The sequence below is a fragment of the Protopterus annectens genome, chromosome 2.part1, assembly GCF_019279795.1.
Source record: "Protopterus annectens isolate FY-2018-M chromosome 2.part1, PAN1.0, whole genome shotgun sequence".
NCBI classification, from domain to species: Eukaryota; Metazoa; Chordata; order Ceratodontiformes; family Protopteridae; genus Protopterus; species Protopterus annectens.
In genome coordinates this window covers 1,925,516,340-1,925,787,755 of record NC_056729.1, presented here as the reverse complement: position 1 = coordinate 1,925,787,755, position 271,416 = coordinate 1,925,516,340, and the positions used below count along the sequence as shown (strand labels likewise).

The following is a 271,416-nucleotide window of genomic DNA, read 5'->3' as shown; positions in this document are numbered from 1 at the left end:
AACAGCAGAGGCCACCAAAGCAGACACGCAAACAACTACCACCTCAAAACACAACACCTGCAACACATAGACCTCATAGTCAGAGTGTCAAACAGTCACAGCCCTTGAGGCCAAACACAATGCCAGACACACTAGTCATTGGTGACTCCATAGTCAGACACACTGACGTCCCGCTCACCAGACTGAGTAAGGAGAAGGTCACAGTAAGCTGCTTGTCGGGTGCTAGAATCCGCCACATAACACATGCACTCAGGTCTCTCAACAGCAGGTACAAGTACGATTCAATCATTGTCCACGCTGGTGTTAATGACCTGAGACGTACCTCCTTGGACTACATGAAAAGAGACATAGAGGAGCTCTCTGATTATGTAGCCCAAGCAGGTATGACCCTGACCTTGAGCAGTATCCTACCTTCACCGAGAATGATGCCACAATACAGAGATAAGATGATCAGCTTTAACAATTGGCTTAAATTCTGGTGTCATTCAAAGGGGATCCAATGTCTGTCTGCCTGGGATGACATGCTGGACAAGCCACGCTGCTTCAAGGGACGGCTTGCACTTGTCACCCTGGGATTCGGATTCTGGCAAAGGCTCTTGCCACCCCATAGTGCCTTTTTTAGGCAAGGCTCAAATTCTAAACCTACCACCCTAGAACAAAACAAAGAAAAAAACTAAGGGTAATGCTGCTCAATGCCAGAAGTCTCAACCTCAAGATGCACGCACTCGAGGCCCTTCTCAGTATGGAGAACATCGATGTCTGTGCTGTGACAGAAACCTGGTTCAAGGCTCCTGAGAGCACCCCAGCACTATCAGGTTTTACCTCATATCATGCGTTCCGGCCCCAAAACCCGGACAACACCAAGAAGAAAGGAGGAGGGGTATCCATATTCATCAAGGACACCCACACCTCAAGATTGGTGGCATCGCACGATGCATCGGAAACCATCCAGGTGCAGTTAACCATAGGCAAGACTGCTCTGCAAATTGTAGCATGTTACAGGCCACCCTCGCAAACTCAGGAATCTCATATGGCCTTCCTGAAAACACTGGAGGGATAAATGTATCTCCAACCACCATCATACTAGGTGACTTCAACTACCCAAATATAGACTGGGAACACTACTCAAGCCCAAACACTCTAGCCCAAAAGTTCCTGGAATTCATAAACTCAAATGCCATGGAACAACTAGTCACCATCCCCACAAGAGGAGAGAACATACTTGATCTCATCATCACAAACATGGGAGCACAATGTTCAGTGCCAGAAGTATACCCCTCACTGGTGAGATCTGATCACAAACTAATCTCGCTGGAGGTCCTCATCCCCCCACCGAAATGAAAAAGACCACAGTAAAGAATTTCTCGAAGCCGACTTCACACTCCTAAAGACTAGTGTGGTCTCCTTTAAGGCCCCTGAGCCAGCGGTTAACATTACTCAAACCGCAGAATCACTGACAAATGCCTTCTACCAGCACCTGCAGGCTGCATGGATCAGGCAATCCCAAGCAAAACAAAGACTCTTTGTACCAAAGGCAAGCGTCCAGTTTGGTGGACCCCAGCCATAAACAAACTCTACAACAAAAGGAGAAAGCTACTACAAGATAGAGCAAAATCCTTAAAAGGTAAGACACCGCTGATCACTATAAGTAAAAAGCTGAGAGCTCTCATAAAATCATCCAAAGCTAATTTTGAGAGAAAAATAGCTAAGGACTCTAAAGACAACCATAAGGCATTCTTTAGCTATGTCAGAAACCTAGGAGGAAACTCCCAGATATGCTCAGAATTAGTTCATAATGATGTGAAGATTACTGATCCTACAGACATTGCCAACATACTGGCTGACAGGTTCAGTGCAAACTTCTCCCCCCCCCCCTAAAGGAGAGATATCTATACCAAATGATTGTAGCCCCCAAACATCTCTAACGCCCAGGTGAGAACTGCTCTCCAAGGCAAAGAACACAGCATCCATGGGACCTGATGGTGTCCCCGGCTGTGTGCTCCATGAACTCAACGAGGAATTAAATCCACAGTTAGGACAGCTGTTTAATCTTAGTCTCGCCTCGGATACGTACCCAGGAATGGCGCACAGCGACTGTGGTCCCACTCCACAAAGGCGGCGCTTCCACCGACCCTGGAAATTACCGCCCATTAGCTTGACAAGCCTTATCTGCAAAGCCATGGAGAGGATCATAATGGATCTCATAAATAAAGACATAGGGAATTTGCAGACTTTGGATTCAACCCAGTTTGGCTTTGTCAAAGGCAGATCATGCCTTCTAAACTTGGTCGACTTTTTGAAACAGTCACCAAGGCCATTGATGAGGAAAGGCAGTCCATACAGCCTACCTAGACCTGGCGAAGGCTTTCGATACAATACCCCACTCGGGTATCATTGAAAAACTCATCAACTTAAATGTAAACCCATACATTACAAGATGGGTTGCAAACTGGCTGGGCGACAGAACACACAGGGTCAGGGTTGCTGGTGCCATGTCAGACTCAAAGCCTGTCACAAGTGGTGTCCCACAGGGCTCAGTCCTGGGCCCACTCTTGTTTGGCATCTACTTTTCTGAAGTACAAGCAAACACAGGAGGGTTATGGCTGACAAAGTTTGCAGATGACTGCAAACTGGGTGCCGTGGTTGAAAACACATCCGACACAGATATCCTCCAGAAGGGTCTCACAGAAGCGGATAACTGGTGCCAGAGCCATGGCCTTAAGTTAAATGCCAAGAAATGCATAGTCATACCCTTCGGGAAAAATAAGGTCACCCCTAGCTACCAAATAGGTGGCAATCCCCTGAACACAGAAGAAGTTATTAGGGACCTAGGAACCCAGGTTGACAGTAGCCTTTCATTCGACAGTCATATTGCTAAAGTGGTTAGGAAGACCTTCTACATTGCCCACCTTATCATGAAGGTATTCACATCCAGATCAAGGGAAGTCATGGTCCTCCTATACTCATCAGTCATCAGACCAATGATTGAGTACAATGCCCCATTCGGAATGTACCTGACCCGACACTTGCAGCAGCTGGAGAGGCCACAAAAGTTCCTCACCAAAAGGATAAAGGGTCTCAAAAATCTGTCTTATGCTGCCCGACTGAAAGAACTCCAGTTATATTCAGTTGCGTACCGCTTGCTCAGAGGGGACCTATGCCTGACATACAAGGCAATGTCAAACCCAGACCTGATGAACATGCTTCATCTCAAAAATCTAGATCCCTCAGAGCCACAAGGCGGGAGACTTAAACCTAGACACGGTTATTAATAGGGCGTGCTGGAGGGATAGATTCATCACCCAAAGACTCCCTATGCTGTGGAACAAAATCCCGGTTTATGTGAGGCAAAGCACCTCACTGGCCTTGTTTAAGAGAAATCTTGACCAATGGATGGGAGATCGCAGATACACCCCAGGGGTTACCTCAGTGTCACTGCTAGACAGAGGCACAGCTAAATAATGGGCATAGTTTCTCCTACCTAAAGGGGAGGCGTAAGCCACAAAACTATGGGCTAGGCTTATAAATGCCCTCGGGCAGATAGCCTAGTATGAACCTATGAACCTATGAACCTATGAAAGAAATTAGACTGTTAAGAAAAATAGTGTGAATCTGTAAGCAATATGTTGAATTTAAACATGATAGAAGCACAGACTATAATATTTTGGTTGAAGATACTTTAAAAACTTTGGATCTAAGAAGTATTGAAAAAGAGCTATGTGGGTGGCTTGAAGGTCCAGAGGTTTATAGGTGTTTACTAGGCTAACAACCACAAGGGACTTTTTAAGCCTAGCCATACATCTTGATAAGCGTAGGCATGGGCCTGGGAGACGAACCATTTACAGGTACCTGTGCCAATTAGAGGCGTGCTGTGAGGGATGAAGGATATAAAAATAGTATGCAACTAAAGACACATTAAACATAATTAGTTTAAAAGCAATCTAGGTATCAAGTGTGAAAACAGTGACACTACAATTTGCTTTAGAGAGCACCCACAAAAGCAGGACCATAGACACAGTCCAGTTCACCTAAATGATTGATACAAAAAAAAAATTCCTAACATGAAGGAGCAAATGGTAGCAACTCCCAAATCTATCCTATCACATATGGACTCTTCTGTAGGTAGATAACTGGCTACCTAATGAAATGTCAGAACTCAAAGTGCTGAGTGCTGACTAGCCAAAAAAAAAAAAAAGGTGAAAACACAGGAGAAGAGTGTATCGTGAAAATTGCTCTTTTCCTTTAGACCTCTTTTTGCGGGGGGAGACCAAATTCCCCCTCTGCACCCGCACATTCAATAAACATATATATATATACTAACTCTGGGATAAGCAGACCTCATATGTTCATAGGTTCATAGGTAGGTACTAGGCTATCTGCCCGAGGGAATTTATAAGCCTAGCCAGAGTGTGTCGGCTTTCACCGCCCCATTGATTAATTAACTGAGCCTCTGTCAATCAGAGACAATGAAGTGATCCCAGGGGTGTATTTTCTGTTACCCATCCACTAATCAAGGTTTTTCTTGAAGAGTGTTAGTGACGGGCTCTTGGAGAAAAGAAAAAATGCTAAGGAATAGCATATCAGACTTAATATATACAAGTCCAATGTTTTAGTCATTCAGTCTCTGTATAAACACTTTTGGCTTTTCCTGGTTAGCGGTCTACTCAACGGATCACTGATCTGCTATAGTTTGGATAATCTCTAGCAGGTGCAAACATTTCAGATGGTTACCTGGACAAACTGATACTGCAGTCTTAACATGAAACATAAACTCACTGGTAGGTACAATATGTTTAATTCACGTAGCAGTGCACTCACAACCTGTGGCTGGCACGATCATCATGATGAGTGTCAGTTCATTACATTCTTAGTGAACTTTAGCCAGAGATTACAACATTACCAAATGATCAAAAAACTGAGTAATATTGATATCACCTACGTGGGCATGTAATTGCATCACGAGGGAAACACAGCCATCATGATGGTGATATGTTCCTCTTTTCCCACCCACATTGCAGCAATAAGTCTATCACAGTCCCAGAGTTGTCACCAGGACTTGTGCAGTAGGTGTCCTCCCAACAAATCTCCTCACCTGCCACCACAGAAGAGCTAGGCAGTCATAACTTCATCATTCCTTCTGCTGCTAATCAAACTCAGTATGTCCATTATATTACATTGTGTTATAGGAACTACCTGTAACAATGCCTTGAAAAGGAGTAAAGCCACACATTTCATCACTGTTTAGATGGAAGCAGCTTTTGTGCAAATATTACAGACACTCACTATAAACGAGAACTAACGAAAAATAGTAATGACAGTTTTGAGAAGTAACTGCCCTTCAGGAAGTAATATGAACAATTGTTATAGTAGCATTATTTATTGATTTATTGATATTTGTTGACCGGGAAACTCCACTGAGTTGAAAACTCATTTTCAGTGGAGACCCGAGGAGAAAAGTTCCAATTGCAAATTAAAAAGTATATAAGACAATATTATATATACAACAATGTCTAATTATTTCATACAAGTTATCAAAGAGTACAATACAATAAATGTAAAGTTTAATACATTTTAAAACAAATAAGATTTTCAACGTTAGTAACATAGACAAAGAGATAGTTATATAGTGTTCAGTTTTATACCTTTTGTCTTAAAAATTTATGGTGCATGTCCTGACCTTGACCCCTTGTGGGATTATGAGAAGAACAAAATGTAGAGTGATCAAATTCACAGGGGTAGAGGTATAACCTCAATTTGCTTGACAGAGCCTACACTCTGTGGTTTTGTAAGCAGGGACATATTGGCTCATTAAGGAGATAGTTTCTAAAGTGAGTTTAAAGTTTTTTTAAGGATTCAATTTGTGTAATGGGGGGGAAGGGTGTTCCATACTTTAGATATGGAGTACGAGAATAGGCTCTGTCCAGCCCAATTACTGGGTTTGGAGACTTTTAGGAGTTGTTTATTAGTGGATTGAAGGTTTTTGGTCAGGGTGTAGAATTTAAGAATAGAATGGAGAGAAGGGCATTTTTCTGTGTTATATATTAGTTTATGGGATAGTGCTAGTTGTGTATAGTGAAGGAAATGGAAAAATTCAAGCCATTTCACTTCCTTAATGGCTTGGAAGTGGTGAGTTTGATAAGATAGACCAGTGGCGAATTTAACAATTTTATAGTAACATGATTGCAATTTGTTGCTCATGGATGAATGTAAGTTAGTGAAAATAGGACAGCCATAGAGAAGAGATGGGATAAGAAGGGTATTTGCCAGTTTTATTTTTGTAGTTTTATCCATATATGATTTCTGTCTATAGAGTCGGCCTAGTTTAAAGTGTGTTTTTTATTGTGTTTAGAATATGTTGCTCAAAGGATAGTTTATCATCGATAGTAATACCTAATAATTTTGCTGATTTTACTACCTCAATTTTGTTCTGTTATGGCACAAAATTGTAAGACCGCATGAAGTCGGCTTACACGTATTACACCTGATGTTTCAAAATAAACTAGGAAATGATGATGAAGATGAAGAGAACATTGAATCACCAAAGAAAAATAATGGATTAATTCTCCTTCAATGTGTCCAAATGTCAGATGCCATTATTAAGGGAGATTTCTTTACACCTTTTACATGTAGAAGACAGTAACAATAGTATATTGTAAGAAATAATATGTTTAGTATAGCACATCTACATTCCAAGACTAGAATGATCTACAAACCCAAACCTTAGATCAAAAAAGTTCACACCACCTGTGGTGACTCTATATAGGTTCATAGGTTCATACTAGGCTATCTGCCCTAGGGCATTTATAAGCCTAGACAGAATGTGTTTGGCTTTCGCCACTCATTTTAAATTTATTTTGCAATGCCCTTTTTCGAGGGTAGTATACTGTGCCTCTGTCTAACAGTGACACAGAAGTGATACCTGGGGTAAACCTACGATCTCCCATCCACTCATCAAGATTCCTCTTGAAGAGAGTCAATGAGGGACTCTGCCTAACCTGGACTGGGATTTTATTCCAGAGTGAAGGGAGCCTCTGAGTTATGAATCTGTCCCTCCAGCATGTCCTATTTATTTCAATGCTGAAGTTCAAGTCTCTCGAGCACGTAGCTCGATGGGATTTGGATTTTCTGAGGTGCAGCATGTCCATTAATTCCGGGTTGCACATGGCTTTATACGTCAGGCACAGATTGCCTCTGAACAGGTGGTATGCCACTGAGTAGAGCTGGAGTTTCTTTAACCAGGCAGCATATGGCATCTGTTTGAGCCCTTTGATCCTCTTGGTGAGGTACTTTTGGGGTCTTTCCAGTTACTGCAGGTGTCTGGTAAGGTACATCCCAAAAGGGGCATTGTACTCAATTATGGGCCTGATGAGGGATGAGTAAAGAGGCACGATGACCTCCCTGATCTGGATGTGAATCCCTTCATGATTAGGTGGGCTATATAAAATATTTTTCTAACCACTTTGGCCACGTGGTTGTTAAATGAGAGATTGCTATCAACTTGGGTCCCCAGGTCCCTAATTACTTCTTCTGTACTTAATGGATTACCACCTGTGTGGTAATTTGTGGGCACTTTGTTTTTGCCAAATGGGATGACTATACACTTTTTGGCATTTAGCTTGAGGCCATGGCTCTGGCACCAGTTGTCTGTTTCTATGAGGCCCTTTTGGAGGATGCTTGTGTCGGCTGGAGAGTCGATTATGGCGCCCAGTTTGCAGTCATCTACGAACTTGGTCAGCCACAGTCCTTCCATGTTGGCCTGTACCTCCGAGAAATATATACCGAACAAGAGAGGTCACAGGACTGAGCCTTGTGGGACAACACTTGTAACTGGTTTAGAGTCTGACATGGCTCCAGCAATTCTAACCATGTGGGTTCTGTCCTTGAGCCAGTTTGCAATCCATCTAGTGACATAGGGGTTTATATTTAAGCTGGTGATCTTATCTATAATGCCCAAGTGGGGTATTGTATCGAAGGCTTTTGCGAGGTCCAGGTAGGCTGTGTGGACAACCTTCCCCTCGTCAATGGCCTTGGTGACTGTTTCAAAGAAATCAACCAGGTATAAGAGGCAGGATCTGCCCTTAACAAAGCCGAACTGGGTAGGATCCAGTGTCTGTAGGTCCCCAATATCTTTATTTATGAGGTCCATGATGATCCTTTCCATAGCTTTGCAGACCAAGCTAGTCAGGCTTATGGGGCGATAGTTTCAAGGATCCGTTGAGGCACCACCTTTATGGAGAGGGACCACTGTTGCTGTACGCCACTCTTTGGGCACATATCCTGTAGTAAGGCTGAGATTAAACAGTAGTTTTATATTTGGGTTTAGCTCGTCTTGGAGTTCATGTAGGATGCAGCCCGGGACACCGTCTGGTCCCATTGATGCTGTGTTTTTTGCTTTGGAGAGGGCGGCTCTTACCTGAGCATCTGAGATGTCAGAGGGGCAGCAGTCTGCTGGGATAGATATTTGCCCTTTTGGTGGGGAGGGGGGGAGAAGTTTGCGCTGAACCTGTCAGCTAGGATGTTGGCAATGTCTGTGGGTTCAGTGTATTTTTTGTCATTTTGGACTAATTCTGAGCATATCTGAGAATTACCACCCAGGTTCCTAACATAACTAAAGAAAGCCTTGTGATTATCCTTAGTGTCCTGTGCAATTTTTCTCTCAAAGCTGGCCTTAGACAATTTTATGAGTGCCCGTAGTTTTTTGCTAATACTGATCAGTGATGCCTTCCCTTTTTGGGATTTTGCTCTATCATTTAGTAGCTTCCTCCTTCTATTGTATAGTTTGTTTATGGCTTGGGTCCACCAGACAGGACGTCTGCCTTTGGAGGATTGGGTCTTGGTTTTATTTGGGATTGCATGATCCATGCATTCCTGAAGGTGTTCATAGAATGCATTTATAAAGATTCTGCGGTCTGGGCTGTATTTTCCACAGGCCCGGGGGCTTTGAAGGATTCCACCTCGGTTTTGAGGAGTGTGAAATTTGCTTTAGAGAAGTTTTTCACTGTGGTTTTCTGGGCAGGGGGTGGGGTCGGGATGTGAATATCTAGTAAGATTAGTTTATGGTCTGATCTAACCAGTGAGGGATACACTTCTGGTCTGGAGCATAGAGTCCCCATGTTGGTGATGATCAGGTCCAGTATGTTTTCCCCGCTTGTGGGAGTGGTAACAAGTTGTTCCATAGCATTGGAGTTTATAAATTCTAGAAACCTTTGGGCTAGGGTGTTGGAGCTAGAGTAATGCTCCCAGTCTGTTTGGGTAGTTGAAGTCGCCCAATATAATGGTGTTTGGAGAGAACTTCATATTTTCCAGTGTTCTCAGGAAGGCTGATTGGGGTTCCTGGGTTTGGGAGGGTGGTCTGTAGCAGGCTATAAAATGGAAGGCAGTTTTACCCACTGTTAGTTGCACATGGATAGTCTCTGATGCTTCGTGCTTTGCCACCAACCTGGAGGTGTGGGTATCTTTGATGAATATCGATACTCCCCCTCCTTTTGTGGTTTGGTCCAAGTTTTGGGGCAGAAAAGCATGGTATGAGGTATAACCTGGTAGTGCTGGGGTGCTCTCGGGAGCCCTGAACCAGGTTTCTGTTACTGCACAGATGTCGATGTTCTCCATGCTAAGGAGAGTTTTGAGTGTGTGCATCTTGAGGTTTAGAATTCTGGCGTTGAGTAGCATTACTCTTAGTTTCTTATCCCTTGTGATACCTATGGAGGTGGGTTTGTCTTTTGAGATTGTAAGTTTACCCCAGGGGTCACATCTGTGTCACTGCTAGACAGGGGCACAGTAAACTAATTCTATTATATAAGGGGACCTTCATTGTGTCACTACTAGACAGAGGCACAGTATTCTAAATTTATTCTGTACATTTTTGTACCATTTCATGGGGTGGCAAAAGACACATCACTATGGCTAGGCTTACAAATGCCCCAGTGCAGATAGCCTAGTACTAAACTATGAAACTATGAAACTATATATATATATATATATATATATATATATATATATATATATATATATATGTGTGTGTGTGTGTGTGTGTGTGTGTGTGTGTGTGTGTGTGTGTGTGTGTGTGTGTGTGTGTCAAGCGCGCATTAAGAGTGAATAGAGAAACATTATTTTAGATGAAATGCAAAATGACTCAAAATAACAAAAAGTAAAACATTTTTTTTTTTTCTGGGGAAAGCCCACCTGGTCCCTCAACACCCTCTTCTATTATATATACCAATTCCAAAATTGTACAAAAGTAGGATAAGGGCAGATTCCCTTAACCTAATGCACCACAGTCTCATACAAAATGCTATTAAGAAAAACTTAATTGAAAACAACATTCGCTCATATAAGTGTTCGCTCTTATTCACAACCTCAAAAAGCATTAGCTCACAAGAGTGTTCACTGTTTTGGTCTGCAACCACTTATATATGTAAATATCACAGCTTTGAGAAAGCTGGAGCTAAGTTTATAAACATTTTGCAGTTTAACACATGGGCAAAATTTATGTAGTATCTGCAGATTCACTGGCATTATCTAAACCAGATAAGTGGTAACATCAGTACTATCCATAGGAATTAATTAGAAGTTATACATAGGGATAAATATATTAGTGGAACTCTGAATGAGGAGGTCAAAGTTAGAATCAGACGGTCTGCAGCCAACTGGTACAGAGTGTCATGGCTAATGCATTACAGAAGAATGTCAAAGAAGCTGAAAAGTAAAATGTACATAACAGTGGCAAAGCTAGTACTGCTGTATTGCAGAGACACCTGGGCAATGAAAGCAGGATTGTTGCTTGAGGTGATGAAGATGAAGTGACTAAGATGCATAGTAGGATTTACACTGTAAAACAGATGAAGATGGTGCAGTGGTGCAGAGGTTTGCTTTTTTGCCTCACAGCAAGAGGTTCTCTGCTTCATTTATCAGCTGGGTTACCTTTTGTGTGGAGTCTGCATGTCCTCCCTGCATTTGTGTGGGTTTCCTCCGAGTGCTCCCATTTCATACCACATTACAAAGACATGCATCTGGAGCATTTATCCCCTGGCATCCACTGAAAATTCACTTGCTATAAGTCAGAACTTTCCAGTAAACAAATGTAAAATAAAATAATAAGAAATGCGGGCATAAGAATAAAAGCCATAGTAGCCCCAAATGGAGAGAAGGTCAAGGAGAACAAACTACAGTGGTTTGTCACATGTATAGGAAAGCAGAAAATAGTTTGGTAAACATCCAGAAGTTCACTGGAAAATCCAAATAAGGGCTCACAACACAAACAGTTGAAATAGTTTATTGGATAACGCTCACAAATTCATACGTTTTCGACACACCTCTTCTTCAGAATCTTTCAAGTATTCACCATAACTGGATTTCCTGAAAGTCACTCTTGTTCTTCTTTTGGCTTTTCCCATTTATGGGTCGCCACAGCAGAACTCCGGTCCTCTCATAATTAGCAGTAGATCTTTACGGTGCCAGCTCAACAAAATAGTTTGGTAAACAGATTTGTAAAAATGCTGGAATGAGGGCATGATGAGATAATGAGTTCTATCTAAAAGAAACATGGAGTTTTGGAGCGTTGGCATAATGACTGATGCATTTGCCTCACAGCCACATGGTACAAAGTTTGATTCTCACCCTTGAGAGAAATTGGCTAGACTTAAAATGAACCACGAGGGCAGTTAGCCTAGAATTCATGCAAGAGAAGGCTTGAGACAAGTAGGCATGTTTGTCAAAAAAGATAGGGTAGAGGCTGTGAATAGAGAGAGAGAGATGCGGAGAAGTGGCAACAGCTGAGGCAACAGCTCAACCCTGTGTAAAAAGTTGAAGCAAGGGGATTGTTGATGATGATAACAGTTTTTCTGCCCGTGTCAGTAACCATTAGGTCTCTCTCTTTCTGCTCACTCCCTTATCCTCTTTCTTTCCCCTGGGAGGTGAAGGCCCAGCATTCCATTCATTCTATGAGTGACAGGTAAGCAGCAGAAAATGGTGCCATCCTCCATTTTGTCATAAGATGCTGTGTTTTTATGTCCCTAAACCCAGACCACACACCCAGTTTATTGTACAATCAGCATCTATGAGGACCCATCAGTTGACCACACGTGATGTAACACCAGAGGCCAGCCCTGATTCCTTCAAAGCCTCTTGCAACCAACAGTCTCTCAAGACCTCCAGCCTCCACAAGGGAGATCACAGTGGAAGTTATTGCCTGAACATTAACACCATTACTTCCCTTGAAGACAGGTATGTGGCAGAACCATATCACTCCTCCATTCCCTTTGCCAGCACTAAAATATGCCTGAGACACTAGCTGCATTCCTGTCAGCCATGTTGTAGTCAGTTTTGTCCCTCTGAACCAGTAGAGTTGGCTATGCATCAGGCCTTTAAAACACATGCTAAGGGACATGCATTTAATCTGAGGTGTCAGAATGATCAAATAGGTAATGGACCTCATATTCCCTTTGGCTATCTACTTATCTTTTCTTTATGAATACGACTAGACTGTGATTTACCACCCTGACTGCGAAAGTTGTTTCAGTCTGTATAGGACTTTAACCTTTTCAATATGATAGTCTGAAATGTCTACTCTTATTGTTAATGCTATTGTATTTTTTTTGTAACTGTGCAGCCAGGAAATCTATTAGTCAGCCCTGGAAAAATCCCTCTGCCCCTAATTCTCAACAGTGTTGCCCCTTGTTGAGAAGGTCTACCATGCAGAATTTAAAATTGCAGTTTGGGAAAAGGTAAAGAATACAAGTTTGATCAGTACTGGGCTCCACATCTTGTATCTATCTATCTATCTATCTATCTATCTATCTATCTATCTATCTATCTATCTATCTATCTATCTATCTATCTATCTATCTGTCTATCTATCTATCTATCTATCTATCTATCTATCTATCTATCTGTCTATCTATCTATCTATCTATATCTATCTATCTATCTATCTATCTATCTATCTATCTATCTATCTATCTATCCTTTGTAGACTGAATTAATACCACTAGCCTTTTTGCCTTTTTTTGGGGGAGACTAGAGGTGGTATTTATTTTTCTAGGGACAATTTGAACAGGGAATCATCGAACATCCCCTAGTCTTTTTCATAGGTGCTGTGGTATGTTTTACATTCACCTGATCTACCACCATCTGCTATCATGCTAGGAGTCTAAACAAAAAACTCTAATCCCTAAAAGCTCTCTTTACCCTAGAGAATGCTGATATCCATGCAATTACTGAGACATGGTTTAAAGCTGCAGAGAGGACACCAATAGTGCAAGGTTATAATGCCTTCCACACATTTAGACCAGCAACTTCACAGGCAGGGACTAAAGGTGGAGGTGTCTCTAGTTACTTCAAAAATAAATATACTCGTGGGGTCAGCACCTAGATGGCCAACTGAGAGCAGTGAATTTTGAGAGCTCCATAAACTAGTATAATAATACAGGAAAATGTTATTATTTTCAAGTTTAAAACATCAGAAATCTAGAGATAAATTACTAGACTACATAAATATCAATTTTGGTGGAGATATACAAACATTTTCCTGTCAAGTAACTTGGAGATATATTGAGTCACTGAATATGAACAAACCAAGGAATTGTCATCCAGATGTTGCTTTGAAAAATGAACTGCAATTGATGACATCTGTCTTACAGGAACTATCTTTGAAGATGAATGGCTTTAATAATGCCTTAGAAAACCTCAAATTAAATTCTGAAAAACAGACTGATACTCTTAAGGAACTAGTACAGCAACACCATATAAAAATAACAAATATAGAGACTTCTTTAAATGACATTGAAGAGAGACTCAAAGAGGAAAAATTTCAAAAAGAATTTCTGCTTAAACAGAATAGATGGATGCGAAACAAAATAGATGACTTAGAAAACAGGGAAATGAGAAACTGCATAAGGATCTTTGGTCTGCCTGAAAACACTGAAGGAGAAGACATTATTTCATTCTTAACCTGGATTCTTGAATTTTTAGATGTGAAAGAGGGACTTTCATTTGGAATTGAAAGGGCGTATAGAACACTGAGGAAACCTGCTTCTAACTCATCAAATACTCCACCTAGATCCATAGTTATAAAATTTCTTTCATTTCTTGACAAGGAACTAATATTAAAATCTTCTTGGAGAAAATCACCCTTAAAATACAATCACAGCCTGATAAGGTTTGACAATGATTATTCTTCTAGAATACTAGAACAAAGGAAAAAAGTCTGGCCAATACAATGAGATGAGAACCTTTAATGACATAGAAGAAGCTACTATATTCATCTAAAGCAACAACATAGTGTCTACCCAAGAAGAAATAGAATGGATGGCCTCTACTCTTAAAATAATAAGATAAACAAATCCTTGGACTGATGCTAGAAAGAAGAAACAAAAAACTGACTACAAGATAGCTGTCCCAAAAAATAACTCTTACAACTACATCTCTCAAAGTATCAACTGATATGGTACAGCACTTGTCATCTGTTTTTATTTTTTTTAAAAGGAGGGTTTCTTAAACAACTGAGAAACAGTAATGATTTATTCAGAATGTTCAAACAGTCCAATACTTCTTCACAAACAAAGGTAGGCCAGGATGGGTTATTATTTACATTATATATAAGCGAAACAAAGCAACATATAATACAAACATAGACATTTATGTTCCCCTACTTGAACTCAATGAACACTTATCTTTTTCAATGATTTTACTTTTAATAATTTAAGTAATTAATTAACTAATTCAACAAGGTACCATTCATCAGAGTTTAGACTCAAATGTAACAAATTAACACTGTATATAACAACAGTAACAGGAGTGTTTTGAAAAAAAATGCTGTCATGGAGACTAATGCCTTTTTCAGTTAAAGTATGATTTAAAATGTCATGTATATCCTGGTTAAATAATAGTAGCAAGCTCTTACTGAAAATGTCATCATTATTCTGTCTAAACATAGTTGATATCAGTCATGACATTTATCACAGCTATGAGTGCTGTTTGATCAATCCTGACATGGTGTGTGTGTGGCTGCAGCTATGTCTGGCAGCTGTTGTATGTTGTTGTTTTAGTCATTGGGAAGCTGTGGGTTGCAGCTTGTGATCGAGGTTTGCTGATGCTTGTGTATTAGGAAGAGACATTTGGTGTTTTAGCCTGGATCCAGGGGAAGGGGGTGGATAAAACTGTGATTTGGGATATTTTGGCAGAGAATAGTTTGTTTATACATGTGCTGAGTGAGAGGTGGTAAGGCTAGAAGAATGTGTTATTTCTTGTTGTGGTGGCTTGTTGGGAGGTTTTTTTTTTTTTTTTATCTGTTTGCTGTCCGTTCTTTTCCTGGCTGCTGCCTCACTGAAAGGGAGGGAATTTAGGCTTGAAGATGCAGTGAAGTGAAGCTTTACTTCAGGTGCATCACGAGCCTCTGGTATGCAGTACACAGACACACTAACAGGAACAGATGCTCCCAGGTTGTTACGGTAACAAAGACAGAGTAACGATAATGCTCAATGGCTCTGAGGAGCCTCCAAGATGATTCTCAACAATGAAATTTTTGGTTTAAGCAATATATATATATATATATATATATATATATATATATATATATATATATGTATATATGGTTCTAGGTCATAACATCGACAACTAAAAAGATCGACACCGACTTCACTGAAACAAAAACATCGACACAGAAATAACCGACAGTGCAAATCACGGATATTTAACAGGTAAGCGGTTTAAATTTCGCTAATCATGCCTACCATGGTTTAGTAAGTGTAGCAGTGTTATGCATGTGTTACAATCATTGTACTACTTAGTCCCTATGGTAGGCATGATTAGCAAAATTTAAACCCCTTACCTGTTAAATATCCGAGATTTTTACTATCGGTTATTTCTGTGTCGTTGTTTTCGTTTCATAACCGACAGTACAAATCACAGATATTTAACAGGTAAGGGGTTTAAATTTCGCTAATCATGCCTACCATAGTTTAGTAAGTGTGGCGGTGTTATGCATGTGTTACAATCATTGCACTACTTAGTCCCTATGGTAGGCATGATTAGTGAAATGTAAACCGCTTACCTGTTAAATATCCGTGATTTGCACTGTCGGTTATTTCTGTGTCGATGTTTTCGTTTCGGTGAAGTCGGTGTCAATCTTTTTAGTTGTCGATGTTATGACCTAGAACCGTATATATATATATATATATATATATATATATATATATATATATATATATATATATAATAAAAGGGCTGTTTTAAACCACATGTACACGTATTTATGGTCTCCCAACATTTTGTTTAGCTCATTAAGTTGATCCTTGATAAAAAATAAAATAAATAAATAATAAGCGCAATTTTATATTTAAAATGTATTTTGGTCCAAACACATTAAGGACTTACATAAGAGTGGAAGTCTGAGTTATTGTGAAAGAATAAAAGTGCTTGGTCTTGTGCAGTACCCATTGCTGTGGTCTGGGAGCTGAGCTTGCTCGGACGTGTTGGGCATATGGGGATAGCTAATTCTAGGTGTGTTTGGCGTTGCCAGAAAGTGCTAGTGAGTCATCAGATGGAAAGGGAACTTATAATCATTAATCATAATAAGTGAATTTGTTGTTTATAACCTTTAATTTCACTCATATTATAATAAGAAATGACAGATATGAAAATCTTTATGTGTAGGAAATGGAGGAAGAGGGATGCACTGATAATTAAAATGCACTAAATTTCATTATTGTTCACATAAAACAAACTTGATGCTTTAAGAAAGTTAGCAGCAAACAAATTGATTTAAATGCTGACAAGCAATGAAATATAACTTCTGATATATCCAATAATATATATTGTATTATAAACATTAGGTGTAAATATTATTGCCATCTATTTATATTAAGTAATACGTTTTGAAAGACTTCATCAATAAGATCAATAAGGGTGAATATGTTAAATAACTGTGTACTATAATCTCTTACTGAGGTTTTATATATGATATATCCTACTTTAATATGATTGAATTGCTTGTCATCTATCTTTCATGTAAATATTAATTGTTTATGCAATACATTGATATTTATATTGTATTACAATTCTGTCTAATCTACAATAGTACTATATCTGTTCAAAATGACATAAATATTGCTTATTCCTATTACAAATATTCTCTGTGTGACAATTCAATTTATGGAGCTCAGATGTTCTGGATTCTCAAGGTATGAGTGATAATCTGATAAACTTAGGTTTATCCATCAGATTTGGAATGATTTTCATTCCATGGCTAGTGCAGATCTTAGTTTTGTTAATATTTACTAATTTAAATTTGTTATTTAACAAAAACATTTTTTGCATGCCTGACCAAAACATTACCTTATTGGTAAATCCTCAAAGTATAAAACTGATAATATCCTTTAAAAGCTCAATCATATACTTTATAGTTACCAGAGGAAAATGTGCAATGGTCACAATAAAATAAAAAACACATAGTCAAAATAACCAAGACAGATTTAACTTTATTATCTTTAAATACCAATGGCTTAAAAAATCCTAGAACGAGATCAAATCTACTGAAATATTTAAAACTGAAAAAAGCACAAATTGTCTTCCTTCAAGAAACTCATTTCAAAACAAATGACAATTGCAAATGGAATCCTAAGGAATATATGATATTGGTGCAATCCACTTATAAGACAAAGATAAAAGGGGTAACAATTTTATGGAAAACAAATGTGATTAACCCAGAAATCATTTATAAGAATGAAGATAAAGAAGACCTTTTGGCATTAGTAATAGTTAAACATAACAACAGAATATGGACCCTAGCCAATCTATACTGGTTCCCAGGCAATGGAACAGGAACTGTTAAAAAACATTTGGATTTCATTTCCAATAATTATAAAGGCAACTTCATATTAGGAGGAGATTTTCACTGTATATTTGATATTTCTGAAACGACAAATAAAAGACCGCTGTGTACAGCTGCTGTATCAAAAGCATTAAACTGGGTAGAATCATTTCATCTTGTAGATACTTTTGAATTTAAAGAAGATAAATCTTTGTTAGTTTCCCATCAAGATCACAGATCTGGTACCCAAACTGGAATAGATAAAATATTTGCTGCCCATGACTTACACTCTAAAATCATTAATTTCTCAATCACTCCCTATCCCTTTTTAGACCACAATTCATTGATACTAAAACTTCAAAATGGGTACAAACCATTAATCTTTAACTCCAGAATTCCAGCAAATATAACTAAAATTAAAGAGTTCAAACCATGGTTGTTATCTCAGTTCTTCTTAGATGCTAATTACACAACAGAGATAAATAAAATAATGATATGACACTCATTAAAAGCTTACATATATGGTAAAACCCTAACTTGGTATAAAAAAAATCAGAGAATGAGATTCTGAATTATTAGATATACAATCCAAACTTTTGTCAGTAAAAGCTGAAAAAAAATCAAAATCATTTGGAGATGAAAAAGAAAGTAGAAGTATTAAACAATAAATGCAACAAAATTCTAACACACACAACACTAGTTTAGCTTTAGAAAAACTAAAACTTAATACCTTGGCCACTTCTCCCAAATATCTTCATAATTTATCCACAAGAATCAAAATACAATCAAAAGCTAATAACATTAAAAGTATCTTCCATGAAAAGAAAGGAGAAAATGTCTCGGATATAGATGGCATTCTTGATGCCTACAGAAATCACTATATGGAACATTTCCAAAAAGAAAATATACATATTGATCAACTAAATCTAGATGAAAAATTTCTAATATAAAATAATACCAGAAAAATTAAAACTAGATCTGTAAGCACCCATATCCTACAAATAAATTACAGATAAAAAAAGATGGTAAAAATAATAAAGCTCCAGGTATAGATGGCATACTTGTGGAAATATATAAACTTTTTCCTTCAAATATACTATTCCTTTTCCATAAAACTCAATTAGAAATTCAGTCACAAGCTTTAATACCACCCTCTTGCAGATATTCCTTAATCACACCAATCCTAAAGGAAAACAAATCCCCAAATGTCTGTACCTCATATAGATCTTTATTATTGTTAAATAATGACTATAAGATATTCATGACAATATTAATTAACGAATGAAAATAGCACTATCCAAAACAATAAATTATGATCAAACTTTATTAAAATATCATAGACACAAACATGACAATAGTAAAATGATAATTTCTTTCATATATTATGTTAATAAAAAAAATAAATAAACACTCATAACTGGCTTAGATATAGAGAAAGCCTTTGATTCCCTAAATTGGGACTATTTATTCAAAATCCTAATGCTATTTTAATTTTCTGCATCCTTTGTTCATCTCCTAAAGAATACATATACAAATAAATTACTGTATGTCAAGTTAGGTCTTTTTACCTCTGAATCTATACAGATAACAAAAGGCACTAAACTAAAATGTCCCATGTCACCGATTCTATTTGCTCTGCCTATTGAAATATTGGCAGATTCAATTCATAACAATATAAAAATCAAAGTAATAGATGTTTATGAACAATACAATTCTAAATTAATGTTATTTGCTGATGACATATTACTAACATTATCTGATACAAAAGAGACACTAGAAGATTTAGATATATTAATTGACAAATTTCACATAACTTCAAGACTCCATTTCAATAAATCATTTTTTTTTAATTTTTAAATAAAAAAAGAACTGCTGACTAAGATGGATCACATCATAGGGAAACAATAATCTACGTTAAAATATCTAGGAAGTGAGTTATGCAATGATAATGAACTAGTCTTAAAAACCTACAATAATATCATCATTACAATTAAAATCTCTGTGGAAAAATGGAATAAAATAATATTAACATTTGAAGATAGACTACAGTTAATAAAAAATGGTTTTACTGCCCAAGATCCTATATATAGCCATAGCAATACAACTGTTACTAGAAAGGAATATACTTAAAAAAATAAATTCATGCCTAATAAAATTTTATGGTTTCTCAAAAGAAATAGAATAGCTTTAATGCATCATATCAGACCATGGAAACAGGGATAATTAAACTTTCCTGATATAGAAACATATATAAAAGCATCAATATCTAAACAATCTCAGATTGGATAAATCCAAATTACTCTGCAAATTGAAAATAATTACTAACTGTGATATCAATAAATGAATTTGATTTGCAAAAATATTTTAAATAACAGATAAAAACAATTTGCCATGGCACATATTATGTATTAGTATGCAATATAGCATAACTAAACCCACTAAAACTCGTATAATTCATTATTATATTGACTCGTTTAAGAAAAATATTAATGCAAATTTAGATTTAAAAGTCCGGTTTAATCTTATAACACCATTTATAGTCACAAAGTACTTTGCACATAAAATATATAGAGAAGTTATTCATTCCTGGGAACAGAAAGGATTTGTTTGTTGGCTCCAATGTATCAAAGAACTAAAAGTTCTAGATATGCAAGTAATAAAAACAACATACAGAATTCCACAACAGGACTGTCATATTTGCAAGATTTAAGTAGAATAATTAACAGTTCTTCATTTAAAGAAATACCTAAATTTATGAAATACATATATGAAATCATATATAATGACTTTGACATGAGAAACAGTATTTCAAAATTTTACAAAACATTGATAAACTATAAAACAACACCGAAAACCTCAAACTGGAAATATATAACAAAAAGGACGCTCAATACAGTTAATTGAAGATATTAAAACAAATATCTTATTATCGATAAAATATACATCCTTTACACAATACTGGAAAGTTTTTAATTGGAAATGCTTGTACAGAGCATTCTTAACCCTAGGCAGAATCAGTAAAATTAGTCCTTCCATAAAAGGAATATGTTGGCGATGTGAGCAAGAACACAATGCAGATTGGAACCACATTTTTTTTGATTATGTTAAAATTAAGCCATTTTGGAATGGTATTAATAATTTTCTACAAGCTTTATTTAATGAATCATTTTATTTAACTAAAGCTCTTATATTATTAAATGTGAACAAAGGTCCTCATTTGAATAGGTCAAATATGTATTTAGTATGGACTATACTTGCAATTTCAAGGAAGTGTATAAGAAGAAGATGGAATACAAACACAATACCAACTTTGGAAGACTTCTACAGCCTACTGAAGACCACAGCATTATTAGAAATTTAATTAAAGAACTAAGAACTTATCCAAAGCCATGTATCAACAACCCTTGGGGAAAAGTATTATCGTTGATTGACACTATACAATAATTGATCAGACACTCTGATAATGGATTGGACATATTTATAAAGTAAATGTATACATTAAGAGCTGTTATAGTGTCAGGCTAATGTAAATAGTGTACATAGTTATTTAAGATGTTATGGATAAATACTATGGAATTCATTCAAATGTATTTGAAAAATAAAACAAAATTTTTGAGAAAAACAATAAATATAATTCAAGGGTGGTCAAACAGGACAATGCATTTGAGCTGCACATGTTCAAATCACCATAGGTAAAATCCAATACCACTTCCTTGAAAGCTTTAGGTCCCCATCTATGACCCAGGAAACCCATACCATGTATTTAAATTTATTAGAAACATTAACCAGCCAACCCAATATCATTTTCCTGGGTGATTTTAATTACCTCACTATTAACTGGGAATCCTATACAACACCAAATGTACATAAACAGAGATTCCTGGATTTTGTAAACACAAACACCCTGGAACAGACAGCCAATACACCAACCAGGGGTGCAACCTTACTGAATCAGGTCCTCAGTAATATGAGAGACTGCTGCACACCCCCTACTTTAATGCCTTCCCTGGTAAGGTCAGATAAGAAAATGGTCTCCTTTAAAGTAGAATTAAAACCTGGACCCCCAGCTAAACTTGGAATATTCAGGAACTGTTCTAAGCTTAATCTCCTGCTATTAAGTGAGAACGTGGCAAAATGCAAGCCCCCATGAACCATGAGAACATTGTTTCCTATGCAGAACTGTTCGTAGAAACCCTGTACAATTATGTTAATAGTTGCATAGAGGCAGCTGTACCCACAAGGAAGAAGTACAGAACAAACTCAAAAAACAAATGAACCTGGTGGAATCACAAAATCAATAAGCTGTATTAACATAAGGAAGAAAATCATGGCAGAAATTAGGAGGTACAGCACATAGCAGGATAAAAGTACTCTCATCAAAGTAATAAAACACCTCACAGGACAAATAAGTCTACCAAAGCCAAATTTGAAGTAAGTTTGGCCTCCCAGGCCAAAGACAATCACAAAGCATTCTTTAGTTATGTCTGCAACCTCAAAGGCAATGCACAATTTTGTGCAGCACTCATTGTAAATGGAGCCACCTATACTGAGATTAATTTAGAGTTTTGCAGTGATTGACTGGCCCCAAAAGGTATTGGATAGATTAGACAGGAAAAAAAGAAGGATGATTCATACTCACCAAATGATGTATAAAAATCAGTGCATACAAGGAGGAGGGATGGTCCTCCTTGAAATTGATTACATGTATAGACCTGCAGTCATGGGACTCCACACATATCTACTGACCTCACAAGACCCAAACACAGTGAACATTTTGAAACATGAGGAGACCAAATCTAAGATGACTTCCCTACTTAGGCGAGCAGAAGCGTATTGACGTCAAGCAGGAATGGAAATCAAACCACAAGTAGATAAAACTCAGGCAGGAACTGAATGTGCCAAAAAACAAAAGAAATAATATAAGGTGAAGGACAAGATGAGAAGGCAAGAAATGTGGAAAATGCATAAATATAGTTGCATGTATAGAATACTTCTAGAAGAACCTCATGTTTATTGGGAACAAATGCAGGAATGGTTAAGAAGAGGAAAATTCAAACCAAGAGATAAAAGGATAATATTGGCAGCACAAGTCAATGAGCTACATATATGTTGGTCTACAAATTGCATTGAACATGTGGGAGAAATAGACAAATGTAGGTTTTGTAAAACAGAATTGGAAACAGTTGCACATCTTGTTGCTGGTTGCGACATACTAATGGCAAAAGGAGTGTATACTGAAAGGCATAACAATGTGGCAAGTCTGTTGTACTGGAGCTTGTGCAAACATTATTGTACTGAGGTGGCTGAAAAACAATGGAAACATGAGCCGCAAAGCATCATAGAAAATGATGAAGTTTATATCACAGGTGATCATCCATTGCCAACAGCTCAAAAGATAGATGCTAGAAAACCAGTTATAGTGGTCCAAGAATAGAAGACAAAAGTAGCATTGATCATTGAAATAGCCACACCCAGTGACTGCAGTATATTGCATAAAGAGAGACACAAAGTCATAAAATATCAGGATTTGCAGGCAGAAATGAGAGCAATGTGGAAGAAAGATACCCAGATAGTTCCAATAGTAGTAGAAGCAACGGGTCTTCTAGAAAATAATCTACAATCATATTTAGATATGCTACCAATACATGTAACTCCATATGAATTGCAAAAGGAATCATTACTGGGCACATTGTGGGTGCTGCGAAGAGCACTTTTGGCTGACATCAAAATTGAAACAATACTAACTTCATGAACTTTAATCATACTTTAACTTAGGAATGGGGTCCATTCCTGTCATGGTATTAGAAATCCAAAAGATTTGAAGAAATTAAAAAAAGGCAGAAGATATAGCAAACATCCTGGCTGATAAATTCAGCTCCAACTTTATCCCTCATTCCCCCTCAACCTTCCGTCAAGAAATATCATCAAATATAACTCCCCCTACTATCAGTAAGGAACAGGTCCTTAATGCTCTCTCTAAGACCAAGAACACTGCATCAAAGGTCCCAGACAATATCCCCGGATGCCTTCTAAACAGCATGAAACAACACTTATCAGGGCATCTGGAATTACTATTTAACTGTACCCTGCAAACAGGCTTCATGCTTAATGAATGGAGAAAGGCAACAGTCGTCCCTCTCCACAAAGTTAGGCTATCTACAGATCCTGGAAACTACATACCCATACGTCTCACTGGTCTTATATGTAAAGCCATGGAAAGAATTAAAATGGAGATGATCAACAGAGGTATAGTAAACCTCCAGACACTGGACCCAACCCATATTGGTTTTGTCAAATGCAGATCATGCCTACTCAGTATGGTGTATTTCTTTGAGAAGTTCACCAAAGCAATGGATAAGGGCAAAATTGTTCCCAGTGCCTAACTTGAAATGGCCAAGGCATTTTACACAATACCCTACTCAGGCATTGTTGACAAACTCAAGAGGTTAGGTATAAACCTGTATGTCACCCAGTGGATAGCTAATTCACTCACAGACAGAATCCAGAAAGTTAGAACTGGGGATTCCACCTCTACAAAGAGAGTAGTCATAAATGGAGTTCCTCAGAGATTAGTCCTTGGACCACTCCTTTTAGGCATTTACTTCTCAGAAGTCAAGACCAATGGCAGTGGTCTCTGGTTGACTAAATTTGTGGATGATTGCACATTAGGAGCTATCAATGAATGTCACACTGACACAAATGTTCTCCAGGAGGGGATGACACAGACAAACAACTGTAGTCAGAGCTATGGACTAAAACTAAATGCCAAGAAATACATAATAGTATCCATTGGGAAGTCATCCATCCTTGATAACTATCATATTGACAACACAACTCTTAGAGTTCATCCAGTAGTCAGGAACTTAGGGACAGACATAGATAGTAATCTAGCCTATGGCTATCATGTGTCTACAGTGGTGAGAAAATCATTCTATGTTGTACAACTTTTTAAACAAATGTATGGCATCTAAGTCCAAGGAAGTCATTGCTCCACTGCATTCATCAGCCCTATCATTGAGTACAATGCCCTCTTTGGTAAGTACCTAACCAGGCATATCCAACAATTGGAATGTCCACAAAGGTTCCTCACTAAAAGAATACAGGGTGTAAGTAAAATGTCCTACGCAGACCACCTCGTACCTGGCATACAGGGCATTGTCAGACCCACTCTGATGTACCTACTGCATATCCACAAAACAAACAGCACCAGAATTACCCATTCTAAAAACTTAAAACCTTGCCTGTAATATAAATAGAACCTGCTGGAGAGATAGGTATGTATCCCAAAGACTACCCTGTCTGTGGAACAGGCTCCCCAGCCATGTGAAGCAGAGTTCCTCCTTAACCCAATTCAAGTTCAACTTGGACAATTGGATGGGAAACTAGAAATTCATCCCTGATCTGGCACCTATGTCTCTAATGGACATGGATAACCTGTAAATGGTTCATCTCCAAGGCCCATGCTTACACTTATCAAAGGTATCAGAACTTGCCAGAGATTTGTGATGCAAGGCTAGGATTAAAAAGGCCCTTGTGGTCATTAGTCTAGTAAACACCTATGAACCAACTCAAGAAGATGGGACATTGGTTTAATGTCTCATCTGTCTATATTTCAGGGATCACCTTTTTATGTACAACCTTTTTTCCTTCATAATGATCTTTGAGTTCCTGAGATATAATGTAGTCATGAATTTCTGCACCTCATCTCATCTTTCCTTCAAAGTCACTCTACAGTACATTAGGGATATATCAGTTGAATTTATCTGTGTCACTTTGAGTTCTTTTCTGAAAGTTTTTAGCTGACCTTTGAGTCTTGAAATCTGTGGATAGTTTACTATCTCAAATACCTTACTATATCTTTACATAGGCACTAATGTGTCATGCACTATGTTGGATTTTGTGATGAATGCCATTCTTTTTATGATTTATAATTTATTATGCTGCACCATTTAGTAGCTCAACCCAGCTTCCTATACTCTTGACCCCTACATTTCTAACTCCCCATTGGTTGATTGCACAACCTTCAATTCAATTTAAACACCCCGAACATTTTAAGTTTCCTCCCACTTAGGCATCAAAGCACTGGTTAGCCATTCAGCCAACTGAAATCAATTAACACAGTTTTTGACCAATTAAATAAAACCTACTAAAAATCTTAATTCTCTGAATTTTCTTTTTGAATGTTAATGAACTTGTGTTTTGCAGACATTGTAAATGAAAGCTCAAAAATGAATAAGCTAGGTAACACAGCGCTCATCTGCCTGGTCATATGTGAGAGTGAAAGAAGTAAGCTTAAAAACCACATGGCCTGGTCTCTCAATGAATCATTGACTAAATGTTACTTTTGCATGAGTTTAATTTAGCATTTATTGTTTTATTTATTTATTTAATGTGGTGAACAAGCAACGTCAGCGTACTCCTAGAAGAATGGTATTCACACATTTCAACACTAAAAACCACTGGAACAGAAATAATTACAGGGTTGACACAGACAAGGTCATATCCTGTTTTATGGAAAAGTAAAAAAGTAATCACTGCTTTGGTTGTTTTAGCAGCATTTCCAGTATATATGATTGATTTTAATAGAGTTGTAGCGGCATACAATGAAAGCATTTTTTCTAACTTTAATGTCCAGCCTTAAGTTGCTGTAATTCACATGAATGTATTTTATGGAAAAGTAGGAAAGTGCTGCAGCAATCCTGCTGACCGTAGTGATTCTTGCAAGGGATCATTTTTTGACTTATCCCCACAGTTACCAGAGAGAGCCAGGAAGACCTGCAGAAATATGAATACAAGTAGATAATGAAGAGTCTAAACGTCTTCCAGAAAGATGTCACACCACAATAAACAAATGGAAGAGAATCACTATTGTCTTTTGTTTTATCTTTAATAAATTAAGTTCACAGTTGTCTTTTTCATAACACATTGCCACCCTCTTCAAATAGTTAATGAAATGTATGTGTATTTACTTTATTGTTTCTATTATGTATATATATTTTGTTATGGTTTGGTTCCGGTAATGAATATTGCACTACCATTATGTCTTCTTCAAGTATTAACATTTCTAATGTTTGCATGAATCAAATACAATGTATTAGACAGCTTGTTATTTCTAAGTACAGATTGTTACACCTCCCTGCAATACTTTAAGTAGATACAGCAAATGAATGTAATTATTATTGCACGCAGCTATTTTTCCTTTTGATAAATTAACATATTTTTGTTTTCACTCATCAGCTGTGTATTCCTGGCTTGGTCCCAAGAGTAGCAGCAGTGGTATCTAACAGGATCGTCAAAAATGATAAAAAGAGACAACAGCTTACTGACACAAACCAGTCCAACTTCATGCCAAAAATACTGAACTTTGTGGCAACTGTGCCAGAAGGCATATCAAAATGTTTTTCCAGGTCATATTTTCATATAAAGCTCATGCTTTATTTCTCTGAGTGACAAGTTCTTAATTATCTACTTATTTATTTATGTTGTTACTTCCAAAGTAGCAGCAAACGTCAAATATGACATGTAATGTTAAAATGTTCAACAGACATATTTTCACAAGAAATCCTTATATTTGGAAGATGCTAGGCTAACAGCAATGGAATGTATCAACATACAATCATTTTATCAAAATTTATGATACATGATGTAACGAGAAGGCAGAATGAGTGATGCATGGCAATACTTACTTGAAATGGGACTACAAAATACAGTGGAATCAAATATACCGAGATCTGCAATGTCTATTGATTAAAGACAAATATATATTCTTATGAACATGCCAACAGCTTGTTGAAAGACTATGGTGAGGAGATCTGTCCTCCGAAAGGAGAAATAAGAAAAAAGCAATAATTGTATTCCAATGAACTGTCAGTGTTTGTGTTAGGGGCATATGTTTCATTTCAAGATTATGGGGACTCACAGCATCCCCCCTATTCTGAGCTGCAATAGAATCAGATAAGAAACAGGGGTGTGGAGATGCAGCCTCCAATACAGTGGGTACAAGGATGAACACCCTCTACAACAACTTAGTCTAACAACAAGTTTCACAATGTTGTTTTATGTTGGCACTGCTGTTTAATTTTCAAAATGTCTAGACTTACAGTACCAGGTCTTTTGACAAGGAGGCAAATATTTATTTTAAACATAATAGGACAGTCAGCAAAACTGCTACTCCCAGCAGTACGAAAGGCTTTTATGAGGTAAAATGAGTGATAGACATCATAATGCATTCTTCAATTAGCATCCTACGTTCTCTGACTAGATGGCTGAGTGTCCTCTCCTGTTCTGTACAATGAGAACTGGCCAATAAGGAATGTGACTCCTCCTTCCACAGGTAAGCAATCATGAATGACAGGTTCCTTATTTCTGAGTAATACTGGTATATATACCAGAAACTTTTTACACAGAACAGATTTTGGTATCTCTCTCCTTACTGCAGGCAGATCCTGATAATCTCTTAGAACATTTTATCGACAGTGGGTAAGTAAAGTGACTACTCTGTGATTTGAATAAAATAATCACCTAACTATTTTACATTTGCTCTGAGCATAATATATAAATGAAAATTATTATTTCAAAGTAATTGCTAACCTGCTTGTTATGTGGTAGTACATTTCTTCAGGATTCCTTTGTACCCACTTTTCTTTAGCTTTCATCTTACTTTTACTGCATTTTCTGCAAAAGGAAAACTCTATGAGCTTTTCATTTAAGTGATAAAGTATATTACAGTATATAGGGCTTTCTTCTTATAGGTTCATAGGTAAGTACTTGGCTAGCTGGTCTTAGTAGGCACTTTAAACCTAGCCAATCACCCTTTCAAAGGTGAGACTCAAACCCTGAACCTTGTCGTCTGTGAGGAGAACACCTTAATCATTATGCCAATCCCCAACCATAAGTTAATTTTCCCAGCCAGCTAGCATTCCTGTCACAATGAACTTCAGACAAGTTTGTTGACTACATTATCAGCTCCTTTCACATCTGTGTGATGTATTTCAAATTCATACAGTAAACAACAGAGTCTTTGAAATGCAAGCATTATAATTTATAACTGATGTTCAAGTTTTAGATATGTTGCCAACCTAAAGCAGTTATGGTGAGAGTGGAGAGATATAGCAGTGGTCTGTGGTCAGCTGATCATTTAGGTAAAATTTCAGACATTCTGCAGGTTATTTTTGCACACGATGTTAAATAAACACAGATGAGATTTAGAGTATTTTCCTGAATTGTTCTGCATGATGAGATAGTTCCTAATGGAACATTGTAGTATGCTGTTTAAAGGTGTGTGATGAAGACCTAATAAAAGTCATACAACGTGGTGACATTCTGGGGTAAGAGGTTTATATGGTATCTACAGATACACATAATTGTCTGTGTACGTGTATGTGTGTTTTAGGGTCTATGTTTCTGATGTTGTTTGCATGCCCATGAGTCTTTGAGTGTATATGTGTATGTGCAAGCGTGTGTGTGTGTGTGTGTGTGTGTGTGTGTGTGTGTGTGTGTGTGTGTGTGCGTGTGTGCGTGTGTGTGTGTGTGTGTGTGTGTGTGTGTGTGTGTGTGTGTGTGTGTTTCTGTGCTTTTGCATTAGTGAAGAATTTTTTTCTTTTTTTATTTGCCAGAAAACATAGCTTTGTGTTAATTTAAGTTCTTGTGGAAGTGATCCCTAAATTAGTCTTATGTTCACAATTTCAGAGTGAACTGAGACAACATGTAGAATAGTTACATAACTGATCACTGATTGTTGAAATATATTGTGTTTCATTGACAGTAGATGATGCAGTTTCCACATTAATAGAATGTTTATGTACATGCATTTGTTAAGTGTTTTTAGGCATGTCTGTCTGCATGTGTGTATGTGAGTATACATGTTTGCAAGCATGTGTGTGTGTGTGTGTGTGTGTGTGTGTGTGTGTGTGTGTGTGTGTGTGTGTGTGTGTGTGTGTGTGCTTGCAAGTGTGTGTGTGTGTGTGTGTGTGTGTGTGTGTGTGTGTGTGTGTGTGTGTGTGTGTGTGTGTACGTGAGCACACGCATGTTTGCTCATTAGATCATGTATGCATGTGTCTGATTCAAATTCCATGTAGAACTCGGATTCCCTTGTAACATATATTCCTTTAATGTCATCACTTGACCTGCTTATCCCCTTTAAATACCACACTTTATTGTAATTCATAAATCAGTATACCTACTTATCATTACCCCACCAAATTACTATTCCTTCTCTAGAAAACACAGAATGAAAACAAAACGAAAACAAACTGAAGAAATAAATCCAAAAAGATGTCAAAACGGTTAAACCTTGTGTGAATGAGTACAGTTTTACCATCTTTTTGGATTTATTTCTACTATTCCAGCTCTACTTGCTGATCCACTCTAATACCTCACTCTGTTGTATTTTTTAAATTACTTTGACTTATCATATGCACCACTCGTCTATCTGTAAATTTATCAGTAACATGCTTGTACACTAATATTTGTGAATAGCAATACATATTTTATTATAAATGAAAAAAACACCCAAATATTAACTAAATAAGTAAAATTCCAAAGTCCAGGCGTCAGCAGAAAGGCAGGTAAACTAATGAAGCTGTTCAGCTAAAAAACATACATTTATTGAAATAACAGATAGTAAGGTAAGTGCTTTCACAAATAAAATTGCTTCCTCAGACCTCAGAGGTCTTACCTTACCTTATCCCCACGGGGACTGAGGGTAAAGATTCAGCCACTTGTTCCTCAGGTTGACCAGTTATTATTAGATGACTGGCTTGCAGTACAACAGCAAGCTTCAATGGGCTTTGTTAATGCTCTAGTTTCTTATTATGACAGACCTATACAAGAACAGGTTTCTAGTTTGGATGAGTTGAGTAAAGGGGTACAAGAATTTCAGACTCTTCCATGTTACAATGTCAGTCTGAACCAACTATGCAACGATGTGTTAGAGTTGGAAAATGTCTTTAAAGAGAAACAAATTAAAAAATTTCAGAGAGATGTTGATGATTTTGATAGGGGGAGACCCTTTGAAATATGTAAGAATGTCAAATTTGCTATCCCCAATCTTAGATCAGGGAATTTTAGGCCCAAAAGATCTAAATCCATTCTAAAGAAAAGAAATAGGGAGGAATATTACATCAGGTGATGATATCTCATCCAATACTGAGGGGGAGGAGGCTCACATGGACAGGTCACTGAGGTCTAAGAGAAACAATTTGGGAGATAACTTGGCCCGCCCTTTAGGCCTAGGTCCAGAAGAGGGGGGAGGAAGCATAAAGGTTCCGCCTGATTTAGAAGGAATGGTGAGGGTGAGGGATCAGGTGTAACTTTTTGTAATGTTTTTAATATCTCCTCTTTAAATCTGACGGATATGCAAATAAAAGTACTCAATAAAGGCCTTAGCTTTGTTCCCAGTTTTTTTGTGCCTGAACATCAATTTCTACAGGATATGGTACATTTCTGCTCTAAACTAAATTTACGCTTATTTTCAGGGTGAGTCAAATCAGACTGATAATAGATCTTTTAGAGTTCGGAAGTCCACGTGCAAGCCACCTATGTCTCCGGTTGTTTCTCTCTTTCAGGGTAATGTGCTCAAAGATTTACAGTGAAATATGGGTAAGGTTCACTTAAGTAGGGACAATGTTACTTGGGCAGAAAGAATTTGCATAGATGAGCTTAGATCAAACAAAGATATTGTTATTTCAGTGGCAGACAAGGGAGGAGCTATAGTTGTCCAAGATTGGACACAATATAATGATGTGGCAGAGAGACAACTTTTGGATCAAAAATACTATCACATAATGCCTATAAATCCCACAGCCAGATTTAAGGTTGAGATTGATGCCTTTTTGGATTTGGCAGTTGAAGAAGGTATTATTTCCAAGGAAATTGCCCATCACTTGAAAGTTGATCACCCTAAACAACAATGTTTATACCTGCTTCCTAAAATTCATAAGAATCTTGATAACCCCCCAGGTAGACCTATTGTTTCGGGGCAAGGCTCACTTACTGAACCCATTTCTGAATTTCTTACGTATTATTTGAAACCATTGCTACCATGCATTCGGGCCCGGATACAAGATACTACCCGATTTTGGGTATTGTATCAGATATGCAACTTGAACCTCACTGGTTATTGTGTACTCTCTATGTCACCTCCCTGTATACTAATATCCCCCATTGGGCGGGGTTGGCTTCCCTTCAATATTGGTTGGATAGGGCCAAATTATATAGACCAGGCTTTAATACTCTATTGGTCTGTTTGGCCTAACATGTTCTTACTAAGAATGTGTTTTATTTCCAAAAACAATGTGTATGGCAGATAGAGGGTACGACTATGGGGGTGTCTTTTGCCCCCATATATGCTGACCTGTTTATGGCTTACATAGAGGAGCAACTGATTTAGTCATAATATTTATTTGGTAGAAATTGATATCTGGAGACGATATCTTGATGACTGTTGGATGGTGTGGAGAGCGGATGCCTCTTATTTGGCAGAGTTTATTGAATACTTGAACCATAATATGTGGGGGGTTCAATTTAATGTAACATGGCACCAAAAGGAGATTACTTTTTTGGATGTCTTGGTTAAACGTACCCCCGATGATACCTTGGAGATGGACATTTTTTGCAAATTTCTGCAATATAATACTCTATTACATGCCTCCAGCTTCCACCCCCAGCATGTCATCAGGAATATCCCCAAGTCCCAATTTCTTAGGATCAGAAGGATCTGTTCAGACTCCTCTGTGTATAATCAATATAAGTGTGATCTTTCCAATCAATTTAGGAACCAGGGATACAGGGTTGGTGACATTTGTAGAGCTGGCCAGTTTGCGTCTCACCAGGATAGATCGGATTTGCTTGTATATAAGGGTGATCAACCCAACAGGAGTAATCAGGTTAGACTAATTACTACATATGGTAAAAACACATATTCCTTCATGAATATCATTTCTAGACATTGGGATATACTCCAAGGGGAAGACTCACTCATGGAATTTGTGGGTGATAGGTGTAATTATTCCTTTCATAAGGGCCAGTCATTAAGCTCTTTGTCCAACCATTATAAAGGGTGTCAGAATCAGGACAGGTCTTTTATCCAGAGAACTATGACGGGGGACAAACTGATGGGTTGTAATCGAGGTAGTCATTGTTGTAATTGTTCTAAGGTTTATGAAACTGGCAGTTTTACTAGCCAGAATACACCTTATGTGTTTGATATTACTTTTTTTGCTACCTGTAGCACCAATTGGGTGATATATCTGGCAAGTTGTACATGTCCAGCATTTTATGTTGGACAAACGTCTAGACCACTTAGATTGCGGATAAGTGAACATATGAGTGACATCAAGAACTGCAAACAAGCTAATGCACTGTATAAATATATTTGCAAACATAAAACTGGGTCATTTATATTTACAATTATTGACTGCATTTTATACAAAACACAGGATAAGGCAGGATTGCACGAGATACTTAATGTAAAAGAAAAGAAATGGATAGTCAAGTTCGGTGGATTACTTCCACCTGGCCCGAATGATTACTTTTAAAACCCTGTTCAATTCAACAATTGTTTAATTGGTAATTGATTCTTATATGTATATAAGGTTCTGTTGGAGGGAATTTTTGTCATATTGTTTTTGTTCACTGAGGAAGGCAGCAATGCCGAAACCGGTCTGATGTATTTGGTGAATATGATAATTTGGTGTATTTTTGAATACACCATGTATGAGTTATAATATATATTTTTCCACGCTGATTTGTGCTAAACAATATGAATGCCCACAATCTACACAAAATATTCCTTTATATTGCAGCTTTCATTAAAGAACCATATTCTATTTCTGTGACAGCAACATGTTGTGCAGAAAGCCATAACTGTGATAAAAACCTATAAGTAATTTACAGTAAATTTGTGAGAAAAGAGGAAGAGATTGTAGCCATAGAATAAACGAGTACAAAAAGAAAGCCTTCTAATTCAGAAAAGAAACTGAAAAGGCCAGCACAAGGTAAATTTGTGGTGTATAAAGACAAAGAACCATTTTTTAATATTAATAGTGATTTATTTATTCTTTTATGTTTTAGATACTGACTGGGTTTCCATTTTCAGAGGCAGCCAGGGAGAACATTTTTACAGTGATTTCAAAACAGAATACATGGACAGGTTACTATAGCCAAACAATTTGAATGTTTTTGAGCAGAAATGAGTATGGGTAGAACCCCCCCCCCCCCCCCAGTATACAGAAGAAAATAAAAATTCCACACAGACATTGTTTGGAGATCAGTATCAAATGCTAGATCCTAAGGCTGTTAGGTGGAGATCTTACCAATGAAACACCATGTTGCCCTTACTGTGGTATCTTTCACATGCAAAGTACAGCAGCTGCTGTTACCTATAGGCTTTGTTATGACTGATGTCAATTACACCACTGTGATAGCAGCCGTATCTAAGGTTAAGATTATTCCTGATATTCTCCAGGTAGCAGCTGTTAGTCAGGTGGTAATAAAGCAAACCTGAGAAAGCACTTTTGGACTAGATTGTTGTTTTCTGAGAGATCTTAGACTCAGAAGTGAACAGTCATTTCTGAGCAAGTAATGACTAAACAATATGGGTTCAAGGTTAGCTCAGGTATGGAGTTCAGCCAGTCAAAAGTGATGGTCTGTGCACATGTAGTTTAGGTCTGGGAAGCTGTAACAAGCATACTTCAAAATGTCATAGTAGAATATAGGTACAGTATACATAAAAGCTGCTTTTACAGAATCAATGGATGTTTATGTGAAACTAGCATTCAAATCAGGAAGGGGAAAACACTGGTGCTCAAATGAAGTAGCATCAGATGTCAGGAATAAAGCATATTCATTAAGGAGTCAAAAGGGAGCTAAGAAGTAAAAAGACTGATGTACCCAATAAAGCAGAAGGAAATGGGGAAGACAGCCAGAAGCACACAGACAGTATCCAGGAAGGGATAATTAGAAATTCAGATTTGACAAAACAATGAAAAATGAACCGAGTAAGACGAATGTGGATGTTCAGAAAAGGTTTATAAAAATTTATAGTCACAAAATGAACACTTTTTTCAGCATTTAAGAATGAAAAGAGGGGGTGATTAAGACATCTGACAGTAGACATTCCAGGAATAAACTTTTGATCCTAGTTCTTTCCAAGAAGAATAAGTATGAAAGAACTCAAATTATTAACGTGAAATACTGTAATGCAGTCCATCCTGATTAAATTCACCCTAGAATCATATAGTTTGGCACGTTGTCTGGGATAACTTTCATTGCCTTCATCCCACTAAGTGCTGGACAGGCTCCAGTTCCCCTGCAACCCTGAAATGGATCTAGTGGCCAATCAGAGAATAAATGAATAAAGGCATTCCTAAAGACCTTGGATGGAACAGGTTATATCATGAATTAATCTTTATAATGAATTATGGGAGAACTGCAGCATTTATGAAATTGTCATCCTTTCAGATGCATATCTTCTCCTGGAATAATGGACATCTCTGTTGAAGGAAAATATCTGTACATATTTGGAAACCTGTGGCATTAGATCCAATGCAGCAGATATTTACATTAAGATGTTCAATTTTCACAGATTATTATCAACCACTGCAGCACCCCTAAAGTATCATCCTCCCTGGTAAGACCCGACCATAAAGCTTTCACATTCGAAGTCAGCATCTCCCCTGACCCCCCTCTAGCTAGGTTGAAACAAAAAAACTTCTCCCAACCTGATTACAACCTCCTGAGGGATGGTATAAACAACTTCACAGCCCCCTCCTCCTCTGCTGGAACTGGCACCAATGTCCAAATCTACACCAAAGTACTATACAAGCACTTATATAGATGCATGGAATCAGGAATACCTGACAGGACAAAATCATCCTCCAGAAGGACATCCAAAACAAATAAACTATATAACAAAAGGAAAAAAATGCTGTCCAGGATGAAGAAGGAGCAGATGCCCAATTGGAAACAATCTCTCCTTAGCCTAAACAAGCAAATAAGAGTAGCAAAATCCTGTAAAACCAACTTCGAGTCCAAATTGGCCATATCTACTAGAGACAATCATAAGGCCTTTTTCACATATGTTCACAATCTAAAAGGAAACACCCATATCTGTTCAGAACTGGTGGTCAAGGACACCACATACACAAATGCTGTAGCTATAGCCAACCTACTGGCTGACAGATTCAATGAAAACTTCACCCCTCTGTCCCCCCATTGGTAAATCAGGACATCTCCAGTACCTGCCCCCTTCCCCTTATCTCTAGGGAACAGGTCATCACTGCCCTCTCGTAGGCAAAATATATAGCCTCCATGGGACCTGATAACATCCTAGCCTGCATCATACATCAACTCAGGCATGAACTTGCAGCACAATTAGGCACCCTAATCAACCAAAGCCTGAGTACTGCCATTGTCCCAGCCAAGTGGAGGACATCCACTGTCATCCCTTTACACAAAGGTGGAGCATCCTCCAATCTGGGAAATTATAGACCCATCAGCCTAACTATCCTGATCTGTAAGGCCATGGAACAGATTATCATGGACCTCATTAACAGGGCATTGGCAACCTCGAAATACTCGACCCCACACAGTTTGGCTTTGTCAAGGGGGAGATCATGTCTATTAAATCTGGTTGACGTCTTTGAGACAGTCACCAAAGCCATAGATGAGGGGAAGACAGTGCACACCATCTACCTAGACCTGGCCAAAGGCTTCAACACTATTCCCCACTCGGGCATAATAGACAAACTCTCTCAACTAGGCATCAACCCATATGTTATTAGATGGGTAGCAAACTGGCTCACTGACAGAACCTACCTAATCAAAATAGGGGAAGCTGCCTCAAGCAGTAGACCCGTAACAAGCGGCATATCCCAGGGATCAATCTTGGGGCCTCTGGTATTTGGAATATACTTCTCTGAGGTGCAAGCCAAAATCAGTAGACTATGGCTGTCCAGGTTTTAGATGACTGCAAACTAGGTGTGGTCATCAGTTCCACAAGTGTTGTGGACATACTCCAAGAGGGTCTCACCCAAACAAATGACTGGTGCCAGAAGCATGGCCTCAAGCTGAATGCCAAAAAAATGCATCATCCCCTTTGGGGGTGTGGCATCCCTACATATTATCCCATTAATAACAACATCCTAAGCACACAATTAGATGTGAGGGATTTGAGCACCCAGGTTGATAGCAACCTAACTTTTGACCCCCATATTGCTTATGTTGTAGGGAAAGTGGTCTACATGGCCCACCTCATAAGTAAGCGTATCTCAACCAGGGACAAGGAGGTCATAACATCCCTGTATTCTTCCCTTATAAGGCCAGTTATTAAATACAACACTTCTTTCAGCATTTACCTCGCAAAGCACATGCAGCAGCTGGAGAGACCACAGAGATTCCTCACCAGGAGAATCCAGATCCTCAAACATCTACCCTACACAGATAGGATAAAAAACCTGCCCCTTTACTCAGTTTAATACAGACTCCTCAGAGGTGATCTCTGTCTGGCTACAAGCAATCTTAGACCCGGCTTTGATGGGACTGCTGCATATCCGCAAGTCAATCTTCACTCGAGTAACTCACACACACAATCTCAACCTGGTCCCAGAGACTCCCCCATCAGTGGAATAGACTCTCTCTCCCCAGATCAGAGTACCTCATTATCCATTTTCAAGCACAGCCTGGATAACTGGATGGGAAACAGAAAATACACCCCTGGGATTCTGCCTGTGTCCCTGCTGGACAGGGGCCTTGGGTGCTGATTTGTCTAAACATGGGCTAAACTCTTCACTAGGTTTACAGTATAAGGGCCTCAGGACCAATTGCCTAGTAACTTCCTATAGGTTCATAGGTGTTTACTAGTCTAACGACCACAAGGGCCTTTTTAAGCCTAGTCATGCATCCCAAATCTCTGACAAGTTCTGATATGATACCCTTGATAAGTGTAAGCATGGGCCAGGCAGATAAGCCATTTACAGGTTACCTGTTTGCATCAGAAATATAGGTGCCAGAACAGGGATGAATTTCTGGTTTCTCATACAATTGTCCAAGTTGCACTAGAATTGGAGTAGGGAGGAACTCTGCTTCACATGGATGGGGAGCTTGTTCCATAGATGGGGTGGTCTCTGCAATACCTACCCATCTCTTCAACAGGTCCTATTTATATCACAGGCAAGGCTTAAGTCTTTAGAATGGGTAATTATTTTACTGTTTGTTTTGTGGATATGTAGGAGGTACATCAGAGTGGGGTCTTACAATGCCCTGTATGCCAAGCATAGATCTCCCCTCAATAGCATGTAGGAGACAGAATATAGGGATAGGGCCTTGAGGACATCTGTATAGGACATATTACTTATGCCTTGCATTATTTTAGTGAAAACCTCTGTGGACATTCCAGTTGTTGGATATGCCTGGTTATGTACATAGCAAAGGGGGCACTGTACTCAATGATAGGTCTGATGAATGCTGAATACAGTGGAACAATGACTTCCTTGGACATAGATGCCATACCTTTGTTTATAAGTTGCGCAACATAGACTGATTTCCTCACCACTGCAGACACATGATGATCAAAGGCTAGATTACTATCTATGTGTGTCCCTAAGTCCCTGACTACTGGGTGAACTTTAAGGGGTGTGTTGTCAATATGATAGTTACCAGGGATGGATGACTTCCCAAAGGATACTATTATGCATTTCTTGGCATTTAGTTTTAGTCCATGACTCTGACACCAGTTGTTTGTCTGTGTCACCCCCTCCTGGAGAACATTTGTGTCAGTGTGAGATTCAATGATAGCTCCTAATTTGCCAAGCAGGAACAGAAGGATGAACCGCTCAACAGTAAATGCATGCACCTACACAGGCCAAATTCAATAAAACCAATACTAGAGTTTATTGAAGAGAATAAAACAAATAATAAGCACTTTCGTCCTGACCATAGGTTCATAGGTTCATAGGTTCATAGGTTCATACTAGGCTATCTTCCCTAGGGCATTTACAAGCCTAGCCAGAGTGTGTTTGGCTTTCGCCACCTCTTGGAATGAGTTTACTGTGCCTCTGTCTAGCAGTGATACAGAAGTGACCCCCGGGGTGAACCTATGATCTCCCATCCACTCGTCAAGATTCCTCTTGAAGAGAGTCAGTGAGGGACTCTGCCTAACATGGACTTGGATTTTATTCCAGAGTGAAGGGAGCCTCTGGGTTATGAATCTGTCCCTCCAGCATGTCCTATTTATTTCTGTGCTGAGGTTCAATTCTCTCGATCGCATAGCTCTAAGGGATTTGGATTTTCTGAGGTGAAGCATGTCCATTAACTCCGGGTTGGACATGGCTTTGTACGTCAGGCATAGATCGCCTCTGAGTAGGCGGTATGCAACTGAGTAGAGCTGGAGTTTTTTTAGCCGAGCAGCATATGGCATTTGTTTGAGTCCCTTGATCCTCTTTGTGAGGTACTTTTGGGGTCTTTCTAGTTGCTGCAGTTGTCGGGTAAGGTACATCCCAAATGGGGCATTGTACTCAATTATGGGCCTGATGAGGGAACAGTACAGGGGCACAATGACCTCCCTTGATCTAGATGTGAATCCTTTCATGATAAGATGGGCTATATAGAAGGTCTTTCTAACCACTTTGGCAATGTGATTGTCAAAGGAGAGATTACAATCAACTTGGGTCCCTAGGTCCCTAATTACTTCTTCCATACTTAATGGATTACCACCTATGTGGTAATTTGTGGGCACTTTGTTTTTCCCAAAGGGTATGACTATATACTTTTTGCTGTTTAGTTTAAGGCCATGGCTCTGGCACCAGTTATCCATTTCTATGAGTCCCTTTTGGAGGATGCTTGTGTCAGCTGGAGAGTCAATTATGGTGCCCAGTTTGCAGTCATCTGTGAACTTGGTCAGCCACAGTCCTCCCGTGTTAGCCTGTACCTCAGAAAAATATATACTGAATAAGAGAGGTCCCAGGACTGAGCCCTGTGGGACATCACTTGTGACTGGTTTAGAGTCTGACATGGCTCCAGCAATTCTGACCATGTGGGTTCTGTCCTTGAGCCAGTTTGTAACCCATCTTATGACATAGGGGTTTATATTTAAGCTGGAGAGCTTGTCTATGATGACCGAGTGGTGTATTGTGTCAAAGGCTTTTGCGTGGTCCAGGTAGGCTGTGTGAACTACCTTACCCTCATCAATGGCCTTGGTGACTGTTTCAAAGAAGTCGACCAGGTTCAAGAGACAGGATCTGCCCTTAACAAAGCTGAATTGGGTAGGATCCAGTGTCTGTAGGTCCCCAATGTCTTTGTTTATGAGTTCCATAATGATCCATTCCATAGCTTTGCAGACCAGGCTAGTCAGGCTTATGGGGCGGTAGTTTTCAGGGTCCGTAGAAGCACCTCTTTTGTGGAGTGGGATCACTGTTGCTGTACGCCATTCTTTGGGTACATATCCTGTAGTAAGGCTGAGACTGAACAGCAGCCTTATGTGTGGGTTCAGTTCTTCTTGGAGTTCATGTAGCACACAACCCGGAACACCATCTGGTCCCATGATGACCACTTCAGAACTTCATCAGATAATAAATTTAATCACGCAATCTATTTATATAGTACAAAAAATGGGTAAAAAAGTCATTAACAGTTAGTAAATTGTTTAAACTGACACACCCCCCTTAAAGAAAAAGAAGTAAAAAGACTGTATTATATATGTAACATATAAAATCTGTATAAGATGGAATAAATAGATGTAGTATAAAAATATAGATACAATAGTGTTTAAAAATACATAAATAATCAATAAATAATTATTATTTAAAACATCTGCAAATTTAGTCAGCCAGAGACCACTGACATTTGGTCTTGACTTCTGAGAAGTAAATGCCAAAAATTAGCAATCCAAGGACTGATCCATAAGGGACTCGCCAATTCTAACTTCCTGGGTCCTGTCTTTAATCCAATTGGCTATCCACCGGGTGACATATGGGTTTGTACCTAACCTCTTGAATTTGTCAACAATGCCTTTGTGGGGTTTGTGTCAAATGTCTTGGCCTGGTCAAAGTAGGCAGTGTGAACAATTGTGCCCTCATCCATTGCTTTAGTGACCTTCTCAAAGAAGTCCACCAGGTTCAGTAGGCATGATCTGCCCTTGACAAAACCAAACTGAGTTGGGTCCAGTGTCTGGAGGTTTACTATATCTCTATTGATCATCTCCCATGATAATTACTTCCATGGCTTTACATATAAGACTAGTGAGTCTTATGGGTCTGTAATTTCCAGGGTCTGTAGATGGCCCACCTTTGTGCAGAGGAATGTTGTTGCCTTTCTCCATTCATGAGGCTCAAAGCCTGTTTGGCAGCTACAGTTAAATAGTAATTCCAGAGGCCCGATAAGTCATGTTTCATGCTATTTAGAAGGCATCCTGGGATATTGTCTGGGCCCACTGATGCAGTGTTCTTGGTCTTAGAGAGGGCATTAAGGACCTGTTCCCTAGTGATAGTAGGGGGAGTTATATTCAATGATATTTCCTGAGGGAAGGTTGAGGGGGAGAGGGGTAAAGTTAGACCTGGAATTATCAACCAGGAGGTTTGCTATATCTTCTGGTTCAGTATATGTGGCTCCATGTACAATGAGCTCTGCACACAATTGTCTATTGCCTTTGAGGCTGCAGACATAGCTAAAGAATGCTTTGTGGTTGTCCTTGTCCTGGGAGGCCAAACTTACCTCAAATTTGGCTTTGGTAGACTTTGTAAGTCCTCTGAGTTGTTTGTTTAATTTAATGAGTGCTTTTATCCTGCTGGGTGCTGCACCTCCTAATTTTTGCCATGATTTTCTTCCTCCTGTTATACATCCAACTGATTTTGTAATTCCACCAAGGTGGCTTGTTTTTTGAGTTAGTTCTGTACTTCTTCCTGGTGGGTACAGCTGCCTCTATGCAACTATTAACATGCTTGTACAAGGTTTCTGTGAACAGTTCTGCATAGGCAGAAGTGTTCTCAGGGTTTATAGGATCTTGAAATGTTGCCAGGTTTTCACTTATTAGCAGGAGGTTAGCCTTAGAATAGTTCCTGAAGATTCCCAGTTTAGCTAGGGAGTCCAGGTTTTATTTTTACTTCAAAGGAGACCATTTTCTGGTCTAACCTTACCAGGGAAGGCATTACAGTAGGGGGTGTGCAGTTCTCTCCCATGTTAGTGAGGACCAGATCCAGTATGGTTGCACCCCTGGTTGGTGTATTGACCATATGGTCCAGGGAGTTCGTTTTCACAAAATCCAGGAATTTCTGTGATCCTATGATCCTATGACCATGGTTATAGTGTAACTGACCTTACCTGTGTAAGATACATTCAGTATCTAAATGCATGCCTACATTGTGTCATAGTTATCAGGTTTAACCAGTTATTTTAATGCCTGGTGCCATCCTGTGATCTGATGTCTCCTCAACTTTAATTTGAAGAACAAAAAAAATGTTGATCTTACACATGGCAACTGTGTATAAGGTAAAAAATAGGGGTTATTTTATATCAAATATGATAAAATATTGCATTGTCAATTATTTCATAAAAAAGCAAAAGTCCATTTTCTAAGCACAGTAATGCTCTCTAAGTTATATGTTTTGAGTTGACTAATGGACCTTGCATGTGTGGGGAAGTCCTTTACCTATGGGGTTAGACTTAGTAACACCCCTGAGCAGTCTGTTATTTCTTCCTAATGTACACACTGTAAGGCATTATTGCTTGCTTGCCTGCCACTTTGTGAACTTGTACCATTATAGCCTGTTGCATTAGGTAAAGATATGCCTACCTGTGGACATTTTGCTTAACATAATTAATTTGGATTTTAATTAGACATTTTTTGATTCTGTATTCAAAGTTAGCAACTGGCTTGTCTGGTCCAAACGATCCTGAGTTTTTCTCTTTTCTTGCGGCGACAGTTAATAGGTCTGTAGATATAAAAGGGATGTCTTTTGCCATCTCTAAAAAATTTTGACATATTTCTTTGTTTACTGAAAAGTCTGAATACAATTTCTCTGCAAGCACTTTTGCTACACCATGTGGCTGGGAGATCAATTCATTGTTTACTGATAATATGCTAGAGTCACACTTCTTCCCTTTCAGTTTTTAAATAAAATGCATTATTATTGCTTTCAGTCTTTGAGATGAAGCATCATTCTTAGATCCAAAGATCTGATAAGCAGAGTGAGTAGTTTCTGGACTCTGTCGGTGCTTGTTTAAATTCCAAGGAACATATTTGCAATCCTTCGAATAGTGGTACCACAAGTGGGAATGGGAATAGTGTATACTAAATCAGAGTTGGAGATACATCATAATATTCTCTCCTTTCAGCGATACAGCAGTCTTGGAGTTAGCATTATAAGTAGCAGTAGTGGTAGCAAATTCACTGCCTTATTCAAATCACTATTGATTTTGGGGGTCGGAGGACATGCAGAATTAAGCTGCATGTCATTTAATCTAGACTTCTTTTATGACTATCATAATTTCAGAAACTTAAGTTGTACCTTTTGTTTTTGTTGTATACCTTTATATGTTTTTTTACATGATCTGTGTGTATTACTTGTGACTTACAAGTATGTGTACATGAATGTAATAGCTAGTAATATCTTAAAACTCATTAATTTTATCCCTGTTTGATAAGTAGCACCCTTTCCACTCATTCCTGTTATGAGGTACAAAACCCTCTATGATCATCTCTGTATCTAAAACAGCAAACCTCACAGCCACTAAACATAATCACCTTATTTATATCATCTGTACTATTCCCAGAGGACTGAAAAAGTCTTCTTACAATTTAATAAAAATCTTAATGTAAGCAACATACTGTGCCCCATTCAACATAATTTCTGAAAACACATTGTACTGTCACTACTCTGCCTAAATTTTCTGACACTATCTACCATACCAGTCCCAAAGAAACATCACACAGTGTCTATCAAACTACTCCCAAAGAAACATCACTGGTATAACATTCACTGACCCAGCAAAAGCTTTTGACTTAAGTTGGCATGTTAAGTAACTCACAACTTTAGCTAAGTACACTGTCAGTGGTGTTAAACAACAGCGTGACACCAAGAACATTAACGTGCACATACATGTGGTTATTCATATCCCAACATTGTTACATATGTCCTGAACTATTTTTTAGTGGCAAACCATTTTGTTTTTGACTCGTAAAGTTCTAACATGTTGTGTAGTGTACCTCTACAATTTCACATGCATATTTGCTTCCACATATTTCTGTGCATACTTAGGCAAAGGATTAAGACTATGAGCTGTTTATAAGCTGTGTAATGGAGTCTAGAGTTTGATTCCCTTTTCCTCCATTTGCCTACAAGCCATTTTATTAGACAATGTTCCCAAACCAATCAGTTTTCCACCATGGTCAGTAAATTCAAATAAAATAAATAGAGTAGGGTTCTTCTTACTTTCTCCTCTATACTTCTTCCTGCAGAAATGTCGCAATAATCTATACTAGGATATCTACTATTTTTGTTTTTTTTAAATATCTCTGATGTTCAAAATACAACTCATTTTTGTTTGACTCAGTTAATCTTTTGCTCTGATCAGCCCATCCTGACTCACTAATAATTTTCATGAACCTTTCCAAACACCTCATTCTTCATCAAGGAAAGTGAGACAGCAGCCTGTCTACAATAAACTAATCTAATCACAAACTGCTAGAAACACCAAGGAAAGTGTTAGAGCAAACGTAAGACTTTGTCATCCCCTCGTCTCATGGAAACATTACTGAAAGAGTCCATGTTTTCAAATAACTAGGCTGCCTCATTTAAACATGCATAAATAAGATAACCTACACATTACAGTGTCAAACGAAAATGATAAACACAGTTTAACATCCATTCCCTATGGATGCATGTATTAGTAAATCCAACATTTTCCATATTTATCACCTGTAATTTATTTAAAAAAAAAAACAACAGGAAAATTCCACAAAAAAAGCTGTTTCCATGTAGACAGAATAATGGTTAAGGTTAATACCTCACAAGTTGTAGGGTTTGAGTCTAACAACTGGTTGCTGGATAGGCTTCTAATAGCCTGTGCGCTAATAATTGCCGCATCTGTAGTTATTTGTTACCATTTTATACAAACTACTCGGTCTCACTCACTATCATTCTTCATTATCTTGATTTACTTGAAAAACCAACCTTGGAAAATGATGATGCTCATAAGTTCATAGGAGTTTACCAGGCTAGTGGCCCTACAGTCTTTACAAGCCTAGTCATGTTAATCTCAAGTATTCCCATTTGTTCTTTTTCAAGTAGTTTGCAGAAAAAAATTATGAACAGAGCGGGTCTGTGATCAACACTGGCTATCCCTGTACATGAGGGACATGGGTGCCACCCCAGGGGCAATTTTTTGGTCTCCCATCCAATTATCTAGGTCGTGTTTAAATAGGGTCAGTGAGGTGCACCATTTTACATAAATAGGGAGTCTATTCCAGAGAAGCCGCAATCTCTGGGAGACATAGCAGTCTCTCCGGCATGATCTGTTAATGTCAGAAGCTTATTACATCCTAGTGATGCCTCCAGGTGCATCTGCAGTTAACACCTACTGAAATCCCTAGGCATCAAATACTGTTTGTTCATATTTACATCAATAATTTCAAAACAATACTATGTACAAGGTTTTAAAAGGTTTCATCTTAAAGCTTACACAATAGCAAACTTAACTGCATTAATATTTGATCTCTGTTTAGTGCAGGTAAATAGACATTAACTGTTGTTTTTTATGATATTTATTTATATAGATATAATTTTCACGTTTTTCTAAATATCTCAACAACCAAGTAAAACAGACAGAACTCCTTAGCCTCATATGAAAGCTCTTAACTAGATGAATAAAATGCTGCTGACAGTATGTGTGCAACTTAAGTGGTTGCTAAGAAATTGTAAGTTGTTTACAAAATATTACAAATGTAATAGTTACTGTGTTTACTGTAACTTATAAAATGTGGTTTAAGACCTAGAACCTAAAGAATACTACCACAATAAAAATAGTCTGTGTTGAAGAGTTTGACATTTACACTTCTTTATTAACCACTATAATCCCAGAGATATGAACATTTGTTTGAAATATGAGGACTTAATTTGATTCTGTCAAAAGGCTTAGGCTCTGCCCATTGGAAGTGACAGTGCAAACTTCCTGAGCTCCTTTGGAGTGAATGAGTTAAGATTCCTAGAGCGAGTGGCTCTTGAGCCAATTTGACTGGTTGATGTGCAGCATTTCCATTAGGAGAGGGTTGGAAATTGCCCTATAGCCCAAGTGCAAGCCACCTCTCAGCAGCCTATGAGATATAGAGTAAAGTGACAGGGCTTTCAGCTTGTCCACATAGGTCATGGTTTGGAGTTCCTGTACTTTCTTGATGAGAAACCTCTGAGGTCTCTCCAGCTGCTTCAGGCATCTGATGAGGTACATGCAAAAGGATGCATTATACTTTATTAGTGGTCTGATGAGGGTCAAGTACTGTTGAGTTATAACATCCCTTGACCTGGATGCTATGCCCTTGCTTATGAGGTGTGCTATGTAAAAGGCTTTCCTTACCACTGTGGAAACTTGGTGGTCAAAGTTCAGATTGCTATCAACCTGTGTTCCCAAGTTTCACACCACCGCACTGGAATTCAGGAGTATTATGTCAATATTGTAATTTGTAGGAAATTCCATTTTATCAAAGGGAATAATAATGCAATTTTTTCATTTAGTTTTAGACCATGGCTTTGACACCAATCATTTGTTTGTGTTAGCCCTTTTTGTAATATGTCAACATTGTTGAGAAACTCAATGATTGCTCCCAGTTTGTAATCATCAGCAAACTTGGTGAACCAAAGACCATCTACTTTGGCCTGGACTTCTGAGTAATAGATGCCAAACAGTAAGGGGCTCAGCACAGACCCTGTGGTACTCCACTTGTGATGGGTCTACTGGTGGAGGTGGAGTCACCAATATTTACAGAGTGTGTTCTGTCTTTGAGTCAATTGGTTACCCATCTAGTAATGTAAGGGTTAATCCCTAGCTGGGAGAGTTTCTCAATGATGCCAGAGTGAGGAATTGTATAAAATGCCCTGGCAAGGTTGAGATAGGCTGTGTGCACTGTCTCACCTTGGTCCATGTCTTTGGTGACATTCTCAAAGAAGCCTACCAGTTTTAATAAGCATGATCTACCCTTAACAAAGCCAAACTGGGTTGAGTCCAGCATTTGGAGGTCACCTATAGCCTTGTTGATAAGGTCCATGATAATTCTTTCCCTGACCATGGAGAGGGTCAGTTGATGACCCCCCTTTGTGCAGGGGGATTACTGTTGCTGTTCTCGATTCTGCAGGAACATAACAAGTTCTCAAGCTATGATTAAAGAAAATGCCAAGGGAGTCTGCTAGGGCTTGTTTTACATTGTTTTGTAAAGAACGTGGGATATTATCTGGCCCCATTGAGGCCATGTTTTTGGCCTTGGCGAATGCACAGATGACTTGTTCTCTAGAGATACTAAGCAGATGACTGGTATCAGGTATGCTTTGGGATATGGGAGCTGGGGATGGGGGGGGGGGTGAAGGTTGCACAGAATTTGTCAGCTAGCAGGTTGGTGATATCTTCCATTATAGTATGAGTGATCCCTTCTACAACCAGTTCGGCACATAGCTAGGCAGTCCCATTTAGACTCTGGATGTAGTTAAAGAATGCCTTATGATTATCCTTGGCTAGGGATGCAATTTTAGTTTCATAACTTGCTTTAGAAGACTGTACAAGATTTATAATTTCTTGTTTAGGCTTAGGAGGGAACTCTTCCTCTGCAGAATGATATCTCTCTTACTTTTGGTCAAGAGTTTTTTCCTCTTGTTATGTAATTTGTTTATACCTGAAGTCCACCATGGTGGTTTGTTTTACAGGCACACCTGGTTATGATGCAGTCAGGTACAGCAGAGTTTACGCAATTGCTTAAGTGTTTGTACAGGCCATTTGCTTACACTTCTGCACAGTGATTATTGATGTCTGTGATGGCGGATGGTATGAAGCTTTTTATACCATCACTTAGTAAGCTGTAGTCAGCTTTGGCGAAGTTTTATTTACAATATTTGTTCATGTATGGGTGTCAGTTCCAGTAATTACTTCAAACAAGACCATGGTCTGACCTAACCAGCGAGGGTATCATGCATAGGGATGTACTGTGACCCCCCCCATGTTGGTAAGTACTATGTCCAGAACATTAGAGCCCCTAGATAGTACAAACTATCTGTTCCAAAGCATTTGTGTTAACAAAGTCTAGCAACAAAGATGTTCCACACTAGTTCAGTATAGTTCAGTTGTACACCCCCCAGCACCACCACCATCATTTAATCTCTGCTCCAAAATCCTTAACTGGACTCACCCTCTTGTACCCCTTACTTCAAAATAGTACAACCAATTACCAAATTTATCTTCCTTCAGGTGTAGTTTCAAAGAAAACTTATTTTTGTAGTTGGTTTTAATCTAGCTACACAATAACCAGGCAAACTTACCATACAATGCCATTGCACAGTAATTATAATACTCAAAGTATAGGTCCTGCCAGTAATTACTCTGCTGTTACTGTGTTCTCCACTTCTAATTAAAGTGAACATTTACAAACTGCAGTGAACTCACATCACTATTTGCAACTGCAGCCTAAATAATGCACTCACAGTGGATTATATTGACATTATTTTCTTTTTGTCCTGTCAGGTTTTGTTATGCCCTGCAGTGCATCTCTATAAAAATTTCATATATATTTATGTTTGCTTCTGTGGACCTCTTTCTACAAGTTGCTTGCATGACATTGTTTCTCTCTGCTCCACATAAAGTCAAGATACTTGATTGTACCACAATAAGTTATCATTGCATTGCTTTGATATGGTAATAGCTAAAATGGGTCCTTCTAGCCAAGTCTAATTACCAAAAAAAAAAAAAAAAAAAACATTTAATAGGTAGTTACTAGGTTTTAAGTGCAGAAGATCACTGAAGAGCCTAGGCTAATATCTGCATTTCACTGCCATTTAACTAACATGTTCAAGCTAATGGAGGAAGAGGGAATAAAACCTTGTACTAGTGGATGCAGCTGTTTAATAACTTGGAGTGTTAATCCTCTATGCTAACTGTCATATAGCAAATCAGAAATGCTGTCTGTTCTGTTATGGAATGACCTCACTTCTGTATGCTGCACATTTTATTAAACCAGCAAACTGAAGGTTTTACCTTTGGGCCTTTGGTGATATCCAGAAACCTTGGCATCTTTTGAAAATTTGAAGATTATTATCCTTTGATGATCATACCACCTCATAATGCATATATTCAAATATTTCAAGCACAGGCATTAATGCCCTTTTAGCTTGCCAATATACCAAAACACTTGTTCCCATAATAAGTGACCAGGCTGTTCTTAAAAATATCTAAACTTGTGCTTACTTTAATGTAATTTGGTAGTTTGTTCCATGCATCAGCTAATCAGTCAGAGAACCAATTAGTACACTTCACATTCCTATAGAATCATCTACATAGGTTGTCTGATGATTCTCTACTACTTTTTGATAACCCCAAACATTCCCAGAGGTAGTTGTCTCTAAATGACCTATATACCTGAATAAGATCTCCTCATAGATATCTATAAGAAACACTATACAAGTTCAGGTATTTTAGTCTTTCATAATAACTAAATTTTCACATCCATGGATGCCCTGAGTATATTTCTGCTGTACCCTGTCCAGTTTACTCATGCTTGTTTTCTTATAGGGTTTCCATATTGTAATTCCATACTGAAGTTTGAGTCTAGTGTAACTAACAAACAATGACTTCATCATTTTTCATTTCCTAAGAGTTATAAATCTTTTTATACAACCTATAACTATCATTAACCAATTGGTTGATATAGTTAAAATAACTCACAGCTGAATCTACCCATATGCCCAAGTCTTTAAATGAGTCTACACTTTCAATCACTGTGTGCTGTATTAAGTATTCACATTTCAGTTTATGTCTCCCAAATCTCATATGCGTAGTTTTTGATGTATTTATCAGCCTGTTATTCTCCTGTGCCAAATGGTCAACTTAGTCAAGTTATTTGGAAGGCATGCCTTATCTGTAACACATGTAATCAGTTTACCCAATTTCAGGTCATCTGCTTGTAGACTGTAGAACACCTCAAATGAAAAGGTTAGGTCTGAAAGATACAATCTAAACAATAAGGGGGTAGGGCAGAGCCCTTTGGGGCACCCTGACTGTAACCAAGGATTTCGCCTGCCCAGTTGCTGTACGGATACTTGCCACATCCTATTTGTAAGCCATTCAGCTATCCATCTTATCAAGAGTACATCAATCCCTAGTTTATTGATCAGTGTTTTGTGCATGACCCTGTCAAATGCTGAAGTTAAATATATATAAATTACATCAGAGCACAATCTTTCATTCATAGCTGTTATTATAGTGTTATAGAACATCATGTTACAGGTGGTAATAGATCTATTTTGATATGCATGCTGATATATGGTTTCAAGTCCCAACCAATCCAATTCTGACAATAATTTATCCAATATTACTTTCTCCATTATTTTCCACAATATGAAAGTAGACTTAAGAGTCTATATGACTCGATGTTTGTCCTACTCCCTTTTATCTTACCTCATTACAGTCAAGTATGCCTCCATGCATTTCTGCAGTTATCTCCTACAGCACATCTAGGCATCAAATATTGCTTGTTCATATTTGCATTAATAGTTCCAAAACCAAGCTACATACAAGGTATTTTACCTTGAAGCATATATGATGGCAAGCACAATTGTACTGATATTTGATCTCTGTCAATGAGTATTTGTTAAAACTGTAAGGTGATAACTTCAATTTTTAAAGTCTCAAGCCACATCCACTGGAAGTTAAAGGTACATACTCAAAAGAGCTGTACTGGAGGGAATGAGTTAAAGACAGCTTTAATAAGCGCATGGCTACAATCTTGAGGAATCTCCCCATATTTATATAACCTAGTGAATAATAAATATAATGTTACAGTAGGTTCTTGCTGAAGTGTTCTCAGGCCATTGTTACTAATTCAGTCTCCTCCCCGTGCTTGGTTTGGATCCAGTTTGCACAGTTACTTTTTGAATATAATCTAATTTGATTCCTGTATCTGGGGTTATCTTGATGTCACTAGGACAACTTATCACCCCTTTTGCAGAGCCAAACTGTTTTGCATAAGATTTTGTAAATGTATCTATAATCTGTTGTGTCTGAGAATAAATTTTAGAATCTGCACACAGTTTATCAATTTGTGTGTCTTTACTCCTTCCACATCTTATGTATCTATAAAAAGGTTTCCTATTATGCTCAATATCTTTATATAAATTTTCTTCAATTTTTTCTTGATCTTGTCTCACACTATACTTAATCTGTTTGTCCAGCTTGTTTATTTCAGTTTTCAAAGTTGTAGTTCAACTTCTCTTCCATTTCTTATATTTTTGTCTCTCACCTTAATCAGATATCTTATTCTTATGGAAATATATCCCCCTGTGTTGTATGCCTAGATCCTGATGTTAAACATTTTTTTGATTTTTTTTTACACTCAAACAATTTCTCTTTCAAAACTTTCCACATTCCCTCTGCAGTTTCTCCACTGAGCACCTCACTGCAGTTAGTTTTACATACTGAGTGTTTTGCTTGCATATAATCTATAATTAACCTTCTGTGCATTGGTTTAGATTTCAGTTTGGCAGCATTATCTATCAACAAATTAAACTTTATAAACCCCATGATCACTGCATATCACTGGTGGTAAAATATGACTTGAAGAAACAGCAATTTCTTTAGGAATACAAACACTGTCTAGTATGTTCCGTCCCCTGGTAGTTTTTTTTTTTACAATCTGAAGCAATTGTTGTTCCTGGATATATGTTGTGAATAATTTCCTTACTAATGTTGTTGAATCAATATTAGCCAAGTTTATTTCTGTTAAATGTAAGTCCTGAGCTAATATTATTCTTCCCTCCTGTGTTTCATGCAAGAAATGTATAAATTCTTCTAGGTCATCTGCATTTGACTTTGGTAGTCTATATATATATATTCAAGGGTTGTCTTTATTGTCACAGTTAAACAGTCTATAGTATTGGTGTTATTACTGAACATGTAATAGTCACAGGTCTCATAACTATCTTTAGTCCCTATCATAACAGCCCCACCTGATTTTTTGTTAGAATGTCTGTTACAGTAAAAACATGTATGCCCTGACAAAACTGGTTTCCAATCTTTGTTCTTTTTACAAACATTAACAACATCAGTCTTGTAAAAATGTATCAAATGTTTCAATAAAAAACTTTATTATTAATGCTCCTAGCAGTAACAGCCATCAGAGATGCATCAGATGTTGCTACCTGTGAACTGTTAAATTTTTGACATGGCAAAAATCCGGCCTAGTGTTTGTCAAAGATTGCAAAATATGTGCTGCGAAAAATCTCTTCCCTGATCTTGACAAATGCACGCCATTCTGTCTGAAGTACACATGTGCCCAAAACTAGGCTTGGATGCTCTACACATTTCCATTTTTTTAAAACAGGACATGTTTTTTCATTTAGATATTTACCCAAAAAATCCCTTCATTCACAGTGACTTAACTATCCTTTCTATAGGTGATATACAAGCTATACTATCTAAGAGGGCTGTCAGTTCCCTACTAAGAATCAGAGAATCCTTGCAGATGACATAATTTGTACCGACATGAATAAAAATGGATCTGTACTTCCTTATATTAAGGCATTCCAAGGCTTGTCTCACATCTCCTGGCAAGCATAACACTATTCAATGTTCATTATCTTCTCTGCAAATACAAGTATCAGTTCTTCTAATAATTGAATCCCCAATTACAATGATATCTGCTCTATCAATTGTTACAAAGGATAGATCTTCATCACCATTAGTCTGATTAATCCCACTGTTTTCATTGTGTATTAAATTCTCATCCAGCTGGTATTGTAAATCCACAGCTTGAGCCATGTAGTCAACATCTGTCTTTCTCTTCTTTTTTCTTACAGTAATGTTCTTCAATCCTTCCATGCTCAGTTTTGATTTCTTCCTTTTCACCTGCCCCTTGCATCTTTTGTCTACCTTCTCTTTTGGAAAAATGATGCCTTTTTCTGTAGACTGAAGGTTTTCTGATAGAAAAGTATTTTATTCCCTGTAACCTGTGTGTTGCAAAACAATGCAGTGTCCTTTTTAGTACGTATTCTCTTTCCTTTACAGACATTTATCAGTTTTGTTTTCTTCCTTGTATTTGTTGTGAACATCTTCCTTTCTTTCTTTTCTGTTTCCTTCTAAACAAACTGGATCCTCAGACTGCTGGTTACTTTCATCCAGAATTCCATAGTTGTCAGGGGCATTGTTTTGTTTCATAGGGGTTGAATGATCTTTCCAGACAATAGATCCATCATTTCCAAAATGTGTTCTATTTGTTCTTTGCCTAACATTAGTTATCTCAACTGTCCAGTCATTAATATATGATACATCAGTTCTCCAAGCCATGCCAGTTGCACAAGTGCAATCATCATCATTAAGTCGAGATTTGCTTCTAACAATGGTAAGCAAATAATCCAACTTTTGACACGAGGAACAAAGATCACCAGTGTTATCAACTGTTACCTTTACATATGCATAGCATTTATTACACCATACAAGATATTTCTGCATTAGCAAATCATTAATTGCTTACTCATTTAAGGAATCCATATTCAGCTTCAAACAAAAAAATATTGTAAAAGAAAAAATAATCAAAATCAGTAACCCCAGAATTCAAAACTTAAATCAACTTATATGACAAAAAATCACAAGAGCAATATACAACTAAATACTATAGTAAGTACGGTAAAGTTCTTCTAACCAGACAAGTTCTGCAAGCTAGACAAAAGCTGCAATTCTTTTACTCTCACTGTCGCTCACAGTCACACTTCTTTTTAACAATAAAGATCAATAACTCACAAACCAAGGTAGGATTTTTTTTAAATATGCTCAGGATAATCCACTAACAGGGAGCAAATACATTCCCCTTAGTATGCTCTCCAGGTATCTATAAAATAGCACTGTCCTAAGTTTCTATGGATACCAAAATAAGGATGAAACAAAAATAGCATAGTTCAGGGATCCTAGGAGGAACAACACAGTGACATTCCATTAGGAGATCTCTACCATAAAAGCATCTTTGATTATTATAATAATCAGCACTACAGAGCCACATAATAAATGTATCTCCAAATTATAATGATTTAGCTAAGCCAATTATTTCTGGTCATTTTTATTACAGCAACTAGTATCTTCATGCATTCACTTTGCTGTATTGTTGCAGTTATTCAAGAAACATTTTTACAACTTTATTAACTGTCTGTAAGCTGGTGTGAATTAGTTAATAAATGAAGGTGCACATGCATCTAATTTTATTGTAATCTGAAGTTAGATGACTGAAGTACATTGGTCCCTTTTCATACACAATCATGACAGGAAATGAAAGAGGGACTAGATTACAATGTTACAGAGGTCATGTAATAGTACATGTAGTCTGAAGTATACTGTTTAAAAGTAGTATAACTATCAGAATAGATTGTAATAGTTCATTTACAATTGCAACTGATTAGTAAGAATCAAAGAATGTGCTTACAGTTAATTTAAAGCATCAGAATTATACTGTAATGTTTAATTTGTCTTTTAGGATGAGGCTGGTCAGGATAAAAACATAAGTGTGAGGCGAGTGTTTTTGAATTTTGGTGAGAAGTAATCTATTCTGAATGTTGATATTTTTTCTTTATGATTTTTTTTCAACTTTATTTGACCATCAGGCTTCATGCTACTCATCTTGAGTACAAGTATGTGATACAACTGAATGGCTCATCATCCAAGCAGCTATTGCTGTTGTTTGTGCCCCTTGTATCCTGGTAGTGAGGTTATAGTAATTATGGCCCTAACTGCTCCGCTAGGTAGGGTACACATGACATGTATCATCTCTGGGGGGTGGCACTGAAATTTCCCCAGTTTGAGTGCAGACTTCCATATCCCTACAAATGAAGGCTACTACCAAGTAGTTGCTTGGTAAGCTGAACATCCACAATGTGTGCAACTGCCATAAAGGATAGTGACATGCCACAGACTCAGTGAAAATTTCCCTCAGGAGAGGCATCTTCCTTTTACCAGGTTCAACAAGCTACATAAGCTGCTAAGTGAATCCAGCTCATTTTGGATATAGCCAGGGCATTTTGTTGTTTAACTTCCACAGGACCAGCCTGATGGCCCCTTGACTTACACTCCCTCTGGCCCATTCATTCCACATTGAAGTGAGACAGATATCTCCACATTAAACACAAGGCTTACAGCTCATTCATTCTTGCCTGGGTAGTCTAGACAATCCACCCATTTCCCAGCAACAAGAATTTGGTGGTAGAGAAAAGGCCAACATGCTGGTCATGCAGACTAGCCTTCCTCTCCCTTAGTGGAGCACCCACCTTCCTTTGCAGTGACTTTCAAAGCTCTATTGCCACTGCCACCTACAATAGGAAGCATGATTCCTCATGTCGGTTCATCTATATGCATAAGCACAATTGCAGCACATGTGCTTAGAGGCTCATTCTGTCCTGTTGTAACACTAGTTTCTAAGGAGACACCCGAGTGTTATACAAGATTTGCCTTCCTTCCCCAGGATGGCTGAGCTAGCAGTAGTCACTCACTCTCTCCAGTCATCATCTAGCCATCTTACCCCTTAATCAAACTCAGGCTGCCTAGGCTATAGTGACAGCTTTTACCCACTATGTCCAAAATGTTGGATTGTTATCAGGGTTTTGTTCCACTTCACCACCATATCGGGAATTAATAGGCAAGTTTGGTCTGTGTTTTGAAGTGAGAAGATGCTCTAAGTCTTGGACCTCAGAGGAAAAAGGCCTTCAATAAGCTTGTCAATAGTGTAGAAAAATGCTAAGAGTGGACTTGGAAATAGCTAATGGATAAATGTTAATCTACAGGGTCCCTCTCAGTCTTCTACCTCCATTTGACCTGCCTGAAGATTCCCACCTTCCCTATTCCCAATTGTCCCATTTGATCCATTAGAGGTATTAGCCAGGTGTCCACAAGCTGAGTGAGAGCTCTGTGACCCATTTGTTTGTGCTCATGGAGTCTAATTAAGCTCTTTCATCCCCCTATGATGAGAATCAGGCAGTAGTGAGTGGGACAGCTTTAGGTTCATTGGAACAGCTAACACTCTCTTTTGTAGCCTTAGCCTCCTGTTGCATTTCTCTGAGTTCCAATAGCACAGCTGCATCTTTTGAAAGTGTGCATGATCAGGAACATGGCTTACCAGCTTGTGGTCATGCATCTGAAGGTGAATGCTCAATAAGCTCATAGTCTGTGGGTATAACACCTATAATCAAAGTGGTGATCAGACTTTCTTCTGACCAATAGGATGGGTGAGGCAGCAACTGTTCCCATTTTCCAAATCTGATCACTCAGGCACTCATGACGCTAAACAAATATGGATCAAGCCTAGACATCCTATACATCCAAAAGACAAGACAGAAGGGCAGTGAACAGAGCTACTTGGCTTGGGATCCATAGTCTACTACTCATGAGGAGGACAGACTTGAAATGGTGTGCAAATTGTGGTGAGGGAGAGGCTTCAGAAGGCAGTGAGGGATGTCATCAGGATTAGCAACAGACTGATGACAATCAGACTCCAGTTTAAAGATAGGACAAGATTCATAATCTCAGCCTAGGCTGCACAGAAGGGTTGTGACAGGGAGGAAAAGAGTGCATTTAGACAGCAGTTGAAGGACCTACCAAGTAAAGCAGGAACACATGAATTTGTTTTGAGAATGAGTAACTTGAGTGCACTTATCGGGACAAACAGAACAGGATGTAAGGACTGCCTGGGGTATACATGGGTGGAGCAACAGGAATAAAGGACAACCCATTCTAGATTCCTGTGTGGCAAATGGCTTTATGGTGGCCAACACATAATTTGGCAAGAAAGACAGTCACAAGATCACATGCAAGAATGGTCAACATGCATCTCAGGTAGACTTCCTGCTAGTAAAAAAATGGCATAGGGATAGAGTCAGTGATTGCAAATGCATTCCTAATGAAACTATCAACTTATAGCATACATCACTAGTTGCCAAAATCAGCTTCAAGCAGTGGTCAGAGATGGTGCTAATGTCACCAGAGACTAGGCTGAAGACTTGGAAGTAGACTGTACAGAAAGCTCAATGGTTCAAGGAATTACTCAGGGCTCTAGCACCTCAGAAAGAAGAGGAAATAGGTGGAGGTGAAAAAGAATGGGAGCTCCTCAAACAGCATGTGTGAGGACTATAGAACATATATGCAATCAAGCTAGGTACAGAAATAAAGTACTTAAGAAAAGCTGGAGGTGGAATGTAGAAGTCCAGGAAGTCATCAAAAGAAAGAGAGTATATCAAAAAATGGGGAAAAAGAAAAATAGACCAGGCTAGGAAAGAATATTTGCTGGCTAACAAAGAAGCTAAGTAAGGACTTGTAAAAGCAAAGAACAAGGCATAAGAGGCACTCTACCAGCTTCTGTTAAGTGACTCAGTAGATGACACCGGCTTCTTGAAAGTGACTCAGTACATGACACAAAGAAACTCTATCCAGTTGGAAGGCAAAGGCAAAATAGATAACGAAGGCAGTCAGATACCCTTTATAAGAGGTGCCAGCAACAACCCACTCACCAGTCCACTTGGCATCAAAGGCAGATGGAAGTAGTGCTTCCAGCAGGCTCAGATGAGGTCACAGCAGATGTGATTGAAATGTTGAGAAAGATAGGGGAGAAATGGCTTCTGAGGGTAGTCACAGCAGTATGGGGAGAAAGGTGTATCCCATTTGACTGGACAGCAGGCATGTTAGTGCCCGAATGCAAAACCAAAGGAATTGTCCACAACTATGGGCAGTACAAAGGTTATGAAACTCCTGTCACATTGCATGAAAGTCCTGAAGAGGGTGACTGATAAGCAGATATGCAGAGTAGTAGAAAGTAAGATGGGGGATGAGCAGTCTGAATTCAGATCAGGATGCAGCACAACAGACCCAATGTTTGCAGTGAGACAAATAGCTGAGAAGAAGCTTGAAATGAGGAAAGAATCCAATTAAGAATTCCTGGACATTGAAAAAGCATATGACAAGGCCCCTAGAAATCTGATTTGGGCAGTCCTGCAGTGATCTTCTTGTCCCATAAGCATTTGTAGAATTAGTGCAGGCTATTTACAAGGACCAGATACAAGGGCTTAAATATGAACAGTGTTCAGTCTCACAGAGGGATTCTCAGTGGGAGTGGGTGTGCATCAGGGTGCAGGTTTAAACCCATTGTTGCTCATTCTGATGACAGGACTACATTAGCAAACACATCAAAAAGGACAACTCAACAAAGTTGTTATATACAGACAATGTGTCATTACAAGCAGACACCAAGCAAGAGTTTTAGCAAAGGATATGGGAGAGGAATGCAAATCTAAAGGCACATGGGATGAAACTGGGTACAGATAAGACAGTGGTAATGGCATCTAATAGGGAAATCAGAAGAAAGTTAGAATTAAAACAGAACGGAAAATAGTGGAACAGGTTACCAGCTTCAAGTATCTGGGATGGGTGGTTGAGAAGAAGGGGAGTCTGAATGGGGAGGTCAAGGCTAGAATCAGAAGGGCTGTAACCAACTGGCACAGAGTGTCATGGGTAGTGTATGACAGAAGAATGCAACATAAACTTAAAAGAAAGATGTGCAAAACAGTGGTACAACTAATGCTACTGTATGGTACAGAAACCTTGACAGCAAAGGCAGGGCAGCTGAGGAAGCTAAAGGTGATTGAGATAAAGTACCTGAGCTGGGTGATAGGATGTATGCTGGGGGACAAATGAAGAAATAAGGGTATTGTGCAGCGGCACAAAGTTTAGGTTTAGGGAGGGGCAAAGGAGAGTTTTGGTTTAGGGAGTGATCATAGGCAGGAGGGGGGAGGAGATTTTAGGTTCATGCAGCAATACAGAGTTTAGGTTTAGGGGGAAGCAAAGGAGATTTCATGTTTAGGGAGTTATCATAGACAGGAGGGGATTTTAGTTTTAGGGAAGGATAGGGGAATTCAGTTTTAGGCACTGGGTAGGTGTTGTTAAGGTTAGGATCAGGGTTCTAGTAAGGATAGTTAACATTACTGGAGAAGAGTTACTGGAAGTTAGTGAGCTTGCAGAAATGAGCAGGTGGCAGCAAGGAAGTGTGTTTTGAGCAAATGTATCTCCAGCACAGGCAGTAAACCCATTATGTTTTATGTTTATTTATGTATTTTTAATGCATTTGTTATTTATTTACTTGTACTGCATTTGTGACCATATGAAGGCATAGCCTGGGTAAAAATATTCAGAACAGATACAGAAACATATAAAGTGTTAATGTAAGACAATGAAATACTCATCATCATCATTATGTTTGTTGGGGGAGATGCTGCCTTAGCTTTTCTCAAACAGGTTTTTTAAAGGAGTTGAGAGAGAGTAATGAAGAATGATACTGGACAGAAGAGATTTATTTCATAAAAATACTAAGCGCTATAATGTAAGTGGCCTCAATCAGATGCAGCTGCAACAAATAAATATAACATAACTAGATAAAATGCATCAAACTGCAGATGGAGAAATTAGCTGTCATACAGGTAAATGAGCTGGTTTAGGGAATCATTTCAACCATTCCCCATGTAGAAGGTAGACACATATGCATGAAGGTAGAGCAATATTTGCATATAGTAAGGAAGATACGGAATGACAGAGAAGAAAAAATGAGCATTTACTGAAGTAAAAGTTAGTTATCAATCACTATGGTCAATATCAACAGTTTTTATTGCAGTAAAAGCTAATAACCAATTGATCTATCAATGTCAGTCCAGTTATTTTTACTGTAGTAAAAGAAAGTAAGCAATTGATTTGATTAATGACAGCGCAGTTTTTTTACTGTAGTAAAATGTAGAAAGAAAAGTAATAAACAATTGATCTGATCCATATCAGCTCAATTATTTGAGATTTGCAAAGAGAAGACAACCTGCAAATCATGATAAATCATGATAAATGATAAGTTAGTCTTGCATGAACCAAATGGCCAAGAATAAATACATAGCACAATATCTTTATTCACTGCCTCAGAAACATTTGCATTTTCAAAATCAAAGACTTTTACCTTTCAATTGTATTTTTACAGAATAGCAGAAATGTGTGAACTACCCTTCTGCATCGTAATTTCATTGTCTTTTTTCTCTTCACAGTTTAAATTGTAACCTTTTAAAAAACGATGGAAAGGTAAGTGTTATTTATTGTTTCCATCTCAAATTCTGGTACTTATTTTAGGTTTTCACTTTCATGTTAAGTTGCAAGGTGCTGTTAACTCTAAATGCCAGAAGAACATTTTTTTTTATAATTGCTTCTTTATGTAATAGCAGCTGTAAGAGAAACTGTACTGTGTTAAATTCCTTAATTTGGAAAAAAAATAATGACTTTGTTTAAACATTTGCAAACTATGTATGTGTATAATCTTTTCCTGGTAGGCCATTAATTGAGTGAAGATAATGCCACAGATCAATCCTTCCTTCCTTTCTTTCTTCCTTCCTTTCTTTTCTTCCTTCCTTTCTTTCTTTCTTCTTTCTTTTCTTTCTTTCTTTCTTTCTTTCTTTCTTTCTTTCTTTCTTCCTTCCTTCCTTCCTTCCTTCATTTCTTCCTTCATTTCTTTCTTTCTGCCTTCCTTTCTTCCTCTTTCTTTCTTCCTTTTTTCTTTCTCTTTCTTCTTCCTTCCTTCCTTTCTTTCTTTTTTCTTTTTTATTTCTTTCTTTCTTTTTCTTTCTTCCTTCCTTCCTTCTTCTTTCTTTATTTCTCTTTCTTTCTTTCTTTCTCTTTCTGTCTTCCTTTCTTTTTCTTTCTTTCTCTTTCTTCCTTCCTTCCTTTCTTTTTTCCTTAATTTGTTTCTTTTTCTTTCTTTCTTCCTTCCTTTCTTCCTTCCTTTCTTTCTTCCTTAATTCGTTTCTTTTTTTTTCTTTCTTCCTTCCTTTCTTTTTTTCTTTCTGTCTTTCATAGGTTCAAAGGTGGGTACTAGGCTATCTGCCCAAAGGCATTTATAAGCCTAGCCAGAATGTGTTGGCTTTCGCCATCCCCTTAGATTAGTTCCCTGTGCCTCTGTCCAGCAGAGCCACTTAAGTGATCCCCGAGGTAAACTTTCTGTTTCCCATCCACTCGTCAAGGTTTCTTTTGAAGAGTGCTAGCGAGGAGCTCTGCCTAATGTAGATTGGGATCTTGTTCCAATGCATGGGAAGTCTCTGGGACAGGAATCTATCCCTCCAGCATGTCCTATTTATTGTTGTGGTAAGGTTTAGATCCCTAGAGCGTGTGGCTCAAAGGGATAAGGTTTTCTTTAGGTGGAGCATGTCCATCGATTCTGGGTTGGGCATGGCCTTGTATGTCAGGCAGAGATCACCTCTGAATAGGTGGTATGCAACCGATTACAACTGGAGTTTCTTCAGTCGAGCCGCATAGGGCATCTGTTTGAAGTCATTGATCCTCTTGGTGAGGTACTTCTGTGGTCTTTCCAGCTGTTGCAGGTGTCTTGTAAGGTACATCCCAAATGGGGCATTGTACTCTAAGATGGGTCTGATGAGTGATGAGTAGAGGGGAACAATGACCTCTTTTGATCTGGATGCAAACCTTTTTGTGATTAGGTGGGCCAAGTAGAAGGATTTTCTAACCACTTTGGCAATGTGATTATCAAAGGTGAGATTACTATCTACTTGAGTCCCCAGATCTCTTATTACATCTTCTGTATTTAGGGGACTGCCACCTATGTAGTAGTTTGTGGGTACTTTTTTTTTTTTCCAAAGGGGATGACTATGCACTTTTTGGCATTTAGCTTGAGGCCATGATTTTGACACCAGGTATCCATCTCAGTGAGACCTTGTGGAGGATGTCTGTGTCAGCCAGAGAGTCAATTATAGCCCCTAATTTACAGTCGTCTGCGAACTTGGTCAGCCATAGTCCTCCTGTGCTTGCCTGTACCTCTGAGAAGTATATGCTGAACAGGAAGGGTCCTAGGACTGAGCTCTGGGTAACACCACTTGTAACCAGTTTAGAGACGGACCTAGCTCCCACAACTGTCACCATGTGGGTTCTGTCTGTGAGCCAGTTGGCAACCCATCTTGTGATGTAGGGGTTTATGTTCAAGCTGGTGAGCTTGTCTATAATACCAGAATTGGGAATGGTTTTGAAGGCCTTAGCAAGGTCTAGGTAGGCTGTGTGTACCACCTTTCCCTCGTCTATAGCCTTGGTAACTGTCTCGAAGAAGTCCATCAGGTTTAGGAGGCATGATCTGCCCTTAACAAAGCCAAACTGAGTAGGGTTCAGTGTTTGGAGGTTCCCAATGTCTGAGTTCCATGACAATGCATTCCATAGCCTTGCAGACCAAGCTAGTCAGGCTTATAGGGTGATAGTTCCCAGGGTCTGTTGTGGCTCCATATTTGTGGAGTGGGATAACCATTGCTGTGTGCCACTCTATGGGTATGTAGCCTGTGGAGAGGCTGAGGTTGAACAGTATGTTTAGGTGAGGGGTTAATTCGTCTTTGAGCTCATGTAGGATGCAGCCTGGGACACTGTCTGGTCCCATTGATGTTGAGTTTTTGGCTTTGGAGAGGGCTGTTTTAACCTGAGTGAAGGATTTTCTAACCACTTTGGCAATGTGATTATCAAAGGTGAGATTTCAGGGACTCTACATTCTTCTGGTATGGTTATGGGTCCTTTTGGGGGTGAGATGGGAGTGAAGTTTGCACTGAACCTGTCTGCCAGGATGTTGGCAATATCAGTCAGTTCAGTGTATTTTGTGCCATTCTGCACTAACTCCACGCAGATTTGAGCATTGCCACTAAGATTCTTGACATAGCTAAAGAATGCCTTGTGGTTATCTTTGGAGTCCTTGGCAATTTTTCCAGCCTTGGATGATTTTATGAGGGATCGTAGTTTCTTGCGGATACTTATCAGGGATGTCTTCCCTTCTTGGGATTTTACTCTTTTCTGTACCTCCTTCTGTTGTATAGCTTGTTTATGGCAGGAGTCCACCAGACTGGTTTCCTTTTCTTGGAAGAGTGAGTCTTGGTTTTGCTTGGAATAGCATGATCCATGCATTCTTGTAGCTGCCCGTAGAATGCATTAGTAAAGGATTTTGCAGCTTAGACAGTGTTATCCTTCTGCATGTGGGCTTTGAAACTTTCTGGCTCGGTCTTAAGTAACATGAAGTTTGCTTTTGAAAAGTTTTTTATGGTGGCTTTCTTGTCTGGGGGAGGGGGCGGAATATGGATATCCAAAGTGATTTGTTTATGGTCAGATCTAACCAGCGAGGGGTTGACCTCTGGTGTGGAACACCAGTCGCCCATGTTGGTGATGACCAGGTCCAATATGTTGTCACCTCTGGTGGGAGTGTTGACCAGTTAAGCCAGGGCGTTTGAGTTTATAAATTCTAGGAAAAGTTGGGCAAGGGAGTTAGTACTTGAGTAGTTCTCCCAGTTAATGTTTGGGTAATTGAAATCACCCAATATTAGGGTGTTTGGTTGGACCTTTATGTTTCCCAGTGTTTCCAGAAATGCGGAATGGGGATCCTGGGACATATTGGGTGATCTGTAGTAAGCTACAATTTGAATTGCAGTTTTGCCCATTGTTAGTTGCATGTGGATGATCTCTGATGCATTGTGCTGCGCCACTAACCTGGAGGTGTGGGTATCCTTGATGAATATTGATACACCCCCACCTTTTGTATTTCGGTTTGGGTTCTGTGGCCAAAATGTATGGTATGAGTTGTAACCTGGTACTGCTGGTGTGCTCTCTGGAGCCTTAAACCAGGTTTCTGTTACTGCACATATATCAATTTTCTCCATACTGAGGAGTGCCTCGAGTGCATGCATTTTGAGGTTTGGACTTCTGCCATTGAGTAGTTTTTTGTTACTTGTGCTATTTACGGCGGTGGGTTTGTCTTTTGAGCCTTGCCTAAAAAGGCACTATGAGGGTGGCAAGAGCCTTGGCAAGTATTCGAAAGCCTAAAGGTGACAGGTGCAAGCCATCTCTAGCAAAACAGAGTGGCTTGTCAAGCATGTCATCCCAGGTGGACAGACACTGGATCCCCTTTTAATGACACCAGAAACTTACCAATTGCTGAAATTGAGAATTATTTCTTTATACCATGGCATCATCAGAGAGCTCTTCCATGTCTGTTTTCATGTAGCCCAGGGAGGTATGGCTCAGGTCATTCACACAATGACAGAGTCATATTTGTACTTTTTCTGGAGTGACCTGAGTGCTTGTGTTATGTGGCGGATCCTGGCACCTGACAGGTAGGTAACAGTAACCTTCGCCTTATTCAGCCTAGTGAGTGGGACGTCAGTGTGCCTGACTACAGAGTCACCTATTACTAGTATGTTGGGTATGTTATTTTGCCTTAAGGGCTGTGATTGCATGGCGCACTGGTTTTGTGAAGTATGTGTTTCATGGTTTGTGTTGGGGGGTGGATGTTGCTTGGATGTTGGCTTTGGAGGTCTCTGTTGGTTTTGCAGATTTTTATTTAGAGCCTCCGAGAATGTTTTTGAGTATTTATGTGTGTTTTTTGACGGTGCTAGTTTAATGGGTCTATGTAAGACTGGTGGTGTGATGCAAGTATTTCCCTTCTTCTCTTGACTGTCTGATCCAGTCTTGGGTTGAGAGAGCTTAGCCTCTAGTTTGGCTTTATAACTGCATCTCTCGCATGTATTAGTGTTTGGTGGTAGGAGGAGGGGGATGTCTGTGCACATGAGGCAGTTGTAACATTGCCTCAAAATGCTCAGATTCACCAGTTGGACTGGAGAGTACACCTGAAACTGCCCTTTGGACATGCCTAGATAGGTACAGTGAACTGTTTTACTGGATGGCTGGTAAGGTCGAATAGAGAGCCTTGTCCTTCTGTACGGTACAGGAGGGTTTAGTGCTAGGATTTTTAAGTGCTTGCTATAAGTTTTGAGCAAGTGCTGAGCTGAGAAATGAGAGGCTTGAGTGCTTAAGTTGAAAGTTTGTCTAGTTCCAGGGGAAAAAACTGAAGAGGAGACTTTGTGGAGCCGGGAATAGTTTTACCTTAGCTGACCGGTGCTGCCTGGCATGCAAAACCAAATGAAAGAGATAGAAATTAGCCCAAAATGGCCAATAAACTACTAATTTCTGGGCTGAAACCACTCCTCCAGGGACAGATAGGCTGCTCAAAGCTCCCCTCTCTCACAGGTGAACAGAGAAATTTCTTTCTATCCAAGTAAGGTATGGGTAAACACAGAGATTTGTAACACAGCTCTGAATTCAGCACTAACCTAAAAACTGGACTATACTAGCTTAGAAATGTGGGAAACAAGTATATATATATATATATATATATATTTTTTTTTCAGAAAATAAAGCAGATACACTAAAAAAAAACAGTTTAAAAGCACAGAAAAAAGGATAATTATTGTTATATATCACATATCAGAGTTGTAGTCAATGCCCCCAGTAATAAAGTAGGAAGAAACACAAATACAGTAAAAGTAGATGAATAAAGTGCAATATATATATATATATATATATATATATATATATATATATATATATATATATATATAAAACAATAGAAAACAAACAGACTGATTTAAACAAGTTACCCAATTAACCAGAAAAAAGCTCATAACTGAGCCCTGTTCCAGCAGTCTTCAATCAGACAAGTTCTAACTGCACACCTCTGCTTACTAGGATGCAGGGGAACCTTCTCCAAAAAAAGATGGCCTGGATCAGTGCCTCAAGTTATACAAACAAAACTAGATTCAGCAGGCCTGAATCTGGTCTATGCTACAGCAACAAGGTGCACCAATTTCAGAAAGAAACAGTTCAAATAAGCAGGCACAATAAGCCTGTGACCAGAAATTCCCAGCTCAGAAGGCAGAATCCAGCCACTCCCCCCACAAGAGTGCAGACCACAAACCTTTTTAATGTAGAATAACTGGCCTGAAGCCCAAGTGCTTAAGCCAGAACTAATACACTTTTTGAATAGCAGACACTGGGTCTTCAATCAGCAATTCCCAGCTTAGAAGGATGTAAGCTACCTGTCCTGCCATAACAGTACAGACCACAAACCTTCTTAATGTAAAACAGCCTGTATGAAACCCAAGTGCTTAAACCAAAAGACTTAGAATAACAGTCACAATTCAATCAGGCTACAACCAAACAGTAATAAATGCAGCAGAATAAATAAAAGTGAGTACTTTTAAGAAAAGCAAAATAGAGTAGGAGGAAACAAAACTACAGCAAAAGCAAATGAATAAAGTGCAAAACAGTTTTTTAAGTGCAACAAGAGAGGAAGGAAGAACCTAAGTGGGCTGGCCTTCTCAAATCTTCTCTCTGTATGAACACTAGACTCAGAATATGATCTCACTGTACTCAGTTAAGTGAGCAAATGTGATGGACTGCAGAGAGAGACACACAGCGCACTGTTCAGAAACACACAATTAGGAAACAGAAAAAAATGAAAATATAGTACTTTTAAAACTACGTTTGTACTTAACAAAATACTACAATTCACTACTGCAAGTTTCACTTAGCTTTAGCTTGCAATTCTTCCTTCCTTACTTACTTCCCTCCTTCCTTCCTTTCTTCCTTCCTTCCTACCTTCCTTCCTTCCTTCCTTTCTTTCTTTCTTTCTTTCTTTCTTTCTTGCTTTTTCTTTCTCTTTTTTTCTTTCATCCTTCCTTACTTTCTTTCTTTCTTTCTTCCTTTCTTTCTTTCTTTTTTCCTTTCTTTCTTTCCTCCTTCCTTTTTTCCTTTCTTTCTTTTTCACTATCTCTCTCTCTTTCTCTGGCTCTCACATTCAGAAATATTTTGTAAATCACAACGATACAGATTCTACCACCATTACTTTCCCTTTTTTATTATATTTATTTCTACATACTGTGTTATCTTTTTTATAACACCCTTTATATATAGTGTAGCACCTGGCTCTTATATTACTTTTCTTCAGTGAGAGAACAACGTCTGTGTGTTTTTCTGAATATTGTATTTTGTTATCTGAACATTGGCAGGTTAATTTAAGTTTGAGGATTTTCTTGCTAACAGTTGGATAGTTAAAGGTGTTGGTATGGCCCTCATTGTAAGTCAGTGTGAACCTAATCACATAAAAGTGCACTTTTGTATTTAGGATGATTTTGTTTTTGCCTTCTACATAATTGCTAATGTCAGCATTTGTACTTGCAAACTTTTTTTTATACAATGGACAGTCAACATTTTGATTGCTGTCATTTAAGATTTGTCTAATAATTTTGTGTTACATATTGTTTGTATAATAATGCTTTGGAAAGGATATACTCTTCCTAGTCTGACACTTTCTTAACTAATACCTTCTCTTTTTTGTTTTTATTAGCTATTTCTGCTTCTGGTGTATTTCTGTTCTAATTATTAGATCAATGATTGTGATTATTCCTCATTTAGTTCATCTCTGCACCTGGGAACCCAAAATCATATAATTTCATAGGAGTTTCCTTGGAAAATATGGATTTGGAAGAGTGATTAAACTCATCTGTTAATCACATATTTATTAAGCATTCTTGCATATCTAACAGAAACATACACAGATCACTAACGTAATCTGATCATTTTTATTTTCAAGAATGTTTAAATCGGCTCCCCTACAATTACTTGAAGTGAAATTCCTTGAGCATCATTAGCACAAGGAAAAAAAAAATGAAGAAAAGTAAAGTCAAAACACATACACCTGAAAGCTGTTTTCCAAAGAAAATCATAGCCAGTGCAATTTCTAATTGTACTCTACCAATGACTCACTTATTTTGGGAGATGTCTGCCTTCATTGAGTTGGTGGAAATGTGAAGTCGGTGCATATAATTTCAGAGGTATAGAAGCCCCATCCCCACCCCCACCCCCAGCAAAATACAATTACATTTTTCTTTTGCCCTTTTATGTTTGGCTATTTTTTTCATCCTTTCAGATTTTGGAATTTGTTCTATTTCAAGATGGATTTCTGGTAGTTTTATTTCTGGAACAGGAATTATACCTGCTTATGGGGCAGTGAAAATAATATAAGAATTGAAAAACTGTCTAAAGTATTAAAAATATTAAGCAATGCTACTTTTGAATCGATAAAATATGATTGCAGTCAAAATTATTTCTATGCCCAGTGTGATGCTGCAGTACCAGTCTTTGTCCTAGGAAAAGAAAGACATAAGTCATCTGTTTTTGATGAGCTATTTCCTGCCAGCATGAAAAGTGCTGGCATGGCTGGTGCCAGTACAGAAAGTTCTAGAATGGAACTTGGAACCTGTACCTAATATTGAAAAGCTTTTCAGAACTGGTTAAATGAGTCCCCTGTTAAAAACAGTTTTGTTTGAAAAAGCAAATCACTTCACAAATTTTTTGGATCTGTTTGGAAAAGCATAAGAATGGGAAATGCCCTGTACAAGAAAGCATCCATTTTCAAGTCCTTAAATGGTATGGACATTTGTTAATCTCCTTACTGACTAAATTATGCAATTGTTTAACCATTCAAAATTTTAGCAAATACCATACTCTGTGACTATGGTCTAGATAGACTTAATCAAGATGTAAGAAAAGTTAGGAGATAAAACAGGTAACTAATAACCTATTCCTGATGGTCTGATTTTCAGGTCCAAGTTGGTGGCTTCAGAAGAATGATTAGTCTTATAGATAAGGCTGCAAATTTAGTGATTAGACAAAATGAGAATTTCTATTCATCACTGTTGCTGTTAAAAGGTTTGTTTTAGCTGAATAGCAATGTAAACCTTTAGCAGAGTTTCCTGAAAGACAGTGGTGGGATTATTTTACTGACTTTTTCCCTTATAAATTATCAGATGTTTGGGTTTCCCTATACCTTTTCCTTGTTTATTGTTATGGGTTACCCCTTGTTTCATATACTCTGACCTCATATGTCAACTTTCCCCATTTGATTCTTACTTTTCCCTCTAATATGAATTAATATTTTATGAGATATTATACAGTAATCATTATAGTTAGTTACATATATTTACCTATATGAATTCTTTATTGCTATATCTTTTGCTAATTTATTATAGGTCTATAGGTGTATATTAATCCAATGACCACTGGAACCTTTAAAAGCCTAGCCATGCATTCCAAAATCCCACAAGTTTTTACGCATTAGAGGCTGTTTAATGGAATGTATGTCAGCTTGGGCATGAATTTACAGGCTGCATCTGTCACTTAAGAGATATAGGTATCAGACTAGGTGTGAAATTGCAATTTCCTATTCACTGGTTGAGGTTATACTTGAATTGGGTCAAGGAAAGACTGTGCTTAAAGACAACCTGTACCAGGGGAATACTCTGAGACATATATATATATATATATATATATATATATATATATATATATATATATATATATATATATATATACATACATACATAGGACATGTTGCTTATGCACTGTATGTATTTTGTGAGAACCTCTGTGGACATTTCAGTTGCTGCATGACTCTGGTCAGGTACATCCCAAAGGGGGCATTGTATTCGATGATGGGTCTGATAAAGGTTGAAAACAAGGGGATGATGATGTCTCTGGATCTGAATGCCAACCTCTTGCTATTAGTTGAGCAATTCAGAAGGTTTTCCTTACTACCTAGGACACGTTGGTCAAAGGCCAGGTTACTGTCTGAATATACTGACTACTGGGTCTACTATTAGGCATGTATTATCAATGAGGTAGCTTTCTGAGATGGCTTACTTCCCAAAAGGATTATTATGCATGTTTTGGCATTAGTTATTTGTCTTTGTTAGTCATTCCTGTGGTGTGTAACCAATACTCATTATGGTTTTAGACCTGCCCATAGCACAGCTGCCCTCCTAACTTTTACAGATAACATCAATAAATACAGGGATAGAAGGAAGCTGGTACCTTCCTTATTCCAAGACTTTTAAAAATCTTTTGACACGATGTGTCATAAAAAACACCTCCTACTACAACTGTGACAATAAGTGTCTCACAATCTATTCTTCCGTTGTATAATAATTACTTGTCAGAATGCTACCAGGCAGTCAGATAGAAGTTTAACCTTTTCCCTTAGCTAACCATGATTATAGGTGTACCATAAGCCTCTGTCCTTGATCCTCTTCTATTCAATATTTTTATAAGCAATCTTCATACTTCTGTACAACAAGCATCCTTTGTTGAGTATGCCATTGATTCTATCCTTATCTCCCTCTCAGACAAGCTAGAAAATTTAGAAAAGAATACACAACATGACTTTAACTCTATTGAAAACTGACTTTGGAACCACCAATTCCTTAATTCAAAGAAAATAAAATTTCCTTTTAGTTTTCCCCAAATTACTTAACCATGAGAAAAAAAAAACTTTAAGCTCACATCCCTAAAGAGTATTCCAGTTGAAGTAGTGCTATATGCAAAATGGCTGGGGTTACTATAGATAACAACTTCCTTGTCTCACTCTTGGCTGCTGTGTGTCCTGAGCTCCGGTGTTCTCACCTACTCTAGTCAACCTGCCTGTCCCGAATTAGGGTGTGGGAACCTGCCCTACCTGAAGACCTCAAAACAGTAGTTTAAAGTAAAACTCCTGCTGTCTCTTCCTAAGAAAGGAATAGAGGTTAACTTCTCCCTGAACTCTTCCCCTCAAGGATACAAGAAAGTATGTTATTTACTGTATGCTAATCTATCTGTTGTACATAATAGGTGTATATGTACCGTTCCCTGCCAGGATAACCAGCAGCCATACTCCTCTCTATGTCTTTACCTCCATCCCCTCCCTCTTGAAGCCTCTGTACTTGACTGCACTGTTTCCCTCCCTTACTACTAGTCCTCCTACCTCCCTCCAGGAGCTACCGTAGCAGTATAGTTTTTACCCACTGGATGGTACTCTTCTCTTGTTACTTTCCTTGTACATCCACCTACTGCTTCATATTAGAAACTTTCAGTGAATTAGTTTTTCCTTACTTTCTTTTTTTTTGTAGCCCCACTGTACCCCTTCTAACTCACCACCACAATTCACTTACCTACCCTCCTCCTCACACTTCTACATAAGTCTACTCCCACCTTTACTCTCCTCTGTCTTCACTTACCCTCAGTAGTCAGCATTTCACTGATTGTTTTCACTGAATTCTCTGTTTTCATCCTTCACCTGGTTCTTCTCGCTCCATTCGCCCTGTGGGTTCACTTCGCTCCCCTACCCCACCCCCAAATCTCACCCACCCCCAGTGTACCTGGCCTTATACCTCTCTAACCACTCCCATCTCCCCATGATCCAATCCCATCTTACATCTCATTAAAGATTTCCTATCTTACAATACTCTTCCTAATTAACTTTATACTCTTGCCTACTTACTCTTCACCCTTTACTTCTTCAGCACTATGCCTACTTATCCCATATCAACTCACCTTAAACCCCTACTACTACTCTTACTTCTGCCTTTCCTGTTCCTTCATTATATCCTAACTGCCTATGAACATCTTAGCTTCACTAACTTCCAGCTGTACACAAAAGATACTAACCCATCATCCCCGTCAGCTACTCTTAAACACATCAACATTACATCTGTAACTAATTACCTCCTCCCAAAGTATCATAGAGTTATCCACATTAGTTATAAACTCCACCAAGTCAAAAAAGCGCATAACATATTGAATCTTACTCTAATTTACAAACCAAGACTACACCTTCACCTCCTACTTGATGGTGACATTCATCCCAATCCTGGCCCATCCATCTTTAGACCAGCTAACCCAGAGGAACCCTCTCCCTCTCCCTTTCATACCCCTACTAGGCCTCCTAACTCCCTCTTCATATCTCATTTAAACATACGAAGTGTCAATAACAAAGTGACTCACCTTCATGCTCTACTGGATGAATATAACTTTGACATTCTCTGTCTATCTGAAACATGGTTAAAACCAACAACCCAAGACTATGAAATCACCCCTCCTGGGTATAGCATTATAAGAATGGATCGACCTAACAAAAAGGGTGGGGGAGTAGCCATATTATACAAAGCAGGCCTACAAGTTACACCACTTGATTTACACCCACCTTCTGATAGCAATGCTGAAGTTTTTAATACTAAGCTTCAGCTTAATATTAGTAAGGCCATCGACATTATATGCTCATATCTTCCTCCAGGTAATAACATCACCTCCTTTGAAAATATCCTTAGCTGGCTATCCACTAACTACCCACAAGAAATCATTCTCCTAGGCGATTTTAATACAGACTGGAATACCTGTAATTCCAATAACCCATCTAACCACATAAACCGTTATGGCTTCTCCCAAACTATCACTTCACCTACTCGTATCCATAAACCTAATAACAAAGAATCCACCCTAGATTGGATCCTTATAAATACTCTATCCACTTCATATATGACAGGTATCCTACCAGCAGACATTAGCGATCACTTTCTAACTTACATAATTCGACATAAGACCAATATTAACAGTCCCTCAACTTTTAAAACATCTCATTGCAATAAACATTTTAACCCAGAACACTTCCAGAATGAACTGAGTGTATGCAACCGGTCATCTTTAAAATACCTGCAACTAGATGAAACAGTGGCATACTTCAACTCTAAGTTCCTTGAAATCTTGGATTTCCATGCCCCTTTTTGTACTCGAAGGAGTAGTACCAAAACTGCACCTTGGCTTACAAAGGAAACTAAGCAAAATATTCTACTAAGAAACAAATTTTGGGCCAAATGGCGTACCTCTAAAACCCCATCAGATCAGCTAAAATTTAAACAACTTAGAAACTCAATTAAAACATCTATACTACTGGACAAAAAAAACTTCTTCTTTCAACTCCAACATTCCAACCAACAAAGTCCACAAAAATTCTGGTCAGGAATCAATAGACTACTACATCCCAGCAACTGTAAAACACCAACCCCCTCTGGAATCAGCACCAATATTCCCAAACTAATTGCTGATTCCTTCAATACCTTTTTCACTGAAGCTATCCAGTCACTTGTTAACTCTGTACCTCCTGTATCCTCTAATCTTTCTTCATCCTTAACGAACCCACCACCCACTTTCCAACTCCAACCTGTGCCTACATCCCTTATCTGTACTCTCCTTCAAAAACTTAAACCCTTTACCCCCTCTGCTGACCTCTTACCTGCTAAGTATCTTCAAATAGCAGCAACATTTATTGCTTATCCTATCTCTATCCTAATTAATAGAACCATCACTTAAGGCACCATCCCATCCATCTGGAAAATCTCACATATAATTCCCCTACACAAAGGTAGTAACTCAACTGAACTTTCTAACTACCGTCCAGTTGCCCTGCTCTCTCCCATAGCTAAAATCTTGGAAAAATGCATCCATCATCAACTGCTAGACCATCTCCTCCAAAATAACCTTTTAGCTAACTCGCAACATGGCTTTTGACCTTTCCACAGCACCACTACAGCCCTCTTATTATTCTCTGACCATATTAATAAGAACCGTAACCATAACACCCTGTCCTCTGCTATCTTCATAGATCTTTCAAAAGCATTTGATATGGTTAACCATCACCTTCTACTGAATATACTTAAGTCCCTTTCACTTGATAGTCATGCTCTACAGTGGTTTAAGTCCTACTTACACAACAGGCAACAGGCAGTACTCTGGGACAACACTCTATCTTCCCACCTTCCTGTCTCTCTTGGTGCACCCCAAGATTCTATTCTGGGCCCTCTTCTATTCTCTGTCTTTATAAATGATCTGTCTACTAGCATCCCACATGCTGTATCCATTCAATACGCAGATGACTCGATCTTAATCTCATCAGCTACTGAACCATGTGAACTACAGTCACTCACCCAAAATGTCTTTGAACTTGTTGAGGATTGTTTTTTACAGCGTTGCCTCCTCCTTAACCCCAAAAAGACTAAACTTCTACTGTTTACTCCCACACTCAAGTTCCCCCCACTTTACTTCACTATTAAATCTAAAAATAGTACAGTTATATCCTCTGACACTACCACTAAACTCTTGGGAGTGACAACTGACCACAGCCTTAACTTTGATACTCATATTAACACCACAATAAAATCAGTTAACCGAAAACTAGGCTCCCTCTATAGAATTAAACCTTTCCTTACTCCCATAGCAAGAACTTCTATTGCCCACACCCACCTCATCTCAACACTCTTTTATGCATCCCCTATATATACTAATCTATCAAAAAGCAATCTCAACAAACTGGCAATCTCCTACAACAACATTGCCAGATTTGCTACAAACTCCCTGTTAGATCCCACCACTGCCAAAATCTGAAACAACTGGGTTGGCTGGAACTATAAAACCAAATTCTACTTCACCAACTAACTATTACCCATAAAACCCTGCATCATCCAAGTAACACACCAATTATCAAAAGTGTAATCTGCCCATATAAAAATCTTACAAACCTATGCTCTTCAAACAAACTACTCATCTCTACTCAAAAATCTAACAATAAAGCAGGAGAATCCCTCTTCACTAACACTGTAGGCAAAAGCTGGAACCTACTTCCTGGTAAACGTACATCTATTTCTTCAACTTCACTATTTAAAAAGAAACTTAAATCATACCTTACAACCCACTGGCTATGTCCCTGTACTAACCCTGACTAAAGTATCTGTCACTGTTAGTCTTGCCCAACATCTTTTTTTTTTACATCTCTCTTTCTGCAACTTCAAGTCCACACCCATTTAAGCTGACTTACTGTAACTAGGAACAACTGAAATGGCCATCTTACTCTCTTATCAACAAGTTACTACCCTACAGCTAATTCTTCCAGTCCCATTTTAACTACTTTGTTCTCTTATTCTTGCTCATCACTTTGCTTTGGGTGTCTACCACATACTTCTAAATCCTTCTCCCTCTTCTCATAGTAAAAAAAAAAATGTTTTTGTTACCTTGGAACAAATGTTATCGTCTCACAAGATTCTTATAATTAATGTTTAATGTACTGTTTGTGTAAGTCTTTTATGTGGAGCTTTTCTCCCCAGGCCTCTGCTGAAAATGGGCATATATCCAGCTAGACTAGCCCGGTCAACAAATGTAAAATAAATAAATAAATAAATATGACCTCCACATTCAGAGAGATATAAAAAATCTCACAGAAAAGTAGGCATCAACTTTTAAGCAATTCATGAATATGGTGTCAGCAGTATCGCAATTGGAAATGAACACTATTAAAGGAAGAACTGAAGGAACTACATCATTATACGTAGCATGGCAAAAAGTAACTGAAATACTGGAGAATAATGACTGCAGCAGATTATAATCAGGAAACAATTGTATAGAAAGTCAATTATATGTCAACAATAGACACCCTTGTAAATACTTTATTTTGGTTTTAATGTTTGATATCTGTTTAAAGGTTTTAGCCTACCCTTTTAAATAATTTGTAAATACTTCATTGTCATAAATAACCTGCATTCATGTTTTCTTGTTTTTGGAAATAAATAAAAATATTTAAAAAAAAAAAAAAAGAAAGAAAAGTAGGCATGTTATATAAAGAAAAAAATCCTTACTGCAGCCACCAGTCACTCTTGCTGTTACATACGTACTCCTCTCTCTATTAATATGGTTCTCCCATCTTGAGTAATCTCCAAGCCACCCTAAAATCTAAAGTAAAACAGTGTTAGAGTGTTACAAAAACTAGCTAGATTTGCAGCTCATACAAGTCGCAGAACACATTACTGTTCCACACTAAAAACTCGAAATTGGCTAGAATTATACCACAAACTAAATTCTAACACATAAAATTATATTTAATCTCACTTCCTGCCCAGCTATAAGTACAATTATCCACCACTACCTCCCAAATCATCACCTCCAGTCAACTACCAAAATCTGCTGGACATCTATAATCCTTAAAAAGCTACAGTCAATGTCTTTATTCACTCTGTGTAGCAAAAGTCTGGAGTACGATCCCTGCACCAATCAGGAAAATACATAACATTCTTTTGTTTAAGCTGCAACTAAAGCAATTCCTCTCTGATTCCTGGCTATATACTTGTTGCTCTCCTGTATAAAATTTCAGTTCCTTCTTTTCTAATGCCTATTTCTACCCACTCTTTCCATTTCCTTGTTTTCATTTCACTTACTCTTAATCTTGCTTTTACTCATTATTTCTCCTGCCTCCCGTATCTGCTCCACTTATTACTTCTAACAAATACCTTTTCTCACATTTTCCTCAGTTCCTGCCCCTTTATTGGCCTCTCTTTAATTTTCCACTCTGACATTTGATTTATGAGCAAGAATTAAATTCAAACACTTGACAACTCATTTCAATGCTACATGATATTATATTTATCTTCTTTTAATGACAATACATTCAACATCTCTTATGTGTATTAATATTTGTAGTAATCTATGTATTTACAGTATATTATAAAATGATGTCAGTTTTCTTCTTTGTATATGCATTTTCTGCTCTTTTATTTTTGTTACATTTCTCCCAGTTGTCCACTGAAAACAGATAAAATTATCTAGTTGGCCTTTCTTGGTAAATAAATGTCAATAAATAAATAAATTGATCAGGCTTCTAATGACTGTCCTTAGTTTACAATCATCTGCAGACTTGATCAGCTAGATGCCCTAGATACTGGCCATGATTTCTGATAAGTAAATGCTGAAGAGGAGCGGACCCAGCACTGAATCCTGGCCAGTCTCTTTCTGGAAGTGACTACACAGTCTTAACTTCCTGGGTCCTATCTGAGAGCCAGCTGGTTATACAGCATGTAACATAAGGTTTATGCCTTATTCTGAGACTTTGTTTATAATGCATTACTGGTAAATTGTATTAAATGTCTTAGCCAGGTTAAGTTAGGTTGTATGCACCATTTGGCCCTTATCTATTGCCTTTCTGACCTTTTCAAACAAATCCACCAGGTCGACTACACATGATTAGCCCTTAACAAATCAAACTGGTTTGGATCTAGAATCTAAAGGTTTTCTATGTTGCCATTAATCAATCCCATGACAAGTCTTTCCATGGCTTTTCCTATGAGAGTGGTCAGACTCATTGGTCTCCAGGGTCCATTAATGGACCCTCCTTGTATAGAAGGATGACTGACAATGTCCTCCATTCATGTGGCACAAAGTCTGCCTAGAGGCTATGGTTAAATGGTGGCTTCACTGGTCTCAATAGATCATATTTAAGGCTATTTAGGAGGTATCCTGGGAAGTTATCAGAGCCCATCAAAGCGGTGTTCTAGGCCTTAGAGAGCACATCAGGGTCTTGCTCCCTAGTGTTAGTTGGGGGGGGTATGTATGATGGTCATTCATGGGGGGGGGTGGCTAGGTGTGGTAAAATCAGAGATTAATTTGTTGACCTGTAGATTAACTATATCTCTGGGTTTAATTATCTTGGCTCCATTTATAACTAGTTTTAACATTACTGGTGCTACCTTTGAGGTTTTGGACATAGTGAAAGAAAGCCTTGTGGTTGTTCTTGGCCTGGGAGGCTATATTTATCTTAAAATCAGATTTTTAAACTTTTTAGCCCTCTTAATTTTCTAGTTAGCTCAATGAGAGAGTTTTTATCCTTCTGGGCACTGCAATTCCAAATGTTTGCAATGACTTTTGTTTTTGTTGTACAATCTGTTTATGTTTAGATTCTGCCAGGGTAGTTTGTTTTTCAGTTTGTCTTTCACTTTCTTCTGGTAGGCAGAGCTATTAGGCTAGATCAGTTTATAAGTATGCTATACCCTTACTGTTCTAAACAAAAAGGAAGTGATCATATAGCCATAGAACACTGAATATAGACATGATAAAAAAGTTTGTGTAAATACATTCACATGCCAGAGTACTGGAGATTCAAAGGCAGACATTCCTTAAATAACTACAAACATGCTAACTGTTGCCATATCTAAAATTAAAAACTTGGTTTCCATGAAATCTGACATTATATGTACAATAAGAGACAGTACACCAGTTGAGTTTATCCAAACCAACACCAAGGGCCTACTTGTGCTACAAAGAGAGCAGTATAGGGTTTTAAGGGGTGATTTTTCCTTTTGAGTCCCAAAGTTTTCTCTGAAGAGGTAACAGCAGCACTTAATGAAGGGCTGACAATGCATGCTACTCATCTTGAGCTCACTAAGGCATTCATATACAATTCAATGTGGAAAGATTAGTGGAGCAATAGTAAAGCAACAGGATGCAACAAATCAAGGTGAGATTACCTGTGTACCTCAATGGACGTTACCAGTGCTTTGTACTAAGACAGCTTTTTTTTTTTTTTTTTTTTTTTTTTTTTAATTTGGCAATTAGTGCAGAGAATTGTGGCTCTGAGATGTCAATGATCTGCATCCTGTAGTTCAGAGACATCCTTGTTTTTAAATCAAATTTTAGCTCTGTCCTTTATAATCCCTCCTAAAACTGGTGACTTTTGAAGAAAAGGTGGTGACAATAATTAGAATTATAGGCTTTTTTACATCAGAAAATGTCTATTAATTCTCATTTTCATATTCTGATAGTAGTAATATTTTAAAATTATGTTTGTTGTGACCTATGCCCAAGCCAGTATTAGCCTAGTGTGTAACTCCAAGGAAATGATTTAACCAGACAATGCACTGGGACAATTGAAAAACTGGGCTAGGACTCCTAAATGGTTTCCTGGACTACGTACATAGTAAATAACTTTGACGCTATGAACCTATAATTGTTCCTCTCAGATATAAATATGAGAAACTGGCTATGAATAACCAAATATGCTGCTCACTGCAAATTGGGTAAAATAATTTCTTCAATAAATGATGCTGAAGCTTTCCAATATGATTTGCAAAAATAAGCATCTGATAAAGTACAATAAAACTGACTTTTAGTGTCAGTAAATGTAGCATTGTGAGACTTTGCAAAAAAAGAACATCAATTAACAGCAAAAAAACAAGCAGATCTAAGTACAGTTTGTTTCCACAGGCCATCAAATTCATAAATGGTTAACTCAGCTTATTAGGTTAGGGTACTCTTTTTTCCCAAGCCTCCAAGGATTCCACAGTATTGTTTACATATTGCTAATACTTGTTTCTTTCAGAGCTTATTTCAGTATCTCTTGCACTGAGTCTCACTTTGCACCCTGTATGCTTATGTGTATGTATATTTACTTTTTGTCTTGTGCTTAATAGTTGCATGTATAACATTTGTCTTGTTCTTAATAGTTGTATGTATGTCATTTATGTAATTCATACCTGGACAGTCACTGAAACCGGAGTCAAATTCCTTGTATGCGTGCATACTTGGCCAATAAATGTGGTTCTGATTCTAAATTACAATTGCAAATAAACAGGATTTCATATGCAGCTTTTAGCCGAGTAATTAAGTGCTTCTTTTCACAGTTATGGGTTCTGAGGTGCTTTGACTTATAAACAACCCTCTCTTTTCTGAGAAACTGCATTTTATCATACAATTACTTAAGAATGAATTTATACATTTCAAACATATTTTTCTTCCACATATTACGTGAAAGAACATATAATTTCCCTTTCACTTTGAGGACATCTTATAATGCAGTTTCACAGTCCAGCTCCTACTGCATCTTTTTACAAAACATAAATTTAGGTAACAAATGTGATAAAGGTTTGAAACAAGATAAGGAAGAAAAAAATACATCCCACTTCAAGGTTTCCTCTCCCTTGAGGACGTGACTTATTAGACTGATACCATGTTCTGGATTCATGATGTGTGCCATTTTACTGAAATGCATGATGTTGCAGGACAGCTCATTCTTCCAGCACACCCAAATGTTTTTTTTTTTTTTTTTTTTTTTTTATCATCCTACACATATCACAAAGTAATAACAGATGAAACCTTGTTTTGGTACCTCACCTACAAATATTACCCCTCATTAATGTAGAATCATTTTAGTATTCAGTCTTAAATGCATATTGTTTTTCATTCATGAATATTCATACCAAGGTTCTGTCTGCTTGTTATTGAATATTCATATGTTCTAACATTGCAAGGTGACCTCTGTCAATGTTTTCTCCATTTGTCCATTAGATTATGGACAGGTTGGGCAGGAGTGAATCCCATATAGTTTAATTTCCATGCATGCAGAAATCCTGATCTTTGTGTTGCAGACTAATGTCAGGTATCTCAAGAGCAGACTTTAAGACATTATTCACACTTCTGTGCTTTGTGTCTGTCTGGCTATTTCAAGGAACCTGGAGTAATAATCCACCTACGTCTTGCACTTTGCTTCTCCAAACTAAAACAAATATGGGTACACTCTGCTCCAGGCATATTCTGTTACTGTAAATGCCATTATCCTTCTTTGTCTGGTGTGGCATACACTGCAGATGCATACCTCTCAACCTGGAAACATCAAAAATCTGGACAAAGGCCCATGAAAAGTAGGTACAAATCTGTACACTGTTTAACATAAAATTTGCATACATAATTATGTACCTCCCACTCCAATGGAATTGTGGGATATCAACGTTCAAATGCAAACTGAATAATAGACAACCAAACTATGGCCTCAGAGACCCAGACCCTGTAGTAAATGGATGCGACACAGTATATACAGAACATGAGTATGAGTTCTCTAGTTCCTCAGGATGCATTTTATGCAATACAGCTAGATATACTAAAATAAGATCCATAATTAAAGCCTCCTGGTTAGGATGGGGGGATGGAATCTAGTATACTGCAATTGGTGTAAGACAAGGCAGTGTTGGGAGTTTACTATGCTGGGTAATGCTGATTCTGATTAGATGACGGACACTGTAACTATTACACTGGGTAGAGACTGGGGCCTGGTGAGTGCCATGCCGCCAAACCCACTTTAAGCAGCCATAATTTGGCCAGCTCAAAAAACAGCATTCTAAATAATGTCTAATGCAAGGGTTTTCTATTCATACAATAATCTATAAATTGCAGGATAAAATACACATTTTCTATATCAGTGCTATCAAATTGTGGCAACATAATGTCCATTGTTTAATTTAGTAGTTTCTGTCCACATCTTAACAGAATGGTGATGCATTCTGAAACTTTAATAAACTTCTCCATGGTATATATACAACATAATTTAAATGTAACATTTAGCCTGTCAGCCTGTGGATTAACATACTCAGAATCATGCCTTTGTTGTAAATACTGATGAGGTTTACTCAGGAGATGTATTTCATTAAACAGTCCTTGAATACAGTAAACCAGGACAAGAGAGGCTTTTAGCTCCACTTGCTTTACACAGATTTATACTTTTGAAATAATCATTTTTCATGTTATCCCAGGAAATTACCTTGAGAGATATTATTTCACATAACAAGGGAGGGCCTTTTCATGTGCAAACAAGCATCTACAGTACAAGTCCATTAAACATAATATTTTTGATTGTTTTGCTATTCAGTAGAAATAAACAGTAATAACTCTGTAAACCGAAAAGTCAAAGTGAACAAATCATAGCTACTTTTCATCTAAAGCATGGTTCCAATAATGCTGCTATTGGGATAGGAGAATTCAAATTAATAATGTAAGTTACTCAGAGGTACTCTGGTGAGAAATGCACTACAACAGGCATCTTTTTGTAAAACATAACAGCAAAACTGTCAAAGAGTGAGTGGCTTTTTGAAAAAAAACATCAAGAAGCCCTCCAGGCTTCTGCTTACATTACATAACTACAACATGACACAGCTTTCCTTCTTATGCACTTAATTGTCAGCAACTTAATCACTGATGGTCTCTAAGTGCTAATTAAACCAAAGAAAGTGGTATTACAGCTGGATCATTCTGGCACTGTTATAAACATAGTAATCAGTGTTTTAGAATACAGGGTAATTACCCCACAGAACAATAAAATGCCCCCATTAGATTTGTTAAATCAGATGCAACGGTATTGTTTACAAATACAATGACTGTAGATTAACTTTCTAATAATGAATCATCTCGAAAAGAGTAGAAAAATGACAGCAAATAATTCACAAACTAAAGCACTCTCATTTCAAATGCCCAATAAGCTGCTCAGTCAGTAAATAGGATCCATTCTTAATAGAAAAAGAAGCAATAAGCCAAATTACAAGCAGTGTACAAAACTAATTACTGATTTTCAGACTGGAATATTAAGCATGTCCACCTACTATTGCTATCTGGGTGCAAAGCTCCTTCTGATGCCATGCCTGTACCTGCCGTTAACAACATAAACAGTATTCTCTGGCCATTCTGTACTCTGGCATCACTCTTCCCTTGCAGTTTTGTTCCCATCTAACCGCCTTCATAAATTGTTCAGGGTCACGGAAGAAAACGTCCTCCTTAGCTGGAAATGCTCACACGTTACATTACCCTTGTGTGAGCCCAATTCAAACAGGCTGTTCATGGAGCTGATGTCATCATGCACGTGAAGCTGTCAGTTCAAAACGTGGAAGAAATAAATAATAAAAAAAATAAAATAAAATAAAGCCAGTAAAATTGGAAATTAAGGGGTGCCACTCGGGAATCATGGCACCCCATTATTTGGACCTCAAAACTGGTAAAAAATGAGAAATTCAGTACAGTTGAGAGGTATGTGCAGATGGCATGTCTCTATCATCTTGGTTTGTTTCAGGTGACTTCTCTACTCAATAATTTATATGTCTTGCTCTTTCTTTACACTTCAGCTATTAGTTTAGCTTCTGGTGTCATTCAAAGGGGGACACATATAACTGCCTAGGAGGAAATGGTAAGCAGTCCTGACTACTTTGCCAAGGATGGCTTGCACCACCAAGGCTTTCATATATTGGTTAAATCCTTGTCTACACCCTATACTGCCTTTCTTATGCAACATCAGTATTCTAATGCTTCTGACATAACAAAGCAGAATCCAGATAACATAAAGGTATTGCACATTGCTTGGAACTTTAACAGAAAATTTGACTCAATGTGGGCAATCTGAAGTGTGGGAAACATTGATGTATACATTACCATACAGACCCAGTTTGAGACACTGAGAGCACTCTATCGCTGCAGGGTTGCGATGCTTTCTACCCATTCAGACTCATCATTTTTGATGAAGACACCAAAGGAGGCATAGTATCCATATTCCTAAAAAATAATTTCACCTCCAGACTCATTAAAAAAAGATAATGACCTGGAATTCCTGTTCATCCAACATAGCTAACTACAGGACCGTCTATATTTCACCCTTAGCCCATATCTCCTCAATAACAATTAAGGAGACCCTACTCATTCATTAAGTCAAACAACATTCTTGAAGGAGACTTCAACTAACCCTGTATTAACTAGGAAGCTATGCCCAGACATAGTTATACTTCATTAATACAAACTCTCTGAATCAGTTAGTCTGTACTTCTAACTGGGGTGATAAACTCCTGAACTTAATCCTTACCAATAGGGAACTGCGTTGCTCCCCACCATTTGTCACTGCCTCCCTGGCAAAATTGTACCCCAAATCTGTCACGTTCACGATGAGACTGAAACAGTAGGCATCTTTCAATATATCTATAGCCAGAGATTGTCTAAGGCTACTCTACCAAGTCTGAGTGATGACCTGAGTAAGTTCAAAATCCCCTTCAAATCTAATGATGCCACTTTGTAAGTGGAAAGACTTGCTGCCAAATTCTCTGCAAATGTTAATAGCTGCATTCCCACATTGTTCCTTTCTGAAGTAAATATGCTGTAAAATGTAAGAATAAGTTCTTATTTGTGGAAACCATATGTAAACAGACTCAATAATAAAAGTAAAAATAAACTTAAATTTCAGGCTGCTAAACACACTCTTAATAAACTAAAGAGGGAACCTTGGATCCTGATCAAATCAACCAAGGCCAGATATGGGGTACAAAGCGGAACGTAGACAACGGATAATCACAAAGCTTCTTTAGTTGTGTTAGAGACCTCAGAAACAATGCCCAGCATGGCACAGAAATATTAGTAACTGATATCACATACCTGGACCCAAGAAACATAGCCAATCTACTGGAGGTCATCCTTAGCTCTAACTTCATTCATATCTTCCTACCTGTATTCCCGACCGCATACCCCCAATAATATCCCTTACAAATTTCCCAAGAACAAGTCCTCAAATCACCATCCAAGGCCAAGATCATTACTTATAAAGACTAAGTACATACCAGGCTGCCTAATAGTCAGCCTGAAACAGAACTCAGCAGCACCCCCTCCCCGGAGGTTATTCTATATCAGCCTCCAAACAGGGTTGATGCCAGTTGAATGGAAGACAGCAACAGTCATTGCCTTGCACAAAGATGGGGCATCACTAGGCTGCTGTGATTATATATGTAAAGTCTGACCAACCTTATCTGTAAGGCTATGGAAAGGAACATTATTGAATTGATAAATAATAACATAGACAGCATACAAACTCTTGAGTCAAGTCAATTCAGGTTCATCTACTTTAGATCCTGCCTACTTATATATAATTATCCAATGCATAGTGATAGAACTTTTCTATGGGCCCAAAGACCAAAACTGTACATTTGTTATTACTGAAATGTATGCTTTTCAGTGAAACCCAATTAGTTAAAACATTCCAGATATTTCTGAAGATAATAATGATGTACAGTGTTAGTAGCAATGCTACCAATTTTGTCATCATGAAAGTCAGGAAAGGAAACTATACCAGTTTGCTGTGGACTGTTAAGTTAAAGCAAAGATCCGTTAATGTTGACATCATCAGGGAATTCAATAAGCTAAACTCTATCAGAAGTTGGACATTCAGAAATAAATAATCAAAAGGTAATGGTCTTAGTACAAAACCCGTGGGATATTTTTACCCACTGTTTATAGCTGGAACATATATTTTATTACTATACTTTATCTACAATTTATCCGGCAATTTGTCATCCATGTAACTATATAGACAGCCATATAGGTCTTCCTCAGAATGTCAGCAAAAACTTCATGGGGAACAGAAATAAAAGACTTGGCTAAATCCAAATAAACTACATCCACAGCCAAGACTACATCCAGAAACTTACAACATATTCATAAATATTTATCAGATTTGATAGACATGATCTCTAAAATAAACCCATGCAAGAATATACTTCTATGTTGAAATCAAACATATGATGGAATGGCAAAAGCACATTGCACATTCAAAACATTTACCCAAATAAATGTGAGGCTAATTGGTCTATAGTTATCAGAAGTTAAATTTGGTTTACATTTCTGAACTGAGATTACACTTGCCTCTTTCCATATACTGGTTACATAGCCTTTGGCCAGTGATCTTTGAAACAGATTAGAAAATGCAAGAAAATAAGCTCTCAACATATCCTTCAAGAAATATCAGTCCAAGCCAGCAGTTACAACAGATGAGATGGTCTTGATTTTAAACAATTGTTCCTTTTTATCATATTTGTGCAGTAGGGTCAATTCTCAGTTAAGTCAGTGAAATGAGAAATTAAAGGGTTATGATCTTGCAAGTTTTAAAGAAGCCCTCTGCTAAAATGTTTGCCAAATCATGTGGCTCAGTGATGTAATTCAGACCATTTTTAAAGATATCTGTGATATTTCACCAAGCCCATTATTATGTAGATGTTTAAAAAGGGTATTATGGTTATCTTTTTATCTTTGACACACTGAATTCATAACTAGATCATGATTTACCGATAGGTTTTAAAAATGATTTTTAATCTGTTATATCTTCTGTTAATAGTTGAGGTTGTATAAGCCCTATAATATCACTGTCATTTTTTCTTTCTGCATTTCACCCTGGAAAGCTTACTGTTCTGCCAGGGAAGGTTACTTTTCCTGTCATCAGAAACCATGCCAGTAGGAATAAAATGTATAAAACTATTAATATAGTTATTAAATGTCAGCCATCTTTTTGTATTGACAGCCCCTCCATGCTAGAGTTGCAATGCTATGCAGCACTTATTGCTACAAAATCAGTTGATAAAACTTCCTAATTATCTTCTTTTCCTTATTTGATTTTGTAGTGTGTGCATGTGTGTGTGTGTGTGTGTGTGTGTGCGTGTGTGCATGTGTGCGTGTGTGCATGTGTGTGTGTGTGTGTGCGTGCATGTGTGTGCGTGTGTGTGTGTGCGTGTGTGTGTGTGCGTGTGTGTGCGTGCGTGTGTGTGCATAAGTGCCTGTGTGTGTGTGTGTGTGTGTGTGTGTGTATGTGTGTGTGCGTGCCTGAGTGTGTGTGTTTGTGTGTGTGTGCGTGCGTGCCTGAGTGCGTGTGTATGTTTGTGTGTTTGTGTGTGTGTGCGTGCGTGCATGTGTGCGTGTGTGTGCGTGCATGTGTGTGTGTGTGTGTGTGTGTGTGTGTGTGTGTGTGTGTGTGTGTGTGTGTGTGTGTGTGTGTGTGTGTGTGTGTGTGTGTGTGTGTGTGTGTGTGTGTGTGTGTGTGTGTGTGTGTGTATATTGTGTAATGCTGCATGAATGAAAGTGCTGGACAGGGTGACTGAGAAATGGGTATGCAGAGGAGTAGAAAGTAATATGAAGTGTTAGTAGTTCAGATTAAAATCAGGCTGCAGTAACACTGACCCAATGTTTGCTGTGAGACAGATACTGGAGAACAAATTGAGGAGGAGGATAGAGTCCAATCTGGCATTCCTGAATTTGGAGAAATCATAACAAAGAGTTTCACCTGCAAGGTGAGATTTTAGCTGATTGTAAGATACTGGAAGACTGTTACTATTTTGCACATTCTGTGGCAAAGCCTTCCAGACTATTGAAGGGGGTTGGGGTAGAGTAATTGTTAAGGTGTTTAAAATGGGCCACATGGGCAGCTATCCTAGCACTTAACTATGAATCTATGAACCTAAAAAGCCTTCAAGATTCTGTGAGCAACTTCACCTTAAAGATTCTTTGTTGCTTCTTAAAAGGTAAGTCGAATTTCTAATAAACAGACTGTTTTTAAGCAGCAGGTAATACCATTAAATCTTTACCTTGAAGATAAGGTTGCTAAGACAATATCCCTACCCTCCACTGGCATCCATTTAGTTTTGTGCAAAGTAACAAAGAGATGCTGATAATTACAACCCAGGACTATAAATCTTGGTATCTTTTTGTATGCAGTTTGTAGCATAGCTGCATTGTGTAGAGAATGGAGTGTTATAATAAACTATATTCAAGTTTCAATATCAGTACTTTGATTACAGTTGTCGTTTAGCTTCTAGGGATGAATAGTAAGTTATATTCTACATGAAACCTTCAGATGGTTCAAGTCTTTAGTAATTTACTATTCTGTATTTATTTTTATTTTATTTTTTATTTTGCATTTGTTTACCGGGAAAGTCTGACTGGACACAGGTCCATTTTCTGCGGAGGCCAGGGGATAAAAGCTCCAATATAAAACGATATATAAAGAAAAAATTCAGAACACAACAAAATAAAAATTCAGAACATAATAAATAGTTTGTAAGGATAAAAACATGCAATGTAGTAAAAAAGCTATCACCTTATGGTAATTGTTTATGGCAACAGGTAATGGTTGCTAAGAATATAATAAACAGTTCATAGGTTCATAGGTTCATAGGTTGGTACTAGGCTGTACAAGCCTAGCCATAACAATTCCCTGGATATTTCTACCTGCAATATTTACTTCCCTGGACCCCTGTCTAGCAGGGTGACTGAAGTGATCCCTGAGGTGAATTTCCTATCTCACATCCAACTGTCAAGGTTCATTTTGAAGAGGGCCAAGGAGGCTCTCTGCTTGACATGTATAGGCAGTCTGTTCCAGAGTATGGGGGGTCTCTGGGTCAGGAACCTATCCCTCCAGCATGCTTTTCTCAGTTCTTAGTATATGCAGTAAATATCAAAAACAGTAACATTCTTTGAGATATAATCAGAATAACAACCTTTACAGGGGAACTGATAACACATAACAGTATCCACATAACAATACATTAGCATATATTTAACCTGGCGAGTAACAAGAGCATAACCAGATGTATGTATAATGGGTTTTCAGGAGTTTTTTAAATTGTGTAGAAAAGCTATCAGATGTTAGGTGGCTAGGTAGTGTATTCCAGACTTTCGCAATAGTGCAACCAAAGAGAGATTTACTAGCATCATTCTTATATTTGATGATATTTAGGAGGTTCTGGTTACTAGATCTTAAGGTTCTAGTAGTAGTATAGGGTTGAATTAGATTCTGCAGTGTTGGGGTTTTATCAGGAAAGTGGTATAACTTGTGCACTATTGACAACTGACTGAGTAGCAGTAGTTGAGGCAGCTCAAGCTGGTTAAGCTACTTAAGGGATAGACGGTGATGGATCCTGTATGAGGCTTCTGTAGCGAACCTGGCAATCTTGTTATAATAAGATTCCAGCTTGTTTAAGCCAGCCTTGTGGAGATTAGTCAGAATTGGGGATGCATACAGGAGGATGGATAACAGATGTGTCCTCACTATTGTGATTTTGGTATCTCTAGTAAGAAATTGTTTTTTGTGAACTTTCTTAATGGTTTGTGCTATATGGATGTTGAACCTCAGGTTGTTGTCTATTTCTACACCTAACAGTTTAGTGTGTGCGGTTGGAGTGATAGAGTGATCTGGGTATTATCTTTGGAAGTGATGCTAAAATCATTGTTTAGAGGGGGGGACCTACATGGGCTGAAAAGAAGTGGTTTTGTTTTTTGAGTATTACGAATAAGTTTATCGTTAGTGAACCATATTTCTGCTAAAGTAAAGTTATTTTGCGTTAGGGTATGCAGTTCTTTTATTGTGCACATTCATAAAGGTTAGTATTTGGTCCATGGTAATGCTCATATATTGAGTAATGGCAGAAGGGATGGGAGTGTTATCTGGATTGATAATTAGCAGTGATGTCATACTAACATGATTTTTGCATGTGTCCCAAACATCATAACTGCTGATTTGTTAGTTTAATAGTCTGCCTCTGCAAACACAGTTCCAAAAATTGTGAGATACAGACACATTTACATTCTGTAGTACTGAACTAGAAACAGTAGCACATTTTGATATTTATAACCTCTTAAGGGATGGTATAAATAACTTCACTGCACCTCCCCCCTCAGATGGAACTGGCAACTACACAAATGCTTTATACAAACACTTGAAAAACTGCATTGACTCGTCTGTAACTGATAGGACCAAAACAAGCTCCTCAAAGAAGAGCAAACCAATCATCTGTTTGTGTAAGACACTCTTGTAGAATGTTTCCTAATACCAACCTATGAACCTATGAACCTATGAACCTCCCTGGTAGACAACTGCCATTAATAGGCTTTACAGTAAGAGGAAGAAATTGCTGTCTAAGAATAAGAAGGAGCGAGTCCTAAACTGGAAACACTCCCTCTTTAGCTTAAGCAAGCAAATAAGACTTCTTATGAAGTCCTCTAAAGCTAAGTATGAATCCAAATTAGCTTCCTCAACTAAGGACAACCATAACCATCGGATGGCACAGTGGTGCAGCAGTAGCATTGTTGCCTCACAGGAAGAGGTTCTCTGGTTCAATTCTTGGCTGGGATTTCTTTTGTGCAGAATCTGCATGTCCTCCCTTCTTTCATGTGGGTTTGCTGCAGTTTCCTCCCACATTACAAAGATATGCATTTGGAGTGTTTTTTCCCAGGCCTCCACTGAAAATTGGCTTTGTTCCAAGTCAGACTTTCCCAGTAAACAAATGTTAAATAAAATAAATAAAGCATTCTTTACTTATATACATAACCTTAAAGGTAAGGCCCAGGGATGTGCTGAACTGGTAGTTAATGATACCACATACAATGAGCCTGTGGACATTGCTAACCTGTTCATAGGTTCATAGGTTCATAGGTTGGTACTAGGCTATCAGCCCTAGTCTCTTATCACACTTTCTGTGTTTAGTGTACTGCCACCTATATGGTAAGAGTATCCACATCATTTGGGGACAACAGATTCTGTGAAAACTTCACTCCCCTGTCCCTACCATACTTACCCAAGACATCCATGCTGCCTGTCCTCTACCTTGTATCTGTAAAGAGCATTTCATGACTGCCCTCTCTAAGGTCAAAAACACAGAATCCATGGGACCTGATAACATCCCAGGCTGTGCCCTACATGGGCTCAAACAAGAATTAGCAATACCATTGGGTGCTGTTTTCAATAATAGTCTAAACACTGGTTTTATCCCAGCTGACTGGAAAAAGGCCACCGTTATCCCCTTGCACAAATGTGGTGCTTCCATTGACTCTGGAAACTATAGACATATTCGCCTGACTAGACTTATCTGCAAGGCCATGGAGAGAATCGTCATAGACTTTATCAACAAAGACATAGGTAATCTCCAAACACTCGACCCTACTCAATTTGGATTTGTTAAATGGAGATCATGTCTATTAAACCTGGTGGACTTCTTGAAGACAGTCACCAATGCTCTTGATGAGGGGAAATCTCTGCATACAGCCTACTTAGACTTAGCCAAGGCTTTTAACACTATCCTCCACTCAGGCATAATTGAGCAACTCACCCAGCTAGGTATCAACCCATATATCATTAGATACTTTGCTAACTATCTCACTGATAGAACTCATATAGTTGCTAACTATCTCACTGTTATAACTCATATAGTCAAAGCAGGAGATTCTAAATACAACAGCAGACCTGTAACCATGGTGTTCCACAGGGATCAGTCCTGGGACCGCTACTGTTTGGAATATATTTCTCCAAAGTACAAGCTAAAACTAAAAGTCTGTGGCTGACAAAATTTGCTGATGACTGCAAATTGGGAGTGGCCACAGAATCTCCAAACATTCTACAAGAGTGTCTTACACAAACAGATGATTGGTGCCAAAGTCATGGCCTTAAACTTAATGCAAAAAAATATATTCTCATCCCTTTCAGTAAGAGTAAGATTCCTGCTAACTACTACATCAATAATGACACCCTAAGTATGCACTCAGTGGTGAGAGGCCTGGGACACAGGTTGACAGCAACCTTACTTTTGATCATCATGTCTCCACAGAGGTGAGAAGGGCATTCTGTATTGCTCACCTCATAAGTAAGGGCATTGTCTCCAGAAAAAAAAGTTATAACCTCCCTGTACTCTTCCCTCATCAGGCTAATAATTGAGTAAAATGCCCCTTTTGGTATGTACCTTTCCATGCAACTGCAGCAATTGGAGAAACCACAAAGGTTCCTCACAAGGAAAATTCAAGGTCTTCGGCATCTATCCTATGAGGATCATATGAAATCACTGTCACTTAATTTTGCTAAATACAGACTTCTCAGAGGCAATCTCTGCATTGCATATAAGGCAATCTTTGACCCTATTTTATTGGAAATGCTGCATATCTGGAAGTCAAATGGTACACGGGTTACTCGTTCTAAAGGCCTTAACCTGGTATGCGACATAAACAGAACCTGCTGGAGGGAAAAAAATGTCTCCCAGAGGTTACCACACATTTGGAACAGACTCCCACTTCATGTCGAGCAGAGCACCTCATTGGCCTCTTCAAACACAGTCTGGATGATTGAATGGGTAACTGTAATTTCCCCACCTGGGTTCCACCTATGTCCCTCTTGGACAGAGTTGAGGTGTTGATCATGGAAATAAGGCTAAAACTTGGTTATGCTTTAAGGGCCCTTGGGTCATTAGCCTAGTAGCCTCCAATGATCCTATGATCCTATGGTTGAAAATAGTCATGGCTGAGGGTCTGTATACTGAAAGGCATGATACTGTGGCAAGACTATTGCTTTTTGGAATTGTGCAAATGTGTTCATGTTGATCAACTGACAAACTTTTCAGCAAATGCTGCAATATTTTCATTAAAAAGGAAAAAATTATTTTATTTAATTTCTGCTTAAATATTTAAAATTGTACTTATAGTGACCTGTGAGGTGAACATTTTTGTACTTGTCTGCTTTTTGTCCATGTCTTAGCCAAAAAATGTTATCTGTTTGCATTTTAAGTTTATTTTTGGACCTTAATCTTGTAGCTTCATTTGCACATGTGCAAAGATTGTGTATTACTGCAAGATTTTAGCATTGTTTATAGATTATACTGCACTTTTATTTCCATAAGTAGAATTACATGTAAAATGTAGCTGTTTATTTTTTTAATCCAGTCTGAGGCCACTTCGTCTTGTAAATTCATATACAGTTGAGGCAGAACGGTGATCTACTAACCGATTTGAACTACATTTAGTCATTTTAGAACATTTTTTTCTATAAACAGCATTACAGGCAAATGTCTGCATAGTCTGTTGCTTACATCTGTGGTGGGATTGCAGTAGTGGAAGTATTCTGAATTCTGCTCCAGGATTTGTGTTTCAGTAATTTGTACAGCTGTATATACCTGCTTAAAGTTGCATTTCAGTGCCTTTCTGTTTACCTTGTTATTTACTTTGCTACTGTTTTTCCTGTTTTCTTTGAGTGGGCCCCTGCTCCCACTGAAATTTTAAGCTAAACATTTCTGAAATTCTAATCACAGGACTAGAGCTCCAGTTTCAAATTTTTTTCCTCATCTTGATTTTTCCCAACCATCCTTTTGTGTTTTGGTTTAAAAAGCTTTGTCTCTGCTTTCAACCCCATTTCATAATCTGACTTCTAAAGTACCTCCCTCCCCTCTTTCATTGCTATTGTCTGTTGTGTAACCTATTTAAGTACTTTTCCACCCATTGTTTTCCATATATCCATAGTACTAAGTGCTCACGCTACAACCCAATATTGCAACTGAGTAAACCTCTCTTAATGCAAATTTCTCAAGGACATTTTCCTACAGTTCCCATCTGCTTTGTGCTCTCGACAGACTCTGAAGGGGTTTTGGGTTAATCCTACTCCATCATTAACAGATAAGATATTTATTTTATTGTTTTGCACCTCAGTTAAATGTTTTAAAGTGCTATCACATTACTTTACTTTTATATGTTGATTTTGCCTTTAATCATTTTAAAGGCCCTGATACTTAAAAGTCCATTGTCGGGGTAATTACTTTAAATTGTTTTGTTGTAGCGTTGCACTCACAAGCAATTTTTTGGTGTTTTTAAATCAAGAGCTTAGCAGTGTCCTGTACAGTTACAAACTACCAGAATGTAAATTTTATCTACAAAATTACCCTTAGAACTGAAACTTATTGTGGCTAAAACAAAACTATTGTGTGAAGACAAGCTTAGAACAGCTAGATTGCACATTAAACAGTACTACAATCAAATCTTAGCACAATCTAACCTTTTCTTGTGCCAAACCGCAAGGATCCCTCTGTATAACGCAGTCCAAAACCTACATTACCTCACCTAAACACAGGTCCCACTAACATGGATATGCACTTTCTAAATGTCTCCATAGCCTGCTTGATAGATATGGGTCCTGAGACAATGTAGCAATTGTCTCATGTTCACAGACAACCATTTAATCCTTGAAGAAACAAACCCAGTACATAAGTGATGCACATATGCATTTCCCTGGAGGCAAAAGTCTTGCATAAAAACAAGGTTGTCAAGAACAGACACACTACACACACATAGACTAACTTATGCTGAGGAAATAAAATGCAATCTTCCCAAATGTCAAAAAACTGCTTAGCCTAGGCTATAAACAGCAATGCCTATCTTCAGCAATCCATAAAACACTCATCAAAAGCAACACCAAACACCACACATATATATATCCAGTGGAGCCCTAAGTCATTGTTCATAGGTTCATAGGTTCATAGGTTGGTACTAGGCTATCGGCTCTAAGGCCTATGCAAGCCTAGCCATAACAATTCCCTGGATATTTCTAACCACAATATTTACTTGTCTGGGCCCCTGTCTAGCAGGGTGACTGACATGATCCCTGGGGTGAATTTCCTATCTCCCATCCAATCATCAAGGTTCCTTTTGAAGAGGGTCAATAAGGCGCTCTGCTTGACATGTATGGACAGTCTATTCCAGAGTATGGGGAGTCTCTGGGTCAGGAACCTATCCCTCCAGCATGTTTTGTTCATTGTGATGATAAGGTTTAGATCCCTGGAGCATGTGGCTCTGAGGGATTGGGATTTCTTTAAGTGGAGCATGTCCAACAGCTCAGGGTTTGACATGGCCTTGTATGTTAAGCAGAGATTGCCTCTGAGTAGACGATATGCCACAGAGTATAGCTGGAGTTTTTTTAGATGGTCAGCATATGGCATCTGCTTTAGGCCTGTGATTCTTTTAGTGAGGTATTTCTGTGGCCTTTCCAGCTGTTGCAGATGTCTTGTGAGGTACATACCAAACAGGGCATTATACTCTATAATGGGTCTAATGAGGGATGAGTACAGTGGGACAATGACCTCCTTTTTTCTAGATGAAAAGTCCTTAGTGATGAGGTGTGCCACATAGAAGGATTTCCTAACTGTTGTGGCGATGTGGTTATCGAAAGTGAGACCACTGTCCACCTGTGTCCCTAAGTCCCTCATCACACTTTTAATGTTTAGTGCCCTGCCACCTATGTGGTAATTCATGGGTACATGGTTTTTTCCAAAGGGGATAACTATACATTTCTTGACATTAAGCTTGAGCCCATGGCTCTGTCACCAGGCATCTGTTTCTGTAATGCCCTTTTGTAGAATATCCACATAATTTGGGGATTCAATAATGGCTCCCAGTTTGCAGTCATCTGCAAAATTTGTTAGCCAGAGTCCCTTAGTGTTGACCTGTACTTCAGAGAAGTAGATGCCAAACAAGAGTGGTCCCAGGACTGAACCCTTAGGTACTCCACTTGTCACTTGTCTGGAGCTGGATTTGGAGTCGGCTACTTTTACAGTCTGGGTTCTGTCAGTAAGCCAGTTGGCAACCCATCGAGTGACGTAGGGATTTATGCCCAGCTTATTAAGTTTATCTATGATTCCAGAGTTGGGGATGGTGTTGAAGGCCTTGGCAAGGTCCAGATAGGCTGTGTGGACCGCCTTACCCTCATCCACAGCTCTGGAGACTGATTCAAAGAAGTCAGTCAGATTCAGGAGACAAGATCTGCCCTTCACAAACCCAAACTGGGTGGGGTCCAGTGTTTGAAGGTTGCCAATGTCTTTGTTTATAAGTTCCATGATAATGCATTCTATGCCCTTGCAGATCAGGCTTGTCAGGCTGATGGGACGGTAGTTCCTGGGATCCAAGGCAGATCCTCCCTTGTGGAGTGGGATAACTGCAGCTGTGCGCCACTCACTGGGCACAAAGCCTGAGTTGAGGCTATGAATAAACATGACACTTAGGTGAGGTGCCAGTTCATTTTGTAGTTCATGTAATACACAACCTGGGTTGTTATCTGGTCCCATGGATGCTGTATTCTTAGCTTTGGAGAGTGTGGTTTCTACCTGTGTGGCCGTGATTATCGGAATTTGGCAATATTTTCGTATTGAGATGGGCCCTTTTGGGGGTGAGAGGGGGGTGAAGTTGGCACTAATTCGATCTGCCAGGATACTGGCAATATCCTTGGGATCAGCGTATTTAATGCCATTCTGTTGTAGTTCAGAGTAGATCTGAGCATTGCCATTTAGATTTTTGACATAACTATAGAATGCCTTGTGGTTGTCTTTGGAATCTTTGGCAATTTTATTTTCATAACTAGCTTTTGAGGATTTTATGAGGGATCTCAGCTTCTTACTGAGGCTGGTGAGGGAGTTTTTTGCATCCTGAGATTTTCCTCTTTTCTGCAACAGTTTCTTCCTTCTGTTGTATAGTTTGTTTATAGCAGGAGACCACCAAATTGGCTTCCTTTTTTTGGAGAAGAGCATCTTGGTTCTGTTTGGGATGGCACGATTCATGCACGAGTGGATGTGCTCATACAGTGCCTTAGTGTAGGATTCTGCAGTTGAACTTCCAGATCCCGTCTGCGTAGGTGTTGTGAAGTTTGTCCCTTCTGACTTCAGTAGCGTGAAGTTGGCTTTGGAGAAGTTTTTTAAGGAGGTTTCCTTACTGGGGGGTGGGATGTGGATGTCAAGGATGATTTGCTTATGGTCAGACCTGGCCAATGAGGGGGTGACCACTGGTGTGGAGCATCTATCTCCCATGTTGGTAATGACCAGGTCTAGGATATTGGAGCTCCTGGTGGGACAATGGATTAGTTGATCCAGGGCATTGGAATTTATGAATTCCAAGAACCGTTGGGAAAAGGAGTTGGTACCAGAGTAGTTTTCCCAATCAATGGCAGAGTAGTTGAAATCACCCAGTATTAGGGTGTTTGGTTGTAAGGCAAGCAAACACATTATCCAAGACTTTTGTCATAGGTAACTCCGTTGTACAACACATAGGTGCAACACTCACCACAGTTAACAAAAATAAGGTAACATTTACTTATTTATCTGGAGACAGTATCTGCCAAGTTACTCATGCACTCAAGTCACTGCACCACAGGTACCGGTATGATTTTATCAAACACCATGTGGGTGTTAATGACCTGAGATATACTTCCCTGGACTGTATGAATAGAGACGTTACTGATCTCCTTGAGTATGTACCACAGGTTGGTATGTGCCTTGCACTGAGCAGTATTTTACCTTCACCAAAAATAATGTCATGGCATGAATAAAAGGTAAGTGACTTCAATAATCGACTTAGTTTCTGGCATTTTTCCAGGGGGTTCAGTATTTGTCAACATGGGAGTACATGGTTAATAGATCACATTGCTTTGCAAAGAATGGTCTGCATCTGTCTACCCTAGGCTTTTGAATGTTGGCTAAGAATTTGTCAAACCCTTAGAGCCATTTTTAGGCAATGCTAAACAGACAAACTTACCGATATAGCAAATAAACCCAAAAGAAGCCTAAAGCTGTTACTGCTCAATGCTAGCAGCCTAAACAAGAAGCTTTGCACCCTACCAGCTCTCCTCACTCTGAAGAATATAGACATCTGTCCCTTTACGACGACATGGTTTAAATCCATGGACTATACTCCAGCAATGTAAGCCTCAGTGCCTTCCACACAGTTACACAATCAGCTGTACAGACAGGGATTGAAGCTGGAGGACTTTCTATCTATATTAGCAATAAGTATAACTCTGGGTTGGTTAAATATGACATTGCCCTAGAATTTATCCACAAGCTAATCACCATAGACAATGTCCCATTCTATATCCTAGCAAGTTATAGGTCTCTCTATATGTCCGTACAATTCCATTGCTCATACCAAGATGTAGACTGGAGACACTCACCATTAAAGAAATGACCTATTCATGGGAGACTTTAACTACCCCTGTATAGACTGGGAAACATGCAATGTCTCAAACTCTCAGGCACAATGATTACTGGTCTTTATTCATACAAATACCATTGATCAGATAGTGTACACACATAGATGTACAAACTTACTGGACCTGGTAATCACTGATCTGGCAGATTGCTGGACCCCTCCCAGTGTCACGTTATTGCTGATGAGATCGAACCACAAAGCCATCTCCTTTGAAACAAAAATCAATTTGGTAACCCCAGCAAACCCTGTAAAAGTTAGGAACTATTATAAAGCAAGCTACATCCTATTAAGTGACAGTTTGTAAAAATTCAGTGTCTCTCCCAACTCTGACTTCTTAGCAACGAGACCTTGCATGACCTTCTATATGGCTGTGTAGAGGCTGCTGTACCACCTAGAAGTAAGTCCAAAACAAACTCGAAAACCAAACCACACTTTTGGAATTCTAACCTTAATAGGGTATATAAAAAAAGGAAAACAATGCAAACCCCCTACCTAGACCTGGATAAGGTAATCAGTACAATACTCTGCTCAGGTACAGTTGGCAAACTCACTGAACTGGACATAAACCCTTAGAAAACTTCCCAGATTGCCAGCTGGCTAAAATACAGGACCTAGGAAGTTAGGATTGGTGATACCACCTCTACTAAGAGACTGGTCACAATTGGAGTACCTTTACATTAACAGCACTCACGGAACAACTTGAATTACAGGATCTCAGGCTCAAATGTGTTATACACATTTCGTAAAGACCTGATAAGAAAAGTTTGTATAAACACATTCACATGCCAGAGTACTACAGATAACAAGGACAGCCATTCCTTAAATAACTACAGACATGCTAACTGTTGCCACAACTAAAATTAAAAACTTGGTTTCCATGAGACCTGACATTAAATGGACAATAATGGATTGTACATTAGTTGAGTTTATCCAAAACACACCAAGGACCTATTTCTGCTAGAAAGGGAGCAGTGTAGTAACTCACAGACCATGTGTTACAGTCTAGTAGCAATTTGCAGCATGCATGAGGGCAGGCCTTGTTACAAGCAGGGACTTCCAATGTGTATGTTAGCTGTGCAGCTGTGATAATCTGCACAATGACTTTGCGGACTTCCAATGTGTATGTTAGCTGTGCAGCTGTGATAATCTGCACAGTGACTTTGGAAGGATTGCATGGTGCACTCTGATATTAGTTGCCCTTATTTGCAGTTCCTACATTGAGATTCTTTGTGAATGCATATTTATGTATGAAGTGTCACTTTATCCCCATATAGTTTTGCTATAGGGATATGTGAAGTGTGTTCCTACCTGCAGGCCTGTGACTTCTATCAGTGAAAAGCAGACATGTCATTTGAAATGCATTGTGTGGATAAAGAATGCATGGCTCACTCATTAATTGCTACCTTCACAATATTGTAACTTCACTGCTACATAAAACTGGATTTGAACCTAGGGCTGTGTGTGGCAAAATTTATTGTTTGCAAGGCATTTAACAGACTGCACTACTGAATCACTGCTACAACAGGTGTATTTGCAAGATATATGTGCACACATACAGGTTGTCACAAACATTTTCTACATCCATCAGTACGTGCATAGCTTTATATGGATGTATGTGTGCACTAGGTCCCAGCTGAACATGTATTTTGCCATTAATGCCTTGGGTGCCTTTCTACATATTGCTGATAAAAGGGCACATTTACCTGCTATCACAGGCCTCACTTACAGCCATTATTATGTTTTTAGCTTTCTAGTGATGTACTACTGCACCAGAGTCTAAGATACACTCCCAGTTTTCCATTAATTTGTAATCAGGTTTGCAAGGAGCGGAATGGTGCACAGCTCCTCTGAAACACACTTAATGACTGTAACTGGCAATTACTATGTTTTGTTTAAACCACCTGTTTTATTTAAGAGTTGTGTGGCCTGGCAGGTTAATGCAGTGGTATGCAGGTATGATGGTTTGAGGTTCAAAACATGGGACAACTGTTTACTTTATTACAAGTTTAAAACCACATATAGTTAATATAGCTCTATTTAACTGAGCTTAGCAGAGCTGCATGATGTGACGGGTTGTGCAGCAATGTGCTAAAATATAAAGAAAAGATACATGGAGAGATGGGAACATGGTGAACTGGGGTGTAAGGAGGGGGGGCAAACATAGTGGAAGGCAGGTAGGGATGTGCAGAAAGGGTATAGGGATGAACCATAGCTATCCATTTCTTCAACAGCAACAACTGTGCACTTTGAAAGAATTTGTACATGAGTTTGAACTCCCAACCTCAAAGAGAGAGGCGAAAACAATATATCTGCATTGTCAGGCCAATTGGACCCAAATTACATGTGTCCAGTGGACACGTGAGAAATGGAGAGCTATGTATGAGATGATATTTTTTTGTTGGACAGGTGCCCGTTTTTTAAGGTGAGAGTGGAATTTTGGGGAAGGGCATAGGTATGTGTGCGGTAGGTAAGTTGGCTAGGTGAGTATGCATTTCCAGACAGACAAGACAGCAGACAGGGAGGGTATGTGACAAATGAGGGTGGTGTACACCTTGGATACAGATGGTTTTGTGAAATCTTAGTCCCATGTGCCTCCCAAAGGCAGCAGCATGACATAAACTACCACCCATGGGACTGTCGTCACTGCTCCTTTATTGCCTTAGGGGCAGCAAGGCTGGAAGCTGGGCACTGGTGCAAGGCTGCCCCACCAGGTTGGCCAGCATTTCCTCAACTTGGCACAGGTGGCAGTCAACCCACAGTAAACTATCCTGTGCACCAAAACCAGCTGCACACCTCCTCCTCCACCACTGATCCCAGAGGGAGGCCTGTCCCTGTCCTGTGGGGCAGTGCTACCCAATGCCACATTTAGTGCAGGGGCAACAGAGGGGGTACCACAGCTCTAGGGCCCAGATGTGCTGGGACCCAGTGCCACAGTGGGATGAAGCAAGGTAGGGGGATCAACAGAAACAGGCCTTCCTTGATGTGCTGTGGTAAATGAGGTATAGCGATAAGTTAAGGTTACTAATAACCAAACCATTGTTAGTATTAACAGAATGGAATATCATTTTAAATTATCCAAATACATATTAATGGATATTATGTGTAACACAACAGTAAACAACATAACAGTCAGTATGCTAATAGCATGCCTGTAATAATTAAAGCATTAGGCCAACAAAACAGTTAGTTTAACAAAATATGTTAATAAAAACAACAACAATAAACCATGTTTCCAAAATATAGGTAGTTTAACAAAATATGCTATTTTTAATCATAATAATATATTACAATAATAAATAAATGAAGATAAGGGATGGTGAGTGAGAGAGAGAGAAATAATCCATTACTGACAATGCAGGCTATATCCCTGAAAACACTGATAATAAATATTCTACAGGAGTATAGTGTCAGTTTTGAGTACAGTGACTACAATTTTCCTATAGCTGATGTAGCACATACCTCTCAAGCTGTTAGCATGGGTCAGTATGGGCCAAGCAACAACCAATGCAGGTACACAACTACATAGAACACTGTTACATAATGTGAACTCCTATAACTACCAAGGTGTTCTGTAAATGAATTTGGTAATAGATTGCATTGCAGGTAATAATTTTTCTGGTAATCTTGTGACAGGTTAGGCAGTCTTAATTACATTATAAGAAATCATGACACTTGAGAGGCATGTATGTGTACAGTACATAAACTAGGCATCCATCATGCCTTAGTTGATAGGCATGGGATTAGATCCCAATAGTTGTGACTACAGGAGACATCTGCAAACAATGTAACATTGACTGCAGCAGCTTAGTACAGACATGCAAGGAATACAGCCATTCTGGGAATATGTACACAGATATATTTAGCTGTCAACAATGCTGATTAACACTTTATTGGTATAGATTCATAGGGGTGTGTGCTAGGCTAATAGCCATGGAGCCTTAACAAGCCTATCCAAAAAAAGTGCCCTGGCATTGTGCCACCCAATGTTAGTTCCCAGTGCTTCTATCCAGTAGAGCCACTGGAATGATCCCCAGAGTGAACTTTCTGTTACCTATCCACCCATCAAGATTTCTCTTGAAGAGAGCCAGTAAGGCACTCTGCATGACATTAATAGAAAGATTATTCCAGAGTATGGGCAGTCTCTGGGTGAAGAACCTGTCCCTCCAGCAAGTCTTGTTGATTGTAGTAATGAGGTTTAGCTCCCTGGAGCATGTGGTGTGGAGGGATTGGGATTTCTTTAGGTGTAGGATTTCCAGCAGGGCTGGGTTGGACATGGCTTTAAGTCAAACAGAGATTGCCTCTAAGTAGATGATAAGAGACAGAGAATAGCTGAAGTTTCTTGAGTCTGTCCATGTAGGACATGTGTTTAAGGCCTAGGATCCTCTTTGTGAGGTTCTTTTGTGGCCTCTCCAGCTGTTGCAGGTGTCTGATGAGGTACATGCCAAATGACATATTATACTCGATGATTGGTCTAATGAGGGATGAGTAGAGAGAGATGATGACCTCTTTCTTCCTGGATGCAAAACCCTTGGTTATGGCATGTTCCACATAGAAAGACTTTCTCACTACAGTGGCAAAGTGGTGATCGAAGGAGAGGTTGCTGTCAACCTGGGTGCCCAAATCTCTTATAACACCTTCATTGTTCAGTGGGCTCCCACTGATGTGGTAATTAGTGGGGACTGAGTTTTTACCAAAGGAAATAATAACACATTTTTGACATTAAGCTTAAGGCCATGGCTCCGACACCAGTCAATGGTCTCAGTGAGGCCTTTCTGTAGGATGTCTGCATCATGTGGGGAGTTAACAATGGCTCCCAGCTAGCAGTCATCTGTGAACTTGGTCAGCCAGAGTCCCTCTGTATTAGCCTGGACTTCTGAGTAGTAGATGCCAAACAAGAGAGGACCCAGGACTGATCCGTTTGGGACTCCACTAGTGACTGGTCAGCAGTCTGACTTGGAATTTGCTACTTTCACTCTGTGGCTTCTGTCAGTGAGCCAATTTGCAACCAACCTAGTGATATATAGGTCGATGGCTAGTTTGGTGAGTTTATCAATAATTACTGAGTGAGAAATGGTATCAAAGGCCTTGGCCAGATCGAGGTAGGCTGTGTGCACTGTCTTACCCTCATCTACAGCCTTGGTGACTGTGTCAAAGTAGTCAACCAGGTTAAGTAGGCAGGATCTCTCTTTAAAAAAAAAACTAATTGTGTGATGGTCTAGAGTTTGGAGATTACCTATATCCTTGTTAAGCAGGTCCATGATGATACACCCCATAGCTTTACATATCGTTAAGCTAATGAAGTGATAATTCCCAGGGTCTGTAGTCACTCCCCCATTATGGAGGGGGGTGACTGTAGCAGTGCACCATTCAGTAGGGACAAAGCCTGAGATGAGGCTGTTATTGAACAGGGCACGCAGATCTGGTGCCAGTTCATTATATAGCTCATATAGAACACAGCCAGAGATATTATTAGGTGCCATCAATGCTGCATTATTGGCCTTGGACAATGCAGCTTTTACCTGTTCTGCAGAAGTGTTGGGTACCTGGTATACTTCTGACATGTGATTGGCCCTTGGGGGGTGAGAGAGGTAAAGCTAGCACTGAATCTGTCAGCCAGTATCTTGGCAGTATCTGTTGGCTCAGTATAGGAGGTACCATTGTGCAGTAACTCAGAGCAAATCTGGGTATTGCCGTGGAGGTTCTTGATATAACTATAGAAGGATTTCTGGTTGTTTTTAGTGTCTGCCACAATTCTGCCATCATAGCTGGCTTTAGAGGATTTGATAAGGGTTTTCAACTTTTTGTTGAGATTAATAAGGGAGTTTTCCAGTCTTGGGACTTCACCTTTTTCTGCAACAGTTCATAGGTTCATAGGTAGGTAATAGGCTATTAGCCATAGGGCTTATATAAGCCTAGCCAAAAAGGTACCCTGGCTTTTGCCACCCAAGAAAATTATTTTCCTGTGCCCCTGTCGAGCAGAGCCACAGAAGTGATCCCTGGGGTGAATTTCCTATTTCCCATCCAATCATCAAGATTTTTCTTGAAGAGTGCTAATGAGGAGCTATGTTTGACATAGATAGGTAGTCTGTTCCAGAGTATGGGAAATTTCTGGGACAGGACTCCATCCCTGCAGCATATTCTGTTTATTGTGGTGGCAATGTTTAGGTCCCTATAGTGTGTAGCTTGGAGGGATTGGGATTTCTTTAAGTGGAGCATGTCCAACAGCTCTGGGTTTGACATAGCTTTGTACGTTAGGCAAAGGTCACCTCTGAGTAGGCGATATGTGACGGAGTAAAGCTAGAGTTTTTTGAGACGGTCTGCATAGGGCATCTGTTTGAGGCCAGTAATCCTCTTTGTGAGGTATTTCTGTGGCCTATCCAGTTGTTATAGATGTCTTGTGAGGTACATACCAAAAGGGGCGTTGTACTCTATAATGTGTCTAATGAGTGATGAGTAGAGGGGAACAATGACCTCTTTTCTTCTGGACGAGAAACCTTTTGTGATGAGGTGAGCCATGTAGAAGGATTTCCTGACTACTGTGGAGATGTGATTATCAAAGGAGAGACTACTGTCCACCTGTGTCCCAAGGTCTCTTATCACACTTTTGGCATTAAGTAGACTGCCACTTATGTGGCAGTTCATGGGTACAGAGTTTTTACCAAAGGGGATGACAATACACTTTTTGGCATTGATCTTCAGGCCATGGCTTTGACACCAGGCATCTGTCTCAGTGAGGCCCTTTTGTAGTATCTCCACATCATTAGGAGTTTTGATTATGGCTCCTAGTTTGCAGTCATCTGCAAACTTTGTTAGCCAAAGACCTTCTGTGTTAGCATGTACTTCAGAGAAGTAGATACCAAACAGGAGAGGACCCAGGACTGAACCCTGTGGTACTCCACTTGTCACTGGTCTGAAGTTGGATTTGGAGTCTGCTACATTCACAGTGTGGGTTCTGTCCATGAGCCAGTTGGCAACCTGTCTTGTGACATAGGGATTTATACCTAGTATAGTGAGCTTATCTATAATTCCAGAGTGGGGGATAGTGTTGAAAGCCTTGGCGAGATCTAGATAAGCTGTGTGAACCACCTTACCCTCATCTATGGCTTTGGTGACTGCTTCAAAGAAGTCAATCAGGTTTAAGAGACATTATCTGCCTTTTACAAACCCGAACTGGGTAGGGTCCAGAGTTTGGAGATTACCAATGTCTTTGTTTATGAGTTCCATGATGATACATTCCATGGCCTTGCAGACCAGGCTCGCCAGGCTAATGGGGTGGTAGTTCCCGGGGTTCGTCTTGGCTCCCAATTTGTGGAGTGGGATAACCATCATGGTGCGCAATTCAGTGGATACAAAGCCTGAGGTGAGGCTATGATTGAACATGGTACTTAGGTAGGGTGCCAGTTCATTCTGTAGTTCATGTAGAACACAATCTGGGATATTGTCAGGTCCCATGGATGCTGTGTTCTTGGCTTTAGAGAGTGTGTTTTTTACCTGTGCAGCTGTGATTACAGCAACTTTGTATTCTTTCAGTATAGAGATGGGCCCTCTAGGGGGTGAGAGGGGGGTAAAGTTGGCACTGAACCTATCTGCCAGAATGTTGGCAATATCAGTTGGTTCTGTATATTTAGTGCCATTGTGCTGCAACTCAGAGCAGATCTGAGTGTTGCCATTGAGATTTTTGACATAGCTATAGAATGCTTTGTGGTTGTCTTTAGAGTCAGTGGCAATTTTGTTTTCGTAACTAGCTTTGGAAGATTTTACGAGGGATCTCCGCTTCTTACTGAGGTTGACCAGGGAGTTCCTCCAGTCATGGGATTTTACTCTTTTTTGCAACAGTTTCTTCCTTCTGTTATAAAATTTATTGATGGCTGGGGACCGCTAGATGGGCTTCCTTTTTTTGGAGCAGAGCATCTTGGTTCTATTGGGTATGGCTAGTTCCATGCATTTATGTACATGTTCATGCAGTGCATTGGTGTATGATTCAGCATTCGTGCAGCTATTTTCCATTGGCATGGGTATCATGAAATTAGTCACCTCTGTTTTAGGAGCCCAAAGTCAGCTTTGGAGAAGCTTTTCAATGTGATTACCTGTGTGTGTGTGTGTGTGTGTGTGTGTGTGTGTGTGTGTGTGTGTGTGTGTGTGTGTGTGTGTGTGTGTGTGTGTGTGTGTGTGTGTGTGTGTGTGTGGGTGAAATGTAGATTTCCATGGTGATTAGTCTGGGGTCGGATCTAACCAGGAAGGAGTTGACTATTGGTGCAGTGCAATGGTTGCCCATGTTAGTGATAACCAGGTCGAGGATGTTAATAATTCTAGTGGGGGTCAGGATGAGCTGGACGAGGGCATTGGAATTAATGAATTCCAGGAAACGTTGGGCCAGTGCATTGGTGCATGAGTAGTTTTCCCAGTTGATGAAGTGGAAGTTGAAGTCTCCTAGTATGAGAGTATTAGGCTGGGACCTTGATACATACCAGGTTGTTTAGAAACATGGAGTAAGAGTCTACGGACATGGTTGGGATCCTATAGTAGGTTATGATCTGGAGCACCATCTTACCCAGTGTTAGTTTTACCTGAAGTATCTCAGATGCATTATGAAGGGGTACTAGTCTGGAGGTGTGAAGATCTTTGATGAATATGGACACACCACCACCTTTGGAGCTTCTGGCCATATTCTGGGGCTAAAAGGTGTGGAATGAGTTGTAGCCTGTAAGGGCAGGGGTGCTTTCTGCTGCTTTAAACCACATTTTGAGGAGGGCTTTGAGCGAGTGCATCTTGAGATTTAGACTTCAGCATGATCCTCAGATTGTATTTGTTTATAGTTGTTACAGTGGAAGTTTGGTCTTTGGAACACCACCTAAAAAGACAGTATAGGAGTGGCAAGAGCCTTAGCCAGTACCCTGAATCCTAGGGGTGACAGATGCAGGCCATCTCTGGCAAAGTATTGAGGTCTGACAGTCATGTTATCCCATGCAGACAGATACTGGATTCCCTAAAAATGACACCGGAAACTTAGCCAGTTGTTGAAGCCAATCATTTTCTGCTTATACTGTGGTATAATTCTGGGTGATGGTAGGATACTGCTCAGGGCTAGGGTCATACCTGCCTGGACCACATAATCCAAGAGCTCTTCCATGTCTCTTTTCATGTAGTCCAGGGAAGAGCATATTAGGTCATTTAGAACCACATGGACAATGACTGAGTCATACTTGTACTTGTTGTGGAGTGACCTGAATGCATGTGTTATGTGGCGGTATCCTGGCACCTAACAGGCAACTGACTGTTACCTTCTTCCTGTTCAACCTAGTGAGTGGACATCTGTGTGCCTCACTATTGAGTCTCTTATGATGAGCATACTGGGCAAAGTGTTTTGCCTTAAGGGCTTAGGTTGAGGGGCACACTGTGGAGGTGAACTGTGTGTCCTGTGGTTGGTGTTGTGTTGTGGTGGTTGAGTGTGCCTCTGCCTTGGAGGTCTCTGCTATTTGGGTAAATTTCTATTGAGAGCCTCCGCGAAGGTGAGTGTGTGTGCCTAGTGTTTCTATGTGTGAGCTGCGATGGTGGGTGTTCTGGTGGGCTATGTGTTCCATGTGGTCTGGTGCAAGTGTTGACCTTCTCCTCTTGACCAGCTAGTCCAGTCTTGGCTAGAGGGTGCACAGCTTCCAGTTTGGTGATATAAGTGCATCTCTCACATGTCTGAGTGTTGGGAGGTAAAAGGAGATGGTTATCTGTATACATGAGGCAGTTGCTGCACTGCCTCAGAATGCCAAAGTGCACCAGGTTAGCAGGAGTAAGCAGAGAAACTTGAACTTCAATCATGCTAGGAGGGGTGGTCATAACTAATAAGTACTGGTGCTGCTACTGTGTAGGAACAGCTAGTGCTGATAGCACCTAACTGTGCTACAATAACTGCAACAAAAGCCTGTTGAAATGCAAAGCGATTAAGCTAATTGAAGTGCAAGAAGAAAAAGAACAAGCAAGATCTAAGGGAAAAACTGAAGAGCAGACTTTCTGGCACTGGTAACAGTTTACCTCAGCTCAGTGCCACTGTGCGGAGCATAAACAAGTGCAAACCCATGCAAACACGGGCTTTTAAACCAGAAAGTTGAGAGGGATTGGTAAAACAGCCCAAACAGCCAATAAACTACAATTTCTGGGCCAGAAACCACTCCTATTGTAGATAGGCTACCTATTGCTTACCACTCTCACTTATAAGCTAGAAGGCTTCCTCCAATACAAAAAGGCCTTGAGGGACTCAGAAACTTACAAACAGTCCTGGATACAGCAAACCTGTATCTGGACTAGACTAGTTACAGGAAAGGTGGGAAACAAGCTTAGACCTTTTTTTTCAGAAAAACAGCTAAAATAGCAGTAAATACATTTCAAATGCTGTGCAAGCTATCACAATTGAGTGTGTAGCAATATGAAAGCAAATACAGTTTAAATAAATGCAATTAAGTTAAAACAACTAGGTTTGCTGGTATAAAAATATTCCCTTTTTGTAAATCCCTGCATATCATTGCTAGAATCTCTTTCTGTTCTGAGAGTACCTATTGCTTACCACTCCCACTGATAAGCTAGAATGCTTCCATCCAACACAGAAAGGCCTTGGCAGACTTACAAACAGTCCTGGATACAGCAAATCTGTATCTGGACTAGACTAGTTACAGGAAAGATGGGAAACAAGCTTAGGACCTTTTTTCAGAAAAACAGCAAAAAAAAAAAAAAAAAGCAGTAAATACAATTCAAATGCAATGCAAGCTAGCACACTTGAGTGTGTAGCAATATGAAAGCAAATACAGTTTAAATAAATGCAGTTAAGTTACAAATTACTATAAACAAGTGCAGCAAGCAGTAAATTAGGGAAAAAATCAAAATGGAGGCACTTAGATTATCTCTTTCTCTTTCCAGCAAGCCTTTAGACAATCAGATAACACAAAAGCTTAGACCAGTTTTACCAACATTAAGAAAACAACAGCAATAGGGTGGGAAAAAAAGGTTTCAGCACAGATCAGAATACAATGCCAGCAAATATATAAATAATTCAGTCAAGCAAAAATAAGACAGTGCAGAACTCTGAACAAAGTGCCAAAAATATACTTATCAGCTCTATATTTCTAGATTGTTTGAAAAGCATTCTCAGTCAGTATTAGCTGATTAGTGTCTGTGAAATGTTAGCACAATCATATCTGCTAATAACATGGGCTACCTCAACCATATATCATTTGTTCCTGGAGTGGGAGGAAATGAGAGCATTATGTGACTAAATTTGTTTTTCATTCTAGAACTATTACAGTGTTACACTTGAATGCAGTGACAGTAGAACAACATGCATGGAATACAGCCGTACTGCATTTATTAAAACAGATTTCTTTAGGAATCAACAATGCTGCTTAACTATTTATTGCCATTGCTGATAAACGTCAATGAAGTCTACACACAGTATCTGTCCATGGAGTGGGCTACCTAACCCATATGACTTTATTATATGGAGTAGGTGGAACAGAGAGCATTATGTGACTGATACTGGCCTGAAGACAGTGTTGCACTTGCTTGCAGCAACCTTACCATAGACAAGCAATGCATACAGCTCTACTGCAATAGTAATGACAACACAACCATTTTGCTTACTGATATTGGTACTGTTTATTGTTTATTGCAATACAGTCACTATTGCTCATTTATTGCACTATAGCTCTAATTGCCAATTTATTGCACTACAGTTTTTATTGTATGTGCTTTATTGCAGTTAATATTTTACTCTTTCTTGCTTATTGCACTACAGTTAGCAGAATAAATGCATACATACCACACTTAACGTGCAACCTGGCTAGGCACCCAGCATGGAACTCAACATTGCGAGCCCTCTCAGCTGCAACTGTTGGGAGAGAATCACACCATTATGCATACCAGTTTTGCAGACATTCATCTTGCATGTTGGTAAAACATTGGAAAACATACTTACATATTTCTGGGGCATTTCCAGTTCTAGCTTCTTGGACTCAGGTGTCCAAGGTTCCCCTCTTTCTCTTCTTCAGGTCATCATAATGGTGGTGGCACTGCTCACTGTATGGGGATATCAGTAACACTGGTGAGTTCCCTGGCCAACCAGTCACAGGCCTCTGCCTTACAGTCCGAGCCGTCAAAACTACCCTGCAGCAGCCTGGGTTCATGTTTTTTTACCAGGAGCCCAACAAGGACCGTGGACTCCTGAATACCCCATCTCTGTGCCTGAAAGCACACACTTTCACCAGCACCACCTGCTATATCCACAGTCGATTAGACTCCAAGGAATTATGCCAATTCCTCGCTTATTGAGCTTTAAATAAGCTGTTTTCCTGCCCTTACGTGTTATTGAGCTGCATTCAAAAATGTGCTGTGTTGCATAACCCAGCACAAACCAGCTAAGCAGAGCTAAGCAGGGTGAAGACTTGCACAGCCAAGGTTTTAGCTAAGCTTTGCATTGCTCAAACAAAATAGCCATTACATGCCATTAGGATGTTTAAGCAGAGTTCTGCACAGTGCAGCACTGCCATATTTCACAAATTGTTTTTAAAATTAAACATATATAATACATTAAATTACTCTACCCATTTAGCTACTCGGATATTATGAAAACTAGTATACCTTCACATATACTACTGTGCTACCTGCTACTGTTGCTGAGCACTATGGTGTGTCATGCAAATACACTTAAATAGACCCAGGCAGACATAATTAGTTACATTCAGTTTCTATCTTTAGATGTCTAGCAGCTATCGGGTATACCTGTATAGGCGCTGCTTGGCTCTGCAGTGCTCTGCATCACACCATACAAACAGTAATTAAAAATATATATATATATATATATATATATATATATATATATATATATATATAATATATATATATATATATATATATATATATATATATATATATATATATATATATATATATATATATATTAAAATACATAATTATGATAATTAATGACATCTGGTTTATATTTTTAGATGTCTGCCAGGTGTCAGCTGTCTATATGGGAGCACAGCTTTGTATTGCTGTGCTCCACACTGCGCTGCACAAACACATGCAAAGAAAAAAAAACAGAAATTACAATAACATATTACACATTTGAACCAATGCACAGCATTTAAACAGTAGTGGGGAGCGGTACAGGGCATCCAGAGCCATGGGTAGCCTCTACCCATCTCCCTACAATAATTCAATAACCCTGTTCCTATTCTTTCCTGTGGTAGTGCATCATCATTAATATGCATGGCGCTCGTCTGAGAGGAAACTGTGGCCATGTACATCGATACATTCCATGTAGGCTCTACAGGGTGCCTACACAGATTTTATTAAACCCTGAGGTATGTGATTTTAATTGTCTATTTAAATGCTGGAAATGTGGTTTGTACTTTATGCCTGAAGAAGCCTTTATGAAAGTGTATACTTCCATAATAAAAGAATGGTTTATTGTTTGAGCACTCTTGGCTCTGGTAAGCTCATATTATTTTATTTGTTACACAGAGAATTTACCATTCACATTCACATATTACTGTGATCTGTACAGAAAACAAATAAGATGTAATTTGCATAAAAACATGTAAATGATCCTGAACTTTGCAAATAGGTTTAATACTACCATATTAACTTGAAATTGCTTGAGTAAGGCAGCATATGAAACTGCATACTGTTTAAAGTAAGCAAAAATAATAGAAAAATTACATTTAAAAGAAATGCCAGTAAATGACTGGAGCTTCAAGAAAGTCAGAAGTCAAAAATATGTTTACGCATTTCGTTCACTTTTAATTCACCATGAACTTCTTCAGAATAGCCATTACAGACTCGATTACCATATAAATACCATTTTGATAAAGAACATGTGACCTTACCAACCAATACTAATTTATGAAAATTTTGTATATAAAAAAAATCCCTTATAATGAAAATGCCTTATAATAAAATACTTTGTCTATTAAGCAAAAAAATATTTATACAGAAATACTTTATAAAAATACTATATAAAAAGGCTAATTTCCACATTCACACTTTACAAGTACAAATTTATAATCTTTGTGCTTGTAAAAAGCACTTAATGTTAATAACATCATTTCACCACTTCGAGGTGATGGTTGGTCAGTGCTGTCAGATCAGTGTCTAAAGGATAAAATAAAAAGGACAGGAGCAAGACAATGAAGGGGTATATAATGTAGATATGCAGTCCCATAGATCAAGTAGTTCCAAAATCATAAAATCCAAACCAACACGATCAGGAATGTTGTATAAAACGAATTTATTGCAGGACAGGTTAGCGCTTTCGCTTAGTAGCTTCTTCGGACCTTAAAACGTGTCTAAAGGATCACTTGCATTAAGTAGCTCACAACATTTTGCACCAACTCACCATCCAGCTGTCATGATAGCCCTTCTTCAAACTCAATTGCACCATCACCTAGTCTATCTTTTAGGAGATATTTATGAAACATTTGAACTTAACATGCTAACTCAAGTGTGTCACTTCTGTTACTTTGAATTACACATTCACACACACACACACACACACACACACACACACACACACACACACACACACACACACACACACACACACACACACACATCAGTGTTTAATTCAAAGGGGATTAGGTTATTAAATAAAGTAAAAAAATAAGACAGGGGACTTGACACTTTTCAACTGTATGCATTTCATTCCTCTAATGGTTCTTCTTAAAACCATGTGGAACTCTGGCAAGAAAGCTGCATGTGATAATATAAGACTGCAGTGCTCAACACCATTAATAATCTATGTATTATCATTGTTACAGCTGCCAATTACCTAAAACTTAAAAGTCATTATACACAAGTATTCAGTGAAAATAAGAAAATTTAAGATGAAAATGAGTATCTTGGCAAGCAAAACACACATAGTGGCCACCTCCTCCTCAACACTACACAAATGATGATGTTTTTGTGTCTGAGGCCACAAGTTATTGTGTATTACAAAATGAAATAATATGCTATGCAGTACCTAACTGACAACATAGTTCAAATTCATCAAACATTGAGTAACATAAAGAAGAATATGATATATGATGATCAAGCAATCCCTAATAAAATCAAGACCCTTTCCACCAAAGGCAGGCGCCCGTTCTGGTGGACCCCAGCCATAAACAAACTCTACAATAAGAGGAGAAAGCTACTACATGACAGAGCAAAATCCCTAAAAGGGAAGGCATCTCTGATCAATACTAGCAAAAAACTACGATCACTCATAAAATCATCCAAGGCCAACTTTAAGAGAAAAATCGCTAATGACACAAAAGACAATCATAAAGCCTTCTTTAGCTATGTTAGAAACCTGGGTGGAAACTCCCAGATATGCTCAGAATTAGTCCAAAATGATAAAAAAATCACTGAACCCACAGACATTGCCAACATACTGGCAGACAGGTTCAGTGAAAATTTCTCCCCTCCCTCTCCCCCAAAAGGAGAAATATCTATCCCACCAGAGTTTAGCCTCCCAAACATCTCAGATGCCCAGGTGAGAGCTGCTCTCTCTAAAGCAAAAAACACAGCATCAATGGGACCGGACGGTGTCCCCGGCTGTGTGCTACACAAACTCAATGAGGAACTAAACCCACACATAAGGCTGCTGTTTAATCTTAGCCTTACTACAGGATACGTACCCAAAGAATGGCGTACGGCAACTGTGGTCCCACTCCACAAAGGCGGTGCTTCTACGGACCCTGGAAATTACCGCCCCATAAGCTTGACAAGCCTTGTCTGCAAAGCTATGGAGAGGATCCTAATGGAACTCATAAATAAAGACATTGGGGACCTACAGACACTGGATCCTACCCAATTTGGCTTTGTCAAGGGCAGATCCTGCCTCTTGAACTTGGTCGACTTTTTCGAAACAGTCACTAAGGCCATTGATGAGGGTAAGGCAGTTCACACAGCCTACCTTGACCTAGCAAAAGCGTTCGACACAATACCCCACTCGGGCATCATAGAAAAGCTCACCATGTCACAAGATGGGTTGCAAACTGGCTCAAGGACAGAACACACAGGGTTAGAGTTGCTGGTGCCATGTCAGACTCTAAGCCGATCACGAGCGGTGTCCCACAGGGCTCAGTCCTGGGCCCCCTCTTGTTCGGCATTTATTTTTCTGAAGTGCAGGCAAACATAGGGGGATTGTGGCTGACAAAATTTGCAGATGACTGCAAACTGGGCACCATAATTGACACTCCATCAGACACAGACATCCTCCAGAGAGGTCTCATAGAAATGGATAACTGGTGCCAGAGCCATGGCCTTAAGCTAAATGCCAAAAATGTATAGTCATACCCTTTGGGAAAAACAAGGTAACCTCTAATTACCACATAGGTGGTAATCCATTAAACATGGAAGAAGTTATCAGGGACCTGGGGACCCAAATTGACAGTAACCTCTCTTTTGACACTCACATTGCCAAAGTGGTTAGGAAGACCTTCTACATTGCCCACCTGATCATGAAGGGATTCACATCCAGATCAGGAGAGGTCATTGTACCCCTGTACTCTTCACTTATCAGACCAATGATTGAGTACAACGCCCCATTCGGAATGTACCTTACCCGACACCTGCAGCAGTTGGAAAGACCCCAAAAGTTCCTCACCAAAAGGATAAAGGGGCTCAAACATATGTCATACGATGCCCGACTGAAGAAACTCTAGCTCTATTCAGTCGCATACCATCTGCTCAGAGGTGATCTGTGCCTGACATACAAGGCCATGTCCAACCCGGAATTAATGGACATGCTCCACCTCAAAAAATCCAAATCCACCAGAGCCACGAGAGCAAGAGACTTAAACCTCAACACGGATATAAATAGGATGTGCTGGAGGGACAGATTCATCACCCAGAGACTCCCTACACTATGGAACAGAATCCCAATCCATGTGAGGCAGAGCCCCTCACTGACTCTGTTCAAGAGAAATCTTGACGAGTGGATGGAAGATCGTAGGTTTACCCCGGGAATCATCTCTGTATCACTGCTGGACAGAGGCACAGCAAACTAATGGGTATAGTATTCTCATCCTAAGGGGTGGTGAAAGCCACACACACTCTGGCTAGGCTTATAAATGCCCTAGGGCAGATAGCCTAGTATGAACCTATGAACCTATGAACATATATGCTTTCATTCAATTGCAAAGTGTGAATTCCTGTTAAATACTGAAGTAACAGTTTTCACTAATTGTACCACTTCAGGACATTCATTATGTTCATACTCGGGTACACCACTTCACTAGAATTTATTGTGCAAAACAGTTAAAATATGATTATTCCTTATATGATGCCTGATGACATCACTGAGCAGGACTCAGTGGCTACACAGGCATGACTTTATAAACAGTAATATGAGTACCTGTTCTGGAGTAACCTCCTCTCATCTTTATTATTTAATGATGAGAAGGAAACTAAAGATGTGCAGTGACAAAAGTCTAATCTGAGATGAGAAGGCATGTCAGATAAACAGTGACAGCTGCCTATGTACCACACATCATAGCCCACAGACAGCACTGTATGCATCGGTTCTACTATGTTTTTTTTTCACAAGAAAGGAAACACTAACCAAGGAAGCACTAACCTGAATGTCATGGCCCACAGTTCTAAACAAGACACCACCTCTTTACCTGCACAGACTTATGCCATGCATAAGCCTGCCACATGGGGTTCCTTACTACTGCTGCTGGCTGGTCACCATTAGTCATAATAGGACTGGAAATGGGAGCTGCAGTGACAGCGTGGATCACTTCACTACCAGACTGGCACATGATCATGTTATGTAGAATGCAATATGCAATAAATATTCTGCAATCAGTAGCTGTGTCATGCTGAAGGGAAACCCAGGACTCATCCAGGCAACTGAAGGGGCTCATCAGGAGACCAGAGATCCTCTCAATGACAATACAGGTCTAGGAAATGGCTGTGCTGTATTATCTTCTGCAGCTCCAGTTGAATTTCACACTGGTGTCATGACGCATGGGTCCATTGGATGAATCACCTGAAATTAAAAGAGAGAGAGAGAGAGACAAGATAGGAAAGGAGATAAACCAAAGAAATGTAGTTTAATAATCAGCAATAGATATACAGTAAACTGTCAGTTAACTGGTACCCATGGAAAGTGGTAGATGCCGGATAACTGTAGTTTCTGGTTGCTTGCTTATTATTAAAAATAGGCCTGACTAATACTGTACCCTATACTATTTGTTTGGTTTGACTTGTTCTCAGATTCAGGAGAGAGGGAATTTATTCCTATCTTTCTTCCTTTTTAAAACTCTAAAACTCTAAAAACATAAGGTATGTTTCTTCGGGGGGGGGGGGGGGACAGAAAGTGCAACACATGAAAATTGTACTGTATTTCTTTAATATTTTTTGCTGGTTGCTTGAGAGTGCTGGTTGCTTGAGTTCTTGTTAACTGAAAGCTTATTGTACCATGAATAACTACTTAAATAAAATAGAAAAAAAAGAGAAAAATAATTTCCACCTACCAACAGGATCACCGCTGGTCATCCCACCATGTAGGAAGAGGTGGTAGAGTGAACAAGTGTGTCAAATCTGGGAATGTTGTGCACTGCCATAATGCTGGGCAGAGACATTAGTGATACACCCCCCATGCATCACACACTACCTCGTATGTGATGAAATGGAAGCCCTTCATATTGCAGTAGCTCTCAACCTGTAGACTAGATGGTTACTAATTATAACATGGGTACAGTCTATCACACTGCATACCTTTGGGAAATGTGCCATTCCATAAAAGGCACACATAGTCCTGGCCTTGTCCAGGGGTTAACACTGGCAAATAGATGTACTGAACAAGATGTGCCTAGAGTACATCCAGGAATTTCCAAAGTATCCTCAAGACAGAAGCCTGTGAGATACTCATAGTGTCCTTATTCTGTCTCTAGAAGGTTTTCATGGCAAGTATAGTGAGGCTATGCATACCTTTGTAACCACATGAATAGGAAGAGCATGCATCTGCCAACTGTCCCTGTGGGGGGGCAGATATTCTCACTATGATACTTACACTCTCCCTGTCCACTTTGAAACTATCAAGTATACCTTGATTGTCAAAATTATACTGAGTTATTCTCTGCCTATATCTCTCCCTTCTTGACCATTGAGGACCTCTTGTCACAAGTGGTTTGGCTCAGACAAGACAAGCAGCTCCCATTAGAACATAGCAGGGTTAGCAGCAAGTGACAGCATCACTGTGTATTGCAAAGTAAATGGACTAGGTATGACTCCACCTTTTATATTAAATCTGCAGACAGCATGGACATGTGAAATCATTACTGTAAATCACAAATAGGCAGGAGGCCTCCTTAACATAAGCTGTTTTACATAATTTTTCATTACCATGTCATTATTGATTTAATTTGCTTATACCTGTCCATGAGCATCTCTCATTAATGTAAGTGGCCTCTATGAATCATGCTCTTGTTATGTTTATTCATGCACAGAACAGATTACTTTTATGCATTCACATAATTACTATGAATAATACACTAAAAAAATCAATAGGTGTCTAAAGTCTGTAAGAAATTATATATTTAGGAGATCAGTCACTATCTCGTTGAGCCATTCTACCCGTGTCATACCATTCTGTGTAGCAGATTTGAATTGTAAATGTCTGTATGGAACTCATCAAGTGTTATGTTAGGTTGACCATTACTTGTAAACAGTATAATGTAAACACTTAGCCTCACCTTTGTCCTTGGTCTTCCTTGAGTTCACGTTCATTTGGGCTATTAATTGCATGCTGCAGTCCCTTTATCACACTCATACTAATGATGCACAACTGCTTGCATCTTGCATTTACAGTGAGAGAAGCTGTTAGAAGTCCAAGCACATGCCATCTTCCTCAGTTTGAGACACTGTCTCTCATACAGCATTAGCAATAAACAGCATTATAAAATATTATGGATCTAATAAGAACAACTTTGGGAGCAAAGATGTGGAACTGCTGCTTCATTCATATATGCATTATAGATATTTTAATTTAATTTTCAAAGAATTATGAAAAGAAAGTACTGATTGATGTAATAATATTATTACAAATTAATATTCATGAGATGATTTGCATAAGCATTGTACAACAGAAATAATAATAATTTACATTCCTTCTATAACTGTACACAGTAAATGACATGTATGTTTTATGCTAGTAAATTAATATGAGTATGTATATAATTTCCATAAATAAAGGTGGAATTGTTTACTTTGTTTGTCCTTTATGTTAACATATCTATATATCTGGCTTATTTACTCAATCTGTTTCCTTTAAGCATATTTATTTTGTTTCTTTGTTTGCTTCCTTATTTTTATTTGTTCATCCTAGTAAGCAAACTGAGTTTAGCAATGACCATTTTCAGTGGAATCCTGGACAGAAAATCTCCATACATAAAGTAGAATGCTAAAAATAGACCAGTAAAATAAAATGGAAAATACAATCTGCATGCCATTAAATATGAAAAATAAAAAAATATCACAAAAGTGTAAGGTACAATAAGATCAAATTATACAATGATATTCTATTGCCTCGTTACAAGAGGGTGGTACATAGCAACATAATAAGAAAATAAATACAAAAGCGGATATCTGTTGAAGGCAAGACAATTGGGAATGCAGTTTCAGTCTCAAGTACATATTACTTATCGTTAAACTGTTGTCACTTCTTGTCTCTATTTAAAATTAAATTTAAAGGTCATGAATTAGAGCAGCTCATTTTCATGTCTTCTTTTTGGAAGAAGTAGTAGTGAGAGCTATTGTGGTCCAATTTTCTCTTTCAGAAGATATACTTAATGGTAAATATGTCCCGCCCATATACTCACAGTTTGGCATTTTATTATTTTGCACAGTGAAAACAGATTTCTCCAATGATTTGAAGATTTGTATTTCTGAAGAAAGAAATTATTTTAATCTTGCCAGAAAAAAATATATGTGTGTTATTGTAATTGTGCTTTTGTAATTTTAGCAACGTTCAAAAAGGGCTGCATTCATTACCTGTTTTAATGGTACAGTCATTGTCAGATGTTACAGTGTTTGCCTTCTGTATAAAGTAATCGGTGTCTTTAGTTGGTGTTCTGTCTTGTACAATCACATATTTGCAGCGGATATATAAAGTGTACACACCCATGTTAAAATGCCAGGTTTTTGTGATATAAAAGAGTGAGACCATAATAAATCATTTCAAAACTTTTCCCACCTTTGACATGACCTATAACTTGTTCAATTCAATTGAAAAACAAACAAATCTGTTAGGGGAAAAATATATAAAAAATAAAAAATGTACAATAAGCTGGTTGCATATGTGTGCACACCCATAAACTAATACTTTGTTGAAGCACCTTTTGATTTAATTACAGCATTCAGTCTTCTTGGGTAGGAGTCTATCAGCATTGCACATCTTGACTTGACAATATTTGCCCACTCTTCCTTGCAAAAGCACACCAAAACTGTCAGATTGTGAGGGCATTTCTTGTGCACAGCCCTCTTTAGGTCACCCTACAGATTTTTTATTGGATTTAGGTCTGTGCTCTGGCTGTGCCATTCAAAAACTTTAATTTTCTTCTGGTGAAGACATTTTTTTAGTTGATTTAGATGTATGCTTGGGGTCATTGTCATGTTAAAAGGTGACATTTCTCTTCATTTTCAGCTTTCTAGTAGATGTCAGAAGGTTTTGGGCCAAAGGTGACTGCTATTTGGAACTGTTCATAACTCCTTCCACCTTAATTAAAGCCCCAGTTCCAGCTGAAGAGATCTAACCCCAAAGCATGATACTGCCACCACAATACTTCACCATGGGGATGGTGTTCTTTTGCTGCTGCTAAGTGTAGTTTTTGTGCCAAATGTACCTTTTGGAATTGTGGCCAAAACGTTCAACCTTGGTCTCATCAGGCCAGAACACATTTTCCCACATACATTTGGGAGACTTGCTGTATTGTTTTGCAAATTTTAGGCAGACCTGGATGTTTTTCTGTGTAAGAAAATGCTTCCATCTTGCAACCTGGGTCCTTATATGATCAAAGTTTTAAACCTTCGAATCATTAAAGGTCTAACTTTAATGATTGAAGTTTAAAACTTCAAATCATATAACAGAGATCACCACAGAGTGCAGAAAGGGAAGATTTCCATTTACTGCACTGTAGTGTGATCTCAGAGTTGGTATATTCAGTTAGTAGCAGGGGGTGTGGGGGGGTGCAGGGGGCATTTTTTTTTCCTTTTTTTTCTTTTTTACTTTTTTTTTTTAATGTTTGAAGTTCCGAGATTTCGATCATTAAAGTCCGTGTTTTAATGATTTGAAGTTTTGGAACTTTGAACACATGATATAGACCCTTGCAACCCTACCCCATAGCCCAGATATATGAAGAATATGGGAGAATGTTGTCACATGTAGTACACAACCAGTACTTGCCAGAAATTCCTGCAACTCCTTCAGTGTTGCTGTAGGTCTCCTAGCAGCCACTCTAACCAGTTTTCATCTTGTCTTTTCATCAATTTTGGAGGGATGTCCAGTTCTTTGTAGCGTCACTGTTGTCCCGTATTTTCTTCATTTTTTGATGACTGTCTTCACTGTGTTTCATGTTATATCCAATGCTGTGGAAATTTTTTGTACCCTTTTCCTGATTGATACCTTTCAGCCATGAGATCCCTTTGATGCTTTGTAAGCTCTCTGTGAACCATGGCTTTTGCTGTAGCAGGCAACTGAGTAAATGTCACAAAAATCCTACTAGGACAACTGAACTTTATTTGGGGGTTAATCAGAGTCTCTTTAATTGATGGCAGGTGTGTACCCAAGAAGACTGAAAGCTGTAATTAAATCAAAAGTCCTTCAACAAAGTATTAGTTTAAGGGTGTGCACACTTATGCAACCAGATTATTGTACATTTTTTTGTAATTTTCTATATTTTTCCCTTAACAGATTTGTTTGTTTTTCAATTGAATTGTACAGGTTATAGCTCACATTAAAGGTGGGAAAAGTTTTGAAATGATTTATTGCAGTCTCATTGTTTTATATCACAAAAACCTGTAATTTTAACAGGGATCCAAGAGAATTAAACAAAGCACTTAAACATTCTCTACATCCTCATCATCTGATGCATACAGTAGCATTGAAGAGGCAGTCACTTTTATGCCGAATACCACTATTTTTTCAGTCTTAAATGCAAAACGTTCCCTTTGGCAAATGTTGCTGGATCGCAAATTATTAACCACTTTCCACACAACATGTGCTAGATACAGATTTTTGAGAATACCATTTGGGATAAAGTCTGCCAGTGAAGTATTTCAATGTGCAATGGAGCAAATTATTTTATGGTTATCCAAGTGTTATTATAATGGACAACATTATTTTTAGTGGTGAAGATGAACATGATAGAAATCCCATGAAAGTTCCTAACCATGCACGTGAAGTCAATCTTAAACTTAATCCTCAGAAATGTAAATTCAAACTGAAAGAAGTTACTTATGTGAGACATCTGTTTACCAATTCTGGCATACTACCAGATCTGTCTAAACAAACAACAGTTCCAGAGATACCAGTTCCAGAGAATGTCACATATTTACAGCGTTTTCTTGGTACGGTCAACTATTTAGGAAAGTTCATCCCAGACTTGAGTGAGCTTTCTGCACCAGTGTGATTTGACATGCAAAAATGTAAACTGGTCCTGGTTGGAACAACTCCAAAGAGCATTTGATATTCTGAGGAAGAAAATTGCAGGTCCACACACACTTGAGATATTATGATGTTCATAAACCTGTAACTCATTCTTGTGATGGTTCAATGTACGGCCTTGGTGCAGCATGTCTTCAGGAAGGCATACCAGTAGGTTATGTGCCCAGAACTTTAACCCAAACAGAGATGCAGTATACACAAATAGAAAAAAGATCTTTTGACGTAGTGTTTGCATGTTCACAGTTAAATGATTACATTTGTGGAAGACCTATTCAAATAGAGACTGATCACCAACCTCCAGTGACAATTTTAAAAAAGTCAATACATAAAGTCCTAGCATGTTTGCAACACATGATGTTAAAACTGCAAAAGTACAATTTCGATATTGTCTATACAAAAGGCAAATATTTATACTTTCCTGGTGCTTTGTAATGAGCACCCAGACAAATAACAGAACAGCATGAAAATGAGAAAGCAGACTTTGAAGTCATGGAAGTCAGAAATTTTTCATCATCACATCTTGATGAACTCAGAAATCACACAGCTTCAGATCGAATTCTCCAGATTCTGAAAACCGTTATTAGTCAAGGATTGCCAACACGACAAACCCCTTTACCATGAGACATACAACAGTATTTTCCTTACCGAGATGAGCTCATGAAGGAAGATAGAATCATCATGAAAGGTCCTAAAGTGGTAATTCCTAAAGCATTACAACAGGAATATATCAAAATTTTGCATCAGGGTTACCTGGGTACTGATTCAACGAAAAGAAGGGCATGAGAAAAAGTATTTTTGCCTTCTATGTCAAAAGATATAGAGAAGGAAACTCTAGCATGTTCAGTTTGCAAAAGCACCAACCTGTACCAACAAAAAGAACTACTTCAGCTAAACCAGATTCCTGCATTACCATGGTTGACAGTTGCTGATATTTTTGAATGGAACGGTCAGCATTACTTACTGTTAGTAGACTCTTATTCAAATGGTTTGAAATTGACCTTCAAAAAGAAAAATCCGTGGTATCCCTCAAATTCTCAGAAACAACAGTATGCAACCTATAATGGGTGAAGAACAAACCAAGCAGAAACTTTACAGTATGGAGGGTGTAAAGCTCACTCCTTGAAGTATGTTATGCACATAGTTCACTATTAAAAATCAAACTTACATAGAATAAAATGAACATCAGTATGTATTCCATTTTGAAATATTCTGTATGTGTTACAATCTTTGATCAGCATCATTCAGAGATGTGTCTATGTCCTCCGTTTTCCCTGGTTAACGGGTATCACATTTGATAGCTGGTGATACTGTGACCCAAAAGAAATATGAAGCTTTTAAAAATTATTTATTAAAGGCTGTACCTCTGTGATTAATAAAGTATTGTGCTTACATGCTCACACTATCAACTTTTAAAGGCTGCTTTGTATTAATGTTGATTAGTATGAAACTTCAAATTAAACTTCAAGTTGTTTTCAGACAGAAAATTATGTAAGATCCTAAATTCTCTTGCTATGTCTTCTTGTTTGGAACTGAATGAAGCACAATAATTAATAAAACAAAAGGTCTTAATGTGTTTGATTAGAAAACTCACAAATTTAGTAAGAAAGTTCATGTAAAAAGATAGTTTTGATTGTACTCCTACCAAAGCAGCCTATTGCCTCAAGGTTATTTTAAATTAAATATGATATAATGACTCTGCTTTTTTTCCTGTTAGGATAAATAAGAGTATATTTATGGAGCATTTCAAAAAGGGCACATGGACAAAGAATACATACATAGTCTCTGAACTGACCAGAAGGAATGGAGATGTAATTGCTGATCAGTTTACACTTCAAAATAGAATCCATGCTGAGAGTCAGTGTATCACTCGCTTAAAACAAACTATCTCTGTGGATGAAGTCGTTTCATTGACTTGGTACATATCATGGACACCTTGCAATGTCTGTGCAGATGAAATAATAGCCTTTCTTCATCAATATCCCAATGTGACTCTACAGATACATGCAGCCAGGGTATACTACCATGAAAATCAACTTATGAGAGAAGGCCTGAGAAGGCTGAGAGATAATAATGTGGCCATAAGTATTATGGGATGGAGAGGTAATTTTATTTAGTTTCTTCTTTACATAAGTTAATGCACATTTTATTGTTCTCATGAAAATTAATTTTGTCTTTGCTATCACTGCCAATATTTTCAACTTTTCTAAGAACTACTCTTCATACACTTAAAAAGCCACCGTTTTTACTTCTTTTGTATTGAATAAACTGCATATGGACCATGAGATGCTTTTACTAGCTTACATTAAGCAATGATCACAGCAATTCTGTTAAAAAGAAGCACGGACACTACCTTCATAGCCCACAAGAAGATAACAACTCACAGTACTATCACTGCAACTGAATGGAGGTAAAAGCCCTCATTCCTCCTTTATGATATCTGAGCTATGTCATAGTATAGTGACCCAAGCAGCATTCTGAGAGAACTACAAAGAAAATGAGAAATAAAATCAGGCCATAATTGTTGTTCAGACAATGTCCATTTTGTGGTATAAAAACTGAAATGTAGCAAGAGACATATAGTGTGTGTTGTATACATTAGTAGCATTAATAACATCAGAAGCTGATGAAAATATACCACATTTTTTTCAAGTTTTGAGGTGAAGTTTTCCTTTAGGCATTGGAAATAAATGCTATTTCTGATTACAGAATAATTACACCATAAGGAATAACACTTTTCATATAGCAGGTATCTGAAAGAAGCACAAGTCATTAAGTAAATGGTTCTAAGGTAACGGCATGATTGTAAATTGAGTTCTGTACAAATTTAAAACTGCTTTGGATGTTTGATTGGGAAGAAGGCTTAATTTATGACTAACTGGAATGGTTTTAAAAACAAAACCCAGCTAAATATGTCAGCATCTCTACATTTATGTTTGTTTTGTTAGCAATAGACTTCATGATGAGAAGTACTTGTCTGCAAGAAAAATGAGCCGAAAGATCTTAAACCAAAATATAGAAGATCTTCGCTATACCATCGATACTAGCAGGCTTTCTTCTGAATTAAACAACAGCAAATCAGAACGTTTTTTACCTTATACATGCATGTCCATGCCACAAACAGGACAATAAGCAAATTTAACAAGCTACATATATAATCAGTACCGTGAGGTACTGGGAATGTCTGAAAATGCCAAGAAACTGCATCAGTAGAAAACACCCATATTTTAAGTCTGCCAAAGATGTAAGGGGTTAAGTCAGAGGCTCTTGTCTCATGATCTTCTATGTGCATTCAAAAATCTGACATAAAACTGGAAGTTATTATACATGACTGTCAGAGCAGATGACAGCAAACCCATGGATGTCCTATAAGTCATGTGACTCCTCCACATACAAATGTAATTTACAGTTTAGAAGGAATGTGGATAAAAAATACATTGTCTAATTGGGCTTAAGATCTCTAGACAGCTGAAGATGAATGGTAATTGTTAGTGGGAAATATATTACAAACATAGGCATTTTTGAATGGAATCACAAGAATGGATTCCTGTGACACCTGTGAAGGATGCTGTTTTTTAGATAACTTTCAGGTTACACAAATTTGTCTGGTTATTAATAATACAAAATAAAAGTCAAAGTCAAACTAAACTTTTTAGTCATTTAGAACTTCACACGTAGCATAAATTAAATTTTGTGCATCAACTCAACTCCAGAGATTGCAAAAGAAAGTGAAATAACACATACAAGTAGAGGAATAAACATAACTAACAAATACAATACTAGTCTCAATATACCATAGAAAGAGCAGAGACATTTACCAACATTCACGTATGAAAAGAATACCCTTCCCTGAGTTAAATTAACTACCCTATTTTAAGTAATACAAAACATAGTATAGATTTAAATGCCAAAGTTATTTGTCTAACTTGACTGAGTTAAATAATACTGACTATGGATTTAATAAATAAATATTGTACTTATTTGGAATATATGTAAGTATATATTGCACAAATAAATAAAAATTGACTTATTATGTGTCCAGATCCCTGAGACTAGTGCCCAGGTTCAGAAGTCTAATCACTGTAGGGTAGAAACTGTTACTGAATCTTGTAGTCCTGCAGTGGATGCTGCAATGTCTCCTGCCTAATGCCAGATGCCTTAACAGTCCATGCACAGGATGCATGTGGTCCTGTAATTTTTTGGTGTCCTTTAGGATGCTTCTTCCAGAATAAAGATGTATCGATGGAAGACTGGATCCTTTTACCTTCTCTGCAACCCCCATCACTCTTTGTAGTGCCTTCCTTTAACTTTGCAGCTTCCAAACCACACTGTGAAGTTGCAGGTGAGGATGCTCTCTATTGCACCTCTGCAGAAACTTAACTTTTTTCAGCCTTCTTAAAAAGTGGAGGCGTCTGTGTGTTTTTTTTTTTTTTTTTTTACAAAACTGGGACTTAATAATATATTTGGTATTAGTTTGCTAAAAGATTACAAAAAAGTTGCTGGAAGATGTTAGTTTCGCTGTTGCACTGTAATTTAATTAAATGCTTTTTTTTTATTCTGTATTACCAAACCTCAGTGGAATTTTATACCTGCTGCCACCTGCATAGTTTCTGGTTGCACAGCTTTAATGTGAGCTAAAATCACTGAAAATTCAGGTCGGAAACCTTCCTGTAAACAAACATACATATCGTAAGAATTATAAAAGTTGCAAAGAAAGTTAAAATTTAAAATAAAATATTTTGGCACATACACCTCTTTGCAACAAATTTAATATGTCTGCCAGTCAAAATGTTGATTTACATTGAATTTATAATTAGATGATTTAAATATTTTGTTAATGAAATTATAACAACAATTGTTAATATCTCCCTGACCAGAGCTGAAAGAGCCCAGCCTATCAATGTGACTTTTATTCATGCAAATCAGATGTTCAGTTTCCAGCAAAGCAATCTTACAGGTGTCACTCCATATTTCAGACACTCACATAACTATGATTTGTATGTGTATCTGCATATTTAATGGACAAATAAATCTAAATATCTGTCAAGCATTACTAGTTAGATACCTGCTATCAGCACCTAATTTTCTCAGCAAGGTTATTAATATAATTATTAACATTTGGTATATAGTCATAGTATTTTAGGAAAATAACTTGCATTTCCTCTGGTATAGACAGAGCTGTAGCTGCAAGTACAGTATCCTGTACTACCCCCTCCCCTCGTTTGACACCACTGTCAGCTTTTTAAGCTAAGGACCAAAAAAAGTCCTGTCCTATTTGGGAACCAAACAGAAAACAGGCCTTCAAAAGTGTATGCCAGAAAAAAGTTATTTTCTTTTTAAATTGTAGCAAACTGATTTACACCACAAACAGACCACTAAAGCATTTCAGTCCAGACCACAAATGCATTACCGACATTAATTTTCAAATTCCAGTAATTACTAAAAGACAGAGTGGCATTTGCTGATCTCACTCCATAACACTTTGCTCCCAGACTGGATACAACCTTTGCCCCATCTTAGCTATGTATCAGGGTTTTGAGTACCCCATTCAGCTCAAGAGCCATTATTGATATGTAAACAAATAAATAAATAAATAAAAATAAAATTCTAAGCTTGTTTCCTGCCTTTCCTGTAACTAGTCTCATCCAGATACAGATTTGCTGTATCCAGGACTGCTTGTAAGCTTCTAAGCCCCCAAGCCTTTCTGTGTTGGAACGAATCCTTCTAGCTTATCATTGGGAGTGGTAAGAACTAGGTAGCCTATCTACCTCAAGAGGAGTGGTTTCTGGCTCAGAAATTGTAGTTTGTTTGCCGTTTGGGCAGTTTTTCCATCTCTTTCAACTTTCTGATTTAAAAGCCCATATTTGCGCTTGATTTCTGCCTTTCCTGTAGCTAGTCTAGTCCAGATACAGTTTTGCTGTATCCAGGACTGTTTGCAAGCTTCTGAGACATGCCAAAGTCTGCTCTTCAATTTTTCTCTTAGATCTGACAGTTCTCTCCTCTCCTGCACTTTTACTAGCTTATTAGTCTAGCACTTTACCATACCCGACTTCTTGTAGCAACTATTGTAGCAAACAAAAGTTCTACCAGCACTAAACGTTCTACAAGTAAACAGCTCCAGTACTTATTATTAATGCCTACCACTCCTGGAATGTCTAAAGGTCAATTCCCTGTTGTTATTGTGTCTTCCGGCTTTCCCCGGTTAGGAGTCACCACAGCGGAACTCCGGTCCGCTAATGATTGGCAGTAGATTTTTACGTGCCCTGTGCTTTCTTTTATTAACCTGGTGAACTTGGGCATCCTGAGACAATGCAGCAACCACCTCATGTACACTGACAACCCTCTCCTCTTACCTCCCAACACTCAGACTTGTGAGAGATGCACTTATATAATCAAATTAAAAGCCACGAACTCTCCAGCCAAGACCAGAATAGCTAGTCTGTTGACGAAGGTCAGCACTTGCACCACACCACATGGAACACATAGCCCCCCAGAACACACACCAGCACTGCCTTCACATAAAAACACAAACCACACACCCACCTTTGCAGAGGGTCTGAATAAAAATCTATCCAAACAGCAGAGACCTCCAAAGCAGAAACGCACTCAACTACCGCAACACAACACTAATCATGAGACACATAACTGTCCTAAACAGTGTGCCACTCAAGCAAAGGCCCTAAGGCAAAACAGCATGCCCAGCACACTAGTCATAGGTGACTTGATAGTGAAGCACACTGATTTCTCACTGACTAGGTTGAATAAGGAAAAAGTAACAGTCAGCTGCCTCTCAGGTGCCAGGATCCACCACATAATGCATGCACTCAGGTCCCTCAACAACAGATACAAATATGACTCTGTCATTGTACCTGTGGGTGTGAATGACCTGAGATGTACCTCCCTGGACTACATGACAAGAGACATGGAGGAGCTCTCAGATTATGTAGCCCACGCGAGTATGACCCTAGCCCTGAGCAGCATCCTACCATCACCCAGAATGATACTACAGTACAAGCAGAAAATTATTGATTTCAACAATTGGCTAAGTTTCTGGTGTCATTCTAAAGGTATCATGTGTCTCTCTGCCTTGAATAACATTATTGCAGACCTCAATGCTTTCCCAGATATGGCCTGCAATTGTCACCCCTGGGCTTCTGGATACTGGCCAAGGCTCTTGCCACCCCTATAGTGCCTTTTTTAGGTGGTGTTCCAAAGTCCAAATTACCACCATAACAGCAAACAAATGCAATCTGAGGGTCATGCTGCTCAATGCTAGAAGTCTAAATCTCAAAATGTACTCGCTCAAAGTATTCCTTAAAATGGAGAACATCGACATTTGTGTTATAACAGAGACCTGGTTCAAGGCAGCAGAAAGCACCCCTGCACTACCAGGCTATAATTCATTCCATACCTCTTGGCCCCAGAACTTGGACAGAAGCTCAAAGGCGGTGGTGTTTCCATATTCATAAAGGATGCGCACACCTCCAGACTGGTATTCCAACATAATGCTTCAGAGATACTTTAGGTGCAGCTAACACTGGGTAAGACAGAGATTCAGGTTGTAGCCTGTTATAGGTCCCCAACCATATTACAAGACTCACACTCCATGTTTCTAAGCATCCTGGAGAATATTAGGGTCCAACCTAGCACTCTCATACTACGCAACGTCAACTACCCCTCCATAAACTGGGAAAATTACTCAGCTACCAGTACAATTGCCCAACATTTACTGGAATTCAATAATTCCAATGCCCTGGACCAGCTCGTTCTTAACCCTACTAGAGGTAGCAATATCCTTGACCTGGTCATTACTAACATAGGCAACCATTGCTCTACATCAATAGTCAACTCCTCCCTGGTTAGATACGACCACAAACTAATCACCTTGGAAATCCTCTCCTATTTGGTATCTACTTTACAGAAGTCCAGGCCAGCATGAAGGCACTATGGCTGACAAAGTTCACAGATGATTACAAGTTGGGAGCCATTATTAACTCCCCAAGTGATGCTGACATCCTACAGAAAGGCGTCACTGAGACCAACGACTGGTGTCAGAACCATAGCCTTAAGCTCAATGCCAAAAAAAGTGTTGTTGTCCCCATTGGGAAAAATCCAGTTCCCATGAATTATAACATTGATAGTAGTCCACTGAACACAGAAGACATTATAAGAGATCTGGAAACACAGGTTTACAGCAACCTCTCTTTTGACCACCACATTGTCACTGTGGTCAGAAAGCCCTCCTATGTGGCACATCTCATTACTAAAGGTTTTGCATCCAGGAAGAAAGAGGTCATTGTCTCCCTCTAATCTTGTCTCATTCGGCCAATCATTAAGTACAATGCCCCATTTGGCATGTACCTCACTAGCCACCTGCAACAACTGTAGAGGTGGCAAAAGTACCTCACAAAGAGAATACTAGGCCTTAAGCACTTGTCCTATATGGACAGACTAAAAAAACTCCAACTATTCTCTGTCTTATATCGCCTACTTAGAGGTGATCTCTGCTTGACTTACAAAGCCATGTCTGACCCATCTCTGTTAGAAATGCTACATCTAAAGAAATCCCAATCTCTCCACAACACAGTCTCCAGAGACGTCAACCTTATTACCACAATCAACACAATGTGCTGGAGGGGCAGATTCATAACCGAGAGACTGCCCGTGCTATGGAATCAACTTCCTTTATATGTCAAACAGAGCACCTCACTGGCCCTCTTCAACAGAAATCTTGATGAGTGGATGGGACATAGAAAATTCACCCCAGGGATCACTCCAGTTGTTCTACTCAACAGAGGCACAAGGAACTAAGGTCAGGTGGCATGATGCCAGGGTAATCCTATGGGCTAGGCTGGCAATGGCTCCAGGGCCATTAGCTTAGTACACACCTATGAACCTATGCTGACTGGGAATATTAAATGCTGCACTGAGGTGATTCTAAGTGCATATTGTCTGAGCTATTTAAAGAAAAGAATATTAATGCAGACATGCTTATTTTATTGCTAATCAAGTATAAATAACTTGAAAGTGGTGGTAGAAAGACAGCAAATATTAGTATCAACTTGTGTAGCATTAAGTAAGTTTTTATTTGATACCATGAACTACATATGAACTGCTGCTGGGTTATTACCAGAAATATTAATAGGACACAATATTATTTTGCATGAAAAAGTGATACGTTTTCACTTAATGACCACTACATTTGAGTGAGCAGCCATTTCTGACCTGTGTTAACCTGTAAAATCTAGTTACACAATGCTAGAAAATGAACATTGTCTGACATATTTGCATGAACATGCTTGTGGATATTCGCGTATTTCATTGCTGAAGAAATAGAAATATCTGGAAATGGTAGCAGTCAGGCATCAATTATCACTGAGACTTTTCCAACATTATGGAGTATTTCAATTGATAGCATAAAGTACCAGCATCTCAGTCTCAGTCAAGCAAACTAAGACTGAACACGCAAACTTAAATTGCCCAATGTGCAGGTGAGTTGTGCCAGCACTGATGCACTTTTGGGAGGAATTTCCCCCCTTCTTTAAGTTGACACAATTGTAGAGTTGGTATATATACATTTAGAGGGTGTGGGGGGTGGGGGCTTGTCCCCTGCAAAAACACATAAAAAGTGTTATTCCTGTTTTCTTTTTTTTTTTTTTTTTTTGTTTTGTTTTTGTTTTTTCTTTTGGTGAATGCAATTTGGGGATTTCAGTCCTAAGTACTTTCATTTTCATCCAGTCATATTGAAAGCCAAATATTACTACAGAAATGAAGTAACACTTTCTCAATTACCTGAAAACCCTATTTGGGTCAGAAGCTATTCCTGCCCAGGGTGCAGGATTGAACTATGAAATACTGTCCCACAGTGTTACTAACTGGACAGTGTCTGACATATTTGCATAAATATGATAGTTATTTACATTTGTATATTCCTAAAGAAGTACAAATACTTGCAGAGAGATGGTACTTAGAGATGGTATTAACTTGATACAAAATGTACCATATCAACTCCTTTTTAATCAAGTTATTAGCAGACATATTAATATATCATTTGTTTATAACATGACATGAAAATAAATCATACTTTATCAATTACCAGCAGATATTCTTGGCCTTTGAAATGGCGTTCTAAAAATCTATGCAAGTGGATCGTGCCTGCAATACTTGCATAAATATTTATTTTATAATTTTTATTTATTTTGTTTTGCATTTGTTAACCAGGAGAGTCCAACTGGATATATGTCCATTTTCAGTGGATGCCCGGGGAGAAAAGCTCCAGAGCAGTTTAATTATTAACATATAAGATAGCTAGTTTAACAAAAAGCACTTTTGCCAGCATTCACAGGATACATTTTTATACACCTTATAGAAGTATGAAACAGCAAGTATAACAAGAAGGCAGAATTGATAACTTACACAAGACATTTTTACACCTAAGAGACAATATATGCACAATTGGCTTACTTGTCAATGGTGAGAGTTTACATTTACCCATGTAGACAATAAAAAAACAGTAGATACGCTGTTACTCTCGTTGCTGAAAACAGAGAACAATGAGTTACTATCCAGGGGTGGTACAGGTGCATAATCTGTGATTCTGGAAGTGTGTTTTAAGTATTTTTTTTAAATTGGGTTGAGGAGTTATTACTTATTATGTGGGCTGGAAGGTAGTTCCAGATTTTAGAGATATAGTGGCTATAAACGGATCTCTCTGCCTCATTGTTGAATTTGGTTACCTTAAGGAGGTGTTGGGTACTTGATCTTAAGGATCTGGTGGTGGTGTAGGGTTGAAGTAGTTGTTGCAGGGCAGGGGTGTTGCTTGGATGATGTAGTACTTTGTGTGCAAGTGATAGTTGATTGACTTGAAGTGTCAGTGGGAGTTCTAACCAGTTGAGTTTTTTGAGGCTTTCACAGTGGCGGGTTCTAGAAGGTGAACCTGTGATGAATTTGGCTATTTTATTGTAATAGCTGACAAGTTCATTTAGATCTGTTTTTTGGAGATTGGCAAGCATGGGGGAGTTGTAAAGTAGGGTGGATAAGAGGTGGGTCCTAGCTATGGTAATCTTGGAGTGGCTAGAGAGAAACTGTTTGCTGCGAGAGAGTAGACCCATTTTTGTGAACCTTTTTATGGTCTGGGAGATGTGAATGGGAAATTTAAGGTGATTGTCAATTTCCAGGCCTAGTAGTTTGGCATGAATGCTGGTTATGATGGTGGTGTTGTTGTGTGAGGAGATTGCAAAGTTACATGACGGGGGTGGAGATCTGTGAGGTCTGAAGAGGAGTAGTTTAGTTCTGGCTGGGTTTAGAATGAGGTTCTGGTTTGTGATCTATGTTTTGGCCAGGGAAAAGCATTCTTGTGTTTGGGAGAGGAAGTGGTCTAGGGAGTTGGCTGTACAGATTATGCTGGTATCATTTGCATATGGGACTATTGATGGTTTGAGAAAGGTGGATGGTAGTTGATTAGTAAATAGGGTGAAGAGTAGAGGACCCAGGATGGAACTGTGGGGTACCCCTAGAGAGACAGGCAGTAAGGGAGAGAGCTGATTTTGCCACTTTACAGCTTGTTGCCTACCATCTAGATAGCTCTTAAACCAAGAAATAGAGATACTGAAATATGTCTATACATATTGCATATTTTATTGAAAAAGAAAACCTGACTGATCAGAAAACCTTCAGGAGATGGCATTATATTGTTTATCTTCTGGACTATTTACAGAAATGAAAGGTACAAACAAATAATAATGAATAAACATCACTGTTACAGACTTATGGACAGTGGTAAATAACAGTTTACACTTTTACCCCTGTGAATGTTCCATTCCAAAGTCATAAACCACAAGTCTGTAGCTCATCTAATTCTAAAGGGTATAAGAATATAGCAATAACCCACGCCTGGGTGTGGGTAATGCTAAATTTACCCACGGTTGGCGTGGTTTGGTCCCGAGGGACCAAACAAAGCCAACCGTGGGTAAATTTAGCATTACCCACACCCAGAAGTGGGTTATTGCTATTATACCATGACATTATTTAAGAAAAGAAACTATTACTTTTCTTAAATAATGGCATAGTATAATGCCTGTTTACTGCCCTTCCGCAGATGTCTGGCATCCGCGGCAGTTCTGATGTACACCAGAGCTGTGGGCAAAAGCAACGGAGAACGCAAGATCTCCGTCGCTTTTTTTTAGTGTTTCTCTATGTTAAATGAGTTTAACATAGCGAGACAGTTTTAAAATAAGCAACGGAGATCTCCGTTGCTTATTTTAAAACTGTCTCGCTATGTTAAACTCATTTAACATAGCGAAACACTAAAAAAAGCAACGGAGATCTTGCTTTCTCCGTTTTTAAACTGTCTCGCTATGTTAAATGGGTTTAACATAGCGAGACAGCTTTAAAATAAGCAACGGAGATCTCCGTTGCTTATTTTAAAACTGTCTCGCTATGTTAAACTCATTTAACATAGCGAGACAGTGTTTTTAAAAAACGAGTTATACTAAGGGAAAAAAGTCCGGGCGACCGGACCTTTTTCCATTAATATAACTCGATTTACAACGGGCACGCTGGCCAATCAGTGTGCACGTTTTGGGGGGGTCATGGTATAATATTTCATATCTTACTGTTGTGACTGATTAATGTGCACAACCTGAACTGGTACAACAGTTCCTTAAAGGCTTACAAGGCTAACCACAATGCTGAAATCTGAGGAATAAAAAAGGCTGCAGAATTTGTAGATGAGCATTGCCTAAACTTTCTCTTTCTCTCTCTCTCTCTCTATATATATAAATATATATATATATATATATATATATATATATATATATATATAGATAGATTGATAGATATAGACACCATCTCTCTCTCTATATGTGTGTGTGTGTGTGTGTGTGTGTGTGTGTGTGTATATATATATATATATATATATATATATATATATATATATATATATATATATATATATATATATATATATATATATATATAATATATATATATATATATATATATAAATATATATAGAGAGAGAGACATATAGATATATAGCTATACATAGTTATATATAGATATATATTTACTTACACATAATGAAATGCTCAGATGTTTACATAATTAACATTGACATAAAATGATTGAAAATTAAACACAGACATACCTTTGTGCATGCTGTTTGGAAAAAAAATGGAATATGCAAGTTCTAAACTGTTTTTCCCTCCATGTGGGGAGCTGTCCACCTAATTCCCCTGTAGATTATTTATTCTAACTTTGAGCTCACACAGTCACTACAGAAAGGGCATATTCTCCATCGCTTAGGATTGTGCAGTCTTGCACAAGTGTCAATCATCCTTTTTTAAAACCAAAGTGTGTCACAGTTTCACTTGATCAATGTTTGGCTAAAGTAAGTAAACCCATACATATAGACGCAAACACATACACACACACACACACACACACACACACACACACACACACACACATATATATATATATATATGTGTGTGTGTGTGTGTGTGTGTGTGTGTGTGTGTTTTATGATGAGAAGGTTATAACAACTGATGTGCCTCAAGGTTTGTTTCTATGTCCAGTATTGCTTTTTATTTTTATGGCTAGTTTTCCTGACATTATTAATGGTTGGATGTGGGTCGGCTGTGCTGGTAAAGTGGTTAGTGTTGTCACCTCACAGCAGGAGGTTTTCCAGTTCATTTCTTGATTGGAGCACCTTCTGTGCAGTGTCTGCATGTCCTCCCTGTGGTTGAATGAGTTTTAAAAGACAAGCAGTAGGTGATTGTGTGTGTGTGTGTGTGTGTGTGTGTGTGTGTGTGTGTGTGTGTGTGTGTGTGTGTGTGTGTGTGTGTGTGTGTGTGTGTGTGTGTCTGTTTGTGCCTTCTGTGAAGGCTGGGAGCTGGGATGGCAACTCGACACTGTAAACACCCTACTGGCAATCAACCTGCGGACCAATGATCAACTGTGGTGGCCCCTAATGTGAGAAGCCAAAAGACAGTACCCATGGTTCTCATAAATGACACACGAGCTCACTCTACCACCTGTTTCTGTATGGTAGGACAGCCATTGGTTACCTTTTTGTTAAATGCAAACTTTTGGTAGTCATAATAATTTCTGTAGGTATAGACAAGATAATGAATTATGAAGTATTATAAAATGACTGGCCATTAACATTCAAAAACTTGCAGGCTGATTGTGCAGCCCATACAACATGCCTGTTATAAAATCCAGCATATATCAATAGAAAAAAGTCTGATTGTCCACACTTTCTTCTATTAATATATGATACAGATTTTCAGTTTTATTGAGCTAAGTTGTCGAGAAGTACAAAATTTGCAATCATGATAGATTAGAGGTATGAGAGAGACAGGGCTGAAATTCAAAGAAAACCAGGCATGTTTTGTTAGTTTTGCATAACGTACCTGATTTTCCTTGTATTTCTGCCCTGTCTGTGTCATTCCGCTAAACTGTCTGGATTGCACACTTTTTTTTGTTATAAAAAAAAACACAAATAAAGAAGCACGGGAGAAATTCCTTTCTCCATTGCTTCCTTTCCAAAGCACATCTGTACTGTGTAAGTATGGGAATGTAAGTCCATATGCATGTGCAGGACATCAAGAAAGCCCCAAGATACAGAAAGAAAATGGAAGAACACCGTGGCACCATTATGCAAGAACATTATTTAAGAAAAGTATATTGTTTCTTAAATAATGTAATTGTATAGTAGCAATAACCAGTGGCTGGATGTAGGTAATGATGATTTACCCACAGTTGCCTTTGTTTGGTCAGCAAACCACACCTGTCATGGGTAAATCCAGCATTACCTACACCCTGCCATGGGTTATTGCTATATTAATCCCCACCCTATTTGTCATCATGTCTCCTCCTCTTGATTGTTTTGCAGGTGATGCTGGCTACACACTGGACACCTGGCTAATGACAGCATTCAGTTACTGTGTAACAGTTGCTGATAAGTGCTTCAGCACCATCATGTCCCAGACATGGACTGTTGTTGAATAAGGGTTTGACCTGTTCATAACACATTTCCATTGCATGAATGTGTCTGTGGTTGCCCTTCAGTATGACCCTATTACTGCATGCATGATCTTTACCATATGTTGCACTCTGCACAACACGATCATGCATTGGACTGATGCATAACTGCCCTAGGATGGTAATGCAGCTCCTGCTAATGTTTTGCTCACCAATGATGATAGAGATGATAACCATTCAGCAGCTGTAGCACTGGAACCTATGTCGCAGGCTTGTGCATGTTATAAGACTGCACATGCAAAATACCTGTGTCTGGTTCACACCTATGGACAATACATTCTCTTAGTGATAGTGAATCAAGAAAAATTCCATAGAGAAAACTTGGTGCATGTAGTGTTACTTTTGGTTGATATTGTGTGGTGCATATCAACTGACATTGTACATCGAACATTTATTTTTTTTTTCAGAAATTGAAACTTCTTTGATATCTGTCTGTCCATCAGGTCATATTTATATCACAGGCAAGGTTTAAGACTTTAGAACGGGGAACTTTGTTGCCATTTGGTTTGTGGATATACAGGAGTACCATCAGAGTGTGGTCAAACAATGCATTGTATCCAGGCATAGATCTCCTATCATCAGTCTATAGAAGACATAATTCAGAGATAGAGCCTTGAGGCAATCTGCAGAGGATATGTTACTTACACCCTGTGTTCTTTTAGAGAGGAACTTGTGTGGACATTCCAATTGTTGGATGTGCCTGGTTAGGTACATACCAAAGGGGGCAGTGGACTCAATGATAGTTCTGATGAATGCTGAATACATGGGAACAATGACTTCCTTGGTCCTGGATGCTATACCTTTGAAGAATATGAACTGTCATCCTTCAGCACAAAGTTGGGCAGTCCAATGGAAACTACAGATGCAAAAGTCTCACTAGTGTCATCTGGAAAGCCATAGAAAGAATTATCAAGGAAATGATCAATAGTGATATAGGGAACTCCAGACACTGGACTCAACTCAGTTTGGTTTTGTTAAGGGAAGGTCATACCTACTGAACTTAGTGGACTTTTTGAGAAGGTAATCAAAGCAAAGGATGAGGCCAAAAGAGTTCATAAAGCCTACCTTGAGTTGAACAACGCAGGTGACCAATAACTCTCTCAGATATTTTTGACAAACTCAAGATGTTAGGTATAAACACTTAAATCTCCTATTGAAAAGTCAGAAGATTAACAGAAAGGGCCCAGGAAATTAGAATGTATCATTATTGTCATGTTATAAATTTGTAACAGTAGATTTTCTCAGAGAGCAGTCATAGGGCCACTTCTCTGAGGTCATGGCCAATGTAAAGGGGTTCTGATTGGCCAAATATGCCGATGACTGCAAATTAGGAGCAGTCATAGAATCCCCACGGATACATATGTTCTCTAATAAGGACTAACAACAGACAAATGACTGGTGTCAGAGCCACTAATGCCATGAAATGCATAGCAGTATCCTTTGGGAAGGCAGTCATCCTTCGTAACTACCATTTCAACAATATACCCCTAACACTTGAACCAGTAGTCAGGGACTTGGGGGCAAACATAGACAATAATCTAGCCTTTGGCCATCACATGTCTATGCTAGCAAGGAAATCATTCTATGTTATTCAACTTACCAACAAGGGTGTGGCATCTAGCTTCAAAGAGGTCATTGTTAGACTGTATGTGGTACTCATCAGGTCTGTTATTGAGTACAATGTTCCCTTTGACTAGTAACAAACTAGGCACATTCAAAAAATGGAATGTCCACAGTGGTTGCTCACTAAAATAATAAAAGGCATAAATAGTGTATCCTATGTAGACCCCTCAAAGCCTTATCCTTATATTTTGTCTCATACAAGCTGCTGAGGGGAGATCTATCCTTGTCATGCAAAGCATCTTTGGACCAAAGGGATCATCATATCCCACTGTGATAGACCTCCTGCATATCCATAAAACAAACATCACTAGATTTATCCATTCTAAAGATTTAAACCTTACCTATGATATAAACAAGATCTGTTGGAGAGACAGGTGTGCATCCCAAAGATTACCCCTTCTCTGGAACAGGTTCCCCAACCATGTGAAACAGAGTTCCTTTCTATCCCAATCCAAGTTTAACTTGGATAACTGGATGTGGAAGTTCAAATTCACCCCCGGTTTGTCACTTAGACAACTGGATGGGGAACTTGAAATTCACCTCCATTTTTGTCACCTATGTTTCTAATCGACACAGGTAGCCGGTACATTTGAAAATGTTTCATCTCCAAAGGCCCTGCTTACTCTTCTCAAAGGCACCATAACTTGTTAGAGATGTGGGGTGCACAGATAGGTTAGAAAGGCCCCAGTGTTCATTACCTAGTACTCACCTATGAAACTATGAAACTATGAATAATCAGGCATAAAGATTCTAAGTCTTGGACAGTGTGTAAATATTAACAAGGACCCCATTAACTTTGAAATATGATGGAATAAATGTACACAAACTGTCATGTACGTTCTGAAATAACATAAATATATAACTGTATTGATGATTATTATTTCTTCACTCATTGCCATCCACCACTTTTTTCATAAATAAATCAACAGTGTCATGCAGGAAATATCAAATTTTTGAAACAAAAACAGAGGCATCCATAAAGTTACATGAACTGAATATTTTCTGTCTGATAATGCCTTATAATATTTTATGACACCTCATAAATCATTTGTGCTCTTAGTGATAATTTGTAACATGACAATGACAGTAAAAATTGCCTAATACAGAACTGTAAACTACCCATCTAAATATACTTATAGAACTGTGTCACTGATAATAATCCTTCTCATAAAGCATTAACATAATATATTTTTATATGTCTCTATAATGAGTTCATACCACACTCTTCTCTCTTCCATTTTTTCTTCCCCACCTCCATCCAAAGCAATCTTAACTTGTGATAATGATATGATCTTTCAACATCTTTCTGTTTCTATTTTTTGGAAAATGTTTCCTGCATTAATTTAGCATATTTGCATTAAAATATATCAACTGTTGAACCATTCACCTTGGTCATAAAGTCTGTCATACAAAATGAACATATAAATTCTGAAATAATTTCAGTCTATACCTTTCTGTAGCCTTAAACTGTAGCAAAAAAAAAAAAAAGAAACCTAACAAGAAATCTTACTTTGCATCTTTCTGGAAGGAGATAAAGCCTTCTAAAATAGTTTAAATATTCACTACAACACTTAAATATATTTCTCCAAAGGACAGTTTGAAGAACTTTCAGTAAATATACATATATTTATACACAGTGGATATAAAAAGTGTACACACCCCTGTTAAAATGCTAGGTTTTTGTGATATAAAAAATTAGACCACAATAAATTGTTTCAAAACTTTTCCCACCTTTAATGTAACTTATAGCCTGTACAATTCAATTGAAAACAAATAAATATGTGAGGGGAAAAATATAAAAAATCCAAAACTTACAATAAGCTATTTGCATAAGTGTGCACACCCTTAAACTAATACTTTGTTGAAGCATCTTTAGATTTAATTACAGCATTCAGTCTTCTTGGGTACACACCTGCCATCAATTAAAGAGACTCTGATTAACCCCAAATAAAGTTCAGCTGTCCTAGTAGGATTTTCTTGACATTTACTCAATTGCCTGCTACAGCAAAAGCCATGGTTCCACAGAGAGCTTACAAAGCATCAAAGGGATCTCATTGTTGCGAGGTATCAGTCAGGAGAAGGGTACAAAAAATATTCTACAGCATTGGATATGCCATGGAACACAGTGAAGACAGTCATCAACAAGTGGAGAAAATATGGGCTAACAGTGACATCGCAAAGAACTGGACATCCCTCTAAAATTGATGAAAAGATGAGGCGAAATCTGGTCAGGGAGGCTGCCAAGAGACCTACAGCAACACTGAAGGAGCTGCAGGAATTTCTGGCAAGTACTGGTTGTGTACTACATGTGACAACAATCTCCCGTATTATTCATATGCCTATACTATGGGGTAGGGTTGCAAGAGGGAAGCCATTTCTTACACAGAAAAACATCCAGGCCCAGCTAAAATTTGAAAAACAATACATCAAGTCTCCCAAAGGCATGTGAAAAAATGTTTTATGGTCTGATGAGACCAAGATTGAACTTTTTGGCCACAATTCCAAAAGGTACGTTCTGTGCAAAAACAACACTTTGCATCAGCCAAAGAACATCATCCTCACAGTGAAGCATTGTGATCACAGTATCATGCTTTAGGGTTGCTTTTCTTCAGCTGGAACTGGGGCTTTAGTCAAGGTGTAGGGAATTATGAACAGTTCCAAATACCAGTCACATCTGGCCCAAAACCTTCGGGCGTCTACTAAAAAGCTGAAGATGAAGAGGAATTTCACCTTTCAACACGATAATGACCACAAGCATACATCCAAATCAGCAAATGAATGGCTTCACCAGAAGAAAATTAAAGTATTAGAATGGCCCAGCCAGAGTCCAAACCTAAATCCAATAGAAAATCTGTGGGTTGAAATGAAGAGGGCTGTGCACAAGAGATGCCCTCGCAATCTGACAGATTTGGAGCGCTTTTGCAAGGAAGAGTGGGCAAATATTGTGAAGTCAAGATGTGCCATGCTGATAGACTCCTACCCAAGAATAGTGAATTCTGTAATTAAATCAAAAGGTGCTTCAACAAAGTATAGTTTAAGGGCATGCACACACATGCAACCAGCATATTGTACGTTTTTTATTTTTTATATGTTTCCTCTAACAGATTTGTTTATTTTTCATTTGAATTGTACAGGTTATAGGTCACGTTAAAGGTAGGAAAAATTTTGAAATGATTTATTGTGGTCTAATTTTTTTATATCACAAAAATCTGGCATTTAACAGGGGTGTATACACTTTTTATATCCACTGTATATCCATTAGCATCTACTTCCACTCCCTACACAATTTCTCTCTACTACAAAATGTAATATTAATAAATTCATACAACATCCCTATTTCTTCAATAAATCCCATCTTTCTAAACTCCTTACCTTCTGTATACTGTATAAAAGGCTCAGAAAGCTCCAGCCATTCTCCTTTTAAATATCCTTAAGCTTTATCACTAAAACCTAAACACTCACAGTTGCTCACACAGTTAATCTGTCCCCTCACCTAACCATTACTCTAACCTTAACCCACATTTTTTATTTTATTTATTTTACATTTGTTGACCAGGATAGTCCGACTGGATGCATGTCCATTTTCAGCGGAGGCCCGGGGAGAAAAGCTCCAAGGGTAAGCAGATACAACATTACATAATACCGCATTATATATTACAAACATACTATTTACAGAGATTACATAAGTAAGCAAGTTAAACAAGTTCCACAGGTTACAGTTAGTCCTGAGCACAAGTCAGGATTAAATTAAATTACACAATAAACTGGTTAACAGATTTTTACACATTCGAGTTAGCCAGGCTTGATACATTGACATAGCCAGTTAAGTGACACATGCATTCACAAACACAGGTGTGTGCACGCTCACATGCACAGATACACAGACACACACCACATATACATCCCACTTATACACACACACACACACACACACACACACACACACACACACACACACACACACACACATACCACATATACATCCCACTTACACACACACACACACACACACACACACACACACACACACCTACTAACACCTACCTGTTTTGATGAAACAAACATCTAACAAAATGTCAGTTCAATAAGCCAGACTTTTGACAAACCACACTGCACTTCCAATTGGTGACCAAAACAACAGTCAAACAAAGACATAACACTCGGTTTTGCTAATATATAATGGCTACTAATTAGGAAATGTTGTCATATACCTTGCTTACATTGCAAGCTATAATTATGGCCCCAAAATTTTCATTTATAAGCTTTCTAAATGGAATAATCAGCACAAAAATAGGTCACTAATAGTCTTTATATTACCTAACCTTTACAACTCCAGCTGAATTTTTGTAATAAAATTGAATTGTGCTATTATAGCTAATAATTTATTGTCAGAACTTAATAATGTGATCTGTCTCTATTTCTAAGGATTTTCTGTCACCTTCTGCCAAACAAATTTAACCATACCATCCACAAAGTTCCTCTCAAACTTTGCCTTTCATGAAACACTTACATAGTCTTCTAATTTATAATAAAATATTCAAAAACTATACCTACTGTTCCCATTGTTACATGCTTAATGCTTTTCAAAACCTCTTCTACTGACATGTACATATGTTTATTTTCCAAAAATCCAAAAAGTAAGCCTCCTTCTATCTTTTTTTTAACATTCCTGTGAAATCCGTAAGGTCTATTATTTCAAGAATATCATTTTCTAGCATTCGTTCCACTTCTCCTTTTATAGTCTTCGCCGATCATCAAATATGTAATCTATCCTATCACTACTCTTCTTTGCATATTTTTGCACTGCTGGAGACACACTTGTCCCTCCTCTTTAACTTTGATCCTGTCCATGCTTATATACACTTATGGGGTTAACATAACGGTTAAGGTCTTTACCTCAAAATGATAGTTCATAGTTTCATAGGTTCATAGGTAGGTACTAGGCTATTGGCACTAGGGCCTATACAAGCCTAGCCAAAAAGGTACCCTGGCTTTCGCCACCCAATAAAATTATTTTCCTGTGCCCCTGTCAAGCAGAACCACAGAAGTGATCCCCTGGGTGAATTTCCTATTACCCATCCAATCATCAAGACTTTTCTTGAAGAGTGCTAATGAGGAGCTCTGTTTGACATAAATAGGTAGTCTGTTCCAGAGTATGGGAAGTCTCTGGGACAGGAATCTCTCTCTCCAGTATGTTCTGTTTATTGTGGTGACAAGGTTTAGGTCCCTAGAGCATGTAGCTCGGATGGATTGGGATTTCTTTTAGTGTACAACAGTGTTTCCAGGTCCTTGTGATTGCTCTGGTCGTGAGCTGTTGTTTACTGGTTTATCATGCTTTTTTTACTGATTTGATTTCTTTTAGTGTAGCATGTCCAACAGCTCTGGGTTTGACATAGCTTTGTATGTTAGGCAGAGATCACCTCTGAGTAGGCGATATGTGACAGAGTAAAGCTAGAGTTTTTTGAGACGGTCTGCATAGGGCATCTGTTTGAGGCTGGTAATCCTCTTTGTGAGGTATTTCTGCGGCCTTTCCAGTTGTTGTAGATGTCTTGTGAGGTACATACCAAAAGGGGCATTGTACTCTGTAATGGGTCTAATGAGTGATGAGTAGAGGGGAACAATGACCTCTTTTTTTCTGGATGAGAAACCTTTTGTGATGAGGTGTGCCACATAGAAGGATTTCCTGACCACTGTGGTGATGTGATTATCAAAGGAGAGACTACTGTCCACCTGCGTCCCAAGGTCTCTTATCACACTTTCAGTGTTAAGTAAACTACCACCTATGTGGTAATTCATGGGTACAGAGTTTTTATCAAAGGTGATGACAATGCACTTTTTGGCACTGAGCTTGAGACCATGTCTTTGACACCAGGCATCTGTCTCAGTGAGACCCTTTTGTAGGATGTCCACATCATTAGGAGTTTTGATGATGGCTCCTAGTTTGCAGTCATCTGCGAATTTAGTTAGCCAAAGATGTTCTGTAAAGGTGATGACAATGCACTTTTTGGCACTGAGCTTGAGACCATGTCTTTGACACCAGGCATCTGTCTCAGTGAGACCCTTTTGTAGGATGTCCACATCATTAGGAGTTTCGATGATGGCTCCTAGTTTGCAGTCATCTGCGAATTTAGTTAGCCAAAGATGTTCTGTGTTAGCCTGTACTTCAGAGAAGTAGATACCAAACAGGAGAGGACCCGGGACTGAACCCTGTGGTACTCCACTTCTCACTGGTCTGAAGTCTGATTTGGAGTCTGCTACTTTCACAGTGTGGGTTCTGTCAGTAAGCCAGTTGGCAACCCATCTTGTGACATAGGTATTTATACCTAGTTTAGTGAATTTATCTATAATTCCAGATTGGGGGATGGTGTCGAACACCTTGGCGAGATCTAGATAGGCTGTGTGAACCACCTTACCCTCATCTATGGCATTGGTGACTACTTCAAAGAAGTCTATTTGGTTTAGGAGACATGATCTGCCTTTTACAAACCCAAACTGTGTGGGGTCCAGAGTTTGGAGATCGCCAATGTCTTTGTTTATGAGTTCCATGATGATACATTCCATGGCCTTGCAGACAAGGCTCGTCAGGCTAATGGGGCAGTAGTTCCTGGGGTCTGTTGTAGCCCCCCCTTTGTGGAGTGGGATAATTGTCACAGTGCGCCATTCAATGGGCACAAAGCCTGAGGTGAGGCTATGATTGAACATGGTACTTAGGTGGGGTGCCAGTTCATTCTGTAGTTCATGTAGAAGGCAGCCTGGGATGTTGTCAGGTCCCATGGATACTGTGTTCTTGGCTTTGTAGAGTGAGGTTTTTACCTGTGCAGCCGTGATTACAGGAACTTTGCATTCTTCCAGTATAAAGATGGTCCCTTTAGGGGGTGAGAGGGGGGTAAAGTTAGCACTGAACCTATCTGCCGGGATGTTGGCAATATCAGTTAGTTCTGTATATTTAGTGTCATTGTTCTGTAACTCAGAGCAGATCTGAGTGTTGCCACTGAGATTTTTGACATAGCTAAAGAATGCTTTGTGGTTGTCTTTAGAATCAGTGGCAATTTTGTTTTCATAACTAGCTTTGGAGGATTTTATTTGGGATCTCAGTTTCTTACTGTGGCTGACCAGGGAGTTCCTCCAATTGTGGGATTTTACTCTTTTTGCAACAGTTTCTTTCTTCTGTTGTAGAGTTTGTTTATGGCAGAAGACCACCAGATTGGCTTCCTTTTTTGGAGGATAGCATCTTGGTTCTGTTAGGGACAGCACGATCCATGCACTCATGTAAGTGCTTATAAAGTGCATTTATGTAGGATTCAGCAGTCGTACCTCTATTGTCCATCTGCATGGGTGTTGTAAAGTTTGCCACTTCTGTCTTAAGAAGCGTGAAGTTGGCTTTGGAGAAATTTTTTACGGTTGTTTTCCTAATGGGGGGTGGGAGCGGGATGTGGATGTCTAGGGTGATTAGCTTGTGGATGGATCTGACCAACAAGGAGCTGACCTCTGGTGTGGAACAGCGGTCACCCATGTTGGTGATGACCAGGTCTAGGATATTGCTGTCCCTGGTGGGTGTGTGGATAAGTTGATCCAAGGTGTTGGAATTGATGATTTCCAGAAAACGTTGAGCAAAAGAGTTGGTACATGAGCAGTTTTCCCAGTTAATGGTAGGGTGATTGAAATCACCCATTATTAGAGTGTTGGGTTGTACCTTAATATTTTCCAGTATATCAAGAAAAGAGGAGTATGAATCCTGAGGCATGGTGGGGGGGTCTGCAGCAAGCTACAATATGGATTGTGGTTTTGCCCAGAGTTAGTTGAACTTGGATAATCTCAGATGCATTATGCTGAGCAACTAACTTGGACGTGTGGATATCCTTAATAAATATGGACATGCCTCCACCTTTAGTGCTTCGGTCTGGGTTAGGTAGCCGAAAAGTGTGGTATGAATTATAGCCTGGTAATGCAGGGGTGCTCTCTGGAGCTTTGAACAAGGTGTCTGTCACTGCACAGATGTCAATGTCCTCCATTTTAAGGAGTGCCTCGAGTGAGTGCATTCTGAGGTTTAGACTTCTAGCATTGAGTAGCATTACCCTCAGATTTTGCTTGCTTGTACCTGTTACAGTGGTGAAATTGTCATTTGAACCTTGCCTAAAAAAGGCACTATAGGGGTGGCAAGAGCCTTTGCCAGTATCCAAAATCCCAAGGGTGACAGGTGCAGGCCATCTTTGGCAAAACAGCGTGGTCTGTCAATCATGTCATCCCAGGAAGACAGATACTGGATTCCCTTAGAATGACACCAGAAGCTTAGCCAATTGTTAAAGTCAACCATTTTGTCCTTGTACTGTGATGTCATTCTGGGTGATGGCAGAATGCTACTCAGGGCTAGGGTCATACCGGCCTGGGCTACAAGATCAGAGAGCTCCTCCATGTCTCTTTTCATGTAGTCCAGGGAGGTACGTCTCAGGTCATTCACACCAACATGGACAATAACAGAGTCATATTTGTACTTCTTGTGGCGTGACCTGAGTGTGTGCTTTATGTGGTGGATCCTGGCACCTGACAGGCAGCTGACAGTAACTTTTTCCTTGTTTAGCCTGGTGAGTGGAACATCAATGTGCCTGACTATAGAGTCACCTATGACTAGAGTGTTGGGTACATTATGCTTTATGGGCTGTAGTTGAGTGGCACACTGAGTATGTGGGCTATGTGTCATTTGGGTTGTGTTGGGGGGTGGAGGTTGCTTGCATTTCTGCTTTGGAGGTCTCTGTTGTTTGGGCAGATTTGTACTGCGAGCCTCCGCAAATGTAGGTGTGTGTTTTGTGCTTCTGTGTGTGTGTTTTGGTGGTTTTGAGGGACTATGTGATGAGTGTGGTGCGGTGCAAGTGTTTACCTTCTCCTCTAGACTGTCTAGGCCAGTCTTTGGTGAAGAGAGATTTGTTTTCAGTTTGGCTATATAAGTGCATCTCTCACAGGTCGTAGTGTTGGGTGGTAGGAGGAGAGGGTTGTCTGTGTACATGATGGAATTGCTGCATTGTCCCAAGATGCCCAGATTCATCAGGTAGACAGGAGAAAACACCAGGAGCTGACCTTTTGACATGCCTGAAAAGGTGCTTATTTATTAAGTACTAAAAACTGTTTTCCTCTAGACAACAGAGGAAAGTTGAGTGCTGTAGTAATTTGTAACTTATTTAGTGCTTACAATGAGTTCTGAACAAGTGCTGAGATGAAAGAAACAGATGAGTACTAAAACTAAAAAGCTGGCTAGTTGCAAGGGAAATTTTGAAGAACAGACTTTATGGCGCCAGGAATAGTTTAACCCCAGTTAAGTGTAGGGGGGGGGGCTTAGGAGCTCACAAACAGTCCTGGACACAGCAAATCTGTATCTGACCTGCCATAGGAAAGGGGGGAAGCAAGCTTAGAATTTTTTTTCCATTAAAGTGGAAATGGAGAAAGCTGGAACAGAAGTGAATTCAATGTTAAGAATATGATTGAGTGAACTAATGACACTAGACTGGGAGGAGTGTTACAGATCAAATATACAGTATGGGTGGGCAACTGCAAAGCCACCAAGTATAAGAACACACAACACTAGGGACGGTGGGTGGGAACAATTACAGTTCCTAGGTGTAGCCACTAAATGAAAGTCTTAAACAGATCAAGGAGCAGACTCGAGAATGCTTTTAAATGTAAACAGACAAAAATGCACAGAACAGCTCGGATAGAGCACTCACAAACAGAAAATACAACTCTCAGTATGAAAAAGCAGTCTACAGTAGTCTAGTATTTATCTTCAAACACCATTTTCATCCACTAAGTCACTCTTTCCCAAGGCTATGTGAAATATCCTTAGTAAAATCTTTGGACACCTTTGAATCTTTGCTAGGTATGAGTATAACATAGTGCTGTTCTCTTACTTTCTTTTTTCTTTATAAACCTACTTCGCTGTTGACAGACTTAGTATTTGCTCACAGAAAGATGGTCATTGCACAATAAATAAAAGCATTTGTTTCCCTTCTCATCATGTATTGTTTTTACATTTCTAAAAAAAAGTTTACCACACTCATCCCATATATCATAAGTTTTAACTGTCATTAGAAATGCTTTATTATCTGAAATGTATTATCTATAACTGTCATTGTTTATGATTCAAAAAGCTACTAACTATGCTATAATCAATCATACTCAAAACATTTCTTACTCTATATTTATACATCTGGTTAGGTTAGGATATTTGTCCTTTTGGACTATTTTAGACCTAGCCAAATTTTCCTTTCAAATGTGAGAATCAAACCCTGTACTTTTCCTGTACCTTGTAGCTGTGAGGTAAACACCTTAACCATTATACCACCCCCAATGCTTTAGTTTGTATAAGTCTGTACAACTAAGTATTTCTTTTAAGAATCTTAAATCAATGTCCTCCTTTCTCCTCTTCCTTTTTTTCCCTCTTTTTTCCTTTCTTCCCTGCTTCCTTCCTTCCTAACTTCATTCCTTCCTTCCAGATATTTGTTAAACTCCTTCATACAACATATGAAGTATTTTACCAACAAACATGCACCTGGATTCACTATCATTCCGTGCATGACTAAGTTAGTCATGCACGGAAGAGGCCATTTAGGAGCATGATGGCAGCGAGCCATACATATTAATGATGGCGCACTGCCTGAGCTCTTAATCTTACATGGAGCTTGTAAGGGTGCAGGGGTCATGTCTGAGAGCAGAGCTCTCAGAATATACATGCCCCTGCAATGAAGAACAGCAGAGTATGATTAAGAATGAGCGAGACTGCTCATAGGTGTCCGCACACCCCCAGCAACATCCCCCCAAGTTTACAAGAGCAATAGTTAAAACATTAAATATGAAATTATTTATTTTATGAAACAGATTAAATTTTACCGTAGGTGCATGGGTTTGCCCATCGCTTAGCTTCATTTAATGTAGCTAAAACAGCACAAGAGGATAAAAAGCAAGACATAGGCAAATGAAGCAGTGCAGCAATAGTGTAGTGGACAGCCTTACGAGCAGTCATTCCAGGTTTGAGTCCTACTGCAGCACTTTCCATGTCAAATCATTTTATGACCAATATTTTTAGTTGCATAACCTACTAAATAACATATATTTGTGAACTGGAGTACTGCATTAACTACAGATGTGAGGTGTCAGTGTCATAATGTTGCAAAGTCCACAGATAATCACACGTGCCCCATACAGTATATGTACACAGGAATCAGGGATACAAATGGAAGGTAAAATGTGTAATGAATGATAACTCCATACAGCTTCTAAATCCCCAACCTTCTCAAGAACCATTAGACATTACTGACTAAATCAGTGCAGTGGTAAGCGGGAGTAAGCACTAGTAAGAAAGTGTAAGCACTATTAAGCAATAGTAAGCGGGACTAAGCATATGTAAGCACTAGTAAACAGGTTTAAGCCCATTTGCGAAGGCGTTAAGCATTACGCACACAGGTTAAGCAATATTGAAGCTAACTCTCTCTAAGCATATTTAACCGGAGGTTAGCATTGCTTGCCTTCACACAAACCTGGTTACAAGTGCTTAAAATTGTTAAAAAAATGAAAAGTACTTAAAATTGCCTTAATCACTTTGTATGTATCAGCTGCTGTTCTGGCCAGAAAAAAAACATAACAAACCTTTGCAGGTCGTGAACCAAGAACCCTCAAAGCAGTTAACCACAAAGCCATCACAGCAGTGCATAAGATTGAGGTTTCACTAAACAAATCCCACCATAGGAAAATCAAACTGAACATGTGAAAGGAATCTATATACAGTTGTATGTTGTATAACCTGCTACATAACATAAATATGTGAACTGGAGTACTGCAGTAAGGCCAGATGTGAGGTGTTATTGTAATAATGTGTTGGAGTCCTCAGGACCCCATACATGGTACGTACACATGAATTGTGGATACCAGCCACATATATAACATGTAATGAAAAATAAAACCATGCCACAAAGCAATTATAATGCAAAATAAATATTAAGCATTGGTATACCCCTTTAAGGAATGCCAACCTTAGGTAAGCAGGTTAGCCCATAGCTTAGCCTTTTCAAAAATGTCCAATCACAGAAAAGTGTGGGAAATTGGGCGTATTTAACCCCACAGGCGTGAATACTTCCCATAACTGGTTGCAGCTTCCTCCTGTAGGTAGAATGGCTGGTGCTGGGAAAGGCTCTCGATTTTGAATGCAGTGCTGGGGCATCCAGGAGTCCAAATTCATGGTATGGCTCCTGGTAAAACACCATGAAGAGAGACTACTGCAGGGCAAGTACCAAGGCTCCCAGTATAAAATGGAGGCCTGGGACAGTCTCGACCGTGACCTCACCAGTGGCACTGGTATCCCCTGGACTGGTGAGCAGGTTAGACATCACCATGCTGACCTGAAGTGGTGTAGGAGGGATCTATTGGATTAGTGGATCCAAGAATCGAGGCAGATGGCTGATACCCCAGCACTGAGTAAGTACTCATTCTACTAAATACCTCTACTGAGAGAGGGGTGCGGACAACAATAAGATGTTGTGAAGCCAGTTAGACCAGATTATGTGTCCAGTGGACACGTGTGTGAAATGGACAGCTATGTATGGGGCGAGATTTTTTTGGGGGAATGGATTGCCCTTTTTTTTTCTTTTTTTTTTTTTATGGTGAGAGTAGGATGTCGGGGAAGGATAGTAGGTATACTTGGGGAGGATAGGTTGGATAGGATGACAGACAAGACAGACAAGACAGCATAGAGAGGTGGTATATGACAGATGTGGGGGTAAACACCTTGGACGGGGAGGAGTGTTTTTAAGTTGCAGGCCCATGAGCCCCCAGATGGAAACAGTGGGACTGAGGTCCCCACCCATGGGCAGTCACCACAGCACCTTCACGGCCCCAAAGGTGGCTGTGCTGGGGGCTGGGTAGGAGGGGCAGACTGACGCTCTAAATGCACCATGCAGCCCTCAGGCTGGTGTAGCTAGTCTCCGAACTCTTTGCAGAGCTTCCTGTGTACCATGGCCCGGACCTGACCGTGAGTGACTGGTTCCTGTCTGACCCCACTCCCAGGGGGGGCTGAGCCCCCATCCCCTGTGGTGGTTCCACCCGAAGGTGGTGCAGGGCCAACCGACGTGGAGGTTCTGGGCTGGGGCCCACACGTGCTGATGCCCGGTGCCATGGCCAGCTGAGATGGGGCAGGTGGGTACGCTGGGACTAGCCTTCCCATACGGGCTATGGTGTTGCAGTTTTAAGAGAGATATGGGTTAGTAAAAGTCAACAGCATTCAGGATTACTTATGACAGCATGCATAGTTATTCCCATTAATGCAGGAAACCAGGTTTGGAACAGTTGCAGAGGAAGCAGAACACATGCATATATACTGCATGACATATGTACAAAGGGTGACAGGCCTGTAGGTGGAGCTATGAGCACTTGCCCAATATTGCCTTGTTACTGTGATAACCTCAGACATTTACTGTTGTACTAGGTTTTTTGTGACATATGTCCAATGAGGGATATGAAGTCAGTAACTCTCTTGGCTGTCACCATGTACTGACTGCAATCCTCACACCATGCTTCAGCAGTTCTCAGATAGGTTTTTTGTGAGTAACACAAGAAACAGAAGGTTCCACACACTGCCCAGTCTGCAGATGACCCTACAGATTGGGGTTTCATCACAAACATAGCACTGTCATGAGAGTTATTAAAACATGCAGACTAGCCATAACCACACACACCCTGTTACACTGACATTACTCTAAATGAAGAATAGCAACACTTACATTCTGTAGTCATGTCTGGCACACCCCCCTCCTGTCTGTTGGGCTTTTTCCACAGTGTATGTTGTTTGAGGTAAATCCCAAAACCATCTGTGTTGATGTTTGCCAAACACCAGATGTAGGTTCTGCTCACAGTGAATGTTACTGCCCATCACCAACATGATGTTCCTAGATAGTGTAGTGTGTTTCCATGCAACAGGCTATGGGAATGTTACCACAGCTGTTCCAATTGTCATCAGCTAGAGGAGGATTGAAATTGGTGCAGAGGCCATCAGGTGATTGTGACCATCACTTACAAAACACAAGCTGATACCTAAGCAAAGCAGGTGTACATCTCCACATCCACCAGTGAGGGTGTGAGAGGGACGGACAGAGACAAAGTATGTCAGGGAAGGGTTGGGAGAGTGAAACCTGAGCATGTTTGTGTCACACACCTACCAGTACAGGATTTCAAATCCCTGACTGACTATGCATAGCTATCACATGTGTATGCAGTTATTGCATGTGCTACATAGCTTACATGTTGGTCAGCTATCCAAAGGTATATGTGCCAGTGAGTAACATCAGCAACAGTGATATAGTAGCAATATGGTAGGTGTAGCACACATGCCTGTCCACATTAACAAATGTCAGTGTAAAAACAGCCACACTCCCTAAGGGACTCATACACATTGCCACATTTGGCAGGGTTAGGAATAGACTTCCTACCTAGTTAGTTTGCCACAATACAGTAATGCACTTATATCAAATGACCCACCACGGTTATTCTGAGGTTCTATGGGCAAAGGGTATGTGAAGATGTCTGACATCAGACAGCATGCTTCAGTATGCCAATGGGAGTTGTACTGGTTGTGAATGTGGCCGGAAGCATCATACACCACACACGCAGACACAGGATGCCAATACTGACGTGCATGTGTGCATTGCTTCATGGGTGTTTAGTGGCTGGCTGTGCCAGAGGGCTGTACGAGGCTGGGTGAAGGGTATACCTTGGCATCAGGCCACATGAGAATGGTCTGCAGTGTGGCTCAGGGGTGTAGTGTCTGGAATGACCCACACAGGTGGGTAATGTATTCACCGTCCAGTCACCTGGGTTACTATTGTGTGTGGCCCGTGCTGTGCAGTGCTTGCCATGTATGTGTTCTATAGTCCATGACATGGACAGTGTCTGGGATGTGCACACATCCCACATTCATGTACAGTGACATGTGGAAGTGTATCTGGGTTGTCTGGCCCATGTTCTGTACACAGACTGTTATCATCAGATGTGTCAATCCTGGCCTAATGTGGCGGGACCTGGTAATGGACAGTGGGTTGACCCTGCACCTACACTGATAGTATGATATAGGTATTCCCTGGTGTCAGTGGCATCTGTCCATACAGGGCATGTGTGTAAGGCATGGTATGTCCTTTCTGGATCACATTTGATGGAACCATAGTTGTTGCAGGAATCCAGTGAGAAACAGAGTGAAGGCACACTGTCTGTAATTGTGTGCCTATTGTACTGATAGACAGGGTGCCATGCCCTCTGTAGTCCATTGCAATGGCACCATGGTTTCTATCTGTGAACAATATGCAGGGTGCTGCCAACATAGTGGTCAGTGCCCTGGCAAGTGTGTTTGTGTATGAGACATGGCTTCAGAATGTTCTCTGGATAATAACCAACCAAGTTTCACTCTAGAGAAGCCAAATAAGGGTCCAAGACTTGAAACAACGAAGTTGAATAAAACGACTTTAATAACACAACAGTTTTCTGGATAATACTAAGGTTGCTTACTTTGTTGACCAGGCCTTGATATCACATGTAGGGGTATGGATTGGCACTCCAGCCTCTCAGCTGATTGACATCTGTTATCCTTGTAAGATGGACATTGTGACATAGGGCACCATATAGGAAAATTGCAATGAGTCCAGTTGTTACACACTCACAGACACCTCCACACAGGATGTGAATGCCAAGCACATGCGCAGACACACACACACACACACACACACACACACACACACACACACACACACACACACACACACACATCTCAGAATAGAACTCCTACTTGACTAGTTTATCACACTACAACATTACGCAGTTATAGCACGCACCACAGAGATTACTGAGCAATTCCTTTCCCAAAGGTGTATTTCACAGTTGATGACATCAGCAGACTTGCCAAAGTAGGGCAATGGAGGTTGTAGTGCCTGTGAATGGCAGCAAAATTATTGCTCCCTACACTGACAAAGGAAAACACAAACATCCACATTTGCTATGTCTGGGAATAGAACTCCTACCTGGCTAGTTTATCATGAACACTGCCTGAAATGCAATCTTATAATGTATGGTGGACTGGAGCTTTGTTCGCTCGTTTGTCTCTTGCTTTCTTGGTATCTGGCTAGTTTATCATAGTACAGCATTACGCAGTTATAACATACACCACAGAGATTACTGGGCTAGTACTTTCCCAAAGGTGTATTTCACAGTTGATGGCATCAGCAGGCTTACCAAAGTAGGACAATGGAGGTTGTAGTGCCTGTGAATGGCCTCAAAAACATTGTTCCCTACACTGACAAAGGAACACACACACACAAACATCTACATTTGCTATGTCTGGGAATAGCACTCCTACCTGACTAGTTTATCACACTACAGCATAAAGTAGGGCAATGGAGGTTGTTGTGCCTGTGACTGGCCTCAAAAGCATTGCTTCCTACACTGAAAAAAGAACACACAAACATCCACATTTGCCATGTTTGGGAATATAACTCCTACCTAACCAGTTTATCACAATACAGCATTACACAGTTTTAACAAGCGCCACAGAAATTCCTGGGCTATTTCTTTCCCAAAGGTGTATTTCACAGTTGATGACATCAGCAGACTTGGCAAAGTAGAGCAATGGAGTTTGTAGTGCCTGTGGATGGCCTCAAAAACATTGCTCCCTACACTGACAAAGGAACACACACAAAACATTCCACATTTGCCATGTCTGGGAATAGAACTCCTACCTCATTAGTTTATCACACTACAACATTACACAGTTACAGCATGTGCCACAGAGATTACTGGGCTATTCATTTTCCCAAAGGTGTATTTCACAGTTGATGACATCAGCAGACTTGCCAAAGTAGGGCAATGGGGAGGGGATTGTGTGTGCATGGGCCATAACCCATTCATGTAGAGGCAGACACACCACACTCAGGCACACACACATTTATATTCCACAGGTACAAGTATACAACTGCTAGATGACTATTGACTTCTACAGTCATGTTGCAGAGTTAGCACTAGCACCATAGACACTATTATACTTAATGATTCCAGAGGCAAATGTCTATGGTGATTGACATTTGCACATCATGTGGTTTTATCCATTTGGATGTGTGGTGGGTGGGACAGGCCTCATGATGGAAGGCTCTTTGTCACTGCTACTCTCTTCCATGCATCTATATATGTGTACTTTTGGCTTATTATAGTGTGTTGTCCTTGTATATATGTGTGTATTCCCATCCAATGTGCGGGCAAAGCATGACTTGTGTATACTGAGGGTGTATGCACTAACATCTGCGACTGACAGATATGTATGGTCCACTGTTGTTGGCAGACATGGGCTTCATTTATTTCAGCGTGTGAGCGTGCCCAGTATGACCTTTCAGTTTTTTGTTGTCTGACATGGCCTTAATTTCTCAAAGTGTGCAAGCATGTCCAGCATGACCTTCTGTATTGAATGTGTGATTCCTTTCCAGGTTGTTTGTACTCCAGTGCAGGATTTTGTGATCTACTCCTACAGCTAGTAAACCATTTCTGCAGTACATCTGTAGATCAGTTGACAGTATGGGCTCAGAATGGGCAACGTATGGTGGGGTACTGTAGGTAGGTGTGTCTGTGCTGCTTCTGCTAAATGGTCCTGAAGTTGGCAGAGATATTCAGACATATGTACTGTTATACACTGTGATGTTATATGTCATCAAGTACTGTCAAGTTGACAAATTTGCTTGCAGTGGATGCACTGGGGAACACAGGGTGAATGCAGCTGTGTCCGATATTGTGGTCAGCAGCCTACATATACTTGCAAACACATGCCATCCTGGATGGGAAGCATCCGATGGTTGTACATCCATTTTCATGGCAGAATGGCTATATCTTGCTGTGGAGATAACTCACAGCTGTACAGAGTCACACAGATTACCCAGAGGCAGGGGTCATACTTCTGGACATTACCCCTGCACACTGTGGTGCATGAGCAGGATTTTAGCCACCCATTCTCATGTTTGCAGCCATGGATAGTATGTGCACATGGCTGAGTATTGGACTTCACACACTCCATGCTGCCCATGTTCCAACCCCCCACCCCTCCATTATTCTATCCTCTTCCATACATCATGCGGACACACTCTGATATTTTCCCTATAGTTATCACCTCATCACAGCAGTAATTTGGTGTTGGTCCACAGTTCATACAGTGAGACATGGTGGCCATGTTACTGTGATTTGTCCAGATGGGCTTGCATGGGACACTTGCTTTGCATGCTGCATACTTTCACTTATTGCTATACACAGGTTGGGGTCATATTGTACTCATTCACGAGAGCAGGGATGAGACTGGTGAGGTACCTGTGGATGGTGGTTGTGTGAGCTGGGTGCATGTGTGCTCTGGACAGTACTTGCATCTGACTCACAGATATGCATGAGGCATTCCACTTCTGCTGGCTTGTGCAGGGACATCAGCTGTTTTTTCGTATATCATTCCTATGACATTTGCTGTCTGCCAGCATTTGTCCAGATGACATTGGTATTCCAAACTAGCAGCCCAACTGATGTGCTGCAAAGCTGTATGTAAAATGCCAATGGTGTGTCCATTTCACAGTTACATATTATACACTGTCTGTCTGGGGTACTTCCCCTTGTTTACTGCTGTATATGTGGGCTGACATTCATGGCATGTCCATCTTTCAGATGGTGACACAGTACTTCCAAGCATTTACTATGGCTTACTGCTGGCATGTGTTTGGCTGGACAGCATTATGTATGGCACTGCAGTTGTGATACCTTGGCCCTGTCACCGGCAGTACTGGGCAATGGCTACCAGGACAAAACTCACCATGCATACTTACTGCTACTGGCACACAATGCACAACACAGCAACCTAACTCACACACACGTGCATAGTGTACACATACTACAATCTATCCTGCTACCTTGGCAAGCTCAGGTAATCAGTGCTCCACTGTTATTATACCTACACATACATGTTACTACATTTCTACATGAGATTGTAGAGGGGGCACATCTGACTGTTACTACATTTCTACATTGGATTGTGGGGGGGCACAACTGATTGTTGATACATTTCTACATTGGATTTTGGGGTGGGGGGGTCACACCTGACTGTCACTACATTTCTACATTGGACTGTGAGGGGAGGCACACCTGACTGTTGCTACATTTCTACATAGCGTTGAGGAGTGAGCACACCTGACAGGTGTACACTTTTGCTATGTCTGTACTGGCATTTCAGGTACTCAATTTCATTCTGTATTCTAACCTATCATACTGACTAGAGGCATATCAGTGTACTACCTACATTTCAGTTTCTGACTTCTTACCCATCAGACGTAACATCCCACTACCTGACGTGTTGTAGTCTATCTGTGCTGGTCTGGTGGGGGATGTTCTCCATAGCCATCATTCGGAGGCCTTAGCACAGCCTTTGTTTGTGTTTGTGTTTGTGTACATCTGTCCTGCTGGCTGAGACTGTTGTTGGGTATGTGAGCCTCCCTGACTGGTATGTGTGCATCATATGGACATACATGTGGGCTAGCACATTTCTTGCAGTGGGTTTTGTCACCTTTTGTAGTACAGGCTACTATGGTGACACCAGTATTTGTTACAGATCTCATGCTGCCACTAGAGGTGTCATCTGCTGGCATCCCAATCAGCCACCCGATTCCCTTGCATGTTGACAATCATACCAAAGATACAAGTAACTGCACATATTACTCCATTCAGCAATTGGTAGGAAGAGTGACTTACCTTGTGGGTGTGCCAGCATTGAGGATGGTGCTGGAGGGCTGCCTATGTTGGATGCACATAGTACACTCCATATACATGGTTAAGCACAGACAGTGTTTTGTTTGGCATCCCTTTTACTGTATGTGTGAGTCAGAGAGAGGTGTCATTCCCTGGGTCCCTACAGTGTCAGTGTATGTGCTATGTGTTGCCTCTTTGCCAAGGCCAAGGCATACCGGGCATGCCTCCTTCTGCCTACTGGGGCAGATTCAGGTTGTTCCTACTTTGAGTCACTCTGTGCCGGTGCAGGCCTAGGCAATGGTGGGAGGGTGTGTGGCCCTTCCCCATGTTGTTCCTGCTACAGCTGTTTCTGCAGGATCATATTGTGTAGCATGGCACATACGATGACAGTTTGGGTACATGTAGCTAGTGAGTACTGCAAGGCTCCACTGGACATGTCTAGGCACCAGAACCATTACTTGAGCATCCCGAACACATACTCTATTATGATTCTGGTCTGTACATGTGCCTCATTATAGAGTTCTTGTTCGAGTATGTGTGCATTTTTGGTGGGTGCCAATAGCCACGACTCCAGTGCATAACCAGCATCCCCCACTAGCTGGCCTTATGGGATTTCCTCACTGGAAAATCTCTGGTACAGCTGCATCAGATGCCAGATGTGGGAGTCATGATAGCTTCCAGGGCAGCCAGCACATACATTCATTATAATGCTCTGGGCATTGCACATGACCTGGCAGTTGATGGAGGGGAAGCCCTTGCGGTTGATGTAGACCCTACCCTGCTCACTGGGTGGTGGTTTACTGCATATGTGCATGCAGCCTATGGCACCCACTACCTCAGGATATTCTGATATTTGGTGGAAGAGATGCATATTGTTGGCCAATGCCTCATAGGTGTTGGGGAAATATGCATGCTCACTGGCATGTGTTGACATGGCATCCAGGAAATGGTGGAATACCCTGGATGCTGATGCCTGTGAGTTGCCCATGATATCCCCAGTTGGCCTTTGGAAGATACCTGTGGCTAGTATTTGTAGGCCTACACATACCTTGGTATCCACTGGAATGGGTTCCCCTCTATTAGTTCTGTGTATGAGGCGTGGCTGGCACAGCTCCACAATTTGCTGTAGGAGGTCACTGTCCACCCTATAGCACTCCACTATCTCCAGCTCATGTAGCACCTGGTAGGTTACCATGGGTCTGTGCCCTCTTGGGTGGGTCGACAGCATTCTCATCCTCACCACCCTCAGGCTCTTCCACATGTTGGTTTATGAGAATGAATGCAGCCCCTATCATTTTGTTGCTTTTCTTAGCTAAAATCTCCCTCTTTGTGTACACTGGTAGTGTAGAATTTCTTGGAAAAGTCAGAGGGGTAGGTGTTTGCATAGTTTATAGTAGTGTGCTAGGCTGTGCTGGTCTGCTGCCTATGTAATTGGCTGATTCTGATACATTTCACCTGCCATCTATGCTACTTCTCCTTGGTTACCTTCCTACTGCTGGTTTCCTTTCCCACTGCCTTCCTGTTTTAGCCCGGGGGCACACAGTGCAAACACACTGCTGAGATGTGTACAGAGCTGCTATTTCCTTTTTTTTTTTTTTTTTTTTTTTTTTTACACCTGGTGCTCGCTGCACACAAAGCACCTTTTACAAGATTTTGGCTCATCTTACCATGTGTACTCCAAGGTTATCTTGGTGTAAGATAGTACAGCCCTAGACACAACAACCCCTGCCTTAGCTGTACATAGCTGAGGGCAAACGTGGGCCATAGGGCTCCAATAAGCTTACAACTTACATAACACACCCCTTTATGAAGTCATCTAGCTCTTAATCTTAAACTGTGGTTCATTGCTCCTACACAGTTGGGTGCAAGCTAGACCTGCAGGGAAATATGTGATTCAGTATCATACTCCTCATTTGCATAGGATTGCCTGCTAATGCATAGTTACATGTCACACACTGAACCTTCCCCCTTAGCAACCACCATTCACTGGTCATGTTGTCCTATGCCTGCCATTGAGTAGAATGGCAAAATACTGATTTTGGCCAGATTTCTTATTTCAGGTTTTATTTTTTATTTTCGGCTCAATCCTGTTTGCGTACCGCTGCTCTACACTTGAACAGCCGATATCAGCTAAAAAAATAAAATAAAAGTTCTTTTTTTTTTTTTTTCAAAACACTTTTGCATGCCAGTGGCCATATATTTGGCCATTGGCATGCTTTCCACAGCATATACACCCTTTATTTGGAGCTGTCATGGTTTTGTTTTGTAGTTTGCAGTAATGTACTCGGTTACCAACCGAGTACATTTCTGCTGACTACACTAGTCCTTTACGGCCAGATTCCAGCTTCAAGGATTGCAAATTCACCTCATTTGCATGTTTTTCACCTGCAAATGTGGTGATTTGCATCCCTGAGCTCTGTCCATGCAGAATTAGTTTAAGAGCTCGTGTTCACATCCCGGGAGCTCATTTCTGGATCACACAGAGGCCATATTGCTGAAAAGAGCTCTTAAACTAATCCTGCATGCCTTGCAGAATCTGGGGGATGATTCCATCGTCCTGAGCGGGTCTCTTTATGATCTTTTCTTTTATACAACTTTATCAGAATATTGGCCTCATTCCAAGTTGGACTTTCCCGGTTAACGAATGTTAAATAAATAAATAAATATATGTGTTAATTAATGTTATATGCCTTTCTTCTTGACAAGTGCTGCAAGGGCCATCTGCCTTGTTTTGTGTTTCTATTATCAAGATTCTGTGCATATTTGTTTTCCAAATGACAAAATGATTCCCAACATCTATTCGCAATCTAATCTCTGTAAAACTCACTTGCATGTCTCACATCCCCTAAACATATTACACCCAGATCACAGTTTTCCATCTGTTAAACACATTTGCCTTTTAAACTGTTTGTTTACGTTATTTACATTTAAAGACAGTATTAAAGTATTTTGCATTTATTTTAATCTGACTTTTTTCCTTTTCTATGTATTTTTCCTCTTTCTTTTCTTTTAATCATTCTCTTGTACTCTTATCATCAGACCAAATTATTTTTCAATTTCCTCTAAAATTTCAGAAATATTACTTGCACTGACTTCTCCAGCCAAACAATCCACCCCTTTTCCATGTTTTTTTGCAGTTTCAAAACCTTCTATGTCCATATCAGGACTGACTTAAGCATAACATTTCCTTCTAAAAATGTATTATTTTTCTATTTTTACTATTTATTCTGTGCTCCACTAACAGTCTGAGTAATTCTGGAAACATGTTCATTCCCTAAACCCTGTACAATCACAGAACCATTCACATGGTAATGATCTTTCAACAAACATTTTTGTACATTCTCTCACACAGCTACTTTTTTATATGTCTGTGGTCCCTGCAATTCATAGCATGTATTCATTTGAAAGACCCATATATTTTCACATTCCATTCGAGTGGCCTGAGTATTTTCCATAGAATCTCACACTATGGGCATTGCTATGTTTAATCTGACCTGTGTACTAATATTATCCTCTAATGTGCTTTTTAAATGGGGGGGGGGTCTTTTCCTCTTCCTATGCCTCACTAATTTTGGCTAACAACGTCATGATGTTCCTTCCATGCAAACATTTAAAAGGATCAAAACCTGTTTACACCTGCATTACCTATCCCAAGACAGTAGAAGAGATGGTAGAAGTTGATCCCATTTCTTCTCATCCTCTTTAATGACCTTCCTAAACATGGACTTTAGAGTCATATTGAAATGATCCACTAGGCTGTCAGTTTGGAGATGATATTCTATTCATTTGTTAATTTTTTTTACATTTGATAACTGGGTAGGTGACCCAAGGAAAAAGGCCACAACTATAATAATAAAATACAGAACATTTGAACAAAGTAGCAAAAAGTCATGACAATTAAAACAAATTCTGCAATACACAAAACAGGTTATAGAACATGCATTTAAAGGTTGTTGTGCAGAAAATTAAGTGCAAAGGAGGGAATACAAAATCAAATTAATATTTCACTTTTGTCACATAGGAAGAAATATTATTTGGAGAATAGTAGTAAAGCCAGCTCCCATGCTATAGTTTTAATGTTGACTTTTCACAGAAAGATTTCCTTGTGGATAATTGGTGGCATAATCTAGGTTTACTACTACATATGGGAATTCATTACTGGAGCTAAACAGTGACCCAGCAATATCCATCTCAGTTTGTTAAGATTATAGAGATCAGAATTAAGGTGTTTTGAAAGCCAGGATTTGAAGTTGTTTACTGCCACTCATGGCAACTTGCACAAAAATCCTTCATTTTTCTTATTACATCTGGTCAATAGAATATGGCTAAATCCACAGCCATCATTTTGTCCACACACAAGTGTCCCCAAGTAGATGGTATGTCTCCTACTTTATTCTTTATTTGCTTCCTAAGTAACCACTACTGCGTGCTGTTATATCTATGCCTCAAATACTGATTTGCCAACATTTCCCACTATAAAAGTATAGAACCAAATAAATCTGCTACATCTATAATATGGCAACTCTGTCTTAACGCTTGTCAACCCCCTGGCATGAACGAGCATGTTTATTTAAAGTCTATTTTAATTGAAAAGGCCTCTATTTTATAATTGAATGTGTGTGTTAAAATATGTTTTACACAGCATTAAAATGGATAATGGGTTTTCTTCTTTTGGTAGTTGCTACCACTTTAATTTTTAATGAACACTTTATTGAGAGTGTTATTTAACATGCTTGAAAGTAAGCACTTCTGGTTTTGATAAAGTCTGCATTTAGTCACATGAAAATGCTTACCCATTGTGTGGCTTTACAAATAAATTGATGCACTTACACCTTTGGCATCCAAGAGGTTTTGGATTATTGAACTCATCACTTTTTATGGTGGATATAGTCTCCGAGTGGTATTGATTTTGTTGTTTTGTTTTTTATTTTTACCATTTGATACACTCGTTTTTAGTTAATTAGCTACAAACCCAGTCAAAATCATAAAGGAATTGGAAAGAAACAAAACTGTTCTTAAACAGAGCAGGTTAAATTAAGTGCAAAACAAAATCATGCATCTCAGAAGCCCAAAAACAGGATATGTGCATGGAATTGCAGAGGAAGCCATAGCAACAACTCATAAGTAAAGACACATACTACAGTCATATCTGATTCACTAGACATAAGACAAAAAGACAAGAGGGTAGTAAACAAGACAGTCATAACCCTAAGATGAAAAATGTAAGTAAATCTAAGTAAAAAGCAAGAATTCACATGTAGATGACTGCCATGACCCTGTTTTGAGTTCTGCAGATGTCATTTTCAGACAGGAGTACAAGAAGCTCTACTCCCTCAAAACACTCTTCATCCATGAGAGTGTTCACATCTGTGCAGTAACCAAGACGTGGCTTAATGCCACTGAAGGTGCCCTGACAATGCAAACCTATAATGCCTTCCAAACAATTCGACCAGCTAATGTACAAAAAGGGACATAAGGTGAATGTATATCAATCTATGTAAAAAGTAAGCACACTTCATGACTGGTCAAATGGTGTGACATGCTTGACCTTCTCCATATCAAACTAACCTCAGGTAATGTCTAACATCACATCCTTGACAGCTATAGGTCCCAATCTAAGGCCTAAGTTAACCATACCATGTACTTGAATGTACTGGAGTCACTCAGCATTCTGTCCTACACCATATTCATGGATGATTTCAACTATCACACCATAAACTGGGATACATACTACAGCACTGACAAGCAGGTTCAAAGATTCATGAATTTTATCAGTGTAAACTAAGTCTGCACAACTTCTATGGGTGCAAATATCCTGAATCTGGTACTCACAAATATGAGGGAATGTTGCACACCTCCTAGTGTAATGTTTTCACTGGTCAGATATGATCGCTAAGTGGTAACGTTGAAATAAATATAAAGCCCAAACTCCCAGCCAACCCCAGGTCCTTTAAGAACTTTTCCAAGACTAACTACCTCCTCTTAAGTGATGCTATAGCTAAATTCCAGTCCCCTTTACCATACTTCTCAACTGTACAGATTTTTGCAGAATGTCCAGATCTTTGCCTCACATTTTTGGTCTACTTCTCATAAAATTGTGTTTTTTTGGGGAAATCACTAGCAAATCATTGAGGGTTGAAGTCAGAAAATAATAGCAGATTTTTTATGTTTCAGACTTTATACCCTTCAAAAAATCATGCTAATGTAAAACCTGTTATTCTATCAATGTTCTAAGTTTCTAAGAGCAGTATTTAAAAATTGTCTTTATTTTGTGGCCTTTGTCCCCCATTATATATGGCTTTGTGCATATTTCTTGGTCTAAGATGTTGAGAGGTATGCCCCTCCCTAACTCAGAGAACGCTGTGGCCTATGTGGAAATTTTACAGAAACCCTGTACAAGCATGCAAATAAATGGATAGAAACAGCAGTGCTAAACTGAAATAAACTTAAGACAAACACCAAAAAAACAGGCCACCTTGGTGAACTCCCAGTATAAATAGGTTCTTTACCAAAATAAAAAAAATCTTAACCAGAAGTAAGAAGGACTATACCCAACAGGCAAAACACTCCCTTATCAGTCTCAACAAGCAATATGGTGGACTAATCAAGTCCACCAAAGCCAACTTTGAGGCAAAAAATAGCCATAAGGCATTTTTTTCATTTATGTATGCAGCCTTAAGGGGACACCCAGCAGTGTGCTGAACTGATAGTAAATTGAACTCTACATACCAAACTGAAGGACATAGCAAATTTGTTGGCCAACTACCACTAAAGAACAGGTCCTCACTGCACTCTCCAAAACTAAAAGCATTGCATCGATGTGTCCTGATAATATTGCCAGATGCCTCCTAAATAGCTTGAAATACTTACTGTCAGGCTCACTAGAATCTCTTATCAATCACAGCTTCCAGACAGGCTTTGTCCCCAGGGAATAAAGGACTGCAATGGTCAACCCACTACACAAAGTGGGACCATCAACAGACCCAGGAAACTACAGACCCATAAGTTTGACTAATCTTTTTTGCAAGGCCATGTTAAGAATTATTATAGACTTTCTGAACAAAGACAGAATATTTTCAAACACTGAACCCATCAGTTTCATCAAGAGCAGGTCTTGTCTATTAAACCTGATGAACTTCAAGAAGGTCACTAGACCCATGGACAAGGGAAAAATGGTGCATACTTCCCACCTCAACTTGGCAAAACCATTTGACACAATGCATCATGTGTGTATTAAAGACAAACTCAGATTTATGCATAAACCTGATGTCACCTGATGGATATCCAAATGGCTTATAGATAGGACACATGAAGTTAGGTTGGTGGACCTCACCTCCACCAAGAGGACTAACACTAGTGGTGTCCCACAGGACTTGGTACTAGGTCCAGTCCTGTGCCCTGAAGTCATGACAAATGTAGTGAGCCTTTGGCTCTTCATATTTACTAATGACTGCAAGCTAGGTTCAATCACTGAATTCCTCAAAGGTAGATGTCCTCTAGGTGGGTCTGACAGAGACAAATAACTGGTGCTTGAGCATTGGCTTAAAACTCAATGCAAAAAAATGCATAATTATAAACCTTGGGAAGGCTCCTCAAACCCTGCAAATTACTAGGGACTCAGGTTGACAGTAACCTGAGCTTTGATAACTCTGGGTCCATGGTGGTCAGAAAAATCACTCCATGTGGTACAACTTATAAGTAAGAGCATGGCATCCAAATCTGAAGATATCATATTCCCACTATATGCAGCCCTAATTAGACCAATAATGAAGTGCGATGTACCCTTGGAGTGGCCACAGACGTTCATACCTCCCAAATGTCCAGATATTCACAGAATGTCCAGATTTTTGCCTCATATTTTTGGTCTGTTTCTCATTAAATTTATGTTTTTCTGGCAAATCAGTGAGGATTTAAATCACTAAATAATGGCATGCATTTGAGTTTCTGACTTCACATCCTTCAGAAAATGCAACAAAAATCATGCTATTCTTGCACATTTCTAAGCTCGTACGAGCAGTATTTAAAATCTGTCCCTGTTCTTGGGCCTTTGTTCCCTCGTTATTTCAGGCTTTGTCCCAATTTTATGTGCTAATGGGTTGAGAGGTATGCAGAGGTTCCTCACTAAAAGAATACAGGGTGCAAATAACATGTCTACAGACTACATCAGAGCCCTGTCCCTGTACTCATTCTCCTACAGAGAATACAAGGTGTAAGTAACATGTCTTATGCAGACCGCCTCAGAGCCCTGTCTCTGTACTCATTGTCCTACAGAGAATACAGGGTGTAAATAACATGTCCTATGCAGACCACATCAGAGCCCTGTCCCTGTACTCATTGTCCTACAGAGAATACAACGTGTAAATAACATGTACTATGCAGACTGCCTCAGAGCCCTATCCCTGTACTCATTCTCCTACAGAGAATGTTTGTCTTTTCAGCTTTTCCCAGTTAGGGGTCACCACAGTGGAACTCCGGTCCGCTAATGATTGGCAGTAGATTTTTATGGTGCTGAGTTGCCAGCCTGACCCCCAACCTTCAGCGAAGGCACGCCCATTTATGCATGTCTTTCGGAGACCACTCGACCGCGGGGGGGACATGCAGACTCCACACAGAAGGCAGGGTGTAAATAACATGCCATATGCAGACCACATCAGAGCCATGTCCCTGTATTCATTTCCTACAGAGAATACATGGTGTAAATAACATGTCCTATACAGACTCTGCAGAGAATACAAAGTGTAAATAACATGTCCTATGCAGACTGCCTCAGAGCCCTGTCCCTGTACTCATTGTCCTACAGAGAATACAAGGTGTAAATAACATGCCTTATGCAGATCACATCAAAGCCCTGTCCCTATACTCCTTCTCCTACAGAAAATACAGGGTGTAAATAACATGCCCTATGCAGACCACATCAAAGCCCTGTCCCTGTATTCATTCTCCTACAGAGAATACAGGGTGTAAATAACATGTCCTATGCAGACTGCCTCAGAGCCCTGTTCCTGTATTCAGTCTCCTACAGACTACTGAGAGGTGATTTATACCTAACCTACAAGGCATTGTCCCATCCAGCCCTGATGTATCAGCTGCACATCTGCAAATCAAACAGCAACAGAAATACCAGGTCTAATGATCTAAATCCCATCTGTGATATAAACAAAGCATGTTGGAGGGACAGGTATGTGTCTCAGAGATCCCCCTTTTCTGGAACAGACTCACCATTCACATAAAGCAGAGCTCTTCTCAAAGCCTATTCAAATGCAGTTTGAACCATTGGATGGGAAATTGCAGATTCACACCTGGCTTGTCATCCATGTCCCTTATGGAGATGGGTAGCTTGTTAATGCCCTAAGGCACAAGCATATACCAAATCCATTCTAGTCCTTGAGCATTGATAACTGGTAAAAATGGGGGTATGAATGGCTAGGCTTAAAAAGTTAAGCCTAGTAACTTCTGATGATCCTATGAAAGACATAGGGCAGGATTCACGAAGGCTTGTACGGAGTCTAAGAGTAGTGTAAGACTCCATGCAGCCCTCGCGATCCAGGAACAGCCCAAAATTCCATGTAAGAGACCAGCTAAAACGTCTCTTACACGGAGTGGGCGTGGATATGCTAATCACCTCACTTGCAGCCGAGGTTTATTAGCGATCCAGGAAGCCCAAAGCAGCCCATGTAAGAGCCGTTTTAGCTGCAGAAATGTACTCAGTTGACAACTGAGTACGTTTCTGCAAAAAACACAATGGAGCCATGTCAGATCCAAATAAAGGGTGCATATGTGTCAGGCAGCATGCCAATGGCCAAATATGTGGCCATTGGCAAGGTACCCCGATGCAAATATGAGAAATAAATGTTTAAACGCAGCAAATGTATAAAACATAAAAATGAAGGTTATAAACCCACAAATGTGGGATTTATGCAATGCATGGATTTACAATGCAGGGACCAGCAGACCAAAAACAACATGGCCACCATTTAGTGGTTGCTAAGGGGGGAAGCTGAGTGTAAGACATGTAACTAAGCATTAGTAGGCAATCTGATGTAAATGAGTGTTAGGATACTGAATTCCACTGTCACATAGCAAATGAGCACATTCTGAGTAGTGTAAGACATACATAAGGGGGAGGAATAGAGTAGGAGATAGGTGACATCACAGGGGGGAATGGCAGAAAGAAATGTAGCTCTTTGGAGGTCAGTGTTACATGACAGATGTCAGACACATATCATGGAAAGAGGAGTGCCACAAGATAAGCATGGGAAAATCAAGAAATGGAAGGTGTACACTGTTGCTTACACCAAAGTTTCTTGCTGGGCATGCATGCGCGCGTGTGCGCGCCATGAGGCGTGAGTAGGGCATTGTGTGCATGTGTAAGGCAGACTGAGCATGTGGGAGCCTGTTGACAGACTTGTAAGACTGTTTGCACGGGTGTGCGTGCATTTTAACCCAAATAAGATGATTCTAAACCGTGTAAGCATGTGTGCGCGCATGTAAGCCACTGTGAGCGTGTTTCTGCTGGTATGCACATTGCTCCCCCCTGAAGAAACAGAAAGGAAACAGGAAGCAACAGAATTAGTAGGAAGCTAGCATGGAATACTGCTGGAGCTAGCAGGTGAAAACAATTAGAAGCAGGCAATTACACAGGCAGAATAGTAGCCCAGCCAAGCACTTAAAACTCTGCAAACAGCAGTGCAGGATGTTTCTCTCAAGAGACACTGCAAGACAGGAGTAAGCTATTAGAAGTGAAAACTGAAAAAGCTGAACTCAGAGCAGAAATGCTAGAGGCTGCCATAGCTGTCATAAGGAGACATAGGCTACTTGCTGAGGGTGGTGACAATGCAAATGGTGCCAGACAACCCACAGTGAGGAGACGGAGAAGAGTGTACAGGCCCAGGGCCACCTACCATGGGTTACATGAGCTGGAGATAGTGAAGTGCTATAGAGTGGACAGAGACCTCCTGCAGCAAATTGTTGAGCTGTGCAGGCCACGCCTCACACACAGAACCAACAGAGGGGAACCCATCCCAGTGGAAACCAAGGTATGTGTTGGCCTAAGAATACTAGCAACAGGTACCTTCCAGAGACCAACTGGTGATATGATGGGGATATCACAGGCATCAGCCTCCAGGGTACTGCACCAGTTCCTGGATGCCATGTCAGCACATGTCGGTGATCATGTATATTTCCCCAATGCCCGTGAGGTATTGGCCAGCAATATGCGTCTCTTCCAGAAAATAGTGGAATACCCTGAGATAGTGGGTGCTATAGACTGCACGCACATATGTATCAAAGCACCAGCTGGTGAGCAGGGTATGGCCTACATTAACTGCAAGGGCTTCCTCTCCATCAACTGCCAGGTCGTGTGTGATGCCCAGGGCATAATAATGAATGTGTGTGCTGGCTGCCCTGGGAGCTAACATGATTCCCATATCTGGCATTTGACACAGCTGTACCAGACATTTGCCAATGGGGACATCCCACATGGACACCTAGTGGGGGATGCTGGTTATGCACTGGAGCCGTGGCTGATGACACCCATCAGAAACGCACACACACCTGAACAGGAACGCCATAATGAGGCACACGCACAAACACGTAATGTAATAGAGTGTGTGTTTGAGCTGCTCAAGTCACGGTTCCGGTGTCTAGACACATCTGGTGGAGCCTTGCAGTACTCACCAACTACATGTACCCAAATTGTCATGGTATGTGCTATGCTACATAATATGATCTTGCAAAAACAGCTGCAGCAGGACCAGCATAGGGCCTGGACAAACAGCCCCCCACCATTGCCAAGGCCATCACAGGCAGAGCGTGACTCGGAGGAGGAACAACCTGAGCCTGCCCCAGTAGGCAGAAGGAGGCGTGCCCAGTATGCCCTGGCCTTGGCAAAGAGGCAATGCATAGCACAAACACTGGCTCAGTAGGAACCCTGGGAATGATACCCCTCTCTGACTCACTCATATAATAACAGGGATGCCTAAAATGACAGAACCTGCTCTCAAACATGTACAGGGAGTGTAGTATGTGCATCTGACAGAGGTAGCCCTGCAGCACCACCTGAGGCATGAATGCCATGTGTTAAGCAATGTAACACCATGTAGTATATGCACACTTGACAACCCTGACTAACATCGTACCCTCATCAAGCATGATGCCACAATATGACGATGAGATGACCAATTGCAATAATTGGCTGACGTATTGCAGTTAGTCAAAGGGGATCCAATGTGTGCCAGCCTGGGATGACATGCTGAGCATGACATGATGCTCCACCTGCTAGGGGTACTGTGCACCTATCAGTCCAGGCCTTATGGATACTGGCAAAGGCTGTTGTTACCCACAGCATGCCCTGAATAGGTAAGGCTCAAAACACAAACCCACCTCCATAGGTATCACAAGGGATAAGAACCTAGATGTAATGCTACCCAATGCCAGAAGTCTAAACAGCAAGATGCATGCAGTCTAAACTCCCCCAGTATGGAGAATGTTGATATCTGTCCTGTAACAGAAAACTGGGTCAAGGATCACAACAGCACCCTAACACTACCAGGTTACACCTCATACTGTGCTGTACAGCCTCAAAACATGGAACAAGCTACAAAAGGAGGGTGACTAGCAATAATTGTCAAGGATACCCACACCCCCATGTTGGTACCACAACAAGAAGCAGCATGGACTAGTCATGGTCAAGTAACAGTGGCTAAAACTGCCTCCCAGTTTATAGCCTTCTACAGACTACCATCCTAACACCAGGAACTGCACTTGGCCTATGTTGGAATACATGAATATATCAAGCCCTCCAAACCACATTATATTCAGTGATTGAAAATACCCAAACATAGACTGGGAGCATTATACTAGCTCCAACACTGTAGGACAAAGTTCCTAGAATCCATAAACCAAAATGCCCAGGAACAACATACCACTCCCACAAGAGGGGTAAGCATACTGGATGTGATAACCAGCAACATGGGTACTGGATGGCAAGATGAGAAGTGTATCCCTCACTGGTAAGACCAGACCATAGAGTAATCACACCGGATATACACATCCTGACCACAGTCCATGGCCAGAAAACCACAGTGAAAAACATATGTAAAGCAAAAGTTGCACTCCTCCAAACTGATGTGGAATCCATTAAAGGCCCTGTGCAGGTGCAAAATATGGGTCACACCTCAGAACCTGTTATACAGGCATTCCATGAACACGGACAGGATTGGTTGGATTATGCAATCCCAAATAAAACCAAGACACAATGCCATACACTCAGGCATCTGGCATGGTGGACTCCAGCCATTACCAAACCATGCAAGAGAATGAGGAAGCTACTACATGATAGAGCAAACATAAAAAGGGAAGTAATCACTGATCAGTAGTATGGTAATAAAATATGTCCACACATACAATCCACTAAGGCCAGATACAAATCTTGAGGCAATGTTACACCTGCCCCAAGTACACAGACAACCCTCAACTCCCCCCAAGAAATACAAATATATGTGAGAGATGCAACCATTTTTCCAAACTGGAGGCTGAGCTCCCTCAACTCAGTACTGTCAAAACTAGTCAGGAGGAGAAGTTAACCACACACACCACAAACCCACTCCCACATAGACATATCACAACTGCAAACCAAAGACATAAACACAGTAAAACATTCCCGGAGGCTCTAATTACAAACACACCACATCAACAGAGGCCTCCAAAGCAGACATCCAAGAAACCACTACCTCCAAACATAGCACATGCAACACATAGTACACAAAGCTGGTGTGCCAAACAGTCCCAGGCCAGAAGGAGAAACAACATGCCTGATACAGTTATAATAGGTGACTCCATAGTCAGACACACTGCTGTCCCGCTCACCAGACTGAACAAGGGAAAGGGTACAGTAAGCTGCCTGTAGGCTGCTACAATATGCCACCTAACACAAGTACGCAGGTCACCCCAAAGCAAGTAGAAATATGATGCAGTCATTGTCCATGCTGGCGTGAATGACCTGAGATGTACCTCCCAGGACTGCATTAAAAGAGACATAGATGAGCTCTCCGATTATGTAGTCCAGGCCGGTATGACACTGACTGTTTGCAGCATCCTACCCTCACCAAGAATGATGCCACAGTACAAACACAGAATGATCAGCTTTAACAAGTGGCACAATTACTGGTGTCATTCCAAGGGGATACAATGTCTGTCTGCTTGGGATGTCATGCTTGACAAGCCAAGCTGCTGTTCCAGGGATGGCTTGCACCTGTTACCCCTGGGTGTCTGGATATTGTATAAGGCTTTTGCCACCTCCATAGAGCCTTTCATAGGCAAGGCTGAAAATACTAACCCACCACCCTAAAAAACATAAGTGGAAAGAAACATAAGGGTAATGCTGACCAATGCCAGATGTGTAAACCTCAATATGCATGCTCCCGTGACCCTCCCCAGTATGGAGAACATTGATGTCCATGCAGTGACAGAAACCTGCAGCAAGGCTCCTGACAGCACACCAGCACTACCAGGTTATACCTCATATCATGCGTTATGGCCCCAAAACCTGGACCAAAACATTAAAGGAGGGGGAGTATCCATATTCAGCACAGACACCCACACATCCAGGTAACTGACAATGCATGAAGCATCGGAGACCACCAATGTGCAACTAACCATAGGCAAAACTGCTGTACAGTCTGTAACATGCTACAGACCATACTCTCACACACAGGAACCCCAGTCAGCCGTCCTGAAGACACTGGACAGTATGAATGTCTCACCAAATACCAAACAAGGTACTCACAAATTACCACATAGGTGGTAATCCATTATGTATGGAAGGAGTAATCAGGGACCTAGGGACACAAGTGGACAGCAACCTGTTATGTGACACTCACATTGCCAACGTGGCTAGGAAGACTGTCTATATTGGACACCGTATCATAAAAGGATTCACATCTATGTCAACAGAGGTCATTGTGTCCCTATACTGTTCTCTTATCAGACCCATAATCTAGTACAATGCCTCATTTGGGATGTACCCTACCTGACACCTGCAGCAGTTAGAAAGACCTCAAAGGTACCTCACCAAGAGGATAAAGGGTCTCAAATATATGTCATATGCTGCCTGGCTGTAGACACCCCAGCTGAATGCAGTCACATACTGCCTACACAGAGGCGTTGTATGCCTGTTGTACAAGGCCATGCCCAACACAGGAGTAATGGACATGCTCCACCCCAGAAAACCCAAATCCATCGGAGGTGTGAGAGTGAGAGATGTCAACCTCAACACATAATGAAATAGGATGTGCTGGAGGGACAGATACATAACCCAGAGGCCCCCTACACCCTGTAACAGAATCCCACTCCATGTTAGGCAGAACCGCTCACTGACAATTTTCAAAAGGAATCTTGCCAAGTGGATGGATGATCGTAGATGTACACTGGGGGTCTTCACTGTGTCACGTCCAGACAGAGGCACAGTAAAGTAAATCATAAATGGCCATAATATTCACATAGCAAGGGGTGGCGAAAGCCACACACACTCTGGCTAGGCATAGAAATGCCCTAGGGCGGATAGCCTAGTATGAACCTATGAACCTATGAAGATACAAATTGTACAGGACACTAAGGATAATCACAAGGCTTTCTTAACTGATGGTAGGAACCTTATTGGGAATTCACAGATATGCTCTGAATTACTCAAATATTACAAACAACATACCAAACACACACACATATTACCAACATCCAACCTGACAGGTGCAGTGCAAACCCCCCCACACCAAAATGCAAAATATCTATCCCAGCAGACTGCTGGCCCCCTGTCATTGCAGATGCTGAGGTAACAGCCAGCATCTACAAAGCAAAACACACAGCATCAATGGTATGAGATGGTATCCTGGGCTGAGTCCAACATGGACTCCAAGAAGAATGGAATGCCAAATAACACTACTGCTCAATGTCAGCCTTACCACAGGATATGTACCCAAAGAGCAGTGTACAACAACAGTGGTCCTTCTCAACAAAGGTGTTGCCTGAATGGATACTGCAAACTACCACCCCAGAATCCTGCAAGCTTGGTCTGCACAGCTATGGAAAGGATCAGCATGTACCGCAGACATAAAGATATTGGGGACCTACTGACACCGGACCCTACCCAGTGTGGCTTTCTTAAGTGCAGATCCTGCCCCTTAAACATGTTTGACTCATTTGAAACAGTCATTAAGGTCGTTGATGAGGGCAATGTGGTCCACACAGCGTAGCTGGACCTTGCAAAGGCTTCCATACAATACTCCACGTGTTCATTATAGATAAGCTCATCAGCTTAAATATAAATTCCTATGTCAGTAGAGGGGTTGCAAACCAGACCAAGGACAGAACTGACATGGTCAGATATGCTGCAGCCATGTCAGACTACAAACCAGAATTAACTGGCATCCCACAAGGCTTGGTCCTGGGACCTCCCTCATTTGGTATATATGTCTCATAGGTACAGGCCAACATGGAAGGACTGTGTCTGAACAAGTCTGCAGAGGACTACAAACTGGCCACCATATCTGACCCGCCAGCTGACACAAGCATCCCACAAAAGGGCCACATAGAAACAGACAACTGGTGCCATAGCCATGTTAGCAAGCTAATTGCAGAAAAGTGTATAGTCAACCCCTGTGGATATACAGTAAGTGCCCACCAATTACCACATAGGTGTTAACCCATTAAGTACTTAACATGTAATGAGAGACCTGGGGACACAAGTTGATAGATATCCTGCATTGGACAAGCATGTGGCTGTAGTGTAAGCAGAAACATACCATATACCCACCTAATCATGAAGGTTGTCAGATCTAGATAAGGGGAGGTCATTGTGGCTCTGCAGTTATCCTTCATCAGTGTTACAATTGACAATAGCCCCTGTGGGATGTACCTCAGCAGACACCTCCATGAACTGTAAAGTCCCCAAAAGTACCTCAGCAGGAGTATCAAATAGCTTGAACAGATGCCATGTGTTGCCTGATTAAACAAACTGCGGCTCCACACACTGCCATGCTGGCCACCCAGAGGCAAGCTGTGCCTGATGTATAAAGCCATGTCCAAGCTGGAATCAATGAACATGCTGCACCTTGTGCAATCTGAATGGCAGTGAGCTATGCACATGAGAGACCTGAACCCCAGCACTGACATACATAGGACAAGCTGTACTGAATGATCCATAACACAGATGCCACCCCCACTCATGAGTAAACTCCCAGTACAGGTTAGCCAGAGAGTCACTCATCGACTCTCCTCAAGAGGAATCTTGATGAGTGGATGGGAGATGGTAGGTTTACCCTGGGTATCACTGTTATGTCATGGGTAGATGGAGGAACAGTATACTAACCATGGCATATGTCATGGCAAACTCCACTTACAATGTGTGTTGAAGGACAAACACACTCTCCAACTAGCATTAGAAATGGCCTAGGGCACATCGCTAGTGTTTGCCAATGTCCACCTATGTTGTGGAATACACTACCAATGTTGGACAAGCCTGGTTTAAGTAGTTCATATCTGAACATAATGCAACATGGTCAGATGTCCACAACTGACCCCTAACCAGTCTGTTGTGCTCACTATGAAAATGTAAAGTAGTGATAGGACAAAAGCCCAGGATACTCTCCACCACAGTGAAAGTACTGAACCAGTACACTATATGGTACTACAGTGTTAGGTCAGTATGAAAGGATGTTGACAACTGTATGCAAAGTATCCCATGCAAACCCTGCAGGCACAGTATTATCCCTGTTGTGTTCAGACACAAAGAGGTTGGACAGTAAGTACACAACATGACACACAACACACAACCATAAACGTGAGATATTGTTGAAGTTCACACTCATCCACAAATGTGGTGGGCTGCAGAGTTCAACATATGGAAAGCTAACACTTGGCATGCTCGCACACTTTGATAAATGAGACATATGTCAGACAACATGCCATGGAAAGCCTGAACTGGGCATGCTCACACACTTAGGCCAAATCTCAGTTTAGCAGTTGGCCACACATATCTGGTATTTGTACGTGTTATTCCAGGAACCACATTACAGCAATCTGCCCAGTGCACACAGTTAAATGACTACAGAGACATAAGTGATATAGTGGATCCCTCTCATATTCAAACATCTTCCACAGATACACAAGTTGCTCATAGAAACAGGGAATGTTATGGCAATAAAGACCTGCAAACAGTCTATCAGCAACAAATATTGTGCATCTGACAATTAAACATATGGGTGTAGAGGTCAACACTAGGCTGTTTGCCCTAGGGAATGACAGCTTAGCCAGAGTGTGCTTGGCATCTGCCTCCCCAGTACAGTAGGCTACTGTGCCACTGTAAAGTAGGTCACATAAGGCACCGTGTGAGGCTAGTGTGCTGTGCCTCCGTCAAGCAGGGACACAGTGGAGATCCCAGGGGTTGAATTTGCTAAGCCACATCCATGTTGTTTGTGTGTGCTGGAAGAGGGTTGGTGAGGACCTCTAACAGTAAGTGGGCATCAATAACAGACTGAGGGGAGCCTTACTGCATTGTCTGGACAATTTCACTGTCAACACTTTGTCGTGATGATTATGAGGAATTGAAGTGTCATGCTAGTACTGTTCAGAGATGTCCTCCCTCTGTGGGATACTGCTCTGCAATGTATTAGCTCAGTCTGTCTGTTGGACAGCTCATATATGGCTGGTGTACACCTGACAGGTGTGCTGTTGTGGAGGAGTCATGGGTATATTTGGGATAGCATGATCAATGCAAACCTTTCACATGCTCATAGAATGCAATTGTCAAGGATTATGCAGAGTGGCCTGTATACTCCCCCAGCATGGGTCCTTTGAAGTCTTCCACCCCAGTTTTCACAAGTGTAAAGTCTGCTTTTGATAAATACACTTTGTTTGCAGTGACAACCTTGCCTGGGGGTGGGGATGGGATATGGATGTCCAGAGAAAGGTGGGTATGGTTAGATGTCAACAATGGTGGTCTACCTCTGGTGTAGAACAGTGAGTACCCATGTTGCAGATGGTCAGGTGCAATATGTATTCCCCCTTGTGGATGAGGTGAGTGGTTCTGCCATAACACATGGACTCACAAATTGTAGTGGCTGTAGGGTAATGTTGTAGAGGCCTGAGTAGTTCCCACACACGATATACCTGTACCTGACGTTAACAACTGGAATAGTGTATGTGAACATCTGCATATCTTGGCACTGTTCCCAGGGAAGCAAAGTGTGTGTCCTGGATTTGGGATGGGTGGTCCGAACTGGTTGGGTTGTGTGTTACAGGTCCTGTGGTCACGAAGCATGGTATAGAACATAACCTGCCAGTGCTGATGTCTGACCCTGAAGTAGGTGACTGCAAATGCATATATATGCTATCGCCCACCTGACAGGTAGTACTAGATGTACATACCTCTGTAGAAATAATGATGTCAGCATCCTATAAATACTGCAGGTGCAGAGCAGATGCCCAGTAATTCGGATAGTGCACTCTGCTAATGCGTCTCCCTCAAGTGTCATAATAGAGTTAGGTAGGGGTTTGAATCCTGCAAATGCTCAGTGTGTGTGTGGGTGAGCGGGGTTGGTGTGTATGCAATTCTGTATGAGGGAAATGTCCCTTTTGTCAACTGGGAAAACACACTACAGGATGCACATTCCTCTTTCTAAACACTGATGATGTCAGCACCCTATAAGTACAGCCGGAGAAGGGAAACTTCCCAGTAATGCAACTAGCATGCTCTGCTAATGCACCCGTCTTGAGTGTCATAACATAGTTAGGTAGGGGTTTGAATCCTGCAAATGGAAAGTTTGGGTGATAGAGGTTAGTGTGTGTGCAATTCTGTGTGAGAGAAATGTCCCTTTTGGCAACTAGGAGAACACATTACAGGATACACATTCCTCTTTCAAAACACTGATGATGTCAGCACCCTATAAGTACAGCCGGAGAAGAGAAACCTCCCAGTAATGTGAATAGTATGTAGTCACTGCATTGCAGTGCTAATGCGTCCGTCTTGAGTTTCATAACATAGTTAGGTAGGGGTTTGAATCCTGCAAATGGCAAGTGTGTGTGTGTGGCGGGGGTGGTAGTAGGGTGTGTGCAATTCCATGTGTTAAAGAACTGACCCTTTTGGCAACCAGTACAACACACCAGCTGCTGCATATTCCAATCTCTACACAGAGATGATGTCAGCACCCTACAAGTGCAAATCTCCCAGTAATGCAAATAGCATGCTCTGCTACTGCATCTTTCACTACTGTCATAGCACAGTTAGTTATGGCTTTGAATTCCACACATGCCACGTGTGTTTTTGTCACACAGAATGCCCATGTGTGTGGGATGTTGTTCACAATAATGTATGACATTGATTAAACCAGTAATGGCAATGGACACAGATGATGTATGTGTGTGCCAAATACACATATGTACCTGTGACCTTCAATAGTTCCCATGTCTGATGCCTGCCACATGTGAATACATGGTATTTGCACTGGATAAAATTATGACTGTGGTCTTCTGTGTGGGTGCTGCATGTGGTATGTGTATATACAGTTTGTTGTATATGGTATCATCCTAGCAGCAAGGGATACACATCTGGTCTGGGGCATATAGTCTACATGTTGTTGATGTACAGGTGCTGCATGTTTTCACCTGTTGTGGGAGTGGTAACAAGTTGTTCCATAGCAATGCAGTGACTACATGCTAGGAACCTTTCAGCTAGGGTGTTGTAGCTACAGTAATTCATCAGCATTCAGTAATACGTCAGCATTCCTGGTGAGAGTATGATGCCAACCAAGGTCAGGGTCATACCAGCCTGTGCCACATGCTCAGAGAGCCCTTCTATGTTCCCTATCATGTAGTCCAGGGAGGTACATCACAGGTCAGCCATAGTGGCATGGACAATGACTGAGTCATATATGTCCATGCCTCTGACTGACTTGTATGCTTGTGTTATGTGGTGGACCATAGTGCCCCATGGGCATATCACTGTGACCCTCACCTTGTCCAGCCTGGTGAGCAGAACCTCACTGTACCGGACAATAAAGGTACCTAACACAGCTGTAGCAGGTGTGTTGTCTAGCCGTACAGGCTGTGACTGTTTGGCACACAGGATTTGTGTGCTATGTGTTGCACATGCTGTGTTCCGGCATAACGTATGCCTGTGTGCCAGCTGCAGAGGTGTCTGCTGCTCAGGCAGGATGCTTTTCTGAGGCTCCACGAATGGCACAGTGTGTTCACGTGTTTGGATTGCTGTCAGTGTAGGTCTACATCAGACTGGTATTGTAGTCACTGTAGTATGTCATGCCACCTGACTGGTTATGCCAGTACTGGGTTCGGAGTGCTTATTCCCCAGTTTGGCTATGTGGTTGCATCTCATACATGTGTTGTACGTTCATGTGTAGGGGAGAGGGTTGACTGTGTACATGTGGCAGCTGTGACATTGCCACATGACCCACATATTCCACAACTGTACCATAGAGGTGACTGACAATTGATCTTTGCACATGCTACCATAGTATTGTGATTACCATGGTGATTAACAGCACATAGGGCCAATGGGGAACAAGGTACAGATGGTGAGTATGTGAGGGCGTTGTGCCTGTGATTAGTTAGCACTGGCATATATGACTGCTCACGTGGACAAATGCCAGGTAAGTCATATGCAGTGTGTCACAGGCAACGTACATGTGAACAGGACAAACAGTGATGTTCTGTCAAGTGAGACATGGACATACATATAGTAAGCTATGCAGATGTCACTAGGAGTCCACAGAAGCTCTGTAACTCTGCATCGCAGGTGGGATCAGTCTTCCAGGGTAACTGCAAGCAAACATGCATGCAAACAAAGTTACAGTAAGCAGGGCTACATGTAGTCCATTGTACAACAAACAAGCTGTACCACTTCCAGTAGGTAACAGTGCAAATATGCAGGCACTATACACATGTACATGGAAATACACAGGTCAGATGGCTAGGGTCCAGTCTCAGTGCACACAAGTGTACAGACCATGTACCGTCAGGATGTACAATAACTGGATGGAAACCCAGGTGCTCATACCTGCAGTAATACACGTCAAATAACAGACACTGAGCCTTCACTCAGTGGTTCCATACTTAGTAAGATGTATGCTACCTGTCCTACCACCACAGTATCCCTGACATTTATGGGGACTCTCCCTCCTGTGAAAGTTAGTTTTGTGTGTTGGGGCTGTCTAGCATGGTATGTGCTCCTGAGTGTCCTATACCAGTCGTGTAGTACTGCACACATATCAACATCCTCAAACATCCACATTGCAGAGTCCAGTGTGGGCAACATGCCACTTGCAGTTTACATGTCCATCATTGCGTATCAATACTTTCATTACCTTATCCCCTGTGCTACCTATGTATGTAGCCTTTTGTTGACATCCTTACCACCAGTATGCCAACATGTGCAGATGATACACTATGGTACTTACCATGGGTGTAAACAACAGTACAAGACAATCATACCCTTACTGCATCAGGCATGCTGGGATATACCCACAATTATATCAGCACACAGTACTGTTAATAACATGATACTATTACTACACATCTATGTAGTCACCCTGTGCATCAGCAACATGTTAACCTGTACCTGCACTGATGTTACAGATTGCAGGAGGTGGCACAGTTTCATCATATGCACAGGGTGTGAACCTGGTATGCCAGAGTCTGCCACTGATACCACCAATTGACATGTATGTGTATGTGTGTTGGTGAGGGACAGCAGTACAAGGTGGGGCAATGTTGATGCAGTGTGTGCATGTATGCGGTAGCCCTAGGTGTTGTCAATTTGCATGTGTGTATGTATGCACACAGTTCCACCTCATGGCTGCCATATACTGGTGTTTGTGGACAGCCACAGACTGTACCTACCAGGTCATACAGATCAGTGTCTCTGGCCACGGACACTGTACGTGTGCCTTGCAGGGTGCTATGGACCGTATCCAGTACTAATCCAGACTGGGTACTGTCATCAGAAGCAGGTGTTCATTGACTGGACACAGATCCCTGTCGGGCCTGTCCAGAGCCACGTGCACATGGTCTCCTGGGGCGGTCTGATGACAGCACAGACCCAGCATTTCTGGGACTGCTGCTGGCACTATGGGGGTGGCTGTGGCCCTGTTGTCATACGCGATGACTGCCAGCTGCTGCTGTTGCTGGCATACACCCACATCGACGCCTCAGCCGCCCACTTGCCCTGGCTCATGGACATGTAGTTGTGGAACCGATCTAATATGTCCCCACAATGTCTGTCTATGACATCAGTGAAATTATGGATGGCAGCCGCAATGTCACGCATACTGTTAGTCATGGCTGTGCGACATGCTGTCAGCTCCCTCAGACCCTGTCTGGTGTACTGTTCTATATGTGACTGTGCCTGCATGACAGCCTGAAACATAGCTGAGGTTGTAAGACCTCTGTGGGCACGTCTGACAGGGGCAGTACGCCTACGGATGCTCCCACGAGAACCCCTGGACATCTGTCTGTGTGGTACCATCTCAGGGCCATGCCCATGGCTGCTGTGTGGGGAAGCATGTGCCACAGATACCACATTACCCTGGCCAATGCCCACTGTATCCTGTCCATCACCTAGGGACAGTGGTGACAAAGGATGTATTGGCAGGATGACTGTGCACATTGATGGGGTTGACAGCTGTGTACTGTCAATTGGCTGACCAATGACGGAGCCTGGCATACCTTCCTGTGCCATTACACAGATGTCATCATTATCAGTACCTGTGGCACCTGGTTCAGGTTCCCTGCTGCATGACACCAGAGCAGCACCAGAACCTGTGGGAGGGAAACAGGAAACACAGTTTACAATGTCTACACAATGTTACCAGTGATGCTCACATGGACACATGCACAGGTGCACACATGCACACATGCACACGTGCACATGTGCACACGTGCACATATGCACAGGTGCACAAATGCATACATGCACACAAGCACACATGCACACATGCACAGGTGCACACATGCACACATGCACACATGCACAGGTGCACACATGCACAGGTACACACATGCACATGTGCACACATGCACACATGCACACAGTTGCACACTTGCACAGTTACACACTTGCACTACTCAGTATGTGAGATATCAACACACAGACACAGACACACCTGCATGCATCACAGAGCACTACTAAGTGAGCCTAATATTACTATTACTATCAAGACTATTAAAGGTATTGTTAATACACACTCACCAGCATGGATAGGCTGCATTGCTGTTACACCGGAGGGACCTGCAGAAGTGAGGAAATTAATGTCAGTGGGCACAACTGTGCCATTGTTACTGAGTATGATACAGGTCAGTAGCACAACAGTTGCCTTTCACAGGTCAGCTGCTGATATTGAGAATATCACACTTGCACATTAAATACTATGATGCCATCTACAAACCAAGGACACACCTCCCACATGCATTAACTACCAGTGTACACAACAGTCAACTATACATATGGCATATTACCTGCACGCTCGTAGTCTTGCTGCTGTGTTGCTCCAGCCTCCATCATAATGCAGGTCTGCTGCTGTTGTTGTTGTTGGCGGGCTGGAGCCACAACACTTATGAGTAGTCCCTCCAGTCTGGTGAGTGGGGGATGTGTAGCCACCCCACCACCTGTGGCAACCTGTTGCCTGTGGATATCCGATGCACGCTGATGGACATTTCTGATTAAATCACTGCAGTGATGTCGTACCTGCTCATATGTGATATTATGCGTGCCTATGTCATTTACCCGATGGACCAGGTCTTGCCACCATGCAGCCCTCTCCTGCTGATTCTGGCTGGTGCGGGAAAAGAGTATTGCATAATCCCACACCAGGCTCTGGTGTATTTCCTCATCCTCAGCTGCAGAGTATGCTGAATTGCGCTGGTGAGCCATGGTCCCGAAAAAGGAAATAACATGATATCAGCAAAATATGTCAGCAGAATTTGGCACACATACTACACATGCTACTTGACTGTTTTGATACAACATATCTCACATATATAGCATCTGTGTGTCTATTGGTGGATACACATGTAAATGGCCAGGTATCAGTGCTCAGCCAAAACTGTGCAACAGTACCTGGCACACTCCATCGACATACTACCAAACCCCAGCAATCAGAACACTGATTCAGGTCAGCACCTCCTCACTCTGGGGGTTTGTATTGAGGTACTGTATGGGGTACATCGTCAACTACTGTGTGCTGTCCACAAACTAATTGCCCTGGATATACATATCCCACCTCCACCACCAACACAAACAACTACAGTGAATAACATTTCAAATGCAAACTTTACACTTCATAACACTGACATGGTATCCTTTAAGCCCACTGGGCCAGTGGAAGACACAACCCACAATGCTGACCCTTCACAAATGATTTCTCTGGGACATCTCCGAGAATGCATGAATCATGCAATCCCATATAAGACCAAGACACTCTCCACAAAGGGAAAGCATCCTGTCTGGTGGATCCCAGCCATAGACAGATTGTATAACAAAAGATGGAAGCTACTGCAAGACAGAGCATAATTCCATAAAGGGAAGGCATGAATGATCAGCACTAGTAAGGAGCTATTTTCTCTCATACAAACATCCATGGGCAACTTTGAGAGGGAAATCAACGGGGACACTACAGATAACCACAAGGCCTTTTTCAGTTATGTTAGCAACCTGGTCAGAAACCCTACAATATGCTCATAGTTACTACACAACAACAAATAATTCACTGAACCCACAGATATTGGCAACATTGTGGCAGACAGGTTCAGTGCAAGTTTCTCCCCTCCCTCTCCCCCAAACTAAGACATACTTATCCCAGCTGACTGTAACCTCCCTGTCATCACAGATGTCCAGGTGAGAGCTGCCCTCAGAAAAGCAGGAAAAGTCCAAAACAGAAGCTCTGTAACTCTGCATCGCAAGTGGGATCAGTGTTCCAGGGTAACTGCAAGCAAACATGCATGCAAACAAAGTTACAGTAAGCAGGGCTACATGTAGTCCATTGTACAACAAACAAGCTGTACCACTTCCAGTAGGTAACAGTGCAAATATGCAGGCACTATACACATGTACATGGAAATACACAGGTCAGATGGCTAGGGTCCAGTCTCAGTGCACACAAGTGTACAGACCATGTACCGTCAGGATGTACAATAACTGGATGGAAACCCAGGTGCTCATACCTGCAGTAATACACATCAAATAACAGACACTGAGCCTTCACTCAGTGGTTCCATACTTAGTAAGATGTATGCTACATGTCCTACCACCACAGTATCCCTGACATTTATGGGGACTCTCCCTCCTGTGAAAGTTAGTTTTGTGTGTTGGGGCTATCTAGCATGGTATGTGCTCCTGAGTGTCCTATACCAGTCATGTAGTACTGCACACATATCAACATCCTCAAACATCCACATTGCAGAGTCCAGTGTGGGCAACATGCCACTTGCAGTTTACATGTCCATCATTGCGTATCAATACTTTCATTACCTTATCCCCTGTGCTACCTATGTATGTAGCCTTTTGTTGACATCCTTACCACTAGTATGCCAACATGAGCAGATGATACACTATGGTACTTACCATGGGTGTAGACAACAGTACAAGACAATCATACCCTTACTGCATCAGGCATGCTGGGATATACCCACAATTATATCAGCACACAGTACTGTTAATAACATGATACTATTACTACACATCTATGTAGTCACCCTGTGCATCAGCAACATGTTAACCTGTACCTGCACTGATGTTACAGATTGCAGGAGGTGGCACAGTTTCATCATATGCACAGGGTGTGAACCTGGTATGCCAGAGTCTGCCACTGATACCACCAATTGACATGTATGTGTATGTGTGTTGGTGAGGGACAGCAGTACAAGGTGGGGCAATGTTGATGCAGTGTGTGCATGTATGCGGTAGCCCTAGGTGTTGTCAATTCGCATGTGTGTATGTATGCACACAGTTCCACCTCATGGCTGCCATATACTGGTGTTTGTGGACAGCCACAGACTGTACCTACCAGGTCATACAGATCAGTGTCTCTGGCCACAGACACTGTACGTGTGCCTTGCAGGGTGCTACGGACCATATCCAGTACTAATCCAGACTGGGTACTGTCATCAGAAGCAGGTGTTCATTGACTGGACACAGATCCCTGTCGGGCCTGTCCAGAGCCACGTGCACATGGTCTCCTGGGGCGATCTGATGACAGCACAGACCCAGCATTTCTGGGGCTGCTGCTGGCCCTATGGGGGTGGCCGTGGCCCTGTTGTCATACGCGATGACTGCCAGCTGCTGCTGTTGCTGGCATATGCCCACATCAACGCCTCAACCGCCCACTTGCCCTGGCTCATGGACATGTAGTTGTGGAACCGATCTAATATGTCCCCACAACGTCTGTCTATGACATCGGTGAAATTACGGATGGCAGCCGCAATGTCACGCATACTGTTAGTCATGGCTGTGCGACATGCTGTCAGCTCCCTCAGACCCTGTCTGGTGTACTGTTCCATATGTGACTGTGCCTGCATGACAGCCTGAAATATAGCTGAGGTTGTAAGACCTCTGTGGGCACGTCTGACAGGGGCAGTACGCCCACGGATGCTCCCACAAGAACCCCTGGACATCTGTCTGTGTGGTACCATCTCAGGGCCATGCCCATGGCTGCTGTGTGGGGAAGCATGTGCCACAGATACCACATTACCCTGGCCAATGCCCACTGTATCCTGTCCATCACCTAGGGACAGTGGTGACAAAGGATGTATTGGCAGGATGACTGTGCACATTGACAGGGTTGACAGCTGTGTACTGTCAATTGGCTGACCAATGACGGAGCCTGGCATACCTTCCTGTGCCATTACACAGATGTCATCATTATCAGTACCCGTGGCACCTGGTTCAGGTTCCCTGCTGCATGACACCAGAGCAGCACCAGAACCTGTGGGAGGGAAACAGGAAACACAGTTTACAATGTCTACACAATGTTACCAGTGATGCACACATGGACACATGCACAGGTGCACACATGCACACATGCACACGTGCACATGTGCACACGTGCACATATGCACAGGTGCACAAATGCATACATGCACACAAGCACACATGCACACATGCACACATGCACAGGTGCACACATGCACACATGCACACATGCACAGGTGCACACATGCATACATGCACACATGCACACAGTTGCACACTTGCACACAGTTACACACTTGCACACTACTCAGTATGTGAGATATCAACACACAGACACAGACACACCTGCATGCATCACAGAGCACTACTAAGTGAGCCTAATATTACTATTACTATCAAGACTATTAAAGGTATTGTTAATACACACTCACCAGCATGGATAGGCTGCATTGCTGTTACACCGGAGGGACCTGCAGAAGTGAGGAAATTAATGTCAGTGGGCACAACTGTGCCATTGTTACTGAGTATGATACAGGTCAGTAGCACAACAGTTGCCTTTCACAGGTCAGCTGCTGATATTGAGAATATCACACTTGCACATTAAATACTATGATGCCATCTACAAACCAAGGACACACCTCCCACATGCATTAACTACCAGTGTACACAACAGTCAACTATACATATGGCATATTACCTGCACGCTCGTAGTCTTGCTGCTGTGTTGCTCCAGCCTCCATCATAATGCAGGTCTGCTGCTGTTGTTGTTGTTGGCGGGCTGGAGCCACAACACTTATGAGTAGTCCCTCCAGTCTGGTGAGTGGGGATGTAGCCACCCCACCACCTGTGGCAACCTGTTGCCTGTGGATATCCGATGCACGCTGATGGACATTTCTGATTAAATCACTGCAGTGATGTCGTACCTGTCATATGTGATATTATGCGTGCCTATGTCATTTACCCGATGGACCAGGTCTTGCCACCGTGCAGCCCTCTCCTGCTGATTCTGGCTGGTGCGGGAAAAGAGTATTGCATAATCCCACACCAGGCTCTGGTGTATTTCCTCATCCTCAGCTGCAGAGTATGCTGGATTGCGCTGGTGAGCCATGGTCCCGAAAAAGGAAATAACATGATATCAGCAAAATATGTCAGCAGAATTTGGCACACATACTACACATGCTACTTGACTGTTCTGATACAACATATCTCACATATATAGCATCTGTGTGTCTATTGGTGGATACACATGTAAATGGCCAGGTATCAGTGCTCAGCCAAAACTGTGCAACAGTACCTGGCACACTCCATACGACATACTACCAAACCCCAGCAATCAGAACACTGATTCAGGTCGAAAGCACCTCCTCACTCTGGGGGTTTGTATTGAGGTACTGTATGGGGTACATCGTCAACTACTGTGTGCTGACCACAAACTAATTGCCCTGGATATACATATCCCACCTCCACCACCAACACAAACAACTACAGTGAATAACATTTCAAATGCAAACTTTACACTTCATAACACTGACATGGTATCCTTTAAGCCCACTGGGCCAGTGGAAGACACAACCCACAATGCTGACCCCTTCACAAATGATTTCTACGGACATCTCCGAGAATGCATGGATCATGCAATCCCATATAAGACCAAGACACTCTCCACAAAGGGAAAGCATCCTGTCTGGTGGATCCCAGCCATAGACAGATTGTATAACAAAAGATGGAAGCTACTGCAAGACAGAGCATAATTCCATAAAGGGAAGGCATGAATGATCAGCACTAGTAAGGAGCTATTTTCTCTCATACAAACATCCATGGGCAACTTTGAGAGGGAAATCAACGGGGACACTACAGATAACCACAAGGCCTTTTTCAGTTATGTTAGCAACCTGGTCAGAAACTCTCCAATATGCTCATAGTTACTACACAACAACAAATAATTCACTTAACCCACAGATATTGGCAACATTGTGGCAGACAGGTTCAGTGCAAGTTTCTCCCCCTCCCTCTCCCCCAAACTAAGACATACTTATCCCAGCTGACTGTAACCTCCCTGTCATCACAGATGTCCAGGTGAGAGCTGCCCTCAGAAAAGCAGGAAACACAGCATCAATGGGACCTGATGGTATCCCCAGTTGCATGCTACATGAACTCCAAGAGGAGCTAAACACACATATAGAAGTGTTATGTAACACTAGCCTGACTACAGGATATGTACCTGTACACTGGCGTACAGCAGCAGTGGTTCCACTCCACAAAGGAGGCAACTCTACATACCAATACAATACAACACAATACAATACATTACAATACAATATGCTATTGCCCCTGGGACTACAGCAGCATACTGTTCTGCTACCCTGACCATTGTGACACATGTGATGTGATACCTGCTCCTGTCAAACAGTTACACAGGGTGACTCATATGGCATATTACCTATCTGACTAACATTCAGCAGGGGTATGTGTGACATGCACTCATGGGGAGTCTTGCTTCTTAATGCTGTGTGGTTTATTGCAGGGTATGTCTTATCTGTGGGTAGGAACCTGTACCTCCACCATGTGCTCTCTACTGCAGTGTGACAGATGACACACAGCAGTCATTTAGGTAGTGGATGGTGTGAGGTGGCACTATGGTTGTTGGACATCTGTCATGGGTGTGACCTAAGTATGTAAATCCAGGAGTGGTACCCCCTATGTGGGTAGTATGTGTGTACTCTGTGGTGTTGTCAGTCACTGTGCATTGGTAATGTGTTTGAGTGCATTGTCACAGTGTTGTACATGTCACTGTGTCCTTCTCCATATCTGTAGCTGTCATGTGAGGTACATACAATGGCAGCCATTGTGTGGTGTGGAGGGGTACACTGACCTACATGTCCGTAGCTGACACACCATGTCTGCTGACACATACCATGTGCAGGTATTCCAGGAATAGTTTGCCACTGTGACTATCATTGGGGAGACTATTGTACACATTTATGACCCTGTTCACCCCTGACACATGCAGTGGTGGGCAGCCAATCACATATCTGGTGGTTACTGGTGGAGGTGATTTGAAATGGGGTATGGTACTCCAGTTTTGACACTGGTGTTCACTCCATGCCTTTGTCACCAGGCACCTGTTGCAATACATCTGTACACATGTGCCTCACTCAGAATATATATACATCTCTCTCTCTCTCTCTCTCTATATATATATATATATATATATATATATATATATATATATCTATACATATGTCTGTATACATATACACACACACACATATATATATATATATATATATATATATATATATATATATATATATATCGATGTACATATATTGCTATAGATATGGAGGGGGGGTGACAGAGAGGGGGTGAGAGTGACAGAGGGGGTGGAACAGGGTGAGTGTGAGATCATCATATACAGTCATATCTGTAGATAGATCTGTCTATGTATATGTTTATTTTATTTATTTTTATTTATTCATTTTACATTTGTTAACCGGGCTAGTCTAGCTGGATATATGTCCATTTTCAGTAGAGGCCCGGGGAGAAAAGCTCCACTCAAAAAAACAATACAAATAGACATATTAATAAAAAAATTAAGTACAATAAGAATATACATTTAGTAATAAGAACAACATATACATAACCACACAAAAAAAAATATATATATATATATAATAGGTCAGTAGAAGCATCACAATTAAAAGGCTAAAGATATGAAAATTAGTTTCAACAATTGGTCGGAGAGAAAAAAAAAGTATAAGAAGAGATTAGAAGGGATTATAGGAGTAATACAAGATAGGAGAAGAGTGAGAAACAATAGTCTAGAAGGGAGAAGAAGTAAGAAGATGGAAAAGAGGGCAGAGGAGAGAAAAAGAGGAGTTAGTCAGAGCATAAAAGGAGAGAAACAGGGCAAGAGAAAAAGTAGGTATTTGCCTAGCTAATAAGCACAGTGTAGAGTAAAGGGGAATAAAGAAGGTTAGTCTGGAGTCCTACATGAACAAAGCCAGTGATTTTGGAAGTACAGTTTGATTTTTTGTTTGAAGAGTGGTAAGGAGGCTATTAGAGTAATATCTGTGGGAAGCAGATTCCATGTCCTACCTACAGTATTAGTGAATAGAGAGTCACCAGCTAAGTTATGGGACTTTACAGATTTGGTAATGAGTTTAGAAGAGGATCGAAGGGAGGTAAGATTGTTATAAGGAATTAAAAGTTGAGAAAGTATAGGGGTGTTATTAGGTTGGTAAAGTATCTTGTGGGCAATAGTAAGTTGTGAGATCATAAGACAGTTTTGTAGCTCTAGCCAGCCTAGGAGTTTCAGGTTATGACAGTGATGGGTTCTGAAAGGGTTACCGGTGGCAAAGCGGGCAATGCTATTGTAGCAAGTTGCTAGTTTATTTAGGTTAGCCTTCTTAAGGTTAGTGAAGATAGGTGAGGCATAAAAGAGAGTAGATATTAGATGGGAGTGGGCGATAGTAGATGGAGTAAGAAATGGTTTAATACGGTATAAAGATCCTATTTTTTTGTTAACTACTTTGATGGTGTTATTGATGTGTTGATCAAAAGTGAGATTGTTATCAATGGTTATTCCTAGCAGTTTAGTTGTAGAGTCAGGAGAGATGACAGTGGCGTCGTTTGATAAGATGTTGAAGTTTAATGGGGAGGCACGAGTGGTAGGGGTGAAGAGGAGAAGTTTAGTTTTTTTAGCATTGAGAAGGAGGTACCGTCTAGTAAACCAAGTTTCTACTGTGTTGAAGGTAGTTTGAGTTAGTGAGAGTAGCTCTGAATAGGTAGATGCTGAACAAATAATAGTGGAGTCATCAGCATATTGGATGCAGGTAGCTTGAGGGATTACAGTGTTAAGATCGTTTATGTAAAGGGAGAAGAGTAGTGGCCCAAGAATGGAGCCCTGCGGGACTCCAATAGAAACAGGCAATAAGCAAGAGATATGGTTGTCCCAAAGAACGGCTTGTTGTCTGTTGCTTAGATAAGAAGTAAACCATTTAATAGCAAGGTTATCAAATGAGAGGGATACAAGGATGTTAATAAGAGAAGAGGGGTTCACCATGTCAAAAGCTTTAGAGAGGTCAATAAATAGAGCAGAGGAGAAAAGATTGGAGTTACGATAGTTGCTGATGGTATCAACAAAGGAAAGGAGGGCAGTGGAGGTGCTATGGTGAGGTCTAAAGCCATGTTGACAGTTAGTTATAATGTTGTGTAAAGAGAGATACTGTACAAGTTGCTGATGAATACATTTCTCCATAATCTTAGCTAAAGGTGAGAGAAGAGCAATAGGACTAAAGTTAGAGTAGTCAATAGAGTTACCGCCTTTGTGTAGTGGGATAATGTGAGAGACTTTCCATATATCAGGTATGGTTCCCTCTTGGATAGTCCTATTTATGAGTATAGTTATTGGGTAAGCAATCTCTTTAGCAGCCTTTTGAAGAAAGAGAGAAGGGAGCTTGTCAGCAGAGGGGGTGCAGGGTTTCAGTTTGAGAATAAGCTTGTAGATGAAAGAGGTAGAGATGGGATGAAGAGAGAAGTTGTGGGGGGAGTCAACTAAATTGTTTGAAGGGTAAAAGTTATTGGTGTTCAGTTGTCTAGCAAGAGATTGAATGGTTTCAATAAAAAAGGAGTTTAAATACATTTGCAGTATGGTTAGGGGTATCTGGGTCTGCGTTTAGAGGGGAGGGAGTTTTTGCTGTTCCAGGTGATAGGAGTTTGTTGATTGAAGACCAGAATTGTTTGGGTTTATTGAAATGGGTTTCTTGAAGTTCACAGTAGTAGTTTTTTTTGTCAGAGATTATAGCTTTTTTTGTAAGATTTCTAAGTTGGCAAAAATGAAGAAAATCAGAGCTGATTCTATGGCATCTCCATTCGGCCCAAACTTTATTTTTAGTATGAATTAATTTCTTTGTTTCATTTGAGAGCCATGGGGCTGTATTAGACTTCATTCTACTAGATCGTTCAGGGGCATGTTTATCCTGAATGGAAAGGAAGGTCGAGTTAAAGAATGATACTGCTTCGTTAAGTGGAAGTGATTTCAAGAGGTTCCAGTTGCATCTTTTGAGATAATTTTGAAATAGGTCAGTTTTAAAGTGTTTGGTAGAGCGTATTATTCTTATGTTAGGGAGGTTTTGACAGTCAGTCTTTTCTCTAGAGATAAAGGTTAGGCAGTGGTCACTGAGGTCATCAGGCATAGTTCCTACTTTGTATGTGATATTGACTTTGTTTATGAGTATCCAGTCTAAGATACTCTGTTTCTTACTTAGTTTATTAAGCCTTGTAGTAGTGGTAATGGATTGAGTAAACCCATGTAGGTTTATGTGACAGGAGGGGTTTTCACTATTAATAGTATTCCAGTCTATATTAAAGTCACCCAGAATTATAGTTTCTTGGGGGTAATTAGTGGAAACCCAACTGAGAAAGTCTTCTAAGATAGGTATATTGTTGCCTGGTGGTATATACATACAGATGATGTAAAGGGCTTTTTGTGCATTTAATTGGAGTTTAGTGATGATGGCTTCAGCTCTACCATCCTGGGTTGGACAGGCTGGGAGGGTGGAGATGCTAAGATGTTTTTTAAATAGAATTGCCACTCCACCACCCTTACGTTTAGAATGATCAAGCCTATATAAATTATAGCCTTGGGGTATAATCTCTGTGTCTGTATCTACATATGTATCTACGTAAAATATGTATCTACATATATCTATATCTGTATGTGTGTATTACATATATATATATATATATATATATATATATATATATATATATATATATATATATATGTTTCTACATATTCTATCTATCTACATCTGTCTATGTATTCCTACATCCTTCTCTATGTATGTATACATATATGCATATTATATATATGTATATACATACATACATATATTGACATACATACGTATCCATATGATAGATAGGTATATCAACATGTTTGTTTACAAAACTGTATACACACACTAACATACTGCTAAACATACATAACTGTGAAACCTACTTTGTACATTGCACTACAACCTACATTCAACCTACATTGATATGTGCACATAGATGCCCTCACATACATATGTATGTACAGCCTTCACTGATAGTTGCTGTATGTCACCTGCCCTATGCACATCTTCATATACATATGGATACAGACCAATGACACATATGGAGGGTTCACAGTATGTAGTCTTTTAAAGTATTACTTTACATTACCTGTGTTTGTCACAGCTGCTTGCGTTGCCGTTTGGTTTGGTGTCCTGCTGCTCCAGTTGGCAGTTGTCAGCTTTTGAGTGGGTTTTGTAGACTGGTTTTGTTTGTGTATGTTTATTTATTTTTTTTTATCTCTCTCTCTCTCTCTCTCTCTCTCTGTCTCTCCCTACCTCCAGAGGGTGCAATGAAAGTATTGCATGGGTGGACTGGGAGTACAGCATGCTTTTGTAGGTATCTGCATATGTCCATGTGATGGCCTCTGCACCAATTGTTAGCCAGCATTTGCTAATTGCATGCATCCAGTTGTGTACTGATTGCAGTTCTCACTGTGATTCCAGGACAGTGCTATAAAAAGGTATGTGAGATAGGCGTAGCCCTTTCAGAGGTTAAGGGCAGGGACCATGCTGGTATGCTGTGGACACTGTTCTGTGAGTGTAAAGGTTAGTATCTCTCTTATATTTCTGGCTGTGTTGTAGATTAACATTTCTCCATTCATTTCTCCAGTTTCCTGTACTAAGTGTTATGTACACTGACACCTAAGACTACTACTACTGTTAATGTGGGTGTGTGTGCTTTCCTGTGGGGCATGTGGTGTAGCTGGTATATAGCAGTGGCTCTTGCACATTGTTGCTATGGCTTCAATATTTTCCCTTTACATTCACTACTTGTATGCCTGCTAGGTGTCTTGACTGTAGTGTATTGCTGTGGCTTTCCTAATTTCCATGTACATTCACACCTTGGAATGCTTGCCATATCTGCTAGGGTGTTACTGCATACAGTGTGGTCTGGCCATGGTGTGGGCCTTGACATCTATTAGGGTATTTGAGTATGCTGCTGAGCAGGCCCCAGAGACTCTCAGGTGCATCTTTCATCTGCCTCATGGAATGGTACATATCAGTGGGGTACACCCATTAAATTGTCTGGTATTCTGCAGTTGTGACTGTGGGATAGCATGAGCATATGTATTACTACACTATTTCTGCCGTGCAAGTGGTGCATACTTAGAGTACTTCATAGTTACCATTGCATGTGTTGTAACACCTTTCTGCCTACTGTTTATACATTTCACAGGGAGTCTGTGGGGCATCCCTGTAACTCAGTCACTGTTGCTATGTCTAGGCTCTTAACTATTCAAATATGGCAGTGTCAGACCTCTCAAGTGTACAGATATTTGCAGGTTGTCCAAATCTTTGCCTCATATTTTGGTCAATATTCAAATATGGCAGTGTCAGATCTCTCAAGTGTACAGATATTTGCAGGTTGTCCAAATCTTTGCCTCATATTTTGGTCAATATCTCATAAACAACTTTTTATGCCAAATCACTCTGGGCTCAAGTCAGACTATAGTGACAAATATTTCAGTTTCAGACTTCATACCCTTCCAAACATCCAACAAAATGCAGAACCTGTTACTCCCTCAACTGTCTAAGTTTGTTGTAGCATTATTTGGAATGTGTCCCTGTTTTTGGGCCTTTGCTCCACATTTTTGATTACTTAGTCTGGATGTGTTCTTGTAAGAGGTTGTGGGGTATGGACAGTGATTATCCTGCTGTGAGTATGTGTGTGGCTTGCAAGGTGCTACAGTGACATTTTTACCTACTAGCTACCAACTAGCATGGCTGTTTCTGTTCACACACTACTATTCTAGAAATCCACTACATTTGACAGTAAATATACATGACATGCTTTGTGTACTACACATCCTATATTCCCTTTACATTCATTCCTACTATTACATGATATATTTATTGTAGCACAATGTTCTTATATAACAGTCATGTCTTAGTGGTAAGTCATGCAGACTACTGTTTCCTGGGTTCAGGACTGACAGAGGGATTTAATTTTGCTTTTGAGCAGACTACAGGCCTTGTCAATCAGAGTGACTAAGGCACTTTTAAGCAGTTGTAACCGGGTTAACCCTGGTTTGCGCAGAGCTCACGCATGCGCACTGATGTTCAGCTCCGCGCACACCCGCTCACAACTGCTTAAAAGTGCTTACTCTTGCGCACACCTGCACTCTTTTCTTTGAAAGAAATGAAAATGGGGAGACAGGAAAGTGGTGAAAAAGGGGTCACAAAGAGGGTAAGACAGTAGGGAAACAAGCTTGGGTTTTGCAGGAGGGATGTAGGAAAGACCCATAGCTGTCCATTTCTTCATCAGCAACAGCTGTGCATATGTTTGTAATTTGGTGTGACATTTGAAACCTTCCACCCCTGAGAGAGGTGTAAGGACAACAATAATACTTGTTGTACAGCCAATTGTAATTGACAGTTTCCATGTCCAGTAGACATGTGTGCAAAATGGGCAGCTATGTATGGGGCATAATTTTTTTGTGGGTACAGAGTGCCCTTTTTTTTTTTCAGGTGAGAGTGGTATGTCAGGTACGGGAAGTCAGTATAGCTGGGGAGGTAGGCTGGGTAGGTTAACAGACAAGACAAACAAGATGCATACAGGGGCAGTGTATGACACATGTGGGGGGTTACACCATTGACGGGGACGGATATTTGGATATCTAGAGCCCATGAGCCCACAGATGGCAACAGTGAAACTGATATCCCCACCCATGGGCAGTTGCCACTGTGCCTTCACGGCCCAGGATGGGGCTGTGCTGGGGGCTGTGCAGGCCGGGCAGCAGGCACACCCGTTAGTTGTGCCACCTGTGCCTCAAGCTGGCGTAGGGGCCCAAGAACAGCTTCCTGGATCTCCCTACGCACCACAGTCTGGACACTACAGAGGCTGAGTGGATGTTCTCCTCTGGCCACACTTGCAGAGAGGGGATGAGCCCCATCCCCTGCAGTGCTTCCACCTGCAGGTGGCACAGGGCCACTGGAGGAGGTTCCGGCCTGGGCACTACTGCCAGGTGCACTCGCCAGCTGAGGAGGGAGAGGTGGGTCCGCTGGAACCCGCCTTCCCTGTCGTCCTATGTTTTGCATTATGTCATGACAGTTTGGGTTAGTAACATACAATACCATTCACAATTATTTGTAACAGCATGCATTAGTATTCCCATTAACCAAACACCTAGATATTCAAACCATTGAACAGCAAGTATAACAAATGCATATTTTGAACAGCAATACACAGTCCAACAACATGCAGGGTTGATTGATGGCAACAGGCCATGAGGTTTGGATGTATGAACAGGGCAGATACATCAACGTACATGCAAATATGTATGAACCAACAGGACAAATGTCCAGGGGTATTAATTGTGATTGCACATACCAATTTCACGTGGAATGGATTATATGTGGTTATAGGGTAGGGTGAAGAAAATTTAATTAACAACTTCAAATACCAATACATATGCTGTACATTTCTAATAGCTGCAGATATATACATACTACAGTTCTGCCTACAGTTTCCTATGTGATAACTACTTCAAGTTGGTGATAGGAATGTTACTGCTACATCAATATACATTTTCATTTTTATTCATACACACTCATATCTGGCTCTGTTCAGCTACATCATCCTGCTACATTTGCTTTATATAGCTATAGACAACTGTGGATGTTTGATATTTCAGACAACCATACTATCTGCATATTGCAGACTGAGCGCAACATATCCAACTTTTGGGATACACATTCCAGCTGCAGTAACATTTTCAACGCATTTTACAGTTTGGTTCTGCTTGTCACATTCATTTCATTATGTACTGACTGCAGTATACTTTATTACGGAGATATTACTACTTTATTGGTGGATTCATAACTCTTTCTCACACTCTCTCACTTGTTTTATTTTTACAATTCAGGATGGTACTTAATTCTAGGCTTTATTGACATGTTTTACCTGTAGTTATAACAATCCTTTCCAACAGTCTCACTTCTGTCATGATGTAACTTACTCAGTAGTGGGGCATTGGGCATTTGCCGGGCCTCCTGGATCCAACGGTTCAGTTGGTCCTGCTTCCGTCTCTTCAGGTCCGCATGGTGGTGACGGACCTGCTCACCAGTCCTTGGTATCCCTGTGGCACTGGTGAGATCATGAGCCAACCGGTCCCATGCCTCAGCCCTATATGCACCCCACAGGACCTGGCCCTGCATGAGTTGGGCCTCAAGATTGTGGACAAGGAGCCACACCATATATTTGGACTCCTCAGCGCCCCACCTCTGTGCTCGAAAGCAACTACACTCACCTACACCTGACATTCTGGCTGCAAGTTGGTTCTACAATTGGTTATGCTGTTCATTCCCGCCTATGGGGCTTATATATGCCGTTTTTCCCACACTTATCTGTGATTGGCCAGTTTGGAATTGTTTCAGCTTCACAAAACCTGCTTTGTCATGCTCCTCTTTATATTCATTCCTATATATATGCTATTACTGCACTTCTAAGTGCAACTGTCATGGCTTAGTGGTTCAGTACTTTGACTATGGTGCAGGGTATCCTGGGTTCGAACCTGGGCACTGCTTTTTATATTTTATGACTGTCTACACAGGCTAGGAGGTGTGTCTGTGTAAAGGCAGTTTTGTTACAGCTTGCTCAACGTTGCCCATCAGTTAGCTTGTTGGCATGGTGCGCAGCTCTGAGCAAATGGATCACGCTGGTTTACACGTAGTTTGGCTGTCAGCACGCATATTACACTCATCTCAGCTACGGGCACACAGTTTCAGCGTGTTAACCCACTGCTCAGCTACGGGCACTCATTTTACACCTGTTAAACCGCTGCTCACCTACGGGCATTCATTTTACACCTGTTAAACCATTGCTCACCTATGGGCATTCATTTTACACCTGTTAAACCACTGCTCACCTACGGGCAGATGCACTCAACTTGTTAAACTGTAGCTCAGCTATAGGCACATCTGACATTTTTTATTATTTTATCTCACATTTCTTCAAAATAAATGGCCCATTTCATTACATTTTACATAAAATATAATTTTATATGTGTACATATATGTCAGGGACTTGTTTCATGCTTATTTCACTAAAAATAAAAGTTGATGTTGGGGGGCTTGAACCATGACTGCCTGCTCTTCAGCCGACGTCTCTACCGCTACACTATTGCTCCTTGGCTTACTTTTCATATGTTGTTCTTATATGCTTTTCCACTGACTGCTAACTGTGGCTAAGCTATGGGCACGCCTGCGCAAACGAACGCACTCACGGGCAAACATCTTTACAATTTAAAAAAAATATATAACATGTTCTTTTATACATTTTATGTTCATAGTCTGTGGGGGCATGTGTTGTGTTGTGTTTATTCACATTTACACGGGCTCTGTCATGGGGGTTTACTTTTGGGACTTTTACTCTTCTGGGGGCGTGTCCGTTTGCAGGGCTCGGCCTACAGACACGCCCCCTACTGTCTTCCACGGACCGTGTAAGCCTTAGGTGTGATTCAGCATGGCCTCATGCATATGCATGACATGCTGATGTCACAGTGTTTAACTGCAGCCTCCGTGTAAGCCTTGTAACTCTTCCACAGAGGCTTTGTGAATCCTGCCCATAGAGCAGATACACGTCATTAGCCTTAGCATGTTTTATCTCTATCTTTACAAACCAAGTAAGGAACAGTTTGCAAGAAAAAAGGTATGCAAAACAGGAGGTCACAGACTGAGGCTACAAGAGAAACAAAAAAAGCATTATTTCCTAGAAAACTTGAAACATGACCAAAATACCATTTAAGAATCAGGTCTGTGGTAAGAAGTAACACTGAACTCAGAAAGGTATTTGAAAAACTACCTGGACCACTGACTCATTACCTGACATTAAAATATTTGTGGTGTCTAGGTATTGCTCAGTATGTTACAGAATAAGTGTTTTTATTGGAATCATAGTGCAAAATATATTTTAGAGTATGGGATGCTGCACTTATAGAAATTAAATTGAATACTTCCATTTATGTTTACAGACTATGTCTCACTCTGGCAAACATATGGAGATAGTACAGAAGAAATAAGACGAAATGAAGTATATGAAGGTAATCCCCTGGACTTTGAAGACATACTGACTACAATTCTACAGGTATGTTCAAACATTTGCAGGAAATAAATATTCCTATGTTGATGTTTGCAATAGAACCTTGGAAACTGTATACCTAGTAGCCCAAAAATGTTGCATCAGAATTTATTTTCAGATACTCTCTCTCTTTTATTATTTTTAAACATAAACAATGTGATCATGTTATTATACTGAATAAATTCCCATGGAGCAGTACCAAAATACAGGATAATATTTATGAACAAACAGTGATATAATATGTCATAGTTCTAACTAATCAGAGTACAAAACTTGCTACACCTGGTGTGAAAGACCACATGAAAACTTGCAATAAAAAGATTAAGCACTTTTGTTCTTTAATCAAATTATGTAAAACTTTAATCAGAATGGAAATAACATTGTAAAGCCAAACTTTTAAAAAACATCTTACTGATCAAATGATTTCAAAATTCTCCAGTCACAGCATTCTTTTACACTACACGTTAGGTACTTGGACCAAATAAAATATTACATTACTTCAAACCCAGAACTCATTCAAAACAAAATATAAATGATAGTAAAAATGTAATTATATAATGTAAAACTGTAATGTAAGTACATAAAACAAACAACATGCAATCATATGACCTGTAAAATGTTTGTTAAACCTTTGGTGTTACAATGTTACTTTAATTCTGATCAAGCTCTGCATAATTTCATTAAAGAATGAAAGGGCTTAATCTTTTTATTATGAGTTTCCAAGTGGTCTTTTACACCAGGTATAGCAAGTTTTGTAGATTTTTGTTTTTACACTAGCCTTGTGTTTGTAATCGTAGAACAAGCTACACATCTTCATATGATATAAACAAGCTCACTTAAGGACTATATTATGTCTACTGCAGTACTGCATTCATATGGCAGTCAATGTCACCCTGTATTATTAGCCAGAGCAAGCTTCACCTGACACCTACCATGAGGACGAACAAGAACAGGAAGACACAAAAAGATTGAAAAAGCATGATGACAAAAAGACATATGAAATAATAAACATACATTTTACATCAGCATCTTCTATCTATGTCCAAGAATATTCTGGTAATTTATCCCAAATGTTTCTCTCACCTAGATTCATAAGCATTCAGACACTTCTTATACTTCACTATGGCTTGTATCCAAGATTTGGTCACTGCTATAGTACAGACCATAACATCTAGCATGTCTAGTTTTAGCCATTTCAAAATAATGATTTTCAATGCTAAAAGTATGGAAGTATTATGTTAGAGTTAAGGAAAGAGTAAGCCTAGGGTGCTGGTTATCTGCTACATAACAATATCTCAACAAATAACAGTTTAGCACAACTCTCTGGCATAAAGGGATAAAGCCCTCAGTACAGGCCACATGACTTGTTTTTCAGTCATTGCTCTGGAAGTAGAAAGAGCCATAAGAGGTTATATTATGAAACTCTGACTTCCTAGAAGCTGAAGTTAGAAAAGGATAAAAAAAAAAAAAAGGCCTGGAAATCAAAAGGGTGAAAAAAAGATTTTTTGTTGTCTTTTGCAGGGGACGCTACACCCCCCACACCCTCCCAAAAGTATATATACTGACTCCATAGTCACACCAACTTGAAATAAAGGAGAAATCTCCCTAAATAAGTGAATCATTGCAGATGCGCAATTAGAAACTGCACCCACATTAATTTCCTATGGGGAACACCATTTGTTTTCTATGATCAACTGACGCTCAAGCAATTTCACCTTAAGTATTGAGGAGCCTCCACAAGGAGAGGTGAGAGTTAGCTGCACTTGTTGGCTAGACCATCCTTGAAGGAGGAAGGCAGTTTGACCATGCTAATTGACACCCACAATGATGCGTATCAGTGAATCTGGTAGCATTACAATTGGTGATTCTGTGTAACATAGTGGTGGGAACACTTTCTCACAAATGTAGTCTAGCTCTCTCATGTTATCATCATATAGCAAAAGTCATGGTCACTATGGGGATGGTAGGTGGGAGGGGGTGGCTCTGTATAACTGACACACTAAGCTGCTGCAAAACAATTGACTCTTGTATCTCAGGAATGAGTTCATCAATGAAGATCTCACCTCATGCAAAGACAGACTAGATTGCAGAGCTCCTTCCTGCTTGTGGAACACATGGGCCTGCATTGACCCTCATGTGGAGAAATGAACAGGCCAATTTGGATCATGGAGGAAAGCACTGAGTGGGATAGGAAAAAAAGGAACAGCTTAGGAAGAATACCTACTGTACAGAACAGGTATGGCAGATACTCCTCTACCTTGTCTCAAACATCCTTTCTTCACCTCCAGACTCCAACCTTACCTGGCTTGTAATAAAAGAGTTATTAAAAACCTTCCCAATGAAGTTGTGCCATTTGAGTAATTTGCCTAATTGACATGCCATCAAAATTGACACTTTCTACAGCTCCAGAGAGGAACTCTCAGCTGAACTCTTTCCATCAGTTCATGGTGCTAATGTTATGCTGTTATGCCTGCCTTTAAGTCGCTGCAATGTTCAGCTCACTGGGTCTATATTAGAAGACCAAATGAAAAAAATAGCGAACGTCAAAACATCGAATAGACTGGACCTCAAACTTGCTATTGTGGGGGGCTGTGCCCCCCCCCCACTAAATATATATACCAACTCCAAGATTGCACTACATTGAGGAAAGTGCAAATATTCCAATCTTCACTGTACCGCAATCTGGCAAACAGCAATTCGAGGTCCGGTCTTTTCGCTGTTTTGCCATTCGCTATTTTTTCTTTCGGTCTTCTAATATAGACCCCAGTTCACTAATTAGGAAAATGAAGTGAACTCTCCCCCTCTCCTTATTAACCCAACATAGAATGATCTTTTATACCACCTGATAACCTAAGGGTTTCAGTGGAGAAAGGATAAATCTGCAAGCAAAGGAGAGTAGTATTACTGGAATTGAATTCTTCCTCAATTATTCGTGAGTACCTTCATGAGGTGGACCCTGTTTTTCACAAAATCTCACCAAGACAACAGTGATATAAAGGCTATTTTTTATACAGCCTATATCATAGACATAAGTAGGTTAAAAAGTAAAAAAAAGATAGCTGGGTGCTCAAGACCCAGGATAAAAAGAATTGTCCAATCCTGGAAGGTGCACTGGTGCCAGGACTGGAAAAAAGATGACGGTATAGAATCCTCAAAATACAGAAACAGTCCTACAATGGGGCCAGGCCCAGGGGGAGAATGCCCCCCCCCCTGCTTTAGAAGGAAGTAGCAGTCCACAAAAATCACAAAAAAACTGATAGGCCAAAAAAAAAAAAAAGCAAAAAGATGATAAAGTGGACTATTGAGGATAAGAAAAAAAAGACATTATGTATTGTTGCTATTATGCAAGAAGCCCAGAATTTCCAGACAGAATATATACAAAAAGGTTAAGAGATAAATTAGAGAAAAGAAAAAGACTTGCACAAGAAAAACTGTTAGGAACTTCTAATAAAAAATTGTGCTCATTAATACAACATATTTATGAAAAACATTATAAAGACCAGGAAACCTTGGGCCATTTGGAAAAAGAAGTGACTGAGGAAGTGCAAAAATATAAAGAACAAAATCTAGACATTTTTGAAAGGTAAGAAAGAAATATGGGTGAGGGAAAGAAAGAGAGGCCTGATATTTCTCTTCCTATCCACTATTATCTGTACCTGTCAATCTCCCTCTCAACAGTCATTCACTTAATTCCTATCTACTATAGTCCTTCATTTAAAATCCTACCTACTATGATTTTGTATACTCCTCCTAACTTAGACTGTTTTTCTGCCCCTCCCTCACACTTTGGCCTTTCTTTTACTATCTTCCTATTCTCATACTGTTGGCATTTTATTTCTCTTCTAACTAAAAAAAAATGTATGTATAAAATTATACAGTTTTAGATTCATAATTTAAATTTTTTTTTGTATACTTTGTTATTGCTATAATTTTGTTTTGTATCCATTCAAACTTTATGTAACTGTTTTGTGGAGCTTTTCTCCTCAGGTCTCCACAGAAAAAGGGTCTCTACCCAGTCGGACTAACCCAGTTAACAAATGTCAAATAAATAAATAAATAAATAATATATGGTGCAATATTTATGCAATGGAGAAAGCCAAATTAATATATACAAAAAAGACAGCCCCAAGGATATTTAAAGAGAAATATAGGCAAAGGCATCCAGGCATGGAAACATTCACAATACAAAAGTAAGATCACAAAGAGGGAATGTAGAACAGAAGATTAGTAAAGTAGAAGTTCAAAAATAGAAGCTGAAGTTATGGAGTACCTGCAAAGTGGAGCATTTAGTGTAGAAAGTCTAACACAGGTTATACCACAACATGATAGAATAATGAGATCCCCATCTAAGGAGATACAGGAGGAGCAAGCGACATCTGAAGAAATATGAATGTGGGAAACAAAAATAATTAATATGGTGCAATTTGTATGCAAACGCATAAGCAAAACTGACCAGTACAAAAACAGCAGCACCAAAGATATGTTATGGGAAATACAGGCAAAGGCATCCAGATATGGAAAAAATTATAATACAAAAAAAACAAGAAAAGAAAGAGAAAAAGTGCAAAAGGGGATTAGTAAAGGAGAGCTAAAGAACTAAGGTAATGTGTTACCTGTGAAGTGAAGGACTTAGTGTAGAAAATCTAACTCTGATAACATCACAGCAGGACAGAGCAGTGGATCCCCAAATTAAGCAGGAAACATCTGACCAGTTGTCATATGAAGATACTTTGGAGCCTTCCATAGGAAACTAGTACAAAACATCAGTTGGAATTGCACAGCAAGGGAAGGAACCATAGGCACCAGAAGCTGCTGAAGACTGGGGGGGGGGGGTGAGAGGGGCTCTTGGTGATCTAAAAAGGGCAATTTTTTATAACTATTTATTACCACAACATAGGTTCACTTGGAGGACATTTTAATCTTAGCCAATTCCCTTTTGGTGCTTGAATTATCATTTTCTGATTAGTCTTACCTATCCCATGGCTGATAATTGTACATTAGCCCTACTGAGAATAACTGTGATCATACCTTAGATAATTTGAGGGGACCCATGTAAGGGATGCAGCATTTAGGAACTGCCTCTATCCATTAGTGGTATAAGGGGCAATCCTGGAGTACAGTTTCTATTACCCATCCTTAGATTCAAGTTGCATTTGAATATGCAGATAGGTTCAGTGCTAAATTTACCCCCCTCTCACCCCCTAAAGGGCCCATCTCTATACCAGAAGAGTGCAAAGTTCCTGTAATCATGGCTGCACAGGTAAAAATCACACTCACCAAAGACAAGAACATAGCACCCAGGGGACCTGACAACATCCCAGAATGAACTGGCACCCCAGAATGAACTGGCACCCTACCTAAGTACCATGTTCAATCATAGCCTCACCTCAGGCTTAGTGCCCACTGAATGGAGCACAGCAACGGTTATCCCACTCCACAAAGTGGGAACCATCACAGACCCCAGGAACTACCGCCCCATTAGCCTGACAAGCCTAGTCTTTAAGCCATGGAATGTATCATCATGGAACTTATAAACAAAGACACTGGTAATCTCGAAACTCTGGATCCCACCCAGTTCAGCTTTGTAAAAGGCAGATCATGTCTTCTAAACCTGATAGACGTCTTTGAAGCAGTCACCAAAGCTGTAGACGAGGGTAAGGTGGTTCACACAGTCTATCTAGATCTCGCCAAGGCTTTCAACACCATCCTCCACTCTGGAATTATAGATAAACTCACTAAACTAGATATAAATCCCTATGTCACAAGATGTGATGCCAACTGGCTCACTGACAGAACCCACACTGTGAAAGTAGCAGACTCCAAATCCAACTTCAGACCAGTGACAAGTGGAGTATCACAGGGTTCAGTCCTGTATCCTCTCCTGTTTGGTATCTACTTCTCTGAAGTACAGGTTAACACAGAAGGTCCTTGGCTAATGAAGTTCACAGATGACTGCAAACTGGGAGCCATAACTGAAACTCCTAACAATGTGGACATCCTACAAAAGGGCCTCACTGAGACAGATGCCTGGTGTCAAAGCCATGGCTTCAAGCTCAGTGCCAAAAAGTGCATTCTCATCCCCTTTGGTACAAATTCTGTAACCGTGAACTACCACATAGGTGGTAGTCTACTTAACACCGAAAGTGTGATAAGAGACCTTGGGACACAGGTGGACAGTATTCTCTCCTTTGATAATCACATCACCACAGTAGTCAGGAAATTGTTCTATGGGGCACACCTCATCACGAAAGGTTTCTCATCCAGGAAAAAATAGGTCATTGTTCCCCTCTACTCATCACTCATTAGACCCATAATAGAATATAATGCCCCTTTTGGTATGCACCTCACAAGACATCTACAACAACTGGAAAGGCCGCAGAAATACCTCACAAAGAGGATTACTGGCCTCAAACAGATGTCCTACGCAGACCGTCTCAGAAAACTCCAGCTTTACTCCATCGCATATTGCCTACTCAGAGGTTATCTCTGCCTAACATACAAAACTGTCAAATCCAGAGCTGGTGGACATGCTCCACTTAAAGAAATCCCATTCCTTCCATTCTACATGCTCTAGGGACCTAAACCTTGTCACCACAATAAACAGAACATGCTGGAGGGATAGATTCCTGTCCTAGAGACTTCCCATACTCTGGAACAAACTACCTAGCTATATAAAACAAAGCTCCTCATTAGCATTCTTCAAGAAAAATCTTGATGATTGGATGGGAAATAGGAAATTCACCCCGGAGATCACTTCTGTGTCTCTGCTTGACTGGGGCACAAGGAAAATAATTTTCTTTGGTGGCGACAGCCAGGGTACCTTTTTGGCTAGGCTTATATAGGCCGTAGGGCCAATAGCATAGTACCTACAATGGATGGATGAGCTTTGTTTTATTTTTTTGGATAGTCTGTTCTGGAACAGTGGTAGTGTCTGTGATGTGTATTCCTCTCTCCACAACATTCAGTTTAGATACCTGGACTGAGTATTTCTGATGCCATTTGACTTGCTGATGTTCAGTAGGTCCATCTGTATTAGGTTGGAAGATGCCTTGTATGCCAGACATGTCACCTCTAAGCACTCTGTAGGATACTGAGTATAGTAATAAATCTTTGAGGTGGTCCATGCAAGACCTACTGTTTAGGACTTGTATCCTTTTAGTAAGGTACCTCTGAAGGTATTCCAGTTGTTGTATGGGGCTGGACAGATACATGCCAAAGTGGGCATTATACAAAATTTTTGACCTAATGAGACCTTTGTATAATGGATACATGCCAAAGTGGGCATTATACAAAATGATTGACCTAATAAGAGCTTTATAAAGGCGGACAACAACATCATTAGATCTAGTCACAATCAATTTGTTTATAAGCTGTGGAATATAGAATGGTTTTCTTATAACTCTGGGCACATGTTGGTCAAACGTTAGGTCACTGTACACACAAGTTCCCAAATGCCAAACAACTGGGTCATTTCTCAGAGGGCATTGTCATGATTTTGACACCAGTTATTATTTGGGACAAACCTTCCTTCGTAATGGTTAAATCCTTTGGGGATTCAATAACTGCTGCTAACTTGCAGTCATTTCAGACTTAGCTGGCCAAAGCCCTTCAGTATTTCCTTTTACTTTTGAGATGTTTATGCCAAATAGAAAAAGTCTCAGCACTGAACCCTGGGGGACTCCATTGGTGACTGGCCTCTTCCCCTATTTTGATCTCCTGCATGCTGTGAGCAAGTTGACAATCCAGCTAGTGATGCAAGTGTTTTCTCCTACATTATTCATCTTTTGTACTCCACCTGAGTAGGGGATTGTGTCAGAAGGCTTGGCCAGGTCAAGGTAATATGGTGTGAACTGTTTTACCTTCATCCATTATTTTGGTAACAAGAGTAAAGCTTAACTTGCCCATGATTTTGAACCTTTCACACTTCCCTCTGGGCTGTTTTCAAACATATTTTTAGGGCCATGCATACATGTATGCATTCTTTGATTCACCTTCCAGATTGTATTAAATGATATTCCTTGTATAATACAGCACTGGTTGTTAGAATGTGTTTTAAATTTGTAGTTTTGAGCAGTCTTCTAGTAAGCAATGAAACAAAATGTATGAATCAATAATGATAAAACTACCAATTTCAGAAAATGTCAACCATAAAAGGCCACTCAAACTTCTGTCATTACAATCCACCAATATCAGTAAATATGCAAAATCTCTGCAGAAGTAAAGTCATCTAAATAATTCCACATTAAAGGGATCTGTAACTAATGAAGTGTTTGCTGCTAGGAAACAACTTTATATTTCAATGTTTCATCTACAAGTAAAGTGGCTGTTAATATGCCTATGTTACATTAAAAATGATAAGCTAGTAATACTGCAATAGGGAATGGATGGCAAACTGATAACAGGTTCATAGTTACTGGGTAATTCCTCCAAAGGATGACATTCACAGGACTGCAGCATCCGCTCCCTTTAAATTGCAACACAGTACAGTATCACCAATCCATCTGCATACTGTGGGAGTAGAACCCACAGTCTTCTGCATCAAAAGTAAGGCTACGACCTGTTGTGCTACTAAGAATGCAACCAGAGTTGGAATAAGCAGGATTAAATTTCTCTTCCCCTGAAGCTCTCAGCTCCTTGTTTTTTTTTTTTTATTTATTTAACATTTGTTTACTGGGAAAGTCCAACTTGGAACAAGGCCAATTTTCAGCAGAGGCTCAGGGAACAATGCTCCTGATGCATGCCTTTGCAACATGGGAGGAAACCAAAACAAACCCACACAAACACAAGGAGGACATACAGACTCCACACAGAATCAAACCAGAGAACGTCTTGCTGTGAAGCAGCAACACTACCACTGCACTATTCACTTGACACAACAAAGTCTCTCAATTTCACAGCAGAAGAAATCTGGAAAAAAGCCAAAAACCAGGGACACATTTTAAATAATCTTAGGAAGTTGCTGAAATAGTGTTTTGTACTACCACGCGTTTCCAAAAAAGATAGGAAGACTGAAACTTAAAGGGCTATCACTATTTAGTGAATTCCATTCTCACTGATTTGCCACAAGACCACAAATTTTAAGAGGAACTGACCAAAAGTATGAGCCATATATTCTGCGAAAATCTAGATGGTTGAGAGCTATCAGAACTGGTGGTTTGGGTAGGGAATGCAGGCTGTTGTAGCTAAGGTTCAGGGTTTGAACCCTGGTGATTCTAACCCCCCAGGTATAAATAAATGGGGCATTTTACATACACACACACCCTTACTGCATATAAACAGAGCACACCTTACTGCATTGAAGGGCACTGCTCCCAAACTGTCAAGTTATATTCAAGTGAAATGGATAATATAGGAGTTTTCCCAGTAATGAAAGGAGTGCTTAACATTTCCAAACCTCAGACTCACTAGCACATCAGCAACAACAGTTACATCATGAAGTGCGCATTCCAAGCATTTAATATGAGGTAAAGCTTATTTCTGTAAATTCATCCAGTCCCTTCCAAGATGCATTATGATGTATTAATTTAAACAGAGTGATAAACACACACACACACACACACACACACACACACACACACACACACACACACACACACACACCATCTGACTCGCCCTGTGATTTTTTGTTGAAGTTAATCAAACAGTACACAACAGCAATGCGTGCACAGAGTGATAAACACACACACACACACACACACACACACACACACACACACACACACACACACACACACACACACCATCTGACTCGCCCTGTGTTTTTTTGTTGAAGTCCCACAATGAAAACAAATGTGTTAGATATACATGAGCATGTACTGTTTGATTCTATATTCAACGCTCCATATACCTAACCCCTCACACATACTAATAATCCAGTCTTGTGTAAAAGAAGCTATGGTCTACTGGATGATGCATAAGCAAGGCTTGAGTCAAACTGAAATTTAAAGAATAGCGTGGTGGCGTTTCACATACTTTTTTACTTAGTTTTGTATTAAGGACAAAGGTGCCATGCAGCAACTCCCTGGAATGTATATTCACACTCATTTCCAGTAGATTTAATTTTAGCATAATTATGCAAACTAAAACAGATATGAAGAGCTGAAGACTAAGAAATAAAATAGCAGGGTAATTGTCACCTACTCTCTAATGTTCAATTTCCTTGTTTAGCCTCTTGATGTTTTTTTGAAAATGCCAAGCGTTGTTAAATTTCAAACAGTGTGTCATGCACTTATAGTTGTGTATCTGCTTAGTGCTACTTGTGCAATATCCTGCAGTCTTCATAGGTTCATACAGAGTGTGTTTGGCTTTCGCCATCCATTTTAAATTAATTTTGCTATGTCCTTTTTCGAGGTTAGTATACTGTGCCTCTGTCAAATAGTGACACAGAAGTGATACCTGGGGTAAACCTACGATCTCCCATCCACTCATCAAGATTCCTCTTGAAGAGAGTCAATGAGGGACTCTGCCTAACCTGGACTGGGATTTTTATGAATCTGTCCCTCCAGCATGTCCTATTTATTTCAGTGCAGAGGTTCAAGTCTCTCGAGCGCGTAGCTCGATGGGATTTGGATTTTCTGAGGTGCAGCATGTCCATTAATTCTGGGTTGGACATGGCTTTATATGTCAGGCACAGATTGCCTCTGAGCAGGCGGTATGCCACTGAGTAGAGCTGGAGTTTCTTTAACTGGGCAGCATATGGCATCTGTTTGAGCCCTTTGATCCTCTTGGTGAGGTACTTTTTGGGTCTTTACAGTTGCTGCAGGTGTCTGGTAAGGTACATCCCAAAAGGGGAATTGTACTCAATTATGGGCCTGATGAGGGATGAGTAAAGAGGCATGATGACCTCCCCTAATCTAGATGTGAATCCCTTCATGATTAGGTGGGCTATATAAAATGTTTTTTAATCACTTTGGCCACATGGTTGTCAAATGAGAGATTGCTATCAACTTGGGTCCCCAGGTCCCTAATTACTTCTTTAATGGATTACCACCTATGTGGTAATTTGTGGGCACTTTGTTTTTGCCAAAGGGGATGACTATACACTTTTTGGCATTTAGCTTGAGGTCATGGCTCTGGCACCAGTTGTCTGTTTCTATGAAGCCCTTTTGGAGGATGCTTGTGTTGGCTGGAGAGTCGATTATGGCGCCCAGTTTGCAGTCATCTGTGAACTTGGTCAGCCACAGTCCTTCCGTGTTGGCCTGTACCTCCGAGAAATATATACTGAACAAGAGAGGTCCCAGGACTGAGCCTTGTGGGACGCCACTTGTAACTGGTTTAGAGTCTGACATGGCTCCAGCAATTCTAACCATGTGGGTTCTGTCCTTGAGCCAGTTTGCAACCCATCTAGTGACATAGGGGTTTATATTTAAGCTGATGAGCTTATCTATAATGCCCAAGTGGGGTATTGTATTGAAGGCTTTTGTGAGGTCCAGGTAGGCTGTGTGGACCACCTTCACCTCATCAATGGCCTTGGTGACTGTTTCAAAGAAATTGACTAGGTTTAAGAGGCAGGATCTGCCCTTAACAAAGCCAAAGTTGGTAGGATCCAGTGTCTGTAGGTCCCCAATGTCTTTATTTATGAGGTCCATGATGATCCTTTCCATAGCTTTGCAGACCAAGCTAGTCAGGCTTATGGGGGCGATAGTTTCCAGGATCCGTTGAGGCACCACCTTTGTGGAGAGGGACCAGTGTTGCTGTATGCCACTCTTTGGGTACATATCCTGTAGTAAGGCTGAGATTGAAGAGTAGTTTTATGTTTGGTTTTAGCTCTTCTTGGAGTTCATGTAGGATGCAGCCCGAGACACCGTCTGGTCCCATTGATGCTGTGTTTTATGCTTTGGAGAGGGCGGCTCTTATCTGAGCATCTGAGATGTCAGGGGGCAGCACTCTGCTGGGACAGATATTTGCCCTTTTGGTGGGGAGGGGGGAGCTAGGATGTTGGCAATGTCTGTGGGTTCAGTGTATTTTAAATAATTATATAAGTTCATAGGTTAGAACTAGGCTAACTGCCCTTATGAGTCATTTCAAGCCTAGCCAATTACCCCATGTGAGAATCCAACCCTGCACCTTGCATCTGTAAGGTAAACACCTTAACCATTATGCCATCCTACCACCCACACGCACACACACACACACACACACACACACACACACACACACACACACACACACACACACACACACACACACACACACACACACACACACACACACACACACACACACACACACACACTTTACTGCATATAAACGGAGCACACCTTTCTACATATAAACAGAGCACAGCTTACTGCATATACAAAGAAGCACAGCCTTAAGCTTACCATGAGTGTTGACTCTGGCACAGACAGCCTTAAGCTTACCATGGGTGTTGACTCTGGCAGCAGGCTTTGTGTGGTTAGCAGGAATGATGTGATCAGTTTTTCTGTGTACTTTTGTGTTTAAATTACGTTAGCGTGCGGCACACGCATGAGTCAGGTCTTGCAGCTGTAAAAGTGTGTGTGTGGGGGGGTGCTCCCTCCCCCTATGTTTCCAGTGCCTATGGAAGGAACAGGAAACTGTCTCTACTCTGCCACAGTCAGTGTTGTGGAGTAATGGGCCTGTGAGTTCCCATATGAAAGAGCAGCTGATGAGACAAGATGAAACTGAAGAGAATGTGGCACAGGAAGATACTTTGAAACTTTCTGTAGAATGGCCACAGGAAATGGAGAATAAAGAATGTGCCCTCAGTTTAGAAAAAATATTCTAAGTAAAGAGCGTATTGATTTAATAGAGATGGACAGATAAATTAAGATCAATGAAAGAAATAGAATACAGAATGTCAATACAACTCAAAAAGTTAGAAGTTTGGTAAAACAAATGAATACAGTAATTAAGACTGTTCATAGAGATTCATGAGATATAACAGAAGCAAATAAGATATATTACTGTGCAGCTAAATTAATAATAGATAAAGCCTTACCACAAAAACACAGGGCAGTAAGGGAAAGGAAGGGGAGAAATCAAATGCCATCATGGAAGTATCGAATAGAGAAAATTCTAAAGCAATTAAGACAAGAAGTGTCACTGTTTGAATATCATAGAAAGGGAAAAATATAAAAAATATATACTCAAAACGATAGATGTGATAAAAGCAATGTGCAGTATCAGATCAAATCAGGATCTATCTTACACTGTTGCAAATAATAAACTAAAAGTCAGTACAGGCTGAAAAACTTAGAAGATATGCAAATACAAAGGAAAAGTGCAAAATAAGCAATTTACTGATGACCCAGAAATGTTTTATAGAGAATTGGGAAACAAGACAAAATGAATTAAAACACCACCGAAAAAAGAAGAAATAGATACATTTTGGAGAAATACCTATGAAAATCCTATGGAACATAAAAAAGATGCTTAATGGACAGAATAAGTGAAAGAAAAAATAAGAAGTTCAAATATGTAGGATATAAAATAGGATGAAATAATGGCCAGAGAAACTGAAACAAAATTAAAAAAAGTTCCTAATTAGAAAACCCCAAGCCGAGTAGCAGTACCTAACTTCTGGCTAAAAGTATTAACATCTTTATATGAATGTTTAACCATGAGTAAGAACTGTAAATATGCACACCCTGAACAGACACCAACCTAGTTAATAATAGAAGAAAACAATGCTCCTACTTAAGAGTGAACCTGCAAGCTGTCTTAAAAACTATAGACCAATGACTTGCCTTCAGACGATGCATAAACTATACACTGGAACTGATGCTGACAGAGTTTATAGTCATTTAGAAGAAAACTCAGTCATGATATTAGAGCTAAAGCATAACAAAAGAAAGTTATATGGAACAAAGGATCATTTGTTGCTAAATTAAGTCATAATGGAGAACTGTAAAAAGGGAAGAATCTAAGTATGGCATGGATAGACTGCAAAAAAGCATTTGACAGTATTCCAAATTCATGGATAAAAGAGGGCTTAAAATGTATAAGATACACCCTACATTGACTGACTACATTACAGTGACCAAGAAACAGTGGAAACCACTTTGCAGTTAAGCCATGATAAAGGACAGATTATTATTCCAAAGATAAAAATTCAAAGGGGCTATTCCAGGGTGACTCTTTCCCACACTACTATTTTGTCTTGCCCTTATTCCATTAAGCTGCTTACTTAACAGATTAGGTCATGGCTACAATCTGACTCCCAGAAAACAACAAAAGTGTAAAAACTTCTCATCTTCTTTTTGTGGATGATATAAAGCTGTACAGTTCATCAGATGAGGAATTGAAAGCACAAATGCAAGTGGTCAAAACTTTTTCAGATTATATAAGAATGTCATTTGGTACTGAATTTGCAAAAGCAACCTTTAAAGCAGGAAAGCTGCAGCACCAAGAAAACATCACCCTGGGACAGGAATGTGTTATAAATGAACTTGAGCAAGAGGACAGAGCTTATAAATATTTGGGAACTGATGAAGGAGCAACAATAAAATATGAACAAATGTGAATAAAACTTAGTACGGAATATTTTAGAAGACAAAAATTAATATTGAAAACAGTGTTGACATCTAGGAACAAAGTCCAAGCTATAAACAAATTTGCTCTTCCTGTCCCAAAGTATAGTTTTGGAGTGATTGACTGGCCCCAAAAGATTTTGGATTGGTTGGACAGAAAAACAAGAAGGATGCTTCCTGCTTATCAAATGATTTATAAAAATCAGTGGATACCAAGACTATACCCCCCACCTTCTAAAGGAGGTATGGGCTTCCTCGAAATTGATTACATGTATAGATCTGTAATTGTATGATTGCATGCATATCTGCTGACCTGACAAGACCCAAATATAGTGAAAGTTTTAAAACATAAGAATAAGTCTAAGATAACCGCCTTGCTTAGTTTAGTAGAAGCATATTGGTGTCAAGCAGGAATGGAAATCAAACCGGAAGCAGACAAAAATCAGGTAGCAACAGAAAGTACCAAAAAAAAGAAAGAAAGAATTTAAGGTGAAGGATCAGACGATAAGGCAAGAAATGTTGAAAATGCATAACTATAGTATAGAAAAACTCTTGCAACAACCTCATGTTGATCAGGATCGAATGCAGAAATTGTTAAGGAGAGGTGAATTTAAAACAAAAAACAAAAGGTTAATATTGGCCACCCAAGACAGTGAACTATGTGCATGTTTTTTTACAAAGTCCATTGAACATGTGGGAGAAACAGACAAATGCAGATTTTGTAAAACAGAATTGAAAATATTCACACATCTTGTTGCTGATTGTGATATACTAATTGCAGAAGGACTGTATACTAAAAGGCATAATAATGTGGCAAGACGGCTACATTGGGGATTTTGCAAACATTTTCATATTGAAGGCACTGAAACCACTGCAAACATGAGCCACAAAGCATTATAGAAAATTATGAAGTTTATATCACATGGGATCACTCATTACCGACAGTTCAAAAAATAGACATGAGCAAATCAGATATAGTAGTCCATGAAAAAAAGACAAATGTAGCATTGATCACTTGAAATTGCTACAACTACTGATTGCAGTGTCTTATGTACAGAGAGACACAAAGTCATAAAATAACAGGATTTGCATGAAGAAACAAGGGTAGTGTGGAAGAAGGATACCTGAACAGTTCCAATAGTAGCAGAAGCAACAGATCGTATGAAAAATAATTTACAGTTATACTGAGATATCTTATTGATAAATGTAACTCTGTACAAATTGCAAAAGGAGTCATTACTGGGCACATTGTGGGTGTTATGAAGAGCACATCTGGCTAACATCAAAGATTGAAACAATACTAATTTCTTGAACTTTAATCATATTTGACTTAGGAATGGGGTCCATTCCTGTCATGTTATTAGAAACCCAAAAGACTTGGAGAAATTAAGAAAAGAGCAAAGCTTGGCTAAACACCACTTGATACCTTAAGTACCTTTTATTTTTCATGTACTTTTCTTGAACTGAAATTTACTTTCAACTCATTGAGACCTACAAGTGCAAACTTATTAGATTCTAATCTTCTCTTAGGTCCTGAAGTGAGTAAGGTAGACAAAACAGATATCCTGTGGATCTTGTATTAGGTATACTCAACCAAATATTTTTTTAATCCATAATTCACAGAGTATGTGTGTATAAATATCTGTATCTCCTTCCCAACCATCTTACCTACATTCAACTTACTCATAGGTTCATAGATTCATAGGTTGGTACTAGGCTATCAGCCCTAGGGCCTATACAAGCCTAGCCATAACAATTCCCTGGATATTTCTTCCCACATTATTTACTTTCCTGGACCCCTGTCTAGCAGGGCGACTGACGTGATTCCTGGGGTGAATTTCCTTTCTCCCATCCAATCGTCAAGGTTTCTCTTGAAGAGGTCCAAAGAGGCACTCTGCTTGATATGTATGGGCAATCTATTCCTGAGTCTGGGGAGTCTCTGGGTCAGGAACCTATCCCTCCAGCATGTTTTGTTTATTGTGATGACAAGGTTTAAATCCCTGGAGCGTGTAACTCTGAGGGATTGGGATTTCTTTAAGTGTAGCATGTCCAACAGCTCTGGGTTTGACATGGCCTTGTATGTTAAGCAGAGATCGCCTCTGAGTAGACGATATGCGACAGAGTATAGCTGGAGTTTTTTAAGGCGGTCAGCGTAGGGCATCTGCTTTAGGCCTGTGATTCTTTTAGTGAGGTATTTCTGAGGCCTTTCTAGTTGTTGCAGATGTCTTGAGAGGTACATACCAAATGGGGCATTGTATTCTATAATGGGTCTAATGAGGGATGAGTACAGTGGGACAATGACCTCCTTTTCTCTGGATGAAAAGCCCTTCGTGATGAGGTGTGCCACATAGAAGGATTTCCTGACTGTTGTGGTGATGTGGTTATCGAAGGTGAGACCACTGTCCACCTGTGTCCCTAAGTCTCTTATCACACTTTCTGTGTTTAGTGTACTGCCACTTGTATGGTAATTCATGGATACATGTTTTTTCCCAAAGGGGATAACAATACATTTCTTGGCATTGAGCTTGAGCCCATGGCACTGGCACCAAGCATCTGTTTCTGTAAGGCCCTTAAAGTCATCTTTAATCCCTCCAGCAGCCCCTCAATTGCCTCCTCCTTCAAAATGCACCTACCCAACAGACTTCTAAGATATCCAATAACCAGAATTTGATTGAACTGCACAAGCCGGCTTGTCCTCCAGGCAAACACCTACTGTCCTTTTCCCAAGCTGACCTCTGGAACTCCCTGCCACCTCTTATTTGTACTACAGACAACCACTCTACCTTTAAGACCCTGCTTCATTCCCATCTCAAACCCCCCTGGGAATGTTCCTGCTCTCATCCCACATGACTCATCTCTTTTTCCCCACTTCTCACATGCCTTTACTTCTCTCTTCTCTTCATCATACTGAGCTTCTCTGATGACTACCATCTTCATTTTTTTCATTTACTACTCTTTGCTCTACTTTTTTTTTCTTTTTGTCCCAACCTTCTTAGATTCAACAATTAACTCCACTTATCCCCCTATCCTACTTTAACTTTGCTAAGATTTCATTTAAAACTGTAATGTCAACCCTGTGCTATTTCAAATTGTAACAAATCTAACAGCGATATGCACCAATGGATGTTTCTTATTTTAATTGGCTTATTTGTGTGTGTCTGTGTGTGTGTGTGTGTGTGTGTGTGTGTGTGTGTGTGTGTGTGTGTGTGTGTGTGTGTGTGTGTGTGTGTGTGTGTGTGTGTGTGTGTGTGTGTGTGTGTGTGCGTGTGTGCATGTGCGTGCGTGTGCGTGTGTGTGTGTGTGTGTGTGTGTGCGTGTGTGTGTGTGTGTGTGTGTGTGTGTGTGTGTGTGTGTGTGTGTGTGTGTGTGTGTGTGTGTGTGTGTGTGTGTGTGTGTGTGTGTGTGTGTGTGTGTGTGTGTGTGTGCGTGTGCCCGTGTGCGCGTGTGTGTGCGTGTGTGCGTGTGTGTGTGTAATTTTACCTTTTGCTTTTTTTGACTCTATTTTCACTGCAATCATGGATTTTTTGTCATGTTGTGTAATACCATCGTTCTTCAATAGCATTACATACATGTAAATGCATCGTCTTCATATCATATTGCTGTTCACGGATCTTTTCTCCCTGGGACTCCATGAAAACGGGCTCTTCTTGACCCAGTGAACTATCCCGGTAAACAAACTGTAAAATAAAAATAAATAAATCTCTCTCTCTCTCTAAATATATATATGCACACACACACACATCTCAGACTAAACTATGCATATGTTTAATATTTGTTATGAATCTGCAATATTCCAATACATATGTGCTGTGTAGGACTATATTGAGGAGATAAGCAGTTTTGCAATGTCTGTCTCTTGGCATCTCATTTCCGGGAAGCTGCTTTGTATCCCTAAGCCGTAGTACTTTGCCTGTTACAGCTTATATCATTTGCATATTTGATTTTTCTAAACAATATTTCCTTCTGTAGAACAACTGTAATTAATTAAATTTTATTGTTTGATTAGGTGCATATTACATTTATGGCCCAGTTGTCTTTTCCCAAACCCATGTGTCTCAATCTACCATCTCCCCTAAGCCAATTGTTCCTCTACATTTAGAGCTGATTTGTAAATATTTTCAGTTTGTAATTAGAGGTGTGATTTCTTAGTTCCTCAAATTGGTCTGTTTCAACATCTTTAAAAATTGTCTCTGTGTTGTATTTGACTTTTACTCATCAGAGACATAATCATCCACAAAGACGGGCTTCACTTTTCTGCTTACACTTATTGCTTGCTCTAGGCAATCAGTGTTCATGAATCGGTATATCTTGACGCTATCATCAGACTTTATTAGCCTGTTTGTGTCACGTGTAATATGAGAGGCTGTGTCTGTCTTATTACAGACCTTTTTCTAGTCCGGCTTGTCCTTATCAATGCTTGTATCACATGTAATGTGATTGTCTGTGCCCACTTTTATGAGCTTCATATTTTCTAAAATACATTATGAAAGACAAATATTCTCTTGTTTGGAAGAAAGGATTACAGCGCCAGCTTATGAGAGGCTCATACACCTGATTAATGTGACCAGTCGCCGTTCTTCTTCCTGATGAAGACAGACCTTTTTATATGCAGGGGCAGTAGTCACTTACAGCCACACTAGGTGACATCCATTTTTTGAAAACTACATGCATCCAGTGACATTGCTTACAGTGAAAACAAGTCACAGTGTTTGTTTTTACAGAGCTCATGGATTTGCAAAAGGAGGAGGAAAACATATGTACATTTTGACACTTAACAACCTTTTCTGTAGGCGTTTTGTGTCCAAGCAGAAAAAAATCCACCAAATGTTGAACAGCATACTATACAAATCCTTTAACAAAAATAAGAATCTCATATGCTCTTTGATCATAAGAAAATTATGCCTATGGTGTAAAGAAAATAACAGTTTGGGGTGTGGACCTGGGATTGCAATTTTCATTGTACTGCAAATTACAGAAATTATATTAAATGCAGGCCAGCTGGTTAGAACATCCAAACCTTGTGACTGCAGCTATCCACAGTGACAGGGAGAAAGCCTCTGGTCACAGAACGTGGAATTATAGTGTTCCAACAGATTTTTCATAATTTGTTTAAAGGAATACGAGCTCCACAAAGGCTGACACATCCTCTCATATTGCATGTGATACAAACAGGTTAATAAAGTCTAGTTATGGTTTTGTAAAAGTTGGTATTTTCAATAACCACAGTGGAAACCACTCTACAAACCACTCTATTAAATGGACTTGATAAAGCACAGGCAAAATTATTTTCTTAAATATAGTTCTATAGTGGTAGGTCTTGATGTGTTGTCATTTTTTGTTTCTTAAAAATAAAATAAAAAAAACTTTTAACTAAAAATGAAGTTGCTCAGGCTGCTGAGCTGTTAAACCCTCATGGGTCCTTCAGAAATATTCAAAAAAGAATAACCTCTAAGCTTTGTGATTGGCTCCTTGTTTTCCCATCTCCTAGATTTTCCTCCAGTCATCTCCCACCATTGTCTAACTCCTTATAAATAAATGACACATTGATTATGTGTTAGAACAAGAATACTTGCCAATCTACCTATTGAAAAGAATAAACTACTTTAACAAGGCATCTTTATTTATCTCACAAGGAGGGTATCAGAGAGAGACACTCTTAAGATCTGCTAACTAAAGTGATTTTGTCTGAGCTAATGCTTTCTTGTCCGCGGAAGTGATTCAGTAAACATGTATCTGATTTTCTAGCTGTGGGTTTATGCTAAATAAAAGGTTTGACCAGCTTTATTATACTTGCATTACGAGCATTCTTGGTCTTTATTGACTTCTTTTAATGAGACAATAGTTACCATGTACACAGCATCAATGAACAGCCTCTAGATATCATAAAAACACATGAGAATAGCCACTGATTAATCTGCCAAGAGTGGCATGGATAACGATCTTTTTGAGAATGACTATTACACTAATTTAGGTTACACTGAATCTTATTTAGAAGAGTCTGTCCCACTGATTATCAGGAGAAAGACAATTCCTTTGCTTTGTTATGATGCAATATCAAGAAAGCAGTACTGATGACAAGGGGGAATAACACACCCTTTGTGGTACTACATAAAATGCATGGCAGAGCATTAATGAAGTCATCATCACTAAAGCAGTCACTTTCTGATGATGAGAAGTATGACATCCCACTGATGATTCACTCCAAAGTGTTGCTCAACAAAACTGCAGCACATACTGCAGCACTGGAGAGAAATGGTGTCATGTCCTTTAGTGCCACTGTATATCTGTGTCATGTTGTGCATAGATGGGACACCACAATTACTTGTAGCATGGAAATGTCTGCAATCATGGAGTAGGAGGGCTATTTCATAAGTTCATAGGTGATTATTAAGCTAGCAACCTTAGGAGTCCTATTTAAGCCTAGCCATGCTTCCCAAGTTTATCTGACAAGGTTTGACTACTGTTGAGGACTCAAGGTGTATTGGCACAGCAGGTAAAAACAAAAGACCATGACATCTCAGACTGCCTTTATGTGAACCGGACACCGAAGCATGTCAATGACTCATGGCCTTTGTCTCCATTACATCTGTCATCCTGTGTAGCTCAGGACATTCACTGGTATACCAGTATGCAGTGATTGCAGGTACCTGACTTTGTGCAGGTTGTTAACTTGGTAAATGTCATGACAGATAAAAGTAAAGAGATTGTCTTTTTCCATTTATTTTTTAACTGTAATATATGAAATGGTGTCATAGGAAACCAAACTAATGATGTGCCAAGTTAAACACCAGTTGTAAATTACATCCACAATAAGTCCTTGTAATAAGTAAGTATATTAGAGTATACCCAGCAATGTTCATGTGCATGTCCATAATAGAAAACAACATTTTACAGTTCAGAAGCTATTCGGGTACTAAGCCATATTTTGCACAATGTAATGCATAAATTATGCCAGGGGATATTTGTTTTATTCTAAACTAATGTGATGCATCCATTGCAATGACAACTGAATTAAATCCCAGGAGATTAGTGTGTATATTACAAATGGCACCAGGTTTGCACAGTCCTTGATGCAGTGTGGGTATGGCACATTGCACTCAGTATACCTACATCATGAGGCATCCATGTAAAAGGCAGTAGTGGGAATTCAGGGTTAGGCAGACTTTTAATGCCTTTATGTTCAGAGATCCTCAGTGATATGGCATCAAGGTATGGATCCTGTTAGATGTACAGTATTACTGCTGCACAGGTTAAAACAGCACTGTAAAAGGCCAATAATACAGCTTCTATGGGACCTGACAATATCCCTGGCTGTGTTTACATGAACTACAGAGTGAACTGGCACCTCACCTGTGTGCCCTGTTCAATCACAGCCTCACCTCAGGCTTTGTCCCTACCAAATGGTGCACTGCTACAGTCATTCCTCTCTACAAATGAGGCGCGACTACAGACCCTAGGAACTATCACTCCATTAGCCTGACGAGTCTGATATGCAAAGCTATGCAATGCATTATCATGGACCTAATAAACAAGGACATGGGGAATCTCCAAACTCTGGATTCCACACAGTTTGGTTTTGTGAAAGGTAGATCATGCCTGCTCAACTTGGTTGACTTCTTTGAGTCAGTCACCAGAGCTGTGGATGAAGGCAAGGTGTTTCATGCAGCCTACCTTGATCAGGCTAAGACTTTTGATACCATTCCCCACTTAGGAATCATAGAAAACCTCACTAAGCTAGGCATTAACCCCTATATCACTAGGTTGGTTGCAAACTAGTTCACAGATAGAACCCACAGTGTGAAAGTAGCTGAATCCAAGTCAGACTGCTGACTAGTCATGAGTGGAGTCCCACAGAGTTCAGTCCTGGGTCCTCTCCTGTTTGGTATCTACTTCTCTGAAGTCTAGGCCAACACAAAGGGACTCTGGCTAACAAAGTTTGCAGACAATTGCAAGATGAGAGCTATTATAAACTCCCCAAGTGATGTTGACATCCTACAGAATGGCATCACTGAGACCAATGACTGGTGTCAGAACCATGGCCTTAAGCTCAATGTCAAAAATGTGTCGTCATCCCCTTTGGGAAAAACCCAGTTCCCATGAATTATCACATTGATGGTAGTCCACTCAACACAGAAGGCATTATAAGAGATCTAGGAACACAGGTTGACAGCAACTTCTCTTTTGATCACCATATTGCCACTGCGGTCAGAAAGTCCTTTTATGTGGCACATCTCATTACTAAGGGTTTTGCATCCAGGAAGAAAGAGGTCATTGTCTCCCTCGACTCTTCCCTCATTAGGCCAATCATCAAGTACAATGCCCCATTTGGCATGTACCTCACTAGACATCTGCAGCAACTGGAGAGGCCACAAAAGTACCTCTCAAAGGGGATCCTAAGCCTTAACCACTTGTCCTATATGGAAAGACTCAAAAAACTCCAACTGTTCTCTGTCTCATATCGCCTACTTAGAGGCAATCTCTGCTTGACTTACAAAGCCATGTCTGACCCAGCTCTGTTAGAAATGCTACATCTAAAGAAATCCCAATCCCTCTACACCACACACTCCAAAGACCTCAACCTCATTATCACAATTAGCAGAACATGCTGGAGGGACAGGTTCATAACCCAGAGATTGCCCATGCTATGGAATAGACTTCCCATACATGTCAAGCAGAGCCCCTTGCTGAGTCTCTTCAACAGAAATTTTGATGAGTGGATGGGAAACAGAATTCATCCCTGGGATAACTCCAGTGGCTCTACTTGACAGAGACACTGGGAACTAAGGATAGGTGGCACTATGCCAGGGTAATCCTATGGCTAGGCTTGTAAAGGCCACAGGGCCGTTAGCCTAGTACACACCTATGAACCTATGAAACTGTGAACATAGTGGTTCTGTGTATGACTTCAAGGTTTGTGTATTAGGCACACAGAGGAAAAAAATCTGAACTTGGTCTGGATCACCATGTTGTGATGGAACTGTCAAAGAATATCCACAGTGGAGACCCACCATTTTTATATCTAATTCTCTACTGCGAAATTGTCACAGCAGTTATTTCAGATACGATTGTGCATTTTTATGCCATTTCAAACAGGCATCTAAACTGCTTATTAAACTCAGATCACCTGTGTCATTGTCAGGGCCTTATTCTTCTATAATAATGGAGCTGGTACAGCTGTTCTATTTTGACTCACTATGGACTAGCCACTTAGGATGTCCCTGTGACATAAGCAAATGTACCCTGCAAATGTGTAAGAGTATATGCATTGGTGTCATGGTCCTTTGTCTGCAACTGCTTGAAAGGACATGAAGCTTATGTTTCTGTTGTTCATGAATATAACCCACAAAATGCCCTAAACTGTAATTACACAACAGTGCTGATATGACACAATTGTAAGTAGGGCATAGCCTGTAGTTATACCAACCTACAACATAGAGAGTCATCTGGCAGCACAGTATGACCATGCCCAGAAAGGCTAAAATGTGATGGACACACATGTTTTGTTTCCTTTTCAAATGTCACCCTGGATAATGCCTGAAGGAGTCAAATAGTGACCAAGTTCAAGTGGATATTGTCCTTTTATAAATGATCTACTAAGACTAGATATTGCCATTACTAATTTATTAGATGCTTATTCCTTCCATGTATGTTGATAAAAAATGCTTGTCAAACTGTTGCTTGGTCTAATCACAGAGATATCTTTCTATATACATTAAACTAGATCCTTTTCAAACATCCACTATTAATCATCCTACACACACTTTTTACATACATGTGCAAATTGTCCTCTATATGGTATCATGAGGAAACCATCTTATCCTGAGTCAGTGGAGGCAGTTATAGACACTACCAAAATCATACATGGCTGGTGGACAGTTAGACTTACACAAAGAAAAAGAATAACTGTCAGACCTCTAACCAATTTGGTATGGAAAATAAATGCCCTCATTTGATTTAAGTATATATGATAATCTAAGCTACCTCATCTGCTTCTCATGCTTTCACATTCTAACCACATGCTTTCACATTATAACCACATGCTTTCACATTCTAACCAGTTGTTAGAACCTTTACAAATGTCATCATGAGTTATTGTTGTTGTTTGTCAATGATTGACAGTAGATTTTTATGGTGCCGAGTTGCCAGCTCGACGCCCACCCATTCATGCATGGAGGCAACAACACTACCACTTCACCACAGCGGATTAAATACAAATGTCATCATGAGTTAAGGACATCAAATAATGGCATTAGCCAACATCCCATTGATCATATGCTAAAACTTCCTTACAAATGATTCTCATCCTCTGAACTTTTCCTAGTCAAAGGAATATTTTAGCAGTAGAACACTTTCCTTAGCCAGCTACATTGACTTCAGCACCAAGGATGTCTTATGTAAAAATGCTTATCTGTTTAAGGATTCCTGGGATTTTTTATCTACAGTGTCCAATGACTTATATAATGATGAGTTAGTATTTATAACCGTTGACATTCAAGACCTCTTTTCAGTCATCCCCCATTATGAAGAGATTCAGTGGTTTATGAATATTTATGCTTCAATTCTGAATTAGATCACATCAAGATTCTTACTCTTAGAACATTAATGGAAGCTGTCCTTGAAAATAACTTTTTTACCTTTAAGAACCAGTTGTTTAGGCAGAGGAGTGGTGTTGGGATGTGAGCAGCTTGCACCCTTGTCTTTGCAAATATAGTTTTAGCTAACTGAGAAAATAATTTTATATTTCCATCTGAATTTAGTAACTGGTGGTCTTTCTATGGCCACTTCCTTGATGACATTATTATTTTTTGGAGAGATAGCAAGGAGAAATTGGATATATTTTTCCAATACTTGTGTTCTACTACTCAGTTTCTTAAATTTACTATGAATATACAATTTGAAAAGGTGAATTATCTGGATGTTTCTATCATCAAAATAGAGACTTGAAAAAGTTTGATTCCACAATATACTGTAAGCCCGCTTATTCCAATTCCCTACTCCAGGTTGATAGTTGGCATCCTATTTATCAGAAAAAGTCCCAAGTGAAGGGACAAAGTGTTAGATTAGCATGAATGGTTTCTGCTGACAATTTATTTCAGATCAAATATGACAAATTATATAACATGTTGACCAGTTGGGGATATCCAGAAATCTTCTTAAACAATATTATTGATGATGTTAAAATGAACAGAACATCAGGTCATTTTATACCTCTGCTTGGCAGAGGAAATAGTGGGCAGACTATGGTGACTAGGGCTGTGGGTAATGGTCAAAGTCAACTCTCTAGTACCTAATTTTTCATTTTTAATATTCACTTTTACAACATCCATTCAATTATTCAAAAGAATTATGTTTTGTAGTTGATCAGGAATGTATAAAAAAGACAGGTGAGTGGCCCCAAATAGTATATAAGAAAGATGTTAATTTCAAATCTTTGCTTGAGAGAACTAGTTCCCCGACCTGTGACGGTAGAATGGTGAGGGGCATTCACTGTTTACAGTGTAGCTACATCTTGGAAGGGACTAGTTTTTCCCTACACAAGTATGGGGAAATTAAACTGAAGCACAAATATTACTGTGGCAGCAAGGCACTGATTTACATTGCAAAGTGCCAGTTTTGTGATTGTTTCTACACTGGAAAAACAATTCAGACATTGAGATCCAGAATATACCAACTTTTTTATGACATTCAGAAAAATGATGATAGGAATGCTTTATACAAGCATACAAAAACATTATCTACACATTCTTTCAAACTATTTGTCATTGGACATGTTGAATTTGGGTCCAAGGGGAGAGCCACTTGATGTTTTTATACAATTCAAGGAACTCAGCTTAGAAGTGATGCTACAATGTTGCCAGGTTTAAATGAAATGTTCTCCATCTGTAGTGTGCTTAAAGTGGCTTTTGCCATCTGACATTTATTTTAGCATTGTTTTTAAAGTATATATATTTTCTACTTTTTAGCAGCAGCGTTGGCCTTTTTAATGTTATTCTTTGCTATGCGTTTCTTCTTTAATGAACTGAGTGGTTTAGTATGTAATTTAACAATTATGATCATGTGATCATCTTTAATGGTATATATTGATTCTACTGTTTGAGATAACACTATTCTGATGAAATCCATTTTATTGGACGGAAACGCTCACCTTTATGTATTAATAAATGGAACAGGGTATTCTGGACTTTGCTACTGTTTTTATTTTCTTAGGTCCAAAGAGGTCATTATCACACTGTATTCCCCTTATCAAACCAATCATATTGTACAATGCTCCCTTCAGTATGTACCTGAACAGACATATGCAGCAACTACAGCTCTTTCAGAAGTTCCTTACAAAAACAATACAACGTGTGACAAACCTGCCTTACACAGACTGCCTTAAAGCACCCTTAAAGCAGGATGATCTATGCATGGTATACAAGGTATCCAAAAAACCCACACTTATGACTCTTCTGTATATTTGTAAGTCAAACAGTACTAGACATGCAAGGACTAAGGACCTACATTTTGTCTGTGACTTAAATAGAACATGCTGTAGAGACAGATATTTGTCCCTGTGACTGCCTTTTTTATGGAACAGTTGTCCTATTCATGTGAAGTTTAGTTTGTCTATTACCCAATTCAAGAGCAATCTACACCAGTGGATGGGGACGAAGAAATTTAAACATGGCTAGGCTTAGAAAGGCCCACAGAGTTGTAAGCCTAGTAACAAGCTATGAAATCTCCACAGGAAAGAGAAGCAGGCATTCCCTTATTCACAAGAGTGAGATCATTTAGTCTGAATGGAATATTTCTAATTGAATTAAGATATCCCTTGCAGATTATGAGATATGGATGCTCTCAGTCTGTCCTAGCAGACAAACCCAAACTGTCAAGAATTCTAGAGTTATTATTTGCTGAAAGTTATACTATAGTACATGAAAGGATTGCAAAACAGATAACAGAATTAAGAAGAGACCCTGCATTTGCCTAATGCTGAGTTTCTGATCCTTTGGATAAGAGTTGTGTCTACATATGGCTGTAGTTCCTGATTAAAATCCCCATTCAAATCTAACTAACTGTCCTTTTGACCAAATAACAAAATTGCTGATATATTCACCTGCTTTCCTGTATACTAAAGAACATGAATTAAGACAATTGCTTATTTTACACCTAAAAATTCCATGTGGTAAAAAAAACATAAAACAGCCTGTAATATTTACATAGGTTGCTGAATTTATTAAAGCAGTATTACAAAGCAGTGCCAAGTTTATTTCATGGCCCTTTAGGGTGGACTTGGAAACAAGTTATGCTCATGGACCACAGTAGTGCATCATGCTTCCACTCACTGAAGTTAATGTACTGCTGTAAAAAATCAGTGTTAAACTTAGCTTCTTGTGAAGAATTAGGGAATATCAGCAGCTTTCTCAGAGGTTTACTTTATATGTAGGATAGTGGTCATTTATGTACCATCTTTACTGTCTAGGAGTTGAAGTAGGCTCTCAGTCTCTGAAAACTAGGCCATATAGTCCCCATCTGGACATTTTCCTGAAAAAGTTAAAACATTTCTATTGAAAGTATTATGTTTTCATATGTTAGATCTTGTAAGTAGTGTCCCTTATTCTTACATCTTGTAAATAATGTTAAATACTTTTTCCTATAGTGTTTTACACAATATATTTTTTGACTACAATATAAAAGCACAATGCCATTCTGTTGTTATGTTTCAACTACTACTGAGAAGTACTTAGTGCTTTTTCCTTAAATAAATTATTAATCATTACTTTATAACCTTACCAATAACGAATAACCAAAAATGGTACCCTGTGTACATGTTTAATCACCATCTGCAAGTACTGAAGTATGTTTTCTATCAGACTGAAACTGAATAGGCGTCCTGAATAAGTATTCTACACCACTTAACAAATTTAAATAAATATTACATACATGCTGAAATGCATGCATACATAGTTTTTAGTACCTTATGATGCAAGAAATGCACACAGAAAATTCTGACTATACATTACTAAATGGAGAGGAAGTAGTGACAACAAAGACATAGACTGAAAAAATATGCAAGTGTAACAACAGAATTTGCATTTGCATTGCCACCTCCACCCAAGCACCACCCACCTATCACCCCATCCTCCACATACTGCTAGGGGTATTCCTGCAGCTAAGAGCCATCCTAAAGCAACGCATCCAGTGCCATCTAAAGAAGTAAATGCAAGCTTCTCATCAACATACTCTGCGCAAAGAACCTAGCTTATCTGGTATATTTCAATATTATTGAGCCTTTTACAACATTTTCTTTTACAATCCTATTTCATAAGCAAAGGCAAATTGAAATCTTCACTGTTTTCTTTGGGTTTGATTTTACACAGCCTATGTAAAAGGTCTTTTCTCATATAAAACAAACTGATAAGTTGAAGATGGATATGAAGTTGTAGCTGACTTATTCACACCAAGGTTTGAAACTTTTTTTGGTATCATGGGCTTTCTTTCAAACGGTTGAGCACTGCATAGCATTCAAGGCTATGCCTAAGAATTAAACAATGACTCACAATATATGTAGATTTTAAAGTATTTGTTACAAGTGTAAGCAAAGACTAGGATCCATATAACCTGTGTTCATATTTTCATAGGTGTGTACTAGGCCAATGGCCCTGGAGCCTTTACAAGCCTAGCCCATAGAAGTGCCCTGGCATCATGCCGGTCAACATTAGTTCCCAGTATTTGTATCAAGTAGAGCAACTGCAGTGATCCCCAAGGTGAACTTTTTATTTTCCATCCATTCATCAGGATTTCTCTTGAAGAGGGCCAGTGAGGTGCTCTGCTTCACATGTATGGGAAGTCTATTCCAGAGCATGGACAGTCTCTGGGTTATGAACCTCTCCCTCCAGCATGTTCTATTGATTGTGGTAATGAGGTTGAGGTACCTGGAGTGTGTGGTATGGAGTGATTGGGATTTTTTTTAGAGGTAACATTTCTAACAGGGCTGGGTCAGACAAGACTTTGCAAGTCAAGCAGAGATTGTTTCATAACACACGATATGAGACAGAGAAAAGCTGGAGTTTTTTGAGTCTGTCCATGTAGGGCATGTGTTTAAGGCCTGGGATCCTTTTTGTGAGATAATTTTGTGGCCTTTACAGCTGTTGCAGGTGTTTAGTGAGGTACATGCCAAATGGGGCATTATACTCGATGACTGGCCTAATGAGGGAAAAGTAGACAGAGAGGATGACCTCTTTCTTCCTGGATGCAAAACTCTTGGTAATGAGATGTGCAATATAGAAAGACTTTCTGACGACAGTGGCAATGTGGTGGTTGAAGGAGAGATTGCTGTCAACCTGTGTCCCCAGATCTCTTATAATGCCTTCAGTGTTCATTGGGCTATGATCGATGTGGTAGTTAGTGAGAACTGAGCTTTTCCCAAAGGGAATGACTACGCATTTTTTGTCATTAAGCTTAAGGCCATGGTTTCAACACCAGTCATTGGTCTCAGTGAGGCATTTCTGTAGGATGTCTACATCACTTGGGGAATTAATAATTGCTCCCAGCTTGCAATCATCTGCGAACTTGGTCAGCGAGAGTCTCTCCATGTTGGCCTGGACTTCTGAGAAGTAGATGCCAAACAGGAGAGGCCCCAGGACCAATCACTGTGGCCTGGTTGGCAGTCTGACTTGGAGTATGCTACTTTCACACTGTGGGTTCTATCTGTGAGCCAGTTTGCAACCCACCTAGTTATATAGGGGTTGATGCCTAGTTCGTTGAGTCTATCAATAATTTTTGAGTGGGGAATGGTATCAAAGGCTGTGGCCAGATCAAGGTAGGCTGTATAAACTGCCTTGCCCTCATCCACAGCTCTGGTGACTGACTCAAAGAAGTCAACCAGGTTAAGCAGGCATGATCTACTCTTCACAAAACCAAATTGCATGGGATCCAGAGTTTGGAGATTCCCTATATCCTTGATAATTAGGTCCATGATAATGTGCTCCATAGCCTTACATATCAGACTCATCAGTCTAATGGGGCAATAATTCCCATGGCTGTAATTGCTTCCCCTTTATGGAGAGGGATGACTGTAGCAGTGCACCATTCTGTACAGACAAAGCCTGAGGTGAGGCTGTGATTGAACAGAGCACACAGGTGTGGTGCCAGTTCACTTTGTAGTTCATGTAGAACACAGCCAGGGATATTGTCGGGTCCCATGGAAGCTGTATTCTTGGCCTTGGACAATGCAGCTTTATCTTGTGCTGCAGTAATGCTGGGTGCCTGGCATTCTTCTGGTATTGTGATTGGTCCTTTGTGGGGGAGAGAGGGGTAAAGTTGGCACTGAATCTGTCAGCTAGCATGTTGGCAATATCTAATGGCTTTGTATAGGAGGTACTATTGTGCAGTAACTCAGAGGAAATCTGGGTATTACCGTGGAGATTCTTGATATAACTGTAGAAGACTTTACGGTTGGTTTTAGTGTCTGCCACAATTCTGCCTTCATAGCTAGTTTTAGAGGTTTTGATGAGGGATCTCAACTTTTTGTTGAGGCTAATAAGTGAGTTTTTCCAGTCTTGGAATTTCACCTTTTTCTGCAACACTTTCTTCCTTCTGTTGTAGAGTTTGTTAATGGCAGGGGACCACCAGATTGGCTTTCTTATTTTGGGGGAGAGTGTCTTGGTTCTGTTGGGTATGGCTAGTTCCATGCATTTGATTAGTGGCACAGGCTTTGGAGGGATGAGTTGGGTAAGGAGGGGAATGAACAGCAAAGACCAACTCACCCATCCTGGAAGGGCCGAGGCAGCCAGGCCCACCACAATAATGACACCTACTGCAAAGTAAGTGAACAACAGTGTGTCTAGAACAAGCTCATGCTGTAAAGGGAATGTTACAGGTAGAAGTGCTCACTTTACTTCCTGCTCAGGCAACCAATGACAGTCTGCCAAATGCCTGTGGGGAGAAGGTAAGAGAAATGTGTCAGATAACTTTAATTTATCCAGTGACTAGTCCATGACCTAATATCCAACTCCTCCTTCAGGGGAAATAAATGGGCCATCAGGACCACATAAGGGGAATGAATGGGCCAGAGACTTGTATTCCAGTTCAGGGATGTCTGCCTCTTGTAACTGGAGGAATGAATGAACAAATGGGTCAGAGGTAGGGGAGGCAGTCCCTCTGATGGTGGAATATTTATCATAGATGTTAAAAATGATCTTTTCTTATTAACAAAAGTAAAATCTGCTATCATGTTATAGATACCACCTAATTACATTGCACTGAAGAAAAATGCTTTGTCCTAGATTTTAGAAATGATAACTGTTACATTAGCAATAATGTCAAAATTCAAAAATGCTTGTGTCTCTAATTTCAGAACAAAATAAATTACACTTTTCTTTTCATCAACTGTAATTCTAAGCAATAACCTAAACATTTTCAGTGGTTTTGTTTCAGACTCTAATCATATTAATCTAATGAACGTAAATCATAAAATGATAGAGGTTGGAGAAAGAAACTATAATTTAACATCAGAGAAGTGAAAAACAGAATAGTCTTACTAAGGAATGTTTGTCAATATTATTTTTTTTGTTCTTTCTTTTTCCACAGCAGTAAATGAAGACAAATGAAGCTGACACCAGGCGCTGTTACTTATATTGTCTACACAGAAATAATGAAATGAAACAAAAATCTTATTTGAAGAAATTGTCTTTTCACTTGTGTATGAAACTTCTCTTTCCTGCAGAATATTGATTTCTCTCAATTAAATTTATAGAAACAGGTGTGCGTGATCATTGTGGGAAAAACAATCATGTTATTTAAAATACTTATCAGTGTATTTGTAATTATGTTGTCTCTTTATTTTACTTCTAAATTAGTTTTATCTCCTGGGTGCTGGCAGTCATTCATAATTAATTGATACAATCTTATGAAAACATGAAATGTTACTTTTGTGTTTTAATTGATGATTTAAATAAAATATATGGTTCAAAAATCCTACATGGTTTGTCGCTCCTTATTTTGTCAGTCTACATTTAACTGAGCAGTTGTATCACTGAACTTTACAGCCCTATTTCCAGAACTGTTATGCATGGATATTGAGTTTCTTTAATGGAAGGATGAAATTCAATAGATTTTGCTATACTTGTTATAGTTACAAATATATTGATATAGAAAAATCATAAATTTAAACATGAATGGGATTCTGAGATTCATAATCATATCATACCTGATTTCTGGTGCTTAATTTCTACATGAAAAGATTAAATACATTAAAGATAATTCTGATTGTCAGCCATTACTCATCTTTCCATCTTCAGGGGTATGAGGTATACCATTAGGTATATATGGCTGGTAGATGTATGTTTCCTAGAAATGGTTGCTATTGTTTGCACTTAAGCCTGGAATAGGACACCTAGAAAGCAAATTAAAGATGCATGATATCAGGAATATGCCAGAAGAATGACCCTGCTTGCAGCCATGCCAACCACTGCACATATACTACCAATGAGTGACATCGCACATACTGTTCTCTTCCTACTGGTGATGATTATTATTTTTGGTTTCAAATATAATGAACATATTTAGCTTCCTCGTCTCACTCCCTAACCTTCCTATCAGTGATAACTGAGTCCTCCCCAGCACAGCAGTAAGCGGGATCCTCATCACCGCTGCATGTATCCATTTAACAGTCAGTATGTTTCCTTCTAGCTCTCATTGACCTTACAAAAAAACTAGAGTCCATGGCCTACCATCGCCTAACCTGTCATTGATTGAAGTGACTGGAATCTCCCCAGCCTTCTTTTTGGGTCAGTCACAACCTACATTTATTTTCCCTTTTATTTGCAGTTTATCAATCTAAATGCTAAAGATTAGACATTAAGCTTTTCCAGTGATTGAAGAGTAATCAGCTTCACCTAATCTGATCTCTAAAGTAGCCTATCCTAAATTTTGATTTCAATAACCCATTCAGTCATACCACATGAAACATAAAATGCTCAGCAGTTTCTCTCTCTTTTTCTTTTTGACTTTTTTTTGCCCCCACTCCCTGGCAATCTTCAGTACCCTCTCTGCCAAATTAACCCATTAATTCCCCATCATCAGGGAAAAGTTAACTGGTAGAGGACATCAACGATTCTGGCAGCCATCAAGTGTGGTTCAGCTGTTTGCTTGCTAGCTCTAGCCCAAACTACTCATCCATCTCCAGGGAAGATCATGCAATGAGTTGATCACAAAGGCCATCCATTTCCTCAGTTTTGCAAAAGGAGTATCCTCCAAGCTGACATTCCCAGAGTCTGTTGGAGAAATCACACATTTTCATGTGTTCCTGACTATATGGTGCCCTCCCTCCTTCCACCTATGGGGGGCAGCAGTTGAGCATTCCCTTTAACTCCTCCCATTCCTGTTTGTCTCCTTTAGTGCTGGGTTGACTAATCAAACCTCAATCACCTGGTTCATATGTTCCATAGGTAAAAACTAGGCTAGCTGCCATGGTAGGTCATTGTATGCCTTTCCAATTTCCCTTCTGGTGCTTGAATTAACCTATACCATTTGGTGCTAAATTAGCCTTATCCATACCATGGTCAATAATTATATACTATCCATAGTGGCAATAGCTGGAATAGTACCACAGATAATTAGAGAGGACCAATCATGGGATAATGCATTTAGGAGCTGCCTCTGTTCATTAGTAATACAGGGGGCAATCCTGGGGTAAATTTTCCATTGTCCAGCCATAGCTCCAAGCTGTGCATCAGTATGGACTGGAATGAGCTTTATTTTATGTGGGCAGGGAGTCTGTTCCAGAGGAAAGGTATCTTCTGTGAGATACACTTGTCCCACCAAACCATTCTGTTGATGTTGCAAAAGAGGTTTATATCCTTAGACTGAGTATTTCTGATGATATTTGACTTCCAGATGTGCATTAAATCCATTAGTTATGGGACAGGGGATTCCATGTATGGCAAACACAGGTCACCTGTTAACAGTCTGTTGGATATTAAGTATAGTGACAGTGCTTTGAGTTGGTCCATGTGGGACATATTATTTAGGCCTTGTATCCTTTTAGTAAGACATCTCTGTGGGCATTGCAGTTGTTGCATGTGTCTGGACAGATACATGCCAAAGGGGGGCATTATGTTCCGTGACTGGCCTAATGAGGGTTGAGCACAGGGAGACAATGGCACCTCTATATCTAGATAAATATAGGACATTCTTAAGACAATGAACACATGTTGCTTGTGAGTCAGATCACTGTCCACATAATTTCAAAAAAACAGAACCAATGCGTCAACTCTTAGGGGTGAATTGTAAATGTAGTCATTTCCAGGGGTAGATGTCTTCCAAAACGATATGGCAATGCATTTCTGGCATTTAGTCTCAGTTCATTATTTTACCACCAGTTATTTATCTGGGACAAAACTTTCAGCAGGATGTCTGTCATTTGAGGATTCAGTGACTGCTCTAAGCTTGCAGTCATCTGCCAACAGTCTGCCACATCCCTTTGGTACTGGCTTTTACTTCATAGAAGTAGATGCCAGACAAGAGAGATTCCAGCACAAACCCCTGAGGGACTTGACCTGTAGCTGGTCTCTTTGTGGAGGTAATTTCCCCTGTTTACACACTTTCTCCTATTTGCTGGTTCACAGTAAGGCCTGCATACTTCTATGGTACAGAACTGGGCATAGCAGTTTCTCTTTGCTGTTATGCTATACCATTCATCCACTGATCAAATGACCTTCTGGAGAAGTGCATATTAATTATTAAAAAGAAAACTGTAAAACTTTGAAAACTGTATCTATATATATATATATATATATATATATATATATATATATATATATATATATATATATATGTTATTAAACTAATAAACATGCAGAAATACTTTCAAGCTCTCTAGCTTTTTAGCAGGTTTACTGAAGAATACAGGTAAATTGATTCAGAAAAAGAAGCATACATTTTTGTACACAACTCAGGAAACACTCTGAATAATCATATTCTATTAATAATTAACTGTTCTTATTGGGATAATTTTTCACATAGATTTAATTGATAATTCTAGCTTTCGATTCTTTCCTTTAATAATATTTAAACCTATTTTGTCATTGAATATCTTCATACAATAATGCATTAGTAACGATGTTTAGTTGAAATCTACTCTTATTTTTAGTGTATATTTGATCATAAAGCATAGATGGAAGACAGCTCAAATAAGTAATACACAACTGAAACTGCACTCCTGTATAACCTGTGTATTAGGCAAAAAAATGACGTAGTTTTTTGTTAATTAAGTGGACAGAAATAATAGATTTTTGAAGACTGGAATATGAAAAGACAGGCAGAGAAATTAGAGCTTTAGTAAAAGATCTGAAAGGATAAAGTAAACAAAAGGAAAAATGTTGGCCAGATTAAATAAAGCCTACATGGTACGTTTCCACCATGTGTGCGTCATGCCGCAACGCAATGCGCATATGGTACCACAATGTTTTGGATTCAGCATGCTAATCAACCAATCCAACATAGTGGAGCTATTCGACAAGGTATAAAGCAACTGTGATGACTCAGTGCTGGTTTTCCCTGTGTATTCCAAAACCTATTGGAATACAGCCACAGAAAGGTGTCTACATGAGAAGAATGTTAGAGGCTGCTGTTCTTTAATTCATGTGTGTGTGCAACAGGCTGAAGCATGTGCTGCTGCTGCTGCTAATAGACCAAGGCCAAGAAGGAAAAGTTTTCAGGCCTTGCTTAACTATTCACAGCCTATGATGTGGAAATTGTTGAGTGCTACAGGGTGGATAGGGACACACTACAGGAACTCTGCAACCCTTGTCATTCTCAACTCAGAGCCAGGGCCAACTGAGGGGAACCCATCCTAGTGGAGACAAAGGTGTGTGTAGCACTTAGAATCTTAGCTGCAGGTACCTTTCATAGACCAACAGGGGACATGCTTGAGGTGTCATAGGCATCAGCGTCCAGGATCCTCTACCAATTTCAGAATGCTATGCTCCAACATGCCACTGACCAGATATATTTTCCCCGTACTCCTGAGGAGAGAGACAGAAATATGCAGGAGTTCTACTGTGTAGTACACTACCCTGAAGTGCTGGGTGCCATAGAGTACACACATATAGAACTTAAGATACCACCCAAGGAATGGGCAGGCTACACATAAACAGGAAGGGCTATCATTCTATTAACTGCCAAGTCATGTGTAATGCCAAGGGAGTCATCTTGAACATATGTACTGGCAAACCTGGCAGTTACCATGACTCATATATCTAGCACATCTCCCAACTATATCAGATGTTAGCTAAGGAGGATATCCCACAGGGTCATTTACTGGAGGATGCAGCTTATGCACTGGAACCATGGCTGAAGACACCCATCAGAAATGCACACATACCCAGTGAAGAACACCATAATGAGGCACATGCTCAAACCAGAAATATCACAGAGCATATGTCTGGGCTGCTGAAGTCATGGTTCCAGTGCCTAGATACATCTGGGGAAGCCCTGCAGTACAATCCACATACATGTACTGAAATATTCACAGTATGTGCCATGCTGCACAACATCATCCTGAGAAAACAGCTTCAGCAGGATCAGCAAGGGGAAGGAGCGTACATCCTACCATCAATGCCAAGGTCACCATAGCCACAGGTAGATGAGGAGTCAGAGGGGAAACACCAGCTGCGGTGGGTGTAGGCAGATGTAGGCATGCTCAATATGCCCTTGCACTGGCTAACAGAGAATGCATAGCAAACTTACTACCTAGGGGCCTAAAACCTTCCTTCTGTCCTTCTACACATATTCATATAGTAACATTGATGCCAGGCAACTCTCACAACCTTTACTTCCCATGTATTGGCTGTGTATTGTTTGCATCAGACAGAGTTAGCCCTGAGCTAAAACTGTGGCACCTGCTGCATTTACAAGGAAGTCTTGAACCCAGCGTGTATTGTGTAATAATATGAATGACTGGCATACCCTTGTATTTCATTACTTGGTACTGTAAGCAAGTAAAATGTGGTAGATTTGTACAGGAATTACCTTAACATGTGACATCAAGACATATTTGACTTATATGTGCTCATTATTAATTAAAAGACCTCAGGCATCTAAGACTCACACAGTCATACCTCTCTAAAGTACTGATGATCACTACATGCCCTCAGTTTAGCACCATGTTTGTACTGGAAAATCATTAAAGGCAGAAGTTAGAAAGTAATGATACATACTGCAGTTTCTGACTTCACAATCTCACAAGATCATTCACAATAAAGTTGGGAAATTTTGATGCTATCAAATGTCTAACTTTCCAAGGCCAAAGTAAGTCAAAGGTATAATTACCAATTCAACTTAACAAATGCAGATATACTAAACACTAAGTCAGCTATGCACCCTGAGCATCAGATGCAAAGGTTAGGTATCCCTGAATTCAAAACATAGAAAACAGGAATATAGCAGAGTTATCATCACTTGAACAGGGTGTTTTGTGTGTGTGTGTGTGTCGGGGGGCAGGAAGTCTAGGCTGACAGAAAAGGTTGGTGAGGGTGTGCGAGTAAGAAAGAGAAGCAGGCACGCATTTGGATAAGCCAACAAATGGCCAGTGAGACAAAATGAGTTTTAAGCTTCACAGCTGAACCATGCAACTGTTCTGTGTGTGTCTGTAGAGGTTCCCCAAATTATGTTGGTGTGTGATTGCCTGCATGAACACAGCCAAGTTCTCTGTTAGCTCTATGTCTTGGTATGTTGGACAAGTGTGAGCCATGCATGGTAGAGGTGGCAGTTAATCATTGTTGTCCCCAACCAAGAGAACTGGGTCTGCCAGGAGATGCACTGGCATGTCCACACCCATGGTCCGATGCACTGCTGCTTACCGAATGTGACTGATGTCTGCTGGATGAGCTCCCTTCATGGGGATCCCCATGGCCATGACCCCATGGCCTGCTATCTGGGCATCTTGGGCAATGCAGCGATTGCCTCATGTACACAGACAACCCTCTCCTTCTACCACCCAACACTACAACCTGTCAGAGATGCACTTATATAGCCAAACTGTAAGCAAAACTCTCTTCACCCAAGACTGGAATAGACAGTCAAGAGGAGAAGGTAAACACTTGCACCACACCACACTCATCACATAGTCCCTCAAAACCTACACCTCCAAAACACACACATAGAAACACAAAACACACACCTACATTCACAGAGGCTCTCAATAAAAACCTGCCCAAGCAAAGGGACCTCCAAAGCAGAAATGCAAGAAAGCTCCACCCCCAACACAACCCAAATGACACATAGCCCACAAACTCAGTGCGCCATTCAACCACAGCTCATAAGGCATACCAACGTACCCAAAACTCTAGTCATGGGTGAATCTATAGTCAGGCCCACTGATGTTCCACTCACCAGGCTAAACAAGTAGAAAGATACTGTCAGTTGCCTGTCGGGTGCCAGGATCCGTCACATAATGCACACACTCGGGTCATTCAACAACAAGTACAAATATAACTCTGTCATTGTCCATGTTGGTGTGAATGACCTGAGACATACCTCCCTGGACTACATGAAAAGAGACATGGAGGAGCTCTCTGATCTTTTAGCCCAGGCAGGTATGACCTTAGCCCTGAGGAGCATTCTGCCATCACCCAGAATGATACGACAGTACAAGGACAAAATGATTGACTTCAACAATTGGCTAAGCTTCTGGTGTCATTCTAAGGGGATCCAGTATTTGTCTGCCTGGGATGACATGATCGACAGACCACGATACTTTGAGAGAGATGGCCTGCAGCTGTCACCCTTGGGATTCCGGATACTGGCTAAGGCTCCTGCCACCCCTATAGTGCCTTTTTAGGCAAGGTTCAAATAACAAATTCACCACCATAACAGGTACAAACAAGCAAAATCTGAGGGTTATGTTACTCAATGCTAGAAGCTTAAACCTCAAAATGCACTCACTCGATGCACTCCTTAAAATGGAGAACATCGACATCTGAGCAGTGACAGAGACCTTGTTCAAAGCTCCAGAGAGCACCCCTGCATTACCAGGCTATAATTCATACCACACTTTTCGGCCACCTAACCCAGACCAAAGCACTAAAGGTGGAGGCATGTCCATATTCATTAAGGATATCCACACCTCCAGGCCAGTTGCACAGCATAATTCATCCGAGATTATACAAGTGCAACTAACTCTGGGCAAGACTGCATTCCAAATTGTAGCTTGCTGCAGACATCCCCATCATGACCCAGGATTTCCACTCCTCATTTCTTGATACACTGGAAAATATTAGGGTACAACCCAACACCCTAATAATGGGCGATTTCAACTACACCACCATTAACTGGGAAAACTACTCATGTACTAACTCTTTTGCTCAACGTTTTCTGGAATTCATAAATTCTAATGACTTGGATCAACTTATTCACACCCCCACCAGGGGCAGCAATATCCTAGACCTGGTCATTACCAACATGGGCGACCGGTGTTCCACACCAAAGGTCAGTTCCTCATTGGTCAGATCTAACCACCAGCAAATCACCCTAGACATCCACATCGCGCCCCCATGCCCCATTAGGGAAACCACAGTAAAAAAACTTCTCCAAAGCCTTCACACTTCTTAAGACAGAAGTGCAAACTTCATAACACCCATGCAGATGGATAATAGAGGTACGACTGCTGAATCCTATTTAAATGCACTTTATAAGCACTTACACGAGGGCATGGATCGTGCTATCCCTAACAGAACCAAGATGCTATCATCCAAAAAAGGAAGCCAATCTGGTGGTCCTCTGCCATAAACAAACAACACAACAGAAGAAAAATCTGTTGCAAAAAAGAGTAAAATCCCATGACTGGAGGAACTCCCTGGTCAGCCTCAGTAAGAAGCTGAGATCCCTCATAAAATCCTCTAAAACTAGTTACAAAAACAAAATTGCCACTGACTCTAAAGACAACCACAAAGGATTCTATAGCTATGTCAAGAATCTCAATGGCAACACTCAGATCTGCTCTGAGTTACAGCACAATGGCACTAAATATACAGAACCAACTGATATTTCCAACATCCTGACAGATAGGTTCAATGCTAACTTTTCCCACCTCTCAACCCCTAGAGGGCCCATCTCTATACCGGAAGAATGCAAAGTTCCTGTAATCATGTCTGCACAGGTAAAAAACACACTCTCCAAAGCCAAGAACACGGTATCCATGGGAACTGACAATATCCCAGGCTGTGTTCTACATGAACTACAGAATGAACTGGCACCCCACCTAAGTACCATGTTCAATCATAGCCTCACCTCAGGCTTTGTGCCCACTGAATGGTGCACTGTGATGGTTTTCCCACTCCACAAAGGGGAAGCCACGATAGACCCTGGGAACTACCGCCCCATTAGCCTGATGAGCCTGGTCTGCAAGGCCATGGAACATATCATCATGGAACTCATAAACAAAGACATTGGTAACCTCCAAACTCTGGACCCCACCCAGTTCGGGTTTGTAAAAGGCAGATCATGTCTCCTAAACCTGATAGACTTCTTTGAAGCAGTCACCAAAGCCATAGATGAGGGTAAGGTGGTTCACACAGCTTATCTAGATCTCGCCAAGGCTTTCGACACCATCCCCCACTCTGGATTTATAGATAAACTCATTAAACCAGGTATAAATCCCTATGTCACAAGATGGGTTGCCAACTGGCTCATGGACAGAACCCACAATGTGAAAGTAGCAGACTCCAAATCTGACTTCAGACCAGTGACAAGTGGATTACCACAGGGTTCAGTCCTGGGTCCTCTTATGTTTGGTATCTACTTCTCTGAAGTACAGGCTAACACAGAAGGTCTTTGGCTAACAAAGTTTGTAGATGACTGCAAACTAGAAGCTATAATCAAAACTCCTAATGATGTGGACATCCTACAAAAGGGCCTCACTGAGACAGATGCCTGGTGTCAAAGCCATGGCCTGAAGCTCAATGCCAAAAAGTGCATTGTCATCCCCTTTGGTAAAACCTCTGTACCCATGAACTACCACATAGGTGGTAGTCTACTTAACACCAAAAGTGTAATAAGAGACCTTGGGACACAGGTGGACAATAGTATCTCCTTTAATAATCACATCGCCACAGTGGGTAGGAAATCCTTCTACATGGCACACCTCATCACAAAAGGTTTCTCATCCAGGAAAAAAGAGGTCATTGTTCCCCTCTACTCATCACTCATTAGACCCATTATAGAGTACAACGCCCCTTTTGGTATGTACCTCACAAGACATCTACAACAACTGGAAAGGCCACAGAAATACTTCACAAAGAGGATTACTGGCCTCAAACAGATGCCCTAAGCAGACCATCTCAAAATATTCCAGCTTTACTCCGTCCCATATCGCGTACTCAGAGCTGATCTCTGCCTAACATACAACGCTATGTCACACCCAGAGCTGTTAGACATGCTCCACTTAAAGAAATCCCAATCCCTCTGAGCTACATGGTCTAGGGACCTAAACCTTGTCACCACAATAAACAGAACATGCTGGAGGGATAGATTCCTGTCCCAGAGACTTCCCATACTCTGGAAAAGACTACCTATCTATGTCAAACAGAGCTCCTCGTTAACACTCTTCAAGAAAAATCTTGATGAGTGGATGGAAAATAGGAAATTCACCCCAGGCATCACTTCTGTGGCTCTGCTCAACAGGGGCACAGGAAAATAATTTTCTTGGGTGGTGAAAGACAGGGTACCTTTTTGGCTAGGCTTATATAGGCCCTAGGGTTAATAGCCTAGTACCTACCTATGAACCTATGCTATGTCTGGGTGTGGATAGCTCAACCACTGATGGAGAAGTGGAAGTACTGCCACTATGGGAGCATGATCTGGCACAGCCACTTCGGCTAAAAGCAGATGATGTGGCTGACATACATCCATGAGGATGCCATTCGCCTTCCAGCAGATGTTCCATCACAGTCAACCCTCGTTCCATGACAGACACCCCTCATTCATTACAGACACCCCACGTTCCAACATGTCATTCATCCTATTCATTGGCAGTCACACGTGTCAACCTGTGCCACATCTACAACCCTGAGCATTTGTCTGGAGTACTTATGGGAACATGCCTAGTGCCTCCAAGATGACCCTAAACATACATTGAGTTGCATGGGAAGAGACATCTTGATCAAGCACAGGAGGACAGAAGACCTCCTCTGAGCACTGCTAACAGCCTTTCTACATGGCACCTCACCCACACTTTGGCTATGGCAAGAGTCAACAGGCACTGAAGCCACAGTAAACACACTTCTCTGATCGATTGTCTCATCCTCCACATGTCCAATATCTGTGGGCTCACTGGAATGGGGTGGCATAGGTCTACAGTCTGTATCCGATGGAATTGCAGGGGATGGCTTTATATCGGGTCTATATTATATCATCGAATGCTTAAAAAAGCAAACACTGATTGATCAACCTAATTTAAGTGAAAGCTTACAATCTCGAACTGTCAGATCAACGATATTTTTCCCAGGGAAAAAAATCGCTGATCCAAAACACATACACACAACACAAGCACACCAAACAAACATAAATCCACACACATACACCTAAAGTCTGATACCTAACCCTACACTAAACTATGCACATACCACTAACTACCCACTTACCTTAACCCAAATCCTAACCCTAAGGTCCGTCACTATCGCACACTCACCTCACTCGCTCCCTAACTCTAACCCTCATGTCCACTCAATCGCACACACACCTAACCCAAGCCCTAACCCTAACTCACCTAAATCACCCTAACACTCACATCCACACAATCGCACACTTACCTGAATCTGACTTGTAACTTTCCACCATAACACTGAAAATACAGAAGCAACAGAAACGGACAACCAAATTCTTTCCCTAGGAAAAAATTTGAGTTTCTGCTGCTTCGATATTTTGCAGTTTCGCGAAAATAAGTTCGATCAATCAGCGTTCACTTTTTTAAGCGTTCGAGGATATAATATAGACCCTTTTTATCAACCTCAGTGTCAGATTCAACTTCAGCACCCCATGACTGTACCTCTATTTGGCCACCATCATTATCTGATTCTGCTGATACACTGACATCAGGTGTCAGAGGTCCTACCCTTCTACTGTCATGATCACCTGTGATGAAAAGCAACAAACACAGGAAAAAATTAATACCTACACTACTATAGTTTAATATATGTTAACAAACTAACAGTGGTGCCACTATTACTGACAGTACAGCAATACATACAACAGGCCTGATATCAACATCACACTAAAATATTTCTTTAAATAACTCAGCAGTACTGACATAAAAATGTTTGGCTCACCGTCTGAAGATGAAATTTTCCTCTACAAGCCAGATGGTCCTAGAAGAAGTTAAGCAAAAGGTAAGGGGAACATCATCACAATTAACAGTGACACAGGGGGAGATGCTTTTACCTTTTATATGTCCATTAACTATACTTTCAACAAGAACTTTGCTGACAACTCCAACCTAAGCTAATCCATCAGAATGTGTTATTAACTGTAGCAATATTCAATTCCCCACCCCACAAAAATTATTGTGACACAGAAGTAATGTATTGATTTCAATTGTTTTAATATACAGCAGTATTCAACTGCTGAGATAACAAAGCCAACCAGGAAGCTCCTCCTGAGACATGATGGTAGTCCCCTGACACTTTTGCACTGACATCCAGTACATGTTGTTCTGCACTTCCTGAGAGCTGTCTGGATCCTTGACAGTGGCCAGGAACTCTTCTTTCAGTGTTAGTGGTGGCTCCATAGCAAGCCCTCCCCTGGTAACCATTTGGGTATAACCCACTGCAGCTGCTCTCCTCTCTGCAGATGTGATCATATCAGTGGCCCTATGGCACACCTGCTCATATGTCCTGCCATGGCCACCCACAGCATTCATATCATCCACACTCTGGTGCCAAATTTGCATTCTGCGTGCCATATCTCCTCATCCCATATCAAACAGGAAGGCACCATGTCACCTAAAGGCATCCACTATACCTGATTTTCAGCATCAGTGAAGGGTGGTCTCTGAGGATTGACACACCTATGTGGCATACTCCTAGGTGAACTAAAAGACAACAGAAGAACAATACACATAAGTATCACATAACTACAAAATAACTTCCCAAATTAAACAGTAAAGGTAGCCTCTCAGTATTACCCACTGGAGAAACATAAAACCGTCCAGAGACATGAAATACGAACAACTGGAAGGATGCAAAAAGGAGAGTAACAGAAGTGACATATCCTGGTTTGTGCCATAACAGTAACTTAACTTTGCTCCCCTCTCAAACCAACAAGCAAGTGACACATGTTGCAAACAAATCATCTTTGAAATGCTAAAAGTGCTATCAAAGGACCTGCCCGTGAAACATTCATACATATTTATCACAAAGCATTCCATTTTCATTTATACCTGTGAAATGCCTGGACAAACATGCCCATGGCATCAGTACATTTTTAACTAATGCATACAGATAAAAGTCTAAAAGCCTTTGCTTCAGATTTTTCTTAATCACATTCCACTATATACAGTACATACCTGACAAAATGCAAGCATACCTTCTGAAGTTACTCTGTGCAGATATACCCTAAAGAAATAGCATGTGTTCAGTCTTCTCCACATAAACAAGTATCCTCACCAGCAGTTTATTTTATTTATTTATTTTACATTTGTTAACTGGGAGAGTCCGACTGGATACATGTCCATTTTCAGCGAGGTCTGAGGAGAAAGCCCAAGTACATAACAGATATGAACATTGTTAATGCAAAAAAAAAAGAAGAGGTTTGAGTTAAATATAACAATAAAATATACATCTTTGGGAAAAAAAAAAAAAAACAAAAAAAAAATAAAAAAAGTTACAAAGGCCTACAGGCTGCCTTTGTTAAAAAAGGTAAGGGAGATAGGTGAGAGTAAGAGAAGGTAAATGATAGTGGTTAATTGGGTTGGACAATAGGCCAGAGCCCAGAGAGATTGTTTTGGGGGTTTTTTTTTTTGATTGTAGAGTGAGGGGGGTTCTGAGGTGAGCATGGTCGTAGGGAGCTCCATATTTTACCTAAGTTTGAGAAGAATAGAGAATCAAGAGAATTATTGGCTTTGGTAGTTTGTGACAAGATCTTATTGAGAGGAGCGTGAAGATTGTAGGTGATAGAAGGTGTGGGTTAATTTTGTTTTTGTGTTGTTTTGATACAGCTGGTGCATTCTCTTGATGAGTTTGTTGGTGGTTTGGTTGGAAAAAAAAACCCAAATCAAGGCTTGGCTTTTCAGTTAGCTGTGCTGGTGCAGTGGAGAAAGGAAGTGCAAATCTAATCTCTATATGTGGAAGTAAGTTTTAAAAAGCAAGTTTGTTGTGTTATTGTTGTAAAGGTTTGTAACAGTTTGCCTAGCTACAGGGCTGCCTTTTTATATGGTATAAATTCAGGCTGTTAGCATGGTGAAGATCCTGTCTCTTCTGTTTATCTGATGAATCTGGGCATCTTGGGGCAATGTAGCAATTGCCTCATGTACACAGACAACCCTCTCCTCCTACCACCTAACACTACAACCTGTGAGAGATGCACTTATCTGGCCAAATTGGAGGTAAAGCTCTCTCCAACCACGACTGAACTTGACAGTCAAGAGGAGAAGGTAAACACTTGCAGCACACCACACTCATCACATAGTCCCACTAAACCTACACCAACAAAATCCACACATAGAAACACAAAAACTTTCATGGAGGCTCTCAATAATAATCTGCTCAAGCAACAGAGACCTCCATAGCAGAAATGCAAGCAACCTTCACTGCCCAACACAACCCAAATGACACATAGCCCACAGACTCCATGTGTCACTCAACAACAGCCCATAAGGCAAAACAATGTACTCAACACAATAGTCATAGGTGACTCTATAGTCAGGCACACTGATGTCCCACTCACCAGGCTAAACAAGGAGTAGGTTACTGTCAGTTGCTTGTCAGATGCCAGGATCTGCTGCATAACCCACACACTCAGGTCACTCCACAACAAGCACAAATATGACTCTGTCATTGTCCATGTTGGTGTGAACGACCTGAGATGTACCTCTCAGGACTACATGAAAAGAGACATGAAAGAGCTCTCTGATCTTGCAGCCCTGGCAGGTATGACCCTAGCCCTGAGTAGCATCCTGCCATTGCTCAGAATGACACCACAGTACAAGGACAAAATGATTGACTTCAACAATTGGCTAAGCTTCTGGTGTCATTCTAAGGGGATCCAGTATCTGTCTGCCTGGGATCACATGATCGACAGACCACAATGCTTTGCCAGAGATGGCCTGCACCTGTCACCTCTGGGATTCCGGATATTGGCTAAGGCTCTTACCACCCCTATAGTGCCTTTTATAGGCAAGGTTCAAATGACAAATTCACCACTGTAACAGGAACAGTCAAGCAAAAACTGAGGGTAATGCTACTCAATGCTAAAAGTCTAAATCTCAAAATGAACTCCCTCGATGCACTCCCTAAAATGGAGAACATCGATATCTGTGCAGTGACTGAGACCTGGTTCAAGGCTCCAGAGAGCACCCCAGCATTACCAGGCTATAACTTATACCACACTTTTCGGCCATCTAACCTGGACCAGAACACCAAAGGCAGAGGTTATCCAGGTTAAGGATATCCACACCGCCAGGCTAGTTGCTCAGCATAATGCATCCAAGGTTATCCAAATGCAACTAACTCTGGGCAAAACTGCAATCCAAACTGTAGCTTGGTACAGATCCCCCACCATGCCCTAGGATTCCCAGTCCTCTTTTCTTGATATACTGGAAAATATTAGGGTTCAAACAAACACCCTAATAATGGGTGATTTCAACTACCCCACCATTAACTGGGAAAACTACTCATGTACCAACTCCTTTGCTCAATGCTTTCTGGAATTCATAAATTCCAATGCTCTGGATCAAGTTATCCACATCCCTACCAGGGGCAATAATATCCTAGACCTAGTCATTACCATTGTGAGTGACCGGTGTTCCACATCTGAAGTCAACTCCTCGTTGGTCAGATCTGACCATAAGCTAATCACCCTAGATATCCACATCCTGCCCCCACCCCCCATTAAGGAAACCATGGTAAAAAAATTCTCCAAAGCCAAATTCACGCTTCTTAAAACAGAAGTGGTGAACTTCATGACACCCATGCAGATGGACAATGCAGTTACGACTACTGAATCCTATACAAATGCACTCCATAAGCACTTACATGACTGTATGGATTGTGCTATCCCAAACAGAACCAAGACGCTATCCTCCAAAAAAAGGAAGCCAATCAGGTGGTCCCCTGCCATAAACAAACTCTACAACAGAAGGAAAAAACTGTTGCAAAAGAGAGCAAAATCCCATGAGTGGAGGAGCTCCCTGGTCAGCCTCAGTAAGAAGCTGAGATCCCTTATAAGATCCTCCAAAACTAGCTGCGAAAACAAAATCACCACTGATGCTAAGGACAACTACAAAGTATTCTATAGCTATGTCAAGAATCTCAATGGCAACACCCAGATCTACTCTGAGTTACAGCACAACAGTACGAAAATTACAGAACCAACTGATATTGCCAACATCCTCGCAGATAGGTTCAGTGCTAACTTTATCCGCTCTCACCTCCTAAAGGGCCCATATCTATACCGGAAGAATGCAGAGTCCCTGTAACCACAACTATGCAGGTAAAAGCTGCACTCTCTAAAGCCAAAAACACAGCATCCATGGGACCTGACAACATCCCAGGCTGCGTTTTACACAAACTTCAAAACAAACTGGCTCCCCACGTAAGCACCATGTTCAATCATAGCCTCACGTCAGGCTTTTTGCCCACTGAATGGTGCATAGCAACAGTTATCCCACTCCACAAAGGGGGAACCACCACTGATCCCAGGAACTATCACCCTATTAGCCTGACGAGCCTGGTCTGCAAGGCCATGGAACGTATCATCATGGAACTCATAAACAAAGACATTGATAACCTCCAAACTCTGGACCCCACCTAGTTCGGGTTTGTGAAAGTCAGATCATGCCTCCTGAACCTGATTGACTTCTTTGGGGCAGTCACCAAAGCCGTAGACGAGGTAAGGTGGTTCACACAGCCTATCTTGATCTTGCCAAGGCTTTTGACACCATCTCCTATTCTAGAATTATAGCTAAACTCACTAAGCTAGGTATAAATCCCTATGTCACAAGATGGGTTGTCAACTGGCTCACTGACAGAACCCACACTGTAAAAGTTGCAAACTCCAAATCTGGCTTCAAACCTGTGACAAGTGGAGTACCACAGGGTTTAGTCCTGTGACCTCTCCTGTTTGGCATCTACTTCTCTGAAGTACAGGCTAACACAGAAGGCCTTTGGCTACCGAAGTTTGCAGATAACTGCAAACTAGGAGCCATAGTCAAGTCCCCAAATGATGTGGACATCCTACAGAAGGGCCTCACTGAGACAGATGCCTGGTGTCAGAGCCATGGCCTCAAGCTCAATGCCAAAAAGTGCATTGTCATCCCCTTTAGTAAAAACTCTCTACCCATGGACTACCACATAGGTGGCAGTCTACTTAATGCCGAATGTGTAATAAGAGACCTTGGGATCCAGGTGGACAGTAGTCTCTCCTTTGATAATCACATCACCACAGTAGTCAGGAAATCCTTCTATATGGCACACCTTATCACAAAAGGGTTCTCATCCAGGAAAAAAGAGGTCATTGTTCCCCTCTACTTGACACTCATTAGACCCATTATAGAATACAGCACCCCTTTTGGAATGTACCTCACAAGACATCTGCAGCAGCTGGAAAAGCCACAGTAGTACCTCACAAAGAGGATTACTGGCCTCAAGCAGATGGCCTACACTGACTGTCTCAAAAAACGCCAGCTTTACTCCATGTCATATCTCCTACTATGAGGTGATTTCTGCCTAACATATAAAGGTTCATTGGTTCATAGGTTGGTACTAGGCTATCGGTCATAGAGCCTATACAAGCCTAGCCATAACAATTCCCTGGCTATTTCTTCCCACCCTATTTACATCCCTGGACCCTGTCTAGCAGGGTGACTGACGTGATCTTGGGGGTGAATTTCCCATCCAATTATCAAGATTCCTTTTGAAGAAGGCCAAAGAGGCGCTCTGCTTGACATGTATGGGCAGTCTATTCCATAGTCTGGGGAGTCTCTGGGTCAGGAACCTATCCCTCCAGCATGTTTTGTTTATTGTGATGACAAGGTTTAGATCCCTGGAGCATGTGGCTCTGAGGGGTTGGGATTTTTTTTTGTGTAGCATGTCCAACAGCTCTGGGTTTGACATGGCTTTGTATGTTAAGCAGAAATCACCTCAGAGTAGATGATATGATAAAAGTATGTCAAACCCAGAGCTGTTGGACATGCTACACTTAAGAAATCCCAATCCATCCAAACTACATGCTCTAGGGACCTAAACCTTGTCACCACAATAAACAGGGCATGCTGGAGGGATAGATTCCTGTCCCAGAGACTTCCCATACTCTCAAACAAGCTACTCATCTATGTTAAGCAAAGTTCCTTATTATCACTCTTCAAGAAAAATCTTGATGAGTAGATGGGAAATAGGAAATACACCCCAGGGATCACTTATGTGGCTCTGCTCGACAGGGGCAAAGGAAAATAACTTTCTAGGGTGGTGTAAGCCAGGGAACCTTGTTGGCTCGGCTTACATAGGCCCTTGGCCCATAGCCTAGTACTTACCTATGAAGCTATGAACCTATGAGGTTTGAACTGATTGGATTTGTTAAATCACAAATATATGGATCTGTATAAGGGATATAAACATAGTGCAGCCACTCCCTCAATGTTTGTTTTAAATGGATTGCAACTGTGAATGATTACTCTTTGGGAGAAGGAAATCACAACAGCACTGCAGGCTGCCTTACATCCAGTGAGTGTGTCAGGTTTGATTTACAAAGTGCTAGGTGTAAGGATGGAAATGTGATTAAGCAGCACACAATTCACAGGTTGTGTTCAGTAACATCCAACCAGCCCTCCATTTTTTGCCAATTGCATATGATATTATTTCCAAAATTCCAGTTAATATCCTCATTCATTTTAAGGCCAATGATATAGAATGGCTTACACACTGAATGCCTCAGATTACTGTTCAGATAACTGAAGAATGACCAACAAACACAGAGAGATAACACAGAGCTGTATATTTGCAAGCAATAATCATAACAGTTTGTGTGACCACTAAGTGCACTACATCCAACTATAATAAATGTACAAATAACAGTTGTATGGTTTCATATTATTGTAGATGATGCTGCACTTGGTTGTGTGCACAATGATTTCTGTTCTCTGCTGCAAAGCTGTATGTGTGGCAAAGAGGGATAATGCACCCATCCTGCATTCCAAAGGTTCATTGGAGTGAGAGTTCAAATCCAGATCTCTATAGACATATGTCATGAGAACCATAATTTTCTAGTGTGTATGTCATGGATTGATTTTCCTCATTTCAACTACTTGTCCTTTTTTGGCTTTTTTCCTTTTTGGCTTTTTTTTTTTTTTTAATTTTTCTTGTTTTTTTTTTTTTTTGGCCAGTGTTTGTTTGATGTGGTGCTTAGTGCAAACATGGGAAACAGAGAAAATGAGTGTCAGGTTTGGCTGTGCTTATATCATACGTGTGAATCCCAGTGGTGCACAGACTAGATGACTGGACCATCAAGGAAGCAGACAGAACCCAGACAGCCAAAAATAGAAACTGAATACATTCTATTAAGTCTACTTGGCACCGCACAAACCTGCTAAGTGGCGTTGCACAGCGGTAAACAGAGAGACCTTAACAATGGCTATTAAGTTAGAGAAGATTAGGTACTTAGTCCTGTGGCAGCAGGTGTAAGTGTAGCGCTAGAATACAGATGGTCCTGGGTTTTAGAACAGGGTGTGCAACCTTTATTTTTACTGTTCTAGCACTGCAGTTTATCGCAATGAACTGAAACATAGACAACTGTTATTTCAACTTTCTTGTGGCAACATGTGTAAGTGTAGGGCTTCCATGCACAGGGTTCTGGGTCCTAATACAGGATATTCATCACTTTTAATGTTGCTCTACTTCCCATTATATTCATTCTCACTTATAACACTTTAGATAGTGGATCTGATATAAATTATATGCATGAGGGATGAGACACTATTATTGTGTCAGAGTAACCTTACAATTGCAATTAATGCATTCCTCACTGCTTGGCACAGCTGTTCTCTGCTTACCATTGTGGAAGTGCTTGGGTATGCACAGTCCAGTAAATGTGATAACTGGAATTGGTAGGAAAGCATCAGTGTCCCTTGCTCTAGGTCTGCTGGTAGACATGGTTGGCATTAGTGGGGAAGGTGCCAGGTTTAGAGTACAGAGGTGGGGTGTCCAGGAGTCCAGGATATTTACTGGACTCCTAGTAAAGCACCACAGCCAAAGGTTTCTGTAGGGGGACTAGTCTTTTTCCCAGTACAAGTCTGAGGCTTGGAATAGTTTTGCCCAGGCTGTATCCATGGCCACTTGTAGCCCATGCACTGGAGAGCAATGTAGGCATCATTTTAATGACCTACAGAAGAAGAAGAGGGATAATGTCATCAGCTGCTTGGAGGAATTTAGGACTGTGGACATTCACAGATGTGCAGGTATCAACTAAAGAGAGTACTAGTAAGACTTAGGAAGCTGAATATAGGCAAAACAAGTATGCATAATGGTCTTCTGTTCTGTTTTTTTTCCCCAGCTGCCAGAGATTGTGAGTTCAATGTCCGGGCCCACAGGAAGAGATTGAAGAGACTGACAGAAGCAAATGGTATGTCTGTAGCAGAAAAGAAGTGTTATTGTAGCATTAAAAGTTAACGATAACTTTTATTGTTTTTTTATAGAGTTGTATCAAATTTAGGATGCATATCCCATCTGTAAAGGCAAGTATGCAAGCATTAGTCTGTAGCACAAATCACTTCAATATTAGACTGTAGTTAAAGGCTGTGGGTTCAACTACCACAGTTTACAACTATACCATACTGTTATTTCTTCAATAATATTTACATTAAATTAAAACCTCTATACCAGTGGCACAAATGCTTTGCTGTAAATGGTAATCTGTATACTTGGAACACACATATGTTAATACATGCACATTTCAATGATTCCTTGCAGCAATCTGTAATATAGTGTGTATATGTTAGGAAGTATACTTCAATGTAAAACTTAAGCTAATAGAGATGTATAACTGCATTAATGTCACATATGATGATACTACTCTTATCTATTTTTCTCACACCCCAGATGTTATCTCTCTCTTTTTCATTTTCTTTATTTTTATTTTATTTTTTTATTTTTATTATGTGTTGTCAAAATATGTCCATGTGATTCATGTATACCACTTCACTAAATGCTCCACAGCACAGCTAGGTAGGCCAGCCCCAATGAATCAGCCTGACCTCACTCTATCGGCTCCCTCACCGATACCCAGCATGTCTGGAAGCCAACCAGGCAGCACTGCCTCTGCTGCCCCTGCACGACCTGCACCCTCAGGTAGTCATGCCCTGGAGGTCAGTCCAGTGGTACCCTGCAGGAGCAGTGGCAGAGGTGGTGATTTCATCACCTGCACCGCACCATTGGTACATACTTATGGCTGATGAAAAGGCTGCTCTGCCTCATGTTCGGAAGAAGGAGGAGGAGACATCAAGCACACCAGCCACCTGTGGAGTAAGGTGATAGTGATAACAGTCCAGTGGGTGAGGACTGGATTCTCACTGTCTCCAAGCTTGACAGTTGTGGGCTTGGGTTGTCCACAGTCTCACCTCAGTCATTGTTTCCCCCAACCTTTTGTGTCCAACACTGTCCCTCTCTCTTGTCTTATCTTGTTCGTCTTGTCTGCCTGTGATTGCTTCCTCACCTACTCAACATACCTGACCCAGACATAACTATGTCCCGTCCCCAACATCTCTCTCTCTCTCTCTCAAATAAAAAAAATAAATGGGCACCTGTCCCAGAAAAACAAAATCATCCCATGCATAGCTCTAAATTTCACACACATGTCTTCTTGACACACTTGATTCAGTCCAGCTGTCTATATAGCATGATTGGATTGTGGTCATCCCTCTCTCTGGAGGTGACAGTCCAAATTTAGTTAATATTCTGCATGTAATTTCATTTAACACTGTTAAAGAAATGAATAGCAGCGGTTCTTTCCTCCCTCCCTCCTGCACATTCCTGTACTACTTTCCCTTTGTTCTTCCCCCTACTTGGTCCCAATTTCACCACTTTCCTATCTACCCCATTTTCACCATTTTAATCTGGTCAAGAATCAAAAACAGCACAAATACAAAATTGGTAACATATTCATTGCTATTACCCCCAAACTCAAGTCTTAACATGATGTTCCTACTGAACATCTTGATATCTATCAAAATGTCCATTAAGCTGTTACATTTAGTTGGTATAAAACTGAGCCCTTTTTTCAGTACTGATAACTCATCAAGGTTCAAAACTCTCTTAAAGATATTCCATACTAGACACTCCCGTTCTGGTTCCACATTTTCTTGAGTGTCTGGTTGGATTGCCTCTCTGGCGAGCACTTGTGTTTCTGTCTGCCTCGACTGATAGAAGGAGGCCTTCTCATTCACCTCTCCACCGAAATGGGTAATACTGTGACAGTATAGATTTGAATGGGAAATTTGTACATCTGGATACAGGACAAGAGTTTAGACTTCCCATTATGGCCAACTGTAAAACTTTGCATGTGGTCCACTTAGCTGTTTGTGACCTCTGTGGTTCATTTTATGTTGGCAAAACAAATAGGTTATTTAAAAACAGGATAAGGGAACATCTGTATGCCATTAGGGTAAAATTATGCACTAATGCATTAGCGAGGCATGTTATGGCTAGTGGAGATGACCACCATTTTAGATTTATGACCATTGATGTTATATTGCCCATGGCCCGTGAGGGAGGTATAAGAAATGGCACAGTAAAAAGGGAGACATGTTGGATCTTAAGGTTAAGAGAAGATAGGGGCAGAGGTCTCAATGAGAGGGCTTCTTTGAGACCTATCTTGAGGTCCAGGAGATTACTTGCCAACTAGATCCATTATATCTTTGCCTAGAGACATTACCATTCTGTATTTAGGGTATTATTTGATACACATGAGTTTTCTATATATAGTTTTTTCTTAGCATGTAGACATGTATTTTTAATATATCTATATCTATCTATCTATCTATCTATCTATATATATATATATATATATATATATATATATATATATGTATATCTATACTATAGTATTATGGAATAAAAATATATGCATCTTTTAATGAATTTGTTGCACTAATGATTTTTCTTTTTAGAAGAAACATCAATGTTTTTATTGCATTCGGTAGATCACAGCACTGTTTTATACATTTGATTACTATAGTTTTAAGAACATAAGTGTTTAATTGATTGAGTGATTTGATTGGACATCATGTATTATAAAAGCAGGTACTTTGTCATTGTGTTTTAAATGGTCTGATGAAGCGGATAGTGAAAGTGCTTACCATTGTGCACAATAAATGAGATCTGGTATTTTTTAAAGAAAGTGAGTACTGACGTCATTCATAGTACGTGGTTGCCTTTGCTGCTTGCTATGGCTGTGTTTATATACTTTTGTTTACTTTAGTGGCAAGGCATTTATTTCGTGGAGTGCTATATACTTTGTCTTAATATTATAGAAAGCGCTAACACACACACACACACACACACACACACACACACACACACACACACACACACACACACACACACACACACACACACACACACACACAGTTGATTGTTGCCAAACTCACGGACTGAACCTTAAACCAAAAAAAATCGTGCCTCATTCTCCCCTTTAGCAATGAAGTAGCCCTGATAATTATGATATATATAGCACCTCTTTAGCTCAAACACAGTGTTGTGAGACTTGGGAATACAAGTTGATATCAACCTACCCTTCAATCAATATATGTTCATAGTGTTGAGGCATACATTCTTCATAGAACACTTTATTAGTAAGGACATCATATTTAAGACCAGGGAAGTCATACCTCTGTTGTACGCAATCCTTTCAGACCACTTATTGAGTACAATGTTTCTTTTTGTCTGCACCTCACCAGACACCTGCATCAACTGGAGAAAACTCAGAGGTTTGTGCCAGGAGAATCCATGGCCTCCAAAACATGACATACATGGCAAGACTGAAAGACCTGTCGCTGTACTCAGTATCCTGCAGGCTGCTGAGAGGTGACTTATGCCTGGCCTACCAAGCAATTTCAGGCCCTGCCCAACAAGAAATGTTGGACATTGGCAAATCAAATGGAGCAAGAATAAATTGTTCCAGGGATTTCAACCTTGCCTGTGACATAAACAGAATGTGCTGGAGAGACAGACATATCTCCCAGTGATTGCCATTTCTGTGTATAGGCTCCGACTGCAGGTGAAGCACTGTTGCTCAACAATCCTTTTCAAGCACAAAATTAGCAACTGTATGGGTGATTGTGAATTCACCATTGAGGTGGCACCTATGCCTCTCATTTTCAGGGATACTCAGTCCTGATCACAAAACCAGTATGCTAACAACAAGCATCTAACTATGCTCATTAAGGGTATTTATCTTTCTAAAAGCAAAGGGATAGGTTTGTACCCACGGTGGTGGTGCTGCGGTAGCGTTGTCACCTCACAATAAGACGCTGTCCGGTTCGATTCTCAGCTAGAGCGTCTTCTGCGTGGAGGCATGCGTGAATGGGCGTACCTTCATTGAAGGTTGTGTGTCAGGGCTGGTAACTCAGCATGTAAAAAATCAACTACCAATCATTAGCAGACCAGAGTTCCACTGTGGTGACCCCTAACCGGGAAAAGCCGAAAGAAACAACAACTTTGTAAAGGGATAGGATTGTAAACACCTTAGGGCCATTAGCCTAGTAGCCTCCTATGAAGCTATGAACCTATGCAGACCTCCCAAGATCTTATTTCCAACATGCCCTGCTGATGTCATCCACTATAAGTTGTCCTACAGCCTTGCAAAAGTTAGACTTGTGCTGAGGCACTTGCAAAAAGTACTGCGATGTGTAGTCAGTGTACCTAGATAGGTTGTGGTTCTGTTCTCACTGCAGTCAACTGTGTGTGTGTGTGTGTGTGTGTGTGTGTGTGTGTGTGTGTGTGTGTGTGTGTGTGTGTGTGTGTTTGTGTGAGTGGATGCATGTGTCTAGCTTAAAGAGCAGCAGTGTGCAGGCTACAGTTACTACTCCAGTCCCATGGACCTCCCATATTTTCATATTTGCAAATGCCTACATGTCCATTTCATACAGGCCTCCCAACATCATCTCTCTTACATACCCTGTTGCTGTCACCCATTAGAAGTTGTCCTGCAGCCATGTAAAAGTCAGATTTGTGCCATGGTGCTTGCGTAAAGTACTGTATTCTATGCACATAGATAGGTAGGGGGTCTGTTTTCAGTGCAGTCAAGTGTGTGTGTGTGTGTGTGTGTGTGTGTGTGTGTGTGTGTGTGTGTGTGTGTGTGTGTGTGTGTGTGTGTGTGTGTGTGTGTGTGTGTGTGTGTGTGCATGTGCACACACGTGCACTTGCTTGACATTACAGACAGTCTTTTATACCAGTGTGTGGGAGACACTGTTATTGTCATATTCTCCTCATTAGACACTACTAATGTCATCCACTATAAAATGTTGTCTGAGACACTCCAAGTCAGTACTGAGCTGTAACACTTGCCTTAAAGACAAAGTTCTGTAGTCTGTGTACTTACAGAGGCAAAGGGCCTGTTCTCACTAGAGTCAACTGGTGTGTGTGTGGGCACTTGCTTGACATTACAGAGAGCATTTTGCAACAGCATGTTGGACATTGATCTTACTATCTTCCTCTCACCAGACCCTGCTGATTTGCAGATGTGCAGTATACTCATCTGGGCAGAGTCAAAGATGGACTGTAGTCCAGTCAGAAGTCCCCTTAACCTTCCTGATACAGGTTTCAAGAACAGGGCTTTCAGTCTATCCATGTATATCATGGCTTGGTTTGTAGGGCCTGTATTTTCCTGGTGTGAAACCCCCATGGTCTGTCCAGCAGTGCAGGTGTCAGGTGACGTATATGCTAAAGGAAACTTTATACCATTATGCTCTGTTAGTGTTCTGATGAGGTTTAAGTACAGTGCTGTTATATCATGCTCAGATCTGGATACAATAGACTGACTTATGAGGTGCATGACATAGCCTTTCCATACCACTGTGGACAATTGATCAAAGTTCAAATTGCTATCTATTGGTGTTCCCATATCTTGTACCACTGGTTTCAGCATAGCAGGCAGTGTTGTCAATAGTGTGCTTACAAAGAAATTCCACTTGGCAGAAGGCCCAAATCCTGACACATTCTGTATTTATTAGTAAACTGTGTAGCTTTGGCACCAAACACGTGTGTGTAGTAGCCCCTCTTGTAGTATGTTAACATTATTGAAGGACTCACTGATTGCAACCAATATGCATGAATCTTCAAACTTGGTAAGCCACAGGTCATATTCTGTAGCCTGGACTGTCAAGAAATAGATTCCAAATGGTATAAGACTCAATAAAGATACTTGGGGTACACGAGTGATGACAGTTCTAATAATAGAGGTTGATTCACCAACTTTCACAGTATGTGTTCTGTCAGTGATAACATTCATTAACAATCTAGTGATGTAACTGTTAAACCCTAGCTCGTAGAGTTTGGCAATGATACCTGACTGGGGGATTGTCTCCAAACCCTAGGACAGATCATTCCCAATCCATCTGATTCTGTTTCTCTCACAGCCATTTTGGTGATGTATGAGGGCTGAGCTACTAGGCTTACTGCCTTTCTTACAACTTAAAATATTAGCTGAAATTGTCCTACTCACCCTACCACTGTCCCTTTCTCTACCTGCAGAACCGACTGAACTGTAAGGGATTACCTGCTTTGCACAGCACATAAATACCATGGTCTCTGGAGTCCTGAATCATCACAAAGAACAGATTAAGGAACTCCCTAAGTATTAATGTATGTACTTCCCACAGTTTCTTTTTAATGTATTCCTGCCCTGTGTATACTGTACCAGCTGTTTGTACATCACCACCCCATACTCAAATCCTTCTCTACTTACCCTTTCTGCTACTGACTCTTCTACCCTCTGAGTTATACTGCCTAGGTAGCAGGTTTATTTCTTTACTAGTAAATCCTTTGTAAACCTGTGCACCCTCCCTATATTCTGCACCCTGTCCCCTACCTCATAGTGGTCAAATAACCTAACTTGTTTCTTCCCCTTTTTCAATACAGTCGCCCATGTTTTCTTCCTCCATATCTATATTTACCTCAGACTAAAACAGACTACTTGTATCTTCTACCTTCTCTGCAAGTTGTCTGATTGTTTTTCGTTATATTTGTTAGCTCTCTACTCAAGCAGTTCCAGCACCTACGTTATAGTCCCCTTTTAATTGCCCGCATTAGTCTTACCTTTTCTTTTACTCCCTCCCATGATGCCTTGCACTGTTTAAAACTCTGAATATGGCATTTGATGCCCTTCTTTTTCCCAGTCCATTTGAATCTGTGTTTCCCCTTGCTGTTTTGGTGATGCAGCTAGACAGGCCTACTGTCTTACTTACAACCTAGAACATTAGCTGAAATTGCAAGTAATTGCATCATTTATAGTTTTGTGCACTTGCTAGCCTGTTCCCATCTCTGGTATGCCATCACTGATATACACCACCAGGCATATGGAACAGGAATCAGCTTTAAATTAGCTATATGTGCAATTTTTATTTCAGACTGCAGAGTACTAGGGTTTTGTGCACTGGAGACTAGGATGTGTGTACCTGTGTTTCAAAATCCTGACACAGTACATTGGCAATTACGCTGTGTGTAGTTAATCTGTTTTACACAATCAAATGCTGAGCTTCTCTATTTTTTTATTACAAAGAGATTTATACTAAATAGCAGCTGTGAGAGTCACAAATAACTTGTTAGTTTATATGTTTACTGTTGTTATTACTTTATTAGCACTACCAGCCATGTTTGAGGTCCAGGAATAGAATGCATCATTAACAGTATTCACTCTCCTTGATAGTGCAGTTGCTACCAAATGTTAATGCAGTAATAGCAGCTTCAATCTCTTTTACCATTTGCTTGATTGTTTAGCTTGCAGTGCCATTTTTTTCTGTTGCATATTTAACTCTCAGCATGGTTGTATTTTCCTGTTTTTGTAACTCCTTGTAACTCTTTTGTACTGTTCCTCTTATGTGGTCACCATTACCTCCCCTCACTTCTATCTCTAGCCAACCTTCTTACCCTCCCTCATTTCTGTCCTATTACCTGCCTTCCTATTAGCTTTATCCTTTAATGTACTAAATTTAATCTCCTGTACATCCTCTCCAATCTCCATCTGCTCTGCTTACTCTTTCTTGCTTACCTCTATTAACTGCTATATTATATCTAAGCCTGCCATTGGATAACATCTCCCTTTTCCCTCAATTTTTATCAGGTTCTACACAACCTACCACTAGACCTTTCTCTATCTGCAGAACTGACTGAACTGTAAGGGATAACCTGCTTTGTGCAGCACATAAATACCATGGTCTCTGGAATACTGAACAATCACAAAGAAAAAATATCAATGAAATCCCTAAAAATTAATGTATGTGCATCCTGCAGTTTCTTTTTAATGGCTCCCATCCTGTATATACTATACCAACTACTTGTACATCACCACTCCATGCTCAAACCCTTCTTTATTTACCCTTTCTGCTACTGACTCTTCCACCTTCTGAGTTATACTGCCTAGGTAGCAGATTTATTTCTTTACTAGTAAATCCTTTATAATCCTGTGCACCCACCCTACACTATACACCCTTTCCCCTACATCCTAGTAGTCAAATAACCTAACTCCTTTCTTCCCCTTTTTCTACCCAATAGCTCACATTTTCTTCCTCCATATTTATATTTACCTCAAACTAAAAGAAACTACTTGCAGTTTCAAATTTGAACAAAGTACTCTCTGCATTTCCTTTTCCTCCTTACAACATTCTCTGCAACTTGCTTGATTGTTTTTCTTTATTTTCTTTAGCTCTCTACTCAGTCAGTTCCAACCTGCTTCATTCACCCTCAGTGTGCTCAGGCTCACTCTGCTCCCCCTACCCTACCCCAATTCCCACCCACTCCCAATACCTCTACCTTTATACCTAACAAAAACCCCTCCCACAAACCAAACACTCAGTCATGCAACAAACATACCCAATCCACTTCCCCCACTTGTAATCAACATACAACTATTTAAGCACACCACTGCATCATATACTAGTCCTTCACCTGAAACAAACTTTACTGTCTCAGCTCATCACACATAACTCCTTAATATCACTACACACCTTTATCCTTACTTCAAAGATGTTATTATTATCCTGCCTAACTATGTTACTAATACCTCTCAACCTCCTCACAACACTATCATCTCAACTCCTTACAAACAGTTACAAAACAGTAACCTCCACAACCTGTCTCTTATTAATCAATGCACAAACTCCCCAGCTGTTTTACTATGCCATCCCATATATCTTCAGCCCCTGACTAGCCCCCACTAGCACCACTAAACCCCATTTTATACCCCACTCACCAATATCAAAAATAAATCATAATCTACTCTACACATATCTAATCTATATTTTACTTTAAAGTGGAGACATACACCCAAATCCAGAACAAGCTACAAATGCTAATTGCAAAGTTAACCCTAAAAACCTAAACATAATAACACTGAACCTAAGGAGTTTATGCAATAAATGAACCCCACTCTATGCCTGGATAGATAAAAATAAACCAGAGTTACTAGCCCTGACTGAAATATGGTTAAACCCCAGCATAAAACAACTGAAATAGCACCTTCCAATTTTGCCATTACTAGACTAGACAGACAAAACAGAAAGGAAGAGGGATAGCCCTACTATAACCTTCTGTACTCAACATTGCACACTACTCAAACCACATACCCACCTTTTCCAATGCTGAGATACTAATATCCTACCTGAACCTAAATAAAACTAAAACATCTGTATCATAGTTGATATATTCCTCCAGGAAATAATATAGCAGTCCTGGAAGATATACTATCCTGGACATCCCATAAAATCAGTCATGAAACAATAATCCTAGGTGATGTGAACATCAACTGGCATACCATTGCTGCTGACACCTCTGATAATACTATTAAACTATATGGCTTTTCACAACTAATTAATAGCTCATCTAGGTACAACAAGGATTTTACTCACCAATCTATACTTGACTGGATTCTAGTATCCCACCCAACCAACCTCTCCTCCTCAGGCATACTCCTTGTTTCACTTAGTGACCATCTTCCCACATTCACCATTAGAGCCAACACCCAACAACCAAAAACACGTACCATGAAAACCATCAGAAATACAACCATTCTCAGCCAAAAAACAAAAAAACATAATGATCTTCTCCAAAGAAATCAACTGGACACTCCTAAAGCTGCTACCACTCATTGATGCAGTCCTCTACTTTAATATATTTCTAAAAATACTGGATGGCATAGCCCCTTTATAGACAAAAAGAACAAACAAAAAAAAAAGGCAAAGCCATGTATTACCATAGACTGTATAAACCTGATGAAACAAAGAGACAAAGCCTGGAAAACATGGAAACAAAACGAAACAAAAAAAACTCATCCTCTTTAAAATACTTTACTACAATGTGACTAAACTAATAAACAAAAACAAAAAAGTCATACTACTCACTCCTTCAACAACATCATAAATGCAACCCCCAAAAATTCCGGTGCTCAATATCAAACCTTCTAAACCCAGGGACAAATAAAGAGCATTCCCCATCACCCAGGTCTATATTATAACATCGAAATCTACAAAGATCGAATGTTATAATATCAACCCCGTAATGTCAAATGCTGAAAACAGCGAAGGTGCAGGACACCAAATTCTTTCCCAAAGAAAGAATTTGGTGGGCCATTGCTGTGGCTTCACTGTTTTCAGCGTTCAATATGTTGGAACATTATGGGTCGGGTTCAGGTAAGTGTGCGATTGTATGTAGGTTAGGGTTAGGGAGCAGGTTAGGTGAATTAGGGTTAGAGCGCAGGTCAGATAAGTGTGCGGTTGTGTGTAGGTTAGGGTTAGGGGGCGGGTTAGCTGAGTTAGGGTTAGGGCGCGGGTGAGATGAGTGTGCGATAGTGATGGACCATAGGGTTAGGGTTGAGTTAAGGTAAGTTGATAGTTAGTAGTGGATGTAAAGCTTAGTTTAAGTTTAGGTGTAGGATTCTAAGTGTATGTGTGTGGATTGCTGTTTTTTATATGTGTTTGTGTTGTGTGTATGTTTCTTGGAATAGCAAAAAAAAAAAAATTGCTATTCTGACTGTTCGATGTTTTCGGATTTCAGTGTTTAGGTTTTATATTATAACATTCGATCTTTGTAGATTTTGATGTCATAATATAGACCCCATCACCCAACACCCCTCTTTCCCTATTAGCTGAAGAATTCAATAAGCAAGTCATATAATCAATAGCTGACCTACTTCCAAAGAACTCCAACACAGGAACCCCACTCTCACACCCAACCACTAACACAATTAACTTTTCATCAACTAACCCATACCCTGCCCATATCATCTCACAGAACAAACACAAAGACAACCAGACCTACTTCTCATTTTAAGCCCATACCCACAACAACCATAAAAAAATACTACTCAAATTAAAACCTTACTCTTCATCAGCAGACAATCTCTTTTCTCAATACCTCAAACTTGCCATTGAGTCAGTCACTTATCCTATCAGTACCCTAATAAATGCATCTATATCTGAATCCTTAGTTTCCACCATGTAGAAATATCTTACATCACCCCACTCCAATGGTAGCTCAACTGAAACATCAAACTTTTGTCCCATATCCATCTTATCAACTATATCCAAAATTCTTGAAAGGTGTATCCACCAGCAATTAATGAACTACATACTGCAGAACAGTCTACTTACTCACAGTTAAACCAAAGCAATAAAAAAAAAACTATGAAAAAGAAAAAAAGCAAATGACAAGGGCCACTCCAAGTTCCAAGGAGAAAAAAAAAGAATTTTAATGAGGTTAGCGCTTTCGTACAGGTCAGTGCCTGTACTTCTTTAGACTCATGTCCACTGAGAGGCGCACAACTACAGTTATCACACTCTACAAGGGGGCTCCACCTTGGATCCCGGAACTACTGCCCCATCAGTCTGACGAACCTGATCTACAAGGCCATCAATCACATTATCTTGGAACTTATAAACAAAGACATTGGCAATTTTCAAACACTGGATCCCACCCAGTTTGGGCTCATGAAGGGCTGATCTTGTCTCCTGAAACTGATTGACTTCTTCAAATCAGTCACCAAAGCCGTGGATGAGGGTAAGGCAGTCCACACAGACTATCTGGACCTCGCCAAGGCCTTTGACACCACCCCCCACTCTGAAATCATAGATAAACTTACTAAGCTGGGCATTAATCCCCACATCACTTGATGGGTTGCCAACTACTGACAGAACCCACACTGTAAAAGTATTTGACTCCAAATCCAGCTCCAGACAAATGACAAGTGGAGTACCTCAGGGTTCAGTCCTGAGACCGCTCTTGTTTGGCATCTACTTCTCTGAAGTACAGGCCAACACTAAGGGACTCTGGCTAACAAAGTTCGCAGATGACTGCAAACTGGGAGCCATTATTGAATCCCCAAATGATGTGGATACTCAACAAAAGGGCCTTACAGAAACAGATGCTTGGTGCCAGAGCCATGGGCTCAAGCTCAATGCCAAGAAATGTATAGTTATCCCCTTTGTGAAAAAAACATGTACCCATGAATCTTTATATGTGGAGCTTTTCTCCCTGGGCCACCACTGAAAATGGGTTCTGTGACCCAGTCAGACTTTCCCGGTAAACAAATTTCAAATAAATAAGAAATAAACAGTATGCACTGTCTTACCTTCATCCAGGCCTATCACACAGAATCAATGCACATCACATATAATCTATAGTGTAACTCAGAACATACATCTACCTGACACAACTTGATACTCACTTCAACTCACCCTCCAGATGGGCAATGCTCCCATAGAAGGGTGTACATCAACATACATAAATCTGAGTGGGGTGGGGACAGCACATGATGCATGCATGTATAGACATATCCTGACTCTCCAGATTTGTAAGGTAGACCAACATGTCATCATGGACCTTTTCTACATGGATACCAATAATATGCTGGCTGTATGCAACAAGCATCTGTGAGTTGTCAATGCTGCATCTATGTCTGTTAGATCTGTCAGATGTTCTCAAACAGCTCATGTACAGCACGAAGGATGATAAAACTAACATCCTGTGGAAATTGACCTGCCCAAAGCAGTCAACATGAGTCCGCACTGAGGTGTTCACTCCACACTGTCAGATGTGGCCATCAACATCTATATCACTAACTGGATAGAACACTAGATCACATACATGGTATTGAAATGTGTAGAAATGTGTGAAGTGACCTATATCTCATGTCCAGTGATCAAGTCTATACATCATCACTGTCTGTTAGACTCTCCTTTCTTGTCCATGATTTAAATCGCAGACATAAAGAATTACATATTAATCCTGTACCCCAGTAGCTGTCTGGAGGACTACAAATTGTGGACAATCATTGGCTCCAACTGTGATATTAGTATAACACAGATAGTATCAACACACACCAATGACTGCTGCCATGGCAGCACATGATATGGAAAAAAAACATGAAGATGTGTTTTGTTATGCAAACAAATGCACAATCCAAAGATCATGTAGACGTCACATCCTGTCAGCAGACCAGTTGTTATGTGGACTGCAACCTGGGATATATGGTACGTGGAATGTCCACCAGCATGTGTCCACAGTGGTGAGTACTCCCTTGTATACTCCCTTGTATGGAACGCAATTACTGGCTATGTGGAGGACATCCACATGAAAAGCCATAATACCTTCATGGTTCACAGCCTTCACCACCAATACCTGAGTACAATGCAACCTTCCTCATGTGTCTCCCTACACATCTTCCAATGATTTGTAAATGAATTGTACCACCTTTACCACTGTGAGTTGTCACACATCTATTTGTATATACCTAGGTATTAGGTTTGCTGCATAAACATTACTGTCTGGTGGCATGGAACCCTCATCAAGGTGTAATACCACATGCATGTGGTCTGTTTCAATGATGCACTCATGACATACATAACTGTTTAACGACATTAATGGCATGGGTTACATTCCTGACAGTGCGGATTATGCAATATATATATATATATATATATATATATATATATATATATTTATTTATATATATATATATATATATATATATATATATATATATATATATATATATATATATATCTGACATACTCACCAGTCAACTAGCCTGTAGAGATCATAACGTCAAGTGTCTCTCCTCACACCTTCAGCATATGTTAGTGTCAGGAAAGTGCTTGATTACACGCAAAGATTGATGATATGTCATAATATTTTTACAAGTGTGTTGGACAGAACCATCTGTGCTCTCTCAGAAACACTCTCTCAAAAGCACATATGTTGTGTCAGAGACATGGGGTTACTGATGGTATTATTCTGATATTGCCCATGATTGTGCATGATGGTTTTACTGTTGGCCATCAGCCTGTATCTGTTTCCAACTTGTGGGAAGCCTCTGCTGACAATTCAGGCATACTAACACAAATCAGTACCCAACCCCAATTGTATTGAACATTTATAGGTTCATAGGTTCTTAGGTGTGTACTAGGCTAATAGCCCTGGAGTCATTACAAACTTAGTCCATAGAAGTGCCCTGGCATTGTGCCACCCAGCATTATTTCCCAGTGCCTCTATCAGGTAGAACCACTGGAGTGATCTCCAGGGGTGAATTTTCTATTTCCCATCCACTCATCAAGAGTTCTGTTGAAGAGGGCCAGTGAGGTGTTCTGCTTGAGATGTATGGGAAGTCTATTCCAGAGCATGGGCAGTCTCTGGGTTATGAACCTTTTCCTCCAGCATGTTCTGTTGATTGTGATAATGAGGTTATGGAGGGATTGGGATTTCTTTAGATGTAGCATTTCTAACAGAGCTGGGTCAGACATGGCTTTGTAAGTCAAGCAGAGATCGCCTCTTAGTAGACGATATGAGACAGAGAATAGCTGAAGTTTTTTGAGTCTGTTCATGTACGACATGGGTTTAAGGCCTAGGATCCTCTTTGTGAGGTACTTTTGTGGCATTTCTAGCTGTTGCATGTGTCTAGTGAGTTGCATACCAAATGAGGCATTATACTAGATGACTGGCCTAATGAGGGAAGAGTATAGAGAGATGATGACCTCTTCCTTCCTGGATGCAAAACCCTTGGTAATGAGATGTGCCACATAGAAGGACTTTCTGACAACAGTGACAATGTGGTGGTCGAAGGAGAGGTTGCTGTCAATCTGTGTCCTTAGATCTGTTATAATGCCTACAGTGTTCAGTGGGCTCCCATCAATGTGGTAATCAGTGGGAGCTAAGTTTTTCCCAAAGGGGATGATGATGCATTTTTTGGCATTAAGCTTAAGGCCAAGGTTTCAACAACAGTCATTTGTCTCAGTGAGGCCTTTCTGCAGGATGTCTACATAACTTGGGGAGTTAATAATGGCTCCCAGCTTACAGTCATCTCTGAACTTGGACAGCCAGAGTCCCTCTGTGTTTACCTGGACTTCTGAGAAGCAAATGCCAAACAGGAGAGGACCCAGGACTGTTCCCTGTGGGACTCCACTCATGACTGGTTGGCATTCTGATTTGGAGTCCACTACTTTCACACTGTGGGTTCTATCTATGTGCCAGTTTGCAACCCACCTAGTGAATAGGTGTTGGGGCCTAGTTTGGTGAGTTTATTAATATCTCTTGAGTGGGGAATGGTGTCAAAGGCCTTGGCCAGATCAAGGTAGTCTGTATGAACTGCCTTGCTTTCATCCACACATGGTGACTGACTCAAAGAAGTCAAGAAGGTTGAGCAGGCATGATCTACCTTTCACAAAACCAAACTGGGTGGGATCTAGAGTTTGGAGATTCCCTATATCCTTGTTAATTAGGTCCATGATGATGTGCTCCATAGCCTTACATCAGACTTGTCAGGCTAATGGGGCAATAATTCCCAGAGTATGTAGTCTCGCCCCCTTTATGGAGAGAGATGACTTCAGCAGTGTGTCATTTGGTAGGGACAAAGCCTGAGGTGAGGCTGTGATTAAACAGGGCACACAGATGTGGTGCCAGTTCACTTTGCAATTCATATAGAACACATCCAGGGATATTGTTGGGTCCCATGGAAGCTGTATTCCTGGCCTTGGACAATACAGCTTTAACCTGTGCTGCAGTAATGCTGGGTGCCTGGCATTCCTCCAGTATTGTCATTGATCCTTTGGGGGGCATGTTGGCAATATCTGTTAGCTCAGTATAGGAGGTACCATTGTGCAGTAACTTAGATTAAACCTGGTATTGCCATGGAGATTTTTTATATAACTATAGAAGGCTTTGTGGTTATTTTTAGTGTCTGACACAATTCTGCCTTCATAGCTGGCTTTATAGGTTTTGATGAGGGATCTCAACTTTTTGTTGAGGCTAATAAGGGAGTTTTTCCAGTCTTGAGGCTTCGCCTTTTTCTACAACAATTTCTTCCTTCTGTTGTAAAGTTTATTAATGGCAGGGGACCACCAGATTGGCTTCCTTTTTTTGGAAGAGAGCATGTTGGTTTTGTTGGGTATGGCTAGTTACATGAATTTATATACATGTTTGTACAGTGCATTGGTGTATGATTCAGCAGTCATTCATCTATTTTCCATTGACATGGGTGCCATGATGTTAGCCACCTCTGTTTTTAGGAGCCCAAAGTCAGATTTGGAGAAGTTTTTCATGGTGGTTACCTTTGCAGGGTGTGTGGGTGAGATGTGTATTTCCATGGTGATTAGTTTGTGGTCAGATCTAACCAGGAAGGAATTGATTACTGGTGTAGAGCAATGGTTGCCCATGTTAGTAATAACCAGGACAGAGATGTTACTTTCTCTAGTGGGGGTAAGAATGAGCTGGTCTAGGGCAGTGGAAGCGATGAATTCCAGGAAGCTTTGGGTCAGTGTATTGTTGCATGAGTAGTTTTCCCAGTTGATGGAGGGGTAGTTGAAGTCACCTAGTATGAGAGTGTTGGGTTAGACCCTAATAGTATCCAGGGTACTTAGGAATGTGGGGTGAGAGTCTTGGGACATGGTTGGGGACCTATTGCAGGCTATGACCTGAACTGCCGTCTTACCCAGTGTTAGTTGTACCTGAAGTATCTCAGATGCATTATGCTGGGCTACTAGTCTGGAGGTGTGCATATCCTTTATGAATATGGAGACAGCACCACCTTTGGAGCTTCAGTCCATGTTTTGGGGCCGAAAGGTGTGGAATGAATTATAGCCTGGTAGCGCAGTGGTGCTTTCTGCTGCTTTAAGCCAGGTCTCCATTACAACACAAATGTTGATGTTCTCCATTTTGAAGAGTGCTTTGAGCAAGTGCATCTTGAGATTTAGACTTGTAGCATTGAGCAGCATGTCCCTCAGATTGCACTTTTTATAGCTGTTACAGTGGTAATTTGATATTTGGAATATCGCCTAAAGAAGGCACTATAGGGGTGAAAAAAGCCTTAGCCAGTATCCAGAAACCCAGGGGTGACAGATGCAGGCCATCTCTGGCAAAGCATTCAGGTCTGTCAATCATGTCATCCCAAGCAGACATATACTGGATCCCCTGATAAATGTCCTCTCCATTCTTCAGGTCTGGATGCTTATATCACACCAGCATCTTTTCCACTGTTTTGTCACCTTGTGGGACAGTCACATCATATACATTTGTCACTGTGCAGTCCATACTGTGCCATGTGGAGATGGGATTAGTGTTTCTGTTGCAACTCTCTTCCTTTTACATGTCCTCACTTGTGGTACATTACAATGTTTCACCTGTTCTTGTTACTGATGTTCATCCCTAAACTTCATCTGTGTACCTATTCAATAAACACACTTCCCATAACTATTTCTTATAAATGGCAGTTCATGTACCCTTACACACAACTTGTACAGACTGCCTGGGATGGGATTCCACAATACTCAGCACTTTATACACTGCCATATCCTGTGCTTGGAACGTATACACTAACATATGATAAAACCTGGTGATCATTGTGGCATTCTACACAGTCCCTCTAATCCATTTTGCTCAATTGTAAATACGTTCACTATTCATGTTGCCCTACATGGTTTCCTGGCTACCAGCACTGCTGCCAACCACAAAACCTTGATTGTTTACGTTTGAAGGTTGTGCATGACATGAATATGCATTAAGGAGTGCTGTGCACTGCGCAAACAAGTAAAATCTATGCAGGCTTTGCGCAAACTCTACATGGAGTTTATTGAATCCCAGGGATTAATTTTTATTCACTGGTAAAGAGATTTTACACAAATTGCCAATAAGTCAGGATGATTCTTAATGATATATTCAAACTGTCCTTCAAATTTCCATGAGTCTAATGATTGTTTTTATGACATAATTCAAGATTTACATGTAATCTCTGCTCTGGTAACCCCTTAGTTCACAATAACAAAACAATTCTCCAGGTAGAGATGACATTGTACTTATAAGTCTACACCGTACCTTCTTCCAGAAGAATCTCTTGTGGAGATAAAATGGAATGAGGCTGTCATATAAAATACTTGTGATATGCTAATATTCAGTAGTCTGGTTTTATCTTGAAATTTGCAATAAGGTGTTACTAACTATAGATAAAACTGCTCCTAGTGGAAATTTCCCATACCTCTCAACTGTACCTGATTTTCAGGGACATCCCTGATTTTGACTCAAATTTTAACCCTGTCCCTCTTAATCCCTCCTAAAGACTTTTGAAGGAAAGGTGGTAAATCACACTTAATGAATAATGACAATAATTAAGAGTTATAAACTACTTTTACTTCAGAAAATATGTATTAATTCATATGTTCTGATTCTGTCAATGTTTCAGGTTACTAGCACTAATATTTTAAAAGTGTCCCTGATTGTCCCTGATTTTTCCTTGACTTGCCCCTGATTCTGTTGAAATTTGTCCCCAATTGGTTGAGAGGTCTGTTCCCTGTACTATATTATACATGGAGTACAGTTATATTTAAAACATGATCTACTATATTAAAAAATTAGCATTTCTATAGTGTAGCACTGAGTGTCCAGCATGGAGTCACATGACTGAAACTCATTGCAGTACTGCCCATTGCTAGCTAGAAACACCCTTGCCTGACTATTTACCCACCTTAGTACTGACCATTTTTGAATCTTAGATTAAGTTTATGCTATATAAAAGACATTTTCTGTGACAATATTTAACAAATGTCTGCAACACAATTTGCAATATTTAAAATAAAAGCTCACAACACCCTTCTAACTTTAGTTGCATAAACAAACTTAGTAATATCACTTCTGCACCCAGCGAATTTCCTTTCAAATGAAAATCTAGGCAGTTTGAACAACTCACTTACAGGAGAATTTTTCCAGATTCTTTAAACGTTCAAATTTATCTTTTTCTTATTATGTGACTCACCAGTTCAGAACAGTTTAAAAACAACTTGTCTACCCTGTGACACTGAATTGAACAGAATGAATGTTTCACTGCCCTAGACTCTGTTATGTAAAGAATGCCTACTAATACCACTCAATAATGTAGCAGCATTTGGGTTCATGCAATAAAAGAAGATAAAATCTGCATCGTTAACAGAAGCACTTTCATGGAGTTTTCTTTAATTTGAATAAAGCTCATTGTGAAATAAACTAACCGGGAAAAGCCGAAATACATTGATTGATTGATTGTTGCTTCTAAACCTGATTATAAGATATTCTTGTCAATATTTACTTGTAGGTTATATGCAGTCTAGTGGGTTCAATAAATAAGGATATCTAATTTTAACCATGCATGTAAATATGCAATGCATTGTCTTAAGTCTTTATCTTCATGACTGTCATTCCCTTTTAGTATCATTTCACCATGTAGGACAGAGATAAATCATAGCTCCATTTTCCAGCCTTTGTTAGCAACAATGAAAACAGAGGAAAACAGCATAATTTATAAGCTATTTTTTATTATATATTCTTTAAATTCACCCATTCAAGTCTATGGACTGATGGAAAGTGATGGTGGCAGCATGCAGGGATGAACACACACTACAGCACAGATAGTCTCAACCTCTGCACAATGGTTTTGCTGGTTGTAACAATGCTGGACTGAGGTCAGAGTATTATAATCTAAAAAGAAGTATTAAATGGAACAGAACTTCAAAAAGTATGTAATAGACTGGTAATGCTCCATGCTTTCAAACTACTACAATCATCTTCAGACTAGATTGTTTTAGAATATCTTGGTATCATTCATAAACATTGTGTACCATGGATCAGGCTTGATGTGCAATAGATTGGCATATAAAAATCTAAAAAACAAACAAATGAGCTGGAAACCAAAATCCAAGGAAAACGTTTTAATAACGAACAATTGAATTAGCAAACGCTTTCGGAGGGCACAATGTCTCTCCTTCTTCAGACTTAAAAACCACAAAATAATGCTCACTATCTTTATATACAAATGGGTGTTGTCCAAACAATTAAGCTAATTGATAAATTGCTTAAATACACTTCAACTCAAAACAAAGCATATACAAATCACTACTGTGTTGCAGATATATGAGCAGTGGAATAAACCATGTACAAATAGTAATTTTATGTATGTACTGTTCCCCCCAACTACTTAAAACTAGTCCTACTTGAAATGCAATAACACTATGTGTATTACTTTAAATACACTTTAATAACACCAATCCTAGTCATTTTTTAACACAGTATATACTCATTTTCCAAAGTCCTATACCACCCATAAATTGCTAAAAAAGTTAAAACATTAAAACCATGTTAAAATATATATATATTTTTATATTTATATCTATATATATAAGTGTACATTCTATAAGCAAAAATACGTAACATTATTCTCTCAAAATTGGAAATTTAATATAAAATACAATTCACCTCTTCATGGAAAGGTGTTTTAGAAAACAACTAATAGACACATGATCATTCAACCCGGGGTGCATATAAGCACCAGTACGAATTTGCCAGACCAGTTCGTCAATCTCTAACTGGATCTGCCATGGGCCACCCCTAATGTCAACAGTTGTTTTTTTAAAAATGGTAAATTTGAAATAATGATCAACAAATTCACCCACATGCCTAGCAAGAGCGTTGTTAAAGTCTTGCCTATTAATAGCATACATGTGTTCATAAATGCGCTTTTACTTTTTATTTTTTACTAAATGATAAGAATACTGCCAGGGAAGCGAATGCTGAAGGCAATTTGACTCTTTTATTAAATTTGGTCATGAGCCGCATTGACAATCTCACTCAACGTATGGATTCTTTGCAAGTGGCTGGTGCGTTTACCCCCGCAAGAAGCCCTGTTTCCTGTCCACTCCTACCAGCCAATTCTGGGGAACCTAACGCGTTGCCGAGAACTGCAGCTTTTGTTCAAACTGGAAATAGGAGCCCCGTGGTGGATTTAACCTCGTCGGATGTTCAGCCTGGAC

General features: G+C 40.0%; 1 protein-coding gene across 2 annotated transcripts; it reads left to right on the top strand.

The window, feature by feature from the left end:
- Positions 1 to 28,212: 28,212 nt before the first annotated feature.
- Positions 28,213 to 230,663, top strand: LOC122794694 (DNA dC->dU-editing enzyme APOBEC-3D-like). Of its 2 annotated transcripts, none has more exons than XM_044063326.1 (5): positions 28,213 to 28,285; positions 60,085 to 60,118; positions 122,329 to 122,714; positions 198,107 to 198,219; positions 230,280 to 230,663. In XM_044063326.1, exons 2-5 carry the CDS (start codon positions 60,111 to 60,113, stop codon positions 230,280 to 230,282), a joined length of 510 nt encoding a protein of 169 aa, XP_043919261.1. In that variant the 5' UTR covers positions 28,213 to 28,285; positions 60,085 to 60,110; the 3' UTR covers positions 230,283 to 230,663. The 2 variants fall into 2 exon arrangements, with proteins under 2 accessions (XP_043919261.1, XP_043919260.1); XM_044063325.1 differs by having other exon boundaries at positions 230,277 to 230,663.
- Positions 230,664 to 271,416: the final 40,753 nt, after the last annotated feature.

Coding starts and splice junctions, on each gene's coding strand:
- LOC122794694 (XM_044063325.1), top strand. Junction 122,715..198,106: donor AAGTATTATGGGATGGAGAG/GTAATTTTATTT, acceptor TTATGTTTACAG/ACTATGTCTCACTCTGGCAA.